Source organism: Barbus barbus (genome assembly GCF_936440315.1).
Source record: "Barbus barbus genome assembly, chromosome: 30".
NCBI classification, from domain to species: domain Eukaryota; kingdom Metazoa; phylum Chordata; class Actinopteri; order Cypriniformes; family Cyprinidae; genus Barbus; species Barbus barbus.
Window position 1 is genome coordinate 7,519,399 of NC_136758.1, and position 288,358 is coordinate 7,807,756.

Sequence of the window (288,358 nt, forward strand, 5' to 3'; positions counted from 1 at the left end):
GCTATAAACAGACAGTGAACCGCCACTGAGGATCTGTGGAAAGGGTCGGTGTGATAATTGGGCAGCACAGCCCTTTTCAGCTTGTTTGCCCTCTCCTTTATCTCTGGCCCTTGTCAAACATTTGTTTCAAGTCCAGCCAAGTGACAACAGCCGTCTGTGTTGGTCAACGTTTCTCCAACAACATTTTTTTTCCACGCCAGAAAGCAGCTTTGTTTTGTACGAGGACATGGTTAAAGGAGCGGGCAGGAGGAAAGTGGATACAGGACATAAAGGGATCTCGTTAACATTCCATTAGACACTCCTGTCCCCCCTCACCCCTCCCTTCCCCCAGAAGAACTTCACACAGTCCCGGCCGGGCAGAGACCAGCTGGTGTAGTGTGGAACGAACCCCGGGGAGAGATTCGAATGGAAAGCAAACGGCACATCAAGGTACATCCACCGAATCATCACTGATAGCTGTACCGCATGGAGGCAGACCTGAGCCCTGCTTCTCATAGCCTCTCTATCTATCTATCTATCTATCTATCTATCTATCTATCTATCTATCTATCTATCTATCTATCTATCTATCTATCTATCTATCTATCTATCTCTATCTATCTATCTATCTATCTATCTTAATATAAAACTTAATATATATTTAATAATATATTTAATAATTTTACTAAAATAAATAAATAAATATATACATACATGCATATTTAAATAAATAAATACATACATACATAATGGGATGGCAAACAATCATGTTAGCTAATTATGTTATACCTCCAGACGTAACCTGTAATCATTTTTTAATTGTCTAGAGAATATGAAGAGTTAATTTGCAAAAACAGATAACTCCATTTTCATTAATTTTTGAAAGGCTTGTTTTTCATTGTGCATTCCAATTAATCTCAAAGTTATTTGGTTAGCTTAAAAAATAACTTAAAAAAAATAAAGCTAACTCAACACAATAAAAACATGATAACATAATAAAAAACATTATTTTTGAACATTTTAAAAAACTGGAGTTATCTGTCTTCATATTGCTAACTAATATGTATTTAGTTATTTATTTATTTATATGTATAAATAAATAACAATATTTCGGTTACAAAATATAAGAAATAATATATAATATATAATAATATAAGAAATTAGAATATAACATAAAGTGTGCACCATTGTAAAAATAAAATAAATTATAAATAAAATAAAATAAAATAAAATAAAATTTGTGGGGTAAATTGACACAATGAGAACCTGCTGTTTATTGTCACTTGATTTGACAAGAAACCTTGATTAGATTAAAAATCTAGGTAACTCTTTATGTTAAGGTGTCCTTGTTACACGTTCATGTAATTAGTATTATAATAACAATAAATCATGCATAATTACATGCAAGTAACACTAAGCCAAACCCTGATCCTAACCCTAACCATATAGTAAGTACATGTAGTTAATTGATAATCCTCGGGACCTAAATGTAAAATTACACTGTAACAAGGACGCCTTAAAATAAAGTGTAACCAATATTTCACTTTGTATATATGTATATATATATATATATATATATATATAGTGGGCTTTTATGGGAATATTTAAACAGAGCAATTGCTTGTTGAACCATGAAATTGAAATGAAATTGCATTTATAATAGTAATAATAATAGGAATAATATAAAACATTTAACTGCTTGCCCTAGTCTCCCAATAAATACATACAGACATACAACTTTTACGTCAATTAAACACCCATAAAAAAGGAATAAGTTGTAAAATGTTTCATAGGAGTGTAGAGTTAAAGAAAGTCGTAGAGCTTTGTGCGTCATGACTCTTGCGGTAACCAAGTGGACTGATGATTAATCCGTGGACTTTTGCACCCCCCACCCTGTTTTAGTGCACTGTCATTGGACGTCCCCGCTGTCAATCACGTCATAAAATCCCACCCCCTTAGGTTTTAAACGCGTCCCAAAGTGTAAGGCAAACTATTCAACCTGTAGCTTTGGAAAGGACAGTACATCCCACGCAGTGGAAAGAGTGCATCATAACGATTTTCATCATCTTGTCTGCATACTCTCTGACACTATGAATATGCACACGCGTAAAGAAGAAGCCCGCTGAGGACGAATTTATTTGCAAACAAACTTTTGGAATTTCCTGCAATTTTGGGACCGCTGCCAATTCTTAACTTAATCTTGTCCGTAGGCTGTCAGTTGTCTTAAAACTTCAACGTCAGACAGAATGTACTGCCACAATCTGGTCCTTTTTGTATTTTTGTATTCCCTCACGCTACTGATGATGATGTGCCTGCCACCAGCCTCAGCGCAGAAGTCGAATGGTCCTCGGGTAAGTCCGTGCGTAACGCCGCTCTCTGCCGCATGTGTTCAGCTGCGCACATTCACGCATTTGTCATTCTGATAACTTCAGTGCGTCATTCAAAGCTGTCAGTGTGAACACATAAAGTGCTTATACTGTGTCCTAGCCATTGTATTATTTTAAAACGATGCTTCCTGATACAGTGTTTTCATTTATGAAAATATCTGCCTCAATATACAATGCCATTGCACCAAATATATACAGTAACAATGCATCCTACATGCAATGCTCATACACTTGTTTGTTTTACAAATAACAGTTTTAGGAAGGATTATCTAGACAAACTGGAATACAAAAATAACACACTGAAAATGTTCAAGCTTTTTTTTGCTGCCTTATATGGTGACACTGAATTAAAATATACCTTAGTATATTACATTTTCTGTCCTCACTTATAGTTTATACATATTAGTTCATATAAAGATGAACTTTCATTCTAGAATGCATAATACCACAACATCAGAGCATCTTTTAGTGATTCAGCTGAATAGTTGGGTTTTGCTTGTTGAGGCACATTGTCAGTGAGACTTGAGTACACCCATTGACCTTTTGTCATAAAGGTCTTTTGCTTCCTGTGCACCCCTCTGTGCCCATAGAAAAGAGGACCATTGCCTTTCCAATGCAGGATTTCATACGATTTCAACAAAGACAACTGTGAGGAGTATTTCATTCTGCGGCTGAATCAGTTTGCAGACAATGTTGAATAGTACAGCTATATGATGTCTTTTAAAAAATGATCCTCTCAGAAAATGCAAATACATCTGTCTGGATGTCTATAAGGGAGAAAAATGTCATCAAGGTGATTAACTGTTTGCCTTAATAGTCTTGTTTTAGAAGTAACGTTTAAATAAATAGCAAAAAATGCAACTTACTTGAGTGACTAATAACACTAACCAGTCAAAGCATAAAAACCTGCCCCAGAAATCGAATTGCAGCAGCATTCTTTTATTTCCTCAAGTATTTGAATAATTCAGACAGAAGAATGGTTTGTCAAGATTGCCGCAGAGCTCTTGTGGTAAATGTCCATTCAGTTGTGCACTGAGACCATTGAGACTGACCACTGAGAGTACAAATCAGAAAGAGAGTAGAATAGAGAAATTTGTGGATGCTGCTGAGGTATTGTCATACTTGTGGTCGGAGGGGGTGGTCAGTATAAAAATCTGTTACGCACACACATATTAAACCTAAAAATGTATTCATCTTCAAAAGTGTTTTGCTGAGAAAAGTCTTAACAGCAAGGTACAAAAAAAAAAAATTCTAATTTTTGTCTTCAGAAAATATTTTCCGAACCAGCTAATCTGCAAGGAACACATTGGACCTCATTGAGATATAAAACTAGATTTTAAAAGAGTATGAAAATAAATTCCTTGGAAATTCAAATAATCGACTTGTTCCTAAAGTCACATCATACACATTTGTATCACTCTATCTACATTTATTTCTTAATTATGGATTATAAATAATTGTGACAACAGGACCACAGTGAACATAAACACTTCTATACTGCGTTTCTGCATTATTATTAAAATAAATAAAGTTCTCTGTGAATAAATTGTGCTTATGAAACAAGACTCTGGCTGCTGAGAAGAACTGAAAAAAGCATTAATATTTGTCATTAATTATTAGTTATTTTTCCTTTTGATTTTGCTCCTTCTCCACACTTATGTAGCCGCGTTCTCATTTACTTTCCATTACCTCTCTCTGACTTTTATCTTCTGTGATATAATATCTGCTTACTTATTTTATTTTGGCAATAACTCTATAGATTGAAATGAACTGTATAGTAGCTGGACAGAGCGTGTGTGTGTGTGTGTGCATGTATGATTTGTTGTGCTCAACAGCATTAAACAGTGTAGAAATATCTCCACGATGTTTAAACATCCTTCATCATCCTCATCTTATCGTTACAGGAGGCCAGAAAGGTTGTGTTAAAAAAGCGATTAAAAAAAATCTAAAGTTAAATGCTTCAAAAGTTATACTCCCTTCTGTGCCTCATTTGTAAAAACCTATCTCTGAACGCTGTCAGCTCCAAGAACCCAAAGTTTCATGAGGAGTTATGGCTGCTCTGCTGAGCTGAAAGACGTATTTGGGCCAATAACAGGATCAAGCTCTTTTCTTGAAGCCAATTGGGTGATTGGGTTTATTAAAAAAAAAAAAAGAAAGAAAAGAAAGGAAGCTTCTCTTGACAGTAGAGGGATTTTAGGTTTCCTTTTCCACATTTAACATTGAATCACACTTTTCCAGTCACCAAATTCTGAGTTTTTTGACCTGGCCAATACTGGCATGCCGCAGACTTAGAAGATAATATTTTCTGAGGATTTAATTCTGTCAGCATGTAGTGATGCGTCTGAGCGCAGTGAATATACTGACTGTCAGTAGGCATTATTTAAGATCTTTTGGTTAAAGATTATGTGCATTTCTTTTCTACTAGCATGACTAAATGGAATTGAAAAATAATAATGATAATAAACAAATTTCACCCCAGAATAAACAGATAGTCCCACCGCTAAACTCCCATAATTGGTTGAGGCAATATTGCTGTGCAGTGAATCAACCTTTGGTGTAGTCAGTGTATTTTAACATTGAACATATTACGCACTTCGCTTTTAAACAGCTCCTGTGCAAAGGTCACTGGGGACTTTCACTGTTAACAGTCTGACAGACTTGATCCTCATGGTAGCCTGACAGCATTTAAAAAGACAACAGCCAAATACAGACTTCCCATTATGCAACACACCGTCAGTGTAGTTTAATAGCAAAGTAGTTCACATTATTAGTATTAAAAAACAGTGATGAATTTGACTAAGTTATGTTGTTATTAGTGTCTTTTTATTACAAACACAATGTGTAAGGCCAGAAAACCTTAATTAATTGAAAGTTGTATGATACAGATACAGATTATGATACTAAATTAACTGCAAACTACTGGATACATAACATAAGCTACCTGTAATGCACAATGTTCAAAAGTCAGTTTTATGCTAGTTTTGAATATTTTATCTAATTGGTGTGATCTGAACTTTTTTCTTACAGTACACAGACTGAACCTGAGTTGCTGTATTATTGTGTCTTACTACAGTACAAGTTGGATTTTTTTTTTTGTAACGTGAGCAGCATTTTTGATTTATTGCAAAACATGGACTGCATGTGGAGCATATGCTGTACCATAACCTTGAAAGATGTTACTCAACCCCAGTTTAGACGGTATCCAGTTGCAAAATCAATAACATAAAAAATGAAGACATGCAATATTTCAACTGGCAGAGTTAGACACTATCTGAAAAATCAATCAGTTAAACTTCTGTCAATGTTTTTGCCAATGCAGCCAAGAAAACTGACTAGCAGCTGTGCAGTACAATGTCCTCATATACTTTAAATTGTTACCAGAAAGAAGCTATAAGTACCTGATCCAATTACTTATTTATTCATTTGTTAACCTCATGTAGTCAAGTCTGACTCACTTATGTGAAATAATATTTTTGACCAAATTTAGATGCTGCCACATACTGTAAAGCACATTTTAAGGTAACATTTTTTTTTCTGTTTAACATAAACATCCATATTTATTTGTTTACTTGTTTGTTTGTGTAAGATAACAGTTGTCAGCAGTGCAGATCAGAAAGTGTACTGGCATTACCATTATGTCATTTTTCAAAAGTTCATACTTATTTTGAATTTGTACTGGTAAACATATTATGTACTGGTAAATTTGGATATTAAGCCATTTTTAGAAATGTTTCAATTGCATTCATTCAATTGTATCATTTATATTGGCGTTTTACCTTTGGAAAATCTGTATCTGTTTATTTGTTGATTTATTTATATTTGAAAAAATGGATATCCACAATCCAAAAAAAAGATAAATGCACTAGATAAATAGCTAAATCTGTGATCGCACATTTGATTTTGCTGTGCCATGGTTAACTTGTTTAGGTTAATGTCACGGTGCACACACGAGGGAGGAACCAGGAACACGCAGACGAGGATATAAACTCAAATAACAGACTCTAATCATGACATCAGGGCAGGACAAGGCAAGGCAGACATCAACAGGAACACCTGGGAGTAACGAGTAGACCAGACGAAATATAACTGAACACACAGGACTAATATACACAGGTAAATCATAGATAATGAGACGAACATGGCTGGACAAGAATTAACTGATGATTACATTTTACAAGGACAGGAAACACACCAAATAAGGACACAAGGGGCAGGAACACGACACACACGACAGAACCCTGACAGTACTCCCTCCTCCCGAAAGGCTCGTCCCAAGCCTTAACAGTTCCATCAGGGAGGGGGGGTGGGCACTCTGGAGGCCCCTCAGGACAGACATCCACAGGAACACAGGACGGGGACCTCCAGAGCAGAACAGACGGAGGCCCCGGCGGAGCTCAGGAAGCCATGGTGGAGCAGGGAGCTCAGGAGGCCATGGCGGGTGGTATTTGTGGCCGTGGCATCCTTCATCGGCCCGCCCACCCCACCCAGAGCTCTACTCCCCCCTCCAAAATTTCCATGGGGAATCCAGGGGGTATCAGGAGCCCTCCGGGGCCAGACAGACAGGAACAGGACAGGAAACCGATAGCCCTCCAGGGCTAAACACACAGACACAGGAACAGGACAGGACAGGACCGGACAGGACCACCCACAGGAACAGGAGCCCACCTGGGCTAGCTCGGAAGTAGAGGCTTCTTAATGGGCATGACAAGGAGTCAGGGGCCCTCACAAGGTTCCCTCAGCAACCGCTTCCACTTCCGCGACAGGGGGGCAGGCGGCTGGAATGGCCTCCATGGCCACAAGACGAGGAGCCTGCCCCAGACGAGTCTCCATGGACAAGACATGACAAGGTAAGTTAAAATGTTCCTGTGGGCACAACAAACACAAACACTTGATCCACGGAGAGGGTAATGGCGGCCGACGGGCATGAGTCAGCGGCAATCCGGCGGGCTTGAGTCAGCGGCAATCCGGCAGGCATTGAGTCAGAGGCTGGCCGGCGGGCATTGAGTCAGAGGCTGGCCGGCGGGCATTGAGTCAGAGGCGGGTGGGCTTTCCCCACGGACGGCGGCATGAACTCCCGCGAACGGCGGGCTCGGTGTGAGCGGTGAGGTTGGGAGCCGCGGACGGCGGCGGATATCTCCCACGATCGGCGAGTTGGATGAGCCGCGGACAACGGCGAACTTCTCCCACGATCGGCAGGCTGGAGGGCTCGCGGCCAGCGGACTCGCGGCGATCCCGCCGAACTCCCACGACCACTTGACGCGGGCTAAGGCAGGATGACGAGCGGCGACTTCCATGCCGCGAGGGACAGACAAAAACAGGAACCAACAAAAGACTTTTCAAAACGAAAAAACAAAACCGAGTGAAGGAGCGCCGCTTACTGTAGGTCTGGTCTTCTGTCACGGTGCACACACGAGGGAGGAACCAGGAACACGCAGACGAGGATATAAACTCAAATAACAGACTCTAATCATGACATCAGGGCAGGACAAGGCAAGGCAGACATCAACAGGAACACCGGGGAGTAACGAGTAGACCAGACGAAATGTAACTGAACACACAGGACTAATATACAGGTCCTTCTAAAAAAATTAGCATATTGTGATAAAGTTCATTATTTTCTGTAATGTACTGATAAACATTAGACTTTCATATATTTTAGATTCATTACACACAACTGAAGTAGTTCAAGCCTTTTATTGTTTTAATATTGATGATTTTGGCATACAGCTCATGAAAACCCAAAATTCCTATCTCAAAAAATTAGCATATCATGAAAAGGTTCTCTAAACGAGCTATTAACCTAATCATCTGAATCAACTAATTAACTCTAAACACCTGCAAAAGATTCCTGAGGCTTTTAAAAACTCCCAGCCTGGTTCATTACTCAAAACCGCAATCATGGGTAAGACTGCCGACCTGACTGCTGTCCAGAAGGCCATCATTGACACCCTCAAGTAAGAGGGTAAGACACAGAAAGAAATTTCTGAACGAATAGGCTGTTCCCAGAGTGCTGTATCAAGGCACCTCAGTGGGAAGTCTGTGGGAAGGAAAAAGTGTGGCAGAAAACGGAGCACAACGAGAAGAGGTGACCGGACCCTGAGGAAGATTGTGGAGAAGGACCGATTCCAGACCTTGGGGGACCTGCGGAAGCAGTGGACTGAGTCTGGAGTAGGAACATCCAGAGCCACCGTGTACAGGCGTGTGCAGGAAATGGGCTACAGGTGCCGCATTCCCCAGGTCAAGCCACTTTTGAACCAGAAACAGCGGCAGAAGCGCCTGACCTGGGCTACAGAGAAGCAGCACTGGACTGTTGCTCAGTGGTCCAAAGTACTTTTTTCGGATGAAAGCAAATTTTGCATGTCATTCGGAAATCAAGGTGCCAGAGTCTGGAGGAAGACTGGGGAGAGGGAAATCCCAAAATGCCTGAAGTCCAGTGTCAAGTACCCACAGTCAGTGATGGTCTGGGGTGCCATGTCAGCTGCTGGTGTTGAACCACTGTGTTTTATCAAGGGCAGGGTTAATGCAGCTAGCTATCAGGAGATTTTGGAGCACTTCATGCTTCCATCTGCTGAAAAGCTTTATGGAGATGAAGATTTCATTTTTCAGCACGACCTGGCACCTGCTCACAGTGCCAAAACCACTGGTAAATGGTTTACTGACCATGGTATTACTGTGCTCAATTGGCTGATTGCCTCCATGCCACGCCGCATTGAAGCAGTCATTTCTGCAAAAGGATTCCCGACCAAGTATTGAGTGCATAACTGAACATAATTATTTGAAGGTTGACTTTTTTTGTATTAAAAACACTTTTCTTTTATTGGTCGGATGAAATATGCTATTTTTTTTAGATAGGAATTTTGAGTTTTCATGAGCTGTATGCCAAAATCATCAATATTAAAACAATAAAAGGCTTGAACTACTTCAGTTGTGTGTAATGAATCTAAAATATATGAAAGTCTAATGTTTATCAGTACATTACAGAAAATAATGAACTTTATCACAATATGCTATTTTTTTGAGAAGGACCTGTACATAGGTAAATCATAGATAATGAGACGAACATGGCTGGACAAGAATTAACTGATGATTACATTTAACAAGGACAGGAAACACACCAAATAAGGACACAAGGGGCAGGAACACATGACACACATGACAGAACCCTGACAGTTAATATCCTAATGTTCACCTGATAAATATAACTATATTATTTATGGTAGAAGAATTGTATGTTTAAAATATTATTTTAATTAAGTAACTATTTATAGAAAGTGTTATTTTATAAAAGCATAAGCTACTCATGAATTACAATGATTTTTAAAATGGTTTAAACCATGATTTAAGGGGGGGGGGGGGGGGGGTAATATAGACCATTGTCCTTAATCTAGATTAATACTAGAATACTTTAGTCTTTAACTTCTTATGTTTTTAATCTTTTTTCTTCAAACATACTTTCAAGAGAACACCAATGATTCATATGAGACCTATTTAGAACACTTCAATATTCCCTTCCCTTTGAATTATGGACTTAATAGAGTGTGAACTTTTTCCAACATGACAAAGACCTAGTCTAATCTGTTTTCACTCAGCATTTCAGTTAAATGATACGACATAAGCTTTCCCACAGAATTCATTTCTCAGAATTAGCTATCCACACAAACAAAACATCATGGTAGTCTGGTCAAGCTTCAAAAATGAACTTAACCAGCATGAGTAATTGAAAAATGGATACATGGAGGTGGCCTGGGGAAGCGCTGTATACAGCATACCTGGTCGAGTACATCACTGAAACCTCGTAAAGTCATGTAAAGAACAAACACAGTGAGACGAGTACAAGTTTCATGCCAAGACAACATTCTCCCAACTCGGCGTATGAGCGCCAAACCCCCTGCCTTCCTCTTCTCTGCTTTTTTATTGCAGGGGCCCACATGACACCCAATGACCCAATGATACAGGTGTTAGTGTTGTGTGTTTGCAGGTGAGAGGGAGATGTGGGAATCATGTACATACAGGTTCTTATCTGAGTGCATTTAGAAAAAGTGTGTGTTTTTCACGAGTACTAATTTTAACCAGACATCTAATAGTGCAGCGAAGTAGTCAACCAGTCAGCGGGTCATTGTTTACCTTATATAAAATGACTCATGATACACTGTACAGCATCAGCGGGCTTTGCAGTTTAACACTGTGTTGGTAGAAAGTGTGCGACTGTAGAGAATGTTCACGCAGCTAAGATAACGAGAAAGCATGCAGGTTTGAAGTCATGCAACATGTACTTTGATACAAATCATGCCAGACTTACTATAATTCATCAGAGGCTTGTTGCAGATTGCATTAAATGTATAAGTGTATAGGGGCTCTGTCTTCTACCAGTGTTGGGGGTAACGCATTACAAGTAACACGAGTTATGTAATCAGATTACTTTTTTAAAGTAAAAAGTAAAGTAACACATTACTTTTTTTTAAAATTTAGAATAAAATATCTGAGTTACTTTTTCAAATAAGTAACACCAGTTACTTTGTTTTCACATGTCTTGACTGACAGATCTCATGTTGCCATGTTGAGAGAAATCGGGAGTGAGTGCAGAGGCGTTGTGTGTGCTGTGTGAACATGATGTTACTGTAGTTCTAGAATAAATATGCGTTTACTCATATCACCTGCACAAAAACAGATTCAGGATTCCTCAAAATGAATAAAAACAGACAAATGTAAACTCAGAATATTATACAATCCTGAAAAAATGTAATATGCTAAATAAGACAAATATAATTTATGTATTTAATCCCATTTTATTAACCAATGTCTTTGCTACTGATTTTCAATGATCCAATTGAACCATCCTAAGCAAAAATGACACATCGGTGTTTCATTTGTGTTATCGCTGAATAGTGTTGAACTTTCTTCTCCTGCGTTATATTCTTCATGCAGTTTGTTTGAGCTGCGCCCTCTACTGTACAGACGGGAATTTACATTTCCTTCAGCATGAGGCGTATTCATTTCACGTTTGGTGTGAAAGGGCTTTTACATTTGTAAAAGAAGAACTTTTTTGTAAAAGAAGAAAAAAGCAAGCCCTGCCCGGATTTAAAAAGTAACTTAAAAGTAACATAATGCATTGCTTTTCATAAAAAGTAACTAAACTATGTAATTAGCTATGTTTTTAGGAAGTAAAGCAATATTGTAATGCATTACTTATAAAAGTAACTTTCCCCTACACTGCCTTCTACCGACTGTATGATTTCAGATCTTAAAGCAAATTTTTGCAGTCGAAGTCCAGTCTTTTCAATAGAAATCCACATGATCTGGAATTTTGTGTATGGGTCAAAGATTTCACCAAACTGGTTTCACTCAAGTTTTTCACAAATATTTTCCAAACTGACCAAAAAAAAGCTGCCTGGTTTGAAAGTGACGTCTGTGTGAGTTGTGCTTCATACATCGCTATACTATTGAAGATAACAGTACTTTTTGCCCTGCAAGACTTTACGCTAAAATCTACTCTAATCTACTCTTCACACCACAGCTCTTGTTACCAAATGGGTTTCTTTTGTAATTTTGTTGTCAGAGTTAGTTTAAATAGCCTTTTCCAACATTTGCACTTTGTGCAATAATCTTGCACACTCTGCTATAATCTTGATTGGTTTCATGGTGGCTCACGAATTTGACTTGTGAACACAAACCATCTCAAGTCGGACACTGACTATGTGATTTTTCATCTGATTTCTGAGCCATACGACTTTTTTTTTTTCTGAGTCAGGCCGATTTTCAGGTTTTTCATTCATTGTTTATTGTTTATTGTGCAGTGGTAACGAGAGGCAATTACCCTCTCTCGAACCGGCAATCAGATGGTCAGATGAATTTCTGGCATGTCAGAAATTTTGGGCCATCATGAGGATCTCGCACAGTTAAAGCAGGGCTACAAATTGATTGCCCTGAACTCAGTGTTTTTTCCCTCTCTGCGCATGTGCAAAAAGGGAAATGAAACTATGGTGACACGGGCACACAGCTACAGGTTTGGGGGTTCTGCGTGTTTATTTCACATGTATAGTTTCAGCAGTCAGGTGGTAGCTTGACGATCAAACCATATAGTGTAAGAACATAAATCACTTGTGACCGTATATTGTGACCACATACAGTGAGCTTTGACTTTACATTGCATGCGATTTACTCGTACAGTGAAAGTTGGTATCTAACATAAACATCTTTGAAACTGCACATCATATGCCCAGCTTCAGATAACTGCAGCAACAATATGGTGTAACGCAAAGTGGGTTTATTTGATTTTCACTTTTCTTTATAGATTATCATATTAATTAATGTTTGGTCTGAAGATGAGCAAAGGTCTTTTGGGTTTGGAACGGCATGAGGATGAATAATTAATGACAGAATTTTCATTTTTTGGGGTGGACTATCCCTTTAATGCTTTGCCATATCACTCTTGCTGTGACTCAGGTACACGTCTGAGCGTTCAAGGTGATAAAGAGATTTAAATATTGATCTGTTTTGTTCTAATTGGGAGTATGTGATATTAAAAAGTATTAATGAAACATTCTGAGAAAGTCAGAAAGGTTTAATGCTTGGGGACATGCTTGAGTGTTTACAAGTGTTTAAGAGGTTTAGATAATGGTCAGTTTTGTTCTAGGTGAGAGTGTATGATTCTCAGAAAGCATCAATGTAGTTATAACCAGCTGTAATAAGTGGAAAATAACCAATTGTCAAAGAGTCTGATCTTGGGAGTTTAACATTTTCCAAATTTAATTATTAGCTAATTCATTCCTTGCTGTGTTTGAAAATTACTTATCTTGATTTCTATGGTCCACTGTGTTTAGCTAAAAATATTACTGTAAGGGGTGAAAATGTGGGTTAAAAATGAAGAAAATGGGGAAAAAAGAAGAATAAAGCATCCCTGTGAAAACAGACCAGGACAGACATGGGACTTTTTAGGATTTAGGATGACAAACGAGAGATCTAACAGTAGTCCAGTGGAATAATTCATGTGATATTATTTCATAAATCAGAAAGCCAGTTCACAAGACCACAATGTCTGTTTCTTTTTCGCAATGTTGGGAAAAAAAAAGATTTTATAGAAAATCATGTGATATCACCAAACACTACAATAAAGCATCAAGAATAATATACAACCCAATCCATCAAAGTGATGACTAATAATTATTTGTTGCGCAACCTTTGTGTTATTGCACATCCCTAGTGTGTGTACAAGCGCATTGTTTCCAGACTAAATTACACTAGGCAGACAGCAAAGTTCGACAAGGACTGGAGCAGACAGAGAGAGACAATGTGAGCAAGAGAGCACTAGATAGACAAGTAAAGAGAGGGAAAATATGTGTGTGAGGGAGATAGAGAACAAGTTGGGAGACAGAGTCGAGGGACAAAGGGCTGTTCTCCCTGTGTGGGCCAGAAGCAGCGCTGTGTGCTTGATACACAGTGAGCGACTGCTGGGATTTGGATAAGGAAGGGTTTCTGACAGAGAGAATGTGTTCTGGGTCAGTGCTATGGCATTTTTCTGTGAAGATATAGCAGTGGCTATCAGCGTTTAATGATACAGCTTTCTCTGAGAAAATACCAGAGATTACAGCCTCCCAGAGGCTTCAATTACAGTCCGATAGAAGTAGTGTCTCTTACTTCACACACACACACACACACACACACACACACACACACACACAAACACACACAATGCTTGCCAAGAATAAAAATCCATCTGTGCAATGAGATTACTCTGGTGTCTCCAGCTCGTCCAGAAATCTTCACTTTATTGTGAGGAGTCCATGCAAAAGTTAAGACTACCCTTATTCTCAAAATAGAGTATTAATATGAAACATTTGTTATAAACCCCAAACTGAAAAACGAGAACATTTTTTGGAATTTACTTTTAATTAGAAAAACGTGCTTGACATATTGTTTATTCAACAAGAGGATTGTATTTAATGATTTATATTTGAGTTTAGCAGTGTCAGGGAACTAGTAGGATTTATTGAATGCTGACTACTGAACGGACATGTTACTCTATAAAAAAGAAGTGTAGCCTACTGATTGAGAAACCTTTGCAATGCAATACTGACTGTATGTACAGCAGCCCTAAAAGTTTGTTAAGCACCTGTGCCACAAATATATGAATATTATTGCATTGCACAAAATCAAGAAATAAACAAAAGAGATACAATAAATACATGTATAGTACACATCTATACATCCAGTACCTAAATAAAAAAGTAAAAAAAATAAATAAATAAATAAACAAAAATCCAGTGCATTTGTAAAAGGCATGACTTAAGTGTCCCAGAATCTCCCAATACTTTCTGTGGCATTGTATATTGTTAAAAGTGAGAATGATGGAAGATTTGTATGGTGTGTAGGCTTCTGTTTTCCTCTGTGTTCCATGCTTAACTAAACTTCTGCCCACACAAACTGACAGAATGTGTGTGATTCATTTCACCTCTAGTTATACAGTTAAACAGTTATACGTAGACTCATATTTTACAAATAAACACATATTTTACAGATCTAGTCATGTATTAGTATGCTTTCAATCCAAGGTGATACATAGATTTGTCCTCTGCACCATGTCAGTAGTCACGTTGTCATGTTGTTAACCTCCCAGAGGGCCTTCTTATGTTGACTGTAATTGTGTGTGTTAGTGCCTTTCTAGAATCCTCAACGATGTCTTTACTAGAGTACGCTAGGTCTCCTTGTTACATGTTACATGTACGTACTAGTATAATAACAATAAATTATGCATAATTACATCTAAGTAACCCTAAACCAAACCCCAATCCTAACCCTAGTCATATATTAAGTGCATGTAGTTAATTAATATTACTCAGTACTTAAATGTATAAAGCCACTGTAACAAGGACACCTTAAAATAAATTGTAACCATACACTTTAGAATACTTTTAAAAAGAGCTCTTATTATGGAAGCAATGTACTTAAAAGACACACACACACACACAGATGTTTGTTTCTGTGATTTGTGGGGACTTCCAATAGATCTCTATTACTTATATTCTGACCAAACAATATTTTCTATCCCATAACCCTATCCCTAAACCTACCCCTTACAGAAAAACTCTTTGCATTGTTACACTTTAAGATAAACATAATTTACTATTTTTTATTTATTATTTTTTTTACCTGCAGGCCGATCCCCATAATGTCAAAAAATTCAGGTTTTACTATCCTCGTGGGGACATTTGGTCCTTACAATGTAGCATAAACAAGTACACACACACACACACACACACACACACACACACACACATATCTATATATCTATATATATATATGTGTGTGTGTGTGTGTGTGTGTGTAAGTATGAACAAAATGTGTAATTATGTACTTACGCGTGAACTAATGTTATCAGACAAAATGTATTATGCTATATATTAAGTTAATATTAAATGCAATCCGCTTAATTTTAGAGTGCTTTTGGATGCATTTAAGTGAAAGTGAAAGTGTGAAAGTGAAGTGAGTAGGACTTATGAAGATTTACTCACCCTCAAGTTGTCCCAAACTTAATTGAGACATTTGATTTTATTGTATGATATTTAAAGTGGTCATATTACATTAACATTATTTTGTGTATTTGGTGTAATGCAATGTGTTTATGTGGTTTAAGGTTTAAAAAACACATTATTTTACACATACCGTACATTATTGTTGCTCCTCTCTGCCCTGCCGTTCTGAAACATTGATTTTTTTCAAAGCTCATCGTTCTGAAAAGCGAGGTGTGCTCTGATTGGCCTGCTATCCAGAGGGTTGTGACTGGCCAAATACCTCAAGTGTGTCACGGAAATGTTACGCCCCATTCTCCACGACATGCAGCGGCAGCAACAATACACAGCGAGAATAAAAGTTACGCCTTCTGTCTTTGTGTAAACATTTGGGCGGTGTTATGCAAATCGTCCAACACACTGACCTAGATCAGGGGCATGTTTAAATGAGGCCTTTGAGGAAGGCTTGGACAAGTCTTAACTTTTATAAAGAACGTCTCTTTGGGTTTGAAACATTAGTCTTTGCAACTTTACAGATCTTATATATGCACCAACAGCTTGTAACAGTCCAAAGGAAAACAAAAATCCAAATATTCTGCAAAATATCTTCCTTTTTGTTCCACAGGCAAAAGAAAAATCATACAGGTGGCACAACATGAGGATGAACAAATGAAAAGAATAGCATTTTTGTTTACAGCGATCTTATTAATTCTGACACTTGAGGCTTATCTTTGAACCTTTCTCAGCTCCTGTAGATGAATCTTAGATTATAAAGACGTGCACTTTAGGTTATACAACTGAGTATTAATCTGTTATGCCTTCTGTCATAATAAATGTCATCAGGCAGAACACATCATTGAAATATTAATGTAGTCAAGATGAATTAAAACAATACAACAGCTTGTCTGCGGAACCTTTGCCTGCTTCTTTCTTTTTCATGGTTTCCTTCAAAGAAAATGGACAAGTAGGCAACTCACCATCTGGACGTGTACTCAGTTCTAAATCACCTTTATAACAGCTTGCTTTGGATACAGCATTTATTGTGCTACTTAGACCGGGCAGCTCTCACCAGGAATATTTTTTCCTGTCTTAAACAACACTAAAGATTTGCTTAGGTATTAATTTTTAATGTGGCTGTTCTGGATTATTTACCCAAGTGAGAATTAAAAAGTACACAGTGTGAACACATAAACATATATTATATATTTATATATTAGAACATGTTTGTGGATGAATTTAACCGAGTATGTATTACAATCTAATAATAGTATATTTATTAATTTATAAGTTCAGTACAGTTTGTATAGTATTGTATTGTATAGTACTAATTTGTATTGTATAGTACTAATTTATAAGCAGCATAATAGTACATAGTAAAGGAGCTAGATTTAATAATGCATACTTAGCTGAAAGGGGGAAAAAGTGTCTGTCATCAGGTATTCAGACTGATTCAGTCCATGTCTGCTATATTAGTGACATCGTTTGGTTCCATTTGCTTGATTGCTCAACTCAAGAGATTCAATCCTGTAGCTACGTTTTGATGTGTGTGTGTGTGTGTGTGTGTGTGTGTGTGTGTGTGTGTGTGTGTGTGTGTGTGTGATCAGAAACGGTCAGCTCTGGTTATTCAGATGGGTCGTGTTAAAATGGAAAATGTGCCCCGTGTTTCTGGCTAAAGCTACCCTTTTTCCAGAAGAGGTTCTGCAGTTTTGTCTACCTGCTGTGCTGTGGGACGCACTGCATGATGGGCCTGGAACTATGGCACAATCTATAGTGAATTTGTCTTGTAATAGGTTTACACTGAATGCTCAACTGGCTTTCCTTTCTCCTTCCTCCCAAAAGTTAGGGGAATGTATGTCCCTCTGAATTTGTGGAAATTCAAAAATGATTTTGTATATTTGAGGTGTCTGGTTGCATGACATTAACGATAAGGTAAAATAAAAGAAGGTACCATTGATGAATTTTAATCAATTGGAACAATGATTTATAGAGAATACAATTGTGGTAACACTTTACAATAAGGTGTCATTTATTAACACTAGTTAATGTTTTTTAACTAACATGAACAAACAATGAACAATGCATTTATTACACTATTTATTAATCTTTGTTAATGTTAGTTAATGAAAATACAGTTGTTCATTGTTTATTCGTGTTAGTTCACAGTGCATTAACTAATGTTAACAAACACAACTTGTGATTTTAATAATGCATTAGTAAATGCTGAAATTAACATTAACTAAGATTAATAAATGCTGTAGAAGTATTGTTCATTCTTAGTTCATGTTTACTAATATTGTTAACTAATGAACCTTATTGTACTTTTACTTTACTTTTAGTCATTTAGTAGACCCATTTATCCAAAGCGACTTACAAATAAGAAAAAGTAACTAAAACTAAAAGTGAACACTCTGTAAATACTCTATACACACCCATTTAAGAAAATACAGAAATTAAATCAAATTGACGATTGCATACAACAACAACATTTCAATAGTAAACATATAAAGGAAAAAAATAAAAAGCGATACTTATATCCTTTGCCGGTGTCCTAGCCCGGTGGAGTCGATGGTCTTTACACTCTTTGGTCTTCACATTAAGAGGACTTCACACGAGGGCTGCCGTGACCGCTGCCGCGGTATAATAACCTTTTTTATACGTATCTAACAAATCACTGCTAGAATTCAGCTGAACCCACTTTCCTATTAATCACTAAAACTGGCCAAGCAAGTGCACACACTGACAAGATACGCGATACAGTATGAGACCAAACGCGATTTCAGCAACTTTATTGTAAAGTGTTACCACAATTGTTTTTCTTAATGTAAGGGATAACAAAATAATTATATTCTCATGTTTTATATTTTTATATTTTCATATTCTCAAAACTTTTCTTTCAGTAATATACAATCTAAACGGACCTATTTACTTTGTAATGCATGTCCCAGGTCTAATTGTGCACAATTCATAAGTGAAAAGTGTGAAAATTTCACAGTTGAATCCATTCCGAATAGTAATCAAATTCAGTCTTATTTGGATAAACTAAACTAAAATAGAATAGAATACAATACAATACAATAGAATAGAATGTTATTTGATAGACCAAATCAGAATGAAAACATGGTCCATTTAAAAATATGGCCCTCTGTACTGTGATAATATGAATACATTTTCTGTGTTGATTTTTACCTGTATTTTGAATTATGCATTGCATTGTGTTGTGTTTTAAGGTTGAAGGAAATGTCTGTAATGTTAATGGAAAATGTACTGGTAATTTTGTGACAGGACATTGGTCATTTTTCTCCAGAGTTTTTTTTTTCCTACAAGATAGACAGACAGACAGAGATAGATAGATAGATAGATAGATAGATAGATAGATAGATAGATAGATAGATAGATAGACAGACAGACAGACAGACAGACAGACAGACAGACAGACAGACAGACAGACAGACAGACAGACAGACAGACAGATAGATAGATAGATAGATAGATAGATAGATAGATAGATAGATAGATAGATAGATAGATAGATAGATAGATAGATAGATAGATAGATAGGAATTACCCATATTTTGAATTTGCACAATTACAATTTTAGTCTGTACATGTTTAGATTTGCCTGTCTCTTCTATTAATTGTAATGTATTTGTTCTGAAAACTCAAAACAGAAGTCTATATAAGGCTATATGGTATTTGAGCTCAGCTATTTTCAGATTCATGATTCATGGAAATTGTACTAAGCAATCTTAGTCGTCCTGCTACTAAAGCCTGTGAAACTCATTGAGCTGCAGCTCAGCTCAGCAGCTCGCTTTAACTTATTGCACACTCATTAGAGTATTCTGTCAAGTGCTTCGTAGCTTATTATTAGTGTAATGCCCTCAGTGCTCTCTTTAACTATACTTCATATATGTGTATATGTGTGTGCAGTGGCTTATAGGGGACAGAGAGAGCCCATGTTCCCCTGCATGCTCCAGAAGTCACGGCAAGCCTGTGTGTGGGTCAGACGGACGCAGTTATGATACCAACTGTGACCTGGAGAGGGCGAAATGCAAGGACCGCACACTCACCCTCGCCCACAGGGGCAGATGCAAAGGTCAGTGGACATCAGACTTTGTTGGGTGAGAATTTATGAGGAAAAAAGTATCATATGAAAACAAGCCTTATTATCACATGCATTTTAAAACATTAAAGGGATACTTGAGGCAAACATGAAAATTCTTTCATCAATGGAACATCTTGAGAAATGTTTTTGGTGAACTGGCCCTTTAAGCAGTGTACAGTCCATTTAATACAATGTACCTCTATACCTCACAGCCTCATTTTCATTCCTGTCAAGAAAACTAATCCTGAAAGAAACTTTGCTTCATCCATAATCACATACTGTTTGACTAGGTATTATATGTGATAAAGACCTTCTTCAGACATTCTATGTACAACCCGAATTCTGGAAATGTTAGGACGCTTTTTTTTTTTTTTGAATAAAATGAAAACTAAAAGACTTTCAAATCACATGAGCCAATATCTTATTCACAATAGAACATAGAGAACATAAATGTTTAAATGGAGAAAATTTACATTTTTATCCACTAAATGAGCTCATTTCAAATGTGATGCCCGCTACAGGTCTCAAAAAAGTTGGCACAGGGGCAACAAAGGGCTGAAAAAGCAATAATTTTTTTAATGATTCAGCTGGGAGAACATCTAGCAACTAATTAAGTTAACTGACATCAGGTCTGTATCATGATTAGCTATAAAAGGGATGTCTAATGATGGGCAGAGGCTCTCCAATCTGTGAAAGGGTGCGTAAAAAGATTGTCTATCTGTCATTATTTGGAATAATGTCAATGTCTCATCATCTACAGTGCATAACATCATTCAGAGAAACTGGAGAAATCTCTGTGTATAAGGGACAAGGCCAAAGACCTTTGTTGGATGCCCGTGGTCTTCGGACCCTCAGACGACACTGCATCACTCATCAGCATGATTCTTTCATTGACATTACTAAATGGGCCCAGGAATACTTCCAGAAACCACTATCGGTAAACACGATCTGCCGTGCCATCTACAGATGCCAACTAAAGCTCCCTCCTCATGCAAAAAGGAAGCCATATGTGAACACGGTCCAGAAGCGCCGTCGTGTCCTGTGGGCCAAAGCTCATTTAAAATTGACTTTTTCAAAGTGGAAAAGTGTTCTATGGTCAGACGAGTCCAAATTTGACATTCTTGTTGGAAATCACGGACGCCGTGTCCTCTGGGCTAAAGAGGAGGGAGACCTTCCAGCGTGTTATCAGCGCTGTTCAAAAGCCAGCATCTCTGATGGCATGGAGGTGCATAAGTGCATACGGTATGAGCAGATTTTTAATGCTGAAAGGTATATAAAGGTTTTAGAGCAACAGATGCTCCCCTCCAGATGCCATCTATTTCAGGGAAGGCCTTGTGTATTTCAGCAGGACAATGCAAAACCACATACTGCAGCTATTACAACAGCATGGCTTCGTAGTAGAAGAGTCTGGGTGCTGAACTGGCCTGCCTGCAGTCCAGATCTTTCACCAGTTGGTGCATCATTAAATGAAAAATACGTCAAAGATGACCACAAACTCTTCAGCAGCTGGAAATTTATATCAGGCAAGAATGGGACCAAATTCCAACACCAAAACTCCAAAAACTCATAACCTCGATGCCCAGAAACATGAGGGACATGAAACAATGAACAAGACAACAGGAAATAGGAACTATAACTTTAAAATGAAAGCACAAAAAAGAATAAAAGGCCTGCTTCAAAAACAAAATAAACGAACAAAACTAAAACATAAGTTACCGTAAACTTGTCCATTCTTTGAGTAATTGTGTTACGTGATATGCATTTTTTATTTATTTATTTATTTTGCGATTTCAGGTAAAAACTGGATGAGGATAGATCAGCCTCTTCCTGCGCCCACACTTGTTTCAGAGGTCAAAGAGCTGACAGGTATGAAAACCTACATACACACTCAAGATTCTTCCAACTTTGCACCCTGAGACAGCTTCCCGATTTGCATATTTCTGTACTGTGCACTCAAGTACTGATGATTTTATTTAGGAGCAGTGTTGGGGAGAGTTACTCCGAAACTTTCGTCCTTCATAAAAAAAAAAAATTGGATCAGTTTCGTTACTCTGCGTTTCATATCCGTAGCAAGAATTTTGATAGGAAAGGATAACGAATACGAAAAAATGCATACAATAATTTCGGACTCAGTGTGCAAGGACCTTTATATTTACTTTTTATGGAAAGTAATGGGTTACATTACTTTTACTGATTTCTCTCAACATGGTCAATAAATGGGAAAAAGTAACTGACATTATTTAACATATTATATTTTCTGGTAAATTAAAAAATAATGCATTACTTTACTAGTTACTTGAAAAAGTAATCTAGGTAACTTATGTTACTTGTAATGCGTTAAAGCAGTGTTCAAGAGGTAGAAAGAAAGAATGATTAAGACTGTAGTACAAGAATGTAACAGCATGCTAAAGCTAAAGTTTCACAAATGCTATTGCATAATTCTAATTATATAAATAATTTGCATGCATTCAACTGTGATTAATTCATCCCAATAAATCATGCAATAAATCATAATTTAACAGGGGTTTACAAAGATAAAGTGGTTATTCATCTGGTCATGTAATTTCATTATGTATGCCCCCATGAGGTGATCCGCTCCATGTAAAAATAAAACAGCTTTTATAAAGCTACTGATATGACAGGAGTCTTCATCTCATGTGAGTGTACATGATTTTAAACATTTTTGGAAAAAGTACTATTCATTTCTTTGTATAAAAGTTGTTATTTACACTTTTAACTTTTAATTTAATTTAAAACTGCACTGGCACTTTCGGCCTCACATTCCTCACAATTTATTTCTTTTTTGAATTGGTACGCAGTTTTGTCATTCACATGTTGGCATGAAGGTGGCTGATCTCAAATCAAGGCAGCAGAACACATCTGTGTGCGTGTCAGTCTAGAGAGAATATACAGTCCCCAGAGCATTAGAGAAAACTACCAAGGAAGTGCGTATGCCCACTGGTATGCATGTAAGTTTTTGCAGCCAGTGTTCACATGCACAAAGACAGATTGACTGGCTTTAAGTCAAGGTCAGTCTGCATCATCAATTTCTTAGACTGGATTGTGTTAAGCGGTCAGTTAAAAGTGCCAGGAATCATAGGCAGAGGATGAACCAACTCCAGAATAGTAGTAAAAAAGAAGAGAAGTAAAAAGTAGCCTAATGTTAGTGTAATCTATTAACTACACAAATCATGAACCCGTTGTTTTAGGCAAGCACCAGATGTGGGTTTCATGAAAAATATTTTTAATATGACTGAATTTGTATTTAAAGGGATAGTTCACACAAAAATTACATTCCTGTTATTAAATACATTAGTACTCTCATGAATGTCAAGGACTGACACGGAAGAAAAGAAATGGTTGAATAAAGTTGTTATTTTTGTTTTCTTTGTACACAAAAAGTATTCTTGTAGCTTCATAAAATTAAGGTTGAACCACTGATGGCACATTGACTATTTTAATGATGCCTTTACTACCTTTCTGGGCCTTTAACATGGTAGTTACATTGCTGTCTATGTAGGGTCAGAAAGCTCTCGGATTTCATCAAAAATGTCTTAATTTGTGTTCCAAAGATGAACGAAGGTCTTACGGGTTTGGAACGGCATGAGGGTGAATAATTGACCTTTCACAAAAAATCCGCCTTTGCGAACGGTCAATTTATGACAAAATTTTAATTTTTCGGTAAACTATCCCTTTAACTTCATCACAATGTAATAATAATTTAAAAAATCACATTGCTCCTCTTCCATCGGCTAGTGGGGCCCATCTTCCCAGCGCTGCGAGCTGCTCCCGTCAAGAAACAGTATGAGTCCTCCCGATCAAGCACCCCAAATCACGCTGTTCCTCGTCCATCGGCCGGAAGGGCCCTTTCACCCGGCGCCGTGAGCTGCTCCCGTCGGAGTTTGTATGGGCCCTCCCGGTCAAAAGACTGCGTTTTTTTCTGAAACACCAGCCCGCCAAATTTCTGGCGCTCATTTTGGGGGGTTATTCGTCGGACGGCTGTCCTTTTGCTATGTTGCTTTTTGGGGGTTTCCAAAATTCCGAGCTTGGAGCCCTCCCGTCGGACAGCACACCAAATACACAAACTTTATTCTATTTATTATATGTAGGTGTGAACTCATGAACCACATTGTGTGTACATCTGCACATTGTTGTTAATGATGAGAGCATATGCGAGAGTGTAGAATGCTCGCACTGACTGAACAAAACTCCAGCATTTCAGCGATGACTAATCTGAATGCCTCTGATTGGCCATTCATAGAATGCATTCATAAATAAAGACCATGCATTCATAAAGTCAACAGAATATTGTGTGATTGGTTATAATGTGCAACATTGTAAAAACTTGTAAAAATAAATACGATGCCATGAGGAGATCTAAATTAATTGCTGGAATCGACACTTTTCTTTTCATTTTCTTTTTTATTCAGGTTGCATACAGCTGAATAGGAACTTCGGTTAAAGCATTATCATATTATTATTTACAGAATGTAAAGCCTATATACAAACTTCTTAGGTTACATATGTAACCCCAGTTCCTTGAGGGAACGAGACGCTGCGTCCGAAGACGCTTTTGGGAATGCCTTCAGCGTAACCGCTCTGAATACAAGTGAATTCTGTCCATTGGATGGTCGAGACGTCACGGTCGAGGTGACGTAATGACCAGCTGGTACAAAAGCACGTGTGGCAAAACCGGCATCAGCCTCTGGAATGAAGCAAGCTCTGGCAGGGATGCCGGAAGTGTGGCATCGAGACGCAGCGTCTCGTTCCCTCGAGTAACTGGGGTTACATATGTGTAACCTAAGACGTTCCTCTTCAGCAACTTGAGCTGCATCCAAAGACGCTTTGGGGAACGAGATATCCACGCTGCCAGACTTCCAATGTTGATGGCATCCACAATCCACCGACTGAGGGTCTGCTTGGAAGCAGGAAGACCTCTCTTAGGGGGACCATAGTAAATTAGCAGTTGGTCCGCCCTTCTCCACAGGGCAGCTCTGTGGACGTATGTGTCCATTGCTCGCACTGGACACATACAGTTAAGCCTTTTCTGGTCAGGCTCCCGAAACGGAGGAGGACTGAAGGCCTGCAGTACGACAGGCTGGGGCGTGACGCAAGGAACTATGGGGATGTACCCTGCACGAGGGTACAAAAAGGCTTTGGCTGTGCCGGGCGCAAAGTCCAAGTGAGTAGGGGCCACTGACAGGGCCTGCAGATCCCCAACTCTCTTCAGACAAGAAATCGCCAGAAGAAACACAGTCTTCAGGGTGAGATGGCGATCAGAGATCTCCTAAATAGGCTCGAAGGGAGGCCTACAGAGAGCATCCAATACCACAGCCAGGTCCCAAGGAGGAATCCGGGACCGTACTGGGGGCCTTAGCCTCAGTGCACCACGGAGGAAACGTGTAAGGGGGTGTCTACCCACCGACTGTCCACCAAGAGAGGCATAGTTGGCCGAAATTGCCACCACATAAACCTTTAAGGTGGAGTGGGCTAACCCTGCGGAGAGTCGAGCCTGCAGGAACTCCAGCACTGTACCAACCGGGCAGTTAACTGGGTCAACCTCGGTTGAGAGACCGGAAGCTATGAGCTGTGCGCCCTCAGGGGCCACACCCACAGCTTCCATAACTCCGGGCGGGGGTGCACAAGGGTGCCTCCTGCCTGTGAGAGGAGATCTCTCCTGATGGCAATCTCCCATGGAGAGCCATCCAGGAGAGAAATCAGGTCCGAGAACCATACTCGGCCCGACCAGAGCAGGCCTACTAGCAGCAGCCGGACCCCATCCCGGCGCACTCTCTCCAGAACTCCAGGGAGCAGAGCAATCGGGGGAAAGGCATACAGACAAAGCCCCAGTGGAGCTGGATGAACTAGAGAGTATCAGAGGGGACATTGCGCTGTCTCCCGAGTAGCGAAGAGGTCCACCTGTGCCTGGCCAAACACTCTCGGTGTGAAGCATCCATTCCTCGGGCCACGGCCCCTGTCTTGACAGGATGTCTGCTCCCACATTGAGATGCCCAGGGATATAGACTGCTCTCAGTGAGAGGAGTTTGCCCTGGGACCACACAAGGATCTGGTTCGCCAGCCTGTTCAGGGGGCGCGACCGCAAACCTCCTTGGTCCAAACCTCCTCGGTGCGCGCCAACACATGGTGATCTCTTAGTTCTGGGAGAAAGTGTTTCAGAGCTTGAAACCCGGCCAGCATCTCCAACCGGTTGATGTGCCAAGATGATGACGACTCCACAGACCGCGGGCAGGGTGGCCACTCATGACCGCTCCCCAACCAGTGAGGGACGCATCCGTCGCTAGCATTACGCGGTGACAAGGAGCTCCCAGTACCGGGCCCTGAGACAAGAGTCAAGGTTGTCTCCACATGTCTAAGGCACGTAGGCACCGCAGCGTGACCTTTATCATGCGAAGCGGGTTTCCCTTCGGGCAGAACCCCTTAGTCTTGAGCCACCACTGTAAGAGTTATCACGTTGGACACAGCTGCCATCAGACCCAGCAGTCTCTGAAAATGCTTGACAGTGAGTGACTGGCCTTCTTTCACTCTCCTGACTTCCTTGAGGATCGACTCGATCCGAGAAGGGGACATACGACAATCATCGATGTAATTCAGTATGCGGATGCCTCGTAACCGCAACGGAGCTACACGCGGCATCCACACACTTCGTAAAAGAGTGCTAGGCTGAAGGGAAGAACCTGATATTGGTAAGCTTTCCCCCCAAAAGCAAACCTCAGGAACTCCGTGTGAGTGGGAAGGATGGAGATATGGAAGTCTGCGTCTTTTAGATCAATCGTGACAAACCAGTCCTCGGACTTGATCTGAGATACTTACCTGTTTGAGTTTTGATCATCTTCAACTTCAGTCTGCTGACTGAGTGGTTCAACTTATGCAGATCTGAAAATGGGACACAACCCTCCATCCTTCTTGGGAACTATGAAGTACCGGCTATAGAACCCGGACTCTCTTTTGTGAGGAGGGACCACCTTGGTGGCCTCATTTCTCAAGAGAGTACTCTACTTCTCGTTCCATTATCAGAGCCTGCTCGGGGCCCACCAGAGTGGAATTCAGTGGCCCACCCCGTTGAATCGAGGCGGAAGAGAACCGAACTGGATTCTGTAGCCTCTCTCTACAGTACGCAGGACCCACTGTGACACATTCGGCAGTAGTTTCCACCCTGCGAAATAGTCTACTAAGGGAACCAGTCTCTCCAGACTTGCCTCTGGTGTAATCGGAGCAGCTAGTTCGTAGCTGCTCCAGAGACCCCCAAAAGGCTCGCTGGAGATCGCTGCGCCCTGGCACACCATACGTGGCAGGGTTAGCAGATCGACCTCTTGAGGGCACTGGGGCGAGACGGCACCGTGTGCTGCGGTGATCGCCACTCTTCCCCAGCAAGGGCTATCCTCATAAGCCCTGGGCCGCCAGCCTCAGGGCTTCTTGGCCGAAGGCACGGAGCGACAAATCAGCAGTTTTGCAGAGCTCGGTGATATCCTCCACACTAAATCCCTCGCCCTCGTCTAACTCCTTGAGCAGGTCAGCCTGGTATGCCTGCAACACCGCCATGGTGTGCAGACACGAGCCAGCCTGACCTGCTGCCGTGTACCCCTTGCCCACAAGTGTCGACGAAGAGCGCAGCGGCTTGGTGGGCAGGGTCGGAGCCTTCAGAGTCGATGCCGCGTCGGGGAACAGATAGCTCGCGAGCATATGTTCCACACGCGGCATCGCTCTGTAGCCGCGCTCACTCATCCCCATTACATTACCATAGTAATCCGATGAGGGGACGAAGAGGCGGGCCGAGAAAGGTTTTCCCCCAAAAACATTTTTTGGGAAAAAAATGCCGGCTCCGATGTGGAGATGGAGTCTTAAACCGCAGAAAGCGCTTGTCCAACTTGCCTCTCTGCGGTTCGACATGACACTCGGACGGCCAGTCGAGATTTAACTTGGCCATGGCACGAGTGACCACCTCCACAAGCTCTTCATATTGGGGCGAAAGAGAGGGCGCAACGTCTTCGATGTTTCCCATGTTAACCTCCTCAGAGGAAGACAAGAGAAATGCAGAGGCCACTGCCCGAGGGGAAGAATCCGCACAGCGGGCTTCCAATCTCGGGGAGCGGTCATCGGATCTGACAGGTGAGGACGGAGATAGAGACTCACTCGTCTCCGATTCCTCCATCAGATCGCGCTACGAACCCCACGAGCACCGCCACCGCCCCGCCTCGGCGGAAGCAGGGCCAGCGCCGCGGGGAACACTGACGATGGAGTGAAGCATAAGCAGAGGGAGGCTCTCGCAGTACGGGCAGTCAGCACCCTCGAGAGCCGACCTCCACATGCCTCGCTCCCAAACAAACCACACACGAAGCTATGTGTATCACCTGCACACATAAAACGTTTGCAGGGAGGGACACACTGCTTGTACTGTTTCCTCTCGCCCTCGTGCTTAGCCTTATACTGGCTTTTAGACATGATTAGACAGGCAACACCAAATATGACTCACAGAGACACAGAGCGCTAGCTGAATGACAGAAAGCTGACGCCGGTTTCATCGCACATGCTTTGTATCAGCTGGTCATTACGTCACCTCGTCCGTGACGTCTCGCCCATCCATTGGACAGATTTCACTTGTATTCAGAGCTGGTTACGCTGAAGGTATTCCCCAAAACGTCTACGGATGCAGCTCGAGTTCCTGAAGAGGAACCAAAAATTTGGGTAAATTTGGGGTAAATTTAAGTAAATTACTGATTTGTAAAATACTAAAATAAATTGTCTGGATGGCTTTTTTCTATATATTCTACACTAAAAAATTACACAAAAAATGTCAGAATAATAACTGATTTGTTTGGGGTTTGTTTGTTTTTTTACATGTCCATAAGTCTTGTTATCAGGGGGTAATTGTAGCCCACCTGCCTCTCTCTCCCAATCGGTCACAAACTTTACAGATACAACAGGCGTTTTTTATTTCTGCATCATGGATGATTTGAGCGCATCTGCTTTCAGACATGCAGGGCAGATTTGCAATTTGTCTCTTTGTGTGCTTGATATGCTTACTTCTGACTCTGAGTTCATATGCTAACGTGTATTTGAAAGCATATTGCATATTAAAGCATATTAACTGTGAATAGCTTAAAAGACAAAAGTGTGAAAATGATTATGTGGTTTTTAGCCTCCCCACATCTTGAGTGCAGTCCAGCACTGAGGTCCAACTTGTAAGCATTGTTTATTTGTCTTAGAATTTAGAATGACTAAATACTTTGTTTTCATACAAAATGACCAAGTGCTTACATGCTGGAACATGACACTCAGCTTTGACATTTCAAACTTCATATTTTCCATCCTTAGAAGTTTCAAGATTAAGAATCTTCATGATGCATTTCTTACTGCAAGTGATGAGGTTTCTTTCGAAGGCTGTTTAATGCGATGAATTTTCCAATAATCCTATCTTCAGTAATGCTTATGTTAATTGTTTTCAGGATTTCAGTGGTCATGAAAATATCAAGCTATTTTAAAATGGTGATTTTCAAGACGGGAATACTCACATACATTAATAATATCTTTAAAAAGTCATGGAAATGGCATGGTCATTTCCATCAACTTTTTCTAGTTGTTCAGATCTAAAATATAATTGGTGTTTGTGAGTCAAAGTTCTGTAAAATTATTTTTTGAAGGCCATTCAAAATACCTATCCTGTAATCATGAACAACTGGAAAGGTCAATGGAGTTCATTGGTCAAAAAGTTTGGGAAAAGTGTGGGAGTGTGTTTGGTGTCTTAGTTTATGTGAATTTTCCCATGATTTTCCCTGATGTATAATTCAGTGTATGTGTTTCCTATATTTTTTCCCCCCTCAAAGCAACATATAATGAATTCAAGGTATATTTTACTAAAAGTTCTCTCAGAATCAAATCTATGCCATTGACATTTCCTAGCCTTATGTACTAAACGTATCCATATTATAGCAAATATTGTGAACGTCACGATTGTCAAGCGTGTGTACTTTGACATATTTGTATCTATATTTCAGAAGCAGGCCAGACGAAATGTCGGACTGAGAGGATTCAGGCTCTGGAACAGGCCAAGAGGCCACAGGAATCAATTTTTATCCCAGAATGCAATGACGATGGAACATTTGCCCAGGTCTGTCAGAGTTCCGGTCCGCTGCACTTTATGTGTTGATTCTGACATCCACGAATCCTAAAGTAAACCTACCTAGTGAACAAATTAGCCTTCCAATATCTTCCCCAGCCTCCAAAAAAAAATAGCACTTCCCTGTGTTTCTCATCAGTATGGCCGTATAGGGAATTTGAATGGAAAGTGTACATTAAATCGCATTTATAGACTCGCAGCCTCTATTTTACCTGTGCCTTACTTTGTTAAACAGCGATCATCCAGTCTGCCTAAGCTTTTAATGCCTCATCATTTATGAGAGCCATTTTTCACTCTGAATAATTGTATTCCCCCAGCGCAAGCGCCGGGACGTTTTGTGTGGGTCGTCCAGGAGATACAAGAGCGCTTACTGGAATTTCCTCTCACCTCTATCCGTCTGTATCTCCTCCAGGTCCAATGTCACACCCTCACAGGATACTGCTGGTGCGTGACGACAGATGGCAAGCCAGTCAGCGGCTCTTCTGTCCAGAACAAAACGCCAGTGTGTTCAGGTACTGTATGTATGCAGATAGTATCTCTAGACTGTTTGCTTGGATTATCGCTTTGTGTTTAGGTCGTACTTAAAAGCAGAACCGCAAAACCATAAGGTGCCTCGGTCAAGAAGTTGTGTCTGCAGTCCATCACTTTCAAAGCCATTAGACTTTGTTTGATTTAAATTGTGCTCTTTGTTTTGATGGAGTCAGCGTGATGTTAAACTCTAGCCACCACTCTGTTTAGTTTACTTCTACTGTGTTTGTGCATGGAACCAAGAGGTGATGGATAATATCCTGGAGGACTTACGCTGACTCTGAAAGTTCATCCATTTTTCTCTCTACTTTACGGTTTCTGCATTTCTGCTTTTCTCTCTCTATGTCTCTTTCCAAATTCACACTCAATCAGTCTCTGTCTTCATCTGTTTCATTCGCAACCATTTTTTCCTTCTTCTCCATCATTGCTTTCTCATTCTCTCTTCATTGTATAACTGCTTTCAGCGCAGGGTTGGAATGAGGGAGCTTTTCTCTTCGTAAATGAATGGGAACACTTTGCTCTAATGGCCATGATTGTTCTGTTGGAGATAACACCACCATCTCCTGCCAGAACTAGATTACATTATGATTGGAGCACCTGGTTTTAGTTATTTTTTCCTCTTGTGTGTCTTGACAATTTATGGTTACATGCCATCGTGTGCTTACCTAACTCTGATACTACATTTCACCTAGCTTTCTGGATGGTCCGTCCAGCTGTCACTTGTCAGTTCAGTTCATCTGTAGCTAACTGCAGAGACACCTGTGACTTTTGGTAATTTTTGCCTGTTCCATATAATTAATTGTTATATATATATATATATATATATATATATATATATATATATATTTTTTTTATTTTATTTTTTTTTTTTTTAACCATTTCGGCACCACTAGTGGCACCAAACAGAATTGCAAAATATAATTACTGAGCAGGTTTCCAAAGAGATTTCCCAAACATTCTTCTATTGTATGGATAGACAGGAAGTCCTGCCCCCAATCCATGCTGTTGTTTAAGTCAGTTTTACTATATTGGGCCACTCAAATAAACAGCAATGTGTTGTTAGCAACACAGGCTTTGATTAGAATAGCATACTATAATACTAATTTTACTGTAGTATGCAGTGTGCACAGTACACTACAGTACTACTACACTTGCCAAAATACAGTATAACATCCCACACTGCAGTGCCCCCAACTTTACCTTCCATTTCCTTTGTGAGAAATAAACTGGAAGAAATAGAGTGCTGCAGTGTTTATGTATTTTTGTAAGCCAACCCGAAGTTAGCATCACCCTGGTTCCCTCCAAAAACCCAATTAGATTTTCCCATTGGATAATTTTTGACAAGTCTTCCAGTCTCTTCTGACAACTCTTCCAGTCTTTCCTGAAAGTATGAGTTTGAATAGTTTGCAAGAACGCAGTTTTAAACATTGTAAAAGTGAGTAGATGAGTTTATCTGTTCAGCTTTATGATGTTCAAAGGGATAGTTCACCCAAAATTGAAAACTCTGAAGACCTTTGTTCATCTTCAGAACACAAATTAAGATATTTTTGATGAAATCTAAGAGCTTTCTGACCCTACATACAGTAGACAGCAACACAACTACCATGTTCAAGGCCCAGAAATGTAGTAAGGACATCGTTAAAACAGACCATGTGACACCAGTGGTACAACCCTAATTTTATGAAGCTACAAGAATAATTTAAAAGAAAACAAAAATAACGACTTTATTCAACAATTTATGTAGCATAAATATCTTAATTTGTGTTCTGAAGATGAACGAAGGCCTAACGGGTTTGGAATGACATTAGCGTGAGTAATTAATGACATAATTTTGTAGCCACTTGTTTGCAACCACTTTCAGCAACCAAGACAAGGAAAATCTTTCAATTTAATGGGGCATTACTCATGAATTTTGGTATAGAATAAATTGTGAAGATATCTTGTGTTCACCACAGACCTTATTTCAGGTATATAACCAAAATTCCCCCCAAATAAATTGTTTAGCATTGTTAAACATACTACTTTTCAAAATTAGCAGATTGTAATGTGCACTGTGGAGCATGTTAGATTCCCATCTTGAGTGTGTCAATTAATGAAAGGCTTGCAGTATAGTTGTCTCTGCCCATTTTAGCTGGAATTATTGAAAGTATTTCAATATCTAATAAGTTGCTTAACTGTCTAGTACTTGTTTAGTACGTTCCTAGATTTTCTCTCTGCTGCTTGTTGCCCAGCATAAGATTCTAAATTGCAATTTTAACATTGTTTCATTCAAAAGTAAAAGATTTACTCTGAAGTGTCAACCTGTGGTGTTTTGCAACAACATCACACCCAAATGAATTATTTGGCTTCAGCCTTGGCTCAGTGTTCTACATCTCATGAATGTTCAAAAGATGGACCAGTCCTGTCCCAGAAATGAGTGAATCCCATGAATCACCACTTAAGTGAAATGTCTTGCACACGTTTGCAGGAAACTTCCGTGAATTTATGGGAACTCATGCTGGGACAAGTGGATTGTCAGGTAGTAAATTTAATTCCAAATAGCCCTTTTGTTCAAAGTTCTCTTTCTCTCCAGCATTTTAATTGGTTTGACTGTCTAATCTTGAATTATGCATGCCTTTAATCCTGAGCATTTGCACGTACTTGGATCAATGTGAATGTTGATTGTTTGTGCATAACTACCCCCTCCTTGATGCATTTTATCTTTTTTTTTTTGTCACACTAAAGTGTTTTATTCACGGATACTCAATCCTGGAGATCTGTCTTACTGCGGAATTTAGTTTCAATACAAATCAAACACAACAAGATATTTATTGTGTTTGATTTCAATACAAATCAAACACAATAAATATCTACACCGATGTCTACACAGGTGACTCCAGTCATGAAAACCATATTGAAGTACAATTACAAACAGAAATGCTTAAAACAATTGCTTAAAGACTGGTATGTTAGTAAAAGGTTGGAACTATATTCTGCAGGAAGGTGTGTCTACAGTACTATTGGCAATAACAATAACAGTAATTAATAATAATATAATTCATAATAATAATGGATGTAAATAATTGTAACCATTTTTGTGGTGATTTTCACTACTTAAATAAAATAGGTAGCATTGCACACCATTTTTCCTTGTGGTGTTTTTTTTATATTTCTTTCTTTTTTTTATCTGCTATGAATGAATGCACTCAACACCTGGAGAAACTTCATTTCTTGATAATAATAACATTTCAGCATTTTCAGCAGTGAAAATGTGGTTTCAGATTGTTCTGGTGGATTTTTGAAGGGTCTGTTAATTGTTTTTCTTGAACTGATTCATGTTTCTCTTATATGTGTAAGTTAAGATGTTACAATTATCACTTGTATTTTGTAATCTTTTGTATGACTTTTCTAGTGCATGCTGTGTTCCTACAAGTGCAAGTTGTACATATTTTAACCTGCTCTCCCAAAGTGAAGTGGTTGCCGTAATGCATTGCAAAAGTTGAGTAAACATTCTGCTCTCTCTTCAAAGGGTCAGTAACCGATAAGCCACCAGGACCTCCTAGCTCTGGCAGAAAAGGTGAGTTGGATTTTGCAAAAATGTGAGTGTGTGTGTGCTTATGTATGAGAGATATTGTAAGCTAACTAATCAGGACACTAAATTACACTATTACTAAATGTTGTGTTTCTTGCTCATTTTATTTATGTAAGATTAAATGTGTCCACACATTCAAAAATACGTCAACTGTTGCCTCGTATTTCTCTGACATGTTCATTGGCCTGACTCTGACTCAACTTTCTGTCAAGCTTTTACTTCAGACTTAAGTTTCTCTAAGGACCGTAAAGGATGAAAACCTATTCCAGTTGTTCCGTTTAACAGCCAGTGAAAGAACTTAGCACACATCAAAGGCTGGGCTTTGCCAAAGCCCCACCGGTCTCTGTTACAGCACTGAAATCTCAAATAGCTAATATAGATGTTAACAGCAGCAATGGCTGGCACCTACTTTTGTGGGCCCTAACTCAGGAAAGCCAGATTGTCATTTACATGCCTCGAGGGTGGTGTATAGGGGTTTGAGACTGCGTTTAGGTTAGTATCGCAGGGGTGGGAGAAGACAGTTTTTGGTATGGAGTTTGCCTGTGTTCTTTTCAGATCTTGTTTCACCTCTTCTGCGCTGGGCTGCACTTAAGACAAAGTGCGTGTGAAACAGATGTTTATGTCACCAGCAGGTGGACGGTGGTTGTGTGCCACTGTATGTGAGTCTCTAAAGTTCACTGTAGGGTTACGATTAAAAATCCCATTCACATTTTTGATAGCATAATTGAATTTTAGCAATAAATACAAAGTTGTAACATGAAACTCTAAATGGCAGAGGCCCATGGGTCTAGCTCAATCTGACATAATCACATCATTATTCACACAGTGCAGCTAATTGGTTCTTTTTGTATTAGCAGACAATGCGCTTGCTGCTCAACAATCCAATATTTGGCTTGTGCTTGCTGTAACAGCTGCAGCATGCTTCAGAAACCCTCCACCTTCCCCAGCTCCACCTGTATCCACCCATCTGCTATGGGGTGATTTCATGTATGTTATAAATGGGGGTTATTTTATAGATGTTGCATGTGCAGCAGCAGTGTTTTCTACATGTTGACAGCAGCATGTTGTGAATGTATTGGCAGTAGCAAGTCTTGGTTCTTGCTCTGCCGCAGCAGCAGCCGCCACGTAGCAGATGTATTCCACCAAGACCAAGACCAAATACATTAACTTTGCCATATATATTACCATGCTACACTCTCAGAGAATTGTCATGACAGAACTAAAAACCTTTTTGAGAAATACCTACCATGAGTTGTGAGGTTGTTAAATGTAAATAATCTTATCATTATTGTGTTTTAGGCTTTAAAGCTACAAAATCACATGTAGTTAGCTATAGAGAACGAGTAGCTTAACTAGCCTGCTAGTTCATAGTCTGCTAGTCTAGCTAGTCCATAAACAACTGACTGTGAACTCATTGTAAGTTTTTTTTTACAAGCTAGTGGAGGCTAGCTAGGTTACTTCTTCGCTAACTAAATACATAGCATATCGATTAATCTGTAAAGTGTGTGTGTGTGAGTGTTAAAGGGATAATTCACCCCACAAAAATTAAAATTATATCATCATTTATTTACCCTGATGTTTTTCCAAACCTGTATGATTTTTTTTGTTTGTTTGTTTGTTTTCTGCATAACGCAAAAGAATATAATTTTGAAACATTTCTCAGTGTTTGAGCTATTCTCTAAAGCCTAAAACACGGTAGCGATTTAACATTTGCGGCAATTTAAATTCGCAAAGGATGAAGGAATTAATTCCTCCATAAAAGACACAATAGGGTGCTTTTATCTAATTTGTAATTACACTGAATTGCATGTTATGTTGAAATTCATCTTGAAGCTGGTTGGTTTGATTTACAGTGTACAATTTTCTTACAGAAATAAATGAGTGGCTGTCACTGTTGCTCTTAATGACAGCAAATTCACTGACTCTGATGTAAAGATATCTTTAAAAATAGCTTTTAACAGTGGAAGGATCATATTACTGCTGCTGCTATCTTTCTAAATTACCCATGTTTATATAAAAGACAGGGAATAATAGAGTTCACTTTCAGAAGGTATATCATAATCATTGATTTTTAAAGGATTAGTTCACTTTTAAAAAAACTTTTGCTGATAATTTACTCACCCCCATGTCATCCAAGATGTCCATGTCTTTCTTTCTTCAGTCGAAAAGAAATTAAGGTTTTTGATGAAAACATTTCTCCATAAAATGGACTTCATTGGGACCCAAACAGTTCAAGGTCCAAATGACAGTTTCAGTGCAGCTTCAAAGGGCTTTAAACGATACCAGACGATGAATAAGGGTCTTACCTAGCGAAACGATTGGTCATTTCAAAAATAAATAAAAAAGTTTAAGTTTTATAAGCACAAATGCTCGCCTTGCTCTGTTCTGTGATGCGCGTTCATGACGTCACGTAATACGCAATTACGTGGAAAAGGTCACGGTTGAGGTAGGCGGAAGTACCGAGTCAGTAGGCTTTTTAATATTAAAACACCCAGGATACGCACACGAAATGGGCATTTTAAACGATAAACTGACACAAAGACATTTTAATATGTGTATATGGTCCTCCTTCCGCACATTTGTAAACTTCCGCCTAAGTCAACCGTGACCTTTTCAACGTAATTGCGTATTACGTGACGTCATGAACGCGCATCACAGAACAGAGCAAGGCGAGCATTTGTGCTTATAAAACTTAAACTTTTTTATTTATTTTTGAAATGACCGATCGTTTCGCTAGATAAGACCCTTATTCATCGTCTGGTATCGTTTAAAGCCCTTTGAAGCTGCACTGAAACTGTCATTTGGACCTTGAACCGTTTGGGTCCCATTGAAGTCCATTTTATGGAGAAATGTTTTCATCAAAAACCTTAATTTCTTTTCGACTGAAGAAAGAAAGACATGGACATCTTTTGGATGACATGGGGGTGAGTAAATTATCAGCAAAAGTTTTTTAAAAGTGAACTAATCCTTTAATGCAAACATGGTGGACAGGAAATAAATAGTGTCACGTTGACTGTAATTTAGTTCAGTGAACTACATGTATTGTATGAACTGGTTTCACTGCCACCTTATTGTGGCTTTAGCACTATGGCTTTGGCCCCTCGACTACCAGGGCCTACAATGCTGTGAGCCACAAGGAAATCAGCCAGAATGCAATAGAGCATAAGTGGGTAAGTACCGTAGGATATTTGACATTTCTCAACTATCATGACAAATTTGAGTGTGTTAAATCATCTACTATTGACTTGTTATACAACTGAATTACCATTTATCTTAACAGTATGTATGTAAAAGCTAATTTATGCATTCTGGTATGTGTGTGTGTGTGTGAGTGGATGAACATTGTTATTTATCTGTGTTTTCTCACTTGTATTTTCTCACTTTGTATTTACTATCCCTCACCCACTTTGTTTTCTGTGCTATTGGCCGGGCCATGTGCAAATCCCAATCATTCAACAGTTGTGGAGAGTAGATTGTATTAACCTCAATAATGGTAGTCTCTTTCCGTTTTTTTCTCACCCTCAATCCAGATGATGGCTCCAAGACCACACCAACCATGGAGACACATGTTGTCCCAGAAGGTGAGGGTAAGTTTGGACCCATGCAACACAGGCAACACCACAAACAACCTACGAGTCTTGCATTTATGGATATGACTGATATACAAGTGCAAATCAACTTTATGTTGCATTTTAAACAGAGATTACAGCTCCAACGTTGTGGATTAAGCAGCTGGTGTACAAAGAGAACAAACAGAACAGTTCAAACAGTAGGAAGTCAGGTGAGAATCTCTATCTATCTATCTATCTATCTATCTATGGTTATTGTCCATTTGTAAATCAAAAATCTAATTCAGTTGTCACGCAACAAACATGCCTGTCAACAGCTGATTTGATTCATTATACATTCAAATAGAAAGAAAATCCCTTAAATCTATTTCCTTCATAGACGACAGAAATATTTCAAAGCATCGCCATTGCAGCATCCAAGTCTGCACATTCAGGCACACTTGATTGTGCAACAGTTCTGTTCCAGCTTTAGATTTAATATTCAGCATGTCCAGGAACGAGAAACCTAACACCAGTCGAATTACGGCGCCCCTCTTTCTCTGTTTGTCTCAACTCTCCTCTGTGTAATTTGTTTAGCTTTCTGTGTCTCCTTTACAATTTCCTTCAAATGAGTCGAGCACCCTCTGGGCATGCTCAGTCAACTCCGTCAAGCTCTGAGAGGTTTTTGGGCAGTGCGGTTGAGAGATAGAGGGATCTGAATTTTCGTAGCACTGGAAGAGAGAACATTCTCATGACTGAGAAGTGTGTGTGTGTGTGTGTGTTGTGTACGTGTGTGTGTGTGTGTGTGTGTGTATGCGCAGTTCCAGTGGTATTCCTTTGTGTACTTATTGCCTGTGTGGCCTATAATTGGTAGACACTGAAAAATAATCTATTTATTTCACCAGAAAAAAATAATTGACAAAATTTTGACAAAAGATTTTCTGTGTTGAAGGAAACACTTACCTTGAGCAGACAAGTTGTATATCTACTCTGACAAGTCTTTGGAACGCTTCAGAGTCTCCTCCTGTGACCAATTAGCATCTGTTGCACATCAACACTCTTCAACAAGAATAGATCCACGGTCATCACAAGGGTGCTTTTGGTGCAGAAGTGACGGAGTTGGCATCAGGCTCCACCATTGCTGCTCTTGGGAGCGTGTGTGGGATCTGGAGTAAATTGAAACACTGAGATGTTGCTTTTGCTGCTAAAGTAAATCTCAGAGAAAGCCAAGTTTCCATCTCTCAGTGCATTGTGGGTGGTACGCATCAGTTAGATCTTTCACACATCAACTCGTGCAGTTATAAATGTGAACATGCTCATCTAAGGTGAGGTAAATGGCGTGCTTCTATGGTAATTGTGGTTGTGTTCTCCATTAAACAGAACAAGCATAATTATCATAGTGTGCCCTCAGATTTGGGGGTGGCGGTATTAAGGGTTTGAACTAGCTACTGTATACAAATGTCTCTGTGGCTTCGAGCGCAGATAACACTTGGCAAAACAGATCTGTAGAGTTACAAAGACACAACAGGACTTTTAAAAAAGGCTTTTAACCCCAGGGTGACTTTACCTACAAGTGGAGTTTTTTCCACAAACATCGCTCTTTGTGCCTAAAAATGATTGAACTGAAGAGATTTGTTTTTCAATCACATCATTTAAAAAGATCAGCATTCATTTCAAAATAATTAAATAAATAAAATCACATTTTCCAACCTCACGCAAAGTTTTAGGGTCACAAACACCTGGCACTAGGGGACTAGTATAGGCCCTCAATCTAATACTCCTACTGTAATCCTTCTGCATTGTTAGTCACAGTGTGGATTTACTTATTATTTGAAAAAATTACTGAAATTCTGGTAGTATCACTCGATTTCAGTGTTATCTACTATAACTGAAAAAAAAAATATTATATGTGATATATTATTACATTATATTAAGAGAATTATTATTATAATTAAATGCTGTTTCTTTCTGTCAAATAAACTTGCCTGTGTTTAAACAATATGGCAAAAAAGATACTAATCCTTTAAATATGATTTCATAACATGGAAATGTAACAACATAACAGAGGTGAAATGTAGAACTGAAAAGACACAATTTTAATAATATTTTTAAATAATTTATTATTATTATTTTTCCCCATATTATTCTATAAAAACCTATATTAGTATTCTATAAAATGTAATGATGACTAATGCAGACATGGCTAATATTTCAATTTAAATTTGAATTTCTTTCTTTGCATTTTCTACATAGTTAAATCTGTCTATATAGATTATGTTGTATGCATCTGAAAGTCTAACTATCCACCTTATTTTTAATGTAAGAGTGGGCGCAGCCTTTTGAATGTGCAAGGCTATTTTTACCTGTACAAAACTGTTTACCTCCGCGTTGTAAAAGAAGGTGGATGTGACTAAGTTCTGTATCCTATTAATTATGTAAGTAGTAAGTCGTGGAGACACAAATGAGGCACAAATGATTTTCTCAGAATGATGCAATATGCTAAATCATTTTGGAAAAAGAGCATCTGCTTTATGGCAAATAACCAATGCACATCACATGCCCATGAAGTTCTTAAATGATTACGCATTATTGGCCCATCTTCTGTGAGAAACAACATATTTGTATTTCTTGATATACATCAAAACCCACTATTGGCCAATTCTCATGAAGCAAATAAATGCGAAGAAGTTAGAATACTTCTAAGGTTGAGGAAATGTTTGACACCAGTGTCTATAAACCTTTCTATCCCCTCTGTGTAGAATATTAAAGTTTGAAAAGAACATGGTGCCCTCCCCTCCTCTTCTGTTACTTTATGAGCAACGAACGCATAGATCCAAGAATGGAGTGATTACTTACCCCACAGCTGAAAACAATTGGAGGGACAGCAGAAGAAAGAGAGATAGAAAGAGAGAGTGAGATATATGCATCTAAAAGAGAAAACAAGAGAGAGAGAGAATGCTGTGTTTATCGGAGGCTGATAAGTCTGAGTTTCAAGCTATTTTGTTTGGCCAGATCTTGGCACGATGAAACGCATGAGGCTCTGATTTTCAGCGTGATAGTGAAGAAATCAGCAGAGTTTACCTACAACATACCGTGCATAAACTAATCAATACCATCCTGTAAACATTGAAAGGGAACCACAGCAAAGCATTCTGAGGAGCACTGAGCAATGAGGTCTCACCTCAGCTGTACTCTCACTTATGTCTGTTTGTTTAAACAGAACCCATGCAACTCACTTCTTGGAACAACAAGGGACAAAATGCATAAAAATGACTATATTCTGAAAAGAGAAGAGGGTCGGATTAAGTTTTACGTGCAGATTTAAAAAAAAAAAAGCATAACAAAAACGTGACGTAAATAGGACTAATGGGATCTGAGACTGTCCATCCTTTTCTGTCTTGTTTTATTGTATTAGGGCGAGAGAGAGAGAGTAAAAAAACAATTTTCTTTTGGGAATCCCAGCTGCTTGGCGCCAGTATACCATCGCTACAGTAAACAGTGCTAAATAATTTAGATATGAAGGAACCTTGGCGGGAAGCATAGGAGTCATGGACTTTGCCGTGAACACTTGAGTGTGGATTGTGAGCCCATCTCTGAATAAAAGGACATATTAATACTCTGATGGCTAACTCTCCCCCGTTCCTTGTCTTTGCAGTCAGGTTCCACTTAAAACACCCCAAGCCTTGTTCCCGATCACGCCAACGCTGTCAGTTCTCTTACCAGAACTATTTGTAATGAAGACAAAAGCAAAAACAGCAGGATTTGGTTACACTGAACAGAGTTGTAGCTCATGGTTTTCATTTTAAGGTTCAGACAAACCCTAACTGGGTAGTGCCGTTCTCCTCTGCTTAATTCTCGTATACTCCAGATCTTGTCCTACCTCAGTAGAAACGCACATGCCCTGCCCCCATCTGCCATTGTTTAGAAAACAGACTCATGTTATTGGTTGAGCCACAAGTTCACACAACTCAAACAAATGCATTGATTTTATCAATTAATATGGACTGTTTTAATACATTAAAAAATAACACATTTGATGAAGGATCCATTTTTTACTTTTACATTATGTGAAGATTATTATTTCCAGTCCAGGCTCATTGGAAATATGTGCTTGTGGCAACCTTTCTGCAGAATGATATTACTGTTTTTGTACATTTTGCGACACTTTTAAAGTGAAATATCCAGTAATTGACATTAAAGCACATTCAGTTCACCTTCAGGAACTCAAGCTGTGTCAAATGCTTTGGGAATGTCCTGGTGAGCCCACGTTCTGAAGCATGTGTGAAATCAGTCCAATAGCGAAGCGAGACGTCACGAGCGGGGTGACGTGAGCAATCAGGAAGCTTAAAGGCGCATCCGGCAAGTGCACATGTTAACTTCATGCTCTTCAGCGAGCGCGTTTGTGGTGTGTGTGTGTGTGTATGCAAAAGAACTCAGTCAGTCAGAAATCCTCTGTATAGCAAGCGAGAAATACTGTACAATGCCTAAGTGTAAATCAAAATCTAAAGAAGTGGCGAGCGGACGGCATTTCAAGTCGTGTGTTCCTCTCTGCCCACGCTATCGCTCAGGTGAGGATACACGATATGTGCGCCGTCTGTTTGGGAGCGGAGCATGCCATGCCATTCTCCCGCCCCGTGTACTCCACTCCAGCCAGTCTTCGATGAAAGCGGCCAGGTTCGGATCCTGCTGGCATTCGGCCCCACTGTTGGCACAGCAGTGGCTGTTTTCTTGGGGACCGCAAGTGGATTTAGCGGAGGGATCTGAGACAGGCTCGCCCTTATCTCGGTCCTCACCCACTAGATCCACAGCTCCCTCTCAGGGATTGGAAGCCCGCCCCACATTTTTTTTTCCCCCGGAGAGAGAGCCAGGCGCTTCATCTATCTTTCTCTTGAGGAGGTTGATGTGATGAGTGTCAACACGGAGGAGACTTCGGACTCACCACCACAGTCCCTTGCGTATGAGGAGCCATCGCCATTCCATGACAGCTCTCGTGGCTATGAAGCGACACCTGTGGTTGAATTTGTCCAAATTACAAGACAAGGACAGATTCTTCCTGCTGGATGCCCCGCTGTCGCTTTTTGGCCTCTTCGTCAGCACAGTAGACACTGTCGTGGAGAGGTTTCAGGAACCGAAGAAGCAGGTGGCGGCATTCCAGAGCTTCCTCCCTCACCGTTCCCTGGTCTTTGGGACTGCTGAGTGGGAGCAGCCCCGGCCATCCAGCTCCTCATATCGCCAGACCCAGAAACAGAGCGTCACGACCCATACCCCCCCCCCCCCCCGCAGAAAGACCAGGGGGTGGGGCGGCACTCTTGGTCAGGGTCCTCAAAGCAGAAAACAGATCTGCGGACTGTTATTATGTCTAAGAGGACATCGGCCAAGCAGTCCTGACAATACCATCGTCAGAACCCTGAGGGCAGCCCACCCTGGGGAGGAGAAGTACACACCTCAGTATATGGTGCCCGATCCTCTTCAGTGCCCTCAGGGAGCTTCACTGATACCCCTGCCACCCCCGGTGCTTCAGGGCTCAGTGGGCTCCCACGAGCAAATTTTGGGCTTGGGCTGGATGCCATGGTACAGGCGTGGCTGAGGCTTCGTCTGTACACATTTCTCCCGATTGCTCTGCTCCCAGGAGTTCTTCAGAGAGTACGCCGAGACGGGATCCGTCTGCTGCTAGTAGCCCCGTTCTGGCCGGCCTGAGTATGGTTCTCGGACATGGTATCCCTCCTCAATGGCTCTCCCCTGGAGATTCCGATCAGGAGGAACCTTCTCTCTCAGGCGGGGGGCACCATCCTTCACCCCTGCACAGAGTTATGGAAGCTGTAGATGTGGCCCCTGAGGGGGCACAGCTCATAGCATCCGGTCTCTCAACTGAGGTTGTTGAGACTATACTCCAGTCCAGTGCTCCCAACACAAGGAAACTGTACGCCTTGAAGTGGAAACTTTTCGCTTCTTGGTGCGGACAGTGACTGTAGGAGCCGTCTGACCAACCAATCAACTGACCGGTTGGTTCAGTTCTGGAGTTTCTGCAGGAGTGATTCTCCACAGGGTTATCTCCCTCCACTCTGAAGGTTTTACATAGTCAGTGGGAAGACCATGTGTTAGACGTTTCCTCCATGGCACCTTGAGGCTGAGACCAGTACAGTGCACCAAGGTGCCCTCATGGGACCTGGAAAAGATACCTCAGACAAGCTTCTCACACTTAATACGATCTTCCTGCTTGCTATATCCTCGCTGAAGAGGATAGGGGACCTTCAGGCACTTGCTGTGTCTGGCCTGGAGTTTGCCCCTGGCATGGCTAGGGCATTCCTTTACCCGAGACCCGGGTATGTCCCTAAAGTGCCCACATCCTCGCCAGGTCCCATCGTACTGCAGACCAGGAAAGACTCAATCTGCTGTGTCTAGTGTGAGCACTGGACACTTAAGTTCACAGAGCTGCCCAGTGGTGTAAAGCAGATCAGTTATTCGTTTGCTTTGGTCCACCTAAGAAAGGGGTTCCAGCGACCAAGCAAATCTCAAGTCGGTGGGTGGTTGAGACCATCATACTGGCCTATGAGTCCTCTGGCCTCCAGTCACATATAGGAGTCAGAGCACACTCGACTAGGGGTATGGCGGCCTCCAAGGCCTTATCAGTGGGCGTGACCCTTCAAGATGTTTGTGCTGCGGCAGGCTGGTCCTCTCCTCACACATTAATCCGGTTCTGTAGTCTGGGCCTGACATCTACCCCAGGGTCCCAAGTTCTCTCGTCTTGATGTGCTCGCAAGATACACACCAGACAGGGACTTGTTCGTATGGCGCAGTGGGTATTCTTGTTCCCAAAGCGTTCGACGCAGCTCGAGTTCCTGAAGGGGAACATCTGGAGGTTACGTATGTAACCATGGTTCCCAGAAGGGAACGAGATGCTGCGTCTCCCTGCCATACTCCCTGCATCCCTGCAGGTGCTCGCTTCCGCAGAAGCTAACATGTGCACATGCGCCTTTTTGCTTCCTGGTTGCTCAGGTCACCATGCTCATGATGTCTCGCTTCGCTATTGGACTGATTTCATACATGCTTCAGAACGTGGTCTTGCCAGGGCGTTCAACGCAACATCTCGTTCCCTTCGGGGATCCATGGTTACATACGTAACCTCGAGATGTTTTATCTGAAACAGATCAATGTGAATCAGGCTATGTTTTATTATATCAATTGTTGTATATATTGTGGTAGTTTGAGAATGAAATATTCGGTGAGTGTCCCTAAAATGTAAAAGCTCTATTACATTTGAAAAAAAAAAGTACTACCTACACTAAATCTTACCTTAAACCTAAAAAATAGTGGTAACGAAAGCAAACATGAGATGCAAAAGCTGTTGTTATTGTACCAGTTTATCTGTTGAGCAAGTTTACCACATAAAAATAGCTACTGTATATATGCTGTATGGAGCTGGTTATGTGAGGCATAACATCAATGTATTAAAATGTTTTAATGTATTATGTATTAAAAATGTTTATTTTTAATACATAATAATTGTTAATTGTTGTAAAGGTACAATTTTGGAGTACAAAAATGTAGGTAGAGGCATGTATTTCCAGTGAGCATGGGTTGGTCTTATATTGAAAAGATTTCCCTTTTTAACTCTATGTTCTATAACAGTTGTTAACAAATGATAATCAGAAAATGTAATCTGGTAATTTACAAATTAGCTTTATTAAATGGTTAAAAAAATGCACTTGTCAAATGGTTATAATTACCCAATTTAACATCAGAAATAATACTGGTCATATATATCATTTTAAAAAAAGTTAAAATGCGTCTTTCATGATGAGTCTACATTTATTTGGGGATTCACTGTGTTACTTAATTGAATTTGTTATATTTTTATTCAATTCACAGCCCTATTTTTAACATTACAAAATAACAAGAACTCAAACTGAGGAAGACGAAAGAAAAAGAGACTTGAGAGAGTTTTGTATAGCTTATGCATCTGTGATTAACAGCTTGAGTATCCCAAGCTGTTGTGCCGAGGGGAACGGCGGTTCTGATATCTGTTCTTGTGGCCTGATATTCACTAAGCATCTGATTAAAACTGACATGAATCAGTAGTGCTAAAAAGCTCTTCAGCACTCCACTAGCTGGATTAGCCTCTACATGTGGTGCTGTTATACTTGGCACAGTGCACTACAAGTGAGCAATGTACTAAATGGATTTCAGCATAAATAGAGATTTATGAGACAAGGCGTTAACACATTTAAAAGAACATCTCTCAAGTGTCCTTTGTGTTAATAAATACAGGGAAATTGAATCCTAATGGCTCAGAGAACTTCAGAAAAGGAGCGAAGATGCCTCTTGAAAGTGTTTAAGCAAATTCTGCCTCTGTTATTTTTAACAAATTTGGTTAGTTGTATTGCAGCTAAAGGATATTGCCAATATTGGCCACTAGGGGAATCACATAAGGATGCCAGAAAGGTACATGGCTATCTTTACAATTTTATGTTGATATCTCTAACAGAAAGGCTGGAATTACATTGACTTTGACAGTTGCCATGTCTCATGCTATTCCTCTCACAATTGGAAAGTTTCCATGTGGTGTCTCTGTTTTTTCTTAGTGACTGTGGTGCCACCTTGTACTTGCTTAATATATATGGACTATAGATGAAGAGTTCAGATTCAAAAGCCTTTAAGTGCCATTTGAAATTTCCTTCTAAAATTAGCATTTTTATCAGGCTTCTATGTATAGAAGAACTCTTCAGATGTAAAAATCGTTTTTGTCATTTGCTTCTTCCCCGGCATTGACAGAATTTTCTGACTTTCGGTGTTTTCACTATTATAGTGTAGGAGACTCCCCAGATCAAAACACTGTGAAAAGGCAGAAACAAGTAGTTGCATATGTAAGCAGATGTATACGAAAAATCACCAAAAATTACACAGCATATAAGTCAAAACTGCCTAATATTACTGAATTAAATGTCAACTCAGGAAGTGGTTTAGGACCATGCAAGTTTTGAGGGTGTTGATGGAATTGATCTACACCATCTTTTTTGATCATCGATCTGATTCAGAAGCAGACACAGTCTTTGACAAAAACGATTTTCTCAACTTTTTGTTTTATTTATTTATTTTTTAATGAAACTTGCCCATATGCAATAAAAAGATTTTTTCGATTAAAGTCGATTAAAAAATTGCGTTAAGCTAGAATAAAACTGTTTATTTTGTTCAAAATCAGAGGCTCTGTTCTTTCTTTTGACTTATTGCATGTTCAGAAATTCATACAAAATGTTCTGGGATCCATGAAAGTTTTGTGCACAGTATCAAAAATGCTGGTGGGGAAAGATTTAAAGAATACTGAAAGAATGGTAAGCCGTATTTGAAGTATACTGCCTGTTATTTCTGTGTATTGAGTGTGTTTCTCATGGTTTTAGAGAAAGTTCCCTCTTGTGACCAGGAGAGGCAGACCGCTCAAGATGAGGCTCGGCAGAGCCCACGGGAAGCCATCTTTGTCCCTGACTGTGGCCTGCAGGGCCTCTACAAGCCGGTCCAGTGCCACCAGTCCACTGGTTACTGCTGGTGTGTGCTGGTGGACACTGGGAGACCCATACCTGGAACCTCTGCAAGGTAAGACAGAGTCATTTTGTTCTTCTGACAAATTTCGTAATGTATCATTAGCACTGCCTCTGCCTGTTATTTGTGCTATAACCTCATTATTTATACAACATGTTTCTGGATGAGCTTGCATGCTCTAAACATCTCAAAATGCTTTAAGTATTGCAATCATCAGTAATACAATCCATTGTGACTGATTAGTTTAGTTGTGGAACATTATGACAATTGGCTTTCCCTCCAAACCACAAAGTTTTTATTTTTCCATGAGCGAAGCTGTCAGTGCTGAATTTTGTTTAGAATGGACTCAGATTGAAAGCGTGACACGTCCTGATGTGTTTCTACCCATTACGAGCCCTGATTTATTTTCCACTTTAGGAGATGTGCTCTGAATGTGTAAATTGCTCTCTTTTTTGCTTTGGAAATATTGAGAAGGTTTAGCCAACTGGTTCTAGTTGAACGAAATTTGCAATTTGCATTCAGGCACTGAGCCCATGCTGCCTCTGTACCATGCAGAGACAGCTTGATCTTTTGGATAAATGTTCTGGTAATTTCCGTTAAATCCTAGTTTTTTTGTTGTTGTTGTTCTTGTGTGAATCTGCAGTGTCATGCATTCTTATGTCTGTCTCACTCAATTTTGAGTGCAATTTTGTGTAATAAAAACCAGTGAACCAAATCTAATCAAACAATGAAATCAAATGCTTGCAGTTTGTCATTTACTAACAAATAACGAAGAAAATGTGCATGTGCTTGTTCATGAAGATTTGGTCTCCAAGTCAACTTCTTTGGTGTCCAAAAAGTTGATACAATGGGGGTCACCATGGTGTTCTGAGTGGTTGTTCTGAGCACGTTTCTAAGCATTTTCTAGGAGGTTGTGCCTTTTTGGTTGCCTACTGATTCAAGTCAAAAGAATCCATAAGAGTTCGAAGTCTGTGTAATATTCTGGCCACCAGATATGGCTTGTATGACTTTGTACAAAACATACTGAAAAAAAAATAAAAATTTGAGAATTTTATAAACATTGTAATTCAGCCCCTCTTGTTTGTGCTCTCCATCAGGTATAAGAAACCAGAATGTGACAGTGCAGCTCGTTCTCGAGACTCAGAAATGGAAGATCCTTTTAAAGACAGAGATCTGACAGGTGAGCAGAACACTTGACATGAGTGTTGTCCCAATTTGCATACCTGCACACTATTCTACACTATTGGAAGTATAAACAGTGCAAGTCAACACAAGTTCACATCGAAAATTCCAACTAGAAGTGTACTTCAATACCCAGATGATGCACTCATTTAACCGAAAAAAAAACCAAATGGCCCTATCATACACCTGGCACAATGCAACGCCAGGTGCAATGCAAGTGTTTTTTGCCAGTTTCAGCCGGACGCAGTTAATCATTTTCACATAAATAGCAAATGCACTTGCACCCATCTGTTTGCCCGTGGGCATGCTGGTCTGAAGACGAGGTCTGTTCAGGCACATTGTTGACGCATAGCTATTTTAAGGTAACTGAAAACGACTGCGCCATCGACCAATTAATACGTGGACTAAAGTCAATGGTGCAGTATTTCTTTTATTTAAGGGGCATTTTCATATTATGCACCGCGGGTGCAAAAAGCACATAGCGTACACACTTTTCTTATTACACACACAGGGACATGCAGCAGCATATAAACATGCCGAATATTAAAAATGAAAGGATTAAATTGTAAAAGATTATTATTGTGTAAGCTTTAATGCACAAGCAGATCAGATTCGTCTCCGGAGATGCGTCTTCGCTCTTGCAAATTCTGCCATGTAAATAGCAAATCCACCATAGTATAAGCGCAATTGGCTTTTAAAGGAAATTAGAGATGAGACTCTGATTGGTTTATTGCATGTTACGCCCAAAACACACCCATGGCTCATTAAGAGAATAGGTGCAACCATTTTGGACCATGCACCTGGTGTGCCCAATGTTTGTTTTTTTTCCATTGTTAAACTAACAAAAGTGGATTCGGACATGCCCAAAGTAAAATAAAGCATAGTTTAAGTGCATGTGTAATGTGTCAATGGACTAAGTGTCCAATTAGTTTGTCACTCATTCTTCTGTGTATATACATATTGTTTCTAAAATAGTTTGATTCCTTTTTCAATTGCTAGCTAATACAGTGTACCAGTCATTTATTAGCTTTATTAACTATAGGCTAGCTTTGAGGTCATTTTTACAGTAGACCAAAAATACAGATTTTTGTTTAATTTAAATACTCTTTAGAATGAGAATATCCTTCTCCCTGAAACTGACTAGCAAGTAGCTAATTGTGATTCCTTATGCAATGCAATAATGATTGATATTGCTAATATGTGTCTCTCCACTTAAATAGGTGTTTCTTAATTATTTTGCTTACAAAAGTCCAAAAAGTTCCTTGTATGCTCACTAATAATGTTTGACAATTGGTTACAGGATCAAGTACAAGAACATGCAGCACCACATGTTAGCATTTATAGGTTGTTTTCCCTTGAAATATTAGGCTTTTGCTCATTCCAGTTCGTTCCTAGGTTTCTCGCTTCTTTCCCTTTCATTTAGAATTTCATTGTAACTCCTTTTTAATTCCCCATCTGGTAAGTAAAACATGGCTCCTGACTGGGCAACAGATGTGTGGTGTAGTTTACGACGGTGTGGACCACTGGGGAGGACAGCAGCAGGGGGCCGAGAGGTGCCGTCAATGCCCGGGGGAGTTCAGTGAAATTATTTTATGTACTCTACTTGAGTGCTACCTGGCACCAAAACAAAGAATCTTGGTTTCATCCTTTCAAACACAGGAATGGGGAAAAAAGAACTTTTGGAAAGATGTACAACCATTTCCACAGGCCAAATTCCACTACAAGACCTACCTGTAGCATCATGCTAGTGCAAACAAACAAATGCAGGGCTAATCTACATCAAGGCTTCCAATAAGCTGTCTTTATGAAGTCTACATGTGCAGAATGGGAAGTTTGACAAGATGAGTCTGATTCCATATGTTCTGATTTAACACTTGGGCTGAGAAGCACTGAGCCGGCACGTCATCACACTTGTCCAAACCATACAGATACTAATTGGAGTCACCTGGTGAGCCACAGGGCCCCACCTCCCATACTGCATTGCGCCTGCAAATTCAAGAAAGTTAGTGGGACTGAGGTAGAGGGTACAGCTTGAGAAAATGAACCAAAAAATGTAAACTGAGATTATTTTATTGCATACTCCTGTTTTAAGTTGTTCTTTAAGAGACACAATTAAGGCCGAAACATTGACCCAAGTCGAGAACACCATTTCAGCCAAGCATCTGGGACAGTTAAAAATGCACTACCCAAGGTGTTCAGCAATGTGTCATAAAAGTTAACGGGGCTGCGGTGGTCTGTGAAAGTGCCCTCGTCACCTTGTCGCTCTACCTTATTCTCTACTTTACATTTCACACATGCGCTCAAGCATTTGGAAACGCTAACATCTTTTGCTCTGCATATTATGTTGATTATGGGGTCTTTGAACTGCTAACATGTTAAGACCGAGATCACTTGTGACTTATATTAGAAATACAACCATATTGCATTGTTGTTTTTCATTGGGACAGCTTAATGCTTCCCTCGCTAACTGTGAGCATAATTGTAAACAAGTTGGTCTGAGAATATTTTAATGTTGAAATATCTCTTGTGTGTCCTGCTGCAAGCCTAAATGGGAATGCTTGTGGTTATACCAGTCTTTCTTTAAATGTTACAGAATGTCCAGAGGGAAAGAAAGTGGAATTTATAACCAGCCTGTTGGATGCCCTTACTACTGACATGGTGCAGGCTATCAACTCACCAACCCCCTCTGGTGGTGGGAGGTACATTTTTAATAAAGCAATGTCTAATTTACAAATTTGTCATCTAACAGCAGAAATTATGTTTCATAAATTTTATAAATTTGTATAATTTTGAGAAAATTGTAATGTTATTAGAATAAATGTTATAAGAAACAATATTCTGAGGAATTGCATAATTGAGGAATAGCTTTTTCAGTGCTTAGAAATTAATGGAATTTTCATTTTGAGATTTTTCTCAAAACATTGTGCCTTTATTTTTGTTGACTTTGTGTTATTGTGTTTTATTATTATTATTTTAGTATAGCATTAAAATGGTGTCATTCTTTCAAGACATGAGCCAAAGACAAGTCTAGTCTTTACAGGACCAGCATTGATTAACTATATTTTACATTACATCACAAAAAAAAAGTATGAGTAGTCTCTTTTTATACAAAATGTCCCCGCACAATGGTGTATTAGGCTTGACCCCCCGCCCCACCAATTCTATGAGATTTTAGTGTAATTTCATTTCATTTCATTTCATTCATTCATCGGTTTTAGCCACAAGTCTTCAGAATACCATTAATGGCCATATAGGGGAGACGCCTGTATTGAAAGTATACTGTACTACACTATACAGTATACCCCTCTAACTGGGATTGTTTCTGCTCCAGGTTTGTTGAGCCTGACCCAAGCCACACACTGGAGGAACGGGTGGTTCATTGGTACTTTGCCCAGCTGGACAATAATGGCAGTCTTGATATCAACAAGAAGGAGATGAAGCCCTTCAAGCGCTATGTGAAGAAGAAAGCCAAACCTAAACGATGCGCCCGCAAGTTCACCGACTACTGTGACCTTAACAAGGACAAGACCATCTCCCTTCAAGAACTCAAAGGATGCCTAGGAGTCAATAAACAGGGTGTGTAGTTTTTCTGAATGCATTTAATATATAAAAACAGGTGATGGATTAGATTTGGTAGTCTAAAGGAGCTGGAGTGGTGGTGTTGTGCTTTGGTGGAACCACATTTTGTTAAGTTATTACGGAAGTTACTTAATTTCCCTTGGCACTTCCTGTTTCATTGAATGCACAATGAAAGTTGGTGTTCCTACCAACTTCTAACCAGTTTCCAATTTTTTTTATTTTTTTTTTACTTCTGATATTTTCTTCTTCTCTAATCAAAACCCAGTAGACAGATATTATTAAAGCATATCTTTACAACATATAATTATTACATTATCACAATATGTAAATGTACTTTTTTACAAATATGACTGTTATCCAAACCAGTAACGTTGTGTCTTTTTGGTGTCAAACTGACACCCTCCAAAACACACTGTATTATGTATGTGTTACATGATTGATGCATATTCTTAATGCAAAATTTCTTGACAGCAAGATTCCATAAGATTGGAAAAAGTCATGAAGTTTCTTTGGGTTTCTGTTAAATATAGAATCCCATTTCAGACTTGAAAATAGTTTATTGCTACTTTTTTTCTCATAATTGCAACTTTATATCTCAAAATATGACTTCATATTTCACAATGTGAATTTATTCTTTCAAATTATGACTTATTTTGTCATATTTGCTACTTAATGTGAAATCATATGACTTTATATCTCACAATGGGACTTTATTTATTACAATGTAATAGTATATCCTGCAAATTGCAACTTTATTTCTCATAACTGTGACTTGATGTCAAACAATATGACTTGCAACTCGCAATGTGACTTTAAATGTCACAATTGTAATTCCATACCTCACAGTGTTCTTTATACACATTTATGTCACAATTATCTTTTTTTTTTTTTCAAGGTGGAAACGGGCTTAGTGTACTTTTTCAAACCCCAAACAGCAGTGACTGTACAAAATGAGACAAATACTGACACAGAGAAATGTTTGTAAGAGATAGTAGTTTCTGACTACTGGAAAAATGTCGGGAAAACATATTAGTCAGATCCTTTTCTTATTATTAACATATGTCTTTCTTGTATGTTGTTCTTTTTTGCAGGTAGCACTACAAGCAGCAGTCAGGGGACAAGGCAAGGGACAAATTTGTTCAGTAAGGCCTGACTAATTGCTTTCGCACTAACATTTGCCTCAGCAGTTGCAGAGAGCATAAATGATAATATATTAACAATATGAATAGAGTGCAAGCATTGTAGTGAACAATATATGCCTTGGCCTTTTATGACTGAGATGGCATGAATGATGCATCCTTATGGCCACCCACATTGTCTCTGCTTTTGTGTGTGCATGTATTCTTTGTGAGCTAAATTCAATAGATGATTACTTTAATCATAGTTTTGCACTGTAGTCAGGGTGCTGTATGAGTCAGAAGGGAACTATTCTCAGAAAATAATCATGGACAAAAACAGATACAAAGAAAGTGATAGCATTATAGAGAGTGATGTTGTGGAAAATTCACATTCAACCCCTAGAGCCTGAACAGCGATCATCTTAGTGAGGAAAATATTCATCTTTGCTCATATGCACTTAGTTCTAGATTTCTTTTTCTTCTTTTTTTTAGTTGACAAGTACAAAAATATGTATTATTTTGTAACAAACAAGCATTTGTAATCTAAGGCAATATGATTTTCCATTATATTTTCATCAACAGTGTTTTAATTAAAAGGTTAATTAATGGCATGATGCAATTTTTCCATCTCAGTTTCATTATTAGTGAGACTAACAAACATTTTGATGATTTTGATATACTGAAAAGCTTTTCACTACTGACCTGAGCTGATTCTGTATAAATATACTACAAAAGGTCTAAATAAATATGATTTTTTCCCCCAGAATGGAGTGGTTAGGTTAGATAAGTGGGCCATGTTATACAGCCAAAACTTGACCCTTGAGTTGGAAGCAACTTCTACCCTCAGATAACTGGGCCGGATGGCGCGGCAGCCCACAATCCACCTGATCCTCCACTGATCGAGTTAAAATAATGCTCCATCCCATCATTAGCTGCACCAGAAGTTCTGTCACTCCATCACCATCCAAAAGACTAGCTACTTATGTTACTTATTACAAGAAGACATACCGTCTAATGGCTTTTGTTGGACAAAAGTTGCAGGTTTGGAGTTACTCGCTTCTCCTCAAACACATCATTTGTTCTGCTTCATAGATAAGCAATGACAAGTGCATTAGTAGGACTGTAAAATGTTTCCAACCTCATAAATCTAGTAGGAGAATACAGTTTCCAAAATAACCACCAGAAGTCACGACCCCAGGCTTTTTTTCTCTTTTCCGTTTTATATCGCAAAAAAATATAGCGCTGTCATGACTTTGCACTATATTACCGGGTTATGAGAAGGAAAGCGTGGTTTTAATATTAATCCTGATGTGCTTCTCCATATCGGCCTCCTCTGGTTTGTGGTTCTCTAAAGTGGAACTGAAGGGGAGAAATTATTTATCTAAATGCTATAATTCTGCATGTCCAGACCCACCTGTTTCTCTTTGCTAAATTACAGTGTGAGTTTTAATTCATTGGGCTCCTGTGTGTAAACGCTCAGAGGTCATGCGCAAACTTTATAACTGGTTTGAATAAGACTTTGTGGCACCATTTACTTCACATTTGATTAGTGGTAGTCTTCAGTGATATTTTCTTTAGAGCCACAGAAAAAAAACACACTTATTTGGAAGCACGACTGTTTATTTGAAATGATGGCAACTGTAATAGCTCTGAGACCAAGACTGTCTCACTCGTGTTTTTTTTTTTTACCTTGTTGGAGACAGAGACGCAGAGCAGAAAGCAGAGACGTTCTGTCTCATAGCACGATGACAAGTCACTCTCTCGCTCCTTCGCGTTCACCATCTGACTTTGGTCTGTTTTTGCCAGCCATAATGTTTTGCTCGTAGTTAGGTGTTTAGCATTTGATGACAGACTCGCTAGCCCACTAGCACCGTTTCTCGCCAGCTCGCTCTCCGACCAGTGGGATTCCCTTGCTAGTCAAGGAGCTGCTATTTACCCTGGCTTGTGGGTTCTGGTAGCCTAGCAGAGACCCACAAGGCCCCAGCAAGGGCTGAGCTCATGTGTTTACCCTGGCGCTGCCCACTTCAACCTAAAAACAGTGGCCGGGAGCAGGCAGAAAGTCAGGCCCAGTGGACCGTGACTAGCAGTGCCAAGATAAACAGCTGTTTCGTTTGGAGAGCTGAGGGGGCTTCTCCTACCCACAGCCAAAGAGTTTGCTTTTCAACACCCCCCTCTCGTGTACACACTCGAGGGTTGATGAATTGGGCCTAGCTTCTCCAAAAAGACAGTTTTATGTCTTGACGCTTAAGTCTACTGGAAGTAAAATTGATGAGTCTGATGTAGTCGCGATTTGGGACCATGCGCTGCCAAAATATCTACGATGCAATGGAAGCCAATAGACATTTCCTTCATCTGGCTGTGGCTGTATTCTATTTGACAATGAATGTATGACAAATTGTAACATAATTTATTTAGTTACAATACTGTACTTGCAGTTACTGCAATCCAGGCACCAGAATTATGTCTTAAAAATGTTGATAGTGTTCTTTACTACAGGGTTTTATAAAACAGAGGTTTTCTTACACAAGTGAATTACTGATGGCGTTTATTAAAGGGTTAGTTCACCCAAAAATGAAATGGTACATTATTAAACTGATTTCGGACAGGCTTCTGAGGCAGCATATCAGTCAAATGATCAGAAGCAATGCTATAATTGCAATACAATAATTTAATACTATATTAATTTCTTGCTATAAATGAAATCAAAAATTGCAATCTGCTGCAGGAAAGGTGCAAGATCAAAGCTACCTAAAACATGATGGTGCTTTATATTAACTGCTTCAGACAATCGCATAAACATATGCTTTATTGTGGCTCTTCAGATGTGTGTGATGTTTAATGCGTGTGAATATTTCCCCAATGCAGCAAGCGCATAACTTGCATTACTTATGGTTTTGTACTTATTTGAAAAATATTAGAAAGTCACTTTTGCACAAAGGTAATTTAACATGTAATTAGATCTAAATGTAAGCTTCTTATATTTAGCTCAGGGAAAACGTAGGTTAGTTTACTGTTTCTTCTTCTTCTTTTCTCATAAGCAGTACATTGCAGTGGAGCTAGTTTACACCTTTTTTGGTAAAGACACAAGATCATGGTCTTCAGTTTTCAAGTTTTTCAAGTTCTTTCTTTTCAGCTTTTTAAAACCATTGGCTCCTTTGACTTGTCAGAACTATTCAGCACTAGACCGCTCAAACACAGACGCTATAATTGCTAGTTGAAGCACCAACTTACGCCTCAAACTGTGACAGAAAAAGACACTACAAGGTTGCACTGACTCACTTCATCCTTTTCTGGCTGGGAAATGAAGACAGTTAAAGTGTAGTTGCTTAGAGTTACTGTAGTGAGGTCCCACATAAAACAAATTGTGAAATCTATTGTACCGGCATTCTTTTCATTATATGTAAGAAACTCAGAACTAAATAGACGAATTAGTCTCTAATGCGCAGCTTAGCTTTTATGTCTTTGTAGGAAATTAAGAGGGCTCTTAAAACAGGGGTGGGCCATCCTTCCAGGCTAATTGTTTAAGGACTAATATCATTATATGGGACCCACCTGCTCTGCATATTTCTACAGACTAGCAGTGCATTGTAACACTTATTTTGGTACTTCCTCTCATTAATGCAGTTTAAAGTGTTTTAAAGCATATTTAAGATAGCATGCATTCCGCTGAATTGTTTTTGATCATTCAGTGGTAAAAATAACCAGTTGCCGTAAGACGGACAAAAAGTAAATGTCAGACTGAAGAGGTTTTAGTGAGCTGGAAAATATTTCAGTTTGTTTGCTTTAATTTTGACAGCAGACGTGAGGCTCGTCTCGCTCTCGACTCTTATTTCTGGCGTAAGAAAGAGGCTTTGTGTGTGCGTGCCATTAACCTTGTGAACAAGACGCTTTAAGCATCTGGCTGGGAGAATGTTGCAGACACACTGATTTGTTGCATCTTAGTCATTTACGATAATTATGTATGACATCATGGTGATGTTTTCTATAGAGTATGTAAAAAAGGAAACAGACTGCTTGCTTGAGAAGTTTGGCACTGACTGGGAGTGAAGAAAAAGTGTCCTTTTCTGTAGCCTTTTATGTACAAGCACAAGTCTAACTTAGGTTTATTGTATGTTCAGATTATATAGCATTTGCATTCAATTTCTTCTATTTTGCATTGCTCAGTATTTTTTTTCTGAGAGTAAGAAAAATAAAGAAAAATGAGGGTGGCAAGAAATAAGAATTAGACATTTTCAGTCTTGTTAATTATTTTCCACATTTTTGGAAACCATTATGTTCTGTATATAACCCTCATTTTTGCAGAATATTTGTTGTACCCTTCTAAATGTTAAATGTTAGAAATCTTTTTTTTTTTTTTTAATCAGCATCAGTAATACCTTGTTGCACACCTTTTCTGCCACCCGGCACTAGCCTACCATTCCAGGTCTCCAATGTTCGGCCTAATCAGAGATCAGCAGTCAGGTAAGGCAGCTCTCAGACACACTGGATCTGGTTTCCCTGGCCTTTATCAGATGAGGGGGACGGGGGTGAGCAGGGAGAGGCTTTGTGTCCTTAATGGCACAGTCATTTCATCACTTTACCTCTCTGAAAGAGTAGAGGCCAAAGTGGACCCTTTTTCTGGTGCCTGTTAATTACCGAAGGGAATTGGGCTTTTGAGGAGAATGAGTACGCAGACACTGAGAGCTAAAAGAATTCTCCACGCTAACGGACAAACAAGACAAACTCTCAGATTCGCCCCAAAACGCCCCCGCATCGCCATTAGCTGTAAAATTTGTGACCACTCGAATACTAGCTGTGTTTGAAAGGAATGGAGGTAAACATAGAGGTAACATACAGAAAACATAGAGGTAAGCAGCCACATTTACCCAACTTTTTGATAATTTTTGGTTAATAGTTTTGCTGCCAAGTACAACCTGAATTGCGGAAATGTTGGGACGTTTTTTTAAATTTGAATAAAATGAAAACTAAAAGAATTTCAAATCACATGAGCCAATATTTTACTCACAACAGAACAAATCAAATGTTTAAACTGAGAAATGTTACAATTTTATGTACAAAATGAGCTCATTCAAATGTGATGCCTGCTACAGGTCTCAAAATAGTTGGGACGCGTGCATGTTTACCATGGTGTAGTACCTCCTCTTCTTTTTCAAAACAGTTTGAAGACGTCTGGGCATCAGGTTATGAGTTTCTGGAGTTTTGGTATTAGAATTTGGTCCTATTCTTGCCTGATATAGGTTTCAAGCTGCTGAAGAGTTTGTGGCTGTCTTTGACGTATTTTTCGTTTAATGATGCGACAAATGTTCTCTATAGGTGAAAGACTGCAGGCAGGCCAATTCAGCACCCGGACTCTTCTACTAGGAAGCCATGCTGTTGTAATAGCTGCAGTATGTGGTTTTGCATTGTCCTGCTGAAATACTCAAGGCCTTCCCTGAAATAGACGCCGTCTGGAGGGGAGCATATGTTGCTCTAAAGCCTTTATATACCTTTCAGCATTCATAGTGCCTTCCAAAACATGCAAGCTGCCCATACCGTATGCACTTATGCACCCCCATACCATCAGAAATGCTGGCTTTTGAACTGAATGCTGATAACATGGGGTGGTGATGGCGCAGTGGATAAGACACATGCCTTTGGTGTGAGAGACCCGGGTTCGAATCCACTGTGAGACACCAATGTGTCCCTGAGCAAGACACTTAACCCCCTAGTTGCTCCAGAGGCGTGCGACCTCTGACATATATAGCAATTGTAAGTCGCTTTGGATAAAAGCGTCAGCTAAATGAATAAATGTAAATGTAAATGTAACATGCTGGAAGGTCTCCCTCCTCTTTAGCCCAGAGGACATGGTGTCCATGATTTCAAACAAGAATGTCAAATTTGGACTCGTCTGACCATAGAACACTTTTCACTGTGTTCTATGTCAGTGTTCATGTCTCCATGTTTCTGGAAAAATAACAAATAAATCCCAAAGGCTGTGGTTTCAACTAAAACCAAAAGGTTGCTAAATTTTATGGGTGCTAGGGTACAGTGTGTGTTATGCAGACTGATGTGCCTACTCATCTCATGTTCACATCTTGAATTTTATTTGCACTAATAAGGCAGTTCACAAGGTGGCAACACTCACCTAGACTGATGTTAAAAAAGAAAGGAACTGTACACTACTGCAAAAACAATAAATGCTTGCATTGATGGATGTTTATGTGAGTGGGTTAAGCCATACATGCAACTCAAGTTTAACAACAGTTAAACATTTTTTTCAGTCATAGGTTTTGGAGAAAGATAGCACAGGCACTGTTGGCTACGTATTCGGCTGTACGCATAAACTAAACGTTGGTGTAAAAACTGAAGTAAACTTTGTACTCGAGTTTGTGTGTGTAGTAAATTCAGCATAGCTGATGCAACAGGTCTGTTCCTTTTGATTGAGCGTCCACCTGCATTTCCCTACCCCCAAATGCCTGCTGTTGACCTCACACACACATCTGATGGACTCTCCAGGGCCCGGGACCCCCCTCTGCCTGTCAGACCCTTCCCCCATGGGGATGAGGAGGGGGTTCTTCACTGGAACTCTTGTACTCCCTTCCACAGCAACCATCTGCAAGCAATCTGTCCGCTTTACCCATCTCCCCAGTTCCCTCAGACTCTCTCTGATTGATAGCCCCAAAAGGAGTCTTATGGCCCAAACTGCGGACACCAAATGTCCCTGTTCCCATGCCATCATGATCCAATTACACGGCACATCAGTCCGTTATGGTTTACTGTACAGGACATGGCGTGAACTAAATACTCTGTCTTTGTGCCGCATGTAGGGTTTATGTTATGAAAATTACCTTTTTTATACTGTAAAGCAGCAATTTGCATAAATCTCCAATGATTTGTGGTCTAATGTCAGACGTCCCAACCTCAAAGGCTGAATGGATAAGTGAGAGAATGCAAGACAAGGAGGTAGCAGTAGAGAAAGATTACACATCAGCCGCAGGGGAAGGATCTGTTTCCCACATGAATTTGCAAAGAGAACAAACATGGCCTCTCATCCTCCCATCCACATTAAGATGCTCACATACACACTGCATATTTTAAATAAATCCAGTGCATTGTTGGAGCTGACATTGAACATATCATCTTGAATGCGTTTAGTGCATCTGGAGATGTTCTTCTCGCAGACAAACCCACACATCCGCAATGCCTGAACATGTTGTTTGCCCCATATCTCTCTTCCTATTTTTGTTTGTGTGTGTGTGTGTGTGTGTGCGTGTGTGTGTTGCGTGTGTGTGCATGTTTATGTGGTTTATGAGGACACAAATTTGTATAATGACATGGGTATGACAGAGGTATTACAATATGAAGGTGGTTTATGAGGACATTGCCTATGTCCCCCGTAATTCAAAAGGCTTAAAAAACATACTAAATGGTGTTTTTTTGAAAATCTAAAAATGCACAAAGTCTCCTGTGAGGGCTAGGTTTAGGTGTAGGGTTGGTGTAGGGCAACAGCACGCACAGTTTGTTCAGTATAAAAACCATTACGCCTATGGAGAGTCCCCATAAACCACAAAAACCAACGTGTGTGTGTAGGGCGCATGTATGTGCACATATGTGAACGTGCGCATGCATGAGTGCAGATAATCTCAAGAATGCTGCCGTCTTGTCACGCTATTGCTGTGTTTTGCTGCATCTGTAGGCCAGCTAAGCTGAGCAGAGACACCTATCTCACCACACTGTCTGTTTTCCAGTAGGTCGCCTGGTCTGAAGACAGAAAGTTCCAGAAGATGAGGCAGTAGCACAAAGCACGGTGGGAAGGCATCTGTTCACTGCTGGAAGAATACAACGAAGGATTCTGAGAAATTTTCAAGATATTCCTTAAGAAAAAAAAAAGATGAAAATTATATCATGGAGCCAAAATATTTGCACTTTCTCCTCCCATTGTTAGACATTTTATCATGTCCTTTGTTTGTGTTGTAAACGTCTTATTAATATGACTTAAAGATGTCAGAGAACACAGACTGTAAGTGTGAATGATTACCTGCTTCTCTCCACATTTTAAGCACATCCACGCTCAGTCCAGACAGTATTATAGTTGTGTTTGAATGAGACATTTTTGAGTGTCCTTTAAAAAAAAAAAACAAGCATTCTGTTTTGAAATTAGCTTGTCTTTAAATGCCTTCGGTCTTCGGTTTGCTGTTGTTTTTGATAATGTCCACTCAGCCAGTGTGTTTGCTCCTTTGTTCACCTTGGCAACGGAACTAATGGAGCATTGATAGTGAAAAAGAAATGGAGCGAAATAGTTTCTGTCAACAAACATTAGCACCTCAGGACACTAGTAATGTGCACATAACCATCGCCTGAGAATTAGCAGTAAGTTCCACATGGTTCGTTCAGAAGTCAAAGGTCAGAAACACTATCACGCAAAATTAGTTTTGTAAATGTCACGAAACACTTAGCTTTACTATCTTCAAATGGATTATTCAGTAAGTGCATGGTGTGTCACATGATGTTCTTTGGTTGTTGTTGCTGTTGTTTTTTCGTAATGCCTTTTTTAAATCTTGAACCTTCAAATGACAAGCAGTACAATAAAAATGGGTGTTTTAAATGTAGACTGATGAGTGCACAGAATTAATCTAATTTAGAAGTACTTTTCATAAGAAATACTTCTTTCCATACATCAATTCTTCTCGTGCTGGGTATTTTCATACACTTTTTGGACATGTACTATGGTATTCTATGAGGTACCTGGGGGTGACATGTAAATAGCATGGTAATCATTCAGTACCCACTGTATTTGACCATGGTATTACCACAATTTTTTTTTTTTTTTTTGGTAGGATTCCATTTTCTTATCTGGCTAGAAGAGGGATGTATAAATCAGAAGGTTTGTGTAGGTCTTACAATAATTCAGTGTAAAAAAAAAAATGTTTTTTGCAAAGTCTCTGAGTTATGTCCTGTCTGGTGTGATTTATTGTTTAGCATCTGTATTAGCTGGAGTGTGTTCAATAGCAATGATTTGTTTCTCAGCCAAGGATATCGACTGTAGTTACGTTGCAGGACTGACTATGAGAAAAGGGTAATTGATTTAAATGTATTGATTGTTTTAAGTGTAATTGAAGTTAACTTCTGTGTCATCATTAACTTGGCTTTGATTATGATCATTTCTTTTTGATTCCAAAAGCGAAACTTCCAAACTCTTGTAAGAAAACAATACAATTAGAGATATAAATATATTTACCCATTATTTCGATGACTATGTCTTTTCACTTTAGGAAAGATTTGTTTTGTGGCCCTTCATGTATGTATGTATGTGTGTGAGTGTTTTATATTTCCATGTGTGTGTGTGTGTGTGTGTTTTTGCTTGTTGACTTGGAAGCCATTACTTTGGCTTAAAAATTAAATTAGTCAAGTTGTAAATATTTATCATATGTGCTTTTTTGTTTTGATTTGTTTTGATTTTTCTTCAAATCACTCTTAAACAGTGCTTATCAAACTCTGAATGTGATGTCAGCATCAATTAGATTATATCGAAGAGTAAATTGTTAGTAGGCAGTACTGCAATCATAAAATTTCTTTTTTTTTTTTTGTTTATCAATGTAAAAATGACAGTCGGTGACAATACACAAAAGAAAAAAAATCTGTCTGCTTGTATGTTTTTTAACATTATTTGATTATGTGCATCATCATAATGTAGAAATGACAGCGAGTGACAATACATGCATACAAAATCTAACTGCTTGTTTTTTGTTTTTGTTTTTTTCTGATATTTTGCTCATTGTAATTCAAATTATATATTCTCATTTGAAAATAAAAAAAACCCACTTAAGCATACTTTTAAAAAGAGTTCTCTATGGATATAATATGCTTTAAAATAATATACTTAAGTGCGAACTGAGTGTAATTTTTTGGAGCAAATCAGCATATTAGAATGATTTCATTTGTAAGTCGATAAAAGCATCTGCTAAATGTCTAAATGTAAATGTATACATATATATGGACTAATACAAGTGCACATTCAATACAAGTAAGCACATATTTTTCAAAAGAGTTAGATAACTTCAGAACACAGCTTTGTGTGATATTTGTCTCACATTATTATATACGTTATCTGAGGTCAAAGGTCATAATAAAATCGGAAGAGTGGAAACTTCTGAATTAAACCTGTTCTGTTGACTTACTGTATTTGCTTAAATCAACAGAATAATTAAGTCATCATATGATAAAAATAAAAATCATGATGTATTAACCTAATATTTCAGTACATTTTACGCACATTAAGTACATTTTAGTTTAAGTACTGGCCTGAGGATTAATAATTCATATTCAGTAATGGTTCAGAAATTGGGTATGTCAATAGTAGTCTTGGGATGACTATGTTTTCGATTCAACTTCAGAGAAGTAAACACACCCTTGTTCACAGCTGCCGCCCATTTTCTCTTTTACGCCCACCTGAAACGCAGGTCCGTGTGTCCTCTGAAGTACTTCCAGACCTCAGCTGAGGCCTCATCACATTTTAAATGTTTCAAATTGTTCAAGCTCTAATCACGGCCAATCAAACGAGGGAGAGGCACAGATTACTGTTAATATCACAGATAGACAGAAGGTGCCTCAAAAGAAAGGTATTTAAGCCTAGAAATTGGCCTAAACCATCACCGCTCCAGCATGGCCTTTCCGGCAGCAGTAAAGAAAAGGCCACATGTTCAGAATGCACGGAATGGCAATGAAAGCAAGAAACTTCTATAAAAGAGGCAACTCCCTGTTCCCAGGTGCACAACTGATCAGATGTCTAGTGATACATATCGAACAAGGACTGATGCAAAGAGGATGTGAGATCATTGTTGAAATGCAGTAGAGCATTGAGGTACCAAAGTTTTATCTTCCCTTAGAAGCAAGAGCACAGAGATAAGTTCTTGAAGATGAGGATTTTGACGATAGGGGGGTGAAGAAATGAAATAAGGGTCGTAAAGCAGCTGGGATACATGTGTCTAACACTGACACATGTGGCATTTGACTTTCAGTGTGAAGTTCAAAAGAATTGTATAATGTCGCAGCTGCTTAGGGATGTGTACATGAAAGAGCGTGTGTGCGGGTGTTTTGCAGAGGAGGATAATATATTTCCATTGTTCTTAAAGACCTATTGACTCAAAAGATGTCAGAATGTCATGTTGAGTGGTTCCATGCTGTGCTAAGTAACTTCAGCCTTACTTTATTCATTAAAATATAGTAAATTAAGTCTTAAGTGATTAAGGGACAGTTTTACTAAGCAGGTCAAAGTAGTGCGAGATTCCAAAACAGCGCCGATTGGAGGGGAAATTTCTGCAGGTGATTTACTAACAACGCATAAATTAAAGAACACAGACCCAACATCTAATTTACATATCGACCAACGCAATATACCAAGCGCAGTGCAAATTAGCATCGCAAATAAAGAATAAAGAAATAAAGAAGCCACAGTACATTGAAAAGAACGGGAGGCCAAAAAATGAAACTTTGCTAGATGTTTTGATAGACCTGGTATCGCGTGACTCCTAGTTGAGGGTTCCAAGCCAGAACACATTATTCCAGAAGAACACATTATTCGGATAATGTGTTCTTCTGGCATTCCAAATAAATTCAAACGTGTAGAAAACCCCATCTCCCTTCTACCACATGCTCTCTGTTCTCTGTGGTGCCTCCTCTAGCAACAATAATTACAGCCATTTCAAGCCAAAATAGTTTAAGACATGCATTAAATAATGGCGCAAATGCCAGTAATTTGACGAGCGCAAATGTTAATAAAAAGCGTTGTGTGATTCATTTGAATACTCTCCTCCCATAAATTTTGAGTATATAAGGGAAACTCCTACAAATGCATATTCAATAAGGTCAGGTGCAAAAATAACTGTGTCCATGCCTTTTCAGCACTAATTCGTCACTGTGCGTGTTTAGTAAAACCTGACAGTACGGTTTTAATGCCAAAAGATGGTTTGTGCTGGCGCACACTGGTGATCGTTATGGCTCTCTGCTTGCAGGAACTGAATCAGCAACCTTCTGATTATAAACTCTAAACTTCACTCACTTTGCCATTGTTAAATAAAGTTGCAATTTGCAACATCTTCAGTTGGTTGTCAAGGGACAAAAAAAATAAATAAATAATAATAATAATTATAACTATATATATATATATATATATATATATAAAATAAAATATAATAAAATAAAATTTAATTTAATTTAATTTAATTTAATTTAATTTAATTTAATTTAATTTAATTTAATTTAATTATCAGAGAATTTTATTAGTCGAGTTTTGCCAAGATTTTGTTGAATTTCTTTCTTTCTTTCTTTCATAATAACCTGAAAGTCTGATATATGTATATGCACAATTCAGGAACTGAAATTACTTTTGAAAAGCATTCTCAGTTCAATTCTGAGTGTTTATTAATCAACAAAGAGGCAGCATGTGCATTTTTTTATCACAGCTAAATTAAATTCAGCAGTCTACTATATCAGCTACAGAAAACTATTTTATTATGTCACAAAAGACTCATTTTGAGGGGAAACAAGAAAACAGATTTGATTAAAAGAAATGGGCCATTTCATGTGTTGGATGCATTATTTTGTCAGATTCAGTCCAAATGTTGTGATTTACTAGTTTCAGCCCTTGTGTGAAAGTAGGATCTTGCATAAACAGTTCTGCACATGTGAAAAACTCTGTAAGCCATTATAAAGCACATTAGAGCTCATGAAGGGCAGCCATTTAGACAATAATGCCCTTAATAGTTAAAGCAAAATAGCATGTGAAATTGGAAAGGGGCATGTTAGGTCTTGCAGTGTGAGCCATTTGTGTCTAACACACTGCTGTCTGTCTGGAGCAGCACCTGCCAAACAGGCCGTGCTCTCCAGGGCCAGGGGTCACCTGCCAGGAGGCCTAGGAGTGAGGTCAAAGGTCATATCTCAGACAGGCATGTGTGATTGAGAACACAGCTGGACTAATCAGGGCAGGTGTCTGTCCCTTTTTTGCCCTTCATCTTGATCTGAATAAAATACTATTGCTCACTGTGTAGTGCACAGTATATTAAAAGTAGCCCATGTAAAACTGTTAAAAGTATGTAAAACATTTTTATGCGTCATTATGATTTTTACATCATACTTTTTTTTTTTTTACATAATTCAGGTGGAATTTCCAGTTATGTTGCATATAAAATATATTTATCCTTTTGTCCAGTCAAATAATGTGTCACAAGGATATGAGATATTTGGTGATAATTCTTTGATTCGTTCATCACAATGAAAATAAAAGGTCAAGTTGAACATAATGTAAACTAAGTATTACATTTTGTGCTACAGATGTAATAGACAAAATTATGGAGATTTTTCTATGCATTCAATCTGATTTTTGACTGGCAGATGATAAAACAGGTGGAAAAGTCAAGAGTCATAGCCCTGTGGAAAACTAAAATTAACTCATTTTTGTATATGCTTTGTACAGGAAAGAAGCTCTCAAATTGCCTTCCAAAAACATGTACACTACCGGTCAAAAGTTTGGAATAATTGAGATTTTCTTAATGTTATAAAAAGTGTCTTATGCTCACCAAGTCTGCTTTTACATGCAGTGTTGGCCAACATTTTTACCTGACAGATCTGAAATTATTGACCTTTTTTCCCCTCCAAAACATGATTTCATAATGTTCATGAAACATGCAGATGGTTGCTCAGAGCACAACAAATATCAGATAAAGTGAGTTGTACTGTGTTTATCCACTTTTAACTTTAATATTTGGTATGTCCGCCTTTTGCAGCAATTACAGCAGCACATCTCTCTGGCATAGTGTCAGTATATTTCCTGAGCACTTCAACACTATGTTATCCCATGCCTTCTGCAACTCAAGCCAACTCAAGCTTTCCTTTGAATGTACAATAGATCTGTCCACTTTATTTTCTAACTCACCCCAAATTTACTCAATGAGTTTGAGATCCTGAAAAAGTAGGTTTCAACTAAAATATTAAGCACCAGAAACTGTTTTCAACATTGACAATTATTATAACAGAGCACTAGTAATCACTGATAATAATTGCCCGTCAAATCAGCATGTTAGAATGATGTCTGAAGGATCATGTGGCACTGATGACTGGAGTAATGATGCTGAAAATTCAGCTTTGCATTATAGTAATAAGTAATAGTAATTGTAATAATATTTCACAATATGACTGTTTTTACTGTATTTTTGATCTTATCGTTAGTGCATTCCATGCATACGTATACTCAGGACAGTATACATACTTTAAACACTAGAAATATTTCAAGTAGTATGTTATTCTGAACAGATTAATCTGTGGGTAATAATGTGGGTAAGAAATTATCTGATTTTGATGGAGAGCTAATTTTTGTACATTTAATACAAACTCATTTGGGACTTAATACCCCTTTGGAATCAGCTTCAGAACATCTGTATTTTATTATATTTTGGATTGGAAGTAATTGTTTTCTGATTGACTCCTAACTCCCCATTTATTTTTATGGATCAACAATTTCACCAGCGCTGCCAGTTTGGAAAGTAAGGAAAAGATTTTCAGTCATTTCTGTTGTAAATATATATATATATATGTATATTGGGTATAAGGCCAGGCTTTTTTGTTCATGTAATGCAAATCATTATCCTTAGACCAGCCTCGTTCGAACTACAAATTCTAGATTAAAGACATATATTTATAAATGTTTGGGGGGTTAGTTCTTATGTTAAAGCTCATAAATAAGAAAAGCCTATGAATATAATGTATGTATGGTCTATTAAAATTAAACAACAGCAACTTTACTGTACATCCATGCCAGTATTTATCGAAGGGCAAGTCATTCTGTGTGAACGTGGGCCCCCTGTTGGGGAACAATTGAAAAAACATCCAGTCCAATTTTACTGTTGGCATATGACAGGAGAATAAAGTAAAGTTGCGCTAAAATACCCGCATTCTTAAAAACCCTTGAAATGAAATCAGTGAGGCAGTTTAATTAGAATTTGATCTAAACACAGTGAAACACCAGAGCAGCCAAATGGCGTTGGGTGAGGAGGTGCTGCAATACGGCCTGGTTTACCTGGAACTCAGCAGGCCCGAGGGCACACGGAGGGCACTTTAACTTTATAGTGTTTTTACCCACTTTTATTTTCATGCTGTTTCTGCCCCCTTGTGATGTGGTCTGTGCTCAGGAATGCCTCTTCACCTCTGTTCATTACCCCACTGTGTTTGGCCTCCCCTTTTTATTCTCTTGGATTGGCTGCACATATGAAGTACCCTGGGAATTCTTTGCGTCCCAATTGGCTTCATTTCCTCAGTGCAGATGAAGTGTACAGTAAATCATGTTCTGAAGTCTTAATGAGTAGGTAAATCTGGCTACAGTTGAAGCAGCCCACATGTTCACTTCTAATTGCTTTGTTCTCTGTAGTAGTACGTTTCACACTGTAGCTCTCTGAGAAGATTACTTATCTCAGAATTAAAACTTCATTAAATTAGTAAACGGTCAATGATAGATGTGTAGAAGTGTAGAGTAAGATAAATTACTGATGTGTTACAGCACATTGCAGCATATGAGAATTTTAAAGGTTAGAAATACAAATTCACATATTTTAAAACAAGAAAATACCAGCCCGATCTCACGGCAATTCGTACGTATTTTACGCAGTGGCTAATTTGTACGAATTCGTACGACCTCACTCTACAAGTTGCACAATTCGTATGGATTTGTACGAATGATCTACACCTGAGGTCTAGACAAATCGTACAAGTGAAGTCGTAAAATACATATTGTTGGAAATACATTGGTAATGCATAACTAGAACTTCATCTAGAACGGCAGCAAGTTAAAAATTGAGAGATTAGTCAACATGAATTGACGCTGTTGACAGAACATTCCTTTTGCGGCATTTCATTTTGTACTTTAATGATGCTAAAATTTGAAACACTTAGCACTGAATTGAAAACAGCTTTGAAACATCTGCATATATTGAAGCAAGCAAATGAAGCACAGCAGCAAACACTCACACATAAACTGAACTAAACCCTAAAGGTTGTGAATTGTCGCATGTTCCTGTGAAATGCATTAGACCTGGACTGACTCACTCATAGACACAGGATAATATATATGCACTAATCATACAGCTCTCCTTATTGACTGTGATGCAGTGGCTGCAGCAATGCTAAACGGAACCATGTCAACACTTTGCACTAAGCAATAGGAGCCAAACTTTGACAATATCTAGCATTCACACACACATAATTTAGTCCAAAGTCCAGCACTAATAAAATGCTTGTTATATTTTTATCTACATCATGATATTTATAGTTTATTTACATACATACATGTATCTTCATGCAATTGCAAATTATATTACTTGAAATTATTATATTAATTTACTGTAATTTTAATGATAGCAACAACAAAACCTGATGATCCATGTTATCCAGCATATAAGAATAATCAAAACAAACTTTGTATTTGTTTGTTTGTTTGGTTGGTTGGTTGGTTTTAATTAAACATGATTGAATGCCCAAATTGGATTTGATTTAGAAATTTAGAGACTTAGAAATTAATTTAGAAGTTGTTTGTTTGAAATGAAAACATATTTTTTTATAGTCCACTTTCCAGATTTAAATAGAAAAACATTTTATCTCTGTTTAGTAAGTTATAAAGTTATATGATCAGGTTTTTATATTCCATTATTTTGTCTCTATTTCATTGAGTGACTAAAATTAAATTAAATTAAATTAAATTAAATTAAATTAAATTAAATTAAATTAAATTAAATTAAATTAAATTAAATTAAATTAAATTAAATTAAATTAAATTAAAAATATAGAAATAAACATTTTAATGACACATACATGAAATGTAACTTTATTTGAATAAAAGCTCATGTTAAACCCTGACTTACAGATTCTGTCTCTCCGAACAAAACAATATTGCTGATTATAGCACTCCCTGCATGCATTGTAGCATGAAGAAATAGGTGGTTATTATTATTAATTATATTATTATTATTTTCTGACTTTATTTATGCTGTAGTTGTTTTGCTATGAAGAGTTAGTTATTTATTGTAGCTATTTATTTATGTTAATTGTTTGATATCTATCTTAACAATGCATGTGAATGTAATACTGATAAAACAATAAATTAAATGTATTCTATGGGAAAATATCCCTTATGCTGGTCTTGTACAAGGGCCAGAGTTCATTGAGCAGCGGAGGCTCATCGCTGCAATTCCATCAGACCCAGCTCAAATTCACCAGGCCGGTGTGAGTTCAGTGTGGCTCCCAGGGGTCCCAGAGATGGTGGTGTGAGTCCTAGTAGGTGCAGGGGTGTGAGGGATGGCTCAGTGTAGGTGGAAGGGGGAGGAAAATGAGAAGTCGTGGGAATGGCTTGGGTGTGGGGGGTTTCAGAGACTGTTCGGGATAGATGGATGCCATTCTGCAGAACGCCGGTCTCCGATGGTGCTAGTGAACAGTGAGGTGTAATTTCATGGATGAAGTCAAGACATTCACAAGAGGTGTCAAGGAGCAGTGAGGACATTTTTGAGCCGCTGTCAGACACTTCTGAGCAGAGCTGTTGGCAACTGTTCCTTACTGTTATATACCGGTAAGTGATATGTCATTCTGTTATTGAAGAGAACTGGTCCAGTACACAGACACTTCACTGGATTTTTGTTAGAGAAACATTATTTATATGTTTTAAAGGACAGTGATATTAGTCATTTGAATAGTTTGAAACTGTACTGACTGCACAGTGCTTTCGATGCTCATGTCACATGCCACATGATGGGCAGGGTTATTATCATTAACCAAAAATAAACCATAAACAATTGTTTAGTTTAGTTTAGTTTAGTTTAGTTTAGTTTAGTTTAGTTTAGTTTAGTTTAGTTCACCTAGTTGCCAAAGCAACATTTCTCATTTTTGATTGGTTTAGTGTACTAAAGTAACCTAAAAGAAAATAAAAGTAACTAAAGTTACTAATAAATAAATAAATAATGACAATAAGGACACAAAACACATAACAAAATGACTAACCTTTATTTATTTATTTTTCAGATATATCACATTAAAATTAATAACATTCAAAATTCTTTTTTTTTCTTTTTTTATTAATTTATATTTATTTTTTTTATTAATATTTGTTAATTATGAATCCTCTATAGGGGGATGCATCTCCCAATATCCATATCAGTGGTTAACAAATGGCCAATTCATAAAATATTACCCACAATTCTTGCATTAATAATTATTAATCATTACACATTTAAATATAATCTAAAATATATAACAAAATCTAATTCAAAATATATAAACTATGAAAACTATATGAATATAAAAACTATAATAGTATATCAATGATACTAAAATAAATAAAGATGGGCATAAATGAATCTATATCGTGAAGTTAAATTAAGCTCGGATAATATTTCAGCACACTAACCAACCACTTGAGCAACATAAAATTGTTTCAACAGTCGTCAAGGCAATTTATTAAAATTTTATAAAGCATTGAATAAATTCTTGGAAGGAAAAAAAAAAAACTATGTAAAAATATTTTTCCCTTCATTTTAGGTGTTGAGATTCATTCAAGGCCAATGGCTTTAAAGGAGGTTAGTACATAGCTCAGTTATTCCATCCTTTCATCCTTCAACATAAACTGTAAACAAAATGTTTGCATATTGTTGTGAATATACAATATAGCTATATATAAGTGGATAGCTTGGACAATGGATATGCCTAATATGTGATTGCCCTGTTGAATTGATTTACTGGAACAAGTCCTTGCACCCAGAATCAGCTGACCGTCCCGTTGCTGACCTCCATTGTGGCAGCAGTGCTGGGCTCGCTTCAGATTGGATACCACACAGGCAACATCAACGCCCCTGCCCGAGTGAGTAGAGTTGACTTTAGGGGCCAAGCGCTGTTTAGCATGGTTTCTCAGTTTACATACAAACTTCTCAGGGCCCTCATAAAACACTGAATAAACTGTACAAAGTCAGAGAATATTTCTCTTCAGCCAGCACTGGATTTGGAAAGCTTCATATTTGCACACAGGTAGCTATGATGTCTAGCTTGTGTTGATTTATCGTCTGTGTGTGGATGTAGTCCAGTTCCCTCCGGCCGGTTTTTCATTATGAAAACATTGGGACTGGTCTCAAGATATTAGTCATGTCTTTCAAGCAAGTGAAATGCACTTTCAGAGTGAAGTATTAAAATTGCAGGCTGCTCTGAGTTTCTGTCCACATTAACATTACGTATGCTGTTTGTTTGTTGATGTATTATGTAGTGTCTGAAATTAAAGTATTGACTCATTTAATCATTACTCATACTCAAATTAAGATGCAGTATTTTTAAACCCAAATGGCTATATTTAATGTTTATGCACAACAGTTTTTTTTGTTTTTTATTCTGAAACAAGTATGACTGTGAGAGTTTGCTTTGTATTGCATATATCTATTATCATCAAACTGCTTGTGTGAGCATGTAGCAAGGTGTGGCTTATGATTAATATTATTTTGGTTTTCTTCATTGAGGTCATTGAGGAGTTTTTCAACATGACATGGAGATCCAGACACAATCAGTCAATCCCAGAGCACAGTCTCACGTTCCTGTGGTCACTCTCTGTTAGTATTAAGGACTTTGGAGCTCTACTTGGATCATTGGGGGTCAAAGGTCTTGCCGACACCTTTGGGAGGTGAGAATTTATTTTTTTATTTTTTTATATCACAGATACCAGTCCACTTTCACAAAATGGCATTTGTGCATTAACATTTATTTATTTATTAATCTATCTTTTTTGGGGTGTATTTATTATTAATATTATTATTATTATTATTAACCACACTGTTATATCCCTGAAACATTTGACATTTGTTTCCATTTAAAATGAATGAATGAATTAATTAATTAATTAATTAATGCATGAATGAATGAATGAATGAATGAATGAATGAATGAATGACCATGTTAAATCAAAATTAACGTTACTTTAAAAATGTAGGTTTGAAGGTTGATTTTTTTTAATGAATGAATGAATGAATGAAACAAACAAATTCATCTATGTGAATTGTGTCCCCTAAACAAATTAACATGACGTGGTCAGTATAAGTGTACACATGAAATAGCTATGTAAAATACAAACTTATAAAGATTTATTTGTATTTAAAAACACTTTAATAATTTCACTTCTTCAATATGTTATCAGAAACATCAAACATGAAAAGCTTATTAATACTTTGGAAAACAGCACCTATTCCTAAAAGTGTCCCACTCATTTATACAATACTTACATGGTACTTACATTTAAATCAATCATTTGATACAATGCACTTATTTGTGTACATACATGTTTTTACAGTGTACTTATATTTAAAAAAAATACCTGCATGTATTTACATCTGTAATTAATTTCTGTAATTACATTTATAATTACACTGTTGACCCATCCCTTACACCTTAACCCACCCTTAAACCTACCTATACCCCCAAACTTCTCCTTAACTTTACCTGTATCCCACCTCAATAGCAGCAAAAGTGTACATTGTATTTTTTATTTTATTTTTTTATTTTTTGGATGTAAGTGCGTAGTAGATAAGGCCACCTAATATAAAGTGGAACCAATAATTATATCAATACATTTTCTTGCAGGCGTAATGCTATTCTGATAGTGAATGCTTTATCTGTGGTGGGTGCCTCTCTGATGGTCATGAGCAAAGTCACAGCATCATTTGAAGTGCTTATTGTGGGTCGACTGATCTTTGGCTTGTTCTGTGGCCTGGTGATGAGCCTGAACCCGCTCTACATACAAGGTGTCTCACCTACAAATCTCCGTGGTGCCTTTGCAACTCTGAACCAGGTCTCCTTCGCCTCAGGCATTCTGCTGGGCATGGTGAGACACACCTGCTCCCATACCGTTTCCAGCTTTGTCCTTAATAGTTCCGTAAATAACTGAGGCCTGGATCTCATCAGTGCAATCCTGATGGTTTGTTGTGTGTATATCTCAGGTGGTGGGCTTGGAAACGGTATTGGGCACAGAGAAATACTGGTCTCTGATGTTGTCTCTGTCCCTTATTCCTGCAACGCTCCAGTATATGAGCCTTCCTTTTTGCCCTGAAAGCCCACGCTACCTCTTCATCAACAGGGGCAAAGAAAAAGAAGCAGAGGCGGGTGAGTTAATGACCATTATTTTGGGATAGTATGTTGACTTATGACTCACTTAGAACAGAAGTAAACCTGTAAAGCCTATAGTGTGATAAGGAGTTCGATCCAGCATCTTTCTTTCCATTACAGCCCTTAGAAGACTTCGGGGAAATCCAGAGATGGTGATGAAAGAAATGGAGGAGATGAGGGAGGAAGCAGCCCATAGTGAAACAGGAGTGACTGTGAGAGAATTCCTCAGGAAGCGACGCTACAGGCAGCCGATAATACTTGTGCTTATTATAAACTTGGGCAGCCAGTTATCTGGATTCAATGCGGTTGGTGTTTCAGTTGAAAATCATGCCTGAATGTCCATCATTGCGATATTTTATCTAAACTTGAACGTATTTCAAAATACAACTTATTTTCTAGGCTATTTAGAGATAACCATCATGGAACCCTCTTTCCGTATTTTCATGAATAACACTGTGTCTACACTGGATGCGAGCAAACTTAGAAATTACATTTTACATTTAAAAGTAATAAGTTATTTCACTAGTTACTTGAAAAATCTGATTACATAACTCACCTTACTTGTAATGCTTTACCCCCAACACTGCATTTAAGTCATTCAAGACAAGTCATCTTTATTTCTATAGTGCTTTATTTATTTATTTATTTATTTATTATTGCTTTTTTCCCATGTACATACAATACACAAATATACTCATACAATTTGACATAATACAGCAAGAGACAGAACAAATCAAACAGAAATATCACAACAGACAACAAAAGGAGATTCCATTTAAGAATTCAGAATTACATTTAATTTAGTAGTATTGAATGTTTTAAGGTCGTCATTTCTTTAACATATTTTCCCTTCCCTCGTCCTCGCCACCTCCCCCTCCAACTCATCCCATCTACAATAAGACCATTAACAATGATAATAATAATAATAATAATAATAATAAAGACTGATCAAATTTTGCCATTGATGATGCTAGCTACGCTCATTCCTGAGGGCAGAAAGGGACTTCACTTACAGAGACATTCTCACCCTACAGCCCCCCATCCAGTACATTGTGATTGGCCGAATACCTCAAGCATGAGATGGAAATGTTATGCCCCTCACCGTATTGTGATGCCGTGTCCCGGCGTGACAACACAAAACAATAAAACCCATTATAAATGGGTGTTTGAATGAGCCGTTTTTGGGGGACGTGGTCGAGTCTTAACTTTTATAAAGAATATCTCTTTGGTTTTGAAACTTTAGTCTTTGTAACTTCAGGGATCTTATCTATGCACAAACAGCTTGTAACACTCCAAAGAGAAAGGAAAAATTGCATCATTTGACCCCTTTAAGGTTCATTATAATCATTCTCCTGCCTTCCACCCTCCCTGTACGCTACAGAGTGCATACTCATCACCCAGCTTTCTTGTTCTTATTATTCATCCATGTTTCTATCCCCTAGCCATCCCTACACATCCCATCGTTGACCAGTGGTGGCAGTGAGATGTGTTGATGCTCTGGATAGTTTTGAGATGTATGCAGGAGTTGTGTTAGAATAAGCTGATTTATGCCAAGCGTGACACTCCCAACATCTGAAGGGGGGTCTACTCATTACAGTAACCCAGATATAGAATGAGGCAAGGCGAAAGGGAAAAAAAAGTGCAGCACAGACAGTTTCAAAGCAGCTTCACTGTAATAAAGAGGAAAATAACAGATGATGAAAATTTTGCCAAATATGAGACAAATTAACATTATGCTGTAAAGCAGATCTAAAAAGACAATATTGTCATTATTGAGCTCAAATCAGTTCAGTGTTCTGTTCAGTAAAATAAGCATATAAAGTTATGAAACCATTTACATTCAGCTATAAGCAGCTCTACAGAAGTCTATTATTTTATTATTTAGCCTGAATGTTGATTAGATTCAGTTCAATAATTCAATAATTGCAATATTGCAAAATTATGAAACAAATTTGACAGAAGGAAATAGTGGCATCATCCAACTCTATTCAGTTTGTTTTTTTCTCACTTGATTGTGTCAAATCGTTAGTAGTACTGAATATTAACTGTCATTTAAACCGTAACTAAGCAAGCCAAAGGTGACAGTGGCAAGGAAGCCAAACTCCATCAGATGACACAAATGCAGAAAAAACAGAAAAAAACCTTGAGACAAAATGTTTATTTAACTTAGTCATAATTAAATGTAAAACTTGTCAATTATCAGTGATATTTTTTGGCATGACTTACAACTTTTGTGTATGATTTAGTTGACACTTTTTGTCGGGTCTCGGGTCTGATCACCTGTTCTTTGCTGTCTCTGTGTTCATGTGTTGTGCACGTGGCATTGTTTTGACAGCTCGCCACGTGCGCATTGTCAGCGTGATTGTTTCCCCGCCCTCCTTGTTTCTCTGCTCGTTAGCTCATCTTGCATTCACACCAGGTTCTAGTCATCTCATTAGCTTCCCCTTTATAGCTCCCCTTGTTACTCTGTCTTTTGTCAGACTGTTATGGTATTTCCCACTGCTCTGACTGTCTTGATTGTGTATCGCTTACCTGTCTTGTCTTGTCCCGTTCAGGCTCCAGTGCTCGTAGCTGCTAGTGTGTTATCCTGCTTCTATCTGTGTGCATTCAAGTTATCCGTGGACTCTCTCCGGCTGCCGCCGTTCCCGGGTCTCTGCCAGCTCAGTTGAGGCACGCTCCAGCCGCCGCTATCCACCCTTCGGTGCGGTAGGAATTCCTGATCCACGCAAGCTGTCTCCGGGAGCGCTCCACGCTCGTTATTTTCTGTTCAATAAAGCCTCTGTTGTACCCGCATCTGAATCCAGCCTATTCCCTGACAGAACAGTCTGACCAACGATGGATTCAGCGGGATCGGATCCGCTTCGTTCCGCCCTCGTGCAGCAAGGGGTTTTACTGGGGCAACATGATACACAGCTCAACGCCACAGCGCAGGAGGTTGACGCTCTCAATGCCCGAGTCGCTGAGCTCCTCACGCGGGTCGATGATCTTCAGCGAGAGGCGGCTGACCGGGGTCCCGTACTCCGCGCTGTTACTCCTCTGGAGCCTGAACCCCATGCCAATAATCCACCGGTTTACGATGGCGATCCCAACGCCTGTCAAGCCTTTCTCTCCCAGTGTTCACTGGTATTTTCACTGCAGCCTCGCCGTTACGCCACTGAGGAGGCGAAGGTCGCTTACGTCCTCACTCTTCTCTCGGGTCGCGCCCGCGAATGGGGAATTGCCGTGTGGAGATCGCGGGCTTCCTGCTGTGCTTCTTTTGCGGAGTTTCGTCAGGAGATGGCGAAGCTGTTTGACCGATCAGCCCAGGGAGATGAGGCGGCGGCTCAGCTATCTTCATTGTCCCAGAGGAAATGCTCTGTCACCGACTATGCCATACAGTTTCAGACTCTAGCGGCAGCGTGCGGCTGGAATGAGGGCGCGCTGCGCGCGCGTTTTCTCGAGGGTCTGAATTTTGCCATCGCCGACGAACTAGCTGCTGTGGATCTCCCTCGAGGGCTGGATAACGTGATTAATCTCGCGCTCCGGGTGGAGTCCCGTCTCGACCGTCGCCGCCAACGTCGTCTACCCACCACACCGTGGCGCCACCTGGAGTCCTCTTCGTTCGATGCAGCGAGTCCTCAGTCAGCTGAGGTTGAGCCCATGCAACTAGGTCGCCTACGGCTTACGCCGCAGCAGAGACAGGAGCGTCTTGCTCAAGGATTATGCCTGTACTGCGGCAAGGGTGGCCACTTCGTACTTCAATGCCCGTTAAAAGCCAAGGCCCACCAGTGAAGCGGAGAGTCCTGGTGGGCGCCTTTCCCTGTTCAAACTCTCCCACTACACACACTCAGCTTCCATTTCTACTCTCATTCCAGGGAGGTTCTCACTCCGGCCACGCCCTTCTGGATTCAGGGGCTGAGGGGAATTTCCTGGATTCTGCCTCGGCTCTGGAGTGGAACATCCCGACCATTCCCCTGGCCAAGCCCATTACGGCGTGGTCATTAGCAGGCAGTCCCCTCACCACGATCACCCACGTCACACCATGCGTAAGCCTTTCCCTCTCTGGCAACCATTATGAACAGATTGAACTGTTAATTATTGACTCCCCCAAGGCCCCGTTAATTTTAGGACATCCATGGTTGCTGAAACACAACCCACATATTGATTGGGTCAATAGCTCTATTTTAGCCTGGAGTCAGTCTTGTCATGTGTCATGTTTGGGTGCTGCTTTTCCTGCTGTTTCTGTGTCTTGTGTTTCACAGGTGGATCCCTCTGACTTGACCGGTGTCCCGGCGGAGTATGGCGATCTGCGTGCGGTTTTCAGTAGGTCCCGGGCCACCTCGCTACCTCCGCATCGTCCCTACGACTGCGCCATAGACCTTCTCCCGGGTACTTCTCCGCCCAAGGGTCGTCTATATTCCCTTTCTGGCCCTGAAAGAGAGGCCATGGACAGGTATATTCATGAATCACTCCAGGCTGGGCTCATCCGCCATTCCTCCTCTCCCGCCGGTGCTGGATTTTTCTTCGTTCAGAAGAAGGACGGCTCCCTACGCCCTTGTATCGATTACAGAGGTTTGAATGACATTACGGTAAAGAATAGGTACCCCCTACCCCTTATGTCTTCTGCCTTTGAATTGTTGCAGGGAGCCCGGGTCTTCACCAAATTAGACCTCCGCAATGCCTACCATCTGGTGCGCATTCGGGAGGGGGATGAGTGGAAGACGGCATTCAACACCCCCTCGGGGCACTACGAGTATTTGGTTCTTCCGTTCGGTCTTACCAATGCTCCAGCCGTTTTCCAGGGTCTCGTCAATAGCGTTCTGGGTGACATGATTAATCAGTTCGTCTTTGTGTATTTGGATGATATTCTGATTTTCTCCCCTTCTCTCCAATTACACACTCAGCACGTTAGACGGGTCCTCCAGCGTCTGTTAGAGAACCAGTTGTTCGTCAAGGCGGAGAAGTGCGAATTCCACGCCGAGTCAGTTACGTTCCTTGGCCATATCATTTCTACCAGGGGGATCAAACCTGACCCTGCTAAGATAGAGGCTGTCGCCAAGTGGCCAGTCCCCGACTCCCGTAAGGCTCTGCAGCGGTTCTTGGGTTTTGCCAACTTCTATCGGCGCTACATCAGGAACTTTGGGCAGATTGCTTCACCTCTCACGGCCTTGACCTCCACCAAGACTTCCTTCAGGTGGAACCAGGATGCGCAGGTAGCCTTTGACACGTTGAAGTCCCGTTTTGTCTCTGCACCTGTTCTGTTGGTTCCAGATCCTGAATCCCAGTTCATTGTCGAGGTTGACGCGTCGGATGTCGGGGTTGGCGCAGTTCTATCTCAGCGCTCCCTCCGTGACGGGAAGGTGCACCCGTGTGCATTTTTCTCTCGCCGCCTCAGCCCTGCAGAACGTAACTACGACATCGGCAATAGAGAACTGCTGGCGGTGCGATTGGCCTTGGGTGAGTGGCGTCACTGGTTGGAGGGGTCGGCGCAGCCCTTCTTGGTCTGGACGGATCATAAGAATCTTGAATACATCCGTTCGGCCAAGAGGCTGAGCTCGCGTCAGGCCCGCTGGGCGCTCTTCTTTGGCCGATTTAACTTCACCCTCTCATACCGGCCGGGGTCCAAAAATGTCAAGCCCGACGCTCTGTCGCGCCTGTTCGGGCCCCCAGAGGGGGAGCTTACGGCCGAAGCCATCCTTCCTGATGGGGTGGTGGTCGGGGCTCTTTCTTGGGGTATCGAGCGGCGAGTAGAGGAGGCCGGTCGAGGGGTGCAAGTGCCAGGAGGGTGCCCGGCGGGTAGGTTGCCGGTGCCGGCTGCGCTGCGCCCTGAGGTCCTTCAGTGGGGTCATACGTCCAGGCTGGTCTGCCATCCAGGGATTCGGAGAACGTTGTTTGCCATCCGTCAACGCTTCTGGTGGCCCACACTGGCCGCAGATGTCAGACAGTTTGTGTTGGCCTGCCCCACATGCGCCCAATGTAAGCCGGTGAATCGCCCTCCTGATGGTCTGCTCCATCCCCTTCCCGTCCCTTCCCGCCCATGGTCACACATAGCCCTTGATTTTGTCTCTGGGCTTCCCCCATCGAAGGGTAACACTGTGATTCTCACTGTGGTGGATCGCTTTTCCAAGGCGGTTCATTTTATTCCCCTGCCCAAATTGCCCTCCGCCCGGGAGACCGCCCAACTGATCGTGGACCACGTCTTCCGGCTCCACGGATTGCCGGTTGACGTGGTCTCAGATAGGGGTCCTCAGTTCGCCTCCCGGTTTTGGAGAGAGTTTTGTAGACAGATCGGGGCCTCTGCGAGTCTGTCTTCTGGTTTCCATCCTCAGACCAATGGGCAATGCGAGCGGGCCAACCAGGATCTCGAAAGAATGCTCCGCTGTCTGACATCCAACAATCCGAGTTCCTGGTGCCAACAGCTCTCCTGGATAGAATATGCTCGTAACTCCCTTCCAGTGGCGGCTTCAGGTATGTCCCCTTTTGAGTGCTCTGTGGGTTATAAACCGCCTCTGTTCCCATCACAGGAACCCGATGCTGCGGTTCCGTCCGCTCTGGCTTTCGTTCAGCGCTGCCGCCGCACCTGGGAGAAAGTCAGAAGGGTTTTGGTCCGAACCTCTGGACGAACCAAGGCAGCAGCCGATCGCCGCCGGTCCTCTCCTCCTACCTATGTGTGCGGTCAACGGGTATGGCTTTCTACCAAGGATCTGCCTCTCCGGGCGCCTTCTCGCAAGCTGGCACCCAGATTCATTGGGCCGTACCGAATCACCAAGGTGGTTAATCCGGTGGCTATCAGGCTCAAGCTCCCTCCCGCACTTGGTCGGGTTCACCCTGTGTTTCATGTCTCTAGGGTTAAACCTGTGTTTTCTTCACCCCTTAACCCTGATGGCGATCGCCCCACCCCCCCGCCCCCTCGTCTTGTGGATGGCTCCCCTACCTATACGGTTAGGAGATTACTAGACGAGCGGCGCCGCGGAAGAGGGTTTCAGTATCTCGTGGACTGGGAGGGTTATGGTCCAGAGGAGAGATGCTGGGTGCCGTCCCGGGACGTTTTGGACCGTTCGTTGATCGAGGACTTCCGTCGGCGACGAGGTAGGCCTCCTCCTGGGGCGCCTGGTGGCGCCCCTGGGAGGGGGGGGTACTGTCGGGTCTCGGGTCTGATCACCTGTTCTTTGCTGTCTCTGTGTTCATGTGTTGTGCACGTGGCATTGTTTTGACAGCTCGCCACGTGCGCATTGTCAGCGTGATTGTTTCCCCGCCCTCCTTGTTTCTCTGCTCGTTAGCTCATCTTGCATTCACACCAGGTTCTAGTCATCTCATTAGCTTCCCCTTTATAGCTCCCCTTGTTACTCTGTCTTTTGTCAGACTGTTATGGTATTTCCCACTGCTCTGACTGTCTTGATTGTGTATCGCTTACCTGTCTTGTCTTGTCCCGTTCAGGCTCCAGTGCTCGTAGCTGCTAGTGTGTTATCCTGCTTCTATCTGTGTGCATTCAAGTTATCCGTGGACTCTCTCCGGCTGCCGCCGTTCCCGGGTCTCTGCCAGCTCAGTTGAGGCACGCTCCAGCCGCCGCTATCCACCCTTCGGTGCGGTAGGAATTCCTGATCCACGCAAGCTGTCTCCGGGAGCGCTCCACGCTCGTTATTTTCTGTTCAATAAAGCCTCTGTTGTACCCGCATCTGAATCCAGCCTATTCCCTGACACTTTTTGAGTAACTGCACAGTGTCACGAGTCCGGGTTCTGCGCTTCTCCCTGTCGCCACAGGAGGCTGCCATCTCCCGTCCTCCCGGACTCATCTCCCGTAAACACATACACCTGTCACATTACATACACCTGTCACATCACACACACCTGTCCCACTCATTACACCCGCAGCTGTTCCTCATTGCCACGGACTATACAGGCTGTGTCCAAATTCAGGGTCTGCATCCTTCGGAGTACTCATTTGAAGGATGTTACGTCACAGCGCCGCGACGAAGGCTGTCCAAATTCGTAGGATCCTTCAAATGCGGCCCACAAATACGTCCTCCTTTTCCCCGAATTGGAAGGATGGGTGTGGTGGATCCTTTCCCGTCCTACCTATCCCATAATTATTTTCGGCAGAGCGTAATGGCGGACGAAGCGAGCGGTAGCGGAGTGGGAGAGGAGTTTCTCTGACAAAACAAGCTAAAGTTTATGCTTCGGCTCAATGAATTTGTAGGAGAAATTAGTAGAATACTTAAAAACAAATAAAAATAGGCTATAATGGCTTACCTAGATGTGACTGTCTTGTAGTCTGATATAAAAAACTCTCCGACAACGAGCAAAGAAAGTATTTAATTTATTTAATTGCTTTATTTCTTCCAAAAGAATTAAAATGAGGAGAATAACTCTTTGTTTGTCCATTTTCCTGCTTCTTGCTTGGCGCTGTCACGGTTGCTAGGCGACAGGATATGATCAACGGGTAAGGGAGGGAACTGAAAGAAGGGTAGGCTGTCCAAATTCACAAACACCGACTTCCGGGTTTTGCGGACGTCGGAGGATCCCTCCTCCTTCAACCGGGTAGGAAGGATCCTAAGGAGGATGCAGACCCTGAATTTGGACACAGCCATAGTCTCCCCTCTCCCACCATTCTGCCTGGTCATCATTAGATTAGGTTTCATTAGATGTTTTTGTATTTGTGATTACATGTATATGCTGGGTAAAGGTAGTTGTTTGTTTTCTAGTGTCTGCTCTGGTCTGGGATACATGCACTGCATTGCCGTTCGTATCCCAGTCCTTTTCTGTTTAGTTTTTTTGTGCCGTGTTGGCCTTTTTGTATCTATTAAATACCCTCACCTGCATTTGGACCCAGACTCCATCTTTTCCACGGCACCCTCGCAGCGTACCGTGACACACAGGGGAAAAAATCAGTCTGATCTCAAATTATAACAAGACAAATGTGCTTTCTTTCTAAGCATATATGAATACAACACTGCCTGATTAATAGTCATGTTTTCTCACAATACAGGTTTCTGATGACAGAGTATAAAGATTCTCCCATGGCTTTGCACGCACTTTACCATGTCTCTTGTTTTTCTTCCAGATCATTAATTATTCTACAAAAATGTTTGCCCAGTCCAATTTCGATGAAGCCAAATATCTGACACTAGGGGTGGGGGCCGTTAATGTGGCATTCACCATAGTAGCAGTGAGTATTCATTATATGATGTTCATGTTCAGTCAAGCCAGCATTTAAAGGATTTAAAGCATTTACAGTGATTTAATGGCCTACTATCAGTTAAAAAAAAAAAAGAGGCAGATTGAGATGACAACATTTTTCTGGTGCTCCACCAAGAGTGAGGTCTCCACTTTATGAATAATAAAACCAATTTCTAGGTCTGTGATATGGCTGTATAGTTTCACGTGCATCAAAATAGCTGTTTGGTTCTCTTTTTATTGAGGAAAAGGTTACTTTGTTTTCTTTTACAAGACTTTTGTAACTGAATTTGAAAAAAAAAAACTTTTTTGGGCATTTTGTTTCTCTCTTCTACAAAGTTCTTTTTGGTGGAGAGAGCTGGACGCAGGAAACTGTTGCTTGCTGGATTTCTGTCACTAGCGCTCTGCAACCTACTAATGACCATCACATATTCAATACTGGTGAGGATGAAAATCGTTTTTTAAACTCCAGAAATGAGGTCAAAATTCTTGACTCTTTTCTACATCTCCTCTCTTTTTTTCGTTTCAGGCCATAGTTCCAGACATCCGCAATATTCAGGTGCTGGTGATTTTCGTCTTGATCTCAGCTTATGAAGTGGGGCCTGGGCCAATCTCTTGGTTCATTGCTGCTGAGCTTTTTGACCAGTCAGCCCGCCCCATTGCTATGGCCTTCACTAGTATGCTTAACTGGGGAGGGAAGTTTTTACTAGCACTGCTCTTTCCACCTCTTCTGGTGTGTGTGTCTCTTATTTTTAGCACAATATCTATTTTGAACATTTATATGGTATAATAGTTCACTTTAAAAGCTTTTACTTTTAATTCATCAAATTCTTGTTTGCAGAAAATGTGTGGGGCCTATGTTTACCTCCTCTTCATGTGTATGGCCTTGATTGCCTTCACCTACACCATGTTTCGTCTTCCTGAGACCAAGGGACGCACTTTTGATGACATTGCAGCTGAGTTCCGTGGAGCCGATGGCATTCCACTACATAACAAGACCACATTTAACACATTTACCTGATCACTCTCTGCTTTAGGGTTAACAAGACCTTTAAACAGTGATCAACTCAAATACAACTGGTGTTTACACAACCAATGAAGTATGCAGGACCCTGCATAGAATAGCTCATAAAAATGTTAACCTTCAACGTTTGTTTTGAAAAAGGACAACCTTGTAGACGTTCTCATAGAAAACATAACCTTTGCAAAATTTTATCACACTGTGAAATCTCACATTGGTTTGTATACTCTTGCCAGACATCTACGGTAGAAGCTGCAAGCCAAGTTTAAGAAACCAATCCATACCAAACAATTTGATTGACGACATTGACAGGTATATTAACAGTGAAACTTTTTCATAGTTATTTATAAGGAAAACCATGTAACATGTTTTCACCGTATAAGCATTCCCTGAGACATGTGTAATATGCTTCATTTTTCCTTAATTAATTTCTCATTTAAATGTTGGAAGAACATGTGAATATAATTGTAAACAAGAAATAAAAGATGTAGCATTACAGCATTTCGTTCCACTTTAACAAGAAGTTAATTTGCCTCTCTCATTGTTTTCCTTTTATTTTCTTTCTTTCTTAACAAAATTGGAAACATCCAGAGTCCATACAAACTGATGAATGAAGGTGAATTTCATAACAGCCTTTCTAAAAGAGAATATTGAGGACATGACATTGTGGACATCTTGTGAACTCCAAGGAAAAGCTTGGAATTGCTTTCTTGTTTCATGTTGTCTATAACAAGGTAATTACAAGATTACAAGAACAGAGAGAGTTTCTCATTAGCAGAACCCATTAAAAACAAATAGTAGAACAAACACACTCTTCACGGTGGAAAAATGAAATGCACTCGAAAGAAGCCAGAGTTTTACAGCTCAATTAAGTAGACCTGTAAAATACAGCAGCCTTTCTTAACAGTCCTTCATAGTCCAGTAATGAGAACCATTTGAAACTGTCAGCTTTCTTGAGGAGATAATCACTTACTCATTTGTGCTTGTTATAACTAATTATCTAGTTAAAATATGCAGACAATCACCAGACATATTTAATCTAATGTAAGCTGCCAGTTACTAAAAAATCAATAAATAAATGTGTGTGTGTGTCACTTGGAGGGCAGACCTTTGTATTTTGGCTTACACATGAAATGGCAATAATATATTCTTAAGATAAGAAGCATAAGTGCACTTCTCAAGCAAACAGATCACAAAAAGGAGATGTTTAAAATGATAAAACAAACTGATCAGATTCTTTTCAAAATTAAGTATCTGGACATTTCTGGTTGACAATGTTGCCACGTTGTCATGTCTTTTTGTCAACCCTACTGTATAACCATTTATGTATAAAATGTCACATATAACAATTATATAATAGAGTCATGAAAGAGTTGTGCCTAATATTACCAGTTCAGTTGTTAAGCACATTGCATTATGGGACACACTTTGTGTGCTGCTTCATCGGGCATATTTAGGGTGACCATATGTCCTCTTTTCCTGGATATGCCCTGGCTGGGATTTCTAAATTGCCTAAAATATTCGAACCACGGTCTCTGGCGTGGGAGGCGAGGTGTTCTAGCAAGGAGGCTAAAGGCTACAGCCTCTAGCGTCAGTCGCTAGAGTGCCTCTTGAAAACAGGGGAGTGAGGTTTTACCTCTATAGCACTTACCCGCTGGCCTCTGCTACACCTGCATGCTATTTTTCAGTTATCAGTTAATAGGAAAACAAAACAAAAACCTGGTAATTTTAGGCAATTTAGAAATCCCTGCCAGCTCATGTCCGCGAGAAAGTGGATATAATGTATGGTTGCCCTAGCTTACTGCATATTTGGGGAAAATACATCATCAAAACTCCATCAAGGTATTTCATGTATACAGAAAATACTGCATTATGCAGAAATGACATGCAGTATGCTAGTGTGCTATTTAGTTATTCCTTGCAAATCATTTTCCCTACAGCTGAAAAAACTTGTAATTTTAAAATAAAAAGATAGGGGGAGCTCATGACCTATTGTAGAATATTGCAACACTGAACAGCAATTGCTGGACAGCAGACTCCCATTTCTCTACATTCTTGTCTACAATACTCAATCTGGTCAAATTTAAAGATGATGCTCTGTGAATGGAGCATTTGCGTTGTACAAGCAAATGTTTACATCTGACTGTGTGTGCGAAGAGATCAAATATAAACACAAAATTGAACTAAAAGGAGTTTCAAACAAGTATCAGTCTCAACGAGTAGCATGCAGTGTACTTCAGCGCAACAAGCATACCTACGAGTCTACTTTGTAGAGTTTAGCTCCAACCGTAACCATACACACCTGAACAAGCTAATCAAGGTCTTCAGGATTACTAGAAAGTTACAGGCCAGTGATTTTGGTCAAGGTTGAAGATAAACTCTGCAAGAAAGTGGACTTGATGGACTTGAACCCCTGAGTGACATGTTCCAAGCGTGTCTCTGTATCTGTTGGTGGTTGTAAGTCCTTACTTGCTATACAGCAGATCTAGCCTGCCAAGACCAAATACATTAACATTGTCAGAACAATTAACATGCTAAAACAATTCAAAACTTGATTGAAAAATAATGGTAAGTGTAATGGAATGCCTAACACAGTTGAATGTCATAGTGATGTCACATCCTGTGCTTTCCCATTAAAGCCTTGAGAGTTTCTGCATTTATGCCATGTTTAGTCTAACCAAAGAACTAACATGATTATACTAATAATCATCCAACTGATAATGTTACGGCATATTCCAGGTAGTATCTCTTTAAGTTCATACAGTTTATTAATCTTTTGGACTTAAAAATAAATGCAAGTTAATTTATTATTATTTTGCAGAAGCCAGTGATGTTACACAGACACCAAGATTATGGGTTGAAGAGGGTGAATCTGCAGTAATGGACTGCAGTCATACTAAAGGTGGACTCTATTTCTACATGTATTGGTTTCGACAGCGGCAGGGAGAAACCATGAGACTCATTGCTTTTACAATGATGGACAGCCCGCCAGACTTTGGTGAATTTTCTGGAGATAAATACTCAGCTGAAAAGACTGTAGCTGAGAGAGGGTCTTTCACAGTGAAGAAGCTGCAGCCTGATGACAGCGGTGTGTATTTCTGTGCAGTGAGTGAACACAGTGACACAGACTGACTGTGCTGCTGTACAAAAACCTCAAATGTGCATGCTTCCTAAACACAGAACAGGTGCTATGACAGGTGTTAATAATGATAATGACATTTAGCTGAAATGATATTCAAATGTTGGTTTGCATCTCCACCATACATGTAAAGATCTTTAGAAAATCTGCATAAAATTCCATAATATGACTATGCCGTGTTTAAGCCACAAAATGCCATATAATGATTGTGACCACCAGCTTCAAATAAATAAATAAAACATAACTTAATAAATATTATTACTAAAAATAATAATTCATTTTTATGAATGAGTCACTCAAACTGATTTGTTCTATGTTACATACACGGAATTGCTTTATTATCATTGTTACTGAAGCAATATCACATTCATATGAGTGCATTCTGGCCATATATCAGTCTGCTGTCATGAATATCACACAGTCTTGCTGCCTCTTTACCTGCAAGACTCGATGGAGGCAGCATGACTGCATGAACAGTTTCCCTCTGGCCCTCTTCGTTTAGGAGTCACACTTGCCTCCTTCATGGTCAAAAGTGATCTAAGCCTTGAAATGTAACTTCTTTTTTTCAGGAAAGTCAATGTAATATATTTATGTTCTGTAATATTTTTTGATTATTATTTATGAATTTCAGGTAATTTTATGATACTATGCTATATTTATAAAATTGTAATGAGTTATTTGCTCCATTTTAATTAATATATATCTTTTTATTTACAATTTTTTTAATAAATGCAATATTTCACATTAAAATAGAGTGAAGGCATTTAAAATTAAATGTTTTGAAGTGAGAATTGGGCCAACTGAAGGCATTAAAAAATAAAAATGTTGCATAACCTTCTTGTATTAGCACCCTATATAGATACAGTATATACAGAGGCTTTTGGATTCTTGTTGTTTTTTAGACATAATTTCTTAATTTTTTAGGTTTTGCATTTAGACATCTAGACATTCTAAAAGACTACTTTTTGTCAAGGTTTAGATATTTTTGGTTAGATATGTATCAGGTTTTACATTATGATTACAGTCAAACATTAAAATCTTGTTAGAAAGGGAACACATAGAAAGCAATTTGTTACTCAGTATGTGATCATTAAAAAATCTAACAAAATAAGGAATGGATAGTGATAATTCAAAACACTTTATACAAACATTTTGTGATTAATTGATATTTTATTCAGTGTAATTCAATAAATGTTACTAAAACTTCAGATGGGAACAGCAATTATGATGAAACACAAACTAACAACTGCAAAAACAATCAGTATCAAACAGTAGATGTAAAAAAGAGGAATAAAAATGTAATAATTATAAACCATTTTAACTATACATATACAAACTGTAATTGTTTTAAGCATTGCTGCACATGCAACAGATATCAGGAACATCTGTTAGGCTGAAATAAGATCAAGCGCAATAATCATCAAACAGTAAATTGAAGAAAAAGAGGAATACAAGTAGAAATAACCACAAATAAATAGATTTGCAACTATTTACATACAAACAGTAATTATTTTACACATTGCTGCAAATGCAACAGACAATATTACAGTGTCTCTTGCACACTGGAAGTCTGCACTTTATGCAAAACTGTTGGTTTTCCTTTGGCCAGCACATTTGGCACCTTTTTCTTTTCTGTGAGAGACTGGTCATAGACGGATGAGCCGTGGAGGGACCAGCTGCAGAGGCACCTGCCAAGGAGGGACCAACCATGGACGGACCAGCCTACAGAGGAGCCAACTCTACAGACACGAGGCATGGAGGCATGAGCCGTGGAGGGACCAGCCATTGAGGCACGAGTCATTGAGGTACGAGCCTAAGAGGGACCAGCCATTGAAGCACGAGCCGTGGAGGCACCAGCCATTGAGGCACGATCCGAGGAGGGACCAGCCGTGGAGGCACAAGCCATGGAGGGACCAGCCGTGGAGACACGAGCCATGGAGGGACCAGCCGTGGAGGCACCAGCCATTGAGGCACGAGCCGCGGAGGGACCAGCCATTGAAGCACGAGCCATGGAGGCACCAGCCATTGAGGCACGAGCCGAGTAGGGACCAGCCATTGAGGCACGAGCCGAGGAGGGACCAGCCGCGGAGGGACCAGCCATTGAGGTACGAGTCATGGAGGGACCAATCACGGAGGGACCAGCCGCAGAGGGACCAGCCATTGAGGCACGAGCCGAGGAGGGATCAGCCATTGAAGCACGAGCCGTGGAGGCACCAGCCATTGAGGCACGAGCCGAGGAGGGACCAACCGCGGAGAGACCAGCCATTGAGGCACGAGCCGAGGAGGGACCAACCGCGGAGGGACCAGCCATTGAGGTACGAGCCGTGGAGGCACAAGCCATGGAGGGACCAGCCGTGGAGGCACGAGCTGTGGAGGGACCAGCCGTGGAGGCACGAGCTGTGGAGGGACCAGCCGTGGAGGCACGAGCTGTGGAGGCACCAGCCATTGAGGCACGAGCCGTGGAGGGACCAGCCGTGGAGGCACGAGCTGTGGAGGGACCAGCCATTGAGGCACGAGCCGAGGAGGGACCAACCGCGGAGGGACCAGCCATTGAGGTACGAGCCGTGGAGGCACAAGCCATGGAGGGACCAGCCGTGGAGGGACCAGCCATTGAGGTACGAGCCGCAGAGGGATCAGCCATTGAAGCACGAGCCGTGGAGGCACCAGCCATTGAGGCACGAGCCGAGGAGGGACCAACCGCGGAGGGACCAGCCATTGAGGTACGAGCCATGGAGGCACAAGCCATGGAGGGACCAGCCGTGGAGGGACCAACCGCAGAGGGACCAGCCATTGAGGTACGAGCCGTGGAGGCACAAGCCATGGAGGGACCAGCTGTGGAGGCACGAGCTGTGGAGGCACCAGCCATTGAGGCACGAGCCGTGGAGGGACCAGCCGTGGAGGCACGAGCTGTGGAGGCACCAGCCATTGAGGTATGAGGCGTGGAGGGACCAGCTCTGCAGTCACCAACTCTAAAATTTGCTCTGTTGCAGTCTTACCAGCTCATTTCTGTGCGTGTGTGTGTGTGTGTGTGTGAGCGCGTGTGTGTGTGCATGTGTGCGCAGGCGCGAGAGAGAGAGCGAGAGCCTCTTTTGTATTTTTTTTTTCTTTTCATTTCTTGATTTAATTTCACATATTTTCTAAATTTGCTCTATTGCAGTCTTACCAGTTAATTTCTGTGTATATATATATGTATATGTATATGTGTATGCGTGTGCATGTGCATGTACGTGAGTGCACGTGTTGGAGAGTCACCCCTTGATTTCTGCACACTTTTTTTCTTACTAGTGGCTGATTTGTAGTTTGTACCACCAAAAGATTCACTGAGTTTTCACATTTGTTCATATTTCCCATTCATTTCCTATGTCGGTCATTTTTGACCGCGAGGAAGTCAAGTGTGACTATTTTAATTTTTTTGTCCCTTTAACATATCCGAATCATGTCCATGACTTTTTTGTGTGTTCATATTGCTAATGTGACAAAAGTAACCAAGTGTCATCTCATTCTGATAAAGCTAAGATTTTTTAAATTTCAAAATATAAAGTTTTTTGGTCAGGCTTAACAATCAGAATTAATATTTAGTGACTTACATTTAAGACATAATATTAATAGTATCGTTGTCTGTTTTTGCTCCATCAATGAAAACAATTTAAAACAAAGCCATAACATAAGCTGTTTTAACACTGAACAATACAGCCACAATAGTTACATGAATCCAGCAGATGGTGCTAAATGCTAACATTTACATTATATTTAAATAGAAGTAGACCAGTAGCTTAGGTCAATTATCTTATGTGTGTGTGTGTGTGTGCGCGCGTGCGTGTGTATGTGTGTGTATCTACTTGCAGTTGCAAGTACTTGCAATGTAGCAGCGCACATAGCAGATCCTGCCTGCCAAGAACAAATACATGAAACCATTAGCATGCTAAAATTACACTTGAATTTCAATACTGTGCATGGTAGTATTATGTAGATTGAAGACATCATTAATCTATCCTGCAAAAACACTAGGGACAAAGTGATGTCATAGTGATGTCACATCATGTGCTTCCCCATTAAAACTTTTACAGTTTCCTTCTGCATTTATAGCATATGGTCTAGTCTAGCCGAAGAACTAACATGATTATACTAATAATCATCAAACTGATCATTCTGCAGCATATTTCAGGTAGGATCTCTTTAAGTTCATATTGTATATTATTTTTTGGACTTGATTGTAAAACAAATCGAACTAATGCTATTATTATTTTGCAGAAGCCAGTGATGTTACACAGACACCAAGATTATGGGTTGAAGAGGGTGAATCTGCAGTAATGGACTGCAGTCATACTAAGAGTACAACCACTGCTCGAATTGAAGGGGGGCTGGGGGGATCCGGGACCCCCCATAAGGCATTAGGGACCCCCCATAAGAAGTAAAAAATAGACTTAGGGGGGTCCCTCAGACATTTTTACTTGGAGTAAGCCATTTAAAAGAAGAATAGTAGCTTATCTCTATTTGTTATGCAACATTAAATAGTATATAGTTATGCATATTATGATCAAATATATTGTTTATTTTGTATAAATTGTATATTGCGAGACTAACCCCCACCCCCACCAAAAAAAAAAAAGTCTGATGGTGGGGACCCCCCATAAGACTTGATTCAATTCGAGCACTGAGTACAACCTATATCTACAAGTATTGGTTTCGACAACGGCAGGGAGAATCAATGAAACTCATTGCTTTTATATCGACAAGCAACACGCCAGACTTTGGTGAATTTTCTGGAGATAAATACTCAGCTGAAAAGACTGTAGCTGAGAGAGGGTCTTTCACAGTGAAGAAGCTGCAGCCTGATGACAGCGGTGTGTATTTCTGTGCAGTGAGTGAACACAGTGACACAGACTGACTGTGCTGCTGTACAAAAACCTCAAATGTTCATGCTTCTGTAACCCCAGTAATGATACCCGCTATATTTAAGCTGGGGCCTAGGTAAGTATTCGTGTCACAGTTATGATTACCTGTAATAATCACATGTATTCCATTCCCTTCAGCAGCAATCAAGACTATGGAATCAAATACTTGTCTTAGAAGTGTTTTTTTATGTCTGAGAATGTGAAATGTAATAACAGAAAATATGAAAATTCAAACCAGTCTTTTGGAATAAAATAAAATGTCAACTTAAGTTTAAAGGATTTACAATTTCAGAAAATAAACCAACCACATCTCACAAGTGGTAAACACCCTCACATGTATAACTGTTTAACTCAATTACACAGTCTTCAAATAGGTATTCAATTAACTACTCAGTAATTCAAATCAAAACTCACTTAAATGGGCCCACATTCACGCTTTCATTACCACACACACTCTACGTTGCAGGCCTGATGGTTTCCCGAACGCGATGTGTCCCGCGATATGACAAGGTCGATGACAGCGCGCGTGAGCGGCTGTCCCACTGTCCCGCGATGCAACAGAGGAACTACAGGCTTTTCCAGTCACCTGAGCGCTATCTGTTGTGACGACTTTTCCCTCGTTGCCAGAGGAACTACGGGCTTTTCCGGTCACCCGGAGCGCTATCTGGTTTGCCCCAATTGCGATGGGCTCGTTGCTCGCGCGAATCACCTCACGAGCGCATGGAGTGAAATCCAGGATGAATATCACAAATAATAGCTAAATAAAGTTCTTATCAGCAAAGCAACAATATTACTGACTGATTCTGTCTGTATATACGGGATTATCGTGTGAAAATCCTAATATTTAGCTTTCACATTCTTTTGCATCGTCCGACTCGTCTCGTTTTTTTCTTCCTCCTTCTCGATCCTTTCACGCCCCCCTTTTTCTAATTTCATCATACGTCAGTACGTAAATCAGATATTATACATTAAATAATAGTATATATAATTATATAACTATATACATACAGATGAAAACACTGTAAAGGCACAGACTAAATAAAATATACACATTATAATGTAAAATAAACATTACTTTCAAATTTAGTTTCTTTAGGCTCACCGGGCTACACTTCCTAAACACAGAACAGGTGCTATGACAGGTGTTAATAATGATAAAGACATTTTGCTGAAATGATGTTCAAATATTTGTTTGTTGCCACTCCACCATAAATGTAAAGATCTTTAGAAAATCTGCATACAGTTCCACAATATGACTTTATAGTGTTTAAGCCACAAAATGCCATATAATGATTATGACCACCAGCTTCCAAATTATATATATATAAAAAAAAAGCAATTAATATCAGTTCATGCATATTATTAACAAAAAAAATTAAAATAATAATAATAATAATTACCTGGTAGTGACTCCTTCTGCAAAATGCATGGCAACATTTTTATGAACATGTCACTGAATCATTTACTCAACTGATTTGTTCTGTTACATTACACGCAGAATTGCTTTATGATTATTATTACAAAAGCAATATTGCATTCACAAGAGTGTGTTATGGTCATATATCAGCGTTGCTGTATTGAATATCACACAGTCTTGCTGCCTCCTTACCTGCAGAACTCAATGGAGGCCGCATGATTGCATGAACAGTTTCATAATCAGAATTAATATTTAGTGACTTACATTTAAGACACAGTACTAGCTTTATTGTTGTCTGTTTTTGCTCCATTAATGAAAACAGTGTCAAACAAAGCCATAACAGAAGCTGTTGAATCACTGAACAACACAGTCAGGGTTGAGCCACAACAGGACATGAATCCAGCAGATGGTGATAAAGGCTAATATTTTCAGTATATTACAGGAGAAGTAGCTCACATTGCTCAGGTTTTGGTGCCTAAAGTTAATTCTCTTTCAGTTCAAACAAACTTTTTATTATTATTATTATTTCATTAACTTCTCTTCCCATTTAAACCGTTAACAAAATGAACACCAGTCTCGTGTAGGCTACTGCTGTTTAACTGGTGGCATATCGTCAAGTTACAGACAGGTGAGTTTGCTCAAGGTTGAAGATAAACTCTGCAGAAAAAAGGACCTTGACGGCAAGAGTTGAGAACCACTGTGTGACATGACATGCTCTCAGCAGTGTCTGTGTGTGTGTGTGTGTGTGTGTGTATTTACTTGTAGTTACATAGCAGATCCTGCCTGCCAAGAACAAATGCATTAACATTGTCATAGATTTGTCATAAATTTAGCATCAGCATGCTAAAACTACACTTGAATTTCAATACTGTGCATAGCAGTATTTTGTAGATTGAAGACATCATTAATCTATCCTGCAAAAACACTAGGGACAAAGTGATGTCATAGTGATGTCACATCATGTGCTTCCCCATTAAAACTTTTACAGTTTCCTTCTGCATTTATAGCATATGGTCTAGTCTAGCCGAAGAACTAACATGATTATACTAATAATCATCAAACTGATCATTCTGCAGCATATTTCAGGTAGGATCTCTTTAAGTTCATATTGTATATTATTTTTTGGACTTGATTGTAAAACAAATCGAACTAATGCTATTATTATTTTGCAGAAGCCAGTGATGTTACACAGACACCAAGATTATGGGTTGAAGAGGGTGAATCTGCAGTAATGGACTGCAGTCATACTAAGAGTACAACCTATATCTACAAGTATTGGTTTCGACAACGGCAGGGAGAATCAATGAAACTCATTGCTTTTATATCGACAAGCAACACCCCAGACTTTGGTGAATTTTCTGATGAAAAATACTCAGCTGAAAAGACTGTAGCTGAGAGAGGGTCTTTCACAGTGAAGAAGCTGCAGCCTGATGACAGCGGTGTGTATTTCTGTGCAGTGAGTGAACACAGTGACACAGACTGACTGTGCTGCTGTACAAAAACCTCAAATGTTCATGCTTCCTAAACACAGAACAGGTGCAATGACAGGTGTTAATAATGATAAAGACATTTTGCTGAAATTATGTTCAAATATTTGTTTGCAACTCTACAATAGTTGTAGGGATCTTAAAAAAATCATAAAATTGCATGACTTTGCAGTGTTTAAGCCACAAAATGCCATATAATGACCACCACCTTCCAAATTATATTAAATAATAATAATAATAATAAATATTATTTAAAAAAAAAAACTCTTTCTGCAAGTTTCATGGCAACAACTTCATGAATCAATCATTGAATCATTTACCTGTTGAATCATTTACCTATTTAACTGATTTGTTCAAAAGTACTAATCGTTCAGGACCAAAACAGTATATCAGGGTAATAATTATATCATGTTAATTTACATCATTACACAATTACACAATTGTATCACTTTATAATTATTAGCTACAAATGGAATGTAACATTCACAAGAGTGTGTTATAGCCATATATCAGCACTGCTGTAATAATTATCACACAATATTTCTGCTTCCTTACCTGCAGGACTCGATGGAGGCAGGATGACTGCATGAACAGGTTAACAATCTGAATTCATATTTAGCCACTTGAATTTAACACACAATATCAGTGGTTACATTGTCTGTTTTTGCCCAATTAATGAAATCAGTTCCAAACAAAGCCACAGAAGAGTCTTTGCATCACTGAACAACATAGTCAGGGTTGAGCCACAATAGGACATGAATCCAGCAGATGGTGCTAAAGGCTAACATTGCTGTATGTTACAGAAGTAGTGGCTCACATACTGTGTAACCATGACCTTACATCAAACAGAGTCACGTGATGAGAGTCACCTCATGGAACATTTATGTGTTCATAGTACAGGTGCTAGGTTTGGTTGTTCGTACCCCAGTTCTCTTTAAATTCTAATAAAATCCAATTAGTGTTTTTTAACTGCTGTTCCTGTTCAGGTCATTGACAAAATGAACACATCTATATATCTATAATCTTTCACCACTAGGCTAAAACACCCAACTCCACATTTAGTTTATTTAAGCCTCAAGACTATGTTCAGCTATTCATTATGATTTTTGTTATTATTATTATTATTTATGTTTTTATAATTTTTTTTTTGTTGTTGTTATATTTGTATGACAACGATGGCCTTCCACAGGGTGAATCTGCACAAATAAACCCCAAAATACTCTATTATGCATGCGATCAGCCTTCAAATAATCTTCAAAAACATAAATGAATGAATGATTCAATCATTCAGTCAATCATTAAAGTTGCTTAATTAATTAATTAATCACTAGCAGAAAATCCCTAGCAGTTTTTCACAGCGAGTTCATAAAAAGAAATGGAATGTGTGTGTGTGTGTGTGTGTGTTTGTGTGTGTGTGTGTGTGTGTGTGTGTGTGTGTATGTGTGTGTGTTCCATATATATATATATATGAAAATAATTTATGTGAGAACTTTATATAGTAATATGTAATAATGCATAACAACAATAAAAGGTTAAAATATCACTACTGTCATTACTGTCATGAATCCAGCAGACGGCACTAACATGTAACATTACAGGTATTATGAGCATGGAGGCGGCTCACAGACATCAAACATCTCAGTTACTTTGAAGAGGAAACATAGTGTCACATGTTTTTTGTAACCTCATGGATCTAGTTCAATCCAGTCTTAACCACTATTCCAGACTATTGATCAAAATAATATTATGTGTCCTGTGTAGGTCTTTACCTAGTGACATCATTGATTATGAATATTATGATACATTTATGATTATTGCATAAATGGTGTTTAGACATCAACATTTATTTGTTATTTAGTTATGAAACATAACCGAAGTAACATGAAGTTGACAACACCCATATTCCGAAGGGCTCTGAATGTGCTGCTTAGGCTAAACAGTATGCCGTGGGCTAGATGCCTCTGTATTTATTTATTTATTTATTAGTTAGTTAGTACAAGAAAATGTTTGGCACACACCTGATTAGAATAGTTCCTATTTGCAAATTAGGCTAGTTCAGTTCAAGTTCTATTTTTGAGCAGTTAACAGAACATACTAAATAATATATTATTACACCTGTGTGAATTCTGAAATATAAAGACAATGGCTTCATGTTCAAATGGAATGTTTAAATAAATCTGAATTTTAGAAACAAAATTTGGACAAGATTTCAATGGATGAGATAAAAGTGGATGCATCAGGACACTATTTATTCAAAGTTGCTTATACAACATATGCTTAACACACCATCACACTTTATCATATTGCAGATTATCACTGGAGATAAATGTTTATAATAAATGATACATGTAAACATTCAATTTCTGTTGCTGAATTCACAACCACATATACATTATACAGAGTTACTACTTTATAAATGTAAGTTTTATAACAGACATCCATCCAGCCAATCAAACAAAAAACATAGTTTAATATAGAAATGTCCTGCAGTGTCACAACATAAGGGTGTTATTGCTCAGACCACACAAGATGGCCATTAAGATGGATGTATCCTTGGACATAATGCCACCAATTCAGTCTTAGTCTAACCTTGTTTATATGGAAGCACAGTGAACAAATAACATTTGTTACATAGTCACTTTCTCAAATGCTGATTAATATTTCCCCCTGAGGTGACCGACCTAGATCTTTATCCATTAAGCTACACCACCCAACCCCACCTCTAGAGGCACACCACTATTATTTAAGTCTCAAGACTTTGCTAAGTTGAGCTATTCATGATGCAGTTGTATTTTGCTATCTTGCTTGTATCATTACTATGGCCTGCCACTATGTGTAAGCTGCTGATTTGCTCAAAACCAACTTTACATGTTTTGAGTCCTAAATTACTCATAACAATTATTTTTATCTCAGGTCTTCAGGTAGACCAAAACCCATTGGAGCTTATTCTTCAACCAGGTGAACCACTGAAGGTTGTCTGCTCCATCACAGGCACTGATAACCCAAACCTGTACTGGTACCGCTGGACCCCGACTGATGGTTTCAAGCTGATGTTCAGTTCTTTCGGTGTAGGAAATGTGGATCCAGCAAGCGTGGGGCATTTTTCATCCAGCAGACCAGGGCTTCTTCAGATAGTACTGGAGTCCAAGAGTGTAACCGATGTTGGTTCTGTTGTTTGGTTCTGTGCAGCCAGTCCCCACAGTATAACAGACTACAATGAAAGCTGTACAAAAACTCGCAGGGACGAAAACTGCTTTTTGAGTTAATTTGATGGCTTGATCATATAATTTGAGGCCCTGTCGGAAACTGCTTTGACAGACATAAATTTAGTTAAAAATCATACAGTACAATTTAACCCTTGTGTTGAGATTGACAGTTTTTTTCTGATTTGGAGTCCCATTTTCAATGATTTTTGTGAGAAAACAATCAGTTAGTGCAGTATTAACCCTCTCTTTTATCACAACATAGAAATACATTTTTCAGAAATGTTATTATGGCTACTTCAGTAAAATCTTGGTGTAAATCAAACATAAATATACATTTGGACATTTTCAAGTTGACATTTTATTGTAATCAGTTCTCATAAAATTAAAATGAGATAAAAGTGATAAAAGCATCTCTAAAATGTTAAGTATGTTGTATTACATGAGGGTTAACAGGAACTATTCTTTGTTACTAAAGAGCACAATAACAGAATTAGATTTTTGATTTGCATTGCTTTCGTACATAGTAGAATTTACATAATTTACTGGAAAAACTGACAACATTTGAATGTGTTTCAGATTACTCAGACTGAGCAACTGATTCATGATGCAGTTCAACATGTTCCAGAAAAACAATACAGATGTGGAGGTGTGTGGTGCAGACTGTTGATAGAGTAACCTGCAAACACGCTCCTTGCATGAATCACCAGTTTCTGCACTAGTTTTCAACAGCTCTTTTGCTTTCATTGGTTTCAACCGAAGACGTGCATGAGCTTTGAGGCTTTTGTGCAGCGGCAGGTGTGTGAAAGATGCAGGATGGAGCATGAACATTTCGAGAACGTTCTGACCACATCCTCCCCAACACCTTGCAAAGAACTGCCACCACATCCTGCTTTCAGCTACAGCAACTTGCAGCAGTACAGCACTTAAAGTAATCTATGCATTATTCAAAGCAGAAGAATTCTTCTGGATTGTATTCACTTTTTCAAGAAGAAAACAAACAAATGTTATTATTTATTTATTTCAAAAGAATATAAATGTATTTACAAAATCAAGATGGTGCGTTTATTTTCAGTTGCAGTCACATTCTTCTTAGTACTTTGTAAATGCCTTGTTTCAGGAATTTTAGAAAAGCTTCAAAACTCATTATCAGAAATGTAGATGTCACAATACCTAAGTCTAATTTGTTCTCTTTGCAGTGGAAGATTCTTACATAACTTTGATAACAACCCACACTTTCCAAAAGTGCAGATTTTCCACTGAAGAAAAAAAAAAACATATGCAAATATCCTCTGTTTCTTGTAAAACAAAGGCCTCAGAATTACGTAAATGTAGAATGTTTTTAGTCATAGCACAAAAATAGAATCCAAAGCTGTTTATATCATTCTGCTTAAATAGTTTTCATTGTTAGTTACTCATTCCAGTCAAGTCACTAACTCCATTAAACTTTCAAGCTTTGAGAAAAAAAAAAAAGTTAGAAAATCAAGTATGTTATACACAAATATAACAAACTTTAATCTAGTAAATTGTAGACAATATTTTACACATCTTGTAAATAATAAAGAAAGTCACTTCAAATTTCAACGTATCTCAGTCCTCGGGTAATTGTTTCTTCTTCACTGAGAACTGTAGGGTAATAAATTCATATCATGTTACGGGATCACCATCTATCTATATTTATACTTATATATTCATATACTGCATGCATATTTGATGTGTGAGACGTGCATAACAGTTATCAGGAATTACCTTGCGTTTGCACAGCACACCAGCTACAACCAGCGCATACAGCAGGCTTTTGCTGAGGAATAGGATGTAGCCAAAGCCAAGTAGTTTCAATCCTTTAGGCTTCACTAAAAACATGGACAAACAAGCATGTCAGATACAGCACTTAAAGACATAAATACAATGACTGTCTATATATCAGTAATCTATGCTGTCTCATGGAATTCAGATTTAGAATAAACAGTGGCCCGAAAGAGTATTTCGGCACGATCAGTCTCACTGCAACATATAAATATATAATAAGAAAGTGTCATCTGCAAATGTATTATTATATGATATCTACTGTCTTCAGCGCTGGAGCTGCTTATCGCTGCATTGAACTTGTTTCATAATGAGTGAACTTTATGCAGTTATTGAACCTGATTATAACATTTGGTGCATTTTCACAAACCTTTTTGTCCGTTTATGGTTTCTGTGACATTGACATATTTATCTCCATTGAAGAAATGGATGGTACAGGAGAAGTTACTCTTGGGATCCATCCAATCTGTGTCATTAACTTTTATTCTGCTGCTGATATGGTACATTAATGTTGTGTTGTCCTGTTGGGCTGAGGTGTCAGTTGATATACCGTCTTGTCTCTCTACGCCATTCACTTCCCAGGACACACTCACATGATCGGGGTAAAAGCCTGAGGCCACACACACTAAAGTTGACCATTTATCATTTATCTTGTTCTGGGAACAGATTTCTTTTGGAGAGGGTGGTAGGATCTTGACTTCAGGTAGAGTGACGTTTGTAGCTTGAGAAGGAAAGCGGAAAATCAGGAAGATTTAATTACTATGTAATTACCCTTGTAATTATTACATGCATCAATGAAATGCTTGATTTTGATTGGTCAGTCACAGCAAAGGCTGATGAATTTATTTATTTATTTTGATTTATTTACAGTGATTGCTAAACTGTATATTTCATTGTTGTCCATGGCAACACACTGATGCTACTCTCATGTGTTTTGTATCAAAAGGATGTTTTATGCTAATACTGTATGTGGATGAATACTGTATCCATCGAAAGAAATGCACACAACAACTTATATAAAGCTGCTTTGTTTAAACATACATTTAAATGTTTAGATGTTTTGGGTTGTGTGCAATTTCAAATAACTTATTTTAAATGCATCTATTTTTACATTTAAGTACATACTTGTGGACTTAATTTATTGCTTCTGAAATGTTCCCTTATTTTCAGATTCAGAATTAGCACATGATTAATAATAATTATTTTACTGAACAAATAAGCATTCATTGATTCCCGAACTGATAAATAAACATTTTGCATTGATAACATAATTTGTACATTTGTATTTTAGTGGCCCATGTACTTTTTGTTTTCTGTATCCAATCCATTTTTTATTTTTCACGTAGAATATGACCCATTTTACTGCATTTCACAAATCAAACAAGTACATTTATTGAATCATATCTACTAATGCAATTTGAGTGTTTAAAAATTCAGACTTACCCAGAACCGTCAGTTTGGTCCCTTCTCCAAATTCTAGTTTTGCGTAGCTAGTACACGATGATTTATCTCATTACCTAAACCTCAACAACTAACAACTAACAGCTAATAATGGGCAATGGTACACTGTTTTTGGGGCCCCTTTTCAGTTTGAGACCATGAAAGCCATAGTGGCCTCCCAGCTGTTACCCAGAGAGGCCTCTTCTGTGCAGCCGTAGCAGTAGACTGAAATGTAGTTTTTTTGTGCATTTAAATGTGCGTTACGATTTTAACAGTAATTAAAACTAACAAAAATGGTAAATATATACAGTGGCCCCAAGAACAATCAAAACACAGAAAAAAAGGATATTAAAATATCAAACCAAAAACTATCTGCGGAGAACTGTAGAGCTTTTCTGAGAACTAACCTCACTGCTCTTATCATTTCTGCAATTATTTTCAGTGTAGTTAATCATGCACTTATATTTGACATATTTTAAACAGAATAGTCCAGAGGAGGTACTGTTTTGGGAGAGTGTTCAGGAAGAAAAAAAAAGTGTTCAGGCACAGGTATGCAGCATTCAGTTGCTCATTAAAAAAATTTATAATAATTATCCAGTTATATAAGTGGTGGGAGCACTGCTCACTTAAAGAAGAAAAAAGTTATTTATTCCTAATGGCAATGTTTTAATGAAGAGAAACAGCTGTGTATTCACTAGGGGGCATCTCAGGGAATATAAAGGCTACAGAGTATAATCAACCAATTACATCATTGTTACCATGTTGTTACTTGATTGAAAGCAGTTGGGAGATCATTGGACAATTGGACATTTATGCATTTGGCAGATAATTTTATTCAAAGCAATTCAAGATATACAGTTTATTTGCTTTCCCTGGGAATCAAACCTGTGACAGCTAGAGCCATATGCTCTACCAAATGAACTACAGCAAAAATAAAAGCTGACAAAATAGCTAATTGTTGAACAACATCCCTCTAAAATAAATGAGAATTTTCTGTAATGTATTATAGATTTTAAGTTATTTATGTGCAAAGCAAATGCAATTAAATGGAAAATACAATAGCTCTTATTGTGAAAAATAATGTATAATATTCACCTCTCTTTTAGAATTCTATCAAATTAACACTAAATACAGTAGCAAGGAAACAAGCAAAAGAAAAAAAAATTATTTAAACAAAACAAAACAAAAAAGTAGATTTTATGATTAATCTGGTCTGAAGTACCTGCAAGCTTTCATTGGGATAAACAATCAGAAAAGAAAAGATAAAATAGACTCTTCAGTTATATAAACAGCATCTCTTCTGGTTGGAGTTTTCTTGGTAACTTCATCCATCCAGATATGTTCAGTTAATTCGCTTTCCAGGTGAACCCTGAAACAAATATTACATAAACATTGAGACATTCAAAGAGAGAGAGAGAGAAACATTATCTATTTTTATATCATTCTAACATTCTTCCAGCACTTCTGTTTGAAATGATACATTATAATTATAAGTTTCTCATCCTTACCTTTCTGCACACGAACACTAAGATGATAAGGCCATACAGTGCACTCTTAGCAATGAACACACCGTATGCCAGCGATATCGTCTGCGATGATTTTAAATAGTCTTCTGGAAATGAAAAGATCAAATCATGATATATTATTCAGCATAGCATTACTGATAAACTTTTGACCTCTGACCCTAATTCATATTTTGCAGATAGACATCCAAAAAGAAAATAATAAACCCTTACCTGGTTCATAGCCAATCCCTGTAATTAGAAAATAATTAATTAGAACACCCAAATATTAAATTATAAAAATTACTTTAAGCATGCATTATCGAATGCATTGTGTTCACAGACAGAAGTTTCTTTATGTCTAATGAAATACCTCCAGTTCCAGTGATTTCAGTGGATATTTCCTGAAACTTTTCTGTTTCATTGTAGAATTTCACTGTACATGTGAATGTGCTTTTTGGTGTGAACTCTTTTTTAGGGACTTTAAGTCTGCTGGACATGCTGAACCTACTCTCTGCATTGTTTGGGGTGGGATAAGGGTCTGTCGCTACATCATCTGTTATTTCTTCGCCTCCACGTGTCCATTTTATGCTCACATGGTCTGGGTAGAAGTCATCAGCCAAACACACAAGAGTGACCTTTTCCTTACAGCTCGTCTCGTTTATAATTTTTACATCTGGTTCTTTTTGGACAACATTAGGATCTGTAAAACAATATAATAAACATATGGCATAAATAGTATAAGCATATGTAACACAATATTAATATAAACATACACATGAACAATTTTGGAGACCATTTTCCCAATGACATTTCAGTCTGCTTAAACTTAATCTGAAGAATTATGCATTTGATGATGATGATGACTATTTTTGTTATTAATATTATTATTGTTATTATTATTGTTGTTGTTGTAAAATAAATTCCACAATACCATTTATAACCCCATTACACAATACAAAAAATCCTACTAAGAGCAGTTGCTTCTTCAACAGGAAAACCACATACAACTAATGTAACTAGTGCATCTGTACTTGCCACCTTTCAGTTATATGCAGCTCATAGCAACAACCTTGATAAAGTATATCAGCAATTTGACATGCTTATGAAATCACTATAGTGCACAACAGCAAGAGTTGCTAAAGAGCAGCTAGGTGCAACATTCACATCTAGAGGACTATAAATTGGTGTTTCACATTATACATCATATAGTCAGTTATTAGAGGGAAAAATCAGGTAACACTTTTTGGCTTTTAAAGTCCAATTCTCACTATTAACTAACTATTAATTACAACTCTTGCCTCAATAAACTCCCTATTTTGCTGCTTATTAATAGTTAGCAAGGTAGCTGTTAAGTTTGTATGGAGTAGGTTTAAGAGATGTAAAATATGATCATGCAGAATAAGACATTAATATGTGCGTTATACGCTAGTAATATCCATGCTAATAAGCAACTAGTTAATAGTGAGAATTGGTCACTAAACTGAAGTGTTATCCAAAAAAACGTATGTGCTTTCTTACCCAGAACAGTAAGTTTGGTCCCATTGCCGAAGTATGCAGGTCTGTTGTTCACACTGTTCAACAGCTACAGTAAAACTCTCCCTATCACTTTAACCTGATTATATTCTATAATGCATGAATATGACAGTTTATACAGTGCTATAGACCATTGAAATTTGAGTCATATTCGTGCATATTCAGCAGTACCACAACTAATTTATTAATTTTTTTCAGAAGAACAACAAGCTTACATATCACCATATTAAATATTATGAACAATTTTAGTGATAGTAAGCCAACAGCTTGTTTTAAGGCAGACTATTGTCTAAACCTGTAATTCTGGTACTTCAAAACCAGACCTCAAAACTTTTTAGCACTGAATGTTCTCAGAAATAGAACAGTGACAATGTTTTACAGTACACCATTCACTTATTACAGTTTGGATTGAGTTAAAAGCATTAATTGCATTATTAAGAAAAAAAGGACTTTGTCACATTTTTACACACAAATTCTTAGAACTTACAAACTGATAAAATACCAAAAAACACAAGCAAACAAATATTCTTACCTAAAACTGTAAGCTTGGTGCCATTGCCAAAATATGCAGGATCGCCATAGTTCACACTGATTCTAAGCTACAGTTAAAACCCTAGCAACATCATCCTACTATATTTACAGTTTATTTACTCCAGTTCTTCTAATTGACACCTTTTTTTTAAATATACTATTGATACTATGCAATATCAAAATCATTTTTTTTTTAAAGAGCAGAATGCTCCATTTACTCACCTAGAACTGTAAGTTTAGTGCCATTGCCAAAGTGTGCTGGGTTGGCATTGTTCACACTGATTTTATGCCACAGTTAAAACCTCAGCTATAATGCAGATGCATGTGAATATTGCCACTTGTCCAACTATTTATTTATATTTGTTAAAGATGGATTGGCAAGTCCAAGTTTTTCAATTCACCATAATTTTAGATAACCTAATAAAATTCTTTAAAATGATTAAATATCAGATTACTCAGTTTACTCACCTAGAACTGTAAGTTTAGTGCCATTGCCAAAGTATGCAGGGCTGCGATTGTTCACAATGATTCTAAGCTACAGTTAAAACCTCAGCTATACTGGAGATCATGTAAACATTGCCACTTATCCCACTTTATCAAACTTCATTTTAAAGACTCCACATATATTAGGTTATGAATATCGAACATAATATTTAAATTACTCACCTAGAACTGTTAGTTTAGTGCCATTGCCAAAGTATGCAGGATTGAGATTGTTCACACTGATTCTAAGCTACAGTTAAAACCTCAAATATACTGCAGAGCATGTGAACACTGCCACGTATCCTAGTTACTTTTTCAAAGATTAGACCTAATCCACAATCTTAGATAACATATTAAAAATATTACACTTCACACATAATGTTCAAATCACTCACCTAGAACTGTAAGTTTGGTGCCATTGCCAAAGTATGCAGGATATCCAGAGTTCACACTGATTCTAAGCTACAGTTAAAACCTCAAATAAACTGGAGAGCATGTGAACCCTGCCACGTATCCCAGTGTATCTATTTCTTAAAGACTAGACCTACTCCACAATCTTAGATAACATATTAAAAATAATAAGCTTTACAATTCACACATATCCTAATATTCAAATTACTCACCTAGAACGGTAAGTTTAGTGCCATTCCCAAAGTATGCAGGACTGCTCTGGTCACACTGATTCTAAGCTACAGTTAAAACCTCAGCTACAGCTGGATTCATATAAACAGTTCCACTTATCCCACTGCATCTAACCTCATTTTTAATACATAATAAGATTCTCGAGAACTGCCAGTGCATCCAATACCAATTCATCAATTTTTGATATGATACAGCAATTAAACTTTTGCTAATGACCTTAATGGCAATCACTCAAATAGTATAGAAGTTGTTGTTTCTTACCTAAAACAGTTAACTTTGTTCCATTGCCAAAATAAGCCTGGCCAGCACCAGTGTCACAGCACACATGTGCACTAACAAATTTACCCAAGACACCAAATGCTAAAAACCTAGCATAGGTTTTCTACTACAGAACAATTGTTTTAGTACAATGAGTAGTAATTTAGTGATTTATATAACAATGAGATATACAAAAAAGCAATATCATTTTGAAAACTCTCAAAAAATAACCTTCTTTTAGACCTGAATATCAGATAAGCAGGGTGTGTTCCTAAATATGCTAGTAAATTCAGAAATATTATGCAAATTACTCACCTAGGACTGTAAGTTTAGTACCGTTACCAAAGTGTGCTTCACTAGCCATGGTCACACTGATTCTATGCAACAGTTAATACCTCAGATAGTCAACATCATAAATGGTTTTATTTACTGTACCTCAATACATCTAACTTCATTTTAAAGAATGCTTATCTCAAGATTACTGAGAAGTACTCCAGTCTGATTCATTTCAATTTAATGTTATTTTAGATATCATAGAGCAACATTCTATTTTTCATTGATGTCAATTTGTCATAAGTGCACTGCGCCTTGTATAGTATTAAGACGTCATTGGCAATCAATGAAATAGCATGAACATTTTTTGAATATTCTTACCTAGAACAGTGAGCTTTGTTCCATTGCCGAAATAAGCTGGATAACCACCACCAGTGTCACAGCACACATGTGCACTAACAAATTCACGCAGGATGCCAAATTCAAGCTTTTTTAGCTTAAATGGGCCATGAATGCTGCTCAACTTCATCCAACTAGTTTACTGAGATTACTTATGGCAATGTAACACCCAAACATCATAACTTAGAAGATGCATTCCATATTAAAGTCAATAAATAACAGAGCATTGCATAGTTACATTTCTGTATATCCTGCTAAGGTTTTGAATATAACACAGAATACTCAAATTACTCACCTAGAACTGTAAGTTTAGTGCCATTCCCAAAGTATGCAGGACTGGCAGTGTTCACATTGATACTAAGCTACAGTTAAAACCTCAGCTACGGTCGAGATCATGTAGACTTAGCCACTCATTATCTAACATAATTACTGTATGAAAAATAGATTTTTCTTACCTAGTACAGTTAACTTTGTTCCATTGCCGAAATAAGCCTGACCAAGACTAGTGGCACAGCATACATGTGCACTAACAAATTTAGCCAAGACACCAAATGCTAAAACCCTAGCATAGGTTTTTACTTGAATGTCCTGTGAATATCTACTATAGAGTAATTATTTTAGTACAATGATTTACAATATACTGATACATCAGAGAGGTATGCAAAAAAAAAAACTATATAATTTTCAAAACTCTCAAAAATGTTCTTTTAGACCTGAACATTAGATAAGCAAGATATGTTCATAAATATCCTAGTAAGTTCAGAAATATTATGCAAATTACTTACCTAGGACAGTAAGCTTAGTACCGTTACCAAAGTGTGCTTCACTACCCATGGTCACACTGATTCTATGCAACAGTTAATACCTCAGATAGACAAAATCATAAATGATTCTACTTACTTCTACCTTTTAAACATAATTTAAAGAATGATTATTACTAAGAAGTGTTCCAATTCAGTTCATTTCAATTTTAGATTTCACACAGCAACGCTTCAATTGTTACTAACCTTCATTTGACATAATTCAGCGCATTGTGCTATACTGGCTACCATAGGCATGTCTATGGCGATCAATTAAATAGCATGAACATTTTTTAATATTCTTACCTAGAACAGTGAGCTTTGTTCCATTGCCGAAATAAGCTGGATAAGTACCAGAGCACAGCATACATGGGCACTAACAAATTCACTCAGGATGCCAAATCCAAGGCATTTTTTCCAACTTAAATGCTCCATGAATGCTGCTTGATTTTATTGACCTAATTTACTTAGATTACTTATTCCTAGTGTGCTCATTTACGTCATTTCATAAATATAAAGCACAAGCAGCATAATTTAGAAGGTTGCATACTAAAATCGATAAATAACTGAACATCACATTTTTGCAATATTCTGATTAACATATAACACAAAATACTCAAATTACTCACCTAGAACTGTAAGTTTAGTGCCATTGCCAAAGTATGCAACACTGCCAGTGTTCACACTGATACTAAGCTACAGTTAAAACCTCAGCTATAGTCAAGATCATGTAGACTTTCCTACTAATATCTGACATTATTTTCAAAAATTAGATTTTTCTTACCTAGTACAGTTAACTTTGTTCCATTGCCAAAGTAAGCCTGAGAAGCACCAGAGTCACAGTGCACACGTGTACTAACAAATTTACTCAAGACAGCAAATGCTAAAGTCTTGAAAGCCATGCACATAGAACATTATTTTGAAAACTCTAAATAGTGTACTTCACAAATAACATTTCCTTAGGTCTAAACATCAATATACTGAGGTTACTCACCTAGAACTGTAAGTTTAGTGCCATTGCCAAAGTATGCTGGGTCGTACTGATCACACTGATTCTATGCTACAGATGAAACCTCCTCAAGATCTTTCCTACATATTTACCTGTTTTTCTTTTTATTCACTTGGAACACAACACTATAGCAATTGGCAATCAAATGCCTAACCATGCTGTCTAACACTAAGAAGTGTCCAGAAGAATCAGAACATATCCTTTCTTTGTTGAACTACTAGGAATATATTACAAAATAATAGTATTTTCTAACATTTTTGTTAAGGTAAGCTTAGTAATAAAACTTTTGTTTTATGTCTTACCGAGAACTGTTAACTTTGTTCCATTGCCGAAGAAAGCTTGACCACCTCCACCAGAGTCACAGCATACATGTGCACTAATAAAATTACTCCGACTTTATAGACTTAAGTCTCGCAGTTTGTCTAAACATTGAGGTTTCAGAAATGCTTAGGCATTTTATCTATGCTGAGAAAGATGATTTTCATACTTATACTTTTATACATCATTGTTGCCTACTTCTTTTACTAATGATTAGAATATTTCCTAAATCCCAATGTCAAAAGATATCACGGAATTTAGACATTTTTCTTAGTTTTCTTGCTATGATGCAGAAGACTATGCAAAAAAACTCAAAAGGTGTCTTACCTAGTACTGTGAGTTTGGTGCCATTACCAAAGTATGCAGGGTCGTAGTTATTCACACTGATTGTACGCTACAGATAAAACTTCCTCTGCTCTTAAAACCATTCACATGCCTTCACTAATTCCACAAAATAAAAATTACTTTTAAAAATAAATAAACAGTTTTGAGTCAGAAAAACCCATCAGAATGCATTAATTCTGTTATATAGTAGATTTGACCAGTATCGGCATACAATAAATGTAATTAGCAATTTTGATTAGAAGCCTCATTTTTGATTAAGCACTGTCATTTAAACAATATGAAATGTACAGTCAATTTCGTTCCTTCACCAAAATGAGCCGGAGCAGTGTTTGACACAGCACACACACGCACTAATAAAATGTCTAGGATATCTGGCAGGTCTAGGCATTGATCAAAGACTACAAACTTCAGCACCTAGTTATATTTATCCAGTAAATTCTATCAAAAAAAGTCTCACCTGTCACTGTAAGTTTAGTCCCACTGCCAAAGTGTGCAGGACTGAACTGATTACACAGATGTCAAACGACTGTAAAAAACTAAAGAATTTATACTAACTGCTTTTTGATGCTTTTGCATCATTCCACTTAACATGTATACAAGATTTACTATCAGAATCATTGTTTTTCTTACCTAAAACAGTAAGTTTGGTTCCGTTTCCAAAATATGCTGGCGTGTTTGAGCACAGAGTATCAAGACAGTATCACAAACTTACTCCTCTATATTATGTAATTCCCATTGGTAACTGTATGCAGCAAACACATTCCTTGCATTTAATTAGTCTTTTACGTTTACAAAAAAAATATCTTCTTACCTAGAACAATCAATCTTGTCCCCTCACCAAAGATAGCCTGGGTGTTTCCAAAGCACAGCATGCAGGCTCACTGGTAAAATTACTTGAACTTCACAACCCTTACATTTAACTAAATCTACACATAGGTCTTTTTTAAGTTCTTTGATACATTTGCATTCTCTGTTGTCTCAAATGACACATGTTATGTTTTCAATCATGTTGCTTGAAATGATCAACTTCTAAAACAGTTGCACAGTAAATTCAGAAAGGTTTCCAACTGAAGCAGAAGTAGTACTTACCAAGAACTGTTAATTTGGTGCCGTTACCGAAATAGGCTTCATAATTAGCACAGCATACAACTGTCATGTCAAAAAGGGTCTCAAATCCAATACTGAAATTGCACTGATTTTTTTCATAATATTTCAGCATAGTTTATCCTTAATGGACAACCATCAGCCACTTGAGCTCAACGAATATTTTGTTAATTGTCTGATATTCCCATGTAGGTCTACATATTAGTATAGTTAAAAGTGTTTCTTACCTAGAACTGTTAATTTTGTTCCATTTCCAAAGTGTGCTTGATAAGCATTGTCACAGTGAGATGGTATGTGCAAATTTACGACACAAGCTATGGTACAAATTATTTGAAACATTTGGGTCTGATTTGGAGGCCCCCCCTTCCTTACTGTCATAGTTTAGTCAAAATAGAGTTTCAAAGACATAGGCTTTAAAGAAAACTATAAACTTAAAGAAAATACACCTAAATTAAAGTAAACTTACCTAAAACTGTCAGTTTCGTTCCATTTCCGAAGTATGCTTGCAAACCAGAGGCACGTTGTTTCAGAGTACTCCAAAATTTGCATTAGAATTCTTTTTTTCCATGATTATATATAAGTCTGTTAATTCCATAATAGTTGTCTCCCAGGAGGCTGTTCAATGTAAAACCATGACAATCCAAAATATGCACTGATTTGCTTCAAGGCAAATTATTACATTTTCTTGTCAGGCCCAACCTCAATTATCCACACATGTAATTACTGCTGATAAAATGTGTTTAAATATATAAAAATGTGAGAATTGCTTAAAATATTAGGAATCCTTCTCTCCAAGATATCCATTATGTTTAATGTTGAAATCCATGAGCAAAGTTTGTATTCATTGTCTCTGTCTAATTGACTGTATATGGAGGGAGGTTTTTGTACAGCGGCTCTATGGGATTGTATCACCGTGGCCCCCTGTCCCCACGGTGCTAAAACATTATACAAAAACAAAAAATTCTCCTTCACTCTTTCCCCCCCACTCTCCCCCCAACCCCCATTTTATCTATATTTTTCATCATTCTCTTGCACATGTTGTTTTTTATGTCTATCTGTATACAGTCTATGTTGCTATTTCTGTGATTACTGAGAATTTGGGCAGGTGCAGGTGCCTCCACCTAAAAATGTCTCTATGACAGTTTGCCGACCCCTCCCACATCCCCATCAAACAATCATTAGAGTATAGAAAGAGGACTGATACTGTGACAGAAATTCACAAAAAAAATCTTCCAAAAAAAAAAAAAAAAAAAGGTATTTGCAAAATAATTCTGAATGATTGGATTATGCTTTCCATGAAACAGCCATGAAAAAGCCATAAAAATTTTAAATTTTAAATTAAACTAATTAATCTATTGTGCTGATTCATTATTCAAGATTCTTAAAAAAGTCAAACCCATCCTCACAAAACCAGTGCTGAGCTTATTTTGTTGTCTTTTCCAGTGTTTTTCCATAAACAATTCTAAATGAGTAAATGAATAACTGCAATAAAACACCTGATGCCCTATCTATAAACGTTTCGGCTAAAGAAATTGAGTGCAATTATTTTGTAATGACATAGCAATATTTACAAATTTTCCCAAAATCATGTAAAACTACATAACACAAATTTATTAGTAATTAATAACTTATATTTAACTTAGACTCAACAAACGATCTAAAAGAAATGTACTGAAATGCATATAATTTTCCCGTTTTTGAAGCACTGCACCATATTCCCTCTCTTTAAGATACTGTAAATACAACAACTGCAATATTGTACCATAGAGAGATTCTAATAACTCTTAATTATTTTTAGCCAGAGCACAGTTTTAATTATGTAATTGAGTGATTATAAAACATCTCAATCGTTCTAAACATTACTACAGCATCCTTTCAAGTCAAAAGAATTCAAAACCTGAACATTTTGATTAGTGACTTTTTCTCTTAGTGTTAAGTAACAGTGTTGTGTAATATGATAATATAATAAAATAATGATTAATGGATCCAATGTGGCAATAAGGCATGCTAAACTAATCAAAAACAAAGCAAAAAGTAACAAAAACAAAAGCAAAAGTAACATTTTAAGCACTTTATTGCTCAGGATTACATAATCAGACTACAATGGTGACGTAACGGAATATGTGAGGAATTGAATGCAACATCATGCCATCTGCTGCTGTAAATAGAGTATAAAAACAGTACTAAAGTTGCTCATATCATCCTGCAGAGGTCAGCATATGATCTTTAATCCATGGATGATCAAATTATATTTAATCATAATTGTACTGCTCTTTAACGCAAACTAATGGTGCAATACTGCAAGAAGAGCACTCCAGATTAAAGCAAGAAATGTCTAATAAATGATAATTAAATTGCAAGAGTTGCCAGAGAATGCATATGAACATGAAAATAGGTTAGAAATCTGAAAATATGAATTGTAAATCTGAATTCATAATTATAAATGTGATTATACATAAGTCACTTTGAATCTCAGCAATGTTCCAAGAGTGCTGATATTTAGCCCACTGGGATTTTTCACTGTTTGTATTTTGTTTGCTTGTTCCAAACAAATTGTCAGTTTGTGCATATTATAAACAGGGATTTTTCAGTTTCTCTTATTGCAGGTTACATTATTGCACAAGTAGATGGCGTCAAGTGACTATCTTTTTGAGTAATTAACTGAATAATTCACTCACACACATCAATTAATTCAAAAAAGTACAAACCCGATTCCAAAAAAGTTGGGACACTGTACAAATGACGAATAAAAAAGGAATGCAATAATTTACAAATCTCATAAACTTATATTTAAGTTTCACAATATTCACAATAGAATAAAGATAACATATCAAATGTTGAAAGTGAGACATTTTGAAATGTCATGCCAAATATTGGCTCATTTTGGATTTGATGAGAGATACACATTCCAAAAAAGCTGGGACAGGTAGCAATAAGAGGCCGGAAAAGTTAAATGTACATATAAGGAACAACTGGAGGACCAATTTGCAACTTATTAGGTCAATTGGCAACATGATTGGGTATAAAAAGAGCCTCTCAGAATGGCAGTGTCTCTCAGATGTCAAGATGGCAAGAGGATCACCAATTCCCCCAATGCTGCGGCGAAAAATAGTGGAGCAATATCAGAAAGGAGTTTCTCAGATAAAAATTGCAAAGAGTTTGAAGTTATCATCATCTACAGTGCATAATACCATCCAAAGATTCAGAGAATCTGGAACAATCTCTGTGCGTAAGGGTCAAGGCCGGAAAACCATACTGGATGCCCGTGATCTTCGGGCACTTAGACGGCACTGCATCACATACAGGAATGCTACTGTAATGGAAATCACAACATGGGCTCAGGAATACTTCCAGAAAACATTGTCGGTGAACACAATCCATCGTGCCATTCGCCGTTGCCGACTAAAACTCTATAGGACAAAAAAGAAGCCATATCTAAACATGATCCAGAAGCGCAGGCGTTTTCTCTGGGCCAAGGGTTATTTAAAATGGACTGTGGCAAAGTGGAAAACTGTTCTGTGGTCAGACGAATCAAAATTTGAAGTTCTTTTTGGAAAATTGGGACGCCATGTCATCCGGACTAAAGAGGACAAGGACAACCCAAGTTGTTATCAGCGCTCAGTTCAGAAGCCTGCATCTCTGATGGTATGGGGTTGCATGAATGCGTGTGGCATGGGCAGCTTACACATCTGGAAAGGCACCATCAATGCTGAAAGGTATATCCAAGTTCTAGAACAACATATGCTCCCATCCAGACGTTGTCTCTTTCAGGGAAGACCTTGCATTTTCCAACATGACAATGCCAGACCACATACTGCATCAATTACAACATCATGGCTGCGTAGAAGGAGGATCCGGGTACTGAAATGGCCAGCCTGCAGTCCAGATATTTCACCCATAGAAAACATTTGGCGCATCATAAAGAGGAAGATGCGACAAAGAAGACCTAAGACAGTTGAGCAACTAGAAGCCTGTATTAGACAAGAATGGGACAACATTCCTATTCCTAAACTTGAGCAACTTGTCTCCTCAGTCCCCAGACGTTTGCAGACTGTTATAAAAAGAAGAGGGGATGCCACACAGTGGTAAACATGGCCTTGTCCCAACTTTTTTGAGATGTGTTGATGCCATGAAATTTAAAATAAACTTATTTTTCCCTTAAAATTATACATTTTCTCAGTTTAAACATTTGATATGTCATCTATGTTGTATTCTGAATAAAATATTGAAATTTGAAACTTCCACATCATTGCATTCTGTTTTTATTCACAATTTGTACAGTGTCCCAACTTTTTTGGAATCGGGTTTGTATTTTCATTACTAAACACCAATCATGTGTTGGTCAGTTACTTCCTGTTTACTGAAACATTACACAGAAAGACTTTACAAAAGAGAAAAAAAAGATAGATGAATTACAGCAGTCAGGAGAGAAGGTTCACATAGCGTATATATTGTCTCCCAGGACTAATTAATGTATTTAAAAATGGCAAGGCTGAAGTTTCAGCAGTCATTACTACAGTCTACAATACAGTATCACCTGGTCCTTCAGAAATCATTCTAATATAGTGATTTGGTGTGGTTTTCATAACATCTGATCCTTTTCTCCCATCCATGCTTTTATTGGATTGAGGTCTCACCGCTGGTCTATGATCATGTAATATTCTGTAATATCCATCATGGAAGTTTACATAATCAAGATCAGACAGTGAATGTGTGAATTGGTTTTTGTTCAGTTCTTTGACAAGGTGCAGATAGTGAAGGTGCTGGTGATTAGGGAGCAATACTCTAGATAAGTATATCTGTGTCAACAAATATAAAAAATAAACATAAATTAAGGTAGATATATGTTAACTGTGAAAACATGCAATCACACTCTGTGAAAAGGCTCCATATAACCAAATTTAGTTTATTTCATAAACATTGCAATAGACATTCAGCACTCAGTTTGGAGCTTTAAAATATGACACATTTTATATAAAAAAATATATAATACACATTTTATATATTAATACACATGCATAGAGCCTATAAATAATAGTATGGTAATTCATATTTATTATTAGATGTATATTATATCACCATTCCTCAAACTCTGATATGTATAAGGTGTGCATATGAATTTTTGCATGTGAAAAGGAGATCAAAGATAGTATATCCCACAACCAGCTTGATTATCATGTATTTTCTCTCTGATCATCGTGGCTCAGGTTGAGGTTATTGTTCAGGTGCTTGGCTAAGTTAAGGTACTGTGCAATACTTGAGGCACAGAAATAAATACCCGAGTCCTCCTCTGTTAGATTCTTGATCTCCAGTGAAGATTCTTTAATGTCAGGACGTTTCATTATGTATTTTGTTTTTGTGAATGGGGCAACTGTTTCTTCGTTATCTTTTGTAATAGAAATAGCAACAAGGGACAGTTCACCTTGACCTCTCTGTCTGTACCAGTACATATAATAATAGGTGGCATCATCATGGTTACATTTTAAAGTAACGTGTTTATCCCGTTGAATAATCAGTTGAGTTTTACTAACTTGATCATTCTGAATGATGGTTATTCCTCCTAATGACTCTGTTGGGTAGACAACACTTCGTTATAGCAATTTTCACAACAATACTGATTTATAAAGAAATGTTTGAATTTCAAAACAGTCTGGATAGACTTACTAATAACTAGCAGCAAAATAAACCCCAAACACAGCAGTTCCATGACATTAAAGAGGAGAATCCACTCCTTACTGTCTCTCACCCCTTCTAGATTAATTTTGACTGCCCTATTTAGTGTGTCTATGATCAAAAGGAACAGGAAATGACATCATAAATGAGAGATGAAAGCACGGCGCAGAGTTAACTTTGTGGTTGTTGTTTAGCAGTGCAGCTGTAATATAATACTGTGTGCTCGTGGCACAATAATAGAGAGCTGAGTCTTCAGTCGTTAGCTTGTTAATCTGCAGCGTGGACATCTTTATTTCAGGACGGGTTGCTGCATACTTAGAATCATGAGTTTTAAATGGTTCTTCAATATCTGCCAGATTTTGGCCAGCAGAAAATACCAATAAAGACAAACCCACAGTCCCCTTTGCTTGCTTGTACCAGAACAATCTGTAATGGTCAGAATTATCATGTTGACATGTCAGTGTCACATTTGAACTCATGCTGGCAAAGATTTCCGACTCTTGGCGGATTTCTCCATTGGATTTATCTGGAAAACAGGATAGTTGATAAAGATAAAGATAACTGTTGTAATTGTTGGTAACCCTTGTGAACAAAAGTGTGCTCTATAGTATTGAATGTGCATTGGCAGTGTATGTCAAAACTTAAAGATATATTCAAAAAATGTACTTGCAGATAATATATTATTAATGGAATAAGACCACTTAAGTCTATTTAAAGTGAATACAGTTTCATGACTACGATTCTTATCTAATTTAAGTACACTTTTAAAGTGTACCTTGTCATTACTAATGCCATTATTAGTAATAACATACTAAATCATTCATTTCAACTGGACTGTGTTATTCAGTGTTATATTTAAAGTTAATATGTTGTAAAGGTACTAACTTAATCATAACAATGTGTAATTACAAATATTTTTAAATAGATAACATGCAAGTTTCAATAGAGATTACATTAAAGCATATTTTAGTTTAGCAGAGACAATAAAGGCATGAAAAGTGTATGAAATCACATTTAAAGATTTATGCATTTAAGTTCAATTTAAACTATAAAACATTTTAATTTATTTGCAAATAGCATGCATTTAAGTGCATGTCTATTATATTCACTTCACAAGTATATCTTTTAAAAGAGTATTCCTGACAGTACTGTTTACTTTTTAAAAGTATGCTAAAGCGTGTGTTTTTTTCACAAGGGAATGTAAATTAATATATAAAAATGTGAAGAAGAAAAAAACAATCAAAATTCAAAAGCCTTACAGACAGTCAGCAGTAAAGTGAATATGAAGCAGCTGAGCTCCATATTGTCCCATAAATGAATGAGGTGTATTCAGTAATGATGTGACTGACTTCCTAGTTCTGCAGTATGACAGATAATGTCAACTTCCTGTGAAAAAAACAAGAACACGCCCCAACAACACATCTCTCCACTGCTGACAAACCACTTCATTTCTAGCTACCTATAATGATTTTCTAACCAACTAAATATTTGTCTTCAAAAATAAAGGACTTCTACTTTGAAAATATTTATTTACATGAACCATCCAACTGATCCGACTCACTAAAATGGCTTTCACAAGTTCACTGTTTATCCAGTCTTAACAGAAACAAAGGTAAACTATTTTTTGGCTCACCGTCCTTAGTAGGGGCTTGATCCCATGTAGACTTGAGCTCTGCACTGACCTGACCTGAATTTAGAATAATGGAAAAATTGTCACTGGAGACAGGTACTGTATCTCAAATATACAGTAGCTTGTTACTGTCATCTCACTGAGAATTTGGGGTGAAAAAAGTCAGTGAAAGGGTTATTAGCATTGCTACTTTTATTTAGTAGCTAGTAGCTATCCCAACACTGCAGTTGATTATAGAATTGTCCATGTCTTACACCACTAGAGTCACAATGCTTCTCAACCAGGATATCCTTAGAGTTTCTCTAACCCCAGGTGTTAATTATATCACAAGCTTATTGTTAGAGCGTGCACAGTTCTGGCTTCACTGTGGCTTGCAGCGCAGTAATATGTACTACTGTCCTGTGCAGTGAGGTTGGATACAGTCAGGCTGAACATGTCTTTTGTGTTCAGATTGGCTTCATAGTTCTGTGTTGGTTTGTCATACTCTTTTATAATAAACTGTATAGGTTGTCCATAATGGTCGTGCCTGTACCAATACATGGTATAGCTAGACATGCTAACTCCTGCCGCCATGCTACAGTCGAAGGTCACTGTATCTCCTGGTAGTGCTGATATGAATCGTGTTGACTGAATCACGATGTGAGCTGATGTCTGACCTACAGAAATAAAACCATCAACAAACAAATAACACTGAGACAGCACTTATTATAAGCAATAAAGTTATGTATAATTGACTAGCATGTGTTCAGCATGTTATTTGCCTTCAATAAATAAAAGGGATTTTAAATGTGATCATTTCAGTAGTCCATACTGTGTAAATGTCCATACTGCGAATATGAGACTCACTTTGACAAACTATAAGGAGCCATTTCAGTAGAAGGATTGAGATTCGATAGTTCCTCATCTCCCAGATTGAACCTGATCAAGTGCAAAAAGTAGCAAAAAGTAAGCTAACAAGCTGTCTGTAAGAGGAGGAGCTTTGCTTTGGAGATGTTCAAACAAATATGTGAAAAAAAAGTTTATTACATCATCACAAATGAATATCACAAGTACTGCACAAATGAAAATAATACACATTATTTTGAATAGGATTTTAAAGGCAAAATAAAAAAATATAAATATAGAAATATAGGTTTCTGTGTGCAGCATTTCATGCATTTTACATTTCATCTATATATAAAAATTAGATGGCATATCTGAAAAATGGCATAGATCTGGTGTTATAAAGCATGTTGTGGATATTTGTGCAACATTGCAGTATACTGTAATTACATACTACAAATAACCCAGCTGAGTTTTCAGCTCAAATTTATTGATTTTTGTAAATACAAAGCTGGCATTCTCATGCTATAGACACTGTCTGTCTGCACCAGAGGATTCAAAAGATATTAGGATATGTAGTTATGTCATTTTAGGATATATGCTCCTAGATGTATTATATGTGGAATATTTGCATCCACAGGATTCAGGCATCAATGCCAGAAACACAGAAAAGTTTGTAGTATCTACACTGCTTTGGTGTATGAACAATTATTATGTATACATTAATATAATCCTTTAAAACTATCTGTATTTCTACGCTGATTATTCATTAAATATGGTATGATCTTCATCTAACTAATAACACACAAACAACTGTACCTTTCAAACTTTTATTGAAGATATTGATCATTGCACCTTGCAAATTGTGTATATATTTTAAAGGCATGTTTGCATTTGTTCCTGATTTCTACAATAAATCGGACAGGCATAATTCATTCTTAGTGAATTCCCCAATCTTTTTGGTTATAATTTCAGTGTGTCATAATTAATATTAATAGTTAATATTCTATATGCGCTATATTGTCTTATATTCTCAGCATCAGAAATGAATTTAATACTGGCAGTTAGTCATGGTTTGTAACACACCTGATAGTGGTTAACCACTCAATATTTTACAGTAACATAGAGAAACATATCTTAGATAGGGCAGAGGGTTTTTCTGTCAATAAAAACTGAAATTGCAGCACTGTGTACTGGCAGCACAGTAATAAATAGCCGTGTCTGACAGATCGAGGTCTGAGATGGTTAGAGATCCCGTCGTTGTGTCCTGTCTAGTTTGTGTGAACCGATTTGTTGTAAATCCAGGCTCATTGTTTGGTGAAGATCCAGTGTAACCATAGCCGATTAGATCTAGAGACATGCTCTGTTGTCGATACCATAACATGACAACTAAGTTACTGTCGTCATGTTTGCAGTTGATCTGTGCCTTGCTACTTCGGTTGGCAATCAAGAGTGGAGTCTGTTCAAATTTTACACAATTTGCAGTCCCTGTGGAAAAAAATATTAGTAAAGTTAGAAAACATTCTAAAAAGTAACTTTCAAAATGTATTAATATTCATATTACTTTATTATCATACTTAAAAACACGATGAGGAAAATACCCAGGCCAAACGTAAGCTCACACATCTCTGATGCACTGTGTGATAAAGAATGAAAGAAATGTTAAGAGGCATTAGAGAGAGAGAAGACTATATATATATATATTGCAACTGTCATTGCCAGTGTTTAAGAGTTACATCTCCCCCTGTTGGCCCTACAACAACTCTTCTTTACTTCATATATTTCTTTACTTCACTTTTCTTTATTATCATATATATATATATATATATATATATATATATATATATATATATATATATATATATATATTTATTTTTATTTAATTTTTTTCCCTGGTCTGCCATACTTGAACACTGAAAAATGTGAAATGATCTTTACACGGATGCACTAAATTAAATAATCTGGAGCATGCTGGTGTTATGTTATATGTATTATATGTATGTTATATTATATATATTATATGTATATTATAAAAAGACATCATAATAAACATATAAGGTCATGTGTCTTTACTTATATATTATAAAATGTTATCCTAAGTGAAAGTTATACTTTGATTTTATAGCTAAATTAGATTTTGTTTATGGTAAAATTACGTTGTAAACAGCTAAGATGCAGAAAGTACATTAAGTAACATTTTGCTTAAGACTAAAGAAAACGCTTATCAAGCACGGTGCACTGAGGGGGAACAAAGATTATTTTTGATTTTACTTTTATTTGTCATACTATTTATGATCTATACAACAAAGTTATGTTTCTATTCTAAACTTTAAATTTGCTTTTCTAAATTGCTTTGCTTTCAAATAATATAATAAAATCTAAGGAAATAATGTAAAAAAATATATAATATCTACTATATTAAATGATGCATTTGAACTATACTCTAAAATTTTGATTTTGACAACTGAATCTGTAGTTTGCTTGCTTTGTCTGTGGGTGGGTACAGAAAGATTATGCATTTGCAGCTTTTCTTAAGGTGCAGACATTTAAGATTCTAATATGTGCTGTTGTTTGCTAACATTTTGTATCTCATAGATCAATATTCAAATATTTTTGCTATTTTGTAAATAGTTTTTGTCAAAACATTGTTAAAAACCATGCAATATTTGAAGGAATATTAGATAATCACAGGAGAGATATGAAAGCCATATACCACTGTTTTGGTTTCCTGTGTGCTTGGGTTTTAGTTAAGCAGTAATTTTAGTCTGTGGCACTGTGCATACTGACAGCACAGTAATAAACAGCAGAGTCTGACAGACTGAGACCAGAGATTTCCAGAGCTCCATTCAGTGTGCTTTCTTTTTTCAATTCAAACCGGCCTTTAAATCCATCCTCATAACTGGGCTCACCCATACCATAAGTGTAACCGATTAGAACCATGGCTGTATCCTTTTGCTGATACCATAGCATATTTAACATGGTATTGTCATCATGCGAGCATTTCATCTCTGTTTCATCATTTTGGTTTGCAAATAAGGATGTCACTCCCTGCTGAACATTCACACATTTTGCCTTCCCTGTGAAAATAGTCAGGCTTTAAGAAATATTCCACTTCAATTGGAAGAACATCCATTAAATAATGATTTAAAGATTATGAATTTTTACCTATGTAAAAGAAGAAAAATATGCACAGTTCATATACAGCTCTAAACATCATTCTAAGATGAAAACTCTGCTCATCCACACAGCAAAAAATAATGTGACGAGAGAAAGCAGGTATCAGACTTTAACAAAGACAGAGAGAGGAAAACCTGTACATAGTCACATCTCCCCCTACTGACTGTATCATATCAATGAGATGTTGATGTAAAGTGTGTGGGTTTTTGTTTTGTTTTTTGTAGAAGGGAGGAGCAAAACATCAATAATGAAATTTGCATGTGCACATTCTCTTGTTCTACTGACTTGTGGTTCATTTATTTGTGGTTGAGGCAGGTGTGATTGCAGGTTGTCATCCAAAGAGTTTTTGTTGTATAATTTATTGTCGTTCATTCACTGTGTAAAACTAGCAGCACACAGATACACAGCATCAACCCCCTCCTTAACATCAACCGTCAGGGTCCATTTCTTTTTCTCTGTACCTGACATTGTGAAACCAGTCTCAAAACCCTTCTCATAAGAGGGAGAGTTAAAATTGTAGCTCCCAATAAGCACTGGTCCTTCACCTTTTATTTGTCTGTACCAGTATTTGTAGTCATAGTCTGTATCGTTCTGGTAACAGTGCATTTCAACTGAGGAGTCTGGAAGACTGGATGTGTACTTCGGCCATTGAGTGACCAGAACACCGTCACAGAAATCTGCTGAAAATTCAAAAACAAAAACAGATTATGAGGTCTATTAGAAATCCACATTTGGTCAAACATGTAGAAAATGGAATCACTGCCAGTTATCCAAAGTTAAAATAATACCTTTTAGATAAAGCAATGTGAATAGGAGAACAAAGGAGTCCATTTGGACTTGCTTTTTGTGAAGTATTTTCTTACGTTCAATTGATTACACAAAGACAAACTACACAAACTAGTTGTTATTTCCATAAGCCACACCCCTATGTTGCTTAATCATTGGTGGAAAAAGAGGTCACAGTATTCGTCTGTTGCAAAACCTCTTGCCTATATAGGCAGCTCCCTTCTGAGTGAATATCTTATCAAGAATCTTTTAAGTGACTGATTTCAAATGCTCTACTACTGTAATGAGAATAAATGATACATAGTACACACAAATATTAAGATTTATGGTATTTAGAACACAAAACTAACAAATATTACAATTCTACAACTTTCTAGCTTAAATAAAGAAGAGAGAAGTTACATTGATATAGAGTCAAGTGGCTGTATTTATGAGTGTGTCATGGAATCATTTATTAAACCTATTTGTGCAGTTCATTCAACATATTTGTATGCTGATTCATTCAGAAACAAGGCTTAATTTAAACCAGTAGCAGCATACTATTATTTCTATTTCTCTTTTTTTCCATAACAAAAATAGTAAGAGTAGTGTGTTACTTTACCTCTGTAAGTGAATCACTGAATCATTCACTCAACTGATTGTTTCATTCAGGATTGGCACTACTGTTGGTCGCTATGGCACATTTTGCTGTAGCTTTAATGTGACTTGTAGCATTTTTCATTGGAAGAGCAAAAACTGTCTAATGTTACTCGTATTAACTTCATGTTCATTGAACTGTTATATAACAGCAATATTGCATTCACAATTTGTTATTTTACAGAAAATCAATATTATTGTGATTACCTGCGGCACAAGGCAGCAGGAGAACTCTAATTTTTATGATATTGCTTAACTGTTTTTATCAACATGTTTTGGTGTTGTTTTAAATGTAAGCATTTATTGTCAATATTTTTCTCAATTCTGCCATCTTGGATGTTTCTGAGCTTGTTGTAATACGGTTTTGGATTGCAATATCATTGAAGGGCACATGCAATCTTATGATTTGGCCAAAATTAGGTGTCTTATTAGGCAGCTGCCTAATTTTTGAAACTGCCTTTGGAACAACAAATGATATCTTAAAATTTATCTAGTTAAACAGTTCCTCTTCAGGAACTCGAGCTGCGTCCAGAGACGCTTTGGGGAACGCCTTCAGCGTAACCGGCTCTGAATACTAAGGAAATCTGTCCAATGGATGGGAGGGACGTCACGGGCAAGGTGACGTAATGACCAGCTGGTATAAACGCACGTGCGGTGAAACCGGCGTCAGCTTTCTGTCATTCAGCTAGCGCTCTGTGTCTCTGTCAGTCTTATTTACTGTTGTCTGTCTGTTAACGATGTCTAAGAAGAGCCAGTTTAAGGCGAAGCATGGGAGATAAGAGCAATACAAGCTGTGTGTTCCTCCCTGCAATTGTTTGGGAGCAGGACACGCGGAGGCGGCTCTCGAGGGGGCTGATTGCCCGCACTGCGAGGGCCTTCCTCTGCGTGTGCTTCGCTCCCGAAAGGCCCTCTTCTCCGGGGAGGGCTCTTTCATTGGCGTTCCCCGCGGCGCTGGCCCTGCTTCCGCTGTGGCGGAGCGGAGGTGGCGCTCGTGGGGTTCGCAGCGGGATCTGATGGCGGGATCGGAGACGAGCGAGTCTCTATCTCCATCCTCACCTGTCAGATCCCATGACCGCTCCCTGAGATCGGAAGCCCGTCTGGCGGATACTTCCCCTCGGGCAGCGGCCTCGGCGTTTCTCGTGTCTTCCTCCAAGGAGGTTGACATGGGAAACGTCGAGCATGTTGCACCCCCCCTGTCACCCCAATATGAGGAGCTTGTGGAGGTTATCACTCGTGCTGCAGCCAAGTTGAGTCTCGACTGGCCGGCCGAGTGTCCGGTCGAACCGCAGACTTCACCTCAACATCGGAGCCTGCCTTTTTTCCCCGACCTCCACACTGAGGTGTCGAGGTCGTGGGGAAAACCTTTCTCGGCCCGCCTCTTCGTCCCCTCGTCTGATTACTACGGTAATGTGATGGGGACGAGTGAGCGCGGTTACAGAGCGATGCCGCGTGTGGAACAGACGCTTGCGAGCTATCTGTCTCCTGACACGGCGTCGTCTCTGAAGGCTCCGACCCTGCCCACCAAGCCGCTGCGCACATCGTCAGTTCTGGTGGGCAAGGGGTACGCGGCAGCAGGTCAGGCTGGCTCATGTCTGCACGCCATGGCGGTGCTGCAGGCATACCAGGCTGACCTGCTCAAGGAGTTAGATGAGGGCGAGGGATTTTGTGCGGAGGACATTTGTGAACTCCGCAAAACTGCTGATTTGTCTCTCTGCGCCACCAAGGAGACCGCCCGTGCCATTGGGCGGTCTATGGCAGCCCTGGTGGCAGTGGAGAGGCATCTTTGGTTGACCCTGTCGGATATTAAAGTATTATGTTGACTCCGTTGTCGACAGGCAGCAGGAGGCCGGGAGGCAGGCGGCGGCTTACCAGCTGTTTCTCCCTCACCGCTATCTAGCTCACGCGCGCTGCGTGCTGGCTCCTCACATAGGGAGGCGCAGAAAGAGAGCCTTGCCGCCCGTGCGCCTCCGCGCAAGCGGGGTGGTAAGAAGGGTGCACGGTCGAAGACCTCCCAGCCTAAGCAGGATCTGCGGACTATGCTTCAGGCGAAGAGGTCTTTGGCCAAGAAGCCCTGATGGTGGTGGACCAGGGCTTATGAGGGTTGCCTCCACTGGGGTAGAGCGACGATCACCTCAGCGTACACCACATATGGTGTTCCAGACGCAGCGGTCTCCAGCGAGCACACATCTCAGTTTCTTCTGCCCGGAACCATAGCGGAGCTGAGATGCTCGCCACCCCTTCGGGGGTGCGTATATACTTCGGGGGTGTGTATACTAGACGCTCTGATTACACCAGAGGCCAGTCTCGAGAGACTGGTTCCCTTAGTAGACTGTTTCGCAGCGTGGAAACTACTGCCAAATGTGTCTCGATGGGTCCTGCGCACTGTAAATCCAGTTCGATTCTCGTCCGCCTCAATTCAACGGGGTGAGTTCCACGTTAGTGGGCCCCGAGCAGGCTCTGGTAATGGAACAAGAGGTAGATACTCTCTTAAGGAAGGAGGCCATCAAGGTGGTTCCTCCACACGAAAGAGAGTCCGGGTTCTACAGCCGGTACTTCATAGTTCCAAAGAAGGATGGAGGGTTGCGTCCCATTTTAGATCTGTGGCAGTTGAACCGCTCAGTCAGCAGACTGAAGTTCAAGATGCTTACTCTCAAGCAGGTCGTGTCTCAAATCAGGTCCGAGGACTGGTTTCTCGCGATCGATCTAAAAGACACATACTTCCACGTCTCCATCCTTCCCTCTCACAGGAAGTTCCTAAGTTTTGCTTTCGGGGGCTTGGGGTTAAGACTGAACCCCAAGAGAAGTGTGCTTTCTCCATTACAGAGAACCACTTATCTGGGGATGGTGTGGGATTCGACCATGATGCACGTATGTCTCCTGCTCGGATCGAGTCAATCCTCACGAAAGTCAAGAGGGTGAAAGAAGGCCAGTCACTCACTGTCAAGCAGTTTCAGAGCCTGCTGGGTCTGATGGCAGCTGCGTCCAACGTGATACCTATTGGCCTGCTGTACATGAGACCCCTACAGTGGTGGCTCAAGACCAAGGAGTTCTCCCCGAGGGGAAACCCGCTTCGCATGATCAAGGTCACGCGGTGGTGCCTACGTGCCTTAGACATGTGGAGACAACCTTGGTTCTTGTCCCAGGGCCCGGTGATGGGAGCTCCGTGTCGTTGCGTAACGCTAGCGACGGACGCATCCCTCGCCGGTTGGGGAGCGGACATGAGTGGCCACCCTGCCCACGGTCTGTGGAGAGGTCATCATCTCGCTTGGCACATCAATAGGCTTGAGATGCTGGCCGTGTTTCAGGCTCTGAAATACTTTCTCCCAAACCTAAGAGGTCACCATGTGTTAGTTCGCACCGACAACACATCAGTGGTCTCTTATATCAACCACCAAGGAGGTCTGCGGTCGCGCCCCCTGTACAGGCTGGCGCACCAGATCCTTGTGTGGGCTCAGGGCAAACTGCTCTCATTAAGAGCAGTTTACATCCCTGGGCATCTCAATGTGGGAGCAGACACCCTCTCAAGACAGGGGCTTTTGTCCGGGAAATGGATGCTTCACACCGAGGTGGTGAAGCAGATCTGGAGAGTGTTTGGCCAGGCTCAAGTGGACCTTTTCGCTACTCAGGAGACAGGGCAATGTCCCCTCTGGTTCATCCAGCTCCGCAGGGTGGCTTTGTCTGGTGGCTTGGTTTTTAGTCAGGCAGGTAATAAAGACTACAGCACTGTGCATACTGACATCACAGTAATAAACAGCAGAGTCCGCTAGTTTGAGATCAGAGATTTTCAGAACTCCATTCAGTGTTAACTTTCCTTTCCAATTTAAACCGGTCATTAAATCCATCCTCATAGCTGGGGTCATCACCTGTAGCACCATAACTTAACAAGATCAAGGCCATGGCTGTATCCTTTTGCTGATACCATAACATGTAAGGCTTGCTACTGTCATCATAACTACACTTTATCTCTGCCATTTTACTTGTGTTGGCTAAAATGGGTGTTAGGTTCTGTTGAACATTCACACATTTCACCATTCCTGTGGAAAAAAAAAAAAGTTTAAGAGATATTCTCTTTCAAAGCAAAGAAAAATAACAAAAATTATAAATTATAATAATTTGATCATGTTGCTATCAAAGAACATCTTACCTATATATAATAAGAAATATACGCACAGTCCATATGCAGCTCTAAACATTCTTCTACAACAGTGTTAAAAATACTCTTGTTATGCACACAGTGAAAATAATGTGACAATAGAGAGTGTACGAGATTTTAGTGTAGACAGAGAGAGAGGAAAACTTGTACATTAAAATAAACAGTTGTATCTCCCCCTACTGACTGTATCACATTAGCAAGCTTTATGTGAAGATTTTTATTATTTTTTTTTGGCGGAAGGGAGGAGTGTAACATGATCAATGCATTTGTATGCAAGTTGTCAGTTTCTGCTGACTTGTTTGTACAGACATGGGTTTATTTATTTGTGGTTGAGGCAGGTGTGATTGGAGGTTGTTATTGCAGTTTTTGTTGCATATTTTTTTGTTATTTATTCACTGTGTAATCTAGCAGCACACAGATACACAGCATCAATCCCCTCCTTAACATCCACTTTCAGGGTCCATTTCTTAGTCTCTGTACTTGACACTGTAAAACCGGTTTCAAAACCTGTCTCATTAGAGGAAGAAGTAACAATTGGTAACTCCCAACAAGCACTAGCTCTCCTTTCATTTGTCTATACCAGTATTTGTAGCCATAGTCTGTATCGTTCTGGTAACAGTGCATTTCAACCGAGGAGCCTGGAAGACTGGATATGTACTTCGGCCATTGAGTGATCAGAATACTATCACTAAAAACAGCTGGAAATACAAAGATATATTAACAAAAACAGGAAATATTTTTTATTATAAATCGACATTTACTCAAAACCACAAGCATCACTGTCATTTATTATTCCAAGTTAAAGTTTAATACCTTTTAGACAAAGCAATGTGAATAGGAGAAGAAAGGAGTCCATTTGTTTTTTGTGAACAGTTCTCTGATGTTCAATTAATTACAAAAGAAAAAAAAAAAAACTAGTAGTTCATATACTGTATTATGAAGCCACACCCCATTGTTGCTTGCCATTGGTGGAAAAAATGAAACTTTTGTTCTGTTCCGAAAGCTCTTGCCTATGTCAGCAGCTGACTTGACTGATTTCAAATAGACAGCAACTTGTAGCTTTCTCCAAAAAAAGTGCACGATTCAACGGATACTAGTGGAGTTTAACCAGGGACGGATTACGAACCGGGCCAGTGGGGCCGCTGCCCAGGGGCCCTAGGGGTGCAGGGGGCCCGTGGGGCCCCTAGCCCAAAACAATGTGCAACGCTTATCAACAATGTATTTTCGTTTGTCTATTTTAGAGGGCCTACATTCTTTGATCCTCTGCCTACAAGGGCCCCTGACCCTATAGGGAGGGCGTTTGGCTGCCAAGGGCCCTTGAATTGTGGTGGTTGTGGTGGTGGTGCTGGTGGGGGGGTCGGTGCTTTCAGGGGGCCCCCGGCCCTGCTATAGGAACTTTAAAGGGAAATGGGTGCATGGGAGCCTACTTTTAGAAGGCCCTCTTAGGCCCTCCTATTATAGTCCTAGCTTCTGGCTACCAGGGGGTCCTAGGAAGGATGGGGGCTTTGGGGGCTTTTAGAGGGCCCTCTGATTATGAGGCCCCTACTAGGACGCCCTAGGGAGGAGGGTGTAGTGTACCTTTAGAGGGCCATCTGATTACAAGGGCCCCTACCATGGGGCCCCTGGCTTCTGGGGGGAGGGGGGCGTGTTAACAGCCTTACAGAAGACCCTCTGACTAAGGAGCGGTAGCATGGTGGGATGGAGGCGGTTAACCTGCCCGCTGAGTGGGCCCCAGACCAGTGTAGCAGTGTAAGAGTTTGACCAGTGTAATCACTCCCAGGGCTGTAGTGGAGGCTAAACGCAAGTAAACACGGTTTACCCACCTCTGAAATTTCAGAATTAGAGTTTACCCACTTCTCAATTGATCTAAATGCACATCATAGTATAGTTTATGCACAAAATGTGATCACAGAATTCGTAGTTCACCCACCTCTTATTTTACCACTACACCCCTGATCACTCCGTTCTGTACGGGGATATGGTACACAGGTGGATTCTGGCATGGTTCAGCTGGACACGGTACACATGTAGTGTGATCACTAACCGTGCCCCAACATGGCTCTCACTGTACGTTCACACCAGGAGAGACCAAAGCGAACACGTCGCCAAGGCCGTTGAAGAAGCTTCGTTGTTGAATTTGCTTTATTCACTTTGTTCGCTCATTGGAATGTTTGATTTAGCCTGTTACCGTGGGGCGTTGGTAAATCTATATATTAGAATTGGTTTTCACCGAACCGCGTCATAACTCATTACATAAGGTTAACTGACTTTTAACTTCTCTTTTTCGCTCTGGTCGCCCAATTCGCTTCGCTGCCAGTGAATTTGCTTTGTTCGGCCAATTCGCCGACTCTCCATAGAGAAATAATGACTTTCATCGCTCTGGTCTCTTCTGATGTGAATGTACGTGACATCAATAATGACACTCCAAATAATAAATATTTGAATTAATTTGAGAAAGTTGGTGTTAATAACAGTTTTTTTCACATTGGAGAACTTGCAATGCGTAAATCATGGGGAGAGACCTATCTTTTCCCATGGTAATAACCAGGCTGCTGAATAGAAATGGGATGATCATTCTGTTGGTGTCCTTGAATTTATTTGTTCCTGGCCCTGCGCATGATATGACTGCCCCCTAGCTACGAGGATGTAATTGTCGTCTTTGGGAAAGCTGCAAAGCAACAATTGCAGATTATAACAGGTACCGTACATGGCATTTTGGTTCACTTTTATAGACATTTCCATTTCTATTTCGAACTAGCACATTCTGGATAATTCAAACAAATAATGTTTGTTATGGTACGATCTGGTTGTGCTACGTTGCTACCTGTCTCTATAAACAGAGATGGGTAACCTGGTGCTAACATTAACGTGAGGTAATGGCATTAGGCTGTACTGATTATAATTTGAGATCCAACTTACTGTATCAACTTAAGCCACCTTCTTTTCACTTTTTCCGAGGTAAAAAGCGGCAAAAGATAGTTTTGTCAACATCATTCTGCTTTTACAACACGGTACGCGTACGCCGCACTAGTTTGGACCCACAAGTGGCATGATGACGTAACAACTAGCCATCCCAGACAATGCTGGCGTTTTTTGTTTTTTTTAAGGGGGGGGGGCCCTCGCGAATGTTTTGCCCAGGGGCCCACACAACCCATAATCCGTCCCTGAGTTTAACAATAGCATTTTGCAAAGCTAATACTGTAATGAGAATAAAAATAGCATAACACATAAATATGGACCCTTTTCAAATTTCCGGGTTTGGAATAGGGTTCTACTGTATACTATAGCAGGGAAAACGTATATACAGGTAAATGGGAAAGCATGTCAAATATATACACTATATTGCCAAAAGTATTGGGTCACCCCCTTCTAATGAACATGTTTGACTACTTTAGTCATTTCTATGAGTACAAATCTTAATGTTTAAGCATATAATGACATTCTAGGGAATTGTGTGCTTCTAATTTTATAGCAACAGTTTGGACAGAACCCTTTTCTATTCTAACATGACACTGCCTCTGTGTGTAAGGCATGGTTCAAAAATACATGATTGATTCAGTCAGTGCGGAAGAACTTGACTGGTCTGCAGAAAGCCAAGTCCTGATCCCAGCTGAACACCTCTAGTGTGACTTTAAATACAGACCTTGAGCCAAAACCTCATCACCAAACACCAATGACATGTTCATTAGAAAGGGGTGACCCAATACTTTTAGCAATATAGTATATATTGTATATATAATATATATATATATATATTATTTTTTTTATTCACTATTATTGTGAGTACAAATTATTAAGAAGCACAAAGTCATCGCCTTTTGGTGAATTTCACCATTTTTGGGAGCCAGCCAGAATATGTAACTTCACAAAACATGAATTTTTAAACTCAACACAACTGAAGAGATCTGTATTACATGTCAATTTAAATGTCAGCCTTTTGTGAAAATGTCTTTGACCACTTGGCTGAACTCACAATCTATGTCACGGGTGTGGGACATTTCCCTGAAGGACTACAAAAAATATCCCCAAATTTGTAGTATTTATTACAGTGGAAATCTGAGTAGTGATATTGCTTTATGTCAATAAAAAAAAAAGTAGTTTTTTTGTTGTTGTTGTTTTGTTTTGTTTTCTTTCAAAAAGTCAGTTCTGATGTTTTCCATAAATGAAAATGCAGAGCGATCACTGGCACTCGAGCTATTTGGAAATTTGCCTGGCTTATTATATATAATCATTCGCTCAACCAATTAATTCATTCAGAACCCCATTACTATGTGTTGCATGGAGATGCACAACACAACTGAATATTTTGCTGTTGATTTGACTGGAGCTGTTTTTGTTGCAAGAAATGTAAGTATTTATTGCCAATATTTCTCTCGACTACATCCACCATCTTGGATGTTTCACAGATATTGTTGCAATGCATCCTAGTATTGCGTTATCTGTGAAGGATATATTACTGTAAAAGTTGGCCAGCACACATGATGCCTTAAAAGGTTGTCTAGTTAGGTCTTTACTAGTTTTGGAGCAAAGCTTATATCTGATTGTGTTTTCTATTAAAAACTGATAGAAAGAACTAAAACCTTTGTTTTTTGTAGAAATGAATCCCTGCAAAAAAAAAAAAAAAATTCAGAGAAGTTAGATTCCTCTTTTGTGTGTATTGCATTTCCTGTTTGTCTGGTGGTTTGGTTTTTAGTCAGGCAGGCAATAAAGACTACAGCACTGTGCATACTGACAGCACAGTAATAAACAGCAGAGTCTGATAGTTTGAGATCAGAGATTTTCAGAACTCCGTTCAGTGTATTTGTTCTTTGCAATTCAAACTGGCCTTTAAATTTATCCTCATAGCTGGGGTTAGCTGTAGCACCATAACTTAACACAATCAAGACCATGGCTGTATCCTTCTGCTGATACCATTGCATGTAATCCATGTTATTGTCATCATGACTACACTTTATCACCACAGTTTTATTCTCGTTGGCTAATATGGATGTCGGGTTCTGTTGAACTGTAACACATTGCACTAGCCCTGTGAAAAAAAAATCAAGATCAAAAGATATATTCTCTTTGAAAGCAAAAAACAATAACAGAATTGATACATAGTTATAAACTTTGATCAATCAGCTGCCAAAGGACATATTACCTTTATATAATAAGAAATAAATGCACAGTCCATATGCAGCTCTAAACATCCTTCTACAACAGCGTTAAAAATACTCTGGTCATGCACACAGCAAAAATAATCTGACAAGTGAGAGAGAGTGCAAGACTTTAGTATAGACAGAGAGAGAGGAATACCTGTACATTAAAATAGTCAGTCACATCTCCCCCTACTGACTGTATCACATCAACGAGACTTTGTGTGAAAGTTTTTTTGGTGGAAGGGAGGAGCGTAACATGATTAATGTAATTGTACGTGTTAGTTGTCAGGTTCTGCTGACTTGTCTGTAAAGATTGAGGCAGGTGTGATTGCAGGTTGCCTTGCCATCCAAAGGGATTTTGTTGTACGATTTATTAACATTTATTCAATGTGTAGCACACAGATACACAGCATCAGTCCCCTCTACAACATCCACTTTCAGAGTCCATTTCTTCTTGTCTGTACCGGACACTTCAAAGCCATTCTCAAAACCTTTCTCATTCGAGGGAACGATAACAATGTAGCTCCCAACAAGCACTAGCTCTCCTTTTATTTGTCTGTACCAGTATTTGTAGTCATAATCTATATTGTTGTAACAGTGCATTTCAACTGAGGAGTCTGGAAGACTGGATATGTACTTCGGCCATTGAGTGATCAGAACACCGTCACTAAAAACAGCTGGAAATACAAAGATATAGTAATAAGCAAGATATGTTTTTCATTGGAAATCTATAGTACATTTATTCTAAACCATGAAGATCACTGTCAGTTCGTATTTCAAATTAAAGTTTAATACCTTTTAGACAAAGCAATGCAAATAGGAGAAGAAAGGAGTCCATTTAGAGTTGCTTTTTGTGAAATGTTCTCTGATGTTCAGTTAATTCCAAAAAAGCCTAGTACTTCATATATTATGAAGCTACGCCCCTTTGTTGCTTAGTCATTGGTGGAAAAAAGAGGGTACTTTTGATCTGTTCCAAAAGGTCTTGCCTACATATGCAACTTTTAAGAGATTGATTTCAAATAAAGACAGTAACTTTGCTCACAGCAAAAACAGTGCATAATTCACAGTGGATACTAGTGGAGTTCAACATTAGTATGTTTTATGTGAATACTGTAATGAGTATAAAATAGCACACCCTTAAATATGGACCCTTTTTCACAATGATATTTGGAACGTGGTTGTATATATTATAACATGGTAAACTTACTTACAGGTAAATGGGAAACCACAACAAATATATTTTTTCCACAATTCTTGTGGGTGCAAATTATCAGTAGGTACAAAGTCATTGCCTTTTGGTAAATGTCACTATTTTTTAAGTCAAAATACGTAATTTCCACTACCATTGTCTTTATGAGTAAATCAGTGAATCATTCACACAATCAATTTATTCATTCAGAACACCACTACTGTTGATTGGAGATGCACAGCACAACAGAATATTTCACTGTGAATATGAACTATTTTTGTTGATGGAACATAAACAAAAAAAAGTAGTCATCAACATTCTAAAATGTTAGTTAACCTATATATTATTATCTATTATAGCCTGTAAGAACGCTCTTGCTAGGCTGATATATAGTCAGGTCCATAAATATCGGGACATCGACACAATTCAAACATTTTTGACTCTATACACCACCACAATGGATTTCAAATAAAACGAACAAGATGTGCTTTAACTGCAGACTGTCAGCTTTAATTTGAGGGTATTTACATCCAAATCAGGTGAACGGTGTAGGAATTACAACAGTTTGCATATGTGCCTCCCACTTGTTAAGGGACCAAAAGTAATGGGACAATTGGCTTCTCAGCTGTTCCATGGCCAGGTGTGTGTTATTCCCTCATTATCCCAATTACAATGAGCAGATAAAAGGTCCAGAGTTAATTTCAAGTGTGCTATTTGCATTTGGAATCTGGGTAGGTCTTTTACTCAGTTTTGGAGCAAAGCTTATTTCTGATTGTATTTTCTATTAAACACTAATAGAACATACAATTTATTTATTTTTTTATTTTCTTTGTAGAAATTAAATGCTGCAACAAGACTTTTCATTAAACAACACAACTGTCACAACTGAATCTCATAAACGTTAGATTGCTTCTTTGTGTGTATTTCCTGTTTGTCTGGTGGTTTGGTCTTTAATCGGGCAGGTAATAAAGACTACAGCACTGTGCATACTGACATCACAGTAATAAACAGCAGAGTCTGATAGACTGAGATTTTCAGAACTCCATTCAGTGTATTTGTTCTTTCCAATTTAAAGCGGTCTTTAAATTCATCCTCATACATGTGTTCAGTTTCAGAACCGTAACTTTACACAATTAAGGCCATGGCTGTATCATTTTGCTGATACCATAATATTTGGCTTGCTACTGTCATCATATCTACACGTTAGCTCTGCCGTATCTTTCTTGTTGACTAATAAGGGAGTCAGGTTTTGTTGAACGTTCACACATCTCACCATCCCTGTGAAAGAAAAAAAAAGACTTTGAGAGATATTCTACTTCAATGGCATAAGTCAATAGCAAACATGATAAAGATTTTTAATAACTGAATCTTATTTCTTTCTTATACAGTAAGAAATATATGCACAGTTCATATGCAGCTTCAAACATACTTCTTAAACAGGCTAAGAAAAACTCATAAAGCAAGAATAATGTTAGAAGAGAGAGTGTATGATAGTGTACTAAACAAAAGAGAGGAAAAACGTGATTAAATAAACAGTCGTATCTCCCCCTACTGACTGTACAACATCAACAAGACCTTGATGCAAAGATGTTTTTGGAGGAAGGGAGGAGTATAACATCATTAATGAAATATGTTCGCGCATGTTCTCTTGTTCTGCTGACTTGTTTGTACAGATATGGGTTCATTTATTTGTGGTTGAGGCAGGTGTGATTGCAGGTTGCCATCCAAAGAGTTTTTGGTGTATAATTTAATGCCATTTATTCACTGTGTAAACTAGCAGCACACAGATACACAGCATCAATCCCCTTCTTAACATCCACTTTCAGGGTCCATTTCTTTTTCTCTGTACTTGATATTGTGAAACCAGTCTCAAAACCCTTCTCATTCGAGGCAGAGTTAACAATGTAGCTCCCAATAAGCACTGGTTGTTCTCCTGTTATTTGTCTGTACCAGTATTTGTAGTCATAGTTTGTATCATTCTGGTAACAGTGCATTTCAACTGAAGAGCCTGGAAGACTAGATGTGTACTTCGGCCATTGAGTGATCAGAACACCGTCACTGAAACCTACTGGAAATACAAAGATATATTAACAAAAACAGGTTACGTTGTCTTTTATAAATGGTGAAAACCATGAGCGTCACTGTCCGTTCTATTTCCAAGTTAAACTTTAATACCTTTAAGACAAAGCAATGTGAAGAGTAAAAGAGAGGAGTCCATTTAGAGTTGCTTTTGTGAAATATTATCTGATGTTAAGTTTTTTACACAAAGACAAATAATAATGGTTCTTTATTTAGGACACACCTCTTTGCTGCTTAGTCATTGGTGAAAAAAAGATGACACATTTGTTCTGATCCAAACCCTCTTGCCTATGTGCAGCTGCCTTCCTCTACTAGACTGATTTCAAATGCTCTGAAGACAGAAAATCAGCACATCAGAAAAGCAGTACATGCTTCATTGGCATATTGCAAATCTAATATTGATATAAGAATAAAAATAACACAGACACACACACAGGTTTCCATGTTTTATGGGGACGTTACATAGACGTAATGGCAGTACAAACTGTATTTTCTATCCTCTTACCCTAATCCTACAATACGGACACAATATGGATTACCATAATCAGAAGAGAAAAAAAAAGTTAAATTTATAGTCACTCCCTCAGGAGTAGAAACCCCCCTTTTTAAATCATAATTGCTGCAGGATTGTATCATCACAGTCTGTGACTGGCTTTGGGTCTTTCGCCATTTTGAAGACAAAATTTGTGTAACTTTTATGAAACATCAATTTGTCAACGCAGCACAATCAAATAGATGTGTATTACAGTATATATGAATTTAATAGAGAGTTTTGAAAAAAATCTATTTTGCATTCTTTAGGGAGTCGGCACATTTCTCTGAAGGACTGGAGAAAACAGTCCCTGATTTGTAGTGAATATCACAATGAAAATTTGAGTTATATCAAAAATTCAGTTGTGCTGTTTTCCATATAGTTTTCCATTAGAGTGTCATGATATTCCTAGTTCAGCTACTGTCTTGAAAAGTTAATCACTGAATCATTCACTTAACTCAAACTCAACTCGACAGAGCATAAACAAATAAAGTAGCCATTAACATTATATAAATGTAAGATACTCAATAATAATTGTTATATAAAAGCAATATCACATTCACAATCATCATGTTATTCTAAAAATGTGGCAAGCCTGTGATTACCTGTGGCACAAGGCAACAAGAAAGACCACTCCTGATTTTTATACATTGCTTAGCTTTTTGTACTGATATATTTAATCAAAGTTAAGTATTATCTAACATTTTGGCATTGTATTGACATAATGCAATATCACCTTGAAACTTGGCAAGTAAACATGATACCTTAAAATGCGGTCTAGGCGAGCATTTTACAACATTTTGGAGTAAATCTTAGATTTTTCAATTGCGTCTTCTATTGAACACTGATAGGATTATTTTTTTATGTAGAAATTAAACCCATCAATAAAAATTTTGATTAATAAAACTTTAATAAAGTTGAATCTAGAGATATTTTGTCTATTTCCTGTTTGTCTGGTGGTTTGGTTTTTAGTCAGGCAGGTAATAAAGACTACAGCACTGTGCATACTGACAGCACAGTAATAAACAGCAGAGTCTGACAGACTGAGATCAGAGATTTTCAGAACTCCATTCAGTGTAACTTTTCTTTCCAATTTAAACCGGTCTTTAAAGTCATCCTCAGAGTTGGGGTCATCACCTGCAGCACCATAACTGAACACAATCAAGGCCATGGCTGTATCCTTCTGCTGATACCAAAACATGTTTAGCATGTTACTGTCATCGTGACTACACTTTATCTCTGCCATATTGTTCTTTTTGGCTAATATGTGTTTGGGGTTCTGTTGGATGGTCACACATGTCACCTTCCCTGTGAAAAAAGGCAGGTTTTGACACATATTTGATTTCAGCAAAGAACAATGTCAAAAATGCTATAAAAAAAAATCATTATTAATCATAATGGCATCACAAAACATCTTACCTAAGAAGAAAAATATGCACAGTCCAAATGCAGGTCTAAACATTCTTAAGTAGGGTTAGAAAAGCTCTCAAAAAATAATGTGACTGAAGATGTAAGAGGAATCCTCTACTGACTAGCAAAAATGTTTTATTGTGAAGTTGTTTTGGGGAGGGAGGAGTGTAACGTCATTATCTGTATGATCTGTAAGTGTGAGTGCTTTTGTTCTGCTGACTTGTCTGTAAAGGTTTATTTATTTGTGGTTGAGGCAGGTGTGATTACAGGGTGCCAAAATTTTTGTCTTATAGTTTACGGTCATTCATTCACTGTGTTAACTAGCAGCACACAGATACACAGCATCAATCCCCTTCTTAACATCCAATTTCAGCGTCCACATCTTTGTCCCTGTACTTGACACTTTGAAGCCAGTACCAAATCCCTTCTCAATCGATTCAGCAGTCCCGACGATGCTTGCAATAAGCACTGGTCCTTCACCTTTAATTTGTCTGTACCAGAATTTGTAGTCATAGTCTGTATTGTTCTGGTAACAGTGCATTTCAACTGAGGAGTCTGGAAGACTGGATATGTACTTCGGCCATTGAGTGATCAGAACACCATGACTGAAATCTGCTGAAAATACAAAGGTAGTTCATTTTGTCGTCCCATGAAAACCTACATCAGAGGAAAACCATTGAAATAATGTTGTAATATTACAAATTAATACCTTTGAGAAAAAGCAGTGGCATGCATAGAAGGAGAAACATTGCCATTTAAAATGTCATCATCATCATCATCATCATCATCATCATCATCATCATTTAAAATGTCCTCTGTGAAGTGCACTCCAATTCTCTCTTCAATATAGGCTACTTGAAAAACTAGAGTTTAAAGTCACACCCCTTTGTTACATCATGGTTAGGATAACTGGAATATAATTGGGTCTAACAATAAAATACAAATATTTTGAATTGAATTCAATTAAAATAAATATTTAAAGTTGCAAATTACTTAAGAAATAATTTTAATAAGATGAAATTCAGCATTCTGTAAATGAAATTCATTTTATAAATTGATATAATTTTAGATATGCTATAAATTTTTTATATATTATAGTATTACAGTATATTCTTACTTCATATTCTATTTCTAACTTAATTTGCAAAAAATAAAATTAATTTTAAAAAATTATCATTTATTTTGAACTTTTCTTGACATTAAAATGTTTTGTGAGATTCACTCAGTTATAGTTGCCAGTAATCATCCTCTTTTAGTTTAGAATTTATCAGACTAGGAAGTACAGAGGAATTTTACACCAAATACCACAGACCCTGCTGTATTTCCTGTTTTATTGCTTAGGTTTTTAGTCAGGTACGTAATTGAGAGTACAACACTGTGCCTTTTAGCAGCGCAGAAATAGACAGCAGAATCTGACAAACTCAGGTTAGAGATTATCAAAGCTCCAATCCCGGTGTCTTCTCTGGTCATCTTGAATCTCTTTTGGAATTCAGTTTCATAGGCTGGCTCAGCTTTGCCATAACTATAACCGATAAGGGCCAGTGATTTGCTGCTATGGAGTTGTTGATACCATAACATGACATCTAAGTTGTTGTCATCGTGTCTGCAGGAGATCTCTGCCTCCGTTTTTTGCTCTTTGAATATAGACAAAGGCTGATCAAAATGAACACAATCTGACAGACCTATATGAAGAAAATGAAGAGTGAAATTAAGTATTCATTTTAAGTATTCACTCAGCTTTTCAAAAGAGAATGAAATGGTGTAAAAGAAATTCATACGTGCAAATAAGATGGTAAAAATGGCTAGTCCATAAGCAACACGATGCATCCTTTTCTCATGAAGTTGCACAGAGAGTAAGACACATTATCAGCACTTCTACTGTACGTTTATTCACTAGAATTACACCTCCCCCTATCGTCAGATGCACTCCAAAGCACTGGAGGTTCGGAAAAACACATATACTGTACAATACCACAACACCATGTGCAGTTAGACAATATGCTAATGCTTACAAAAGCAACATTTCACGTGCTGTCTAAATTAGAATTTTCTATGTTGGTTAAAAGTTAACATGCATGACTGATGACTACCCTTGTGAAAACTAAAAGTTTATTTTAATACACTGTACTTTTAGATTATTTAATATTAATGAAATAATGTGCACTTAAATGTAGTTTAGGAAAGTACAATTTCATGACTATGTGTCTTAACACATGTAAGTACACAGTAATGTATTTTTTGAATGTACTAAACTGAAACCTTATCATTACAAATGTGTTGTAAATTCATGACATACATGTTTCAATATAAAGGATTTTAAAGCATATTTTACTTTACCGTAAATGCTTGACAGTATTTGGCAGTGGACTTTAAATTAATTCTAAAGACAGTAGCCGTGTGTGTGTGTGTGTGTGTGTGTGTGTGTGCGTGCGTGCGTGTGTGTGTGTGTGTGTACGTGTGTGTGTGTGTGTGCTCAAGTTCTACTTAAGTGGTTAAAAAAAACATTCCTAAGTTCAACTAATTGTGTTTCATTTGAATTCTATACATTTAAACAAATGTTTTGATTAATTGCAATTAACATGCAGTTAAGTGTCCAGAAAATATTACAGTCAGTTTGCAGAAAATTACATCTGCATTTTTCGTCAGTCTAGCTGAAGACTATTAAATATCTGTGCACTTTTACTAAAAGGAAATTAACCCATTTGAATTATAATTTAATTATCATGTCGTAATTTAGTTATAATTAATCCTTTTAAATTATAATGTAGTTCCCACAGACCTTAAAAACACAGCTATAAAGAATAATAGCAAAAACTGAATTATTTCAAAGTAAAGCAAGGATGACATAACTTTCAATTACCATGGTTACTTGAATTCAATTTAATTTATGATCAAGTCTGTTTCAATTCATACAATGTGTACAAAAGTGTAAACATGATTATGTGTGAAATTGTTTAAATACTTGGAGGTACACAATGGCTTTTCATCTTTCTGGACCATGTCCCTGAAAAGAGAACAGTTTGTATTGTCAATTATCGATAATATGCAATAGAACACTTGTGAGGTTTCTGCAAGTAAATAAATAAATGAATACATAAATATGACGATTAGCTGCTTTAAACCAATACTGATAAATATGCTTCTACTATGATTATTTTACTGTGAACTACTTTGATCCTTTATGAGCAGGGCAGGTGTTTTTGTTGTACACAGCAGATTTTTGTCAAACTGTGTCACTCACAGCACAGAAATATACTGCACTGTCTTCTGAAGTAACACTGGAGATCTGAAGTGTTCCGTGGGTTTGTGATTTCCCATAAATATGAAAGCGATCATATTCCTTCTCAGGATTGAATGTTGTCGTGTAAAGGTACCCAAGAAGTTTGAAGGATTCTCCTTGTGTTGTTTGTTGGTACCAGTAAAGATATAAATAGCTGCTGTAAGTGTGAGTGCAGCTGATGTTCACAGTGTCTCCCAGATGCTTTATCACGTCAGGAGGTTGATCAATAGATGAACCAAAAGAAATCTCTAGAGGGAAAAACACGTTGATGTCATCAAATGGAAAATTCATAAATTATTTACCGCACTTGTGTATACAGTATAAACATTCTTCATTAAGAAAAGTACAAAAATTACCTGTGAGCCAGAACAGCACATAGAGGAAAATGAAGGTAAGCTGCTTCATACTTGAAATAAATGTCTGATTCTGATAGACTCATGCAAGAGAGATTTCAGATTCTGAAACTGAAGTGTTTAGGAACACTTGAGCTTGTTCTTATCTGTGATTGGATGTCAACTTAAGTCCTACCCAGTCAGAGACAAGATTATCATATGAAGATGAAGAAAGAAAGAAAAGCAATATCTGCCCAATGATTTATAGAGTACTAAGGTCAATATTTGGAACTGCTGTACTGTGCACAAATGGAGCACAGTAATATGCAGCGAATAAAAATGATAACTGTTCAACCAGAATTTGTATCTGCTGTCAAATTAAACCATTTATGAGCAATCACTTATTTTGTTCTCATCAGAGGAAAGAAAGTCACACAGGCTTGGAACTACATTAGGGTGAGTAAATGATGACAGAAGTTTTATTTTCATCCATTTCATTCATGTGTGTGTGTGTGTGCATGTTTATGTGGTTTATGAGGACACACATTTGTATAATGACATGGGTATGACAGAGGTATTACAATATGAAGGTGGTTTATGAGGACACTGCCTCTGTCCCCGTAATTCAAAAGGCTTAAAAAACATACTAAATGGTGTTTTTTTGAAAATCTAAAAATGTACAAAGTCTCCTGTGAGGGTTAAGTTTAGGTGTAGGGTTGGTGTAGGGCAATAGCACACACAGTTTGTTCAGTATAAAAACCATTACGCCTATGGAGAGTCCCCATAAACCACAAAAACCAACATGTGTGTGTGTGTGTGTGTGTGTTTTGTTTTTTGTTTTTTTAATCAAACAGGTGCAACATGAACAGTTTTTTGTTAGCGGTTATAGGGAATTGTATGGCTGTGTTCACTTGCTGCACAGAAATACACTGCGCTGTCCTCAACAGATATGTTGGATATGAGCAGGAATGCATCCTCTTTTGCATGTCCTTTGATGTTAAATCGAGGTTTGAATTTATCCTCTTGAGAAGCTGTGCCAAAGCTAAGCATTCCAATAAGCTCTAAAGAACCACCATTGATTTTCTGTTGATACCAGTACATGTATGGATAGTCATTGTCACCGTGACGACATAAAAGCTTTGCCTCTGTTTCCTCCATTGTCCATAGAAGATGTTTGGGAGACTGCTGAATGACAGGAGAACAAACCACACAAACTACAAGATGGTGAAGAGAGCACAACAATATATGTACAGTATATTAAGCTGCATTGCACTATAGAAATATTTACCTGGTAACCAGTAAATAGTGATTATAGTTAAAATGATTGCTCTGATCATGATTATAATATTTAACCAAGCAACAGAGATTTCTTCCACAGTCAAAAGAGGTTTTGAAACATCTCACGACATATCTTGAGGCTGAGACTGCTGTTCGCCTCACTAGATGTTAGGTGGATGTTTATTGGTCCAAGTCAAAAGAGCCCACACCCCAGTAGTCGCTAATGGATGGTTCCACCTACAATACAAACAGATGAACAACCCCACCCCCATCCTGTTACACATTTAAGAAAAGTAATAGCTCACCTTTATGCAAAAAGCTGCAAAATTTGAGGTACAGTATCAGTCATGCCTGGTGCACAAATAGGGCATTATGAATTATAATACTTAGAATTAGGGGGTTAATCATATTCCTAAGTGCATTAGTTCTAGGTTCTGTGTTAAGATACATTTGGAAATGTATTAAGTCAATTCTGTTCTGTTCCATTTCGGTCTTTATATACTGTAAAGTATGTGAAATGCAAGGCAGAACTGTGTGAAAAGTATGTGAATGTTTACAAGTCATGCACATTAAGATAACATGGCTGGTCTTCAGAATACATAAAACTTTTCTGTAAATTATAAAAGGATTTTCAAGCATAGGGATAAAATAAGATTTGGAAATGATCGTCTGCATTATTTATATATTCAGGGGTGCCAAAGTCTGTTCCTGAATACCTACGTACCTGCAAAGTTCAGTTCCTTCCCTGCTTCAATCCACCTGTCTGTAATGATCAAGTGCTCCTGAAGATCAGAGCTTTATCAGCGTTGAAGCTGAACTTTCAATGAAGGTAAATCTCCAGGAACAGAACTGGGCACACCTTTTTTTACATTTTAACTTAAAGACATATTTATCAAACGTGTCGCATGCAACAACAGCAAATTAACGTCTGTAATGCTCACATCTGCACACACTAACATCACAGATATTGCATTCAAATGATAAGAACTGTCACCCAGTCCAAATAGGGATTTTATTTGAGAGAACAGTGAAGAAGTGCCAGGAAATTGAAAGAAAAGATAGATCAAACTCGACTGGAACATGTCCCAGGTTGGTCTTGAACCTGCGTTCCCATGAGCAAAACAACTTATCATTTATAATCATCACATTTTCATTAGTGCCCTCTACTTGTCAGTGTTCTTATTACCAGTTAAGGCATGAAGATGCAAGAAACCTTGTGGCTTTTTTATTATCGAACAGGTGCAAAGTGAACAGTTATTTGTCAGGGTTTATAGAGAATTGTATGGCTGTGCATACTAGCTGCACAGAAATACACTGCACTGTCCTCAGCAGATATGTTGGATATCAGCAGGACTGCATCTTTTGTAGCATGTCCTGAGAGGTCAAATCGAGGTTTGAATTTATCCTCTTGAGAAGGTTCACCATATCTGAGCATTCCAATAAGCTCCAAAGAACCGCCATTGCTTTTCTGTTGATACCAGTAGAGGTATGTGTAGCTGCTGTCACCATGATGACAAGAAAGCTTTGCCACTTTCTCCTCCACTCTCTGTAGAAGATGTTTGGGAGACTGCTGAATGACAGGAGAACAAACCACACAAACTACAAGAGGGTGAGGAGTGCATAAAAACACATGTACATAAAATAACTTAGACTGCAATGCACTGGAAATGCTTACCTATTAACATGAAAACAGTGATTATTGTTAAAATGATTGCTCTAATCATGGTTATAACATTCAACCAAGCAACAGAAGAAATAACATTAAATGCACAGTACAATGGTTGCCTCTCTAAATTGTTTCTTCTGCAGTTGAAAGATCTTTTCACATATCTTGAGGCTGAGACTGACGTTCACCTCAGAAAGGAACCACCTTGCTTATTGATCCAAATGAAAAAGCCCACCCCCAAGTGTCTGTGATAGTCTATACAGCTCTGGATCCTCCTACATTGCCAATCTTGTTTCATTTTCTGTATGTGAAAATTATTTTGCCTTCTACACCTTCAAAGTTCAGTTCATCCAGTTGCAAGCTGTTTAGCTGGTTCAGTTGTGTTTGTTCGAGGTTGGAGCTAAAGGTATCTCCAAGAAAAGGATCAGGTAACCTTGGTTTAACAGATTTTAGCTTTCAGCCATATTCTGATGGGACTAGATTGCCTGGAGAAATTTGTGTTTTACAAATGTGTTTTGCAATATCCAGGAAACTGGAAGTAGAACATGTCCCAGGTTGGTCTTGAACCTGTGTCTCCTTGAGCGAAAACACTCGTCATATGTGTGTCGAGAGCAGGCTAATGCACAAGTCTGTGATGAAGGCCAGTTGTTCTCTGTTAAAGCCCACATTTAACAAACTACACTGAAACATCACACTTTCATTGGTGCCCTCTATTTGTAAACATTCTTGTTACCATTTTTGGCATGAAAATGCAAGAAATCATGTGGCTTTTTTTTTATCAAACAGGTGCAAAGTGAACAGTTTTTTGTCAGCGATTAAAAGGAACTGTATGGCTGTGCAAACTAGCTGCACAGAAATATATTGCACTGTCCTCAACAGATATGCTGGATATGTGCAGGAATGCATCCTCTTTTGCATGTCCTGTGATGTTAAATCGAGGTTTGAATTTTTTCTCTAGAGAAGCTGTGCCAAAACTAAGCATTCCAATAAGCTCCAAAAAACCGCCATTGCTTTTCTGTTGATACCAGTACATGTACTGAAAGCTGCTGTCACCGTGACGACAAAAAAGCTTTGCCTCTTTCTGCTCCAGTGTCTGTAGAAGATGTTTGGGAGACTGCTGAATGACAGGAGAACAAACCACACAAACTACAAGAGGGTGAGGAGTGCGTTACAATACATACACATAAAATAACTTAGACTGCAATGCACTGGAAATGCTTACCTATTAACATGAAAGCAGTGATTATCGTTAAAAGGATTACTCTGATCATTATTATAACATTCAACCAAGCAACAGAAGAAATAACATTAAATTCACAGTGCAATGGTTGCCTCTCTAAATAGCTTTTTCTGCATATCTTTCACATATCTTGAGGCTGAGACTGCTGTTCACCACAGAAAGGAACCACCTAGTTGTTAAGCATTAAGTGGTTGCCTATTGGTACAAATGAAGAACAAAAAGCCCACCTCCAAATGATATTCAAGTCACATACAGCTCTGTATCCTCCTTCATTGCAAATCTTGTTTCATTTTCAGTATGTGAAAATTACTTTGTCTTCTGTATCTGCAAAGTTCAGTACAGGATCTGGTTTATTGGCTTCTTGCTTTTAGCCCTATTCTGATGGGACTAGATTACCTGGAGAAATTTGTGCATCACTGATGTATTTTGCAATTTCCAGGAAACTGGAAGTACAACATGTCCCATGTTGGCTTTGTACATGGGTCCCCTTGAGCAAAAACACTCATCATATGTTGAGAGCAATACTCACATCTGTGATGAAGGCCATTTTGCTGTTGTTCTCTATTAAAGCCCACATTTAACATACAATACATACTGAAATGTGACATTTTTTTTTGGTGCCCCCTATTTGTACATGTTCTTATTACCATTTTTGGCATGAACATAAACACTTGTGGCTTTTATTAATCAAACAGGTGCAAAGTGAACAGTTTTTTGTCAGCGATTAAAAGGAATTGTATGGCTGTGCAAACTAGCAGCACAGAAATACACTGCACTGTCCTCAGCAGATATGTTGGATATGAGCAGGAATGCATCTTTTGTAGCATGTCCTGTAATTTTAAATCGAGGTTTGAATTTTTCCTCTTGAGTATCTGCTCCATAATTGAGCATTCCAATAAGCTCCAAAGAACCGCCATTGCTTTTCTGTTGATACCAGTACAGGAATGTGTAGCTGCTGTCACCATGATGACAAGAAAGATTTGCCTCTTTCTCCTTTCCTGTCTGTAGAAGATGTTTGGGAGACTGCCGAATGACAGGAGAACAAACCACACAAACTACAAGATGGTGAGCAGAACATAACAATGAATATTAAAATAAAGCACTTAGACTGCATTGCACTGTAAACACTTACGTGGTAGCCAGTAAGTAGTGAGTATAGTTAAAATGATTGCTCTGATCATTCTGATAACATTCAACAAAGGCAACAGTAGAAATAACATTAAATTCACAGTGCAATGGCTGCCACTCTAAATAGTTTATTCTGCAGTCATGAGAGCTAACAGCTTGACACTAAAACTGTTGTTCGTCTCACAAAGAAATCACCTAGATGTTGGGTGATTGCTTATTGGTCCAAAAAAAGCCCTCCCCAAAGTGTCTGTGATATTCTAGTCACATACAGCCCTGTATTGTCATTCAGTGCACATAAATGGGATCCTTTTCATCTTCTGTATACAACAATGGTGTTTGATATTTTAGGAAAAGAAATACTTAACCTAAAGTTGCTCAATTTATAGTATCAGTCACGTCCGTAACATAAACAGGGCAGGATGCATTAAGAACTAAATTTTAATACTTAGAATTAGGAGCTTGTGCAAATTCAAGTGCCTTAGTCCTTAGTGCAGTTTTAAGATAAATCTAAAATACATTTCAATTTACAAAAAAATAGTCAATCCAGTTCTGTGTCTATATATTAAAGTTTTATAAAAAATGTAAAGTATCTGCAATGTTTATTAATTATGCAAGCAAAACGTTTGGCTGCTAACATGGTAGATATTCAAGCCGGCCAGTATTACTTCATTCATTTCTTCTTGACTTCTTGCCTGTATTTGAGAGGACAGTGGAGAACAATAAGTAAAAAGAGACATAACTGGACTAGAGCATGCTTTTGAACTTTGAGCCATTATGCTGCTTTTCTCCATTAAGCCCCATTCATACTGAAACCTCACGTTTTCAGTGCCCTCTATTTGTAATAACAGTTAATACCAGTTTTGGCATAAATATTCAAGTAACCTTGTGGCCTTGTGGAAAACTTTTTTTTATTCAAACAGGTGCGAAGTGAATAGTTTTTTGTCAGCAGTTATAAGGAATTGTACAGCTGTGCTCACTTGCTGCACAGAAATACACTGCACTGTCCTCAACAGATATGCTGGATATGAGCAGGGATGCATCTTTTGTAGCATGTCCTGATAGGACAAATCGAGGTTTGAATTTTTCCTCTGTATCCTCTGTATCACCTGTCAGCATTCCAATAAGCTCCAAAGAGCCGCCTTCTTTTTTTTGTTGATACCAGTACAGGTATAGATAGCTGCTGTCACCATGATGACAAGAAAGATTTGCCTCTTTCTCCTCCAGTGTCTGTAGAAGATGTTTGGGAGACTGCTGAACGACAGGAGAACAAACCACACAAACTACAAGAGGGTGAGGAGCACACAATGATATATGTATATTAAATAACCTAGACTGCATTGCACTAGAAATACTTACCTGGTAACCAGTAAATAGTGATTATAGTTAAAATGATTGCTCTGATCATGATTATAAAATTCAATAGAATAAATAATATTACGCTGCAGTTGCCTCTCTAAATATTAGATTATTCTGCAGTCATAAGAGTACAGCTATCATGTATCTCAAGGCCAAGACTGTTGTTCACCTCATTTGACTGGGTTGTCAACCCAGGTGCAGATGTGGCATGTGAAGGGGGAGGGGTTTTCAGCACAGGCTCCTATAAACCTGTAGCACCGTGCTGCACTCACTGCACAGAAATACACAGCACTGTGCTCCGCTTTCACAGACGACACCAGCAGGTATGCCTCTTTCTCTGCATCTCCTGTTATTGTGAAACCCTTTCTGTCGACCAAGTCCTGCTTGAAGGAAAGAAAGCCAATGTGCTCGAGATTTTGCCCATTAGACTGCTGGTACCAGAAGATTTTGTCATAGGTTTTGTCATGGTGACTGCAGGTGATGTTCATGGTCGCACCAGTGACTAAGAAAAGGTTTCTAGGAGTTTGTGCAACATTTAACATCATACACAATCCTGTAAGGCCATTAAAGCAACAGGTTAATCTACAGTGATGCCATAAATATGCAAGTATCTGCAAGTAATGTCTCACCAATGCAACACTGAAGCAGGAAACATTTGATGGGAAATTCACTCATGTTGAGTTCTGGTTTGAATGAAAACTCATGGGTGAGCTACTCAGGTTTATTGGATAAATGGGTGGAGCCTGATTTATTCTGTTCACATCTTTGTTTTTACTTCTACTGCCCCCTGCTGGGTTTGAAACTGAGTTGTAAAGTACAGTAGAATGCACTTTCAATAGTGTACTCACTGCCCAAACAGCTCTTTCTTTCTACATCTGCTTTGTTATTGATAAATAATGTGTGGAATTTGTCAAATGTAATAAGTTGTAATAGTAATCTGAGAGGTCAGGGCTATTTGTCACACGAGACAATAAAAAGTTTCAAGTCAAAAATCCCAGTTTGTGTGTTTTCTTAGGCAGTGGATATGTATGTTGGTTACAAATATCTAATTCTTTCTAGTTAAAATCTAGTTTCCAACGTTCTGCCCGTGCTACATTTTGTGCTAAGAGTCTTAAAAGGGTCAACTATTTATAATTAAGGTAGATTTTAGCCTCAACTGTTTTTTAACAACAAGTGTTTCACATATGTTACATTTCTAGTGGAAATGTTTGATAGTTTAATGTACATTGACCCTGTAACCCAAAGAAATATTCATTGGAGTAAAAAAAAAATGTGACAACTAGCTCTGGTTGCCCATAACAATTTACATTTGACATATTACAAACATAATTACCTTCTTAACATAAAGAAAGAGTGACACTGTGATGTAATGTATAGGGGTTTGTGATAAAGTTTTTGTGCAGAAGTGCAGGAAACCCACAACACCGTGTTCTCTTGCAGCACAGTAATAGATTGCAGTGTCATCTGAGGAAAGTTTTTTCAGTGTCAAATCGCTGTTAATTGCTCCATTCCCAAATAGCTCAATTTTCTCCTTAAAATCTGGCTCTGAGTTAATATTTGTACTGTATAGATACCCCATGAGCTGCATTTCTCCACTAAGAGGCTGCTTGTACCAGAGGATGACATTGAAGGTTGGATTTTGGTGAGAACAGTGAAGACTCACTGATTCTGCATTGTTTTTGGGCAGCAGGTGAGGAGGGGTCTGTATGATAGTAGAAGCCTTCACTGAGAAGCCTGTTAAGAGAAGACAATACTGTTATAAAGCACTACACTGAAAAAAAAAATTATATAGAATTTACTTTGAAACAAATTTCACTCATAATGGTATTTTATTGCAAAACATACTCCAGTAATCTTTATTTACAAGACTGAAAATTAATTTTTATAGCGTGTACATCTCTTGTTCCAGAATGTTTAAATGCATTTCATTACCTGTTAAAAAGAGCAGCAAGATAGCAGTGTTGATCAGATGTCTAATCATGTTGTACCTAAAGACAAATGACTGGGTGGGAGAAACAAACCCATTCTTAAACCTTTTTTTTTTTTCTTCATCAGAGGAAGGAAACTACAGCAACTATATCAGTTACTGTATAAGTGAGCGAACAGATTGTGCCCTCTGGTGTGTAAATTATGCTATCCATTTGTTTTTGGGGTTTTTTTGGACTCGTTTCTATGTGGTTGCTAATGTGTTTACTCGGTCATTAAATAATGAAATAATGTATATTATAATATTAACTGACACACAATGGGTAAACATCTGTGCACCAAGCAAAGAGAATATGTTGATTTTCAAAGTGCTTGTTCTGTTGATTCTGTGGGGGAACATTGTTATCAAAAAGGAAGAAAAAAATATATATACAGTATATATCATGTACCAAATCATGTGACAGCTGTGCAAAGCTGCATGCTCCCTGTTATGAGATTATTAAAGGTGGGTTTTTGTTTAATGGAAAGGGAGGAAACAGCACTGTGGTAATAAGCAGCACAGTAGTACACAGCACTGTCTTCAGATTTTCTCAGCTGGATAAGATGAAGTGTTGAGTGTGTTTTACCGTGTCCGCTCACATTAAAATGCTTCTCAAATGGTTTCTCAATAGTTCTTTGTTCATAATACACATAACCAATGAGTTTCAGCTCAGTGTCTGTCTGTGAGCGCTGGTACCACTGTAAAGTGTCATAGTTAGTTATTTGATGGCGACAGGTAATTTCAGCCGGACTTTCAGGACTCCAAAAAATTGCAGAAGGAGTTTGATCAACCTTACTAGAAAACACAACACCTGTGAAGACATGAAGGCAAATGCTACACTTTTATTATGTAACTAATTGTGTAAAATTAATAATTATAATTAAAGGTGGCAAAGTACATGCAAAGAAACATCTTACAGTATTACCTATGAAACAAATCACGGTGGTTGAAGAAACAAGAGATCCTCTCATGTTGATGTTGTGTGAGGGTGTATGTCAAAGACCAGATATGGAGGGGAGTCAGTGGATTGTTTCATATACTGCACTATGAGATGCAAATGTAGGTAATGCTGCACCTCCTACAAATAAAGTCTGTTGAAGGGTTGTGTCTGTGTAGGGCAGTGAGCATAAATGCCTTAATCATTGCCCCTTATTATTAGTGTAGTTTGAATTTGAATTTTCTGCAAATATAGTAACATTTTGTATATAATATTATACATAGTAATATAATAACAGTAATTTTAATCAATTCTGAATTCTGAAATTGCTATAGAATTGTGATATATGATGCGGGTGAAATGTTTCTTGATATTTAACTTAGAATACAGGCTGATGATTTTAACTGATATTCGTAATATTATGATATAACCAATGCAACCGCAATTTTTATTTATTTATTTGGTAACACTTTATTTTGATGATAACATTCTGTTGACACTAAGTAATGTTGCAACTACATGTCGACAAACTCTCATTCGAGTATTAGTAGACTGTGCTTCATATCTGCTAACTCTTTATTGTGATGGTCTCCCAACAGACACTCTACTGACTGTAAGTAACTTTGCAAGTACGTCAACTTAGTCTAACCCTAACCCTACCAGTCTACTAATACACTACTAACACTCTAATGAGAATTAGTAGAAATGTAGGTGCAATGTTACTTATAGTCAACAGAATGTGTTAAAGGGACCATCAAAATAAAGGGAAATCATTTATTTTTTTAAATAATCATATTTAATTTGATGTAATTTCTTCAGAGCATTATTATATTATTAATAACTCGTTATTAATATTTTATATTGTTTTTTATAATGTTGTAAAGTGAGTGAGAAATGAACACTATTCATAATAAATTTGTATATTTAAATATAAATATTTAGGATTGAGCCCATAACACTTTATTTTAAGGACCAATTCTCACTATTAACTAGTTCACTCTTAAAAATAAAGGTGCTTCACGATGCCACAGAAGAACATTTTTGTCTAAATGGTTCCATAAAGAACCTTTAACATCTGAAGAACCTTTCTGTTTAACAAAATGTTCTTTTTGGCCAAAGAAGGTTCTTCGGATTATAAAAAGGTAAGGAAAGATGGTTCTTTAAAGAACCTTTGACTGAATGGTTCTTTGTGGAACCAAAAATGGTTCTTCTATGGCATCACTGTGAAGAAATGCTTTTAAGCACCTTTATTTTTAAGAGTGTTGCTTATTAGCATGCATATTACTAGCATAGTGGCTGTTTGTTATTATTTACAAAGCACATATTAATGTCTAATTCTGCATGACCATATTTTAGATCCCATTTTAACTATTAATAAGCAGCAAATTATGAGTTTATTGAGGCAAAAGTCATAGTTGACTTTTAGAGAGAATTGGTCCTTAAAATAAAGTGGAACCAAAAATTCTATTTCAGTCTCTAGTCTAAGGCATCTGTGCCAAAACATGTTAAACATACTAATGGCCATTATTTATCTTATCATTTAGAATAACACATTTTTATCTGCCTCTCTACATCTAGATCTCTTCAATGAAGCACCTGTTCTGACACCAGGAATAAACACAAACTTATGCTGTCAGTGATCAGCAAATGAATGTGAGCAAGCGCTGGTCTGTGCAGGTGTTTATGGGGTTTCTAATAAGAGGAAGGTAATTGTAAAGAGGGTTTAACTCTCGCAGCACTGTGTGATACTGGCAGCGCAGTAATACATTGCCGTGACATTGGCCTCTCTGTTACATGGTATATGAAGCGAAGAAGCATTTTCACCATCACCTGATACTTTAAAGACATTTTCATATGGATCCTCAGTATTTTGAGTTTTATAGTACATATAAGCTAAAAGCTTCAGTTCCGTGTCCCCAGGAGAGCGCTGATACCATAATATTGTGTCATAGCTCTTGATGTTATGGCTGCATGTCAACTCAACAGTACTGTCAGGATGACACAAGACTGAATCTGGAGACTGCTGGACATCTTTACACACAGCGGGGACTGCACAAAGAGAAGAACACAGAGCATACATTACAACTTGATTCTTATAGAAAAAAGTCAAACTGTAAGCATTTTCTCCTTGAAATCTGAAACAAAAACTGACATATAAATGAATCCTGCACCTGTTAGAAAGAGCACTGTCACAAGTTGGATGGAGAGGCAAAGCATCATGGTGAGTTCTCAACTGCACTGAACTGAGTCAAGCTGATTTCTGCTAAACAGGAAGTGACATCACAAACCATCATCAGACAAAGCAAATCAGACTGCTGCCATCTTTGTTTTTGTTTTTTTGTTTTATTATTATTAATTTATTTATTTATTTTGGTCACACTTTATAGATGTAATTTACTACTATACATGAAATGAAATGTTAGGCATAATTATTGTGTTCGTGTTGTATTGCAAAACCCTTTTTGCTGCTATTAAGGTGGGATGTGGATAAGGTTAGGGACAGGTTTGATGTTATGGTTTGGTGCAGGTTTTATGCAGGGTTTTTTTTTTTAAATATAAGTACAGTTTTAAAATGTGCACAGTAAGAGCACTGTAGCAGAGGACATTGTTAAAGATGCTTAATATAGGTCTATAGTGGCACCATTTTTTCTCTGTGTTCCATTTGAGCTTTTTCAGTGATGTTTTCTTGATCTCATCAGTGTGGTTTCATGCAGGTGTACCCTGATGCATTAAAGATTAGAGCAAGGTTTTTGTCATAGAAGGAGAACCTTTGTGGCATTGTGCATAAGACGCTGCACAGAAATACTCTGCGCTGTCCTGGTCAGGTCTTGCTTGGAGAAATTTTAAAGTAACCTCATCTTCTCCATTTCCAGTTAAATTAAAATGATCCTTATATGATGGTTCAAACTCCTTTATGGTGCTATACCGTGCATAACCAATGAGTTTCAGGCTAGAATCTCCATATGACCTCTGATACCACAATATTGTGTCATAGTTAGTAATTGTATGTCTGCAGGTAAGACTGACAGACTCCTTGGGTTGGCACAGCACATCTGAAGGGGACTGATGCACATTCTCACAAATCAGACGACCTGAGAATCCAAAGAAATATACTGTTACGTACAAATACTGATGCGTTTCAGTGTTTCTAGCCTTCATATAATATACTTCCATGAGCTGCAAGTGTATTAGTTTCACTAAAATCATAATACCTGTAAACCAGCTCAAAAAGAAGATGACACTGAATCTAATCATGTTGAGTGATGCTCATATCAGAGGAAAACTACTGAGGTTTTCAATAAAATAGTAAACCTAGACAGAGGAAGTGATGTCATGTTGAAATGGGCAGGATATAACTTTTTTGTTTTTTTAAAATAAGGAAAACAACCAAATCCAAGATTAATCAAATTTTACATTACGATTTAAAAAACTTTAATAAAATAAGAGAGATCATACAAAATGCATGTTATTTTTTATTTAGTACTGTCCTGAGTAAGATATTTTACATAAAAGATGTTTACATATAGTCCACAAGACAAAAAAATAGCTGAAATTATTAAAATAACCACATTCAAAAGTTTGGGAACCCTTGGTTCTTAATACTGTGTGTGGTTACCTGGATGATCTACGACTGTTTTTTTGTTTTGTGATGGTTGTTCATGAGTCCCTTGTTTGTTCTGACCAGTTCAACTGAGCACTGTTCTTCAGAAAAATCCTCCAGGTCCTGCAGAATCTTCAGTTTTCCAGCATCTTTTGCATATTTGAACCCTTTCCAGCAGTAACTGTATGATTTTGAGATCCACCTTTTCACACTGAGGATGATTGAGGGACTCAAACACAACAATTAAAAAAGGTTCAAACATTCACTGATGTTCCTGAAGGAAACACGATGCATTAAGAGCCGGGGGTGAAAACTTTTTGAATTTGAAGATCAAGGTAAATTGTACTTCATTTGTCTTCCAGGAAACATGCAAGTATCTTCTGTCGCGTCAGAAGGGCAGTACTAAATGGAAAAATATGATATTTCAACAAAATAAGAAAAATTTGGACATCTTCATCCTGTTCAAAAGTTTTCACCCCCCGGCTCTTAATGTAGCTCTTAAAATAGCATTTTGTATGATCTCTCTTATTTTGGTAAAATTATCCACATTTTCACAGATTCTGCAAGGGGTTCCCAAACTTTCGCATGCCACTGTATATATGAGAGTAAATTTGAATGACATAATCAAATCAGAAATTAATTAATTGATTCTTAATATACAAATGAATATATTTAATTTCACTGCAAAATATATACACAGAAATAGAAAACAGAAATATATACAGTACACCAAAATTAAGTCAGGTTATGTAGATATTCATAGAGCACTTTATATAACAGATTATTTCAAAGCAGCGTCACGTAATAAACAGGAAAATAAAAGTGTTAATGTTGCAAAATTCATAAGTTTTTAATCAAATTCAGCTCTACAGAAGAGAATAGTGTCATTATTCAGCTCAGTTTAGTTCAGTGTTTATTCGATTAATTTCAATAACAGTGTCAAGGTTGCATAGTTCATCGGTTATGAAACAAATTTGATTTCAGTTATAAAGAAGACAATAGTTTCATCATCCTGTTTAGTTCAGTTCAAGTTTTGTTTTCATCTGATATTTTCAGTGCAGTCAAATCAATAATATTATGGAATATTATTTGTCTTTAAAATCCCAGCAGAGCAAGTTAAAGGCAACAATGGCAAGAAACAAAGCAAAAATATCCTTGGGAGAAACCAAGCTTAGTCAGGGACTTTTATTTAATAACCCTTCTGCTGTATTCTGTTGACCTGTTTGCTTACTATATTCATCAATTTGAAAACAAAACTGAGTTGTCAGGTTCCTCTCATGGAATGCAGCTCAACCCAAGAGCTTGAAAGTTAATGAAAGATGCACAAAAGATATGGGCTTTTTGTAGGGCTCATGGGGGGCCTACAGCACTGTGTGCACTAGCTGCACAGAAATACACTGCGCTCTCCTTCAGCGTGAGCTCTAAGATTGTCAGGTTCACAGTACTCTTGCCATCTCCCTCCAGCTTATATTTTTTATCATCTACATTCTCCAAATTGTGGGTTCCGTGAAAGGAATATCCAATAATGTGCATGCCTCGCCCATGCTCACGCTGGTAGTACCACAATATGGTGTTGTAGCTGGAGATACTGTGAGAACAGGATAAAGTGGAGGCCTGTCCAGAACTCACAATGACTTCAGCAGGAGTTTGAACAACACTGCTCAACAAATGGCCTGTTAAATAGATGAAAATGAATCGGTAATTTCACTGCATTGTGCATCGTCGAAAAGACTTCACCAGATAATGTAAAAAGATTACACAAAAAGTTGTGTGCAAAAAGAACACACGTTTAAATTCACTTACCAAAATGCCCGCAGAGCAAATAAAAGAGTAGAATTGGATTTCTGAGCATTATTAAGTTTTATTGACACATTTAAAAATATATATGTAGTTATACAATATCAAAACAGCAATAGCTCTATTTGTTGCAAATTCATCTGAATTTCATCAACCCTCTCAGAGGTGAGGTCCCTCCTCCATCCTCATGGGTGGATGTGTTGCAAAACAGCCCCACCTATTGAGAGGAAGGCATAACATTGTGTCCATCAAGCTTGAGCTTGTGAATGTTTATTCTGTGCTTTAACTTACATATACATATAATATACGTATTCTTATAGAATTGATTCTTCACTATGAATCACTTGAGGTCAAAAACAAAGTTTACAGAAACTGAAGTGTTTGCTATTTTTGTTTTAAAAAAGGCAGTCTGAAATTAATACCACAGGAGCAGGTGTGGATTAAGAGATAGACCTAACTTTATTTTCTTAATCTTTTCATCACAGCATTAAAGAGACGTTTTTGTAACGAACATCAGGGATCTAAGACACTGTGTAACACGCAGCACAAAAATACACTGCACTGTCATTAGACAAGAGATCTTTAATGGTCAAATATCCATTGCTGTTTCCATTTCCAGACATTTCTATTTTGTTTGTGAAACCTGCTTCTTCGTTCTTTGATGTCAAGTATAAATATCCCATTAATGTGAACCCTTGGTCCTGGTTTTGTCTGTACCAGCTGATCTGATTGTAACTGGGCACACTGTGCAAACACTGGATCTTTGCAGATTCTCCTGGTCTCTTAATTACATCAGATGGAGACTGGTCAACTTTGTAAGTATAAGAAAAGCCTGCAAAAAAGCATACATTGTGTCAGATAAAAGATGAGATGTTATTATAAAGTATTTTATTACACAGGTCTGGTTAACAATACAACCTTACCGGAGAGATAGATTAGTGAGACAGTAATTATGCTGAAAACTCTCATGTTGATATTTAGCTCTGAAGAGCTCAGTCTAAACAGTCTTGAGTGCTCTGACACTGTTCTCAAGTGCAGGACTGCAGAGAACAGTGTATGCATAGCGCCCCACAAAAACCAAGCTGTGCATAGCAACTGTGCTCTTTTCCTAACTCCTTGAATTTTGCCCTGAAGTTTTTATTCAGTTTTATTAACAATTAATTCACAACGATGCAATACAGACTGCAAGATTTTAAAATTGGCACACTTTTAAAGGTCACCCAAATAAAGCCAAACAAGACATTATTATAACATCTAATCATTTGTTTCTATGAGTAATAATGTTTGGATTAGATAAGTCATTTAATTTGTCTGTTAACAATATCTAACAGTGCATCACCAGAGAGTACTGACTTTTTTCAACCTCCCCTGGTCAATGTAATTTCCAGCACCTTTTTGTTTTTTCTTTATATCAAGAAACACATTTTATATAAAGACATATATTTTTCAAATATCAGATAAAAATGAACAAATCTTGTAGTTGAAACATGATGATCCATATTAACCCTGCATGAGTCTTAATACACATCACATAACTAAGCATTTAACAAATACACTTTTTCTGATGGATTTTTAAATTGTAGTATTGCATATGATAACAAATAATTTTATGCTGAAATAAATGCTGAAGGCTTTTTAAAAGGTTCCCAATATTGTTATAATTTGACCTGCAAATAACAAAAATACACCATGATATATAGCTTCTGTAAAATAGTTTAATAAAAGGTCCTACTACAGTTTTGGTTTGTGGTAATAACAGGTTTTTGTATGCAGATGAAATGATCTCTAACACTGTGCTTTGCTGGCAGCACAATAATACATAACAGATCTCCCAGATTCTTTCGGCTTAAACTCAAGAGTAGAGGATTTTTCACCATCTCCTGTAATATTGAACTGATCTGTGTATGGACTTTGTGTGGCTGGATTTGTGAAACGCACGTATCCAATAAGATTTAGAGCAACATCCCCTGTCACCTGCTCATACCATAATATCATGTCATAGTTTGGTATTGTGTGAGAGCAGGTGAGTGTAACAGGTTCTTGTGCTTTAACCAGCTTGTCTTTTGGAGTTTGATTAACTTTGTCACTTAATGATTGCCCTGTTTGAAAGAGAAAGAAAGCACATTAAAAATGGTATAAAAGACTAAACTGATCTGAAGATGCAGGAAGAAGTGATTTTGTACCTGAGACCAAGAATAGCTGTGCTGTGAAATAAATCAAACACACTATTAATGTCATGTTGATGCTTCAGTGCTGGAGCTCTCAGAGGGACACCTATAACAAATGAACTCTCAGTGCTCTCACTCCCACTTCTTTGATAAATATGTCTTAAATACGCCTACTGGTCTTGATAGTAATTGCACCAATGAGGTACATACTCCACTAAGTATTCAGCTCTTTTATTTAAGTTTGTCATTCAATTTATGAATTGAAAATATGTGCTTTTATTGCATACAAATGCAATGTCTATTACAAAATGCTGTTCAGTGAGATCACTGCATGTTTGATAAATGTTAGTATTCAATAAAATCATTTCAGACAGTATTTGACTTGCGTCTGACAGATCCCTCTCAGTGAGCACAATAGTTGACTGCTGTTTTCATAACAACCAGCAGAGTCTGAAATGAATAGCACAGGAGCAGGTGTGAATATTAAACTTTTCTACCCTTCATCCTTCATCCACAGAATCAAAGAGAGGTTTTTGTAATGAAGAGCAAGTATCTAAAACACTGTGTAACATGCAGCGCAAAAATACACGGCACTGTCATTAGATTTCAGACTTTTAATGTTCAAATATCCATGGCTATTTCCATCCCCAGACATTTCTATTTTATCTTTGAAATCATTTTCTTTGTATGGTTCTTTTCCAAGTAAATATCCCATTAATGTGAACCCGTGGTCCTGGTTTTGTCTGTAAAAGTTGATTCGATTGTATCCGGTGACACTGTGTAAACACTGGATTTTTGCAGTTTCTCCTTGTCTCTCAATCACGTCAGGTGGAGACTGGTCGACTTTGTTACTAAGAGAAAAACCTGTGAAGAGAGTATTCACATATTTCACAAAACAGAATAAGAGCGGTTAAATTACATTGCATACAGAGCCTTACCTGAGAAACTAATCAGCGTAACAGTAAATATGAGGACAGCTTTCATGTTGACGCTCAGAGAATCTGTGGCTGTATGTGAAAATATTACTGATTCAACAACAATGTAAAACAAATCATCACAATATATGGCGTGGATATCCACTTTGATATGTAGAGGTGCAACTTTTCTGTGAGCCAGTTTAAACTGGTTGGTTAAATGTTACTGGTTAGCATGACTAGCTCACTAGCGCCTGCTGGTAGATGTTGTAACTACATCTGGTAGCAAAGAATCTTGCAGTGTTGCCAAGTCTGTGGCTTTAATGTTCAATTTGGCTACTTTTATATCATTGGCAAAGGTTGTATTTTAGTTTGCAGGTTGAAGCGAGCTTTCTTGAATGCTGTTTCAACAGAGAAAACCATGGGGGAAAATGTGATTGGGCTAGTTTTGATTAGCAATTGGGCTGGTTTTATTTTGCAGGCAACCCTGGCATCGTGACAACTATTCAGCCAATACAAAGATCATGTTGGTTGATCGGCTCTACTAGCAGGACCAGAGCCAAACCAGCAATAACCAGCATACAGTAGCTACCCTGTTAAAGAGCATGGAAGTGCATGCTGGTCTAACCTGGTCTTTTCAGCAGGTGGACTGTCACAGTCATAGAAACAGGTTTAGTGGTTTGTAGCAGGTGAACGGTTTCACCTGTTTTAGTGCACACAACAGATATTAATATGTGATAAGGATGTGTTTTTGCTCAGGGTTGTGGGGATTTAACACACTGTGTCTCCGAGCTGCACAGTAATAGACTCCGCTGTTGTCTTCTGTCAGATCTTTTATTGTAAGTGTGGCGCTACTTCTGCCATCTCCAGCCAAGCTGATTTTGTGTTTGAACTCATCTTCAGGATATGGAAAATTATTATTGAGATAACCAAGAAAAATGAATCCCTTGTCATCAGATTGTTTATACCAAAGGATGAGATCAAAGCCCTGGTCTGAATGTGAACAAGTGACAACAGCTGATTCTGTGAGGTTCCTTATCAGGTCCTGTGGAGTCTGGTCAACTTTCTGACTTTGTACAAGACCTAATTAGAGCAGAAAGAAATTAAAAATTGTACATGGTATTTTTAGAACATTATTACTTTGCTATAAAGAACATGCTTTGGAAAAACTTACCTGGTAACATGACAAAGAATATGGCAAAGAATAACATCATGGTGACATTCAGCATAGTCAGTATTGATTAACACCTGCTAACAATGAGACAAAATAAAAGTCACGACAAGTGACAGGAAGTGACACCTTCCCACCCCAGAAAAGAAAAATTACAAATCAAAAATCAATTTAATACCAGTTGTTTCTCAGACACAACAATGATATTATACTTTTCAGATTTTCAATATAAACATTTGTCATTCCATTTTTACAAGAATAAATTATTTGAGCTACGCTAATTGTATAGCTCGTTACTATTATTATGCCATTAAACGTTTGTGAAGAAACATCTGAACCAAAGTTGATACCTTTATGAAGAAGTATATAAAGAAAGATCAACCTCTGAAAAGTAAAATTTCCTCCTGGACTGAAGAAAAGAAAAGAAAAGAAAAGAAAAGAAAAGAAAAGAAAAGAAAAGAAAAGAAAAGAAAAGAAAAGAAAAGAAAAGAAAAGAAAAGAAAAAAGAAAAGAAAACTTCCAAACTAGGCTATGCAACATAAATTCCTCATGTCCTTTTATTTTATTTATTTATTTTTTATGTGCGCCCAACATGTTGCGTCCTAGCCCTTAGACCTTTAAAGTACGTAACAATTTATTATGTTTTTCCAGCTAATCTTTCAATCTGTCTATCTATCTGTCTGTTTGTTTGTGCTTAAAAAAATCTCTAAATGAATGTCTGTATTGAGTGCAGACACTCTCTAATACATAAATTGTTGGTTTGTGGTAATAACAGGTTTTTGTATGCAGATGAAATGATCTCTAACTCTGTGCTTCTCTTGCAGCACAGTAATACATAACAGATCTCCCAGATGCATTCGGCTTAAACTCAAGAGTAGAGGATTTTGCACCATCTCCTGTAATATTGAACTGATCTGTGTATGGACTTTCTGTCGCTGGATCTTTGAAACGCACGTATCCCGCACATATCCATTAAATTTAGAGCAGCATCCCCTGTCACCTGCTCATACCATAATATCATGTAATAGTTTGGTATTGTGTGAGAGCAGGTGAGTGTAACAGGTTCTTGTGCTTTAACCAGCTTGTCTTTTGGAGTTTGATTAATTTTGTCACTTAATGATTGCCCTGTTTGAAAGAGAAAGAAAATGATTAAAAGAGTGTGAAAGGCTAAAGTCATATGAACATAAAAAGAACAATATTGTACCTGAGATCAAGAATAGCAGTGCTCTGAATAAATCAAACATACAGTAAATGTGATGTTGGTGCTTCAGTGCTGGAGCTCTCTGCAGAATAAACCACCGCTAACAAATGAATTCCCAGCATTCTTTAAGAAGCATAAAGCCTGTCCCACTCGCTTTAATGTTTCTGTACTTAGATTTGGTCGAAAAGAGACTCCTGCTGGTTTTGATAGTAATTACACCACATTTTTTAAGTCTTTTGAGCAGTACAAATGATTGGTAAAGGTCTGTTTATCAACTCTAATGTACTGAAAATATTTGATTTTATCCAACATATCCAATATATTATTACTTTTGATTTGATTAGATTTTTTTTTTATTTATTTATTTATTTATTTATTTATTTTTTATTTTTTTTTTTATTATTATTATTATTGTGTTTTTTTTTTTTGTTCTTGTTGTTTGTTTTTTTACACAAAGCTCAGTCTAAATAGCAGTGGATTAAGTTTACATGACCAATGTTTTAAAAGGACAATAAAAGTTAATAACAATGGATCTGCCATGTAATTGTGTCTGTTAAATGTCGAACAGTTCAATAATGTAATTTTTTATTTATTTATTTTTTTTTTGGTTTGTTTCAAAACCAAATAATGACATTTTCACCTTATGGAAATCTATGTATTTTACTAGATGATATTCTGCAGGGAAAATTACATTTAAGGTATCCTAAAGATATGTTTACACTTTCAACAAAATGGCAGTTGACTGGAAATGGAGTGAAATAACATATATTAATAATAACAAATAATCTGTGGGACATACAAGTGCTAGTAATTTAAGAAACTCCCTACTACAGTTTTGGTTTGTGGTGTTACCAGAAGTTTTTGTATGCAGATGAAATGATCTCTAACACTGTGCTTTGCTGGCAGCACAGTAATATGTAACAGATCTCCCAGATGCTTTTGGCTCAAAATCAAGAGTAGAGGATTTTGCACCATCTCCTGTAATATTGAACTGATCTGTGTATGGACTTTCTGTTGCTGGATTTTTATAAAGCACATATCCAATAAGATTTAGTGCACTATCACCCTTCAGCTGCTCATACCATAATATCATATATTATGTATATTATCGTAATAGTTTGGTATTGTGTGAGAGCAGGTGAGTGTAACAGGCTCTTGCGTTTTAACCAGCATGTTTCTTGGAGTTTGATGAACTTTGTCACTTAATGATTGCCCTGTTTGAAAGAGAAGGAAAGCACATTAAAATGGTGTGACTAAAGCCATAAAATAAAGTATTATGACAATTCAGAAAGAAGTGATTTTGTACCTGAGACCAAGAATAGCAGTGCTGTGAAATAAATCAAATACACTGTAAATATCATGTTGATGCTTCAGTGCTGGAGCTCTCAGAGGGACACCTATAACAAATGAACTCTCAGTGCTCTCACTCCCACTTCTTTGATAAATATGTCTTATAGATCAGGTTGAAAGGAGACGCCTACTGGTCTTGATTGTAATTGTACCAATGTGATACATACTGCAGTAAATATTCCACTCTTTTACTTAAGTTTGTCATTAGATTTAAGGATAAAAATTTACTTTTATTGCACACAAATCCAATTTCCATTATGCAGCAGTTCTAACAACATGCGTTTTACATTGTAATCATAGTCAGATAACTGCATGCTTGATCAGACAATTTTTGTCTACAAACCTGACGGAACCCTCTCACTAGTTGATTGTTGTTTTCATAACAACCGAATGCAGATATTAAATTTTCAACCCTTTATCTGTTAACTGCAGAATCAAAGAAAAGTTTTTGTAATGAAGAGCAAGTATCTAAAACACTGTGTAATAAGCAGCACAAAAATACACTGCACTGTCATTAGATGACAGACCGTTAATGGTCAAATATCCATTGTTATTTCCATCCCCAGACATTTCCGTCACAGTCATTGAGACAGGTTTTGTGGTTTGTAGCAGGTGAACGGTGATAAGGATGATAACACACTGTGTCTCCGAACTGCACAGTAATAGACTCCGCTGTTGTCTTCTGTCAGATCTGTTATTGTAAGTGTGGCGCTACTTCTGCCATCTCCAGCCAAGCTGATTTTGTGTTTGAACTCATCTTCAGGATATAAAAAATGCATATTGAGATAACCAAGAAACATGAATCCTTTGTCATCAGATTGTTTATAACAAAGGATGAGATCAAAGCCCTGGATTGAATGTGAACAAGTGACAACAGCTGATTCTGTGAGGTTCCTTATCAGGTCCTGTGGAGTCTGGTCAACTTTCTGACTTTGTACAAGACCTAATTAGAGCAGAAAGAAGTTATAAATGGTATGTTTATTTAGAACGTTAATTACTTAAAGAACATGCTTTGGACAAACCTGGCAACGTGGTAAAGAATATGGCAAATATTATCATCGTGGTGACATCCAGCACATAGTCAGTATTGATGGAAAGAGGGGTTAACACCTACTAACACTCTGAGACAAAACAAAAGTCACGACAAGTGACAGGAAGTGACGTCTTCCCACCCCTGGAAAGAATAATCACAAATCAAAAATACATTAATATTAGCTGTTTCTCAGACACAGCAATGACATTATGCTTTTCAGATTTTCAATATAAACATTTCTCATTACATTTTTACAAGAATAAATTATTTGAGCTACGCCAATGTTATAGCTCATTGCTATTATTATGCCATTAAACGTTTGTGATTATTATTTTCAAGGAATTTTAGAAGAAACATCCGACCCACAGTTGACACCTATATGAAGAACTGAAAACTGAGACATTGTTTCCTGAGCCATGAAATTAAATTTTTTATTTTTTTTTCCAGTTAAGGAGCAATCTTGCATAATGTGTGAAAATACTTAATTATGTGTATGCAGGATACATAAAATTCTAATTATAAAATTAACCATAGAGCAAAAAAATTAATAAATTAATTAATTAATTAATAAAAAAAAACAAAAAAAAAACAATATATATATATATATATATATATGTGTGTATAAAAAATTGTTGGACATTTACCATTGAAATTTAAATGTTTTATCTCAATATTATAGCTGATGCATATGTATGTATTTATTTCTTGTTTGTTTGTTTGTTTGGTTGGTTGGTTGGTTGGTTGTTAAAGTGAATGCAATATAGTGCTTAAAAATCTCTAAATGAATGTCTGTATTGAGTGGAGAACTAATACATAAATTGTTGGTTTGTGGTAATAACAGGTTTTTGTATGCAGATGAAATGATCTCTAACACTGTGCTTCTCTTGCAGCACAGTAATACATAACAGATCTCCCAGATGCATTCGGCTTAAACTCAAGAGTAGAGGATTTTTCACCATCTCCTGTAATATTGAACTGATCTGTGTATGGACTTTCTGTGGCTGGATTTGTGAAACGCACATATCCAATAAGATTTAGAGCAGCATCCCCTGTCACCTGCTCATACCATAATATCATGTCATAGTTTGGTATTGTGTGAGAGCAGGTGAGTGTAACAGGCTCTTGTGCTTTAACCAGCTTGTCTTTTGGTATTTGATGAACTTTTTCACTTAATGATTGCCCTGTTTGAAAGAAAATGTCAAGCATTTTAAAATTGCTGTGAAAATATGAAATTACAGAAAGCAATGATTCTTTAGGGCCTACCTAAGACCAAGAATGGCAGTGCTGTGAAATAAATCAAACACACTGTAAAAGTCATGTTGATGCTTCAGTGAGAATGATGTGTAGAATAAACCGCCTTTAAGAATTAACTCTCAGTGCTGTCTGAGATCTCACACTCCCCTTGAGAAATGTCTTTATTTAAATTAGGTTGAACGGAGACCCCTACTGGTCTTAATAGTAATTGCACTAATTCAGTTTATGTTTTTTCATCGAGCAGGACAGCTGGTTAATCACAGAGTTTAATCATTGTGGTAAAAAACTTCATTTTTCAGCATTAGTGTTAAGAACTGAAAATATTTGCTTTGGTCCACCTCTATCTGGTCTTTATATCATGCGTTTCTCATTATAAACTCTCACAGATCAAAACATAGGAGCAGGTGTGAATGAAGCTTTATCTCTTAACCACAGAATTAAAGAGAGGTTTTTGTAATGAACAGCAAGGATCTAAAACACTGTGTAATATGCTGCACAAAAATACATGGCACTGTCACTAGATACAAGATTTTTGATGGTAAAAAGTCCATTGCTATTTCCATTCCCAGACATGACTATTTTATCTGTGAATCCTTTTTCACTGAAGTTTGACGTTCCAACCAAATATCCCATTAATGTGAACCCTTGGTCCTGTTTGTACCAGTTGATTTGATTGTAACTGGACACACTGTGCAAACACCGGATCTCTGCAGATTCTCCTTGTTTCTTAATTATATCAGGTGGAGACTGGTCGACTTAGTTACTATGAGAAAATCCTGTGAAAAGAAGAATCACATATTCTCATCTAAAGTGGAATTATCATAGAATATATACACTTTTATACAACTCCAAAGTTAAATTACTATATATAAATAAATAAACAAACATTACCTGAGAGATGGATCAGTGTAACCGTGAATATGATGACAACTCTCATGCTGACACTCAGTACTGAAGAAAATCTAATCTACAGTGCAGCGATAACAATAAAGCACATCAACACTATATCGCTGATATGCTGTGGATGTATGTTCAAGTATGAAGAATGTACAACTCATCTGATCTCCTGTTTCAATCAGTTGTTAAAGTTGATTAGCGTGACAAGCTAGCACCTGGTGGTAGATATTGTAACTACATCATCTGAAAGCAAAATGGATTTTACTTAATTGACAACAAATATATTGCAATTACTTATATTATCATAGGTAATATATCAGCTCCCAATTGATGGAAAGCTTATGGGGGTGAAATGGGTTTATATGAAGTGCCACTGAGACCTCCTTGAATTAAACACTGCAATTAAACATTTTTATTGTTTAGTAATACATGTTTGCAGTGGGTTGTATATAATATAATATAATATATGTTAAAGTGGGTTGTATATAATATACAGTACTGAGTAAGTTGTAAGCTTATTTTCAGTTCTCAACACATAGTCTCTTTGTTTCTTTATTTAAATCAAACAGTAGTTGTATTAGTTGTCGTGGCCTAATGGTTAGAGAGTTGGACTCGTGATCCAAAGGTTGTGAGTTCGAGTCTCGGGCCGGCAGGAATTGTAGGTGGGGGGAGTGAATGTCCAGCGCTCTCTCCACCCTCAATACCACGACTGAGGTGCCCTTGAGCAAGGCACCGAACCCCCAACTGCTCCCCGGGCGCCGCAGCATAAATGGCTGCCCACTGCTCCGGGTGTGTGTTCACGGTGTGTGTGTGTTCACTGCTGTGTGTGTGCACGTTGGATGGGTTAAATGCAGAGCACGAATTCCGAGTATGGGTCACCATACTTGGCTGAATGTCACTTCACTTAAATCAGTTCCTCGGTTTCCACAGAGCTGTACAGATTATGTTTGACCTATTTCATTAACCCTACCCATCGTGTAGCATATACACGCCAAAGTCCATTTTTGCGTATCAATACCACGGGTTTTCGTTTGGCGTACTATTTATACGCACATATATTTACCATATAGAAAGAAAGAAGGGCAGAGAAGTTGTTTGTTTTGTGACCGTCACAGTAAAATACTTATAGGTTTAGTGGTTTGTATCACCTGTTTTAGTGCACACTACAGATATCGAGAGGTGATAAGGATGTGTTTTTGCTCAGGGTTGTGGGGATTTAACACACTGTGTCTCCGAGCTGCACAGTAATAGACTCCGCTGTTGTCTTCTGTCAGATCTTTTATTGTAAGTGTGGCGCTACTTCTGCCATCTCCAGCCAAGCTGATTTTGTGTTTGAACTCATCTTCAGGATTTGGAAAATTATTATTGAGATAACCAAGAAAAATGAATCCCTTGTCATCTGATCGCTTGTACCAGAGAATTTGTTCAAAGCCCTGGTCTGAATGTGAGCAAGTGAGAACTGCTGATTCGCTGAGGTTTCTTATCAGGTTCTGGGGAGTCTGGTCAACTTTTTTACTTTGTATGAGACCTAATCAGAAAAAATGGTGAATGATACATGGACATTTTCATGAAATTAATTTCTTGATATTAAAGTACACAAAAAAATATTACCTGGCAACATGACAAAGAATAAGGCAAACATTATCATCATGGTGGCATTCAGCACATCAGCTTAACACATACTAACACAAATAAAAGTCACAGCAAGTGAAAGGAAGTGACGTCTTCCCACCCCAGGAAAGAAAATCACTACTGAGATCTCTTTAATATCACAGTTGTTCTGCGATGCAGCCACCATATTTAATGTATCGCTGTATACTTTTGCTGTATATCAACAACTGTGTCATTTGTGCCAATTTTGATTTTTTTCTGTACGATTTTTAGAAGAAACATATGAGACTAAATAAACTACCGTGAATGAATAACTGAGAAGATTGAGTTTCCTGAGCTATGAAAGAGCAAACTTAAATGCATTGTGTCACTTTGGATCAATGTTTGGATGTAATTTTGTATATGGATTTAAAACCTAAGTACACCTGAAAATAAACAGAAAGGCTTAAGATTTTGGGGGAGGAAAAAAAAGGTGAAACAAAGAAATTATTTAAGATTCTGCACCATTGTAGGACTCTAATGACACAAGTGCATTTGTAAAACTCATCACTTGGATCAGCCTAACTCTATTCCAGATCTCCTCTGTTGATTGTTTTCATGAAAACTGGCAGATTCTCAAATACAGTAAATACCACAGGAGCAGGTGTGAATGAAGATATTAAACATTCGTGGTGTTTTGCTTCTTCTACAAGCAGTATTAAAGTATCAAAGTTTTTGTAATGAACAGCAGGGATCTAAAACACTGTGTAATATGCAGCACAAAAATATACTGCACTGTCATTAGGTGCAAGATTTGTAATAGTCACAGATCCTTTGCTATTTCCATTCCCTGACATTTTTATGTTTTCGGTGAACTCTTTTTCTATGTTTGGTTCTGTTAGAAGTAAATATCCCATGAATGTGAACTCTTTGCCCTGATTATGTTTGTACCAGTTGATTTGATTGTAACCGGACACGCTGTGTAAACACCGGATCTCTGCAGATTGTCCTTGTTTCTTAATCATGTCAGATGGAGACTGGTCGACTTTGTTACTATGAGAAAGTCCTGTGAAAAGAAGACTCACATATTCACATCTAAACAGAAAAGAATGTCAAATTACTTTTGAATATATAAACATAGATGAAGCCTCACCTGAGAAAGTGATCATTGTGACAGTTATTATGATGACAACAAACATGATGAAAATCAATACTGGAGAAAAGTTATATCTGACAGATAAAGTGAGAACATTAGTGCAGCAATGAGACTGTAAGGCACACAGCACACAGAAAAAAAATGCCCAAAATGCACTATTTCAGGTCACACAGTGAATGTGTTATGATACAGCGCCACCTTTTGACAAGAAGGCATGTGATAGCTCATTAAAGAGTTAGTTCACCCAAAGTAAAGGAAAAAAAAATCTGTCATCATTTTCTCACAATCGTGTTGTTCCAGACCTGTTCCAAATCTTTCTTGCTTTTCCATGGAACAAAAATGTATTATCTGAAATTTGATAACACTTTACTTGAAGCCTTTATATATTTTGCATTGTGAAGTATTTTATCTTGCAATAATAATGCCTTTAATGCATGTTGTAAAGCATTATATTGTTACACCCAACGCATTAAAACACGTGACAAACCACCAATTTTAGAGGTACCATACAATTTGCAAATATTATAATGCATTTTAACATTGGTTACAATTATTTATGAAAAGATTTAATACATTATACATGAAGGCATCGAGTAAAATGTCTTAAATTTCTGCTTTAAAGAAGCTTGAAAATAATTAACCGTGTAATCAATTTATCCAAAATTAAAATATAGAGATAAGAGATGGATAAGGCTATGGTGCATCTTAATGGTGACACATAAGGTGCTTGACCACACTTCAGTTTTTGATGACTTTAAGCGATATTAGTAATGTATAAAATAATTTTAAAAACAATAAAATATATTTTTAAATATAAAAATACATTTTCATAGATATTAAATGCTTTTAGACATATAACGTAACATATAGCATATTAATCATACAACTTAATATGGGTGCACTGAGTGATCATTTTTGGAGGTGTACGGCTGCATTCAGGTGCTAATAATATTGTGGTGATGGGGTTTAACAGAAGGTTTTTGTAGGACTGATTAAAGGATCTTCAACACTGTGCTTTGCTGGCAGCACAGTAATATACTGCAGTACTCCCAACATGGTCCCTTTCTAATGTAATATTAAGAGTAGCGGATTCTGCACCATTTCCTTTAACACTGAACTGATTTTTATATTGGTCTTCAGTGGTTGGCTCTGTGGAATAAACATATCCAATAAGATTTAAAGCACTATCACCCTTCAGCTTCTGATACCATAATATCATGTAATAGTCTTTAATAGTGTGAGAACAGCTGAGCTGAACTGTTTTCTCAGCATTTGTTATCAGATGAAGTGGATTCTGATGAACTCGGTCACTTAGTGATTCTCCTGTTAAAAACAGACAAAAGTGTATTTAGCTAATAGTAGAAGTTAAAAGTAAAAACATAAAGTGAAGGACCACATTAAGATAATAAAAGATGAAATACTTCACCTGAGACCCAGAATGGAGGTGCTGCTAAATAAATCAAGCACACTATAAATATCATATTGTTGCTTCAGTGCTGGAGGAATGACATGAATGAACAGCAGTGTGTGTGAGGTCTGAACAGGATGTGTAGAATGAACCACTAAAAACAAATGCAAACTCTCAATGCTGTGTTTTATAAAGCCTGTTTCACTCCACATGATCAGTAACTTTATTTAGGCTCAAAGGAGACCCCTACTGGTTATAAGAAAATATTCAACATATCAATTCTAAACGACTCTAAATTAAGCTCAGTTTGGGTCGAAAAACCATAAATTAAGCTACTTGTAGGTTAATGGGCTGAAACATGCTTAGATTTAGTTGTATTTTTATTTATATATTTTCTTTGCATGTGGGAAAAGTTTAAATTCTGTGCATAAACTAACATAATAATGCAAAACAAATGTATAAAAATACATTATTCACTCATCCCTATGGTAATGTAGCATTTCATTCAGTGACAGCAGATGAGCAGGTGTTAGATTTGAATCTGCATGTTTTTGTTGAGGTTATAGATTGGGTTACACTGATGTGCATCCTGCTTTGCACAGTAATAAACACCACTGTCAGAGCTCTGTACTTTAGCAAGAGTCAGGTCTAAAGATGCCCCGTTCCTCACAGCTGATGCTCTCTGCTTAAAATCCTTTTAATAAAGAAATGCACAATCTGCTCCAGTGGCTCAGTGGGTGTTTTTCTGAACCAGTACATGCTGTTATGTGATGTTCCAATCTGGGAACACTTTATGGTCACATTGAGATCCTCAGTTACAAAGAGATGAGATGATTGCTTTAATCCCAAATCTGTAAGGCAAGGAGAGCAAAGAAGGACGGAATTTTAATTAAAAGCAAAAGATCAAATGAAATTTAAGTTATTTTTGTTTACCTAATGGAAGAAGCGAGAGAAAAATCTGCAAACCAAACATTTTAGTTTTTATGAGTGATGTAAAGAAACGTCTCAGGTTACGTATGTAACGTACCAGGTTACGTATGTAACCCAGGTTCCCTGAAGGGAACGAGAGCTACATCCGAAGACGCTATGGGAACGCCATCAGCGTGACCGATGCTCTGAATATTATTTACAACCAGTCTAATGGATGGGTGAGGCGTCACGGGCGGGGTGACGTCACGACCAGGAAGTATATAAGCACGTGCGGCGGAGCCCGCGTCAGCTTCAAGTCATGAAGCAAGCGCTGGCAGGGATGCCGGAAGTGTGGCTCGGGACGTAGCCCTCGTTCCCTTCAGGGAACCTGGGTTACATACGTAACCTGGTATGTTCCCTTCCAGGAACTTCGAGCTACGTCCGAAGACGCTATGGGAACGCAATACCAACGCCGCCAGACTGACAAGTCCCTGCCTGGTGTCAGGCTGAAAGGACGGAGGAGCCTGGAGTGGCTCTGATGTCGAAGTTGTAAAACCTGGCAAACGTCAGGGGCGTGGACCATCCCGCAGCGTTGCAGATGTCTTGGACTGAGACACCTGCCCAGAAGGCCTTGGAGGCCGCCACACCTCGCGTTGAGTGCGCTCTGACTCCCGACAGCGGGGGACGCTCAGAGGCTTCGTACGCCAGATTGATGGCATCCACTATCCACCTACTAAGAGTGGGCTTCGTAACAGGAAGACCCCTCTTAGGCGGACCAAAGCACTCGAGCAGTTGGTCCGTCTTTCTCCACAGGGCAGCTCTGTGGATGTATGCGTCCAGTGCTCGCACTGGACACATACAGTTGTGCCTTTCCTGGTCGGGCTCCCTGAAGGGAGGAGGACAGAAGACCTGGAGTACGACCGGCTGTGGTACGACCGTCGGAACCTTCGGTACGTACCCCGCACGGGGGTAGAGAAAGACTTTCGCCGAACCGGGCGCTAAGTCAATGCACGAAGGGGCCACAGACAGGGCCTGAAGGTCCTTCACCCTCCTCAGAGAAGTGATGGCCAACAAGAAGACGGTCTCGATGGTGAGGAGTCTATCTGTTATCTCCTCGGGAGGCTCAAAATGTGCTCTGCACCGAGCCTCCAGTACCACAGCCAGGTCCCACGTGGGGACACGGGGTCGTACAGGCGGCCTCAGCCTCAGCGCACTGCGGAGGAAACGTGTAACCAGGGGGTGTCTGCCCACTGACTGGCCACCAATAAGGGCGTGGTACGACAAGATAGCTGCCACGTAGACCTTAATAGTGGAGTGGGTTAACCCTGCGGAGAAACGGGCCTGCAGGAACTCCAGACTGCGCGAATCGGGCAGTTGACTGGGTCGAGCTGGCGGTCCCCGCACCAAGAAGTGAAGAGTTTCCACTTCAAGGCATACAGTTTCCTCGTGGAGGGAGCTCTGGATTGGAGGAGGGTCTCGACAACCTCGGTTGACAGACCGGACGCTACGAGTTGCACCCCCTCAGGGGCCATACCACAGCTTCCACATCTCCGGGCGGGGGTGCACAAAGGTGCCCCTGGCCTGTGAGAGGAGATCGCTCCTGATCGGCGCCAGCCACGGGGCGCCGTCGAGGAGCGAAATCAGATCCGAGAACCATACTCGGCCCGGCCAGAACGGCGCTACCAACGGTAGGCTTACCACGTCCCGGCGCACTCTCGCCAAAACTCCCTGGAGAAGAGCGATCAGGGGGGGAAGGCGTACAGACGAGGCCTCGGCCATGTCTGTACCATAGCGTCCAGTCCCGGAGGAGCTGGAGGAACCAGAGGGGACATTGCGCTGACTCTCGAGTGGCGAAGAGGTCCACCTGTGCCTGGCCAAAAACCTTCCACATCCATTCCCCGGGCCTCGGCCCCTGTCTCGACAGGACACCTGCTCCCATATAAAGATGCCCAGGAATGTGCACAGATCTCAGTGACAGGAGCTTGCCCTGGGACCACACAAGGATCTGGTGTGCCAGCTTCTACAAGGGGCGCGACCGCAGACCTCCTTGGTGGTTGATGTAAGAGACCACTGCCGTGCTGTCGGTGCGGACCAGCACGTGGTGATCTCCCAGGTCCGGGAGGAAGTGCTTGAGCGCACGGAACACAGCTAGGATCGCTAGCTGGTTGATATGCCACATCAGGTGGCGACCACTCCACAGACCGCGGGCAGGGTGGCCACTCATGACCGCACCCCAACCGGTGAGGGAAGCGTCTGTCGCTAGCGAGACGCGGCGACAAGGAGCTCCCAGCACCGGGCCCTGAGACAAGAACCAAGGTCTCCTCCACATGTCTAAGGCACGGACAACGGCGTGACACTTTGACAGCGTGGAGCGAGTTTTCCCTCAAGAAAACCCCCTTGGTCTTGAGCCACCACTGTAGGGGCCTCATGTACAGCAGGCCAGAAGGTATCACGCTGGACGCAGCTGCCATGAGCCCGAGCAGTCTCTGAAACTGCTTGACAGTGAATGGCTGGCCCTTTCGCACTCTCTGACTGTTGTGAGGATCGACTTGTCGAAACCCACACCACGCCTAGATAAGTGGTTCTCTGAGCCGGAGAAAGCACACTTTTCCTGGCGTTTAGTCTTAACCCCAAGTCTTTCATGTGTGCGAGAGCGACATCTCAATGCCGAATCGCCAAGCGCCCCGATCGAGCGAGCGGGGTGAGGGTGCTAGGCCGAAGGGAACAACCCGATACTGGTACGCTTTGCCCCCCGAAAGCGAACCTCAGGAACTTCCTGTGAGCAGGAAGGATGGACACATGGAAATAGGCGTCCTTGAGGTCTATCGTGACAAACCAGTCCTCGGACCTGATTTGAGACACGATCTGATTGACCGTCAACATCTTGAACTTCAGCGAACTGACTGAGCGGTTCAGGAGACGCAAATCCAGTATGGGCCTCAGCCCACCATCCTTCTTTGGAACAATGAAGTACCGGCTGTAGAAGCCGGTGTGGACTTCGTGAGGTGGAACCAATTCGATGGCTTCCTTTCTCAGCAAAGTACCGACTTCCTGTTCCAAGACCAGAGCCTGCTCGGGGCGGACCGTAGTCACGCAAACCCCGTTGAACAGCGGAGGTGGCCCATCGAACTGGATGGAATAGCCAGCCTCTACCGTCCACAGGACCCAAAGAGACACATTCGGCAGCCGCTGCCAAGCTGCCAAAACGATCTACTAAGGGAATCAGTCTCTCGAGACTGACCTCTGGTGTCAGAGAAGCGGCCAGACCGCTGCCTCGCTGCGGCGCACCGGCAGGAGACGCATGATCTGGCGGCTGAGGCGAGTTTCTCAGGCCCGCTGAAATCACAGGCGGAAGAACCTGAGAGTACCACTCGCTGGGACCTGCTGTGCCCTGGAACTGCAGGGTTGACAGACAAATCCCCGGAGGGCACCGAGGGGAGACGGTCACCGTGTGCCGCGGTGTAAGCCGCTCCACCCCAGTAGGGGCCGCCCTCCGAAGTCCTGGGGCTCGCCCATCAGGACTTCTTCGTCGAGGACCTCTTGGCCGACAAGACATCCCTCAGGTCTGCCTTCGGCCTCGAAGTCCCCGGCACGGAGCGCCGCTGTCCTCGGCTCCGCCTCGGGGGAGCACGAGAGGCGACGCTCTCTTTCTGCACAGCCCTATGTGAGGAGCTGGTATGCGGAGGAGGCTGCCCGCCCAGCAGCCACCTCCCACTGGGGCGAAGGAGGCGGCGAAACCTCGTGAACGCTTGTCACATCAACCTACTAGGAGGAAGAAAGACGCAGTGTCGAGCCCTCGTCTCGGGGGAAGAGGCCGCTTCCAAACCGATAGACGGGGCGCCAGATCTGGCGGATATGGGAGGAGATGTCCGTCTCGCTCTCACCAGCCAGATCAGCCTGCGAGCCCCACGAGCGCAGCCGCCGCTCTGCCTCGGCAGGTTTTTTTTTTTTTTTTCTCGCGGCAGCCGCTCGTAATGCGGGCAGCCGGCTCCCTCGAGAGCCGATTTCGCGTGCTCCGCCCCCAGCGAAGCCTCGTGAACGCTCGTCACATCAACCTCCTCGGAGGAAGAGACGAAGCGTTGAGATCTACGAGCCCCACGAGTGCAGCCGCCGCTCTGCATTGGCAGAAGCGGGACCGAAACTGCGCGGAGAGCTCGAGAGCGAACGAGGCGGCGAAACCTCGCCAACGCTCGTCACGTCAACCTCCTCGGAGGAAGAGAGACGAAGCGTTGAGCCCTCGTCTCAGGGGGGAAGAGTACCGCTTCCAAACCGAGAGACGGGGCGTCAGATCTGGCGGATACGGGAGGAGATATGGACATGCCTGTCTGACTCTCGCCAGCCAGATCAGCCTTTTTTTTTTTTTTTTTTGCGAGCCACCACTGTACGGATCTCATGTACAGCAGGCCGAACGGGATCACGTTGGACGCAGCTGCCATAAGCCCAAGCAGCCTCTGCCACTGCTTGACAGTGAGTGACTGGCCCTCTCGCACTCTCATGACTGCTGTGAGGATCGACTCGATCCGAGCAGGGGACAACCGAGCATGCATTGTGGTCGAATCGCCTAGATAAGTGGTTCTCTGAGCTGGAGAAAGCACACTTTTCTTGCCGTTTAGTCTTAACCCCAAGTCTTTCATGTGGGCGAGAACGACATCTCGATGCCGAATCGCCCACCGCTCTGATCGAGCAAGGATCAACCAATCGTCGATATAATTGAGTATGCGGATGCCCTGCAGTCGCAACGGGACCAGTGCCGCATCCACACACTTGGTGAAAGTGCGGGGTGAGAGTGCTAGGCCGAAGGGAAGAACCAGATACTGGTACGCTTTGCCCCCGAAAGCGAACCTCAGGAACTTTCTGTGAGAAGGAAGGATGGAGACATGGAGGTAGGCGTCTTTGAGATCTATCGTGACAAACCAGTCCTCGGACCTGATTTGAGACACGACCTGCTTGACAATAAGCATCTTGAACTTCAGTTTTCTGACTGAGCGGTTCAGTAGACGCAAATCCAGTATGGGCCTCAGCCCTCCATCCTTCTTTGGAACAATGAAGTATCGGCTGTAGAAAGTCGGTCTGGGTGCCGTGAGGAGGAACCAAATCGATGGCTTCCTTCCTTAGCAAAGTAACGACTTCCTGTTCCAGAACCAGAGCCTGCTCGGGGCGGACCGCAGTCAGAACAACCCCGTTGAACGGCAGGGGTGGCCCGCCGAAACTGAATGCGATATCCATTCGCTATGGTTTGCAGGACCCAATGAGACACATTCGGCAGTCGCTGCCAGGCTGCCAAATGATCTACTAAGGGAATCAGTCTCTAGAGACTGACCTCTGGTGTAATAGAGGCGGCCAGACCGCTGTCTCGAAGCGGCGCACCGGAAGGAGACGCGAGGTCTGGCTGCTGAGGCGAGTTTCTCGGCTCCGCTGCGCTCACGGGCGGAAAGACCTGAGATGAATACTCGCTGGGATCAGCTGCGCCCTGGAACAGCGGCAGGGTTGGCAGACAAGTCCCTGGAGAGCACTGAGGTGAGGCAGTCACCGTGTGCCACGGTGTAAGCCGCTCCACCCCAGTAGTGGTCGCCCGTCAGGACCTTTTTGCCGAGGACCTCTTGGCCGAAATGACAGCCCTCAGATCTGCCTTCGGGCCACGAAGTCCCCGGCGCAGAGCGCCGCTGGTCTCAGCTTCTCTGCGGGGGAGCACGAGAAGCGACGCTTTGCTTTTGCGCATCCCTGCGCGAGGACCTGGTATGCGGAGGACGCCGCACCCGCCCAGCAGCCCCCTGCCGCATACCCTCTGCCCACTTAAAAAAAATGTTGTACGCAGAGGCTTAGTGGGCAGCGCAGGAGCCTTCAAAGACAATGCCGTCGAGGGAGACAGATAGCTCGCAAGCGTCTGCTCGACCGGCGGCATCGCCCTGTACCCGCTCTCATTCAATTCCCTAACACTGCCATAATAATCAGCGGAGGGAATGAATGGTCGGAAGGAAAAAGGTTTCACCCACGATCTCGACACCTCGGTGTGGAGATCGGGGAAAACGGAAGGCTCCTGTGTAGAGGTGGCGGCCGCGAGCGCCAAAAACGCTTATCCAAACGGCTAGTCTGCGGCTCAGATGCTCTCTTGGGGGACCAGCTGATGTCAAGCTTGGCCACTGCCCGAGTAACCACCTCTAAAAGCTCCTCATGCTGGGAAGAAAGAGGCGGCGAAACCTTGTGAACGCTCATCACATCAACCCCCTCGGAGGAAGAAAGACGCAGCATCGAGCCCTCGTCTTGGGGGGAAGAGACCGCTTCCAAATGAGAGACGGGGCGCCAGATCTGGCGGATACGGGAGGAGATAAGGACATACCCGTCTCACTCTCACCAGCCAGATCAGCCTGCGATCCCCACGAGTGCAGCCGCCGCTCTGCCTCGGCAGAAGCGGGACCGAAACCGTGCAGAGAGCTCAAGGCGGCAAAACCTTGTGAACGCTCATCACATCAACCTCCTCGGAGGAAGAGAGACGAAGCGTTGAGCCCTCGTCTCGGGGGGAAGAGGCCGCTTCCAAACCAAGAGACGGGGCGCCAGATCTGCGAGCCCCACAAGTGCAGCTACCGCGGGGCCAACACTGCGTGGAGAGCTCGTGAAGGCTCCCTCCTCGAAGAGAGCCCTCCGGGTGTGGAGTGTAAGCAGCGACAGCTGCTCGCAATGAGGGCAATCGGCTCCCTTGAGAGTAATATAGCAAGGGCAGGGACGAACACACAACCTGAAACGCGATCTGGAATCGCCCTAGCATTTGGGTATCTTTTTATTTTTTGACAGACAGACAACAACAAATAAGACTGACACACACAGAGCGCTTTGCTGAGTGACAAAAAGCTGACGCTGGCTCCGCCGCACGTGCTTTTTTGCTTCCTGGTCGTGACGTCACCCCGCCCGTGACGCCTCGCCCTCCTTCGGACTGATTACACCTGATATTCAGAGCATGGTCACGCTGAAGGCGTTCCCAAAGTGTCTCCGGACACAGCTTGAAGTTCCTGGAAGTGAACTCAACAGCTCTAGATGCATGTGAGGGCATCTAGTGGAATGTACATATAATGCTGGAACAGATTAGTCCCGCCTTCAAACAAAAAAAAAACCTTGTGATTGAAGAGTTGTTCATATTGTTGAAATCTAGATGCTGTATGGAGTTGCTTTGTAAAAGAACAGGAGAAATGAACGCATGTATGTTTCCATTAACAGGTTGCATTGTCCTGAACAGAGCAAAAACAGTCATTTCCCATTTGATTTCCTTTCAGGCTTTGGTCAACATCTGAACAGATTCAAGGCAGAATTGTGACACATATGTAAACACACTCGAGGAAGAGCATGTCATGTTCACTGTGTTTGCACATTTGAGTAAATTAAAATGTGAGTATGAATATTTTTGCAAAGCAGGGGTTTTCAAAGTCAAAAGACAGTGGGCCTCCCTTATGGTTTTAAAAACAATAAAAAAATCATATTTGTATATATGAATTAAATGCTTAGAGACATAATAGCTTATAATATTAATCATACAACTTAATATGGGTGCACTGAGTGATCATTTTTGGAGGTGTACGGGTGCATTCAGGTGCTAATAATATTGTGGTGATGGGGTTTAACAGAAGGTTTTTGTAGGACTGATTAAAGGATCTTCAACACTGTGCTTTGCTGGCAGCACAGTAATATATTGCAGTACTCCCAACATGTTCCCTGTTTAATGTAATGTTAAGAGTCGAGGATTCTTCACCATTTCCTCCAATGCTGAACTGATTTGTAAATGGGTCTTCAGTGGTTGGCTCTTTGAAATACACATATCCAATAAGATTTAAAGCACTGTCACCCTTCGCCTGCTGATACCATAATATCATTCTATAGTCTGTAATAGTGTGAGAACAGCTGAGCTGAACTGTTTTCTCTGCATTTGTTATCAGATGAGGTGGATTCTGATGAACTCGGTCACTTAGTGATTCTCCTGTTAAAAACAGACAGAAGTGTATTTTGCTAGTACTACAAATTAGCAGAAAAAATAAACTGGAGGAACAAAAGACAATAAAAGATGAAATACTTCACCTGAGACCCAGAATGGAGGTGCTGCTAAATAAATCAAGCACACTATAAATATCATATTGTTGCTTCAGTGCTGGAGGAATGACATGAATGAACAGCAGTGTGTGTGAGGTCTGAACAGGATGTGTAGAATGAACCACTAAAAACAAATGCAAACTCTCAATGCTGTGTTTTATAAAGCCTGTTTCACTCCACATGATCAGTAACTTTATTTAGGCTCAAAGGAGACCTCTACTGGTTATAAGAAAAATCAACAAATCAACTCTAAATGACTCTAAATCTCCTCTAAATTAAGTTCAGTTTGTGTTGAAGAATCATAAATTTGGCTACTTATATGTTAATGAACTAAAAAAAATACTTAGATTATTTATTTATTTCGCTAAGCAGGGGTTTTCAAAGTTAAAAGACAGTGGGCCTCCCTTCTGACAAAATGTAAACAAGATAGTGTTCTCAATCATTTACTTTATAGATGCATGAAAAGAATTAACTACATCATCAATTTCAATTTACAAACAAACCAGAAGTGTGAAGATATTTTAGACAAACTCAAATGATAAGTGACAAATATGGCAAGCAATCGAAAGCAATGAAGTTAGTTGAATAATATATTAAATAATTGTAAAAATGAAAACATAATTGTACATGAATTAAATGCTTAAAGACATAATAGCATTATATATTTAAATCATACAACATAAAACTTAATATGGGTGCACTGAGTGATCATTTTTGGAGGTGTACGGGTGCATTCAGGTGCTAATAATGTTGTGGTGATGGGGTTTAACAGAAGGTTTTTGTAGGACTGATTAGAGGATCTTCAACACTGTGCTTTGCTGGCAGCACAGTAATATACTGCAGTACTCCCAACATGGTCCCTTTCTAATGTAATATTTAGAGTAGAGGATTCTGCACCATTTCCTTTAACACTGAACTGATTTTTATATTGGTCTTCAGTGGTTGGATTTGTGTAATACACATATCCAATAAGATTTAGAGCACTATCACCCTTCGGCTGCTGATACCATAATATCATGTAATAGTCTTTAATAGTGTGAGAACAGCTGAGCTGAACTGTTTTCTCAGCTTTTGTTATCAGATGAGGTGGATTCTGATGAACTCGGTCACTTAGTGATTCTCCTGTTAAAAACAGACAAAAGTAGTAGAAGTTAGAAGAAATTAATAAACTGCAGGAACAAATAAAGACAATAAACAATGAAATATTTTACCTGAGACCCAGAATGGAGGTGCTGCTAAATAAATCAAGCACACTATAAATATCATATTGTTGCTTCAGTGCTGGAGGAATGACATGAATGAACAGCAGTGTGTGTGAGGTCTGAACAGGATGTGTAGAATGAACCACTAAAAACAAATGCAAACTCTCAATGCTGTGTTTTATAAAGCCTGTTTCACTCCACATGATCAGTAACTTTATTTAGGCTCAAAGGAGACCCCTACTGGTTATAAGAAAAGATTCAACATATCAACTCTAAACGACTCTAAATTAAGCTCAGTTTGGGTCGAAAAACCATAAATTAAGCTACTTGTAGGTTAATGGGCTGAAACATGCTTAGATTTAGATGTAAATTTATTAGTATATTTTCTTTGTATGTGCGGAAAGTTTACATTCTGTGCATAAACTAACATAATAATGCAAAACAAATGTATAAAAATACATTATTCACTCATCCCTATGGTAATGTAGCATTTCATTCAGTGACAGCAGATGAGCAGGTGTAAGATGGGAATCTGCAGGTTTTTGTTGAGGTTATAGATTGGGTTACACTGATGTGCATCCTGCTTTGCGCAGTAATAAACACCACTGTCAGAGCTCTGTACTTTAGCAAGAGTCAGGTCTAAAGATGCCCCGTTCCTCACAGCTGATGCTCTCTGCTTAAAATCCTTCTCCCAGCTTTCCATTTTAACAAAGAAATACACAATCTGCTCCAGTGGCTCAGTGGGTGTTTTTCTGAACCAGAACATGCTGTTATGTGATGTTCCAATCTGCGAACACTTTATGGTCACATTGAGATCCTCAGTTACAAAGAGATGAGATGATTGCTTTAATCCCAAATCTGTAAAAGAAGGCGAGAAAAGAAGCAAGGAATTTTAATTAAAAACAATTATTCTCAATGATTCTGAAAAAGATCAATTTAAATTTGTTATTTTTGTTTACCTAAAGGAAAAAGCAAGAGTAAAATCAGCAAACCAAACATTTTAGTTTTTATGAGCGATATAAAGAAACTCAGTAGCTATAGTTTTCTGTGAGGACATCTAGTGGAATGGACATATAATGCTGGAACAGATTAGTCCCTCCTTCAAACAAACAAAAAAAAAACCCTTGTGATTGAAGAGTTGTTCATATTGTTGAAATCTGAAATAAGGAGAAATGAACGCATGTATGTTTCCATTAACAGGCTGCATTGTCCTGAACAGAGCAAAAACAGTCATTTCCCATTTGATTATATTTCCTTTCAGGCTTTGGTCAACATTTGAACAGATTCAGGGCAGAATTGTGACACGTATGTGAACACACTCGAGGAAGAGCATGCCATGTTCACTGTGTTTGCACATTTGAGTAATTTGAAATGTATTTGGCTGTTACAGGCTACTATAGAAAACAAATGGCATACATTGGGACAGAGTTTATGGAATTTTCCCCTTTTTTTGTCACCATATTAGTCATCACCACTGAGAAGTCGTCTATACTGCCCTGCATTCTAACATATCTTATTTTGATCAAATTCCAGCATCCAAGGTGGCAAACAAATCAGGAGAAACTTACATTTCTTTCAACATAAAAAAAAGTATTGATTAAAAAATCTAATTAAAGAAGACTATTAAATAGGCATTTTTTTAATGTTCAAATAGTCTATTTTAATTAGAAGACATTTTTATTAGAATTTGATCTGCAGCGACTCCACTCACAAATGATTGCACATGAGTATGACTATTCTGCAAAGCAGGGGTTTTCAAAGTCAAAAGACAGTGGGCCTCCTTTCTGATTTTAAAAACAATAAAAAACATATTTGTATATATGAATTAAATGCTTAGAGACATAATAGCTTATAATATTAATCATACAACTTAATATGGGTGCACTGAGTAATCATTTTTGGAGGTTTACGGGTGCATTCAGGTGCTAATAATGTTGTGGTGATGGGGTTTAACAGAAGGTTTTTGTAGGACTGACTAGAGGATCTTCAACACTGTGCTTTGCTGGCAGCGCAGTAATATATTGCATTACTCCCAACATGTTCCCTGTTTAATGTAATATTTAGAGTAGAGGATTTTGCACCATCTCCATCAATGCTGAACTGCTCTGTGTATTCGTCTTCAGTGGTTGGATTTTTGTAATTCACATATCCAATAAGATTTAAAGCACTATCACCCTTCGGCTGCTGATACCATAATATCGTTCTATAGTCTGTAATAGTGTGAGAACAGCTGAGCTGAACTGTTTTCTCAGCTTTTGTTATCAGATGAGGTGGATCCTGATGAACTCGGTCACTTAGTGATTCTCCTGTTAAAAACAGACAGAAGTGTATTTAGCTAATAGTAGAAGATAGTAAGAAAAAAACATAAACTGAGGGAGCAAATACAAACAATAAAAGATGAAATACTTCACCTGAGACCCAGAATGGAGGTGCTGCTAAATAAATCAAGCACACTATAAATATCATATTGATGCTTCAGTGCTGGAGGAATGACATGAATGAACAGCAGTGTGTGTGAGGTCTGAACAGGATGTGTCGAATGAACCACTAAAAACAAATGCAAACTCTCAATGCTGTGTTTTATAAAGCCTGTTTCACTCCACATGATCAGTAACTTTATTTAGGCTCAAAAGAGACCTCTACTGGTTATAATTTTCTGTTTAAATCGTTCTGTTTAAATCTAGATTAAAGACACATCTCTTTAGCCAAGCATTCACATAATGCATCTTATAATCTTGTACTGCAGTTATATCTGATCAAATGTACCTTATTATTATTCTTTAGCTTGGGTTGAACAAATCATTTTTGCTTAGATGGAACAGAAGCTACGCTAATTATGTCTCTATTTGTTTCTCTGTTTCTGAGGAATTACAGAGGCTTCAGGAACTAGGATCCAAACCTTAAATGATCTGAGATGACTGAACACCTGAGAAAAGATAATGCCAACCCCTCAGAGGACCTCAGAGGATGCCAATGCTCAGACAACATACAGATTTACCAAATTTTGCCATAAGTTAAATATATTAAGGTTCTGCAATATATAAATATATTGTGGAAACTTAATTTCCTGTAGAGCTGCTTTGCAACAATTTGTATCGTAAAAAGCTCTATACAAATAAACTTGAACTTGAATCTTGAATCTTCATTCTGTTCAAAAGTTTTCACCCCGGCTCTTAATGCATTGCGTTTCTTTCTGGAGCATCAGTGAGTGTTCGAATGATGGGTGATTGTAAGTTGTACTTTATTTCGCACTCTGTAGAGCATGTTTCTATTTACAACATTTGCAGCGTTGAGCAATGTAGCCAATCACAAACACATTCGTTCAACCGATGAACTGAGATGAGTGACAAGCTCAGTGCATTTGAAATTATAAAGAGAGCACTTTTTGCACTCATTCTAGGCTATCTGTAATGCATTCAGAATTTTAATAAAATATTTTTTTTGTTTTCATGATGCTAAGAGGAACAATTTCCCCTCAATTCAGCTCATTTATTATATTAGTTATTACTATACAATTATGACAATATGACAATATTTTTGGTGAGTTTATAATGCAATGAATTTCTCATAATGTAATAATTATTACATTATGAGCTCAAGATTTTATTACGTTTTGAGAAAATGATTACATTATGAACTTTTCATTACATTATGAGTTGCTAAATGTCTTTTTAAGCCAATGACTATATTTAAAACTATATTTTTATGCATTTTGTATGTATAAATCTTTTTAAATGTGGAAAAGTGTTTCTGTGTGTAAACTACAATAATAATAGGTCTACTAAACAAATGTATAGAAATACTTTATGCACTCATCCCATAGTGATGGATTTCATTCAGTGACAGCAGATGAGCAGGTGTTAGATGTGAATCTGCATGTTTTTGTTGAGGTTATAGATTGGGTTACACTGATGTGCATCCCGCTTTGCGCAGTAATAAACACCACTGTCAGAGCTCTGTACTTTAGCGAGAGTCAGGTCTAAAGATGCCCCGTTCCTCACAGCTGATGCTCTCTGCTTAAAATCCTTCTCCCAGCTTTCTGTTTTAACAAAGAAATGCACAATCTGCTCCAGTGGCTCAGTGGGTGTTTTTCTGAACCAGTACATGCTGTTATGTGATGTTCCAATCTGGGAACACTTTAGGGTCACATTGAGATCCTCAGTTACAAAGAGATGAGGTGATTGCTTTAATCCCAAATCTGTAAAAGAAGGCGAGAAAAGAAGGAAGGAATTTTAATAAAAAATAATTAGTGTCGATGATTCTGAAAAGATACATTTAAAGATATTTTTGTTTACCTAATGGAAGAAGCAAGAGTAAAATCAGCAAACCAAACATTTTTGTTTGTAATGAGTGATGTAAAGAAACTCAGCAGCTATAGATGCATGTGAGGACATCTAGTGGAATGGACCTATAAGGCTGGAACAGATTAGTCCCTCCTTCAAAAAACGTTGTGTTCATATTGATGAAATCCAGATGCTGTATGGAATTTCTCTCTAAAAGAAAGGGAGAAATTAACACATGTATGCCCTAAACCGTACAAAAACAGTCATCTCTCATCACCCATGCTTTTTTATTCTTTGGTCAATATTTGAATAGATTCAGAGCTGAATTTTGACTTGCATGTGAACGCACTCTAAGAAGAGCACTTCAAGTTCACTTTGTTTTCACATTTGAGTAATTCAAACTATGTTATGCCATTACAGGCTACTACAGAAAATAAGTGTCATACACTGGAACAGAGTTTAAGGAATTGTCCTCCATCTGTTGCCATATTAAGCATCATTTGATGCACCATGAGTTGTCACCACCATACTGAGCAATCATCTATGCTGCCTTCCCTTCTAACATATCTTATTTCGGTCAAATTTGCATCCAAGGTGGCAAATGAATCAAGAGAAACTTAAGGTATTGATAAAAAGTCAGTTAGATTTAAGTTCAGTTTGTATCAGAATGCTACAGATGGCAGCTGCCTGTGTAAGTAGCAAGGCAACTCACTAGGTTTTGTAAAAGAGCTTTATAGTACCTAGCAGTGGTTTATCACAGGTGTTGGACTATACACAATAATTCTTAGCAGTGGGTTTTTGTATGGGAGGAACAAATTTAGAGTTACTGTGTAATAGGCTGCACAGAAATAAACAGCACTATTTTCTGATGTAGAATTGATCAGAGTTAAAGAGCTATGAAACTTATTTGAATCCCCACGTATAGTAATTTTGTTCTGGAAAGCTTTTTCTGGGTATCCAGAGTCACCAATTAGATTTCCCATGAATGTTAACTCTTTACTCTGGGATTGCTTGTACCACAACAGGCGGTCATAGTCTGGGATTTTGTGGAAGCACTTAATTTCAGGAGATTCTCCGTGATTTATTATCAGATTTTGAGGTTTCTGGTGAACGGTCATGTCGCCCTTTTCACCTGTGGAAATAACAGAAATCACAATTACAAACCTAAAGTTGTATTATCATGAAGAATATTATGACATGCAAAGTCTATTAACATTACCTGAGACTAATGATGCCAAACTTATGTATATGAACAGATTCAGGAACATTCTGAGTGGGTGCTTAGCAGTAGTGACAGGTCTGATATGCATTCACTGAGTATATAAACTACCAGAATATCATAAAGAAAATAAGTGATGCATGAAGACACACTGCCCCCAACTGACAGGAAACAACGCTGTTTCATTGTAACTGATGCATAACATCAAGGCTGTTGGAATGCAATTGATAGATTACGATCTTTGCAAGGATGTTGTGTGTAACAGGTGAGCTCTCTGAGGGCTTTTGTGAGGTAAAATGCACATTTTTAGTACTGTGCACGTTCAGCACAGAAGTACATGCCATTGTCTTGAGTTTGTCTTAATTATAGAGAGCGAAGATGTGATTCTTTCTCTCCATCTCCACTCACATCAAAGAACTCTGTATATTCATTCTCAATAGTTATTTTTTTATAATACACATATCTGATGAGTTTAAGGTCTGGAGCACCAATCAGCTGCTGATATCACAGAATAGTGACATCAGGAACATTGTGACTGCACTTGAGATCCAATGTGTCGTGAAGATTTTACAGTAGATCTGGAGGTACTTGATGAACTTTATTGCTTCTAACAGGTCCTGGACAAAAGGAAGCAATGTCATTATTATGAATTATGTCAAATTGTGTTAATTTTTAGGATATTTATGCTGCTGGTAGCCAATGAATTACCTGTTTGCCAGAACACAGAAGCAACAATCACAACCAAAACTGATCATGTTGAATGGGCATGTTGAGTTAGAGTCTGAGCTCAAGTCATTTGAGGTAAGAGACACAGGATGTGACATCAGACTCGGCAGATGTTTGAATGGAAATCCACATTATGTCAGATTAAATCATAAAACTGCAATTCAAATGTGAGTTGATAAGCATTTTGTGGCCAAATGCAGCCTGTCAGCAGGTTTTTGTAGAGGTGATACACCACATGTGTGCCACTGTGTATATGCTGCACAGAAATATGTGGCAGTATCATTAAAAACCAGGGATTTTATGGTTAATTTGCCATTATTATTCCCATTTCCGACTAAACTGAATTTGCTTTGGACTCCAGGCTCTAACTGATCTATGGAGCCAAGGAGGTATCCCAAAAAAACAAGCTGTCCATCCTGGGTTTGTTTATACCACAGGATACGGTCATAGCCTGAGATGCTATGAGAACACAGGAGCACTGGAGAATCATTAGGATTCACTATCATGTCACGAGGCTCCTGAACTACTTTGTCACTGAGAGTGGAACCTACAAATAAAACAAAAGATGAAATTATTGAGGCGATTTAAGCAGTGATCATGAATTTCATCTCTACAGATTGGGTTTGTGATGTACTGTAGTTTAGCTAATATTATATAAGTGAATGAATGTAATATATTTAAAAATAATAATAATAACAATACATACCCTGAATCCAGAGTGGAGAACAAATAGAAGTTGCAAAAATTAATTTAATCATAAGTTGACTCATGTTGAGGCAAGTTAATCTTCCTTAAGAATAGATTGATGTGTGCTATTACATGCCAATTCCAAGTGAATGAGATTCAGTATTAGACATAAAAAAATGTCTCCATCTTATACAGAGGATGTCATATTGGGTTAAACTCTAAAGTATATGCAATTACAACACTGCCCTCTGTTGTTCAAATGTCAAACTATAAAATGAATGACCAGTTTTTTAGATTAGAAATTTAATTTAAAATAAATTAACTAAAAACATTATGTAATATCACTGATGTTCAAACCTGTATGACTTTATTTGTACAGTGGGGGTCTGAGAAGCTCCCAAATGACAAAAAACAGGCTTTCCCATACGCAAAGCTATAGAATGGCTTCAGATGTCTTGGAAAATAGTCATACGGACCACAGCTTTATGATGCTTCTGCACAGTTTTTAAAGCTTGAAAGCTCTGTTTCCTCTCATTGTAACTGAATGGGGAAAAGGTTACTATAAAGACTTTTTTCCCCTTTTGTGGTCAAAAGAAGAAAGTCATATTGGTTTAATATATATTATTTATTTATTTATTTTGAATGGCATATTTCTTTAGACAAACATGAAGCAATATAACATTGTTAAGCTGAAATTATTAACATTTATTAGAGTCGGACTTGATATTGGCTGTAATTGTATTCATGCCATGTATTTCTCTTACAGGAGGTGATGCTCAGTTTACACACAGTGGTGAAGAAATACACCAGGGTTTTTGCTGAGAAGGAAGGGAAGCCACAGAACTGTGTATACTAGCAGCGCAAAAGTACACCGCACTGTCATCAGGTGAAAGTCTCTCTAGTTTTAAAACGCTGTTTTTATTTGCATTGCCACCCAGAGTTATTTTATTCTTGAATTTATCCTCAATTGTATCACTAGAACCCACAAGATATCCAAGCAACTCCAAACTTTCGCCACGTTTTTGTTTGTACCAGAGCATGACATCGTAAGATGAGCTATGAGAACAGTGGAGTTCTTCAGATTGTGCAGGATCTTTGATCAGATCCTTTGGCGTCTGATGAATGTCTTGACTATTTGAAATATCTGTTAAAAAAGTGGTAAAAATATGTAAATAATTTCATACAGTCATGTTTATGCATTTATTAAATAATGATGTATTAATTTTAAATTATAATAATAAGAAGAATAAATAGCTATTTATTGAATAGTGGTTTAAAAAAACATGACTTCACAAAAAAATGTGAAGGATGTGTGTATATAGTCAAATATTTTCTACCTGACAGACAGAGGAGAAAAGAAACACCAAGGAGAGTCCTGATCATGTTTACTTGAATGTTCAGAGAAGACATGTGTGCACGGACCAACCTTCACCATCACCTTCCTCTCATTAGTGTGATCAGCAATAAAAGTAAAGTTTGCTCTGAGTGTAATGGTAAGACAAGTGTCCTGAGAAATTTCCTGTCAGGGTTAACACCACCTCCTGCTGTTCATGTGTCAATTTTCAGTTTTGAAACCTACCTTAAAACAGGATTTCTGAAGAAGAGGAAAAGACAGAAACTGGTGTTTACTAGAAACTTAAGTTGGCTAAAAAATGTCCTCTCCATCATATAATGCTCAAATCTTGTTTGCACTCGAGCATATTTGAGCTTAATGTGTAAAGACTTGCAACACAAGGCATGTTGTGATCAATTATGAAACGAATGGATAATCTATTGCAATATTTATTCAGAAAACATAACCAATCACATGTAAGGCGTGTTGTAAAGGAAATATATTCAGGTTTTTAAACAGAACGTGTCAAAAAGAATGTGCCATGTGAGCTGTGAGATGTCATACAAAATAAAGATGTAAGTCCTTCTGCTGTGTAAGGCTGCATTGTGTCAGACTGCATGTGTTGAACACGAGTGCCACCTGTCTGTGTGATCTTTCATATCATTTGTCATGACAGATTAATAAAGGGGGTTTTTGTACATCTGTGAAATGATTCTGCTTCACTGTGTTCACTCACTGCACACAAATACAGCGCATTGTCATCAGACTCCAGATTCTTCACTGTAAGAACACCCTTCGCAGGAGATTCATGCTTGACGGAATATTTTGTTTCTTTCAGCTTTCCAAATTCCTTCGTGCCAAAACTTGTTGTGTACACTATGAGCTCCATAGTTTTTCCTTGATGCTGACGGAACCAGTACATTCTGTTATAAGTATCACCTTTTGTGTGACTGCAGGTGAGAGTGGCATTTTCCTTAACAGGTAACCTAATGTTTGGAGACTGTGTAACATCATTTACATCAGCAAAACCTGACAAAAATAAGTATGGAATATATAGATCAGAATACTCAACAATTGATTTCAATGCTTTTTCATTGAGATTGTCAAATACCTGTGATCCACTGAAGTGATATGATCAGAAAAACCAAAGCTGGATTCATCTTGGCACTTGGTTTCAAAATAATGCCAACCGCAGGGATATATGATTTTATTTCTGATTTTTCACCACAATATGTGGCATAAGTCTTATGTGCTGTCATTAACCGGAGAGGTGTTACCACTGAATCTAGATTTCCGTTACATCAAAAGAGGTGTAGAATATTCTGGGTGTGTTCAAAATCCACAACTACAGCAGCAGACCAAATTTAGGTGTGTGGATTCAAACAGGTTATAGGTGGATAAATCCTTTATCAAATAATATTTGCAAAGAGGAAATCAATGAAAAATTGAATGGCTTACATACTCTCATGTAAGTTCCAAACCTATATAATTATGAACATTTCAGCGTGGTTAGCGCAGCATATTTTGCACATAATTTAATCAAGAGCTCCTCCAAGTGATTATAATAACTACTACATCTTGACTGCATGCACACTTGCCATATTACCTAAAATATCTTTTGTAATATGCAATATGCTTGTAAATTTGCTAAATACCTTTAATAATAACAACTGATTGCTATTAATTATTAGATAAATTATTAATTTGTTATTATTATATCATAATGATTCATCCCTATGTTTTGCTAAGATCTCGATGTGCGTTATATTTAATTAACCACAGATCCAGGTGTAAAGTGAAAGTGAATTTGCTGTTACTGATAAACCTGTACATCACAAGCAGATTTTTGTATCAGACAGAGGTGATTCTGAGCACTGTGTAAGATGCTGCACAGAAATACACTGCACTGTCGTTCAGCACGAGGGTGTTGATAGTCAGAGTGGCTTTATTTCTTCCATCTCCACCCAGTTTGATCTTGCCATTAAACCCAGGCTCTGTTGTATTTTGTTGAACATTAATGTATCCCATGAGTTGAAGGTCCATGGTTCTCTGGCTTTGTTTGTACCATTGTACGACATAGTAGTTTTGTATACTATGAGAACATTTGATCTCAAGAAACTCATCTTCTTTCTTCAGGAGATCAGAAGGAGTCTGGAGAACCCTTTTACCAAGAGTGCTAACTGTTGATAGAAATATTAATGAATAAACTTTGTAAAAAGTCAAATCAAAACAATATTAGATGACCAATTATTACCTGCAAGACAAAGAACAAAGACAGAAACACAGACATATGCGTTACTCATGTTGTCTCTCTCTGCTGAATGACTCCACTGTGACTTCATTTAAGGGAATGGAGGAAGTGATGTCATTGTGAATGATCGCTATGCCTACTTCTTTATTTTTTCAAACAGTTAATTGGGGAAAAATGAACCCAAGAAGAAACGTATTGTTTTTATCAGTGTTGCACACTGTTTTATTTATTTACTCATTAATTCATTCATTCAATCAATCATTCATTCATTCATTCATTGTTTAAATATATTTATTTTTGAAAATGTTTGGCATGACCGGTTGTTTGGCCCCATCAGACAAGAATTTAGTATGACTTGTTTTCCAGTATTCATACTTAGATCACATGACTGCTACATCACAGAAGGATGCAAATATTATCAGGAAATTCAAGCAAGCCCCTGAGCAGGTGCAAAAGAGCTGCTGTGGTTAATTGTGCAGCACTGCTGCTTTCAGAGCTTTTTGTATTGTGGCATGACTGCTCATCACACTGTGTAAACTAGCTGCACAGTAGTACATTGCACTGTCACTAGCTTCCAGTTGGATGAATTTTAAGGAACCGCTCTTGGTTCCATCACCGTCCAACTTGTTTTTTTTACTAAAATTATCCTCTGGAAAATCATTTTTATTCCAGATATATCCCAGTAATGTAAATCCATGGTTTATTTGTGTTTGCTTGTACCAGATAATTATAGTGTAGGTTGCTGTGTTCACATACAAGTTCTGCAGTATCTTTCTCTGATTTTATTAGATCTGAGGGACTTTGCTGAACACTGCCAACAGAACCTGTAAAAGGAAACAAAAGGGTACATGTTATAAAAGCACTATTATTGCATAACTAGGCTATTATTAAAAGTCCAATTTTGTCTTTTATAATATACAGTATTTACCTGTATGCCAAAACAGTAAGACAAGGAGAACTCTGATCATGTTGATTTCGACTGGAAAAATATTCTGGGGGAAAAAATGTTCAGTTCGATTTAATTCCTCATTTCTATGAGTGTTGCAACACTACGACGCCCATAGAATTTGTTTATAGATTCTGTTATGGACCCTTAGCGCCTCCTACACACAGGTTTTGTAATGAAAACAATTTCCTGCCATGCACAAAGAGATTCAAGAGATAATTGCCACACAATTGAATTTTGAGATATTTCGGAAAATATTTAATTTGCAGTATACATTGAACTAAAATTAGTATGTTTAATTAAAAAAGTTTCAATTAATTCAAAACATTACATTATGTGATGCATGTAATAGAAATAGAAGCAAATAAATAATCATTTATAAATATTATTAAACAAATAATAGAATATTGAGAAAATGGCATTTATGTAGTGAGTGAGTCTGCTACATATGAATTAAATCCAGAAGAAAAGGTGATATTGTTTTAGTTACAATGAAAACAAGTCATTTAATTTCTCATACAGAACGATCTGCAGATTTTAAGATTATGACAATGCTGAAAAGCATCATTATTAAAAAGAGCACCAAATACTACCATACAACCAGCATTATGATGTACTGTAAAGGTCTGCTTATAAATATACTGATTTGATTTTTTATAAGAAATATGTGCAGGATCTTGTTGTATTCTTGACTCGGCTGTGTATTCTTCACAGTAAGTGTTTATGAGCATTATTTATTTATTTATTTACTTACATTAATTATTTAAACATATTGAAGACATATCAAAATTAAGCTGCTGAATGATACCAGGGTTATTTATATGCAGCACAGAAATATTTCAAGTCTTTCTTAATGTGTCCTTTGTCAAATCAAAACATTAAAAAAAAAAAGTTAGCTTAAAAATATTGTTTTGAGTAATCATTTTTTAGATTTTTGTTCTTTGTCCTTTCACTTTCCATCCTGTTACTTTTTCTAATATGCCTGTTTTTTAATTGTACCATCCTACAGAAAGTCACATTTTTGTTTTTGTTGTCACATTTTGAAATTCGGTTTAAAGGGGTACTGCATAACAGGAATTAATCATTAAATAACTATTAGAAACGAATCAGTTTTATAGGACTAATGGAACACTTTATTTGTGCAATGCTGAGACTTTTTTCTCATTACTGGTACTAAATCAAACTCCACAGGTCCAGGTGCAGAGTGGGAGGGAATTTGCTGATAAGCACTGAATTTCACTCATAGGTTTGTAATGAGGAGGGTTTTTGCATTAGACAGAGTTAATTCTGAGCACTGTGTAATATGCTGCACAGAAATACACTGCACTGTCATTCAGCACAAGGTTTCTGATAGTAAGAGTGCTATTATTTCTTCCATCTCCATTCAGTTCAATATTGTTTTCAAATTCAGACTCTGGGTATTTATTGTTAAGATTAAGGTATCCCATGAACTTGAAGCCCATGATGTCTTTTTTGTACCAAAGAATACGGTCATAGTTTGGTATATTGTGAGTACATATGATCACAGCAGATTCATCTTGGTTCTTTATGAGGTCACCAGGTGACTGGAAAGCAGTTTTACCAAAACATGCAGCTGTAATGAGAGAAAATACACATTCAGTGACAATCAGCATAAAACAAATACATATAAGAAACATTACAAATAATAAAAACAAAATTCTATTACATATGGTTACCTGTGAGGTATACTAGAGAAAAACAAACACTTGTGATAATGCTAGTCATCTTTGCTTCTAGAGAAAGTGCTGTGAATTAAATGCAGGAAGGTCACCTCTGGGTGACTGACAACAAAGTAGTGAGTTATAGAAATGAGTCTATAAATGGCAGTGCTGTTCAGCATTACTGGAGAAAGGGCTCCCTCTACTGTTCTGGGATGCTGAGTATAAAACTTGTGTTCATTTGATTGACTGTAAGAGGTCAGAATGTGGCAGGATAGTTCTGTTCTCAAATGAGATTCCTCAGACACTCTTACAAACTGCTGTACAAGTATCTATAAAATCATCATTTATATTCATTTAACAAGACTATACAGGGAAACATGAGCTCACCTCAATGTTGGCAGCAAATCAAACCCTGAGCCCTTCGCAGGTGAGGCAGAGCTGATGCAGAAGCACACACTAGAGAGCTTTTTGTATTAAGGTTTCATTGACTATATCACTGTGTAATATGCTGCACAGAAATACACTGCGCTGTCTTCTGGTCTGAGGTTGTTGATAGTCAGAGTCCCATTTCTTGTTGCATCTCCCGCCAATTTGATCTTGTTTGTAAATTCAGGCTCTATATTCTCTCCACCAAAAAGGTATCCCATCAACTTGAGTCCAGGTATGTCCTGACTCTGCTTATACCACAGCATTTGGTCATAGTTCTGTATATTGTGAGAACAGACGATAACAGCCCATTCATTTTGGCTCTTTATGAGGTCATCAGGACTCTGGAGAACAGTTTTTGCATGATTTGCCACTGTCCATGGAGAAAGATAACATTAGTGATTAGTAATGTCTGAAATAAAATTATCATTATAACATGGAAGTAACATTTACATCACAGTTAATTATCATTTGCACAGCATATTTTACCTGTTAGCCACAACAGACATGCAGATCTGATCAGGAAAGTGTTCATCATGTCAGCTCTTTGTAATAAAGTGAGTATTTCTGCTATGAAGTACAAGGACAAGAGGGAGGAAGTGATGTCATCCATAGGGTACACAGACAGTGAAAAATCAGTCCTAAACTTTAATTATACATTTGATACTCAAACTAAAGTGTTTGATGTGTGGTTTTGCAGTATAACAAGCTCTTTCTATGTGCAGAATTGCGTTTGCACATGGCACATTTGACATTGGTTGATAACACAAAAAGAGTCATAATTTGCATTTGTCTTTGTCAATATCTTATAAAAAAGTTGTGTGTAAAATAAAATAAAAATTGTGCGTGCAATTAATTTGAAAATAACTCCCTCTTTACTGCCTTTAAAACACTTGGAATTTATGAAATACATCTGATTACTTAAACTGAAATACTGACAGGGATATAAAAATAAAACAATTTCAGGAGTTTTTTTTTTATGGAGACTGTTTAAATACCTTGGCTAAAATGTAGCAAGTCTAACATTGTTACACTTCACTGTAGTTTTATTTTTAGCAATGGCACTGAATCAAAACCCACAGGTGTGAGGAGGAACATAAATATGCTTTTTACCGAATTAAGCTGTTAAAAGTGTTTTTTGTATTAGACAGAGGTGATTCTGAGCACTGTATATTAAGTGATGTCAGCTATATTGGGCCCTAACTGGTAAAACCTGGGAGAAAAGAGGAATAAAATGGGGAAGATTTAAACTGCACATGAGTTGTGTATGAATATCAGAACTGATATGCACCTTATACTGCGCATGCGTTTTATTTACAGAAAGTGGACAGTGATAAGGATTCATCATCATTCATAATAATCTCTCATGCAAACAGTTTGTTTTGCACTGTAGGCAGAAAATGTGTTGGATCAGACTGCCCCCTGTTGATCAATAATTATCTCTAATTTTAAGACACCTGTTTTTGTACAGCTCTTCCCTGAGTTTGATCTACTGTGTATTCACTCACTGAACAGAAATATATGGCACTATCATTCGGCTGCAAATTGTTCACAGTCAGAGATCCTCTCTCAGCAACCGTTTTATTGGCCACAAATTTATTCAGCACAGATTCATCATATTCTGGTTCAGTGTAAGAGGTTGTGAATGCTATGAGTCTCATAGTTTGTCCTTGGAGCTGTCTGTACCAGTACATCAGTCTGTAGCTTGAGCCCTTATTGTGTGCGCAGTTCATGTGAACAGAGCTCTGCTTTTGTCCCCAAAGAATCTTAGGCTCTTGTATAACTTCATCTGCACCCACTGTTTCTGTAGAAAAATCACAGTTTAATTTAAAATAAAAAAATAATTAAGATTAGATTGTTTCAGTTACTATGAATATAACTGTAAGAGCTTTTGATACCTTGACTGCAGTGCAGCAACAGAATCAATGAAATAATGGCCTTGCTCATGTTGAGTTCGGTGAGGTGTACGGTGAGTCCCAACCTTTCAATAGATTCAAGATCAAGCCGTTGTTGAACAGGAAATGACATCATAGGTTATAATAGTACAGGGAAAAACTAGTACGTAGAATCCTTTTTATGTGTGCAGTTCAGTCTCTTTTACTGCCATTAAAACACTTGGGATTTTTGAAACATCACAGATACCAGCAATTTGAAATATAAAGAAGAAAAGGAAAATCTTTCTGTAATAATCTGAACTTTTGGTTTCTATTATGGTTTAATGTCTTTCATGGAGAATGAGTTTGAATACCTTGGCTCCAGTGTAGCAACAGGATGAACAGAATAATGCTCCTCATCGTGTCACGTTGAGGCTGGATGGGTTAAATCATCTTGTGTGATGATAAACATTTTAATTGGCAGTACAGGATGTGACATCATTATCATGCCTGAGCAAAATTTTACACAGACACAAATTATTAGTGCAACACAACAATTATTAGTTTAACAACAAAACAGCTATATAATTTTTTTTTTAATTCAAATAATTAATTTATGTGTCATTATTATAATTGTTTATTACCTAATATGCATAATCTAAAGCTTTTCATTCATTCTTTCTTTCTTTCTTTCTTTCTTTCTGTTATATTTGCTAGACCTACTGTTTTATTGGCCTTGAATCAAAACTCACAGGTGTGGAGAGAAATAAATATACCTTTCACAGAAGTAAGTCAGTTAAAAGTGGTTTTTGTATTAGACAGAGGTGATTCTGAGCACTGTGTCAGATGCTGCACAGAAATACACTGCGCTGTCGTTCAGTGTGAGGTTACTGATAGTCAGAGTCCCTTTATCACTTCCATCTCCCTCCAATTTGATCTTGTTTTCAAATTCAGGCTCTTTATTCTCAGCATCATAATTAAGATATCCCATCAACTTTAAGCCCAATGAGTCCTGACTTTGTTTGTACCACAGTATTCATTCATAGCTCGGTATATTGTGAGAGCACATGATCACAGCAGATTCATCTTGATTCTTGATGAATATATCAGGCGTCTGGAGAACAGTTTTACCAAGACAGGCAGCTGCGGAGAAAAAAAAAATAGTGTATAATAGTGAAAAACAGTATATATTAATGTATAGAGTGCAAGTTTATTTGTTATTATTACTATATTATTACTATAAGTCAGTCGTATTAAAAAATATGCATGGCACCCATATCTGTTAATTAAATATACAGACAGGTTTTTATGCATAGTTAATAGATTACATTAGATTACTTTGACCATCGCCCACTAGATCAACTCACTAGATCAAACATAATCTATAAAGGTGATAATCAACATATTCCATGATATAGTTAATGCGTTTGGGAATGTTTCAAATAAAAAGGAAAAAAACAAATAAATAAAACATAAGTGCTGTTGTGGCTGCTTTGTCTCACATGACGACCCCACCCCAACTCATGCCCCCTCAAAAATAATGAGTGCATGACGCCCCTGAGTACAGTATATTGATTATACCAGACTGCCACCTGTTGACTCATTCATCTCAGTTTTATTCTAAAGCACAAACTGAGCATAAATATGCAACTTGGTGCAGCTGCTGATATTTATATGACCAAAGAGTAATGAAATTCAGTGAGATCTTTATAACAGCACAGCAGAAACTAAATGCAGATGTTACTCTATAGTAAGATGATATTTAATATATTCAATGTGTTTTAGAGAAACATATACATTCACAGCCATGCTGTTCTAAATAAGATGCATAATGATTGCACTATATCATTGTAAATAACTGTAAATATATATTTTTATATAACTGCTGTTGTTTAAATTCCAGTTTATATGTTTTCCGGTATTGATATTTAGACCACATGACTGCTACATCACAGAACGATGCAAATATTATCAGGAAATTCAAGCAAGCCCTTGAGCAGGTGCAAAAGAGCTGCTGTGGTTAATTGTGCAGCACTGCTGCTTTCAGAGCTTTTTGTATTGTGGCATGACTGCTCATCACACTGTGTAAACTAGCTGCACAGTAGTACATTGCACTGTCACTGGTTTCCAGTTGGATGAATTTTAAGGAACCATTCTTGGTTCCGTCTCCTTCCAACTCAATTTTTTTAATGAGATTATCCTCTGTGACAGACTTCTTATTCCATGTATATCCCAGTAATGTTAAGTCTTTGCTGAGTGTTTGTTTGTACCAGAAGATCATAGAGTAAGTTGGTATGCTGTGTTCACAAACAAGTTCTGCAATGTCTCCCTCGGATTTAATTAGATTTGAGGGGTTTTGATTTACACTGCCATTAACAACAGAACCTGTAAAAAGAAACAAAAAGGGCATTATACTCAATCATAAGTAACTGTGTTATTAAATCATTAGCATCATTTAATATAAAATAGTTACCTGTGAGCCAAAGCATCAAGACAAGGGGAACTCTAAACATGTTGATTCAGACTGGAGTAATACTCTGTGGGGAAAAAATGTTTGGTTTGATATAACTTCTCATCTCTATGTGTGATGACACCTGACCACCCCTACTTAACAAATTCTATTATGGACCCTCGGCGCCTCCTACACACAGGTTTTGTAACTGCTGCAATTTCCTGCCATGCACACCACGCTGTGAAGAAAGTTTGTCTCCATGTTTGTTAATCGATGCTTGAATCATTTTAAATTCAAAACAAATAAACTCATAATTATTATATATATATATATATATATATATATATATATATATATATATATTCATATACACACACATATATATATATATATATATTTATATATATACAGTATACGTGTGTGTGTGTGTGTGTGTGTGTGTGTGTGTGTGTGTGTGTGTGTGTGTGTATATATCGTATTGTGTTTATGCATGTAGACCTTAGTAAACTAAGTAGACCTAAAGTAATTCAGCAGGTAAATTAACCATATTTTTAGCTAAATCCCTTGTTTTTGGTAGTATTTGCTCAATATATGTGAAATATGCACAAAAGTGTTTTTTAACGTTTAACAATTTCCTATTAACAATGTGGTTATATACTTGTACAAATGTCATTATTTCTCCAACCAATGCTATGGCGCCTGGGGAGCAGTTGGGGGTTCAGTGCCTTGCTCCAGGGTCTCACCTCAGTCGTGGTATTGAGGGTGGAGAGGGTGTTGCTTATTCACTTCCCCACCTGCAATCCCTGCCAGACCTGAGACTCGAACCCACGACCTTCAGGTTACAAGTCCAACTCTCTATCCATTAGGCAACGACTGCCCTACAAATAATAAAAACTAAATCCTATTACATATGGTTACCTGTGAGGCATACTAGAGAAACACATACACTTTGCTTCTAGAGAAAGTGCTGTGAATTAAATGCAGGAAGGTCATCTCTGGGGGCACTGAAAACAAAGTAGTGAGTTATAGAAATGGCAGTGCTGTTCAGATTTAGCATTACTGGAGAAAGGGCTCCCTCTACTGTTCTGGGATGCTGAGTATAAAACTTGTGTTCATTTGATTGACTGTATGAGGTCAGAATGTGGCAGGATAGTTCTGTTCTCAAATGAGATGAGTTCTCAGACACTCAGACAAACTGCTCTACAAGTATCTATAAAATCATCATTTATATTCATTTAACAAGACTATACAGGGAAACATGAGCTCACCTCAATGTTGGCAGCAAATCAAACCCTGAGCCCTTCGCAGGTGAGGCAGAGCTGATGCAGAAGCACACACTAGAGAGCTTTTTGTATTAAGGTTTCATTGACTATATCACTGTGTAATATGCTGCACAGAAATACACTGCGCTGTCTTCTGGTCTGAGGTTGTTGATAACTAGAGTCCCATTTCTCTTTGCATCTCCCTCCAATTTGATCTTGTCTTTAAATTCAGGCTCTTTATTCTCTCCACCATAAAGGTATCCCATCAGCTTGAGTCCAGGTATGTCCTGACTCTGTTTGTACCACAGCATTTGGTCATAGTACTGTATATTGTGAGAACAGACGATAACAGCCCATTCATTTTGGCTCTTTATGAGGTCATCAGGACTCTGGAGAACAGTTTTTGCATGATTTGCCACTGTCCATGGAGAAAGATAACATTAGTGATTAGTAATGTCTGAAATAAAATTATCATTATAACATGGAAGTAACATTTACATCACAGTTAATTATCATTTGCACAGCATATTTTTTACTATTACCTGTTAGCCACAACAGACATGCAGATCTGATCAGGAAAGCGTTCATCATGTCAGCTCTTTGTAATAAAGTGAGTATTTCTGCTATGAAGTACAAGCATAAGAGGGAGGAAGTGATGTCATCCATAGGGTACACAGACAGTGAAAAATCAGTCCTAAACTTTAATTATACATTTGATACTCAAACTAAAGTGTTTGATGTGTGGTTTTGCAGTATAACAAGCTCTTTCTATGTGCAGAATTGCGTTTGCACATGGCACATTTGAAATTGGTTGTTAACACAAAAAGAGTCATAATTTGCATTTGTCTTTGTCAATATCTTATAAACAAAAAATGTATATGCAGTTAATTTGAAAATAACTCCCCTTTACTGCCTTTAAAACACTTGAAATTTATGAAATACATCTGTTTACTCAAACTGAAATACTGACAGGGATATAAAAATAAAACAATTTCAGGAGATTTGTATTTTATTTTATTTTTTATGGAGACTATTTGAATGCCTTGGCCAAAATGTACAAGTCTAACACTTATGCACTTCACTGTAGTTTTATTTTTAGCATTGGCACTGAATCAAAACCCACAGGTGTGAGGAGGAACATAAATATGCTTTTTACAGAATTAAGCTGTTAAAAGAGGTTTTTGTATTAGACAGAGGTGATTCTGAGCACTGTGTAATATGCTGCACAGAATTACACTGCACTGTCGTTCAGTGTGAGGTTACTGATAGTCAGAATACCTTTATCACTTCCATCTCCCTCCAATTTGATCTTGTTTTCAAATCCAGGCTCTTTAGTCTCAACCTTAAAATAAAGGTTTCCCATCAACTTTAGGCTCAACATGTCCTGACTTTGTTGGTACCATAGTATTCAGTCATAGCTCTGTATCTTGTGAGTACAAGTGATCACAGCAGATTCATCTTGATTCTTCAGTAGATCATCAGGTGTCTGGAGAACAGATTTACCAAGACAGACAACTGTGGAGAAAAAAAAGTATAGTGACATTTAGAATAAAACAATCTGTATGATGCTATTTTTAGTGCATATTTGTTTAATATAACCTGTAAACATCATTAGTGACACAGATACTCTATTGAAAATGTTCATCATGGTTTCTTTCACCAAGTGCTTCTGCTATGAAAAAGCACCAGCGGGAGGAAGTGATGTCAGCTACCAGTCCTAACTGGTAAAACCTGGGAGAAAAGAGGAATTAAATGGGGAAAAGAAGATTTAAACTGCACATGAGTTGTGTATAAATATCAGAACTGATATGCAACTCACTGTGCATGCTTTTGATTTACAGAAGTTGGACAGTGATAATGGTTCATCATCAATCATTAAATTCTCTCATGCAAACAGCTACTTTTTTTTTTTTTTTGCATTGTGAGTAGGCAGAAAATTTGTTGAATCACACTGCCCCCTGTTGATCAATGCTTACTTCTGATTTTTAGACACCTGTTTTGTTGTACAGCTTTCCCCAGAATTTGATATACTGTGTATTGAAATATACACTGAACAGAAATATGTTCAGTGTATTTATTGTGTGCGCAGCTCATGTGAACAGAACAGATTGTTCACAGTCAAAGATCCACTCTCTGGAACAGTTCTAATGACTGAAAATTAGTTTGGCTCAAAATCACCATAATCTGGTTTGGTGTAAGTGCTTTTGAACGTGATTAGAGTCATAGTTTGTCCTGGGCGCTGTCGATACCAGTACATCTGGACAAACAAAAATCCTTTGAACAGAACTCTCTTTTACTGCCATTAAAACACTTGGAATTTGTGAAACATCACAGATACCTGCAAATTTAAATATAGAGAAGAAAACTCAAATATTTCTGTAATAATTTGAACTTTAGTTTTCTATTATAGTTTATTCTGTAATGTCTGTTATGGATATTGAGTTTGAATACCTTGGCTCCGATGTAGCAACAGGATGAACAGAAAAATGCTCCTCATGTGATGATAAAAATTTTAGTTGGTAGTACAGGATGTGACATCATTATCATGCATGAGCAAAATGTATAATTCAAAAACTGCCTACAAGTAACAGAATGTTAATGTGAAATTTAAGTGGGAAGGACAGGATGAGGAAATTTGACAGACACACAATGGCAGAATTATTAGTGCAACAAAACAATTATTAGTTTTACAACAAAATAATTACAGAATTATTTTAGACTAAATATGTCTTCTTTCTTTTTTTGCTACATTTTTATTGAGTTCAGTGTTGGCCTTGAATCAAAACTCACAGGTGTGGAGAGAACTGTAAATATGCCTTTCATGGAAGTAAGTCGGTTAAAAGTGTTTTTTGTATTAGACAGAGGTGATTCTGAGCACTGTGTAATATGCTGCACAGAAATACACTGCACTGTCGTTCAGCACGAGGTTACTGATAATCAGAGTACCATCATTTCTCCCATTTCCCTTCAATTCGATCTTGTTTTCAAATTCAGGCTCTTTATTCTTATCTTCATTATTAAGATACCCCATCAACTTTAAGCCCAACGTGTCTGGACTTTGTTTGTACCATAATATTATGTAATAGCTCGGTATATTGTGAGAGCACATGATCACAGCAGATTTATCTTGATTCTTGATGAGGATGTCAGGCGTCTGGAGAACAGTTTTACCAAGACAGACAGCTGTAGAGAAAAAAAAACAGTGTATAATAGTGAAAAACAGGATATATTAATGTATAGAGTGCAGATTTGTTTGTTGTTATTACCTGTAAATATTATTATGCATACAGATACACTAAGAAATGTGTTCATCATGATTTCTTTCACCAAGTGCTTCTGCTGCGCATTAATGACATGAGTGAGAGGAAGTGATGTCAGATATATCTCAGCTATTCTCAACTTGGGAGAACAAATCGATTTATACGTTGTTGTTTTTTTTTTTACCTCCAATTGTAGATATAAACAGTTGAATTATACACACCAAGAAACATTTCTGTTACTATATCTTAGTTCAGTTGTTGGTAAATGTTGGCAGGAAGTAAAACCACCTCCATCTAGATGTGAAACAAATCTTGGTTTCATTTAATTTCAAATTAAATCCTAATTTAATTATAATTAAAATCTTCTACAAACTGAGGTCAAAGTCAGTATCCTTTTTCTGTGGTTATCAGCTATCAGCTCTATAACTAACATAAAATCCACCTGGGAATATTCCTTATTGGTTCACTTACTGTATATAAACTATTCTGTTATACAGTACAGTATATTGGTTATACCAGACTGCCACCTGTTGACTAATGCTGTCATTGATCTTTTTATACAATAATGTTTTTGTACAGCACTCTCCAGTCTTTGACACACTGTGTTCACTCACTGAACAGAAGTATATGGCACTGTCATCTGGCTCTAGATCTTTTACTGTAAGAGACCCACTTTTAGGATCAAATTTGTTTTTATAAACATCTCCAAATTCTGATTTGATACATCAGGCTTTTATAGCATACACGTTAGGATGAAACTGTAGCAAGGAAAAAGCATCTCAGTTTTATTCAAAGGCACAAACTGAGCATGAATATGCAACATGATGCAGTTGCTGATATTTATATGGCTAAAATTTTAAGGAACCATTCTTGGTTCCATCTCCATCCAATTTGATTTTTTTAATGAGATTATCCTCTGTGACAGACTTCTTATTCCATGTATATCCCAGTAATGTTAAGTCATGGCCGAGTGTTTGTTTGTACCAGAAGATCATAGAGTAAGATGGTATGCTGTGTTCACAAACAAGTTCTGCAATGTCTCCCTCAAATTTAATTAGATTTGAGAGGCTTTGATTTACACTGCCATTAACAACAGAACCTGTAAAAAGAAACAAAAAGGGCATTATACTTAATTATAAGTAACTGTGATATTAAATTTACTAGCATCATTTAATATAAAATAGTTCCCTGTGAGCCAAGGCATCAAGACAAGGAGAACTCTGAACTTGTTGATTTAGACTGGAGTAAAACTCTGTGGGGAAAAAAATGTTTGGTTTGATATAACTTCTCTGAGTGATGACACCTGATCGCCCCATTTGTTAACAAATTCTATTATGGACACTTGGCACCTCCTACAAATTGGTGCAATTTCCTGCCATGCACACCATGCTGTGAAGAAAGTTTGTCTCCATGTCTGTTAATCAATGCTTGAATCACTTTATATACAAAACAAGTAAACTCATAATGATCTCAGATATTCTAGTGATAAATGTTTCAAACATATTTTTGCTGATGTATACCTTGACCTAAGTAAATAATTCAGCAGGAAAATTAACCATAATTTTCTACCAAAGTCCCTTGTTTTTGGAAGTATTTTCTCTGATTTGATATGTGAAATATGCACGAAAGTGTTCTTTAGTGTTTAACAATTTCCTATTAATAATGTGGTGATATACTTGTCATTATTGTGTCATAATGTCATTATTTCTCTTTGACGGTACTGAAACCTTTTATCTATATTATTTTCACAGCATATGTGCATAAAACATATCTCTGAAACACATCTCTTGTATTAGGTTTTAATGTGTAAGTTTGTGGAAAATGAATGTTTCTGGGTCAAGTGAGCTTCATATCACAGTAGGGTTTTTGTATTAGACAGAGGTGATTTTGAGCACCGTGTAAGATGCTGCACAGAAATACACTGCACTGTCATTCAGCACGAGGGTGTTGATAGTCAGAGTGACATTATTTCTTCCATCTCCATCCAGTTTGATCTTGTTTTTAAATTCCAACTCAAGGTTGTCAAATGAGATTAAGAAACCCCATGAACTTGAAGCCCATGATGTCTGTCTTGTACCAAAGAAGACGGTCATAGTTTGTAATATTGTGAGTACATATGATCACAGCAGATTCATCTTGGTTCTTTATGAGGTCACCAGGTGACTGGAAAGCAGTTTTACCAAAACATGCAGCTGTAATGAGAGAAAATACACATTCAGTGACAATCAGCATAAAGCAAATACATATAAGAAACATTACAAATGATAAAAACTAAATTATATTACATATGGTTACCTGTGAGGTATACTAGAGAACGTCTCGGTTACGTACGTAACCCTCGTTCCCTGATGGAGGGAACGGAGACGTTATGTCGTGACGACATAGGGGATTTACTTGGAAGCCCCAACCATCTCTGACTAAAGAGAAAATGCCAATGAAATTGGCTAGTGGATTTTGCATACCTGAGCCACTCCCCGTACATACAGGTATAAAAGGGCGACAGGTGCATCCACTCATCAGGTTTTACCCGCTGAGGAGCCAAGAACGAGTCCTCGGCAACCAGCGATGGTTCAAGATTGTGGCATGGGGACATAACGTCTCCGTTCCCTCCATCAGGGAACGAGGGTTACGTACGTAACCGAGACGTTCCCTATCTGTCGGTCACTACGAGTTATGTCGTGACGACATAGGGGTCATATGGAAAGCGCCACAACCTGAACCCCGTCACGACCCGTTCCCTCACGGGTTTACCGTGAGGGAAACCGTACCGTGGACGAATACACGTGTGGGATTACCCGAAGGGAATCAGGCCATACGGACACCTAGCCGAGTACAGGGGCTGACCGGAGACCCGGGCGAGCTAGCACCAGTACTGGGCCTGGCGTCAGACTGCTCCGCCCAGTCTGACTGCCGGGGGTGCTGGAGGTCTCCACCAGGGTTCGCCATCCGGGGAACTGAACTGGAGGAGGAAAACAGGTTCTCGTATCCCCGGGTGAGGGGAATGGCGCAGCAAGCGTGACACCGGCCAACTCTTCCCGCCACTTACCTGTTACCCAACACACGGGAAGAGACTGGCTCCACGCGGAGACTATAAAATCTCGCGAAGGTGTTCGGTGTCGCCCAGCCCGCAGCTCTACAGATGTCTGCCAAAGAGGCGCCGTGCGCCAACGCATAGGAAGAGGCAACACTCCGTGTGGAGTGTGCCCTCACCCCAAGGGGGCACGGCTCGCCTTGGGATTGGTACGCCAAGGTGATGGCATCCACTATCCAGTGGGCCAACCTCTGCTTGGAGACAGCCTTCCCTTTCTGCTGACCTCCGTGGCAGACAAAGAGCTGCTCAGAGCTTCTGAAGCTCCGGGTGCGGTCCACGTATATGCGCAATGCTCTTAAGGGACACAGCAACGCCAAGGCTGGATCTGCCTCCTCCGAAGGCAGTGCTTGCAGGTTCACCACCTGATCACGGAAGGGCGGGGTCTCAGGACAACGTGAGAGTAGTACGGCCCGAACACAAGGCACTCTTCGCTCACCGAAAATGCTTGGAGGTCCCCGACCCTCTTGATGGAAGTGAGCGCGGTCAGGAGCGCTGTCTTAGCCGACAGGAATTTCAGCTCGACTGAGTCCAGCGGCTCAAAGGGACCCCTCTGAAGTCCCGCCAGGACGATAGAGAGGTCCCAGGAGGGCATCAGGGGTGACCTAGGTGGATTCAACCTCCTGGCACCCCTCAGGAACCTCACGATGAGATCATGCTTTCCCACGGACCGGCCGTCCACTGCATCGTGATGGGCCGCGATAGCAGCCACATACACCTTCAAGGTGGAGGGTGACAGCCTACGCTCCAACCTTTCTTGCAGGAAAGAAAGCGCTACTCCAATCGTGCATCTTCGGGGGTCTTCCCGGCGAGAAGAACACCAGTTCGCGAACAGACTCCACTTCAGCGCATAGGCTTGCCTTGTTGAAGGAGCTCTAGCCTGAGTGATGGTGTCTACCACGGCCTGTGGTAGACCACTTAAGTCTGCCGCGTCCCGTCCAGGAGCCACACATGGAGGTTCCACAGATCTGGACGCGGGTGCCATATGGTGCCGAGCCCCTGAGAAAGGAGTTCCTTCCTCAGAGGGATACGCCAGGGAGGGGCTGTCGCGAGGAGAATGAGTTCCGGAAACCAGGTCCGGGTGGGCCAATACGGCGCGACCAACAGTGTCTGTGCGAGTAGGCTCACTGGGGGAAATGCATACTTGCGTAAAGCCCAAGGCCAGCTGTGTGCCAGTGCGTCCGTGCCGAGGGGCCCCTCGGTCAGGGAGAAATATAGCTGGCAGTGGGAGGACTCGCGGGAAGCAAACAGGTCTACCTGAGCTTCCCCGAATCGACTCCAGATCAGCCGGATCGTCTCGGGATGGAGTCGCCACTCTCCGGGAAAAGTGAGCTGTCGTGAGAGCGCATCGGCCGCACGATTGAGCTCCCCCGGAATGTGGACAGCGCGCAGCGACCTGAGCTGCGTGTGACTCCAGAGGAGGAGATGGTGGGCGAGCTGTGACATGCGGCGTGATCGTACACCTCCCAGGTGTTGATGCTGGATCGCCTCTGTCTGTCTCTGCACCGCCGAGAACTGCTGAGCAAATCCTTCGACGGTGTCGCCGAACAGCCCAACCGGGGAGATGGGAGCGTCAAGAAAGCGTGCTTTGTCGACGTCCTTCATCTCCGCCAGGTTGAGCCAGAGATGGCGCTCTTGGACCACCATGGTAGACATCGCCTTCCCGAGGGACCGCGCTGTGACTTTCGTCGCTCATAGAGCGAAGTCAGTCGCTGTGCGCAGCTCCTGCATCAACCCCGGGTCGGAACGACCCTCGTGCATTTGTTTGAGTGCCTTGGCTTGGTGTACCTGCAGGATAGCCATGGCATGCAGGGCAGAGGCTGCCTGGCCCGCAGCACTATAAGCTTTGGCCGCAAGAGCAGCCGTCAGCTTACAGGCTTTGGACGGGAGACACGGGCGATTCCTCCAGGTGGTGGCGTTTCGCAGGCACAAGTGCACCGCGACCGCTCTCTCCACCTGGGGAATGCCCACGTACCCCCTGGCAGCCCCGCCATCGAGGGTAGTGAGGACGGAGGAGGCAGACGAGCGGCCATCCACAACTTCGTCAGCTCCTCATGCACCTCCGGGAAGAAAGGCACTGGAGTAGATCGTGGTTGTGAGCCACGCCCCACTCCGAGAAACCAATCATCCAGCCGCGAGGGCTCGGGACTGGGCGGTCTGTTGACCTCCAGCCCGATGCTCGCGGCTGCCCGGGCAAGTATGGCCGTCAACTCTGGGTCCGGTGCAGGGGTGGCGACCACACCCGAGGGGGGCAGCCCCTCTGCACCTTCATCCTCAGAGGACGTAAACCCGTCCCCCGATGCTGCGATCGACATCCTATCCTCGGGTGGCGCACCGAATGAAATGCTGGGCGTCCCGTGGGACGAACCAGCGAAATCACCCGGGAACCGGACGGGACATTCGCTGCGTGAGGAGTAAGAGGTCCGTGGGGACGTACCCGGCGGAGAGGCTCTTACTGTGACCCTCAGATCTCCCAGAGCGCCAACCGGCGGTCCTCTGCTCGAGCCAGAGAGACCGGGGCGGGTGGCGGCAGAGGGTGCCAATCCTTTCAAAAAGGAAAGGCGAGATCGCAGCGACGTCATGCTCATACGCCCACAACAGGCGCATGAGTCATCCACGAACGCAGCTTCAGCGTGCTGGAGACCCAGACACTGAAGACAACGATCGTGTCCGTCATCCGCGGACAGAAAACGACCGCAACCAAGAGGACATGGACGAAACGGCATCTTGAAAAAGACGCGATCGTCCGTGATTTTGCTCTTTTAGAATTTGCTCTTTCAGTTGAAGTGCCCAGGGGAATCGCTGGTGAAGGGACTCCGCTGTTTGCACCGTGACGCCAACCAGGAACAAAACAAAGATGAGGCTTTGTGGAGAATCGCACAACCGTCTTCATCCACTTGGCTCCGAAGCAAAAATCTGATGAGTGGATGCACCTGTCGCCCTTTTATACCCGTATGTACGGGGAGTGGCTCAGGTATGCAAAATCCACTAGCCAATTTCATTGGCGTTTTCTCTTTAGTCAGAGATGGTTGGGGCTTCCAAGTAAATCCCCTATGTCGTCACGACATAACTCGTAGTGACCGACAGATAGGGAACTTGTAATAATGCTAGCCATCTTTGCTTTTAGTGACAGTGCTGTGAATTAAATGCAGGACGGTCATCTCTAGGGGCACTGACAACAAAGTAGTGAGTTATAGAAATGGCAGTGCTGTTCAGATTTAACATTACTGGAGAAAGGGCTCCCTCTACTGTTCTGGGATGCTGAGTATAAAACTTGTGTTCATTTGTTTGACTGTATGAGGTCAGAATGTGGCAGGATTGTTCTGTTCTCACATGAGATTCCTCAGACACTCTTACAAACTGCTGTACAAGTATCTAAAAAATCATCATTTATAGTCATTTAACAAGACTATACAGGGAAACATGAGCTCACCTCAATGTTGGCAGTAAATCCAACCCTGAGCCCTTCGCAGGTGAGGCAGAGCTGATGCAGAAGCACACACTAGAGAGCTTTTTGTATTAAGGTTTCATTGACTATATCACTGTGTAATATGCTGCACAGAAATACACGGCGCTGTCTTCTGGTCTGAGGTTGTTGATAGTCAGAGTCCCATTTCTTGTTGCATCTCCCGCCAATTTGATCTTGTTTGTAAATTCAGGCTCTATATTCTCTTTAGTAAATAAGTATCCCATCAACTTGAGTCCAGGTATGTCCTGACTCTGTTTGTACCACAGCATTCGGTTGTAGTTCTGTATATTATGAGAACAGACGATAACAGCCCATTCATTTTGGCTCTTTATGAGGTCATCAGGACTCTGGAGAACAGTTTTTGCATGATTTGCCACTGTCCATGGAGAAAGATAACATTAGTGATTAGTAATGTCTGAAATAAAATTATCATTTTAACATGGAAGTAACATTTACATCACAGTTAATTATCATTTGCACAGCATATTTTTACTATTAGCTACCTGTTAGCCACAACAGACATGCAGATCTGATCAGGAAAGTGTTCATCATGTCAGCTCTTTGTAATAAAGAGGGTATTTCTGCTATGAAGTACAAGCACAAGAGGGAGGAAGTGATGTCATCCATAGGGTACAGAGACAGTGAAATATCAGTCCTAAACTTTAATTATACATTTGATACTCAAACTAAAGTGTTTGATGTGTGGTTTTGCAGTATAACAAGCTCTTTCTATGTGCAGAATTGCGTTTGCACATGGCACATTTGAAATTGGTTGATAACACAAAAAGAGTCATAATTTGCATTTGTCTTTGTCAATATCTTATAAAAAAGTTGTGTAAAATAAAATAAAAATTGTGCATGCAATTAATTTGAAAAGAATTCCCTCTTTACTGCCTTTAAAACACTTGGAATTTTTTAAATACATTTGATTACTTAAACTGAAATACTGACAGGGATATAAAAATAAAAAATAAAATTTATTTATTAATTTTTTATGGAGACTGTTTAAATACCTTGGCCAAAATGTAAAAGTCTAACACTTAAGCACTTCACTGTAGTTTTATTTTTAGCATTGGCACTGAATCAAAACCCACAGGTGTGAGGAGGAACATAAATATGCTTTTTACCGAATTAAACTGTTTAAAAGTGGTTTTTGTATTAGACAGAGGTGATTCTGAGCACTGTGTAATATGCTGCACAGAATTACGCTGCACTGTCAGTCAGCCTGAGGTTGCTGATAATCAGAGTCCCTTTATCTCTTCCATCTCCATCCAATTTGATCTTGTTTTCAAATCCAGGCTCTTTAGTCTCAACCTTAAAATAAAGGTTTCCCATCAACTTTAGGCTCAACATGTCCTGACTTTGTTGGTACCATAGTATTCGGTCATAGCTCTGTATCTTGTGAGTACAAATGATCACAGCAGATTCATCTTGATTCTTCAGTAGATCATCAGGCGTCTGGAGAACAGATTTACCAAGACAGACAGCTGTGGAAGAAAAAAAAAGTATAGTGACATTTAGAATAAAACAATCTGTATGATGCTATTTTTAGTGCATATTTGTTTAATATTACCTGTAAACATCATTAGTGACACAGATACTCTGTTGAACATGTTCATCATGGTTTCTTTCACCAAGTGCTTCTGCTATGAAAAAGAACCAGCGGGAGGAAGTGATGTCAGCTATATTGGGTCCTAACTGGTAAAACCTGGGAGAACATCTCGGTTACGTATGTAACCCTCGTTCCCTGATGGAGGGAACGGAGACATTATGTCGTGACGACATTAGGGGATTCACTTGGGAGCCCCAATCACCTCTGATATTAAGAGAAAACGCCAATGAATATTGGCTTGTGAATTTTGCATACCTGAGCCACTCCCTGTGCATACGGGTATAAATAGGCGACAGGTGCATCCACTCATCAGGTTTTACGCTGAGGAGCCGAGAACGTGTCCCATAAATTCCATTAGGGGTCTATGGAAAGCGCCACAACCTGAACCCCATCACAACCTTGTGGCATGCAGATGTTGACAAACTAGCGCATGCCAGACAAATGCCATGCAGAAGGTCGCAACCTTCCCATCGCCCCAGTGCAAATTCGCTGACCTTGGTACCCGCAGGGACCAGAGGTGAGTACATCACTGCTGGAGATGGCGAAGCCGCTGTTCCTTTCCCACAGAAATCAGAAGGGATTTCGACCTTCAATGAAAGATAGCTTCAAGTCTTTACGTCTTCCAACCGCAGTCTCTTGGCAGCTGGCAAGAGGGGGTGTCGCGGGCGAGAGTGAGGAGGCAGTGCATCTCACACTGTCAGCCCGCGAGCCTGAGAACACAGAGGAAAAAGAAATTGCTCTTTCTTTGAGAATGTGGAACAGAATTAAATTATTCTCCCCCTGCCCTCCTTTGGGGGAAGGAGAGGCGCTGTCCTCACCATCTCCTGAGATCGAGCAGCTTCCTATATCTTCGAGTTGCCTGTGTCAGGGTCGCTTTATCGTCTCCTTGGACGATATTGGGGCCAGCTGGAACACGGGGGTGCCGCGCTCCCGTGAGAAGCTCGACGCGCCGGCCTAGGTGATGATTCAGCACGGGGCGGAACAGCTCTGGAAGACAAAAGAGGGCACCCACGGCAATGAGCAGACTGGGGCTTGCCCTGCGGCGGAGCGGTGGCTGCATCACGCCGGGGCAAGATGTGTTGAAAGGCCTCGGTCTGCTTCAGTACTGCCGAGAACTGCTGGGCACAGTCCAACTGCTGGGACAGTGTCGCCGAACAGTCCAGCCTGGGAAAGTGTACTATGTCGACTTCGCCCCTCTCAGCAGGCTGAGCCATAAATGGCGCTCTTGGACCACAAGTGTGGACCTCACCTTCCCGAGGGACTGCACTGTGACTTCCGTTGCCCGTAGGGCAAGGTCAGTCGCTGAGTGCAGCCCCTGCGTCAACCTCGGGTTGGTACTACCCTCGTGCATTTAATGCCTTGGCTTGGTGTATTCGCAGGATAGCCGTGGCATGCAGGGCAGGGGCGGCATGGCCCGCAGCACTGTAAGCTTTGGCCGTGAACGGCCGTCAGCCTATAGTCTTTGGACGGGGGACGAGGACGATTCCTCCAAGTGGCAGCGTTTTGCGAGCACAGGTGCACCGCAACCGCACTCTCCGCCTGGGGAATGTCAGCGTGTATGGATGTAGCGAGGATGGGGGAGGCAGACGCACCGCTTCTGGCCGTAAAAAGGGGCCATCCACGAATTCATCAGCTCCTCGTGTACTTCCAGGAAGAAAGGAACCAGGGCAATTGCCGAGGAGCCAATCATCTCACCGCGAGGGCTCGGGACTGGGAGGTGTTCACTGGGAGGTGTGCCCCGAGGAGGGCAGCCGCGCCGAATCTTCATCCTCAGAGGACGATTGCCCATCCCCCGATGCAGCGATCGACATCTAATCCTCTATTGGCGCGCCGAATGAAATGCTGGGCACGGCGTAAGACGGCACAGCAGAATCACCGGCGAACTGCACAGAACAGCTGCTGCGGGAGGGGTGAAAGGTCCGTGGGGACTGGCCCGGCGGAAAGGCTCTCACTGTAACCCTCAGATCACCCAGAACAGTAGCCGATGGTTCTCTGCTCGTGGCAGAGAAGCCAGCGAGGGTAGTGACAGAGGGAGCTCCTCCCACCCCCGTGAGGAGAGAGAGGCGCGATCGCAGCGCTGCCATGGTTACACACTCAAAATGTACGCATAAACCATCCATGAACGCAGCTTCAGCGTGCTGGATGCCCAGACACTGAAGACAACTGTTGACGGAGAACAGGAACCGACCGCAACCAAGAGGACACGGCCGGGACAGCACCGCGGTCAAGCCAGCCTCCACTTTCAAAAACACGGTCATTCTAGCCGCCACGTTATTTTGTGGTGCGCGCATATACTAGGCGTTGCGGTAATACCGAGTAAAACTCAGATCAGAGGAAAAGCATATCTCCTTGTTTCCACACACCACTCCAAATATCATATTCTATAACTCTAAAAAGGAAACTCCCTGTTTCCACAGACCAGTTTCAATTCAGATCAATAGTCCACTACCCCAGGGGGGCACTCAACCAGTTTCAAGACGATCTGATTTTGCATTACAAAATAAAAGCCCTCCAAAAACTCATATGACCAATTTTGTCTTTGATTTTAGATGGCTCTAAAAAGGAAACTCCCTGTTTCCACAGACCAGTTTCAATTCAGATTAATAGCCCACTACCCCAGGGTATCACTCAACCAGTTTCAAAAAGATCTGATGTTGCATTACATAATAAGAGCCCTCCAAAAACTCATATTCTACCTGTTCTGCCTGTGATTTTGGATAACTCTAAAAAGGAAACTCCCTGTTTCCACAGACCAGTTTCAATTCATATTAATAGTCCACTACCCCAGGGTGGCACTCAACCAATTTCAAGACGATCTGATGTTGCATTACATAATAAGAGCCCTCCAAAACTCATATTCTACCTGTTCTGCCTGTGATTTTGGATAACTCTAAAAAGGAAACTCCCTGTTTCCACAGACCAGTTCCAATTCAGATTAATAGTCCACTACCCCAGGGTGGCACTCAACCAGTTTCAAGACGATCTGATGTTGCATTACATAATAAGAGCCCTCCAAAACTCATATTCTACCTGTTCTGCCTGTGATTTTGGATAACTCTAAAAAGGAAACTCCCTGTTTGCACAGACCAGTTCCAATTCAGATTAATAGTTCACTACCCCAGGATGGCACTCAACCAGTTTCAAAAAGATCTGATGTTGCATTACATAATAAGAGCCCTCCAAAAACTCATATTCTACCTGTTCTGCCTGTGATTTTGGATAACTCTAAAAAGGAAACTCCCTGTTTCCACAGACCAGTTTCAATTCAGATTAATAGTTCACTACCCCAGGGTGGCACTCAACCAATTTCAAGACGATCTGATGTTGCATTACATAATAAGAGCCCTCCAAAACTCATATTCTACCTGTTCTGCCTGTGATTTTGGATAACTCTAAAAAGGAAACTCCCTGTTTCCACAGACCAGTTCCAATTCAGATTAATAGTCCACTACCCCAGGGTGGCACTCAACCAGTTTCAAGACGATCTGATGTTGCATTACATAATAAGAGCCCTCCAAAACTCATATTCTACCTGTTCTGCCTGTGATTTTGGATAACTCTAAAAAGGAAACTCCCTGTTTCCACAGACCAGTTCCAATTCAGATTAATAGTTCACTACCCCAGGATGGCACTCAACCAGTTTCAAGACGATCTGATGTTGTATTACATAATAAGAGCCCTCCAAAAACTCATATTCTACCTGTTCTGCCTGTGATTTTGGATAACTCTAAAAAGGAAACTCCCTGTTTCCACAGACCAGTTTCAATTCAGATCAATACTCCACTACCCCAGGGTGGAACTCAACCAGTTTCAAGACGATCTGATGTTGCATTACATAATAAGAGCCCTCCAAAACTCATATTCTACCTGTTCTGCCTGTGATTTTGGATAACTCTAAAAAGGAAACTCCCTGTTTCCACAGACCAGTTTCAATTCAGATCAATAGTCCACTACCCCATGGTGGCATTCAACCAATTTCAAGACGATCTGATGTTGCATTACATAATAAGAGCCCTCCAAAAACTCATATTCTACCTGTTCTGCCTATGATTTTGGATAACTCTGAAAAGGAAACTCCCTGTTTCCACAGACCAGTTTCAATTCTGATCAATAGTCCACTACCCCAGGGTGGCACTCAACCAGTTTCAAGACGATCTGATGTTGCATTACATAATAAGAGCCCTCCAAAACTCATATTCTACCTGTTCTGCCTGTGATTTTGGACAACTCTAAAAAGGAAACTCCCTGTTTCCACAGACCAGTTCCAATTCAGATTAATAGTCCACTACCCCAGGATGGCACTCAACCAGTTTCAAGACGATCTGATGTTGCATTACATAATAAGAGCCCTCCAAAAACTCATATTCTACCTGTTCTGCCTGTGATTTTGGATAACTCTAAAAAGGAAACTCCCTGTTTCCACAGACCAGTTCCAATTCAGATTAATAGTCCACTACCCCAGGATGGCACTCAACCAGTTTCAAGACGATCTGATGTTGCATTACATAATAAGAGCCCTCCAAAAACTCATATTCTACCTGTTCTGCCTGTGATTTTGTATAACTCTAAAAAGGAAACTCCCTGTTTCCACAAACCAGTTTCAATTCAGATAAATAGTCCACTACCCCAGGGTGGCACTCAACCAGTTTCAAGACGATCTGATCTTGCATTACAAAATAAAAGCCCTCCAAAAACTCATATATGACCAATCTTGTCTTTGATTTTAGATGGCTCTAAAAAGGAAATTCCCTGTTTCCACAGACCAGTTTCAATTCAGATTAATAGTCCACTACCCCAGGGTGGCACTCAACCAATTTCAAGACGATCTGATGTTGCATTACATAATAAGAGCCCTCCAAAACTCATATTCTACCTGTTCTGCCTGTGATTTTGGATAACTCTAAAAAGGAAACTCCCTGTTTGCACAGACCAGTTCCAATTCAGATTAATAGTCCACTACCCCAGGATGGCACTCAACCAGTTTCAAGACGATCTGATGTTGTATTACAAAATAAAAGCCCTCCAAAAACTCCTATATGACCAATTTTGTCTTTGATTTTAGATGGCTCTATAAAGGAAACTCCCTGTTTCCACAGACTAGTTTCAATTCAGATCAATAGTCCACTACCCCAGGGTGGCACTCAACCAGTTTCAAGACTATCTGATGTTGCATTACAAAATAAAAGCCCTCCAAAAACTCATATATGATCAATTTTGTCTTTGATTTTAGATGGCTCTAAAAAGGAAACTCCCTGTTTCCACAAACCAGTTTCAATTCAGATAAATAGTCCACTACCCCAGGGTGGCACTCAACCAGTTTCAAGACGATCTGATCTTGCATTACAAAATAAAAGCCCTCCAAAAACTCCTATATGACCAATCTTGTCTTTGATTTTAGATGGCTCTAAAAAGGAAACTCCCTGTTTCCACAGACCAGTTCCAATTCAGATTAATAGTCCACTACCCCAGGATGGCACTCAACCAGTTTCAAGACGATCTGATGTTGCATTACATAATAAGAGCCCTCCAAAAACTCATATTCTACCTGTTCTGCCTGTGATTTTGGATAACTCTAAAAAGGAAACTCCCTGTTTCCACAGACCAGTTCCAATTCAGATTAATAGTCCACTACCCCAGGATGGCACTCAACCAGTTTCAAGACGATCTGATGTTGCATTACATAATAAGAGCCCTCCAAAAACTCATATTCTACCTGTTCTGCCTGTGATTTTGTATAACTCTAAAAAGGAAACTCCCTGTTTCCACAGACCAGTTTCAATTCAGATTAATAGTCCACTACCCCAGGGTGGCACTCAACCAGTTTCAAGACGATCTGATGTTGCATTACATAATAAGAGCCCTCCAAAACTCATATTCTACCTGTTCTGCCTGTGATTTTGGATAACTCTAAAAAGGAAACTCCCTGTTTCCACAGACCAGTTCCAATTCAGATTAATAGTCCACTACCCCAGGATGGCACTCAACCAGTTTCAAGACGATCTGATGTTGCATTACATAATAAGAGCCCTCCAAAACTCATATTCTACCTGTTCTGCCTGTGATTTTGGATAACTCTAAAAAGGAAACTCCCTGTTTCCACAGACCAGTTCCAATTCAGATTAATAGTCCACTACCCCAGGGTGGCACTCAACCAGTTTCAAGACGATCTGATGTTGCATTACATAATAAGAGCCCTCCAAACTCATATTCTACCTGTTCTGCCTGTGATTTTGGATAACTCTAAAAAGGAAACTCCCTGTTTCCACAGACCAGTTTCAATTCAGATCAATAGTCCACTACCCCAGGGTGGCACTCAACCAGTTTCAAGACGATCTGATCTTGCATTACTAAATAAAAGCCCTCCAAAATCTCATATATGACCAATTTTGTCTTCGATTTTAGATGGCTCTAAAAAGGAAATTCCCTGTTTACACAGACCAGTTTCAATTCAGATCAATAGTCCACTACCCCAGGGTGGCACTCAACCAATTTCAAGACGATCTGATGTTGCATTACATAATAAGAGCCCTCCAAAACTCATATTCTACCTGTTCTGCCTGTGATTTTGGATAACTCTAAAAAGGAAACTCCCTGTTTCCACAGACCAGTTTTAATTCAGATTAATAGTCCACCACCCCAGGGTGGACTCCAACAGTTTTAACTGATATGTCATTTCATATCAAAATATGCTGTTTTGTCTATTGGTTCAGGTTGCAACAGAAATTAAACTCCCTGTTTCCACAGACCACTTTCATATCAGATGGATTGTACCCGTAATCCTTCCAAAAACGTTTTTGTCTGACAATTCAGATTAAATAGTAAACTCCCTGTTTCCACTCAACATGTGCCAGTATTCACTAACGTAATATATAACAAGAAGGAACATTCACAATATTGTTATCGTAGGCACTTAAAAATACTGTGAAAATTAGTTCTTACAAATTATTCATATTTTTGGATTAAATTCATTTGATACTTTATTATGTTATCAAGTTTGATTGTGGCAGTTAGCTGTATTTATTAGTTATATAATTTTTTGCCTAATCAAAATAACCCAACTCTAGTTTGTTTGAGATTAATTGGAATGCACAATGAAAAAACATGCTTTGTGAAATTAGTTAAATGGGGAAAAAAAAAATTATATATATATATATATATATATATATATATATACACAACACACATTTTACGTAATTTTACGTAGTTTACATACAATTTTAAGTACATTAAAACATTTAATAATTGTAACACTCTTATGCCCCCCGGTGAGTTTTGACCATAGCACATAGCAACTGCCATTAAAGTAAGAGTTTGGTACTATTCTGATTAATTAATTTTTCAATTTCCTTACTTTTTTTTTTCAGTTGAAAATTACCAATGCACACCATAGGGTTAAATGTTTCAAACAGCCGTTCAGATTTTATATTGGCAATGGTGTTCAGAACAGCGCCAAAATACTTAAATACTTAGACCTAATAGCCTATTTCTTTAAATATTTAAAAATATTTTAATCTGTACTTTACATTAATTAACATTAGTTAACATTAGTTCATTCAGTAATTACCATAAACTGCCAATGAATAATTGTTCTAAGCATTCACTAAATTTAATTAATTTGAACATTTAACACATTAAAAGCAAAAGTTTACTTTTACTAACTTTTAGTCATTTAGCAGACGCTTTTATCCAAAAGCGACTTACAAATAAGAAAAAGTAACTAAAACTAAAAGTTAACACTCTGTAAATACTCTATACACACCCATTTAAGAAAATACAGAAATTAAATAAAATTGACAAATGCATACAACAACATTTCAATAGTAAACATATAAAGGAAAAAAATAAATAAATAAAATAAAAATAAAAAGCGATATTTCCTTTGCCGGTGTCCTAGCCCGGTGGAGTCACACGGTAGAGTCAATGGTCTTTACACTCTTTGGTCTTCACACTAAAAAAGAAGGCTTCACACGAGGTCTGCCGCGGTATAATAACCCTTTTTTTATACCTATCTAACAAATCACTACTAGAATTCAGCTGAACCCACTTTCCTATTAATCACTAAAAATGGCCAAGCAAGTGCACACACTGACAAGGTACGCGATACAGTATGAGACCAAACGCGATTTCAGCAACTCTTAAGTTGAAAAAGTTTAACTGTATTATTTAATGAACCTGAGTTAACATGAACTAACAGTTTTTTATTTTTAAGTTTCAAGTTTAATTTATTAATATAGCACCATTTACAACAGCAGCATCTGTCCAATGTGCTTTACAGCATCAAAAAAACAATAAGTAGTAAATATAACAAAGTAAATAAAAAACACTATAAAGTCACTGCTAAAACCCCAATTATATTAATATTATATATATATATATATATATATATATATATATATATATATAAATTAAATAATTATTTAATATATTATATATTAATTAAAGTTATATATATACAGTGTATATATATATATATATATATATATATATATATATATATTACAAAATATAAGAAATAGAGTCGATAATTGCCATCAAGTCAAAAACAGACATGAAACATAAAGCGACGTTGAAAGCAATGCACAAGTAATGCGTAATGAGTAGAGATTTAAAAACCTGTAAATTAGGAGCAGTTCTAAGCTAGGACAGGGGTGATATGGGTGAATTTACGTAGGCCCATTAAGAGTATTGCTGAAGTATTTTGGATCAACTGGAGACTCAATTACACAATACAGTGAATTACAGAAATCTAAACGTGATGATATAAAAACATGAATTACTCTTTCAAAGTCTTGAAAAGAGAAGTAAGGCTTGATTTTAGACAGAAGATGGAGATGAAGGAGACAATGAATATCAAATTTCAACTTACTGTCAAGCAAAACACCAAAGTTTTTAACAAGGGTTTTGGCTTGGGATGTAACAGATTGATTACTGAGATATTTTAATGCAATGCCACTAGGGAGACCACAGAATGATAATTTCTGTTTTCTTTTCATGAAGGTTGAGAAAATTTGATGACATCCAGATTTTGACATCCTTCATACAAGCCAACAAAGTATCAAAGTTGTTGTTATCAGAGCGTTTAAGTGGCAAATAAATCTGGGTAGCATCAGTGTAACAGTGAAATGAGACACAGTGCTTCCAAAAGATGGAGCCCATAGCGAGCATATACAGAGAGAAAAGTGTTGGAGCACGTATTGATCCCTGTGGGACCCCCCAAGGGACTCGGGGAGGTTAGCAGCTGATGACATGTGTGTAGTCGAACTGAGATCCTCCAGTCTTTTAAATAGGAACTAAACCAACCTTAAACAGTTCCTGTCAAGCCCACATAGGAATTGAGTCGGGCAATGACAATATTATGATCGATCATATCAAATGCAGCAGTAAGATCTAAAAGCACTGATACAATTCTATCACCCTGGTCAGTTACCATATAGATATCATTTAACACCTTTAATAAAGCTGATAGTACTATGAAATGTTCTGAATTTAAACAAAGAATAATAATTTCTGTAACAAATGTATCTGTTGCTCATTGTTAATGTTAATGCAATAACTCAAGTTAACTAATAAGACCATATTGTAAAGTGTTACCTATTGTTCTTTATAATTCTTTTGCACTTTAATATTTTTTACTTTATACATTTGTGTATTGCTTTATTGTATTTAAAAGTTCAGGGTTTTTTGCCATCAGAAAATAGTTATGTAACAGTTTTTTGCTACTAAATATAACTATTGTGATAATACCCTATAATGTGGTAAAAGATTTAGCAATTATCGTAACATGAAAATTTGAAAAGTCACATGCCTAGTTTAGACAGACCACTTTCACTTTAGATGGACAGCCTACATCATCAGAGTGTCACACCCAGAATGTCAGGATTGTCTATTGTATAATTTCTAAATAAAAGCAATACAGAAACTCACATATATGCAGCTTAAGCTATCTATTCAAATTGGCTTTTCAGCGTTTCCAGTGACCACTTTTACTTCATATTGATAGTACATGTATGTGATTTGACTGCCACACACACAATGGCAGGACTGTTTGCTGCAAAATTTCAAAATAAAAACTAATAAAATATTTTGAATATCAATTCAGATTGGTATAAAAAGGAAACTCAGCTTTTCACATAACAATTTCACTTCAGATTGACAGTACAGCACCTCAGACTGTTGCTGATGTCAGGACTATCTGATGTACAATTTTAAAATAAAAGCCCTCTAAAACTCACATATATGTTGTTTTGACTATTCGTTCAGATTGGTTTAAAAAGTGGACTTCTTGTTTTTACAGACCACTTTCATTTCAGGTGGACAGTACAACTCTTAAGAGTGTTACTCACAATTTCAGGACTATCTGATGTTGAATGACAAAATAAAAAGCTCATATATTACCTGTTTAGCTTATAGATTTAGATAGCTTTAAAAGGAAACTCCGTTTCCACAGGCCAGTGTCACTTATGATTGACAGTACATCGCCACAGATTTTAACATACACAATTTCGGTAGAGTTTGATGTTTTTTACATTGAAAAAATGTTTAATGAAATTATTGTTTACAGATTATTTTCAGATTGATTTACAGATTATATGTTAAATAAATAAATAAACATAACAAAGGCACATTATTTTTTAAGCTTTTCTTCAAAAAGGGATTTAACAGCACAAGCTGCAGTTCCACTCGGCTGCCCTGGCCTGTTCCAGGTCTTCTTCTGCCATGCTTATTCTTCATGGAACCACACATCACAGCTCTCACACTGGATCTGGAAAATGAGAAGGTGAAAATTTCAGAGTGGTGATAAATACTGCTGTAAGGCTCCACCCATCCGGCCCAACGAAGGTTTCCGGTGGTGGATGAAGGGTTCCTGCGTGTTCGGTCTTTCCAGTGTGCAAAGTTCTTCAATTTAAATTAAACTCTAATCTGACTCCATTTTATCATTTAATCTGACTCCATTTTAGCTTGACCTCGTATTTAACTTGAAATACAAATTGATTGTTTGTCCATTTCTAATTTATTATTCTGATATTTGATTATTCTAGTTAACTCTTGACTTCATATTTACTCGTTCATTCGGTTGCTCATGTCTTTAACAAGGATGCAATGTAATCTACTAGAGTCAATAATTACAGAGTAAAACAGAATAAGGTCAAATGTAACAATTTATTATCAGTCAGGTAAATATTGTATGTATTATGTCAATTCCACAGCAATTCAAAGAGATCAAGTCATATCAATACAAAACATCGAATTCTCAAAGATAATTCTACGAGTAAAGGATGCATACCTGACTTTATAGAAATACATAGTGTGAGCATTGAGACCCACACTACGGGCTTTCTGGTTACAGAATCGCCCTGATCCTTTTGCCAAATTTCCTTAAGTACTTCAGACCAGAATAAACATCCCCCAAACTGGAGACAGGAACTAACAATTTGGATTTGCTTTGATCAAGCCGAGTTAGCACCTTTTTGGGACAGAAGGTAATTTGCATGAAAACCACTGGGAACTGACCCACCCTCTATAGTATGCAAAATATCTCTGAACTCTCAGGATCTGTATTCCCTTTTAGTTTACTTCTTACAAGAATGAGACCATTGTACCAGTCGCCCTGAGACAATTCAAATGATACCAAACATGACTGTAAATAACACTTGCATTAATGTAGAATATTACATTCTTCTATTGACCATTCTGAGTGAGCTGAGTGAGTGAAGGATGGGGGAAGGAAGGGGATGAAAAGGAACTGATGCATATGTGAGAGAGGCATTTTCTTGTATTCTCTCTCAGTGGGATGTGGAGACAGATGTCTGTATGTTAATGCACTGTGTGTGTGTGTTGTCCATCTCAGGAGTTCAAAGTGTCTGAGTTTCTGTAATTCTTACACTGCGCATCACAGTTTATTAGTTACTTATGGCTTTGATCTTCAAATCAGCTTTCAACACTACTACTGATGTTACTAAGTCAAAAACCTTACCCATTTTGTCAGAGGAGGCCCAGGTCCAATTGGCTTTGCCATGGAGCACATGGCAAAATTATCTTAATTATCCTAGAGATAGTTATTCCCGATCCAAATAATATGTAAATAGTATCTCCGGAGTGATAATTCTTCACTTATAGCGTGGGAGCAACAGTAGGCCATCAAGAACCATCTGCTGACCAAAAATGGTACATGAAACAACTGATAGGGATTCTGTTTAACCTTATCATCCAAACTTGAAAGTCTACCAAAGTTGAGGGAACAGAAGGCTATAACTTGCATTGTTATCCGCAATTTACATTTAAAAGTAAACTTAATTTACATGTTGAGCAGGAAGATGAACGTAATACAGTTTACAATGTTTTAATATAGGATGTTCGGGGTTCATTTAGACTACGCTGTTATTTGTACTTTGTCACTGCTACGCTGTAATAAAATTATTTTTTTCATCAAGACCTTCGACGTCTTCATCACTTTTTCTAATAGTTGTTTTAGGTATTTTTTAGGTATTTTTTAGGTATTCATTTTAGGTATGGTGTAGGATTAATGGATCATATGCATAATGCATAATAAACATTACCGTGTGCTCTATAAGTAATAATAAACAGCTATATGCTAGTAATATGTATGCTATAAACAACTAGTTAGTAGGGAGAATTTATCCCAAAACTAAACTGTTACCAATATTAAATTTGGTATATATTTTTTGGTTCGTATTACTACACACTACACACAAACACTTTCCTTACAAACCTGATGCTTTAAGTATCTGCAGAGCCATTGTTTTCCGCTCATTTGCCATTTCTTTTTTCGCTGTACCAAAACTTATTTCTGGAACAGCTGGAAAGGTCTTCATCACTGCTCTTGCCATCTAAACAAACAGACATTTATCATCATACTACCATCTATATCTGTACCAGACTCATGCATAGGGCAGCAGTACCAATGCATTAACCACAACTACATTAACAAAATAATAATTATTTACTCATTTAGGGCTGTACAAGTCAGTTAAAAAGAGTTAGAAGACATGGATTTAAATGACATGATACAAGTATGAGCAATACCATGACGACAATTACCCCACAGCTACAGCTATCTTGCTGTATTGGATGGGTCAGGACTCCACCTGTCCATTCAATGTCCACCCAGTCCCCTTTTTCATCGCCTGGCTTTCTTATTTTTAGGTAGTCACTGTATGTGATTCATTGTGGGAGTAACTTACATTAGGAACAATGCAGATAAAGTTTGCAACGTATAATCTAAATAATAACTAGATCAAAAATATATTTCTAGTAATATTTCATAATGTTTAAAAAATTAAACATGCTTTGCTGACCATGATATTACTGTGCTTGATTGGCCAGCCAACATGCCTGACCTGAAACCCATATGGAATCTACGGGATATTTTCAAGAGAAAGATGAGAAACTGTCAATCTGAGCTGAAGGTTCAATAGTGCCTCAGCAGGAACAGACTGATCACTTCCATGCCACACCTCACTGATGCTGAAGGAGCCCCGACCAAGTATTGAACAGGTAGAATATGAGTTTTTGTAGGGCTCTTATTATGTAATGCAACATCAGATCATCTTGAAACTGGTTGAGTACCACCCTGGGGTAGTGGACTATTAACCTGAATTGAAACTGGTCTGTGGAAACAGGGAGTTTCCTTTTTAGAGTTATCCAAAATCACAGGCAGAACAGGTAGAATATGAGTTTTTGTAGGGCTCTTATTATGTAATGCAACATCAGATCATCTTGAAACTGGTTGAGTACCACCCTGGGGTAGTGGACTATTAACCTGAATTGAAACTGGTCTGTGGAAACAGGGAGTTTCCTTTTTAGAGTTATCCAAAATCACAGGCAGAACAGGTAGAATATGAGTTTTGGAGGGCTCTTATTATGTAATGCAACATCAGATCTTCTTGAAACTGGTTGAGTGCCATCCTGGGGTAGTGGACTATTAATCTGAATTGAAACTGGTTTGTGGAAACAGGGAGTTTCCTTTTTAGAGCCATCTAAAATCAAAGACAAAATTGATCATATATGAGTTTTTGGAGGGCTTTTATTTTGTAATGCAACATCAGATCTTCTTGAAACTGGTTGAGTGCCATCCTGGGGTAGTGGACTATTAATCTGAATTGAAACTGGTTTGTGGAAACAGGGAGTTTCCTTTTTAGAGCCATCTAAAATCAAAGACAAAATTGATCATATATGAGTTTTTGGAGGGCTTTTATTTTGTAATGCAACATCAGATAGTCTTGAAACTGGTTGAGTGCCACCCTGGGGTAGTGGACTATTGATCTGAATTGAAACTAGTCTGTGGAAACAGGGAGTTTCCTTTATAGAGCCATCTAAAATCAAAGACAAAATTGGTCATATAGGAGTTTTTGGAGGGCTTTTATTTTGTAATACAACATCAGATCGTCTTGAAACTGGTTGAGTGCCATCCTGGGGTAGTGGACTATTAATCTGAATTGGAACTGGTCTGTGCAAACAGGGAGTTTCCTTTTTAGAGTTATCCAAAATCACAGGCAGAACAGGTAGAATATGAGTTTTTGGAGGGCTCTTATTATGTAATGCAACATCAGATCATCTTGAAACTGGTTGAGTACCACCCTGGGGTAGTGGACTATTAATCTGAATTGAAACTGGTTTGTGGAAACAGGGAGTTTCCTTTTTAGAGCCATCTAAAATCAAAGACAAAATTGGTCATATATGAGTTTTTGGATGGGCTTTTATTTTGTAATGCAACATCAGATCGTCTTGAAACTGGTTGAGTACCACCCTGGGGTAGTGGACTATTAATCTGAATTGAAACTGGTTTGTGGAAACAGGGAGTTTCCTTTTTAGAGCCATCTAAAATCAAAGACAAAATTGATCATATATGAGTTTTTGGAGGGCTTTTATTTTGTAATGCAACATCAGATAGTCTTGAAACTGGTTGAGTGCCACCCTGGGGTAGTGGACTATTGATCTGAATTGAAACTAGTCTGTGGAAACAGGGAGTTTCCTTTATAGAGCCATCTAAAATCAAAGACAAAATTGGTCATATAGGAGTTTTTGGAGGGCTTTTATTTTGTAATACAACATCAGATCGTCTTGAAACTGGTTGAGTGCCATCCTGGGGTAGTGGACTATTAATCTGAATTGGAACTGGTCTGTGCAAACAGGGAGTTTCCTTTTTAGAGTTATCCAAAATCACAGGCAGAACAGGTAGAATATGAGTTTTTGGAGGGCTCTTATTATGTAATGCAACATCAGATCATCTTGAAACTGGTTGAGTACCACCCTGGGGTAGTGGACTATTAATCTGAATTGAAACTGGTTTGTGGAAACAGGGAGTTTCCTTTTTAGAGCCATCTAAAATCAAAGACAAAATTGGTCATATATGAGTTTTTGGATGGGCTTTTATTTTGTAATGCAACATCAGATCGTCTTGAAACTGGTTGAGTACCACCCTGGGGTAGTGGACTATTAATCTGAATTGAAACTGGTTTGTGGAAACAGGGAGTTTCCTTTTTAGAGCCATCTAAAATCAAAGACAAAATTGATCATATATGAGTTTTTGGAGGGCTCTTATTATGTAATGCAACATCAGATCGTCTTGAAACTGGTTGAGTGTCACCCTGGGGTAGTGGACTATTAATCTGAATTGAAACTGGTTTGTGGAAACAGGGAGTTTCCTTTTTAGAGCCATCTAAAATCAAAGACAAGATAGGTCATATATGAGTTTTTGGAGGGCTTTTATTTTGTAATGCAACTTCAGATCGTCTTGAAACTGGTTGAGTGTCACCCTGGGGTAGTGGCCTATTGATCTGAATTGAAACTGGTCTGTGGAAACAGGGAGTTTCCTTTTCAGAGTTATAAAAAATCACAGGCAGAACAGGTAAAATATGAGTTTTTGGAGGGCTCTTATTATGTAATGCAATATCAGATCGTTTTGAAACTGGTTGAGTGATACCCTGGGGTAGTGGACTATTAATCTGAATTGAAACTAGTGTGTGGAAACAGGGAGTTTCCTTTATAGAGTTATCCAAAATCAAAGACAAAATTGGTCATATAGGAGTTTTTGGAGGGCTTTTATTTTGTAATACAACATCAGATCGTCTTGAAACTGGTTGAGTGCCATCCTGGGGTAGTGGACTATTAATCTGAATTGAAACTGGTCTGTGGAAACAGGGAATTGCCTTTTTAGAGCCATCTAAAATCAAAGACAAAATTGGTCATATGAGTTTTTGGAGGGTTTTTATTTTGTAATGCAAGATCAGATCGTCTTGAAACTGGTTGAGTGCCACCCTGGGGTAGTGGACTATTGATCTGAATTGAAACTGGTTTGTGGAAACAGGGAGTTTCCTTTTTAGAGCCATCTAAAATCAAAGACAAAATTGATCATATATGAGTTTTTGGAGGGCTTTTATTTTGTAATGCAACATCAGATAGTCTTGAAACTGGTTGAGTGCCACCCTGGGGTAGTGGACTATTGATCTGAATTGAAACTAGACTGTGGAAACAGGGAGTTTCCTTTATAGAGCCATCTAAAATCAAAGACAAAATTGGTCATATAGGAGTTTTTGGAGGGCTTTTATTTTGTAATACAACATCAGATCGTCTTGAAACTGGTTGAGTGCCATCCTGGGGTAGTGGACTATTAATCTGAATTGGAACTGGTCTGTGCAAACAGGGAGTTTCCTTTTTAGAGTTATCCAAAATCACAGGCAGAACAGGTAGAATATGAGTTTTGGAGGGCTCTTATTATGTAATGCAACATCAGATCGTCTTGAAACTGGTTGAGTGCCACCCTGGGGTAGTGGACTATTAATCTGAATTGGAACTGGTCTGTGGAAACAGGGAGTTTCCTTTTTAGAGTTATCCAAAATCACAGGCAGAACAGGTAGAATATGAGTTTTGGAGGGCTCTTATTATGTAATGCAACATCAGATCGTCTTGAAATTGGTTGAGTGCCACCCTGGGGTAGTGGACTATTAATCTGAATTGAAACTGGTTTGTGGAAACAGGGAGTTTCCTTTTTAGAGTTATCCAAAATCACAGGCAGAACAGGTAGAATATGAGTTTTAGAGGGCTCTTATTATGTAATGCAACATCAGATCGTCTTGAAACTGGTTGAGTACCACCCTGGGGTAGTGGACTATTAATCTGAATTGAAACTGGTTTGTGGAAACAGGGAGTTTCCTTTTTAGAGTTATCCAAAATCACAGGCAGAACAGGTAGAATATGAGTTTTGGAGGGCTCTTATTATGTAATGCAACATCAGATCGTCTTGAAATTGGTTGAGTGCCACCCTGGGGTAGTGGACTATTAATCTGAATTGAAACTGGTCTGTGGAAACAGGGAGTTTCCTTTTTAGAGTTATCCAAAATCACAGGCAGAACAGGTAGAATATGAGTTTTTGGAGGGCTCTTATTATGTAATGCAACATCAGATCGTCTTGAAACTGGTTGAGTACCACCCTGGGGTAGTGGACTATTAATCTGAATTGAAACTGGTTTGTGGAAACAGGGAGTTTCCTTTTTAGAGTTATACAAAATCACAGGCAGAACAGGTAGAATATGAGTTTTTGGAGGGCTCTTATTATGTAATGCAACATCAGCTCGTCTTGAAACTGGTTGAGTGCCACCCTGGGGTAGTGGAGTATTGATCTGAATTGAAACTGGTCTGTGGAAACAGGGAGTTTCCTTTTTAGAGTTATCCAAAATCACAGGCAGAACAGGTAGAATATGAGTTTTGGAGGGCTCTTATTATGTAATACAACATCAGATCGTCTTGAAACTGGTTGAGTGCCATCCTGGGGTAGTGGACTATTAATCTGAATTGGAACTGGTCTGTGGAAACAGGGAGTTTCCTTTTTAGAGTTATCCAAAATCACAGGCAGAACAGGTAGAATATGAGTTTTAGAGGGCTCTTATTATGTAATGCAACATCAGATCGTCTTGAAACTGGTTGAGTGCCACCCTGGGGTAGTGGACTATTGATCAGAATTGAAACTGGTCTGTGGAAACAGGGAGTTTCCTTTTCAGAGTTATCCAAAATCATAGGCAGAACAGGTAGAATATGAGTTTTTGGAGGGCTCTTATTATGTAATGCAACATCAGATCGTCTTGAAATTGGTTGAGTGCCACCCTGGGGTAGTGGACTATTAATCTGAATTGAAACTGGTTTGTGGAAACAGGGAGTTTCCTTTTTAGAGTTATCCAAAATCACAGGCAGAACAGGTAGAATATGAGTTTTTGGAGGGCTCTTATTATGTAATGCAACATCAGATCATTTTGAAACTGGTTGAGTGATACCCTGGGGTAGTGGGCTATTAATCTGAATTGAAACTGGTCTGTGGAAACAGGGAGTTTCCTTTTTAGAGCCATCTAATTCAAAGACAAAATTGGTCATATGAGTTTTTAGAGGGCTTTTATTTTGTAATGCAAAATCAGATCGTCTTGAAACTGGTTGAGTGATACCCTGGGGTAGTGGACTATTGATCTGAATTGAAACTGGTCTGTGGAAACAGGGAGTTTCCTTTTTAGAGTTATAGAATATGATATTTGGAGTGGTGTGTGGAAACAAGGAGATATGCTTTTCCTCTGATCTGAGTTTTACTCGGTATTACCGCAACGCCTAGTATATGCGCGCACCACAAAATAACGTGGCGGCTAGAATGACCGTGTTTTTGAAAGTGGAGGCTGGCTTGACCGCGGTGGGACAGCGTCTTTAAAAAGACGCAAACTGACCATTTGCACTTTAAGGAAATCTGCTCTTTTAGTTGAAGTGCCCTGGGGAATCACAGCAGACGGGGACACCGCTGTTCGCACCGTGACACCAACCAGAACAGCTTCCAGACAGACGGTGAATGGCTTTGTGGAGATCAACACGTTCATCCACTCAGCCTCTGAAGCAAAAATCTGGTGAGTGGATGCACCTGTCGCCTATTTATACCCGTATGCACGGGGAGTGGCTCAGGTATGTAAAATCCACTAGCCAATATTCATTGTCGTTTTCTCTTAATATCAGAGGTGATTGGGGCTCCCAAGTGAATCCCCTAATGTCGTCACAACATAACTTGTAGTGACCGACAGATAGGGAACATAGGAATAAAATGGGGGGAAATTTAAACTGCACATGAGTTGTGTATAAATTTCAGAACTGATATGCACCTTATACTGCGCATGCTTTTGATTTACAGAAGGTGGACAGTGATAATGATTCATTATCATTCATTATAATCTCTCATGCAAACAGTTTGTTTTGCACTGTAGGCAGAAAATTTGTTGAATCACACTGCCCCCTGTTGATCAATAATTATCTCTAACTTTAAGACACCTGTTTTTGTACAGCTCTTCCCTGAGTTTGATATACAGGTGCATCTCAAAAAAATAGAATATCGTGAAAAAGTTCATTTTTTCTTGTAACTTATTTCAAAAAGTAAAACTTTCTTATATTTTAGATTCACCACATGTAAAGTAAAACATTTCAAAAGTTTTTTTTGTTTTAATTTTGATGAATAAATCTTACAGCTCATGAAAGTCAAAAATCCAGTATCTCAAAATATTAGAATATTTCCTAAGGTCAATCAAAAAAAGGATTTGCAGAACAGAAAAGTTCAAGTTCTTTAAAGTATGTTCATTTATGCAGATCAGCATCTCCATAAAGCTTGTCAGCAGATTTAAGCATAAAGTGCTCCAAAATCTTCTGGTAGACTGCTGCATTGACTTTGGACTTGATAAAACACACTGGACCAACCCCAGCAGACGTCCTGGCACCCCAAATCATATCTGACTTCGGAAACTTCACACTGGACTTCAAGCAGCTTGGATTCTGTGCCTCTCCTATTTTCTTCCAGGCTCCAGACCTTAATTTCTAAATGAAATGCAAAATTTGCTTTCATCTGACAAGAGGACTTTGGACCACTGAGCAACAGTCCAGTTCTTTTTCTCTTTAGCCAAGGTAAGATGCTTCTGACGTTGTCTCTGGTTCAGAAGTGGCTTGGTAACCCTTTTCCTGAAGACGTCTGAGCTTGGTGACTCTTGATGCACTGACTCCAGCTTCAGTCCACTCCTTGTGAAGCTCTCCCAAGTGTTTGAATCGGCTTTGCTTGACAGTATTCTCAAACTTGCTGTCATCCCTGTTGCTTATGTACCTTTTCCTACACAAATTCTTCCTTCCAGTCAACTTTGCATTTAATATGCTTTGATACAGCACTCTGTGAACAGCCACACCTTTCAGTAATGACCCTCTGTGACTTACCCTCTTTGTGGAGGGTGTCAATGATTGTCTTCTGGACCATTGCCAAGTCAGCTGTCTTCCCCATCATTGTGGTTTCAAAGAACAAGAGATACCCAGAATTAATACTGTAGGGATGAGTTTTATTGAAATATTCTAATATTTTGAGATACTGATTTTTGACTTTCATGAGCTGTAAGCTCTAATCATCAAAATTTAAACAAAAAAAACTTTTAAAATGTTGACTTTACATGTAATGAATCTAAAATATATGCAAGTTTCACTTTTTGAAATAAGTTACAAGAAAAAATTAACTTTTTCACAATATTCAATTTTTTTTAGATGCACCTGTACTGTGTATTCACTCACTGAACAGAAATATATGGCACTATCATTCGGCTGCAAATTGTTCAGAGTCAGAGATCCTCTCTCAGCAACCGCTTTATTGGCCACAAATTTATTCAGCTCAAAATCTTCATATTCTAGTTCAGTGTAAGAAGTTTTGAATGCTATGAGTCTCATAGTTTGTCCTTGGAGCTGTCTGTACCAGTGCATCTGTCTGTAGCTTGAGCCCTTATTGTGTGAGCAGCTCATGTGAACAGAGCTCTCCTTTTCTCCCCAAAGAATCTCCACATTGTTCACAGTCAGAGATCCACTCTCTACAACAGTTTTAATGGCTGAACATTTAATTTGATCAGAATCACCATAGTCAGGTTTGTCGTAAGTGCTTGTGAAAACGATTAGAGTCATAGTTTGTCCTGGGTGCTGTTGATACTAGTACATCTGGTTGAACGTAGAATCCTTTTTATGTGTGCAGTTCAGTCTCTTTTACTGCCATTAAAACACTTGGGATTTTTGAAACATCACAGATACCTGCAATTTGAAATATAAAGAAGAAAAGGCAAATCTTTCTGTAATAATCTGAACTTTTGGTTTATATTATGGTTTAATATCTTTCATGGAGAATGAGTTTGAAAACCTTGGCTCCAGTGTAGCAACAGGATGAACAGAATAATGCTCCTCATCGTGTCACGTTGAGGCTGGATGGGTTAAATCATCTTGTGTGATGATAAACATTTTAGTTGGCAGTACAGGATGTGACATCATTATCATGCCTGAGCAAAATTTTACACAGACACAAATTATTAGTGCAACACAACAATTATTAGTTTAACAACAAAACAGTTATATAATTATTAAATTTTTAATGCAAATAATTAATTCATTTGTAATCATTTTATACTTAATTATAATAGTTTATTACCTAATATGCATAATCTAAAACTTTTTATTTTATTCTTTCTTTATTTCTTTCTTTCTGCTATATTTGCTAGACCTACTGTTTTATTGGCCTTGAATGAAAACCCACAGTGTGTGGAGAGACGTAAATATGCCTTTCACAGAAGCAAGCCATTTAAAAGATGGAGGGAGGGTACTTTTTCCCTCCAATGGTAGATATAAACAAATTAATTATATTTAATTATATATATGAATTATATAATTACACCAAGAAAAAAATGTGTTAATGTATTTTAAATCAGTTGTTGGTAAATGTTGGCAGGAAGTAAAACTCCATATGCCGGGTTGGGATGTGGTACAGAACTTGGCTGCATCTAATTTCAGAAGAACCTTTTAATTAAATCCTAATTTAATTATAATAAAAATCTTTTACAAACTGAGGTCAGTCAATATCCTTTTTCTGTGGTTATCAGCTATCAGCTCTATAACTAACATAAAATCCACCTGGGAATAATCCTTATTGGTTCACTTACTGTATATAAACTATTCTGTTATAAAGTACAGTATATTGGTTATACCAGACTGCCACCTGTTGACTAATGCTGTCACTGATCTTTTTATACAATAATGTTTTTGTACAGCACTCTCCAGTCTTTGACACACTGTGTTCACTCACTGCACAGAAGTATATGGCACTGTCATCTGGCTCTAGATCTTTTACTGTAAGAGACCCACTTTTAGGATCACTTTTTTCAGCATCGAATTTGTTTTCATCAACATCTCCAAATTCTGGCTCTCCATAAGCATTAGTGATTACTATGAGTTTCATAGTCTCTCCTGGACGTTGTTTGTACCAGTACATCAGACTGTAGGAAGAACCCTTATTTTGTATGCAGTTCATAACTGCAGAACTCCCTTTTGCTTTCCAAAGAATAGGTTCTTGTACAACATCACTCCCACCTACAATGCCTGTGAATATTAAAAGAAAAAAACATTAGATTTTAAAAAGATTGTTGTATTTCAGTTGCTACAGAGATTATATTAGCACATTTTGGATACCTTGGCTGCAGCACAGAATAAGTGAAATAAAGATTGTAATCATGCTCAGTTCTAAAGCAGCACAGACTGAGTCCCAAACTTGGTCAGTCAAACTTTTCTGTTATACAGGATGTGACATCATAGGTTATACAGTCCTTTTACCGTGAATGTTGACTGAAGAGAGAAATATAATCGTGTTAACTCTGTAAAAAGCTGTGATGAGCTCTTATAATTCAATAGTAATGTTTTACCAAGACACAAATACACTAAGAATGTATTAGCTCTGTAAAGCCTGACATATAAGAAAAATCTATTTTCTTTTTAAATATAACAGTTTATTTAACTTTTAGACAAGATATGTTTTTAAAAAATGTTGCTTGTGTGTTTTTTGTTGAGTATCATATTTGATACATCAGGCTTTAATCATACTGTATAAAGGTACTATATTACGCAGGGAGGAAAAAGCCCCTCCGTTTTATTCTAAAGCCCAAACTAAGCATAAATATGCAACTTGGTGCAGCTGCTGATATTTATATGACCAAAGAGTAATGAAATTCAGTGAGATCTTTATAACAGCACAGCAGAAACTAAATGCAGATGTTACTCTATAGTAAGATGATATTTAATATATTAAATGTGTTTTAGAGAAACATATACATTCACAGCCATGCTGTTCTAAATAAGATTCATAATGATTGCACTATATCGCTGTAAATAACTGTAAATATATATTTTTATATAACTGCTGTTGTTTAAATTCCAGTTTATATGTTTTCCGGTATTGATACTTAGACCACATGACTGCTACATCACAGAAGGATGCAAATATTATCAGGAAATTCAAGCAGGCCCTTGAGCAGGTGCAAAAGAGCTGCTGTGGTTAATAGTGCAGCACTGCTGCTTTCAGAGCTTTTTGTATTGTGGCATGACTGCTCATCACACTGTGTAAACTAGCTGCACAGTAGTACATTGCACTGTCACTGGCTTCCAGTTGGATGAATTTTAAGGAACCATTCTTGGTTCCATCTCCATCCAATTTAATTTTTTTATTGAAATTACATTGGGCAAAAAAGTATTTAGTCATCCACCAATTGTGCAAGTTCTCCCACTTAAAAAGATGAGAGAGGCCTGTAATTTTCATCATAGGTACACTTCAACTATGAGAGACAGAATGGGGGGAAAGACTCCAGGAGATCACATTGTAGGTTTTAATGAATTAATTGGTAAATTCCTCTGTAAAATAAGTATTTGGTCAATAACAAAAGTTCATCTCAGTACTTTGTTATATACCCTTTGTTGGCAATGACAGAGGTCAAACGTTTTCTGTAAGTCTTCACAAGGTTTTCACACGCTGTTGCTGGTATTTTGGCCCATTCCTCCATGCAGATCTCCTCTAGAGCAGTGATGTTTTGGGGCTGTCGCTGGGCAACACAGACTTTCAACTCCCTCCAAAGATTTTCTATGGGGTTGAGATCTGGAGACTGGCTAGGCCACTCCAGGACCTTGAAATGCTTCTTACGAAGCCACTCCTTCGTTGCCCGGGCGGTGTGTTTGGGAGCATTGTCATGCTGAAAGACCCAGCCACGTTTCATCTTCAATGCCCTTGCTTATGGAAGGAGATTTCACTCAAAATATCACGATACATGGCCCCATTAATTCTTTCCTTTACACGGATCAGTCGTCCTGGTCCCTTTGCAGAAAAACAGCCCCAAAGCATGATGTTTCCACCCCCATGCTTCACAGTAGGTATGGGGTTCTTTGGATGCAACTCAGCATTCTTTCTCCTCCAAACACGACGAGTTGAGTTTTTACCAAAAAGTTCTATTTTGGTTTCATCTGACCATATGACATTCTCTCAATCCTCTACTGGGTCATCCAAATGCTCTCTAGCAAACTTCAGACGGACCCGGACATGTGCTGGCTTAAGCAGGGGGACACGTCTGGCACTGAAATATATGGCACTATCATTCGGCTGCAAATTGTTCACAGTCAGAGATCCTCTCTCAGCAACCGTTTTATTGGCCACAAATTTATTCAGCACAGATTCATCATATTCTGGTTCAGTGTAAGAGGTTGTGAATGCTATGAGTCTCATAGTTTGTCCTTGGAGCTGTCTGTACCAGTACATCAGTCTGTAGCTTGAGCCCTTATTGTGTGTGCAGTTCATGTGAACAGAGCTCTGCTTTTGTCCCCAAAGAATCTTAGGCTCTTGTATAACTTCATCTGCACCCACTGTTTCTGTAGAAAAATCACAGTTTAAAAAAAAAAAAAAAAAAAAATTAAGATTAGATTGTTTCAGTTACTATGAATATAACTGTAAGAGCTTTTGATACCTTGACTGCAGTGCAGTAACAGAATCAATGAAATAATGGCCCTGCTCATGTTGAGTTCGGTGAGGTGTACGGTGAGTCCCAACCTTTCAATAGATTCAAGCTCAAGCCGTTGTTGAACAGGAAATGACATCATAGGTTATAATAGTACATGAATAAAGCAGTATAAACAGGAAATATTAAAGTATGAACAGTTCAGCACAAACATCAGACCACAACCAGTTTTGTTGTTCAACTCAATGACATAGAAATCAGTCAAGAAAAGTTCAGAGTTTACATAAAGAAAACATAATAATATATACAGTATATACAAATTTAATGTTTCATAAAAAAGATTGGTACAGTAAAAACTGCTATAAATATTCATTTAAAATAGCCCAATTATAAAGCTCCTAGTACATCTGGATGAACGTAGAATCCTTTTTATGTGTGCAGTTCAGTCTCTTTTACTGCCATTAAAACACTTGGGATTTTTGAAACATCACAGATACCAGCAATTTGAAATATAAAGAAGAAAAGGAAAATCTTTCTGTAATAATCTGAACTTTTGGTTTATATTATGGTTTAATGTCTTTCATGGAGAATGAGTTTGAAAACCTTGGCTCCAGTGTAGCAACAGGATGAACAGAATAATGCTCCTCATCGTGTCACGTTGAGGCTGGATGGGTTAAATCATGATCTGTGATGATAAACATTTTAGTTGGCAGTACAGGATGTGACATCATTATCATGCTTGAGCAAAATTTTACACAGACACAAATTATTAGTGCAACACAACAATTATTAGTTTTACAACAAAACAGTTATATAATTTTTTTTTAATTCAAATAATTTATTTATGTGTCATTATTATAATTGTTTATTACCTAATATGCATAATCTAAACCTTTTCATTCATTCTTTCTTTCTTTCTGTTATATTTGCTAGACCTACTGTTTTATTGGCCTTGAATCAAAACTCACAGGTGTGGAGAGAAATAAATATACCTTTCACAGAAGTAAGTCAGTTAAAAGTGGTTTGTGTATTAGACAGAGGTGATTCTGAGCACTGTGTCATATGCTGCACAGAAATACACTGCGCTGTCGTTCAGTGTGAGGTTGCTGATAGTCAGAGTCCCTTTATCACTTCCATCTCCCTCCAATTTGATCTTGTTTTCAAATTCAGGCTCTTTATTCTCAGCATCATAATTAAGATATCCCATCAACTTTAAGCCCAATGAGGCCTGACTTTGTTTGTACCACAGTATTCATTCATAGCTCGGTATATTGTGAGAGCACATGATCACAGCAGATTCATCTTGATTCTTGATGAGAAGAATCCATCTTCTTCTTAAGATGGCGCCGGTGAGATCGGCTGCCGTCACGACTGCTCCGACCAAACTTTGTCTTTTTTTGTTATTTTTTCGTATTGTTAACTATAAACACCGGTTTCTTTTTGTAAGATGGCCATTCTTACATACGACAGGGCCACTCTTATTTCTATTGGTGCACAATGCACTAACCTTTCGCCGATTTTGAACCCGGACCCATCCTGGCCAAGCGAGATCCTGAGGAGGAACAAAGGACGCGACCCGTACCGGCGTCCTCGAGGGAAACGAGCCGGCGTCAGGAACAGGCTGAGGGCTCGCGCACACCGCGCTCCCTTACCAAGTGTCCTGCTCGCCAATGTCCAGTCGCTGGATAACAAACTCGATGACCTCAGGGCAAGAGTCAGGTTCCAGAGGGACATTCGGGACTGCAACCTTCTCTGCTTCACCGAGACATGGCTGAACCCAGCGGTACCAGACCACGCCATCCAGCCGGCCGAGTTCTTCTCGGTTTACCGCATGGACAGAACGCTGGATTCGGGGAAGACTAGGGGAGGTGGAGTATGTCTGATGGTGAACGAACACTGGTGCGACAGCGCGAGCATTGTTCCCCTCTCACGCTCCTGCACACCGAATCTTGAACTTCTGACCATCAAATGTCGCCCTTTTTATCTCCCTCGGGAATTTAGCTCGGTCATCGTCAGTGCCGTTTATATTCCACCTCAAGCGGACACGGACACTGCGATATGGGATTTACATGAAACACTACACCTTCACCAGACACAGCACCGGGACGCCGCATTCATTGTTTTGGGAGATTTCAACAGTGCCAACCTCAAGCGTGCACTGCCGAACTTCCATCAGCACATCAGCTGCCCCACCAGGGGTGAAAGGACATTAGATCACTGTTACACCCCATATAAGAACGGCTACAAGGCACAGTCACAACCACCGTTTGGGAAATCGGACCACGCCGCCATCTTCCTCATGCCTGTTTACAAACAGAGGCTGAAACAGGAAGCCCCGGTGCAGAGGGAGGTCCAACGCTGGACGGACCAATCGGTGGCCGCTCTGCAGGACGCGCTAGATGACGCAGACTGGGACATGTTCCGGCGCAGCTCTGATGACGTCAGCTTGTTTACGGAAGCGGTTGTGGGATTTATAGAGAAACTAATGGATGATACGGTGCAGAAAACCATCATCAGGACGTTTCCCAACCAGAAGCCGTGGGTGGATAAAACCATCCGCGACGCCCTGAGATCCCGCTCCGCTGCCTACAACACAGGGCTCATCACCGGGAACATGGATGATTACAAGGCTGCATCTTACAGCGTGCGCAGATCGGTGAAGGAGGCGAAGCAGCGCTACGGGAGGAAACTAGAGTCGCAATTCCAACATGGCGACTCTAGGAGCCTGTGGCAGGGACTTAGAACCATCACGGACTATAAAACACCACCCTCCAGATCGGGGAATGCGGACGCCTCTCTGGCTGACGAGCTGAACACTTTTTATGCTCGCTTCGAGGCTGCAGCTAATCTCGCTAACGGCGCTAGCAGTGCTAACTGCATGCACGCTGAGGAAGCCGGTGAGGACAACGTATTCACCATCACGGAGCATGACGTGAGGAGGGCATTCAAGAGAGTGAACATCAGGAAGGCAGCAGGACCAGATGGCATCACAGGTCGGGTTCTGAAGGCCTGCGCTGACCAGCTAGCACCGGTGTTCACCGAGATCTTCAACCTCTCCCTGGAACAGTCCATAGTCCCCTCATGCTTTAAGCAGTCCACCATTGTTCCTGTCCCCAAGAAACCGCAGCCCACCTGCCTAAACGACTATCGCCCTGTAGCCCTCACATCAGTGGTGATGAAGTGCTTTGAGAGACTGGTCAGAGACTTCATCATTGCATCACTACCAGACACACTGGATCCACTACAGTTTGCATACAGACATAACCGCTCCACGGAGGATGCCATCTCACACCTCCTCCACACCACAACAAGTCACCTGGACTGCAGAAAAGGGAATTATGTAAAAATGCTGTTTGTGGACTACAGTTCAGCATTTAACAAAATAATTCCCTCCACACTCACATCCAAGTTGGAGGTCCTTGGTCTCAGCACATCCTTGTGCCAATGGATCTCCAGCTTCCTGAAGGACAGACAGCAAGCCGTACGGATGGGTAAACACACCTCATCCTCCATCACCCTAAGTACTGGAGCCCCTCAAGGTTGTGTTCTGAGCCCCCTGCTGTACTCACTGTACACTTATGACTGTGTGGCCACTTCCAACTCCACCACCATCATTAAGTTTGCTGATGACACTGTTGTGTTGGGCCTGATCTCAGACAACGACGAGACGGCCTACATACAGGAGATTAAGAACCTGGAGAGTTGGTGCCAGGTGAATAGTCTACACCTGAACATCAGCAAAACTAAGGAGCTGATAGTGGACTTCAGTACGAAGCAGGAGCGGTCATACCAGCCGATCACGATCAGCGGGACTCCAGTGGAGAGAGTGGACAGCTTCAGATACCTGGGTGTTCACATCACGCAGGACTTGACTTGGTCCTGTCATACCAGCACCCTGGTGAAGAAGGCCAGGCAGCGTCTGTACCATCTGAGACGCTTAAAGGACTTTAGACTTCCCTCTCGGGTGCTTAAGACTTTTTACACCTGCACCATCGAGAGCGTCCTGACGGGCAGCATCACTTCCTGGTTCGGGAACTGCACTATGCAGGACAGACGAGCCCTCCAGAGGGTGGTGCGTTCAGCGGAACGTACCATTCACACCGAGCTCCCTGACCTGCAGGACATCTACAGCAAGCGGTGCCTGACCAGGGCCAGGAAGATAGTGAAGGACCTCAGCCATCCCAACAATGGACTCTTTTCTCTGCTGCGTTCAGGGAGACGCTTCCGCTCCATGAAGGCGAACACAGAGAGAATGAGGAGGAGCTTCTTCCCGCAGGCCATTCGGAGTCTAAACCACTCTCCACTCTAAGCACATCACCCCACACTTCCACTTTGCACATTTTTCAAGTACAATCTGCACTAATTTGTAGAAGGTTACGTAAGGATAAATGAGTGGGACTTACATACCATTTGTCTTTGTCTTTAGTATTCCTTTTACTTACTTATACACTTTACTGCACAGCACAGCACACGGACACTTTATCACTGACATACACTTTACTTTTTGTAGAATCTATATAGAATCATATTCTATTTTTTATTCCTCATATCTATTTTTATTCTCATATCTATTTGTTATTTTATTTTATTGCTAGTTTATTCTGTATATATGTTTACTGTACTTTTTCTATTTGTATATTTGTAAACTTGAGGTTTTTCTTAATTTTGTTGGACAATTTGTTGGACAGTCGTACAATACATTTCACTACATGTCGTACTACGTATGTATATGTATGTGACAAATAAAATTTGAATTTGAATTTTGAATTTGAGGATGCCAGGCGTCTGGAGAACAGTTTTACCAAGACAGGCAGCTGTGGAGAAGAAAAAAAAATAAAAAATAAAAAACGTCGTATTACGGTGTAAAACAGTGTATAGTAATGTATAGAGAGTTAAAGATCTGTACAATGAGTAAGTACTAGCAGGTTTGTTTGTTGTTATTACCTGTAAATATCATTATGCATACAAATAGCCTACTTTAAGGAATGAGTTCATCATGATTTCTTTCACCAAGTGCTTCTGCTGCGCATTAATGACATGAGGAGGAAGTGATGTCAGCTGTATCTCAGCTGTTCTCAGTAGGGGGTTATTCCCACGGATTTAATTAGATTTGAGGGGTTTTGATTTACACTGCCATTAACAACAGAACCTGTAAAAAAAAACAAAAAGGGCATTATACTTAATAATAAGTAACTGTGTTATTAAATCAATAGCATAATTTAATATAAAATAGTTACCTGTGAGCCAAAACATCAAGACAAGGGGAACTCTAAACATGTTGATTCAGACTGGAATAATACTCTGTGGGGAAAGAAAATGTTTGGTTTGATATAATTTCTCATCTCTATGTGTGATGACACCTGACCACCCCTACTTAACAAATTCTATTATGGACCCTCGGCGCCTCCTACACACAGGTTTTGTAACTGCTGCAATTTCCTGCCATGCACACCACGCTTTGAAGAAAGTTTGTCTCCATGTTTGTTATTGTATTGTGTTTATGTAGACCTTAGTAAACTAAGTAGACCTAAAGTAATTCAGCAGGTAATTTAACCCTTTTTTTTTTGCAAAATATCTTGTTTTTGGTAGTATTTGCTCAACTTTGATATGTGAAATACGCACAAAGGTGTTCTGTAGTGTTTAACAAAATCCTATGAATAATGTGGTGATACACTTGTACGAATGTCATTATTTCTCTTTGATGGTACTTCAACCTTATATTTATATTACTTTCACAGCATATGTGCACAAAACATATATCTGAAACATCTCTTGTATTAGTTTTTAATGTGTAAGTTTGTGGAAAATGCCACAAATGATAGTCAGATTGCCATTATTTCTTCCATCTCCACCCAGTTTGATCTTGTTTTTAAATTCCAACTCAGGGATGTCATATGAGATTAAGAAACCCCATGAACTTGAAGCCCATGATGCCACCAGGTGACTGGAAAACAGTTTTACCAAAACATGAAGCTATACTGAGAGAAAATACACATATACAATGATAATCAGCGTAAAACAAATACATATAAGAAACATTACAAATAATAAAAACAAAATCCTATTACATATGGTTACCTGTGAGGCATACTAGAGAAACACAAACACTTTGCTTCTAGAGAAAGTGCTGTGAATTAAATGCAGGAAGGTCATCTCTGGGGGCACTGAAAACAAAGTAGTGAGTTATAGAAATGGCAGTGCTGTTCAGATTTAGCATTACTGGAGAAAGGGCTCCCTCTACTGTTCTGGGATGCTGAGTATAAAACTTGTGTTCATTTGATTGACTGTATGAGGTCAGAATGTGGCAGGATAGTTCTGTTCTCAAATGAGATTCCTCAGACACTCTTACAAACTGCTCTACAAGTATCTATAAAATCATCATTTATATTCATTTAACAAGACTATACAGGGAAAAATGAGCTCACCTCAATGTTGGCAGCAAATCAAACCCTGAGCCCTTCGCAGGTGAGGCAGAGCTGATGCAGAAGCACACACTAGAGAGCTTTTTGTATTAAGGTTTCATTGACTATATCACTGTGTAATATGCTGCACAGAAATACACTGCGCTGTCTTCTGGTCTGAGGTTGTTGATAGTCAGAGTCCCATTTCTTGTTGCATCTCCCGCCAATTTGATCTTGTCTTTAAATTCAGGCTCTTTATTCTCTCCACCATAAAGGTATCCCATCAACTTGAGTCCAGGTATGTCCTGACTCTGTTTGTACCACAGCATTTGGTTGTAGTTCTGTATATTGTGAGAACAGACGATAACAGCCCATTCATTTTGGCTCTTTATGAGGTCATCAGGACTCTGGAGAACAGTTTTTGCATGATTTGCCACTGTCCATGGAGAAAGATAACATTAGTGATTAGTAATGTCTGAAATAAAATTATCATTATAACATAGAAGTAACATTTACATCACAGTTAATTATCATTTGCACAACATATTTTACCTGTTAGCCACAACAGACATGCAGATCTGATCAGGAAAGTGTTCATCATGTCAGCTCTTTGTAATAAAGAGAGTATTTCTGCTATGAAGTACAAGCACAAGAGGGAGGAAGTGATGTCATTCATAAGGTACATGAAAAGCATGTTTTGCAATAAAATATTATGAACATGAATGTATTTTAACTAAATATTAAAAAATTTTATTACCTGATATGCAGATATATATATATAACTAATATTTTAATTTCAAAACAACTGGTTCTTTAAAAACTATTAATATGCTAATATTTCTATGTGCTTTTTCATATGATCCCTCTAATATTGTTGCACTTCACTGTAGTTTATTTAATAGCATTGGCACTGAATCAAAACCCACAGGTGTGAGGAGGAACATAAATATGCTTTTTGCCTAATTAAGCTGTTTAAAAGAAGTTTGTGTATTAGACAGAGGTGATTCTGAGCACTGTGTAATATGCTGCACAGAAATACACTGCACTGTCGTTCAGTGTGAGGTTACTGATAATCAGAATGCCTTTATCACTTCCATCTCCCTCCAATTTGATCTTGTTTTCAAATCCAGGCTCTTTAGTCTCAGACTTAATATAAAGGTTTCCCATCAACTTTAGGCCCAATGAGTCCTGAATTTGTTTGTACCATTTACAAACTGTAAACTGTCATCCATAAAATGTGTTGCTATTCTGTTGTAAGTAATCTTAATGATTCCTAAATGCATCTACTTTAGGAAGGCCAAATAAAGTGCTTTTGCTTTCGCCTAGAAACACACAGTGTCTCCCTGACATGGCTGCATCAACACTACTGTAGTTACTGAAACCTTCTTTCTTTGCGTGAACATTTGGGCTGCATTATGCAAATATTTCCACATCTTGAGGTCAAGATGTGGGGGCGTGTTTGAACGAACCGTTTTAGGGGGGCGTGGCAGAATCTCTTAACTTTGATAAAGAATATCTCTTTGGTTTTGAGACTTTAGTCTTTGCAACTTCAGGGACGCAAAAGACTTGCAACTGAGGGTGCCCCCCTCAAGCAGCACGAAGCGGGAGCGGAGTGTGCGCAGTGGCAAGCGCTCAAAATCCACACAACAAGCTCCCTGGAGAGCCGTGCACATGCTCCACTCCCAAACAAACAATTCATAGGTCATGTGTATTCCCACCCATAAGATAGCATGGGCACACTAAACACACACTCAGACTCCCTTTTCGGCCAGACGGTACACACATACCCCTTTTCCACCAGCAGGAACCAGGTGCTAGTTCAGAGCCAGTGCTATTGCCGGTTCTTAGTTGGTTCAACTGGCAAGCCCTTTAAGAATCAGTTTGCTTTTCCACGGGCTAGAGAGCCACCACAGAGCCAGGTCACTAAACACAACAGGCTTGTTCAAGGTGCATTGGTGCCACACAGACCGATCGATCGATCAACACACAACACACCAAAGCAACACACCAAAGCGAGAGTGATCCAAAACCATAAAGAGCCATCTATTTTCCAGTTGCTCCCGCAGCACCCCGATGTCATGCACCGACCGGTCCCCACAGCACTGATGCATCCAAAACAAGCCTAAACACACTATCAACAAACTAAGTTTGAAACTAGGCTCTGGCTCCGAACCAGCACTCAAACTGCCTTGGTGGAAAAGGGGTAACAGAGTGCTTGCTGAAGAAGTAGAAACTTTACAACGGGTGCACTTTTAAGCTTCCTGGTTGCTACATCACCCTGCTCCTGATGTCTTGCCACTCCATTGGACTGATTTCACACATGCTTCAGTACACTCACACAGAGGCATTCCCAAAGCGCCTAAAATACTATTCTGTTAGATCGGATTACCTGTGAGGCATACTAGAAAAACGACAGATCCTCCTCCTCAGATGTTCATTAAAAATGTTTGTGTGGTATGCATTCAGCAAGTATCAGATGTTTATTGAAAGAAAAAACACCAGAAAATCTTACCAAACTGTTTGAACATCAATGTTTAGCTAAATGATTCTGCATAAAATGGGTTGCATTCTTAACCAACCATCCATACTGTAAAATGATTCATGGCTGAAGGATCAATTCATGTGAGTCAGTTATATAATGCAGCAAGTCTAGATGAACAGGCTGCACATTTATGGAATCACATTGCCCCCTGTTGATCACTGTTACTGTAATTATTTATGGCATCTGTTTTTGTTCAACTCTTGTCAGACTTCACTGCACTGTGTGCTTACTGACTGAGCAGAAGTAGACGGCACTATCATCTGACTCCACATTGTTCACAGTCAGAGATCCACTCTCTGCAACAGTTTTAACGGCTGAAAATTTGTTTGGATCAGAATCACCATAGTCAGGTTTGGTGTAAGTGCTTGTGAACACGATTAGAGTCATAGTTTGTCCTGGGCGCTGTCGATACCAGTACATCTGGTTGAACGTTGAATCCTTTTTATGTGTGCAGTTCAACTGAACAGAACTCCCTTTTACTGCCATTAAAACACTTGGGATTTGTGAAACATCACTGATACCTGCAGAATGATATAGAGAGAAACATAAAAATATTTCTGTGAATATTACAAGAGGTTATTGTTCTAATATTATGTCATGGGTTTGAATACCTCGAGCCCGATGTAGCGTCAGAATCAACAAAATAATACTCCTCATCTTGTTAAGTTGAAGCTTGATACTTACTTGATTCAACTTTAGGTTGTTGATACAGGATGTGACATCATTATCATGGTAGTGGTGATCTCAGGGTGGGGCAAACTTCTGAAATTACGAATTACCTTCCTTTCACCTTTCACAAAGACTAGACAGGTGTTGTGTTCAGGATTGGCACTGAATCAAAACCCACAAGTGTAGAGAGAACTGTAAATATGCTTGTCACAGAAATGAGCCGTTTAAAAGAGGTTTTTGTATTAGACAGAGGTGATTCTGAGCACGGTGTAATATGCTGCACAGAAATACACTGCACTGTCGTTCAGCTTGAGGTTGCTGATAGTCAAATTGCCATTTGTCTGTGCTTCTCCCTCCAATTTGATCTTGTTTTTAAATTCAGGCTCTTCATTTGGCTTATTATAATAAAGGTTGCCCATCAACTTTAAGCCCAATGAGTCCTGACTTTGTTTGTACCACAAAATTTGGTTATAGCTCTGTATGTTGTGAGTACAAGTGATCACAGCGGATTCATCTTGATTCTTCAGTAGATCATCAGGCGTCTGGACAACAGATTTACCAAGACAGACAGCTGTGGAGAAAATAAAAATAGCATTTATATATAGTAACATTTAGACTAAAACAATTTGTATGATGATAATAAATATATGTTTAGTGCATATTTGTTTAATATTACCTGTAAACATCATTAGCAACACAGATACTCTATTGAATGTGTTCATCATGGACATGGTTTCTTTCACCAAGTACTTCTGCTATAAAATAAAAGCACAAGCATAAGTTAGAGGAAGTGATGTCAGCCATATTGGGCCCTAACTGGTAAAACCTGGGAGAAAAGAGGAATAAAATGGGGAAGATTTAAACTGCACATGAGTTGTGTATAAATATCAGAACTGATATGCACCTTATACTGCGCATGCTTTTGATTTACAGAAGGTGGACAGTGATAAGGATTCATTATCATTCATAATAATCTCTCATGCAAACAGTTTGTTTTCCACTGTAGGCAGAAAATGTGTTGGATCAGACTGCCCCCTGTTGATCAATAATTATCTCTAATTTTAAGACACCTGTTTTTGTACAGCTCTTCCCTGAGTTTGATCTACTGTGTATTCACTCACTGAACAGAAATATATGGCACTATCATTCGGCTGCAAATTGTTCACAGTCAGAGATCCTCTCTCAGCAACCGTTTTATTGGCCACAAATTTATTCAGCTCAGATTCATCATATTCTGGTTCAGTGTAAGAGGTTGTGAATGCCATGAGTCTCATAGTTTGTCCTTGGAGCTGTCTGTACCAGTACATCTGTCTGTATGTTGAGCCCATATTGTGTGTGCAGTTCATGTGAACAGAGCTCTGCTTTTGTCCCCAAAGAATCTTAGGCTCTTGTATAACTTCATCTGCACCCACTGTTCCTGTAGAAAAATCACAGTTTAATTTAAAAAAAAAAAAAATAAAAAAAAAATTAAGATTAGATTGTTTCAGTTACTATGAATATAACTGTAAGAGCTTTTGATACCTTGACTGCAGTGCAGTAACAGAATCAATGAAATAATGGCCCTGCTCATGTTGAGTTCGGTGAGGTGTACGGTGAGTCCCAACCTTTCAATAGATTCAAGCTCAAGCCGTTGTTGAACAGGAAATGACATCATAGGTTATAATAGTACATGAATAAAGCAGTATGAACAGGAAATATTAAAGTATGAACAGTTCAGCACAAACATCAGACCACAACCAGTTTTGTAGTTCAACTCAATGACATAGCAATCAGTCAAGAAAGGTTCAAGGACTGGATTCATTTCAGAGTTTACATAAAGAAGCCCTAATATATACAGTATATACAAATTTAATGTTTCATAAAACACATTGGGACAGTAAAAACTGCTATAAATGTTCATTTAAAATAGCCCAATTATAAAGCTCCTATAGATTTACCGCATTTATGGTGTCAAAGAAATCATGCTGTGAAATGCGCTGATGATGCAATTCACTTTGCGGATGTATCTAATAATCCAAGTCTGTTTCCCCAACAGTTTATATCACATAAAGTTTATAAAGCTTATGTCATTAGACCCTGCAGTAAACAGCTTTGTTGTATGTAACACCCTTTGAGGTGGTGGAGAAATGCTGATTCAGCATCCATCCATCTGTAAAATGATTCATGGCTGAACCATCGATTTGTGTGAGTCAGTTTATATATATATACAACAAATCTGGATGAACAGGCTGTACATTTGTTGAATCACATTGCCCCCTGTTGATCACTGTTACTGTAATTATTTATGGCAGCTTTTTTGTTTAAAGGGGTCATATGATGCTTTTTTAAAGATCATCATTTTGTGTATTTGGTGTAACAGAATATGTTGACATGTTTTATTGTTCCAAAAACACATTATTTTTCAATTACTGTACATTATTGTAGGTCATCCATGCCCCGCCTCTCTCAAACGCTTAAATTTCTACAAAGCCCCTCCTTCCGACAAGCACAGTCTGTTCTGATTGGCCAGATGACACAGTGCATTGTGATTGCCCACAAGCTATGTCGGAAATGTAACGCCCCTTTCCATAATTTTAAAACTATTCAAAATTATAATAAAGACAGTTAATAATGTCCTTAGTTTTACCTTCAGTTCAAGCCCGAGAGGGGCACACACACACACGAGGTGCAAAACTCTTACATTTAAACAGTCAATAGCAAATACTTAAACTAATAACAAAACATACAGCCGCTGATTCAGAAGCTCAGATTGTCATAGCAAAGTCAGAATGACCTCCTCTCCTAGGTTCATGAAACTGTCATCCATAAAATGTGTTGCTATTCTGTTGTAAGTAATCTTAATGATTCCTAAATGCATATACTTTAGGAAGGCCAAATAAAGTGCTTTTGCTTTCGCCTAGAAACACACAGTGTCTCCCTGACATGGCTGCATCAACACTACTGTAGTTACTGAAACCTTCTTTCTTTGCGTGAACATTTGGGCTGCATTATGCAAATATTTCCACATCTTGAGGTCAAGATGTGGGGGTGTGTTTGAACGAACCGTCTTAGGGGGGCGTGGCAGAATCTCTTAACTTTGATAAAGAATATCTCTTTGGTTTTGAGACTTTAGTCTTTGCAACTTCGGGGGTGCAAAAGACTTGCAACTGAGGGTGCCCCCCTCAAGCAGCACGAAGCGGGAGCGGAGTGTGCGCAGTGGCAAGCGCTCAAAATCCACACAACAAGCTCCCTGGAGAGCCGTGCACATGCTCCACTCCCAAACAAACAATGCATAGGTCGTGAGTATTCCCACCCATAACCAGGTGCTAGTTCAGAGCCAGTGCTATTGCCGGTTCTCATTTGGTTCAACTGGCAAGCCCTTTAAGAATCAGTTTGCCTTTCCACGGGCTAGAGAGCCACCACAGAGCCAGGTCTTATGTCACTGAATACGTTTCATCTTTCGTTTCGCTAGCGTGGCAGCACTAAACACAACAGGCTTGTTCAAGGTGCATTGGTGTCACACAGACCGATCGATTGATCAACACACAACACACCAAAGCACCGCGAGAGTGATCCAAAACCATAAAGAGCCATCTATTTTCCAGTCGCTCCCGCAGCACCCCGATGTCATGCAACGACCGGTCCCCACAGCACTGATGCATCCAAAACAAGCCTAAACACACTATCAACAATGCCGGACGTTGCGTTGCTATTGATGTTTATGGCATTGCTAACCTACATCGGCATCCAAACACGGCAAATCCAATGTGTTTGTGTTTAGCTGCTATTTCAAATATACCGGTCAAAAGTTTCTGTTCGTCTTGTTGGTCACGGTAAACCCTCCCCCAGCCCCTGACACAAGCGGTTCTTCCTTCTAGCCCTGCAATGTTTTGGTCCTATTTACGAACTGCTTTTCCTGGTTCGAAGTTGATGCTTTGGGTTTCGAAAGACAAAGAAACGGTTTGAAACTAGGCTCTGGCTCCGAACCAGCACTCAAACTGCCTTGGTGGAAAAGGGGTAACAGAGTGCTTGCTGAAGAAGTAGAAACTTTACAACGGGTGCACTTTTAAGCTTCCTGGTTGCTACATCACCCTGCTCCTGATGTCTCGCCACTCCATTGGACTGATTTCACACATGCTTCAGTACACTCACACAGAGGCATTCCCAAAGCGCCTAAAATACTATTCTGTTAGATCGGATTACCTGTGAGGCATACTAGAAAAACGACAGATCCTCCTCCTCAGATGTTCATTAAAAATGTTTGTGTGGTATGCATTCAGCAAGTATCAGATGTTTATTGAAAGAAAAAACACGAGAAAATCTTACCAAACTGTTTGAACATCAATGTTTAGCTAAATGATTCTGCATAAAATGGGTTGCATTCTTAACCAACCATCCATACTGTAAAATGATTCATGGCTGAAGGATCAATTCATGTGAGTCAGTTATATAATGCAGCAAGTCTAGATGAACAGGCTGCACATTTATGGAATCACATTGCCCCCTGTTGATCACTGTTACTGTAATTATTTATGGCAGCTGTTTTTGTTCAACTCTTGCCAAACTCCACTGCACTGTGTGCTTACTGACTGAGCAGAAGTAGACGGCACTATCATCTGACTCCACATTGTTCACAGTCAGAGATCCACTCTCTGCAACAGTTTTAACGGCTGGAAATTTGTTTGGATCAGAATCACCATAGTCAGGTTTGGTGTAAGTGCTTGTGAACACGATTAGAGTCATAGTTTGTCCTGGGCGCTGTCGATACCAGTACATCTGGTTGAACGTTGAATCCTTTTTATGTGTGCAGTTCAACTGAACAGAACTCCCTTTTACTGCCATTAAAACACTTGGGATTTGTGAAACATCACTGATACCTGCAGAATGATATAGAGAGAAACATAAAAATATTTCTGTGAATATTACAAGAGGTTATTGTTCTAATATTATGTCATGGGTTTGAATACCTCGAGCCCGATGTAGCGTCAGAATCAACAAAATAATACTCCTCATCTTGTTAAGTTGAAGCTTGATACTTACTTGATTCAACTTTAGGTTGTTGATACAGGATGTGACATCATTATCATGGTAGTGGTGATCTCAGGGTGGGGCAAACTTCTGAAATTACGAATTACCTTCCTTTCACCTTTCACAAAGACTAGACAGGTGTTGTGTTCAGGATTGGCACTGAATCAAAACCCACAAGTGTAGAGAGAACTGTAAATATGCTTGTCACAGAAATGAGCCGTTTAAAAGAGGTTTTTGTATTAGACAGAGGTGATTCTGAGCACGGTGTAATATGCTGCACAGAAATACACTGCACTGTCGTTCAGCTTGAGGTTGCTGATAGTCAAATTGCCATTTGTCTGTGCTTCTCCCTCCAATTTGATCTTGTTTTTAAATTCAGGCTCTTCATTTGGCTTATTATAATAAAGGTTGCCCATCAACTTTAAGCCCAATGAGTCCTGACTTTGTTTGTACCACAAAATTTGGTTATAGCTCTGTATGTTGTGAGTACAAGTGATCACAGCAGATTCATCTTGATTCTTCAGTAGATCATCAGGCGTCTGGACAACAGATTTACCAAGACAGACAGCTGTGGAGAAAATAAAAATAGCATTTATATATAGTAACATTTAGACTAAAACAATTTGTATGATGATAATAAATATATGTTTAGTGCATATTTGTTTAATATTACCTGTAAACATCATTAGCAACACAGATACTCTATTGAATGTGTTCATCATGGACATGGTTTCTTTCACCAAGTACTTCTGCTATAAAATAAAAGCACAAGCATAAGTTAGAGGAAGTGATGTCAGCCATATTGGGCCCTAACTGGTAAAACCTGGGAGAAAAGAGTAATAAAATGGGGAAAATAAAATTTAAACTGCACATGAGTTGTGTATAAATTTCAGAACTGATATGCACCTTATACTGCGCATGCTTTTGATTTACAGAAGGTGGACAGTGATAAGGATTCATTATCATTCATAATAATCTCTCATGCAAACAGTTTGTTTTGCACTGTAGGCAGAAAATGTGTTGGATCAGACTGCCCCCTGTTGATCAATAATTATCTCTGATTTTAAGACACCTGTTTTTGTACAGCTCTTCCCTGAGTTTGATCTACTGTGTATTCACTCACTGAACAGAAATATATGGCACTATCATTCGGCTGCAAATTGTTCACAGTCAGAGATCCTCTCTCAGGAACCGTTTTATTGGCCACAAATTTATTCAGCACAGATTCATCATATTCTGGTTCAGTGTAAGAGGTTGTGAATGCTATGAGTCTCATAGTTTGTCCTTGGAGCTGTCTGTACCAGTACATCAGTCTGTAGCTTGAGCCCTTATTGTGTGCGCAGCTCATGTGAACAGAGCTCTGCTTTTGTCCCCAAAGAATCTTAGGCTCTTGTATAACTTCATCTGCACCCACTGTTTCTGTAGAAAAATCACAGTTTAATTTAAAAATTAAAAAAATTAAGATTAGATTGTTTCAGTTACTATGAATATAACTGTAAGAGCTTTTGATACCTTGACTGCAGTGCAGTAACAGAATCAATGAAATAATGGCCCTGCTCATGTTCAGTTCAGTGAGGTGTACGGTGAGTCCCAACCTTTCAATAGATTCAAGATCAAGCCGTTGTTGAACAGGAAATGACATCATAGGTTATAATAGTACATGAATAAAGCAGTATGAACAGGAAATATTAAAGTATGAACAGTTCAGCACAAACATCAGACCACAACCAGTTTTGTAGTTCAACTCAATGACATAGAAATCAGTCAAGAAAGGTTCAAGGACTGGATTCATTTCAGAGTTTACATAAAGAAGCCCTAATATATACAGTATATACAAATTTAATGTTTCATAAAACACATTGGGACAGTAAAAACTGCTATAAATGTTCATTTAAAATAGCCCAATTATAAAGCTCCTATAGATTTACCGCATTTATGGTGTCAAAGAAATCATGCTGTGAAATGCGCTGATGATGCAATTCACTTTGCGGATGTATCTAATAATCCAAGTCTGTTTCCCCAACAGTTTATATCACATAAAGTTTATAAAGCTTATGTCATTAGACCCTGCAGTAAACAGCTTTGTTGTATGTAACACCCTTTGAGGTGGTGGAGAAATGCTGATTCAGCATCCATCCATCTGTAAAATGATTCATGGCTGAACCATCGATTTGTGTGAGTCAGTTTATATATATATACAACAAATCTGGATGAACAGGCTGTACATTTGTTGAATCACATTGCCCCCTGTTGATCACTGTTACTGTAATTATTTATGGCAGCTTTTTTGTTTAAAGGGGTCATATGATGCTTTTTTAAAGATCATCATTTTGTGTATTTGGTGTAACAGAATATGTTGACATGTTTTATTGTTCCAAAAACACATTATTTTTCAATTACTGTACATTATTGTAGGTCATCCATGCCCCGCCTCTCTCAAACGCTTAAATTTCTACAAAGCCCCTCCTTCCGACAAGCACAGTCTGTTCTGATTGGCCAGATGACACAGTGCATTGTGATTGCCCACAAGCTATGTCGGAAATGTAACGCCCCTTTCCATAATTTTAAAACTATTCAAAATTATAATAAAGACAGTTAATAATGTCCTTAGTTTTACCTTCAGTTCAAGCCCGAGAGGGGCACACACACACACGAGGTGCAAAACTCTTACATTTAAACAGTCAATAGCAAATACTTAAACTAATAACAAAACATACAGCCGCTGATTCAGAAGCTCAGATTGTCATAGCAAAGTCAGAATGACCTCCTCTCCTAGGTTCATGAAACTGTCATCCATAAAATGTGTTGCTATTCTGTTGTAAGTAATCTTAATGATTCCTAAATGCATATACTTTAGGAAGGCCAAATAAAGTGCTTTTGCTTTCGCCTAGAAACACACAGTGTCTCCCTGACATGGCTGCATCAACACTACTGTAGTTACTGAAACCTTCTTTCTTTGCGTGAACATTTGGGCTGCATTATGCAAATATTTCCACATCTTGAGGTCAAGATGTGGGGGTGTGTTTGAACGAACCGTCTTAGGGGGGCGTGGCAGAATCTCTTAACTTTGATAAAGAATATCTCTTTGGTTTTGAGACTTTAGTCTTTGCAACTTCGGGGGTGCAAAAGACTTGCAACTGAGGGTGCCCCCCTCAAGCAGCACGAAGCGGGAGCGGAGTGTGCGCAGTGGCAAGCGCTCAAAATCCACACAACAAGCTCCCTGGAGAGCCGTGCACATGCTCCACTCCCAAACAAACAATGCATAGGTCGTGAGTATTCCCACCCATAACCAGGTGCTAGTTCAGAGCCAGTGCTATTGCCGGTTCTCATTTGGTTCAACTGGCAAGCCCTTTAAGAATCAGTTTGCCTTTCCACGGGCTAGAGAGCCACCACAGAGCCAGGTCTTATGTCACTGAATACGTTTCATCTTTCGTTTCGCTAGCATGGCAGCACTAAACACAACAGGCTTGTTCAAGGTGCATTGGTGCCACACAGACCGATCGATCGATCAACACACAACACACCAAAGCACCGCGAGAGTGATCCAAAACCATAAAGAGCCATCTATTTTCCAGTCGCTCCCGCAGCACCCCGATGTCATGCAACGACCGGTCCCCACAGCACTGATGCATCCAAAACAAGCCTAAACACACTATCAACAATGCCGGACGTTGCGTTGCTATTGATGTTTATGGCATTGCTAACCTACATCGGCATCCAAACACGGCAAATCCAATGTGTTTGTGTTTAGCTGCTATTTCAAATATACCGGTCAAAAGTTTCTGTTCGTCTTGTTGGTCACGGTAAACCCTCCCCCAGCCCCTGACACAAGCGGTTCTTCCTTCTAGCCCTGCAATGTTTTGGTCCTATTTACGAACTGCTTTTCCTGGTTCGAAGTTGATGCTTTGGGTTTCGAAAGACAAAGAAACGGTTTGAAACTAGGCTCTGGCTCCGAACCAGCACTCAAACTGCCTTGGTGGAAAAGGGGTAACAGAGTGCTTGCTGAAGAAGTAGAAACTTTACAACGGGTGCACTTTTAAGCTTCCTGGTTGCTACATCACCCTGCTCCTGATGTCTCGCCACTCCATTGGACTGATTTCACACATGCTTCAGTACACTCACACAGAGGCATTCCCAAAGCGCCTAAAATACTAAAATATTCTGTTAGATCGGATTACCTGTGAGGCATACTAGAAAAACGACAGATCCTCCTCCTCAGATGTTCATTAAAAATGTTTGTGTGGTATGCATTCAGCAAGTATCAGATGTTTATTGAAAGAAAAAACACGAGAAAATCTTACCAAACTGTTTGAACATCAATGTTTAGCTAAATGATTCTGCATAAAATGGGTTGCATTCTTAACCAACCATCCATACTGTAAAATGATTCATGGCTGAAGGATCAATTCATGTGAGTCAGTTATATAATGCAGCAAGTCTAGATGAACAGGTTGCACATTTATGGAATCACATTGCCCCCTGTTGATCACTGTTACTGTAATTATTTATGGCATCTGTTTTTGTTCAACTCTTGTCAGACTTCACTGCACTGTGTGCTTACTGACTGAGCAGAAGTAGACGGCACTATCATCTGACTCCACATTGTTCACAGTCAGAGATCCACTCTCTGCAACAGTTTTAACAGCTGAAAATTTGTTTGGATCAGAATCACCATAGTCAGGACTGCTCAAAGTGCTTGTGAACACGATTAGAGTCATAGTTTGTCCTGGGCGCTGTCGATACCAGTACATCTGGTTGAACGTTGAATCCTTTTTATGTGTGCAGTTCAACTGAACAGAACTCCCTTTTACTGCCATTAAAACACTTGGGATTTGTGAAACATCACTGCTACCTAAAAATTTAAAAATAGAGAAGAAAACTAAAATATTTCTGTAATAATTTGAACTTTTGATTTCTAATATAGTTTAATTGATATTGTCTGTCATGGAGATTGAGTTTGAATACCTTGGCTCCAGTGTAGCAACAGGATGAACAGAATAATGCTCCTCATCGTGTCACGTTGAGGCTGGATGGGTTAAATTATGATCTGTGGTGATAAACATTTTAGTTAGGTAGTACAGGATGTGACATCATTATCGTGCTTGAGCAAAATGTCTGATCTAAGAACTGACTGCAAGTGACAGAATGTTAAAATGGAATTTAAATTGGAAGGACAGGGTGAGGAATTTGCTGTATTGTAAATATAAAAAAATGAACACAGACATACAATAGTAGAATAATTAGTACAACCCAACAGTTATTACTTTTACAACAAAACAATTGCATAAGTATTTTAGTTTTAATTTAAATAATAAACTCATTTGTAACTATTTTACACTTTTTATAAATTTTTACATACCTAATATGAAAATTATAAAACCATTTATTTATTTATCCATGTTTTTTTTTCTTTTTTGCTTAATAGCTATATTTGTTAGACCTATTGTGTTCAGTGTTGGCCTTGAATCAAAACTCACAGGTGTGGAGAGAACTGTAAATATGCCTTTCATGGAAGTAAGCCGTTTAAAAGTGGTTTTTGTATTAGACAGAGGTGATTCTGAGCACTGTGTAATATGCTGCACAGAAATACACTGCACTGTCGTTCAGTGTGAGGTTACTGATAGTCAAAGTGCCATTTTTCTCTCCATCTCCCTCCAATTTGATCTTGTTTTCAAATTCAGGCTCTTTATTCTCAGCATCATAATTAAGATATCCCATCAATTTGAAACCCAACATATCTGGACTTTGTTTGTACCATAATATTCTGTAATAGCTCGGTATATTGTGAGTACATATGATCACAGCAGATTCATCTTGATTCTTGATGAGGATGTCAGGCGTCTGGAGAACAGTTTTACCAAGACAGGCAGCTGTGGAGAAAAAAAACAGTGTATAATAGTGAAAAACAGGATATATTCATGTATAGAGTGCAGATTTGTTTGTTGTTATTACCTGTACATATTATTATGCATAGAGATGCACTAAGGAATGAGTTCATCATGATTTCTTTCACCAAGTGCTTCTGCTGCGCATTAATGAGTGAGAGGAAGTGATGTCAGATGTATCTCAGCTATTCTCAACTTGAGGGAACAAGTGAATTTATATGTTATTGTACTTTTTTAACCTCAATTCATAGATCTAAACAGTTATATACACCATGAAACATTTCTGTATCTAAAATCAGTTGTTGATAAATGTTGGCAGGAAGTAAAACCTCCTTCATCTGGATGTGATACAGATCTTGTTGCATCTAATTTCAGAAGAACCTTTTAATTAAATCCTAATTTAATAATTTTACAAACTGAGGTCAAAGTCAACTATCAGCTGTCAATAGACTAACTTAAATTCCACCTGGGAATATTCCTTATCGGTTCGACTGACACCTGTATCAACTGTTCTGTTATACACTATAGTATATTGGTTATTTTAGTAAGACACTATGCACCGACTTTTATGGCTCATATACTGTAGTATGTACTGTATTACTCAGGGAAGAAAAAGGTAAGATGAAATTCTGATATATTTTAATGAAATTCAAATATTCAGATATCTTTATGACAGTACAGCATAATAAAATGCAGATATTACTCTTTATCTTTATCTCCCAATAATATGTATTAGTAAGATTATATTTAATATATTAAATGTCTTTTAGAGGAATATATACATTCACAGACATGCTGTTTTAATTAAGATGCATTATGATTGCACTATATCATTGTAGATAACTGTAAATATATAGGCCTATTATGAATGAAGGTTGTTTACATTCCTGTTTTCCAGTTCTAATATTTAGACCACATGACTGCTACCAGCACAGTGTGCATCTCAAATCAGAAGGATGCAAATATTAGCATGAAATTCAAGCAGGTCCTTGAGCAGGTGCAGAAGAGCTGCTGTGGTTAATTGTGCAGCACTGCTGCTGTCAGAGCGTTTTGTATTGTGGCATGACTGCTCATCACACTGTGTAAACTAGCTGCACAGTAGTACATTGCACTGTCACTGGCTTCCAGTTGGATGAATTTTAAGGTAACATTCTTGGTTCCATCTCCATCCAATTTGATAGTTTTATCAAAATTATCCTCTGTGACAGAATTCTTATTCCATGTATATCCAAGGAATATGAAGTCATGGCCAAGTGTTTGTTTGTACCAGAAGATCCTATCATAAGATGATATACTGTGTTCACAAACAAGTTCTGCAACGTCTCTCTCAGATTTAATTAGATTTGAGGGGCTTTGATTAACACTGCCATTAACAACAGAACCTGTAAAAAGAAACAAAAAGGGCATTATACTTAATTATAAGTAACTGTGTTATTAAATTACTTGGATCATTTAATATAAAATAGTTACCTGTAAGCCAAAGCAGCAAGACAAGGAGAATGTTGAACATGTTGATTTAGACTGGATTCAGTTTGATCTCTCTATGAGTGTTGCAATATAACCACCCCTAAGTATTTCTTAACAAATTCTATTATGGACCCTTGGCTCCATCTACCCACATGTTTTGCAATTGCTGCAATTTCCTGCCATGCATTTAGGCTGTGAAGAAAGCTTAGAAATTAAAATGTTAAAATGTTTGTCTCCATGTTTGTTCATCAATGCTTTAATCACTTTATATACAAAACATATAAACTGAAATCAAATAAATGTTTCAAACACATATTTATGCTGATGTAGACAGACCCTGACCTCATTTAATCATGATTTTGTACCAGAGTGCCTGTAGTATTGACATGTAAAATATGCACAAAGGTGTTCTTTAGTGTTTAACAGTATGCTATTATTAATGTCATTATTACTCTCTGATGGAACCTTATGTTTATATTACTTTCACAGCCTGCGTGCACAAAACATATCTCTAAACCAATGCCTTGTTTATGTTTTTTAATGTGTAAGTTTGTGGAAAATACATTTTTTGGGGGGAGGAGCTCCAGTGAGCTTCATATCACAGTAGGGTTTTTGTATTAGACAGAGGTGATTCTGAGCACTGTGTAATATGCTGCACAGAAATACACTGCACTGTCGTTCAGTGTGAGGTTACTGATAGTCATAGTGCCTTTATTTCTTCCATCTCCACCCAGTTTGATCTTGTTTTTAAATTCCAGCTCGGGGTTGTCATATTCCAGATTAAGAAACCCCATGAACTTGAAGCCCGTGATGTCTGTCTTGTACCAGAGAATACGTTCATAGTTTGTTATATTGTGAGTACATATGATCACAGCAGATTCATCTTGGTTCTTTATGAGGTCACCAGGTGACTGGAAAACAGTTTTACCAAAACATGCAGCTGTAATGAGAGAAAATACAAATATACAGTGAGAATCTATGTAAGCAGCACAATTTCACACAATAAAAAAGTGAACTAAAAATGTTAGATAATTACCTATGAGGCATAATAGAGAAACACAAACACTTAATAGAGTCATGTTTGTGTTATGTGCTCAATGACAATGCTATGCATTAAATGTTGGAATTCACCTCTTATAGGAAATGATGTCATATCTGGGGGCACTGACAACAAGAAAGTATACACTTAGCAACCTTTGGTCCTCTAGTGGTTGATAGCAGCATAAAACTACAAGTTCCAGTAATTATGGATGAACATTGTATCAGGATCTCATTATCAGATGTTGATCAAATCAAACCCTGAGCTCTTCTGCAGGTGAGGCTGAGCTCATGTGGTGAAGCCGGTAAGAGTTACACAGCGATGAGAGTTTTGTATTAAGGTTTGACTGTCTGTATCAGTGTGTGGACTGGCTGCATAGAAATACACTGCACTGTCATTATCTGCAAGATACTTTATGGTTAGAGAACTACTTTAAGTTGCATCTTTGAGTTCAACTTTGGCTATGAAATCATCCTCTCTTTGTCCAATCCCCATCATGAGATATCCCAGTAATATCAGTCCCTGGCCGGGGGTTTGTTTGTACCACAGTATCACATTGTTGCTTGATATGCTGTGTTGACATTCAAGCTGTGCATCGTCTCCTTTCATTTGAAATAGATCTGGAGGACTCTGATGAACTTTAGTACTGAAGACAGGACCTGAGGAGAAAATAAGAGAGAAAGCAAAAATATTACTCTGGTAGGCTAAATATGATCACTGATGTTCGTTTAATAAGGTTTACTTTTTTACTCAAATAAAAATAATACCTGTAAGTCCCAGTACAGCAGCAGCGACAGTGACATAAACTCTGATCATCTTGTCTTGGTCAGAGATCGATTCTGATGTAAGACTAAACATCACCAAAAATCATGTGACTTGAAATATGTCTCATGATCTGCCTCACCTGAACTGCAAAAATGTGCTATTGTTATTTTACAGATATATTTCATATATATATATATATATATATATATATATATATATATATAAGTTATCCATATAATGTGGTTTGGTTGTATCAATTAATGTATTTATGTTGATTCTGCGATAGTTAATTAATATTTTGAAGAAATACAGCTATTTTAGATGTTACCATTTTATTTATTTATTTATTTAAACTTTGAGTAGGGTTAGGAATCTAGTAAGTACACAATTTAAAGTCTCAAGATGAACTATAACATTAGGAGACATGTTTACTTGAGCTTGTAGTCAATTTGAGTGCATGCTGTCATTAAAGCACAAGTATAATACACTAAATACTAAGAGATTCTGACATCTATATTAACTATTCACTATAGTCGTTATGCTAATAATATAATTTTTGAATTGATTGAACCTCAACACAGGATGGGGGTAATAGTATGAGAAGTATTTGCAGGCTAACACAATTCTTAGTGTTAAACAGTACAGTACATATTACAGCAAATTTGGCTGAACAGGCTGCACATTTATGGAATCACATTGCCCCCTGTTGATCACTGTTACTGTAATTATTTATGGTATCTGTTTTTGTTCAACTCTTGTCAGACTCCACTGCACTGTGTGCTTACTGACTGAGCAGAAGTAGACGGCACTATCATCTGACTCCACATTGTTCACAGTCAGAGATCCACTCTCTGCAACAGTTTTAACGGCTGAAAATTTGTTTGGATCAGAATCACCATAGTCAGGTTTGGTGTAAGTGCTTGTGAACACGATTAGAGTCATAGTTTGTCCTGGGCGCTGTCGATACCAGTACATCTGGACAAACGTTGAATCCTTTTTATGTGTGCAGTTCAGTTGAACAGAACTCCCTTTTACTGCCATTAAAACACTTGGAATTTGTGAAACATCACTGATACCTGCAGAATGATATAGAGAGAAACATAAAAATATTTCTGTGAATATTACAAGAGGTTATTATTCTAATATTATGTCATGGGTTTGAATACCTCGAGCCCGATGTAGCGTCAGAATCAACAAAATAATACTCCTCATCTTGTTAAGTTGAAGCTTGATACTCACTTGATTCAACTTTAAGTTGTTAATACAGGATGTGACATCATTATCATGGTAGTGGTGATCTCAGGGTGGGGCAAACTTCTGAAATTACGAAATTACCTTCCTTTCACCTTTCACAAAGACTAGACAGGTGTTGTGTTCAGGATTGGCACTGAATCAAAACCCACAAGTGTAGAGAGAACTGTAAATATGCTTGTCACAGAAATGAGCCGTTTAAAAGAGGTTTTTGTATTAGACAGAGGTGATTCTGAGCACGGTGTAATATGCTGCACAGAAATACACTGCACTGTCGTTCAGCTTGAGGTTGCTGATAGTCAAATTGCCATTTGTCTGTGCTTCTCCCTCCAATTTGATCTTGTTTTTAAATTCAGGCTCTTCATTTGGCTTATTATAATAAAGGTTTCCCATCAACTTTAAGCCCAATGAGTCCTGACTTTGTTTGTACCACAAAATTTGGTTATAGCTCTGTATGTTGTGAGTACAAGTGATCACAGCAGATTCATCTTGATTCTTCAGTAGATCATCAGGCGTCTGGACAACAGATTTACCAAGACAGACAGCTGTGGAGAAGAAAAAACAGTTGTTTATAGTCATAATCAGTTGATTAAACTAAAATAATCTGTACATTGTGAAAGTAAATGCATATGTTTATTATTACCTGTAAACATAATTAGAGACAAAGATACGCTAAGGAACGTGTTCATCATGGTTTCTTTCATCAAGTTTTTTTCCTTCGGTGAATTAAAGGCACATGCAGGAGGAAGTGATGTCAGCTATAAAAGAGAAATAAAATGTGGAAAATAAGATTCAATCTAGAAAGAATGGGTTGCACATAAATATCAGAACTGATATGCAATTTTGCAACACTTTATGTAAACAGGCATTTATTTTGCATTGCATTTAGACTGAAATTTTCTGAACCACACCTCCCGCTGTTGGTCAATACATCTCATGTTTACAATATACTAACCACAGTGTACATAAATACTATACAGTATACATAATGAACTAGATTGCACGATACATAATGAAAGAGTAATATAATCTTTGTGATGTTTTTTATTATTATTATTGTATTGCTTAAAAATGCCCGCTCGTTCAAAATGCAACACAATGCATTTATTTTATAATTATTTGGGTGTTTATCAACTGAATCTAATTGAATAAAATGAATCTAAATGGATTATCAAAGATATAGGCCTTTATTGTGTTTATACGATGTGGTATAAAATAAATTTTGTTCTAATGTCATTTTATTAGAAGTTCAATACAGTTTAATGTATGATGTAAAATGATTAAAACTTTAATTTGACCAAAAATTGTAGGTACTGCATCCCTTTTGCACTAAGACAAGGTTTTAACTAAACTTGGTTCCATCTGAGTTCAGAGGAATATTTTAATGATATGTTTTGCAAAAAAAAATCAATTTCCCAATAAATGTTAACTTTGTGGCCATACTGAGTTTACAAACTCTGCAGTACCAGTTTCAATCATTTAAAATATTTGACTTAGAGCCTATCTATTTGTACTATTTTTTGTACTAGTTGTATTTTCTGGGATAATGGACAGATTGCCATAAATGGTGTCAACAGACTATAATTTGGACCCATGATACTCCTCATTTTTTTGGTTCACCTCAATTGTTTTGCCATGTGGCACATTGGTTGTCCCAGACTGCCACCTGTTGACTAATGCTGTTATTGTCTTGAATGTTTTTGTACAGCACTCTCCAGTCTTTGACACACTGAGTTCACTCACTGCACAGAAATATATGGCACTATCATCTGTCTCTAGACCTTTCACTTTCAAAGATCCACTTTCAGCATCACTTTTTTGGGGTTCAAATTTCTTCTCGTCAACATCTCCAAACTCTGGTGTACTACCAGCCACAGTAAATACAATGAGTCTCATAGTCTCTCCTGGACGCTGTCGGTACCAGTACATCTGGCTGAATGAAATACCCTTATTGTGTTTGCAGCTCAAAGAAGCAGAACCGTTCTTTGGTTCCCAAAGAATTTCAGGCTCTTGAATAACATCATCTGCACCCTCAGTGTCTGTGAACAAAATTAAATTAAATTAATAAGAATGTCAGGTTATTGTTTCAGTTAATGAGATGTTAAAGAGTTTAACAAACCTTGGCTCCAGTGCAGTAACAGAATCAATGCAATAAAGCCCCTAGTCATGTTGAGTTTTGGTGGGGCGTACTGTGAGTCCCAACCTTTGAAATGATCCAAACTCTAGCTGTTGTTGAACAGGAAATGACATCACAGGTTGTAACAGTAATGAACAAAATGAACATATAATATGTCTATTATCACTCCAAGCTCTGATTATTAATTTTTTTTAAAAGTTGTACTCAGAATTATAGTGAATCTTTACTATGTGTAATCAAATGAATCCCTTATGATATGTTGTGAATAAGCCTTGTGAATAAATCCCACCTCACTTTGAGGGGTTTGTGCAAATTACCAATCATTAATATAAGTGTCAGTAATAGTGATCTTTCTTTAATAAGCACCAGCAATAATACATGCTTATCCAGAATCAAACACTGTTATAAAGGATATTTCCTTTTGTACCAACATCTCATTATTGCTCAGTATTGGCAAGGAGTCAAAATTTAGCCACAAATATAGTTAGAAAGCAAAGGCTGGATCTTTTGCTGATAAACCATCAGTGTAACAGTGGTAAGTTTTTGTATTAGACGGAGGGAGTTTAGAGCACTGTGTCATACGCTGCACAGAAATACACTGCACTGTCGTTCACTGTGAGGTTTTCAATTGTCAGAGTGCCGTTCCTCCTTCCATTTCCATTCAGCAAAATCTTGTTTTTAAATTCTGTCTCTATTTCATCAGAGTCACCGTTAAGGTATCCCATTAGTTTAAATCCCAGAGTGCCTGGGGTCTGTTTGTACCACATCATTTGGAAATAACTTGCTATATTGTGTGTACATATAAACACAGCTGATTCATCTCTGTCCTTTATTGATTCAGGAGGAGTCTGGTAAACTGTGTTACCAAGAGTGGAAGCTGTAAAGAGACAAGTAAATGAAAGATTTAATGATAAAATGTCAATAAAAGATTAATTACATATAGTTGTTGTAATAAAAATGAAGAAATGCTTCACGAAAGTCATTATTACCTGTGAGCCACATAAATGTGACAGAGAAACTTATGAGAATCTTATTCATGCTGATTTCCTGTGCTATAACATGTGTCTCTGCTGAGAGTAAATACAGCTGATGAAACGAATGACAGTGGAGGAAGTGATGTCACCAAAGGGAATTTCTGACAACTTGCTCAATTTGAATATAAGTAAGAAGAGAAATTGTGAATTATATTTAGTGGATGTCCTAATGTTCCTTTGGTAACATGCAGGTGTTCATGCTGCTCATTTATATTTTTACAATGGAAGACATTTTTTAATCAAAAATTCAAACAATGTTTCCAGATTTGAAGCCTTTTTTATCAGTCTGGGGTCATATAAAACAATGCACATGCATTTAGATAGAAAAGAAAAGAAAAGAATCATGCTCTGTGTTGAGGAATAGTGAGCTCAACCAAACAATCATAGTAATTACTGTATCTTCACTACTTGATGAAGAGAAGCATAATATCAAACTCGTATAATTTTTCAGTGTTTTTCACGTTTAAATGTGATAATTCCTTCAGAAATCATTAACAATTAAAAACAAAATACCCTTTGAAATCAAGCACGTTTAAATTCCCTTCTTTATAATTGCTAAGCTATTGTATGATTAATAATCACTGAACCACTTCTCCAGGTGCAAAATGGATGTGAATTTACAGACACTGATAATCTTGATACAGTGACAAGAGTTTTTGTATCAGACAGAGGTGATTCTGAGCACTGTGTAAGATGCTGCACAGAAATACACTGCACTGTCATTCAGCACGAGGGTGTTGATAGTCAGGGTGACATTATTTCTTCCATCTCCATCCAGTTTGATCTTGTCATTAAAGGTAGTCTCTTTGACCTCTTGTTTAATATTAAGGTATCCCATCAACTGAAGGCCCATGTTTCTCTGGCTTTGTTTGTACCACTGTATAACATCATAGTTTTGTACATTGTTTGTACATTTGATCTCAGCAAATTCATTTTCTTTCTTCAGGAGATCAGAAGGAGTCTGGACAGCACTTTTACCAAGAACTATGACTGTAAAGAGAAATATAAATGGTTAAACTATATAATGATGTGATGATATCTTATATATCTCAATGACACAATGCACTAGCAAGAATAAAAACTAAAAACAATTACCTGCAAGACACAGAACAAAGACAGAAACACAGAGACAGCGAGCATGACTCATGTTTTCTCTCTCTCTGCTGAATGATTCCATTGTGAATCAGATACAGGCCATGAAGGAAGTGATGTCATCTAGGGTGGAAGTTTAGTGTTCTCTCTTAAATGCATCTCTTTGATTGGAAAACACTGGCTTTCATTCCACAAGACGTTGTATGGATGGAAGACTGCTGTTTACTTGTACCAGAGTGCCCCCTTTTGGATGGTACAGTATATTCTTTATTTTTGACAAGATATGAAGTGTTTTTGTACATCTGCCTCCAGTATTTGACACACTGTGTTTGCTCACTGAACAGAAATACATGGCACTATCATCTGGCTGTGCATTCTTCACAGTAAGTGATCCACTCTCAGGAACAAGTTTATGTGCTTCAAATTTACTTTGATTAGAATCTCTAAATTCTGGAGACCCATAGCTTTTTGTGAGCACAATGAGGCTTAAACTCTCTCCCTTTCTCTGCTGGTACCAGTACATCTGATTGTAGTCAACACCCTTATTGTGTGTGCAGTTTATTTGCACAGAATCCCCCCGGAGTGACCAGAGAATGCCAGGCTGTGAAACACCATCTCCACTTGAAGCACCTGCAGAGAAATGATCATTATTAATAAACATTTCAGTATCAACACAGCAAAGTTATACTATTGCATTATTTCATCATGGTAATGCTCTGGATAAATAATCATACATTGACTCCAACAAAGTGACAGGACTAGTAGAACACAGATCATGTTAAATGATGGCTGGGAGTGCACTGGGTGGCAATGGTGCAATGGTTTTGAGAGATGATTCAAATTCTACCTGTCGGTACAGGATCTGAAATTTGAACACATTTATGGAATCACATTGCCCCCTGTTGATCACTGTTACTGTAATTATTTATGGCATCTGTTTTTGTTCAACTCTTGTCAGACTTCACTGCACTGTGTGCTTACTGACTGAGCAAAAGTAGACGGCACTATCATCTGACTCCACATTGTTCACAGTCAGAGATCCACTCTCTGCAACAGTTTTAACAGCTGAAAATTTGATTTGATCAGAATCACCATAGTCAGGACTGCTCAAAGTGCTTGTGAACACGATTAGAGTCATAGTTTGTCCTGGGCGCTGTCGATACCAGTACATCTGGTTGAATGTAAAATCCTTTTTATGTGTGCAGTTCAGTTGAACAGAACTCCCTTTTACTGCCATTAAAACACTTGGAATTTGTGAAACATCACTGCTACCTGCAGATTGAGCATAAAAAATATATAAGCAACTTTAAGAGGTTATTCTATTATGTTTTAATGGAGATAGTTTGAATACCTTGGCTGCAGTGTAGCGTCAGAATCAGCAGAATAATACTCCTCATCATGACATGTAGAGGCAGGCTGGATTAAATTATAATATTCTATGATGATTCAAATTTTAGCTGCATGCTAATACAGGATGTGACATCATGATGATTTCAGGGTGGAGCAAAATTCAGGATTTAAGAAAGAAGTTTGGGATGTGAATCGAATTGGCCACATGCTACAAGATATTAATCAACACTTTAAGCTTGACTTACAGACCCACAGGTGTTGTAGTGTTGGCACTGAATCAAAACCCACAGGTGTGCAGAGGAACAGCAACAAATACGCTTTTAAAGTAAGCCGTTTAAAAGTGGTTTGTGTATTAGACAGAGGTGATTCTGAGCACGGTGTAATATGCTGCACAGAAATACACTGCACTGTCATTCAGCCTGAGGTTACTGATAGTCAGAGTGACATTATTTCTTCCATCTCCCTTCAGATTGATCTTGTTTCTAAATCCAGGCTCTTTAGTCTCGTCCCCATAAAAAAGGTTTCCCATAAACTCAAAGCCCGACACATTCTGACTTTGTTTGTACCATAGTATTCGGTCATAGCTCTGTATCTTGTGAGTACAAATGATCACAGCGGATTCATCTTGATTCTTCAGTAGATCATCAGGAGTCTGGAGAACAGATTTACCAAGACAGACAGCTGTGGAGAAAACATAACAGGAGTTTATAATTAATGTTTGACTGAAATAATCTGTATAATATATGTAAAGTAAATATTTTACTAGTCCATCTTTGTTTATACGTACCTGTTAACATCATTAGATATATAAATATGTTATGGAGAGTGTTCAACAAGCGGGAGGACGGTGATGCAGGCAGCTTTACAAGTTCTCAAATGGTGAAGCCTGGGGGGAAAAATGAATGAAACATTAAAAAATAAGATTCCTTTCTACACAGGTATGAATATCAGAACTGATGTGCAGCTACTGTGCATGTTTTTGGTTTTCTTCTCAGATAAAACTCACTGAACAGAAATATATGGCACTATCATTCGGCTGCAAATTGTTCACAGTCAGAGATCCTCTCTCAGGAACCGTTTTATTGGCCACAAATTTATTCAGCACAGATTCATCATATTCTGGTTCAGTGTAAGAGGTTGTGAATGCTATGAGTCTCATAGTTTGTCCTTGGAGCTGTCTGTACCAGTACATCTGTCTGTAGTCTGAACCTTTGTTGTGCGTACAGTTGATTTGGACAGATTTCCCCATTAGTTCATAAAGAACAGCAGGTTTTTGCAAAACATCGTCTCCTACTGTTGTACCTGTGCAAAAACAGAGTACATGAGTAAAGTAATATAAATGTAAAGAGTAAATCGTAGAGGGAAATTTGAAGTCATCTGGATACCTTGCCCGCAAAACAGTGCTATAATTAATGTTATTATTGTTCTAATCATGTTGAGTCCAAGAGTGCAGACAGTGTCCTGTGAGACTCAAAGTTCATTCGTTGCAACAGGATGTGACATCAAAAGGATGTCATCACTCAAAATCGCTACCTAAAAGAAAAAAGAAAAACTTTTAAGACAATTTATCATTGTTATTTCTTTTTTTTTTTATCTGAACCTAGTTGTACAGAATAAACTGGTGTTTCAATGTGATATATTATAAAATAACCTTAAATATTATGGTTATTAAATAAAATAGTAAGGTAAATTCAATTTTCAGTAACATTTTATTCAGTATAGCTTCATGTATTTGGGTTGTAAAATGTGACAGATGTTTTAATTTGAATTCTTATGATAGATATAAATAGTGTATGAACAGTGCACCAAGAAGCATTTCTGTTACATTTTTAAATGTAGTATCTTAAATCAGTTGTTTGTATATGTTGGCAGGACATAAAACCACCTCAGCATATTACCGGACTGTTATCTGCTGGTTAAACAAAACTTGGATCCACCTGATTTCAGAAGAATATTTTAATGAAGTTTGTATGTGAATTCTTACAACAACTAAATTGTTTTGCCATGTGGCACATTGGTTGTCCCAGACTGCCACCTGTTGACTAATGCTGTTATTGTCTTTTTCTGCATCTATTTGTACTATTTTTGTACTAGTTGTATTTTCTGGGATAATGGACAGATAAATAAATGGTGTCAACAGACTATAACTTGTACCCATCATACTCCTCATTTTTTTGGTTCACCTCAATTGTTTTGCCATGTGGCACATTGGTTGTCCCAGACTGCCACCTGTTGACTAATGCTGTTATTGTCTTGAATGTTTTTGTACAGCACTCTCCAGTCTTTGACACACTGTGTTCACTCACTGCACAGAAATATATGGCACTATCATCTGTCTCTAGACCTTTCACTTTCAAAGATCCACTTTCAGCATCACTTTTTTGGGGTTCAAATTTCTTCTCGTCAACATCTCCAAACTCTGGTGTACTACCAGCCACAGTAAATACAATGAGTGTCATAGTCTCTCCTGGACGCTGTCGGTACCAGTACATCTGGTAGTATGAAATACCCTTATTGTGTTTGCAGCTCAAAGAAGCAGAACCGTTCTTTGGTTCCCAAAGAATTTCAGGCTCTTGAATAACATCATCTGCACCCTCAGTGCCTGTGGACAAAATTAAATTAAATTAATAAGAATGTCAGGTTATTGTTTCAGTTAATGAGATGTTAAAGAGTTTAACAAACCTTGGCTCCAGTGCAGTAACAGAATCAATGCAATAAAGCCCCTAGTCATGTTGAGTTTTGGTGGGGCGTACTGTGAGTCCCAACCTTTGAAATGATCCAAACTCTAGCTGTTGTTGAAGAGGAAATGACATCACAGGTTGTAACAGTAATGAACAAAACCACATGAACATATAATATGTCTATTATCACTCCAAGCTCTGATTATTAATAATAAATCAATTCTAATACAAATATGTGATGCTCAGAATTATAGTGAATCAAATCATATCAAGTCAATCCCTCATGATATTATTCATCAATCAAATCAATCCCTTATATTACTATTAAGCCAAATGAATAAATCCCACCTCACTTTGAGGGGTTTGAACAACTTTTTAAAAAACTTTTATTTAGCCTAATTGTACAGAAGAATTGTCTGAATTGTCTACTGTTGTTTCATTATGATATACAAAATAGCCTTGTTCTAATCTTCAATATGATGCAATACATTTCCATTTTAGTAACACATTCAGTACAGCTTCATGTATTTAGGTTCTAAAATGTGACCATTTTTAATCTTACTACTTATGATAGATATAAATGGTTGATTATGATTAAGTACTTTTGCACCAAGAAGCATTTCTGTTACACATTTAAATCCATCCATCCATCAGTTATTGGTAAATGTTGGCAGGAAATAAAATCAATCATCTGGAGGTGAAACACATTCTTTTAAAAACCAAGTTGTTTTTGAAAACACCTTGGTTTTATTTTCTGTGGTAATTGACAGCATGCCAGAGATGCTGTCTACAGATAATAACTTGTATTCAATGCTTAATATTAATCATTTTGATTCAGCTGACTGTTCAGACATTGTTTGTACCAGACTGCCACCTGTTGAATAAAGCTGTCCTTTTCCTATACAGAATGCGTTTATACTATTATATACAGAAGTCTCCGACCTTTGATATATGTGTTGACTCACTGAATACTCACTTTTATGAGCTTCAAATTTATTTATATCAATATCTCTAAAGTCTGGATCTCCATAATCAAGAGTGATCATACGTGTCTTGTGCAGGTTCTTGTCTTGTAGGCTTACAATATCACTCCCATCTGCTGTCTCTTGTACAGTTTGGCTGCAAATTTGCCCACTTTCAGAGTCCTTTATTTATTTATTTTTTTCTCTCTCCTCATTCTGAATTCTATATGCACACAAATATAGGCCCTATGTGTTTTTTCTTACTAACGGTATTTCAGTTCTTGACTCCATAACCTAATGTACATGTGATTTCCATTGATTGATTATTGAGAGTGCAATGATCTCCACCTTGGTTTTGAACACAATAAAATGGCTTTTGGCGTTGGTTTTGGCAGGGGCATCGGACAGAGGGTAATAGTGGAACAGAATAACAGGGGGCCCCACTGAGCTCGCGGACAGCCCCTCCCCCCATCCCCCTCTGACTGTGACTTTGGGGCCCCATAGCAAATTCAGTGCACAGGGCCCAGAATTCCTAGCGACGGCCCTTGGTTTTGGACATGGCTGCATTGCTCAGAGATGCAGCAGTTTATTATTGCTTTAACAATTTTCACTGGTATATTATATAATACAAAATTATAATTTTTCACAACTCTTTGTTTCTAAATATTTCTGTAGGGATATTTAAAAAATGGAATTTGGAATTTGGGAATATAATGGAATTTTAGACTTGGAAAATACAATTTGGAATTTGTCAGAAGGAGAACAGTTTTGGCCATAATTAAATAAAATGCTAATTCAAAAAGTCTACCTTGTTTAGTTTTAATTGTAATAATTATAATTATAATTATTATAATTATATCCTCATTGAAACTACAGTTTGGAGTCAGCATGGATGGCAATGAATGGATCCTCGTCTGGGTTGCTAATGCTGAAGGTGGCGCGTCCATCTGAACCCACTGACACCCGTTTTCCTGTGCAACTGCCCCCACTCTTATCTCCAGAGATCACGTCACAGTATGTACCCATGGGCAGGCCAGTGTTCAGCGTCACATTCAGTGCCCTGGGACATTCATCAAATGTAGCTGAGTGGTTATGTGCTAAATTTTTATTATTAACCATTTAGAATTTTCTTAATTTATTGCAATGCTTCTCACCAATCATCATTGTTAATGACAATGAATCCTTTGCTTCCGCGGCTGAAGGCGATCTGATTATTGCCGTTGTCCCAACAGTTCGAGAGAGGCTGACCATTGACCACATTATGGAAAATCACCATATTCCTGGAGTTAGGAAAACAGCATTAGGAGAATTGCTTTTAACACCAAATTCAGGACTAAAGCTCACACTCACCTGATCTAGCGCCATCTGTGCTCACATACCCAGTTGTCCCCACAGGTGGAGTCTGGGTTGATGGGTATTGGCTTAGTGGATCCATCAGAAAGGCTTGGAGGGCCCATCCAGTCATTCTCATCTGTGCCATGAGTCAATGTATAATGAAACAAATTGGATCTTATGAGGGGTTAAAATCCTGTTTATTGGTGTAGCGATAGATAAAGTGTATGTTTAAATACTAAAAGTTTTTTGGAGATTTGGAGAGCACTATTACCTTTCCGTTCACGATCTTACGATCCCAGCGGTAGCTAGACATGACTCTGGTCACACCATATGGATAAGCCAACATGAGCCCTGTAGCGATCTTATAAAGCCTGCAAAATGCAATGTAAAATTTCTTGGAGAAAAGCAACTGAGTTTAATCAGTGATCAGTAAACGCTCTCAGTTTTAGTTTAAGAGAATACCTTAACTATTTTACCTAGAGTCCCAGAATGTCAGAACAGAAGCTCCACCAGCGCCGTGGCCTCTCTGATTGTCATGATTGTCCACAAACACCACAGCTCTATCAGATGGCATGAAACTCCAGCCCTCTCCCCAGTTCCTGAGACAAAACACTCTTCTAACTTAACTCTTTAAACGCTCTTGGAAACGTTGCTGAGCATGATTGTAAGAATAAGTGACATGTTGATGATATTACTATATATGATCGACTTATTCCGTATTTCTACATACTTGAGATAGCTTAGCTTCTCTCTATCCCATTTACGAACCACTGTGCCCAGTTTCACACTGTGCTTGAATTCTGTCACTCTTGCAAGCCCGTAGTACTCACTGGCCTTAATGGGCTCCCCACCCAAGTCAATAACCCAAAAAAAGTTGTGTTAATGCTTTATTAACCATTTGCATATGGGATAGAAAAGGGATGGAAATACCTCTTGATAAATTAAAGGCTTGGTACTAGATGGAAACCATTTGGTATTAAGGGTCTTAAGTCTGCCATAGACATTAGTAAGGTCACCAGGCCACATGTGCTTACATGCATCAACCCTGAATCCAGCCACACCCATGTCAATCAGTTTGTTCAGATAATCAGCCAGTTTTCCTCTAACATAGTCCTTCTCCAGGGCCAAATCCAGGAGATCTTCTAAGCGACAATCCCTGACCTGTCCAAGATGCAGAAAATGACTTTAAAATGTTCCTTAGTATGAACATAAAAGTTTTTGGTGTAATTGACATACTGTTTAATATAGGATAAGAACACAGAAAATAAACCTGGTAAATATCATGGTGGGTTTCAATGTGACCACTGCCAGTTTTACATTTGCCATCACTGAAGTCCAAATATGAGTAGGGAACAGAGGGGAAGTCCTCCTTGTTGCCATTGAACTTTGATCCACAGATGGAAGGAGAACCCTCTCCATGAATTGATTTACACATGTGATTGATGACAACATCCACATAAATGTTCACCTACAGCACATAGCACACAAAACTCTTTAATATAATACTTATAACTTTACAGCTACTACTAATAATAAAACAAAAGGAAGAAGTGGAAGAAGCAGGATGCTTTTGATTTGTTGTGTTTTTTTTCCTTTTAGTGTCATTGGTCTAGGTACAATGCTATGAGCTTTAGTTTTGTGTTATCCCAACATTATTACAGCATGTGATCATGTCCTTCAGCTCTGCCTCAGTTCCTGATCTGGGGCACAAGTTGTAGCCAATTGGCTGATACCTCTGCCACCAAGGATGCCAAGGATTGGAAAGCTTGACGTGCTCACTTGCGGGAGAGATCTGTTAGAATATAAGCCTTATTAAGAACCATTTGTAAGGACATTTGTGACCCTGGACCATAAAACCAGATTTTAAGTCGCTGGGGTGTATTTGTAGCAATAGATCACATTGTATGAGTCAAAATTATCGATTTTTCTTTTATGCCAAAAATCATAAGGATATTAAGTAAAGATCATGTTCCATGTAGATATTTTGTAAATTTCTTACTGTAAATATATCAAAACTTCATTTTTGATTAGTAATATGCAGTGATAAGATCTTAATTTGGACAACTTTAAAGGCGATTTTTGCACCTTCAGATTCCAGATTTTCAAATAGTTGTATCTCGGCCAAGTATTGTCCTATCCTAACAAACCATACATCAACGGAAAGCTTATTTATTCAGCTTTCGGATGTTGCATAAATCTCAATTTTGAAAAATTGACACTTAAGACTGGTTTTGTGGTCCAAGGTCACATTTGTTCTTATTCATCAAATCATTTTACCTGCATCAATGGTCACTGAAATCATTGTAAACATACCTGATCTCCTCCGTAGCCATTTGGTGCCAGGTATCGCTCACATTCTTGAGCTATATCTGCCCAACGCCACTCAAACAGATGAACAATGGAAGTCCTACCATTTTTCATGTTTGGGTTGTGCTGGGCAAAACCCAACCCAAAAAGCACCACCAGAATTAGGAGCTTCATTGTGCCTTAGGACAGGAGGGAACGTGTGGGTGAGTGTGGGTGAGACCAGAGCAACATTCTCCAATAGAAAACACCAGAAAATATGCTTGATGGAAAATAAATAAGCCTGCAGCGATCTCATCATCAGTTCTTGAGATAACACAGATGGAAAGTCTTGCACCCTTCCCACAGTGCACAATGGGTTTGTGTATGCAAAATGCATTTTTTTCCAAAGAGAATGTATGTTATATACAAAGTATCAATGCTATATTTGAAATTAAATATACAGTCCTGTTAAAAACAAATAACGTGTGGCCATTTGATGCATGGGCCAGTCTAGACAGATTACCAATAGATTACTTTCTCCATTTGTAGATTATTTTATGTACGGTACAATGGATTTAAAAGAGCTTAGTAATGGTTTGAATGCAGTAAAGACTTTAACTGAACAGTAAATCTGCTGCAAGGTACTTTCTCAATGGGGAGTTCAGAGAACGCCTGGGGACACTGGAAGCAACTATTTTTAAAGGGGGAACACTGATTTAAGACGAGTTTACACCAAAAAAATCACTGCGAGATGAGATGAAATTACTGACACGTTACGGGCACGTTTGTGGAAGCATCAAAGCAAATGCTTCAAATCCATTTGTCTTAAGTAGCAAGCGTGTTGAAATCAGAAATAGAATGGGGTGTCTATCAGCTTACTATCAGCAATTCAACATTATGTGTAGACAGTGAAATGAGGGTCAATGACAGAGAAAATGGAAAATCTAGTTTAAAACACATGTACCAAGTAGTCTTAATATCCATGTTAGTTTTGTAAGGTTAGTGTCTGAGGTTCTGTAATCCTTACAGTTTCAAATGGTCTATTAACAAAAAAGAAAGAAAAGAAAAACACCTTTATATTATTTTTAAGAAAGGTTTAGATTTAATAACTATAAAACTATCATGTGGTGTAACCATCAAGTAGTATTTGGGGTAACGCATTACAAGTAACGAGATATGTAATCAGATTACTTTTACATTTTTCTCTTTTTCAAATTGTTTATCTGCTAACACCCCTCCTGTCCTAGTGTTGAGAGAAAATGTGAGTGAGGTACAGAGGCACTTTCTTCAGGCTGAGGCTTATTCATTTCTATTTTAGTGGGCTTTTACATTTGCCAAAAATATACCTTTTGGGTTTTTTTGAATAAAAAAATAAGCAAGCCCAGCTCCATTTTTTTTTTTTTTATAAAAAAGTAACTAACACAATTAGTAATTTTTTTGCAGAGTAACACAATATTAGAATGAATAACTTTTAAAATTAACTCTACCTAACACTGGTAAAAAGTGCTTATTTTCTTTAAACTATGAATACACGAGTGTACATATTAAAAAAAAAAAAAAAAAAATCAAGATACACATTTATTTATATATACAAATGATGAATTACTGATTTTTGGGGGAATCTCGCCACGTGACATTTTACAGTGTCAAATATGCTTGCCGTGTCATAAAATGTATGAGGGTCTGCAGTGGTCTGCTCAATAATATTTCTTATTTTATAATTTTTTTATAATATTCAGGTAAGACAATTATTACATTTTATTTGATTGAGATAATGACCAGAGATAATGGGGGTCCTGGCCCAAAATAGGTTTAGAACCAATGCTTTAAAAGTTGTAACCTTCCACTCCTGCTACATCTGTGAAAGATACAGTTTTGTCTAACTGTATGCATCATCATATATTTTGTGTCCTTAGGGGTTGGGTGTCTCAGAATGAACTAGGAGATTCAGGAGTGAAACTGCTCTAATCTGAAGGATGAACCACATTTTAAACGTATGATACTATGTACAACTTTACTTGTTGGATATAAGTTTACATTGGCCTGGTGAATTTAAATAGAACCGAGTTTAGTAAGTTTAGTAAGATCTCCAGAACTGTCAGCTGAAACAGGAACCATTACAGCAGCGGCTCTCAACTCACTCTGCAAGTCTTCGCTATCTATTTATATCATTAGTTTGTTCCCACATAAGAGAGACATACAAAAATATATAGCTCTGCATTACAGAGATGCCATAGTCACAGAATCAACTCTGTGTGTTATAATTGAAGATTATAAGAATATAAATGAAGATCGCGAGAATAATTGTTAAACAGGATTGTCGGCACAGTATATAGCCTTAGTATACAGCACAGATTTGTGTTAATATAACAGGTTCTCATCTCTGGCCCTCAACACCACCCAATGGAAAACACCAGAAAATATGTATTCCAGAAACATATTGATGTCAGTTCTCAGAGATTGACACACATTTGAACCGTTGGCCCATTTTCTGGCAAGCAAAGTCAGGTAGCACAAAAAGGCCACAACTGTGGACATTAAATAATTTATTTCCCTTTCTTGATAATACATGCTTCCGTATAAACTGGGGAAAATGACCTGTACATCTATGTACAATCAATGTTATTACCACCTCAAAGAAAATGCACAATACATATTAATGCTTCATTTAAATGAGAAAAAGAAGAGTTTGGACTGCAAAGCTAAAATGAGCTGTTATTTATCAATTTCCCAATATATCAAACTAACATTTACTCCCACAACAGCAATGATGACAAAAAAAAGTCTATCAGACTAAGACATTTTGACATTTGTGAAGAACAAAGAATTAATGCTTGCCTGTTTGAGTTAACATGAAAACTATAGAGAATTTGTCTATTTAAAGAATGATGTACCATTCGTAAGACTTCTTGTGAAATGCAGATGCTTACGGAATGTCACTCAAGCAGATGCTGTCAAGACTGCTTAATAGAATGAAAACAAAAACAATAAAAGGTTTAATATCTGGGATCACTTAAGGTCAAAGTGCAAGTCGTAATAATAACCGCAAAACATTCCACGTTTGAAGACTAGTTTCTAACACAGTATCTGGAAAGAGAAACGCTACACAACATTGGGTTGCTTAAGCCATAGAAATCGATTTGGTGCAAATAAGAGTCACTGTCTTTTATTTTAACAGCTAATATTGTGGTTAGCAAAGAGATGATTATTGTAGTAGAAATAAAAATTGATGCTACCAGATAAGTCATTTTTGTCCTTACAATAACTACAGTATTTAACAAGTCTCACAAAATCTTCCAAGAAATGACTGTCTATTTTGCACAAAGAAAATGAAACCCATTTAGTACATTCATTTTTTCCATATTTTCATCAAATTAAGCAATTCTTTAATTCTCAATTGACTGATAAAATGTCACTTATTAGTGTATGTGGGAAAACACTATATATGTGATATTAAATGAATAAAGTACAGCTGTCAAAGGGATAGTTCACCCAAAATATCAAATGATAATTTACTTACCTCAAACCTGTATGAGTTTGTTGAACATAAAAGAAGATATCTTGAAGAATGTTGGCAACCTATGAGACTTCTATAGTATGAAAAAAATAAAATACTATGGATGTCAATGGCTACCAGCAACTGTTTGGTAACTAATATTCTTGAAAATATCTTTGTGTTAGAAAAAGAAAAAAATCATACAGGTTTGGAACAACATGTAGGTGAGTAAATGACAACATTTTAATGTTTGGGTGAACTATCCCTTTAAGTATACATCACGGCTGTATTTGTTGTAATTTGAATTTTTGTTTCATTATAACAGAGAATGAGCCTTTTTTCCTTAAATGACAGTATTAAGAATGTGTGAGGGGGTATTAAAACAACACAAAAAATGCAACAGTCCTTCAATAGGTTTCATTTTCTTTATGCACAATGTAATTTTTTTTCCTATTGATTTTGGGGTGAAATATGACCCTGCCATTTCTTCATGAGATTCACCCTTGCATCCAACATATGACATCATGACGTAACCAGCACAAGTCACATTATGTGAAAAGCCCATGGTGAAGTAATCATATTCCCCACATTCATAAAACAGATGATCATATGATATTAATAAACTATGACATGAAGGCACTACAAGGACGTTTGAAAGTGGGGTGAGAAGAAACAAATCTAGTTAAATCTACTCCAGCAGGAGCTGTGCGTCTCCAGTTCTGCGGCTTTGAGATACAAGACTCCAGTTACTGTAAATGTCAAGCACAAGTTCTGCAGAGAAAAAAGCTCCAGTATTCCTCTGATACTTCATTTGGGGATTAGACTTCTGCAACCACAGCCTCTAGTTGTCTGCCACTGAGACACCAAGACTGCTTTAAACAGAAGTATAAGCAGCAGAACAGATCTTGACAGGCATTACTCACTAATAAAACAAAGCCAGCACACATATTGTAGGCTGACAGGCCAGTATGAATATCGATTCTGATGTAATGCAGGCCACCAGAATAAATTTCAGAGAACATAGGTCACTCTTCCCCCAAACGCCATTTCTGAGACTCTTCTTGACGTGCATCTGGGTGAATCTGATTCCTCATGCCGCCCAACACATTGGACGTTGCTTCTGTGGCAACGATAAGAGGTTTAACAACAGCCGGAGGAAGCTGTCGCAGGACTCCGCCCACAGCGCCTGTCATGCCCCTCTGCTCATGCTCGCGTGTCGCAGTGTCATAAATGGTCAGGGCTGTGTCAGTAATGCCCTACAAACACACATAACATAGAAAACCTTTATATAAACCACACATCAGTCACTCTTAAAGGGCTAGTTCATCTGAAAATTCAAATTCTGGCATTATTTACTCGCCAGTAAATAACAGTTTTCAATTTTGGGTGAACTACTAAAATTAACTGGCATTCGCATCCCATTTTGTAATGTGAAGCATTTCAGAGTGGTATTATTGAAAATGTTGATGGATTGTGCAGTTGGGAACATGAATTAAGAAAGTAAATCAATTTCATGTTAACTTGTAGGATTAAGCATACAGGGCCCAAATATGTATTACGACTAGGGCACAAAGTGCTCATACCTCTTTCACTACGCTGTATGCCTTGGCAACCCCCTCTCTCAGGTCCACTGGCTGATGGGCCAGACAGTAATGGGAGTAGCGCTTAATCTTTCTGCATTCTTTCTCATCTGGCACTGGAGAAACCATGTCGTAAGCTGTTTCAGCAGCGGCCTGCACAAAGCACACAAAACACATCAGAAATCACCTATACACATAAGTAGATAAGTACAGCAAATTCATTTTTAACGTCATCAGTATGATTAATATATCTTTGTTGATGAAAACGTGACGAATACACTAAAAATGTATTACAAACTACCCGTTTCTGAGACACATTTGCAACTATTTATATTGCTGCAATCATTTTACCTGTATTGTCCGCACCATCCGATTGGTGAGCTCCAGAGCTGCCATTGCAGTGGAGGTTCCGAAGGAGGCCGTGCCCCGCTGAAAACCACGCACTATTCTTCCATCTTTACGGTACTGCTCAATGGGCAGCCAAACTAGATCCCTAAAACCCTGAACTGTAGCAGCAACAGAGGAAAACACTGCTTAACCCTGACATGCAAATAAAGCTGGCACTTCTCAGAGACATCATTATCAATATTTGGTCAATAGCACTTTATAACAGAAGTACTGTACTTTTTATTCAACTGTAGATAAAACAACGTGTGCAGAGCTGGGTTCCGAATTGCATGACAAAAACTGTAGTTTACACATTTTGTGTAATGTAATCAGACTACTTTTAGATTACTTTTGAGTCGTTTATCACATTGATTTAAAAAGGATCATCTTGTACTTTATTGACATAAAAATACAAAGAGTAAGAACATATATTCCATTCACTGTTATTAACAACATGAAGTGCATTAAACACAACGCAAGGTTCGTAAATTAACTGCAGGGGCTTTGTGAGTTTAATGAAAAGCTAATAATTAAATCATAAAAATGTCAAATTAAAATAAGTCATTTTAAAATAACAATTTATAAATGATCATTTATCATTTATTTGTTTACCTGCATGTCATGTGGCCATTAACCAACAGAGAACCGTGAACAAACAAACATGATACTTAATTTAAATATTATTATAATAGGAATATCAAGGAAATATATTAGGTGAAAGATGTTCATATGACAAAAAATTTGAGGAATGCCTGCATGACATGTACATAAGAAATAACGTGAATTTGTGCATTTTAATGTGTTTGAAAGACAAAGCTATAGTAATACATGGTTAAATAACCTACTGAGTGATAATTAGAATAAAATGAATGTTTTTATCAGTAGTTGAAGCTAATGTTCAAACACTTTTAAAGCTGAAATGATTTTTGTAAATCCAGTGGTCAAATTCTGTGTAGCCAACTGACTATTGACTGGTCTTTGTGTGAATGTCCACAAAACTTGATAACTTTCTGAATGTATATAAGCAAAAGACTATTTTTGAAAGGAACATTTAAAAGATTAATAATTATTAATAATGTATTGCTATTGTGTGAATATGTAATTAATTATAAAGTAACTGTAGTCTGATTACGAGTATCTTAAAATGAAATTGAATCTAATTACAAGTACTTCATTTTTTAAATCTGATTACAGAATCCAGATTACATGTAATCAGTTACTACCCAGCTCTGAATGTGTGTAAGAATGTGTTTTGCTAACCTAGCTGCACCAGGGAATGAATGGGCCCTACGCCTCCCAGAAGCCCCGGCAACTGGTTCTTCTTTATGTCACTCAACCACTCATTTATGGCATATGAAAAGAGCTTGTCAACACCCAGTAATCTGTAAAAAAAAAATTAATCTTGAATAAAATTGGCTCGTATAGATTTGTGCGGTGAACATAAACACTTTTTTACATTTATTCATTTAGCTGACGCTTTTATCCAAAGCGACTTACAATTGCTATATATGTCAGAGGTCGCACGCCTCTGGAGCAACTAGGGGTTAAGTGTCTTGCTCAGGGACACATTGGTGTCTCACAGTGGATTCGAACCCGGGTCTCTCACACCAAAGGCATGTGTCTTATCCACTGCGCCATCTACACCCCTATATTATAAATGTTATATTTTTCCTACCCTTGTCTGTAGCACAGACGCCGTAATTTAAGCTCTGAGCAGTTCAGTTGTGTCAGTCCAATCACAATCCCAGCAAATGTGCCCTGAGGAATAAGACAAAAAAATGATAACCACATATCACATAATAATGCTTTTACTGAGCGTTTACTAAGAGCAAGTTAAACCTACAAGCTTGTTTTGTAGCAAAATATCTGTTACCTCACCCTTTTATTTAGATTAAAATACAGTTCAGTTTTCAGAGCCAGGAGAAAAAAAAAGTTGATTCAGTCCATCATTCATACTACTGTATTTTAATTTCTACATGTAGTAAAAAAGAACAACATAGTTTTTCTGACTAATCATCTGCTAATATATTGTTTCACTGTACTGGTTACATAATTCTCAAATCCAACACATAAAATACATTTGGCGTAAGTGTTTTTACATATCAGATTATTTTAATAAGGAATAAATGCTGAATGATATATGTTTATTAGGGCCGGGACTTTAACGCGTTAATTTAGATTAATTAATTACACAAAAATAACGCGTTAAATTTTTTTAACGCATTTTAATCGCACTTATTTTTGCACCGCGGAACGTTTCTCACTGGATGAGTTTCGGCGGACCAGTTATACTGGAGCACCTACTAGCGTTCAGACAAAAGACGCAAAGAACGGACTTGCGTTCTCGTGGAGACCGGTCTTGCCTATGAGGCGCCGGGCTCGACAAAAGTCAAGCGAACACGGGGAGAGTGCGCGAGAGAGAGCTTCCTTGGAAGAACGAACTCGGAAGGTCACGAGAACACAGAACGCACACTTATGAGAACTGAGATGTACTGCATTCCTGCTTAACTGACCGCATAGTCTCAGCATAAGAAACGGCCAATGAACAATCAATATTATATATATATATATATTTGGTTTTGATTGCTTCTTATGTCCTCATTTGTAAGTCGCTTTGGATAAAAGCGTCTGCTAAATGACTAAATAAATAAATATTACAAAATGTCATAACTTATTAAAACATTTCATACTATTATAGATATTACTTTCATATAATTGTATTGTGTTTTATTTTACAGCGTTATATGTTTTACTGTTAAGATTCATTTTAATATGCCAATAAAAATGCAGACTTTCTCCGGGTCTTATAACTTTATTAAAATTAACCAAAACAAAACGATAAATGTTTACTTGATTTGAATTTTTACTTGAAGAGCCGTTAAGTATCTGTGAGAGCGAGTTTAACGCTTACAGGCTTCCGTACACCGGCCACCCACAACGTCTTCTGGGATTTCTAACGGCTCGATTCTCTCAAGTCTGCACTCGATGCATCCTCAGTTTCAAGAACATATCCGGGCACTTTCATGCATCCTCTATACTTGCGTTCCTGAGAATTGGAACTGAACTTCGACGGTTAATGATGACGTAGAACAAGAACACAAGGACGCAAGATCGCTGAAGAACGCATATTGAGAAACAGCCAAAAACAAACCACAGTGAACATGGACAAAGAAGCTGATGAGACCGCTTTGGTTGGCCCTGTGGATGGGAAATTTAAAAATCCATATAAAAAAACTTACTTCTCACTGTTCTCAGGTCAAATATTTATATGCGATTAAAATGCGATTAATTTCGATTAATTAATTACAAAGCCTCCAATTAATTAGATTAATTTTTTTAATCGAGTCCCGGCCCTAATGTTTATCAAAAAAAAAAATTATAAATTCTGGATTCTCTAGATTGCTCACCTGCTCCATGGCCATGTGTTTTCCATGGTAGTCTAATCGAATTGGCACCTCTGAAGTGAATCGGAATTCTCTGGAAAACGTTACATGTAGATAAATTCTGGTTTGCAGTTTTTGATTAATTTATACCTAAAGAATCTGAAATGTTCAAATGTAGATCTGTAGATCAAGGGTGTCCAATCCTGCTTCTGGAGGGCCACATTGCAGCATAGCTTCAAGATTTTTTTTTATTTGTCACATACACAATTATACAGAGTATAACCAGCAGTGAAATGTAAGACAATGTTTGCACCGCTTCTGGCCACAGGACCTCTTGCTGTCTGGGCTTGTGCCAACCGGGATTCGAACCCACAACCTGAAAGGTTCGGGGAAAGCGGCTTAGCAGAGTGCGCAACTCGGTCGCGGCACAAAAATAAGTCTTCTGACTTAGTGGGATAGTTGTAGACCTAATTAAATCCATCTGAACCAGTTAAATAAGGACTTTAGGATCACTAAAATCTTTCAGGCAGGTATTTAGGAGCTAAACTCTGGAGGAAAGTGGCAGGACTGGACACCCCTGTTGTGGATGGATACAGATGGTTACTAATACTCTCACTTCCTCTCACACACCTGAAAAATATGGGCTGGTCGGTAAAAGACATGGAGGTGGTGTCTGGCTCAGCAGTGCTGTCTTGGCTACAGGAGCGGACGAGGCTTGGACTGGCACGGCTTTGTGTTGGCACTGAAATGATGGGTGCAGGGTCTTGGCCCGCTGCACCGTTGTACTTGGAAAAATTGCAAGAAACCTCAGGGACAGGAGGCTTCTTCACTGACACACAGAACGCTACAACACAGATCAATAAATAGTCATGCAGATGAAACAACTGCTTGCATCAAATAAACAGCGCTCCTTGTGAGAAGTGCATAAGAAAAAAAATTGTCCAACTCAACTGATTTCAGCATAGTTTTATGTAAGCATATGCCTCACTAACAACATAATCTAATAACTAAAAAACAAAAAAGCAGACACAAATGTTGGGTAAAATATAACAGGAACAGAAACATATAAATTCAAGTCCATGGACATGAACAGCTAGTAGTTATGGTAATTATGACACAAGGAGAATGCAGCATATTTCATTTTGGAACAGTCTTTGTTTCAAGAGCACTTCTCTTCATTATGTTTAAGTAGGCAGAAAACTCAGAGTTTGGAATATTTTGCATACTGATAGTTACCTTCCTGCTCTGGTGGGGAAAACAGTTCAACATCTGCAGCAAGACTGGAGAAGAAGTCCTTCAGGAAGAACAATGCATCCTATACATTATAAATAAAAATTTAAATAAAAACGAGGGCCACCTGACATACAGTCATCAGTTTAAACTATACTTTTAAAAATATGATATAAGGTGAGTTGAAGAGTTTTGTTCTGTACCTGATCGATGTTTAGCCGGAGGGGCATTAGTGACACACGTAGACAGCACTCCTGAGGCGCCTGTCCAGCTTCTGGACACACGTGCAGGGCTCTGACAGTTAACTGATATACACAGACAGCACATGCCCATTTCAGACAACATCATTTTGAACTTTTGTGAAACCATACAGACCACCTGTAGATTATGTACATTATTATCTGTCAGTGTATTTAATTGTACCATGTTGGAGTGAGCCTTCCTGGGCATCTCTTTACTGGAGTATAGATAGAGGAATTTGTTCATCATGGAAGAGGCCAGCCTGTCTCGTATCTCCAGATCCTGCACTGAAAACACCTGTCTGGACAGCAGCTGCTCCGTCAAAACACCTGTCTCTGGAGCCTGAGGATACACCTCATGCTGGAACCGCACCTAATATAAGACATGAAGGACCGTAGAGTATTTGAGTTTACTAAATGGGATTATTAGATGGTTTATTACTAAATAATCTTACAAAAAAAGTTGATATCATTCGTTCATCATAATCTTATATTAATATAATTCAAATAAAATAAAAAAGCAGATACAAATAAAAAGTTAAATGAAATAAAACCATTAAAAACATTTGTTCATTTAAATAAAGCTGAAATAAAAGAGACATTAGATAAAAAACAAACTAAATGAAAATTAAACAAACAAAATGCATATATTGTGTAGGCAGACAGATTATTAAAATGACTAAAACTGAGACCATTTTATACTATTAGAATTTTAGAAAAATGTACACTATTTAGAAAATGTATACCTAATTTTAGGTATAAGAAAAAATATATATATATTTTTTTGTAATTATTCAAAATATTAATAAAAAAATATATAATAGTAGTATATAAATGATACAAAAATAACACTGAAAGTTAATATTTTGAGTATGCAGGCTGATGATTAAAATGCTAAAAATGTTTCTCTGACCTTACTGAGTTGAATCTCCATCAGAACATCAGGGTTTCTGCCCCATCCTCCTCCAGCACGGGAGCTTCTTCTCACCTGTTTTACAGGAGTCTGTGATGGAGAGCTGTGAGGAGTGCACCTACACACAAACACAAACATACTCTCTTATAAAAACTGTATGTTATAAGTGTGTATTATAAGAAGCATGAATCAGGAGTGGCCCAACTCCAAATCTGTACCCTCGACTGCGAGCTGGTGATGAGGACAGTGCACCACCACCAAAGTCTTTTCCTCCATAGAGGTGCCACACTACAGAGATCTCTTTGACCAGGTATCTGATTTCCGGCACAGGGAAGTGAAGCGGACCCCTATTAGAGCTGCTGCCCTCCAGAGGGACACTGAAATGTTCTTCCCTCAGAAGGATGGGTTCAGAGATCAGCTTCTTTACCACAGGCTCCTCATCCTTTTCCTAACAGACAAAACACTTACATCAAGTGTTGCATACACCAATTAAGATTTTTATTTTAAGGAACAGTTCATCCAAATATGTAAATAATATCTTGAAATTCAGTCATTTCCTCACACAAGAGGTATTGGTTGGCTTCAAAAGAATAAGAGCAGCACATTTGTATTGATTTTACTTCGCATAAATGTTCCCTGCCTGAAATACTTATGAAGTGAAGACTCACCAGTACTCTGGAGCCCGGCGTGTCCAGGATGCAGAAGTCATCAGTGTCATGGAGTACAGAGGGGGCAGGAGGAGAGATGAGTGGGGAGTGCAGGACTGGGTAAGTGGGACTTGGTTCCTGCCCCAGGTTTCCACTCTCATCGGGGAAAAGGAAGAGATCAGAACGGGGCGGCTCATGATCATGTGAACGGTCTTCATTCACACCTATACAAGACAGGCAGATTCAAATGTGAGAAGTGTTATTATTATTATTTTCAATTAGCTTTTATTTTTATATTTTAATTTTAGTTTTTGTAATTTTATGTGCTTTTGTAATTTTTCTTTTTAAATACTTCTATATATATATATATATATAAATAATAGGAGATGTGAAAGAGGAATGAATGGTATTCGCACGCTGTCTGAAATATGTCTCTGTACATGCGCGTGCTTTGGAAAACAGCGCACGTGTAAAGAATTGAGTTCACTTTCTTCTTCTTGTGGTTTAAAATTGCTTGAATGTGTAAATTGCCAAACCTGCGAATCACATGCGTGCTGAACTGTGATGCCTAGTCCGTATCACGGATCAACTACAATCTGTTTAACCCCTAGAATATATGCTATATGTCAGATCAGAACAATTATTCGTTTACTAACTGAACTAATTTACATGAAGTCATCAAATTGTTACTCCATAGCAATCGCATACAACTAACGAAAATACAGAATAATTAGAACAATCATTAACGGTTGGGGACCTCTGCTTTATTTAAATTATTTTCTTTTTTTTAACTCTAATTTAGATTTAGTTTATTTTTGTTTTATTTCAGTTCAATTCACTTTAGTACTTCAACATATTTAGAACCTCATCTTATGTTTAACTACTTACTGTTTAAGTTTATCAATTATTTTATTTCAGCTTTGTTTTAATTAACAAGAACAGTTTGTAATAGATTGAGTGTTAGTTAACAATAACAACACTGAATGCGAGACAGATAAAAATATATATATATTTAAGATATAAGAAAAAAGAAATAGATGGTTGTAACCATAACACAATCACTGCAACAAAACAATAGATTTTAAAATCAAATCACGTTTAATGTATGGTTTTAAAACAAGTGCTAGACTGAAAAGTTTTGGAAGATAAATGAATGAATAAAAATAGAGCAGAGTCTGACCGTTCTGTTGCAGCATATGACTCTGTAGGCTGTCTGTCTCTTCCATAGCATCACTCATCAGATCCTGAAGAATCTGCTGCTCCGCTTCAGGAAGCAAAGGTGCCTGAGGTGGTGGGTGACTCACTGCTTCAGTCTGGCAAACATTAAAAATCTTGGTTTTGATTCAAACAATAGCTCAAATGTGGTAATAATAACATAGGAACTAACAAAACATTGGTCACGGTTGTCTGATAATCATTACTTTGATAGTCTGACTTTAAATATTAAGCATAACTGTATCTCTCATTGTCAATGTTATTAAAATGCCCCTATTATGCCATTTTTAAGGTAGCTAATATTGTTTTATGAGTCTCCTAAAACAGGTTAACATGCATCCAAGGTCAAAAAACACTTATGTTTTCTCAAAAAATAGCTTTAATTTTACCTAATTTCTAAATGATTCCTAAACGACTCGTGCAAAGCAGTTCAAAGAATCGGTCTCTCTAAACCCCTCCTTTCCATAAGCCCTCAGAATAAGATTTGAATTCCTAACGGCTCGTTTAGGCGATTGCGAGTGGACTCTTTTTTTTTTTGATAGACAATAGCTTTATATATCGTGCACTTTCGGCTTCACAACTTTGCAGAAAGTGTATGCTCACATACTGCTACATGACACACTGCATGAAAGGTAATATTCGAAAAGGCATAATAGGGGCACTTTAAGAAACTCACAGAAAGATGTTCTTCGATCAAACTGACCTTCACCCTTAGTTTAGTGCTTCTGCGTTTAGCCTCCAGTCCAGAAGGGGGCAGTAGATCTCCATAACTGGC

At 38.6% G+C, this 288,358-nt stretch overlaps 3 protein-coding genes, 1 pseudogene and 2 gene segments (V, D, J or C); 2 read left to right on the forward strand and 4 right to left on the reverse strand.

The window, feature by feature from the left end:
• The first annotated feature begins 380 nt into the window (after nt 1-380).
• On the forward strand, nt 381-62,875 carry LOC306850588 (SPARC-related modular calcium-binding protein 1-like). 10 transcript variants are annotated; one of them, XM_079386293.1, is made up of 15 exons: nt 381-429; nt 19,799-19,964; nt 21,768-21,839; nt 29,987-30,099; nt 30,521-30,620; nt 33,104-33,154; nt 34,145-34,192; nt 37,705-37,794; nt 37,908-37,988; nt 47,151-47,343; nt 48,387-48,469; nt 51,065-51,170; nt 51,803-52,047; nt 53,142-53,172; nt 60,896-62,875. In XM_079386293.1, exons 1-15 carry the CDS (start codon nt 406-408, stop codon nt 60,933-60,935), a joined length of 1,443 nt encoding a protein of 480 aa, XP_079242419.1. In that variant the 5' UTR covers nt 381-405; the 3' UTR covers nt 60,936-62,875. The 10 variants fall into 10 exon arrangements, with proteins under 10 accessions (XP_079242419.1, XP_079242412.1, XP_079242416.1 ...); XM_079386286.1 differs by lacking the exon at nt 381-429 and adding an exon at nt 1,972-2,330 and having other exon boundaries at nt 37,738-37,794; nt 53,142-53,192; XM_079386290.1 differs by lacking the exon at nt 381-429 and adding an exon at nt 1,972-2,330 and having other exon boundaries at nt 37,738-37,794.
• An 8,865-nt stretch (nt 62,876-71,740) lies between these two features.
• On the forward strand, nt 71,741-84,489 carry slc2a1c (solute carrier family 2 member 1c; the record flags this gene model as incomplete). The annotated part of the gene is made up of 10 exons (XM_079385447.1): nt 71,741-71,755; nt 71,938-72,036; nt 72,680-72,840; nt 73,794-74,034; nt 74,150-74,312; nt 74,436-74,620; nt 83,356-83,460; nt 83,808-83,909; nt 83,998-84,201; nt 84,310-84,489. 10 exons carry the CDS (start codon nt 71,741-71,743, stop codon nt 84,487-84,489), a joined length of 1,455 nt encoding a protein of 484 aa, XP_079241573.1.
• A 17,286-nt stretch (nt 84,490-101,775) lies between these two features.
• On the reverse strand, nt 101,776-196,721 carry LOC306850162 (M1-specific T cell receptor beta chain-like). The segment is given in 7 exons: nt 196,660-196,721; nt 196,266-196,565; nt 111,062-111,121; nt 103,752-104,081; nt 103,613-103,630; nt 103,385-103,488; nt 101,776-103,245 (listed from the first exon to the last, which is right to left on the reverse strand).
• Nucleotides 196,722-267,581: 70,860 nt separating this feature from the next.
• On the reverse strand, nt 267,582-268,026 carry LOC306850034 (T cell receptor beta variable 13-like). The segment is given in 2 exons: nt 268,017-268,026; nt 267,582-267,910 (listed from the first exon to the last, which is right to left on the reverse strand).
• A 3,716-nt stretch (nt 268,027-271,742) lies between these two features.
• Nucleotides 271,743-274,688, reverse strand: LOC306850035 (alpha-amylase-like; annotated as a pseudogene). Its single transcript has 10 exons — nt 274,521-274,688; nt 273,853-273,999; nt 273,478-273,675; nt 273,138-273,368; nt 272,938-273,068; nt 272,684-272,806; nt 272,473-272,578; nt 272,223-272,338; nt 272,027-272,152; nt 271,743-271,932 (listed from the first exon to the last, which is right to left on the reverse strand). The product of its transcript is annotated as an alpha-amylase-like (transcript).
• A 2,335-nt stretch (nt 274,689-277,023) lies between these two features.
• LOC306850512 (autophagy-related protein 2 homolog B-like) overlaps nt 277,024-288,358 on the reverse strand; it is a gene marked incomplete at its 5' end in the record, with an annotated part of 26,881 nt that continues 15,546 nt past the window's right edge. For 3 of the 4 annotated variants that reach the window (XM_079386174.1, XM_079386175.1, XM_079386176.1), the window contains 15 exons: nt 277,024-279,245; nt 279,573-279,722; nt 279,921-280,075; nt 281,217-281,338; nt 281,632-281,714; nt 283,364-283,433; nt 283,970-284,183; nt 284,576-284,654; nt 284,773-284,874; nt 284,993-285,181; nt 285,722-285,839; nt 285,940-286,169; nt 286,390-286,592; nt 287,549-287,681; nt 288,287-288,358. The exon at nt 288,287-288,358 is cut by the window's right edge and continues 99 nt beyond it. In XM_079386174.1, coding sequence (XP_079242300.1) covers nt 279,015-279,245; nt 279,573-279,722; nt 279,921-280,075; nt 281,217-281,338; nt 281,632-281,714; nt 283,364-283,433; nt 283,970-284,183; nt 284,576-284,654; nt 284,773-284,874; nt 284,993-285,181; nt 285,722-285,839; nt 285,940-286,169; nt 286,390-286,592; nt 287,549-287,681; nt 288,287-288,358 — 2,151 coding nt within the window. In that variant the 3' untranslated portion in view covers nt 277,024-279,014. Of the gene's footprint in view, nt 279,246-279,572; nt 279,723-279,920; nt 280,076-281,216; nt 281,339-281,631; nt 281,715-283,363; nt 283,434-283,969; nt 284,184-284,575; nt 284,655-284,772; nt 284,875-284,992; nt 285,182-285,721; nt 285,840-285,939; nt 286,170-286,389; nt 286,593-287,548; nt 287,682-288,286 lie in introns of those variants that run through there. The other variant, XM_079386177.1, reaches the window with a different exon arrangement.

Excerpts from the sequence above, each read along its gene's own strand:
- LOC306850588 (XM_079386285.1), top strand. The coding sequence starts at position 2,226 with ATGTACTGCCACAATCTGGTCCTTTTTGTATTTTTGTATTCCCTCACG. Across the intron at positions 30,100-30,520 it reads ACGATGGAACATTTGCCCAG|GTCCAATGTCACACCCTCAC; the intron begins GTCTGTCAGAGT and ends TATCTCCTCCAG. Across the intron at positions 52,048-53,141 it reads CCTAGGAGTCAATAAACAGG|GTAGCACTACAAGCAGCAGT; the intron begins GTGTGTAGTTTT and ends TCTTTTTTGCAG.